Source organism: Schistocerca nitens, chromosome 6 (genome assembly GCF_023898315.1).
Source record: "Schistocerca nitens isolate TAMUIC-IGC-003100 chromosome 6, iqSchNite1.1, whole genome shotgun sequence".
NCBI lineage: Eukaryota > Metazoa > Arthropoda > Insecta > Orthoptera > Acrididae > Schistocerca > Schistocerca nitens.
The window spans coordinates 384,322,434-384,610,791 of record NC_064619.1 but is presented as its reverse complement, the minus strand read 5'-3'; positions in this window follow the sequence as shown (position 1 = coordinate 384,610,791).

Sequence of the window (288,358 nt, the reverse complement as noted above, 5' to 3'; positions counted from 1 at the left end):
CCAACTTAGAAATCATTCACACCACAGCTGCATTTGACAACGGACCTTTACCCGTTCGAATCCCATTCCTATGGCGACAGGATCGTAACGCAGAACTAGCACGTTCCCCATTCTGATAATACGGCTTCACCAAAAGCGCCATTTCAGGTAACGTCAACATGCTGCGACTGCTGGCGCATCTCATTCTCTCTTTCATTACAGGTCCTTTTATACACGATTGTCATTCGCAGTCACTGACGTTCTGCTCTCCAGCGCCATCTGTCGGACATTTTGTGAACTTTGTCTTTTTTGTTCTAATAAAACCCCATGTCATTCCAATCATTTATGCTAATTTTTAGCTCTCTATCTATATTATTCCGTGGTTTATTAAGTTTTCAATTTTATACTGACTTTTTGATCACCCGGTATGTGTTTCCGGACAGACAACGTTCTGTTTTGTTTTCTACGATTAAGTTTTTGGAGGTTAGAGCACCTTCACCTCCTCCAGAGACGAACGTCCAAGTGTACGACTAACGGCTCAGTCAAGGTTTAAGTAGTTCTAAGTTGTAGGGGACTGATGACCACAGATGCTAAGTCCCATAGTGCTCAGAGCCATTTGAACCATTTGAACCAAGTGTGTCACAAATGTTATACGCAAATCTGGGTGGCAAACACCAAGGCAGCGATATCTCTTGACGAATTCGCGGTCACCAGCTTTCTCATCCGAATGTGAAACTAATTTGTTGAAAGCGATCTACATAGCGATAAATAACCACCGTAATCACATAAGAGAAACCAAAGCTCACACAGGAAGATCTGGATGTATGTTTTACCCAAGTGACACAAAATGTAACATCATGTCAGTGTCGTGTATTGAAGATAACTTCATTCAGTTTCTGCAGAAGTTCGTAAACGTGATACTTCTAGAAATATTTCCAACTATCCTCAGTGCAGAGACTTTGAAATGATCAATGTCACTGAATGTCAACCTTCGGCCAAAATGATTTCACGTTTACAGTAATTTCATGTCAGAAACGGTATGCATTGCGTTTTGTTACTTACGGTGAAGTGTCAACTTGTTCTCTCAAAGTCGTGTGCTAATGTTACTGGCTGCCCTATTAGCTACATCAGACCTGGAAAAACGTGGATCGCGAGCCATTCCCCTCCAGCGAGTGCTTTCCCCTCCAACTCGACTCGTACCGTGACGTCACGGCGCCGACACAGCTACATGAAACGACTGTCACTTGTTATGGATCGTAAGCTCTATATTACCAGCTACTTACGTGCGAACTCCAAAAGACGTACACTACTAAAACGTTGATTTTTATTAGTTTTGTGACAAACTCTTATTGTTACAACAATGAAATGCTTAAATATTTAGGTTAGATTTATTTAACTTGGTCTCGTCAAGTTCTGCAGTTCGATTTCCATTTTCGTTGTAGCGAAACGATGTTGATGTTCCGACGATCATTCGACACTCCATTATGTCGAGTAGATTTAACGTAATTCATTGGAGAAAATGTGCTTTAACAAATCTATGTTTTCCTCAAAAATATTATTTTTGGAGTGAAGTCTGTGAGTTATGGATACATATCTTGTGACGTACTTAAAAGTAGGTCCTCTTGTAATGTGCAGTCCGCTTCTCGAGATTTTTCTAACACCTCTAACACTTATTTTTATTTAATCATTAAATAAAATTATAACTGATTCCGTCCGATCAGGCCTCGGAACGCACAACGGTACCAACCGACACTCGTGTCATACTCAGAGTGGCATTAGATGCAGATATTGAGGGGCAAGTGGTCAGCACACCGCTGTGGCAGTTGTTGTCAGTTTTCGTAACCGCATCCGCTATACTTCTCAGTCAATTAGCTCCTCAATTGACCTCACCATTGCTGAGTGCACCCTGCTTGCCAACAACGTGTAGGGAAGCAGCCTACTCACGCTGTAGCAAATTCACATCAGGCTTTCCATTGTGTGCCAGCCAGTCCGCTGTAACTAGCTCTGACGTCATAAAAGTTGTGCAATACTTTAAAAATCAAGCAAATAACCTAAAACGTTTCTAGCATGTCAGGAGTAATACTAAATCAACAGGTGTTGAATATCAGTTCGAAAACTTTAACCATTTTCGAAATTTGGACGTTTTTCTGTAAAAATCATTGGCGCAACAGAAAAGAGCTAGAGACTTCAAATTTTATATTTAGATTCCTTTTCCATAATAATTTAATAGAAACAGTACTTTGGATCTCACAAATTAAGATTTCAGTTGAAATTCATAACTTTCTGGTTTTTGTCTTAAAAATTACGGAAGCAAGATAGATTAAGTAGGCTAATAAATAAGGCTAGGATGTTTATATTTAAGTATAATTGAGATCCACTATAAAGATGTGAGAAGTTTCATTTGAATAACTATAAAACTATAGCGATAGCGTATCTCCAAAGGGCAAGTTCAGAGCTCGTCTACTGCGTGCAGTGTAATTAAATTAATTCTCTCGCCCAAAATATTTTACTTAGCCACGTCAAAATTTTATTATGATTACTTACCTGTGTGTTGAATGCACATTGAAATTGAGAGTTTCATCAGCCATCAGCAAAAGAAGCTATGATTTATTCAGTAACTTAATGTGGTGCTTTACTAGCCCAGCGGCTAGTTGGGAGAGCCGATTTGATCAGGCATTCCCTTAGCCGTCCTCACCTCAGCTTTATATATAAGAATGCTGCGCGAGGAAGAAAGGCCCCAGCTCTCTCCAGACGCTGAATAGCACACCATCTGTGTCGGGAGTCGCGTCGCGTCGGCATCATTGCTATAAACAGCCTCGGATGCCGTATTAAGTTACTCGGGATACACGTAACTATGAAATCATTTTCGAGTGAAGTGTTAATTCTGGGATGACTTTAATTATCGATCATCACTTTGCGTATGTCGTATTTTCACGTGCCATCGCGAGACAAACATTGTACCATTATTTAGCGTGGCGTTTGATGAACCTAATCATCAAATTATGGCGAGCATTCACTTAAACATTTAATTTCCACAGTTATAGTTGCGTCAGCGCATTAGACTCTGAACTGCTCTGTTAGTCAGATTGTGTGGATTCTTTTTTTTTTTTTTGATCTGTGACTTTCAGATCACAGAGAAATTTTAGGAAATCTTTTTTTTTTATTATGAATCCCAGACAATCTCCTAATTTCTCAGAGCTATAAGCTGCAGCTATAAGTGTGTTTCTCAGATGAAGTGGGCACTAGGAATTCTAATTACAGGCTACACGTTTTGCTAATCACATTCTGGTTGCGAATATTGTAGTTAGTGAGCCAGTGTTGAGAACGGCGAAAGACAGCATAAATAATAGGAACACTTATATAACAATTAATTCCACCCGCCGCCCCACATATGGTTAAAACGGCAAGGAATGCATCTTTTCTACAAACAAAACATTTTTATTGAATAACAACAATAATATGCACCAGCCGCCCCACAAACGCTAGGCAGATCGTAACAGTAACTCAAGTTACACACACACACACACACACACAGAAAAAAACATACAAACAAAAGCAGCTCTTAGCCCTGCTGATGACTCACAAACACAACAGACACACACACACACACACACACACACACACAGACACACGCACAAACAAACAACCAAAAGAAGAGAGAACATCTCCTTGGATCAATACTCCTGTCCTGAAGGCAAACTGAGAGTGTTACAGCAATTTACGTTTATTAAAATGTGTCATTAGGCTCCAGTGCACTGATTCTCAAAATCTTGTTAAAATAGCAAATAAACTGGTGATGAATTGTCTGTCTTGCCTTCTTCACTTTTTTTTATCAAGTGATTTCTCTGAGGAGTACTTCAGTCTGTCAGGGAAATAACAACAGTAGAAAGACACATTGCGTATTTATACCGGTGGCTGTGCTGTGTGATTTCCCATTATCGAAAATGTGTTGGCAAACAGTTATCCGAACAAAACAAAATATACTATTATAGTCACATGCGCTGTGAAAACTATTTACATCAGTATTTCGAGTCGTTCACAGAACTTCTCAGACACATTTTTTACTTCCATCGACCCATACGATGTCTGAGATGGTTTTCGTTCCGTCGTTATAACAATAAGAAAAGGCGTGTTTTCTCACCAGAACCATTTCGTCGTACTGAAGTAAAGCATCATCAGTGTTCTGTAATTAAAGATCTGTACAGTTTGATTTATTTCCTACATCTAGAAACAGTTGGCAAACAAATTGTTGGTTTACTTACTGGAATTTTTGCTTGGTTCATCGTCTACTTCAGGCAATGTCGTCTGCTAGCGCGTTTTTGGTTCCTTGCCACGTTAGGCGCTGGCAGCTGTGGTCTACTTTCACGTTGCTTTGCAGAACTGTATTTTTTACGTTTAACACAGCACTATTTCGTATAGTCTCCCGCCACCTACTAACCAAACAAAATATAAACTCCATCGCTATTCCTTCGCTTCTCTTACACAATATTTAGATACACATTAATATAATTAAACACGAAACATATATACAACCAACTACGGAGATAGAGAAAAATGTACCTCAAAGAAAAACTAGTGGCAACGTTGGCAATACCAGAAAACAGGGTAATATGCAGAAATTATAATGTGACAGTCGGCCAAGACCATGGACAAATGAGAACTTTGACTGCCCAAGGGGAGAGGACCGCTGCGAGAAAATAAACCTCGTCTCCTTTCTCGAAGGGCTGCCATCCTATGTCCACGATCTGCGCTTCAAAGAGCCGGCCGGGGTGGCAGAGCGGTACTAGGCGCTACAGTCTGGAACCGCGTTACCGCTACGGTCGCAGGTTCGAATCCTGCCTCGGGAATGGATGTGTGTGATGTCCTTAGGTTAGGTTTAAGTAGTTCTAAGTTCTAGGGGACTTATGACTTTAGAAGTTAAGTCCCACAGTGCTTAGAGCCATTCGAACCATTTCTGTGCTTCAAAGAAAGCAGAAATGACATAACGGTCGTAGGAATCGCTGATTCCTTTCGTTGTGATGAAGTCGCACTCGAATCCCTTTATGAACGAGGATTAGTCGACTCGAATCCCTTTATGCACCAGGATTAGTCTCTTCACTCATTTCAAAATAAGAAAAAGACACACACACAAAAGCAATCCTCGGTTCAATCCCGCGTCCGGTCATCCTGATTTAGGTTTTCCGTGATTTCCCTAAATCACTCCAGGCCAATGCCGGGATGGTTCCTCTGAAAGGGCACGGCCGACTTCCCTAATCCGATGAGACCGATGACCACGCTGTCTGGTCTCCTTCCCCAAACCAACCAACCCAACCAACAAAAGCAATCCACAACACAAAGGAAATTGGAGTCCTCAAAGCATTTGGTACTGGCAATAGTGCAATTGTTTGCTGCGGTTGGCAGTGGTAGTTCAAGCCCGAAGTCGGCCGGTACCTTACGCAACCACAGTTCCAAATACTCGCCACCTAAAACAGCTACGATGGAGTATCGGCGTAATACACAGTTAGAAGCGTACAAATAAAGAGTAAACAGTTATGTGAGAAGTTCTGCAAGTCAGAGTAAAATTAGAACACAATTATCAGTGTCTAACGAAGAAAGGAATCAAAAACGTGCTAGCAGACGGTATTTCACGATGAAGGCGGAAAGCCAAGCAGAGATTATCGTGAGTAAAAACCAACAATTTTTTAACGAACTGTTTTTCGAACGGGAAAATAAATCTAATAATACATATCTTTAATTACAGACCGCCGGCCGCGGTGGCCGAGCGGTTCTAGGCGCTGCAGCCCGGAACCGGGTGACTGCTACGGTCGCAGGTTCGAATCCTGCCTCGGGCATGGATTTGTGTAATGTCCTTAGGGTAGTTAGGTGTAAGTAGTTCTAAGTTCTAGGCGACTAATGACTTCAGACGTTAAGACCCATAGTGCTCAGAGCCATTTGAACCATTCTGAATTACAGACCACTGATGACGCTTTCCTTCAATAAGGAAAAACGCGTCTGGTGAGATAAACATGCATTTTCCTGTAGTTGTAACGGTGGAATAAAAATATCCTGATAAATTGTAGCTCAATTACGTACACTGTGGCTACACAAATGAAGAAACGAAACACACGGTGTCGTTTTCATCATAGCTCGGTGCTCGATATTTATGGAGCAAATTGCCGTCGGTGCCTTAAGAACATTTCGCGACATCGACCTTCGGCACCAGCAGAGCCGAGGGCAGCGGCGGCTCGTGGCGGAGGGTTTATGTTACAGCGCCGCCCTCCCTGCAGCTCACGTCTTACTTCCCCTGCGCCTGTGTGCCGGCTCCGGGACGGCCGAGGCATTTGTGGTGAAGGAGCAGTCAGGTCTGGACTCGGAGCGCTTTCTTTGTGAGCGGACGCCTTTGTGTGTTCGCGGCTGTCCGCCCACGAGCTGCCAACGCGCCGCCTAAGTTGCTTGCTCGCACGTCATGAGCCACGTCGTTCTGGCAACGTGCAGAAGGAGAAAACACCTTGTCTCCCTGAAACGTAGCATAGCGGGCTACATTCCATATTACGAAACAAATGTTTCAACAAGTCCTTGTGGCTTTCGGTAAGTTGCACTTTACGGAAATAACACCGCCTCAAACTGCATTTAGTGTTCCGTCTTTTGTTCTTTGACCTTTACTTACTTGGGAATGGTGTATTAATAAGGGGCTGTGTCCCCATTTGCCCGTAATAGAGCTGCGATTCTTCTTGGAACACTGGCATGTAATGATTGTGTAGTCTCCAGTGCAATGTTATGCCTCTCTTTGATGAGAACCTCTTCTAGCTCCTGTAGTGACGAGAGAGGCAGAAATCTGCTCCAGAGTCTGCGCTCCAATACCGCCCACAAGGGTTTGATGTTCAAGTCCGGGGACTGTGATGGTCAGTTAAGACGCCGCGGTTCAATTGGATGCTTCTCGTACTATGATTGTACTGTCCTGGCTGCGCGATGGGTACGTTATCGTCCTGCAATATGGCATCAGTGTTGGGGAACAGCATTTGAATCGTGGGGTGCACCTGATCACCTAAAATGTTCACATGATTGTTCATTTGGGAGTAATGATGGGACCAACAGAATACCATGATATGGTCGCTCACACTTCCACCTCCATGCTTAAGCAGTAAGGATTTTAGGCTTCTTTTGGCGTTCTCCAGACGTAAACCCGGCCCGATGTTGGAAATAACGAAAACTTTGACACGTCGGACAATATGATACGTTTCCACTGAACAGCCGTTCAGGATTTATGCTCCCGACACTATGTTTTATATTTATTTGCATTGGCTGTCGTCGCTAATGTTTTCGGTATAGCAGCTCCTTCATGAAAATTCGGTTTACGGAGTTCTCGGCGAACAGTGTCGATGAATACGGGATCTCGAAGACGGATATCTGCTGTCGCTTTAGCCATCGCAGTTGTGTTGTTTCGACACAATTAGTGTTAGCGAATGACGATCTCTGTCATTTAGTTCTGATTTGCACCCACTATGACTATTACGTTTGCACGATGATGTATTTCCATGTTTTGTGTAGGCTGTCATGACTGTTGAAACAGTTGGTCTTGAAACATTCAATAAGTTGGCTGTGTTGGTTGCTGATACTCCAGCAAATCGGGCGCAAACAATCTGCTCTCTTTGGAACTCTGTTAGGTCTTCCATTGCACGTCGACCTCGGCCTTTGAATGCAGATACGATGTGTGCACTACTGGTAAACAACCTGCACTGATGCCTAGTCCGTACAGAACATGCTCAGTCGTGTACGACAAGTGCTTTACCTCCAGCAGGATTTTGGAACGTATATTGTGTTCGAACATTACGAATTACCTCGAAGAAAACGGTCTATTGACACACAGTCAACTTGGATTTTGGAAACGTCGTTCTTTTGAAACACAACCAGCTGTTTATTCACATGAAGTGTTGAGTGCTATTGACAAGGGATTTCAGATCGATTCCGTATTTCTGGATTTCCGGAAGGCTTTTGACACTGTACCACACAAATGGCTCGTAGTGAAACTGCGTGTTTATGGAATATCGTCTTAGTTATGTGACTGGATTTGTGATTTCCTGTCAGAGAGGCCACAGTTAGTAGTAACTGACGGAAAGTCGTAGAGTAAAACAGAAGTGATTTCTGGCGTTCCCCAAGGTAGTCTTATATGCCCTTTGCTGCACCTTATCTATATAAACGATTTGTGAGACAATCTGAGCAGCCGTATTCGGTTGTTCCCAGATGACGCTGCGTTTCTCGACTAATAAAGTCATGAGAAGATCAAACCAAACTGCAAAACGATTTAGAAAAAATATCTGAATTGTGCGAAAAGTGGCAGTTCACCCTAAATAACTAAAGTGTGAGGTCATCCACATGACTACTAAAAGAAACTCGTTAAACTTCGGTTACACGATAAATCATTCCAATCTGAAACCCATAAATTCAACTAAATACCTAGGTATTACAATTACGAACTACTTAAATTTGAAGGAACACATATAAAATGTTTTGGGGAAAGCTAACCAAAGACTGCGTTTTATTGGCAGGACACTTCAAAAATGTAACAATCCTACTAAGGAGATTGCCTGCACTACGCTTGTCCGTGCCTTTTTAGAATACTGCTGCGCGGTGTGGGATCCTTACCAGATAGGACTGACGGAGTACATCGAAAAAGTTCAAAGAAAGGCAGCACGATTTGTAATATCACGAAATGTGGGAAAGAGTGTCACAGAAATGATACAGGATTTCGGTTTTATCATTAAAAGAAGACGTTTTTCTCTGCGTCGGAATCTTCTCACCGAATTGCAGTCACCAATTTTCTCCTCCGAATGCGAAAATATTTTGTTGACACCGACCTACATAGGGTTGAAGGATCACCTCGATAAAATAAGGTAAATCAAACCTGTAACGGAAAGATGTAAGTGTTCATTCTTTCCACACGCTATAGGAGATTGGAAAATAGATAATTGTGAAGGTGGTTCGATGAACCCTCTGCCAGGCACTTAAATGTGATTTGCACAGTATCCATGTAGATGTAGATGCATTGTTGACCGTCAAACACAACCATCTCACTACTAGCACTGTGCACATAATTTTGCCTGTTCCCTGTGCATGGAACTGTTCAGAGACACAATCTCGGCAGCGTTGGAGCTAAGCTCATGCAGCACAAGGAAAGCATAATACATACCTTTCAATGGCAACCATCTACATATATTGGGTGTTTCAGAAGGAATAGTAAACAATTTGGAAGGCAGTAATAGAGACTGAGTAAAACGTCTCACACAATATATGCATGTTTTTAAATGATTAGAAAGGTACAACTGTTAGAATGGAACCCAAACAAATACTGACTGAGACTGTTAAGCAAAGGTAAATAATTAACAATAGTAACTGATACTATTCGACCGTTTTATATCCTACACGCTAGTCAACAATTTATCTTGACAGACAATGCTCTCATGGTCAGGTTATCAAACTCGTCTCATGAATTTGAGATACCAGAAGGCAGCAAAGGAAAAGCGCTATGAGTCGGTACGGCTCGCTATTTAATTTTTTTTGCTTTGACATCACCCGCCTACTCAGTACTCGCCGCGATGTCAATATCGAGATCGGCTTGGAGTCTCTGGTCACCGCATATCTTTGACGAGTAGGCCTCCCGCGCGCTGCGAGGCGACAGAATGAGGAAGAAGGGGCTTGGGAGTTAGCTCTGGACTGTGCGTGAGGAGCACGTCGATGTCGCAGGACAAGGCCGCTTGGTCGGTGGGCGCCGCGGTAGCAGTCAGTTGGGGACGGAACGGGGTGGACTCGAAGATTCTAGTGTTAGGACCGGTGTTGTCCCCATGGCGGTCATCGTGTTGTCGTTTCAAGGTTCTGCCCTTGGATTCCGACGAAGAATTACAGCAAGTCTGGTGTATGAGGTGAACATAAGAATTCAAAAAAGGTGCACGTTGGTTGCGCGTTTATTAGACTTGAGTGATGTAAGCCTTGCTTCGGTACAAGAGTCTCCAGTTAGAGCATTGCTTGGGAGGAAAGCGTTGATATTGGCATTGTCATTTATTTATCTGCTTTAAAGTAAATGACTGTTTTGAATCGAAGGTGGATCCAAGTGAGGGACCGAATCATTGCTTGCCCTATTAAGAAACCTAAGTCGGCACTCAGTACGTTAAACTCTGTTATCTACAGTTATAACGAGTTATTTGACTCTCTAGTAGTGTTCACGAGTGAACTTTGGAGGTACTGTTAAGTGTTTGCAATAATGGAAAGATTGACTATGGAGCTTTTCAGTAGGCCGCTTATGAATCTTATTAATTGCAGTTCTCTTCATACGGTACTTTACGGCTCTACGTGTGGTGGTGAAATTGCCGATAGTATTTTCATAATTCAGCTTGGGGCCTAATTCTGTGGTTTGGTGTGGCCCTTCAAGAGTTTAAAGCCCCAGGTATTTTCTTTGTGCCTTTGCTAAGGTTGCCTCACAGCAGTTGTTCCTTTGTCTCTTGTCTACTCCACCGTACTGCTGTTTGTTGCAGTGAGGTGTAGTCGAAGTGTTCAGTAGTACCGCGTCTACTCCCTCGCCCGTTTAAGATTAACGAGTCGCACCAAAAATTTACGTATAATACCAGTATGCAATTCGTGTAAGTTGGTTGCGCCCTGTTAACGTTTTTGACTTGTCGCCAAAGCAGTTGCAATATTTACTACTTTTGATTAAATGTTATATACCTATATTGACGCACAAATACTCCGTAAATGATGACTTGCCATAATGGTGGTAATGCAATTTAAAAGGTAGAAATTTGAATAATAAGTAAATATAAAGGAAGAAAACAGGAAAAACATGAACACTATACCCTGTTCCTTCATGCCCCTCCATTTCTCTGTATATGATTTGTTTTATTTGAGTGAGGTTGCCTATGTTCTCCATATATTCTATTACTACAACTGTTTATTCTTTCTTTTTAACGGTATCTATATGACTTTCCATGTTTAATACCTCGTGAAGTGGTCTTATCATGTTCTAATTTTACTTTATTCGTTTGTTTATTTAATGTAATCTGTTACACAAGAATTGTTTTCGAGTATGCCGCTAACCTTTTTCGTGTTTGCTCCTTCTGCATTTGCCTATTGTGCAAATTTTGACCACTATCACTAAGTTACCACCATACGGCCAAAAATGTCATTTACGATACCTTTGTACCTTGATCTAGATGTGTAACATCTTCTCCAAAACTATTTGCAAATACTGCAACTCCTTTGGTGACAAGTCAGTTACAGTGTGATGACGACTTTCTAAGCTGGAAACCGGTGACGCAATAAATTAATACTGTAAACCATAAGCAATGCAGTGCTTTTCATTTATTATGACGTTATTCTACTATACACTGACGTAAGAATTAGTTTGCACTTAAAAATCTATCAATAAATCTGAAGCAGTCACAAAAAATAAAAGGATATTGCTCTGTAGGTCCCTGTTTACATTGAAATCGTCGACGTGTGTCAATTGTGTTATCTCAGACAGCCCCGCTCACAGACTGCGTCTTTCTGATCAGCTGAAGGCTACAAAGGATGTCAAGTTGACGCTCCGTAAGATGTTCATGAGTTCTTGCGAAGTTATACGTCTGACGTAGTGAACGGGATACGTAAGTTGTGTACCTCCTAAATAATTTTATCTTTTCCTGACTTAATGCTGTTTCATTTAATATCTATATCAGGCTCATATTTTTTTCTGTCAGATACCGATGCTAGGAGGAGGAACTCTGCTTGACATTTGCCTTTATTTTATCTTTCACTTAGTAATTCGGATCAATATATCCATTCTTCATCATGTGAGAAGTCTCTATGTAGCCACGTGAATGAGATGGGAACGTGGTGACGTAACATCAAGTTTAAGGCAGTTGTATTCCTTCTTTGTGTGAAACAAGTGTGCGAGTTTGCTAGCCTTCTTTAAACCTGACTGGCCGATGTGTGTCTCAAATTCAGAAGCGAACTTTCTCGCTTTTCAGAAACGATTACTGTGCAGAACTTTCTAGAACATTCAGGAACGTTTCTCCGTTCAAAAAGAACCAAGGACCACCATCGCTTACGCTTTCCCAGCTCCACTAGTTAATTTAGTGACGGTCGTTTTTGTAAGAGACAGGTTATTACAACAGTGATAATTTACTGCTTTAGCCAACATGCGACTCTTTCGTTTTTTGATAAAGAGACAGCTGCGGTTATAACCAGGTTCCACAATGGGAATAACTGTGTGGTTAGTCGTGTGGAAAACGTGTTACAGAAAGGTCGATTAAGTATAGCGTGGCACCGCTGTCAGAGGTGCAAACTGGCGCATGGCCACCCACAGCGAAAGGCCGAAGTCTGGCCAATGATGCGGCGGGCTACAGATAAAAAAGAACGTAATTGTACTGCAAGTTTTTATCTTCCCTTTGACATCATTGGATGTACGGCGACTGTTCAGCACCTAGCTAGATGTGATATATATTGTCTCCGCATAGCTCAAATCACTGTATAATACTTCAGGAGACTGTTGCTAAACATGTATCGAATGATACATGTTGCATATGATCAGTTACGACATTCCTCCCTCGACCATTCTGATTAGTCATATTGTAGAGAAATAATTCAAGGCTTCTTCGACTGTTAGAATCGGAATGATTATGGAGATTTCAGTTGGAGCTCCTTTCTTGTGTGGTTTCCCCTGTGTCGATAACGGCAACTTGAAGGTCAGACGTCCGCAGCTCTTGGTCGTGCGGTAGCGTTCTCGCTTCCCACGCCCGGGTTCCCGGGTTCGATTCCCGGCGGGGTCAGGTATTTTCTCTGCCTCGTGATGACTTGGTGTTGTGTGCTGTCCTTAGGTTAGCTAGGTTTAAGTAGTTCTAAGTTCTAGGGGACTGATGACCATAGATGTTAAGTCCCATAGTGCTCAGAGCCATTTGAACCATTCTTTTTTGAAGGTCAGACGTTTGACTAAGCACCTGCTTCCTAAGTACATAAGGACCGGAGGATGGGAGAAACGTCGCACCTTTTAGCAAACGCACGATATTGATCACTTTCGATCCTCTGATGAAGAACTGATTCTGGAGACAGCGTCCAGAGGAAGTCAGTGAATTTTCGAGACAGACACTGAGTCCCGAGAGACCGGTGAGTGCACACATTCCGATAGAACTTGGAGTTAAATGAGATTTATAAGTTGGATCATGTTAAAACTGTTGGTATCAGCATCATCAGGAACAGGGAGTGGTTGACTTTATTTACATTAACTTTTGTTTCATAAGTTTCATTATTTCATGTGGGACTTACGGTGACATCTTCAGGTAGTTGTGTGAGTTTTTAGCCTTCCAGGTGGTCGCATTATGGAATCCGTAAGATCATAAGAAGTAGCTCGGTGGGCGAAACATTAACTGAATTTGTTCCGGAAACAGTGTACAGTAAATCTGTGATTTTTCCTAACAGGCTGTCGTACGTCATGTGGCCACAGGCCACTCCAACTTTAACAGCAACCCCTTGAGCTGGAGATAACTCAGGTCTGCTGGTCTACGAGTATCAAGACTTATTGTATTAAATGAATAATTTGTAGTTACTGAGAATTAACCATAGTCTAGAATGATGTGTTTCCTCCTTTCCCTGTGTGTGTGTATGTGTGTGTGTGTGTGTGTGTGTGTGTGTGTGTGTGTGTGTGTTTGAGCGTTTTCTTAAATAATTTTATAATAGATCATTTTACAAAGTTATAAACAGGCTTTTTGACTGTGCATGTTCGTAAATGATAATAGATCATTATCCAAAGTTTGTAAACAGGCTTTGTGTGCAGCATTCCCATGTAAGTTGACGATATCCGCTCCCCCCTTCTATATAGGTAATTTGTCTGATCAATCAGAAAGTGTTGGCTTAAATGTCTGTACATGCAGTGCAGACTTTATCTGCCCACTGGTTGAGCCAGAGCAAGTGAAACGTTTCCATCGATTTTAGCTTAAATAGAATCCATTCCCAACCTACTTTCACGTGGAGATGACTTAAACTGCTTCATGTAATACAGAGGCGTACATAAGTCAAATTATGATACCTCCGCTCCTGCATAGAATATTACTATGTAAGCGCAGCTATTGGTTTAACCTCTTTGCTATTTTATTCGTCACCAAGTCTCCTCATTTCCAAACATCGTGAGCCCCTAGCTATTTCGTCAGAGATATATTACATATTTATAACTGCGCAACTAACTTGAAGTTTTTCCTAAAATCTGTTAAAAATATTGTTCCCTTCGTTCATTTGCACATTAAAAATATTGTGAACTTTCCATTCACGAATGATAGTCTGCAATTCTTCTTGCAAGTCTAGTTTTAGTACTTCGTTTTACAAGTGCAGAATTTCTAAGTCATCTTCCATTCCCTAAAGGTAATGGCCAATTCCGTCGACAAGGTTAGCAACTATTAAATTGTACTTACTTAGTCTGAATGCATGTTTGTGTTCCTCATATCTGATCGGAAATTTTCTTGCTGCCTGTCCAATATACTTTGCACTGTATACACTCCTGGAAATTGAAATAAGAACACCGTGAATTCATTGTCCCAGGAAGGGGAAACTTTATTGACACATTCCTGGTGCCAGATACATCACATAATCACACTGACAGAACCACAGGCACATAGACACAGGCAACAGAGCATGCACAACGTCGGCACTAGTACAGTGTATATCCACCTTTCGCAGCAATGCAGGCTGCTATTCTCCCATGGAGACGATCGTAGAGATGCTGGATGTAGTCCTGTGGAACGGCTTGCCATGCCATTTCCACCTGGCGCCTCAGCTGGACCAGCGTTCGCGCTGGACGTGCAGACCGCGTGAGACGACGCTTCATCCAGTCCCAAACATGCTCAATGGGGGACAGATCCGGAGATCTTGCTGGTCAGGGTAGTTGACTTATACCTTCTAGAGCACGTTGGGTGGCACGGGATACAAGCGGACGTGCATTGTCCTGTTGAAACAGCAAGTTCCCTTGCCGGTCTAGGAATGGTAGAACGATGGGTTCGATGACGGTTTGGATGTACCGTGCACTATTCAGTGTCCCCTCGACGATCACCAGTGGTATACGGCCAGTGTAGGAGATCGCTCCCCACACCATGATGCCGGGTGTTGGCCCTGTGTGCCTCGGTCGTATGCAGTCCTGATTGTGGCGCTCACCTGCACGGCGCCAGACACGCATACGACCATCATTGGCACCAAGGCAGAAGCGACTCTCATCGCTGAAGACGACACGTCTCCATTCGTCCCTCCATTCACGCCTGTCGCGACACCACTGGAGGCGGGCTGCACGATGTTGGGGCGTGAGCGGAAGACGGCCTAACGGTGTGCGGGACCGTAGCCCAGCTTCATGGAGACGGTTGCGAATGGTCCTCACCGATATCCCAGGAGCAACAGTGTCCCTAATTTGCTGGGAAGTGGCGGTGCGGTCCCCTACGGCACTGCGTAGGATCCTACGGTCTTGGCGTGCATCCGTGCGTCGCTGCGGTCCGGTCCCAGGTCGACGGGCACGTGCACCTTCCGCCGACCACTGGCGACAACATCGATGTACTGTGGAGACCTCACGCCCCACGTGTTGAGCAATTCGGCGGTACGTCCACCCGGCCTCCCGCATGCCCACTATACGCCCTCGCTCAAAGTCCGTCAACTGCACATACGGTTCACGTCCACGCTGTCGCGGCATGCTACCAGTGTTAAAGACTGCGATGGAGCTCCGTATGCCACGGCAAACTGGCTGACACTGACGGCGGCGGTGCACAAATGCTGCGCAGCTAGCGCCATTCGACGGCCAACACCGCGGTTCCTGGTGTGTCCGCTGTGCCGTGCGTGTGATCATTGCTTGTACAGCCCTCTCGCAGTGTCCGGAGCAAGTATGGTGGGTCTGACACACCGGTGTCAATGTGTTCTTTTTTCCATTTCCAGGAGTGTATTTTATGAACTCCCGAACTTCCAAATTAGTTTATCTGTTTACGGATATATTGTCTCAAGTTATACCTCTCGAGGTTATTTGTCTAGAACGCTATTTTGATAACACATTGTTTAAAAATTTTCGCGACCTTTTGCGAGACTGTTCTATAGCTCAACACAGTGACTACTTTATCTTTCTTCGTTTATTTTCTTTTTTTCTATTCGTATTAATTATTCGTAGCAATTCATTAATAAAATCTATGAACACCGTAAATGTGGTCATAGACGTTTTAGTGTTTTAACCTCATGATCTGAGTTTGACCACCTGACGAAGAGAGCACTATTTCTCGAAACCTATTGTGTACTCGTATAGGACATAAAAAGGTTGAATGCTACCAATCATTGCTGTTAAAATATAACAACCACACCCTCACATCCTTGAAATTGATAATAACAAATTGGGAAATTATTAGCTTCAAGTCGATTTCTGTAAAGTTCACATCCAGCTTCAACGCATTATAGGATTTTTTTGACAACACAGGTCATACTGCCTTTCTTGCGCAACACTATTCATAATTGGGAAGATCAATTCTTCCCAATTGTAGACATCACGTAACAACCTCTTCAACGGGCAAACATCTAATGAGATAAGTCCGGTGATTTTAGTGGAAAATAAATGTAAAACCTGTGCCGATTCATCTGCCCATGAATATTACCTTTCGATGCTGTGACACCGGACTACTAGAATATTCTGGAAGAACATTCCCACAGTTGCAGCCAAAGGGACCCCATCCGATAATACTGGAAGGTTATGATCATGTCAGTCTTGATAAAGGGATCCTGTAAAATAATACTATAACACAACGGGTCCAATTAACTAATTGTGTATCACTGCACGTATTTGCAGAGTCTACAGAAAGGCATGTGCGGTTTAGGGGGCCACTGGTGATGGTTACGAGAGTAGCTTACCCATCACGAGTAAAAGTGATTTCATCAACAAACAGCATTAATGTAATTACTGGACGATTTACAGTTAGCGAAGTACAAAATTCTAATCTGCAACCTAGATCTTTACATCTCCTATTCCAAGGTGTGGAATCCTATGTCATTGATGAAGACATAGGGCATGCATATGTATTATCCGCTATATTAGTGTACATGGGTCATCGATTCGTGTAGAATTTCTGAGTGTACTTGTTGAATGACTACGCTCTGCCAAGTAAATAATGTTTTCTACCTCAGCCTCTCTCTGTTCACTGACAGGTTCAGGTGAAATATGACTATCACGCACTGTATCAGTGTCATAGAGTTTAATGAAAATACGAGTAACAACTCTTGAATCTGGTACTCTGTGTTTAGGGAATAAATTACCATAACTTCTCAAAGCTGGAGCAGAATTCACATTGCAAGATCCGTTCCTTAATACCTGGCGCAACGATATAACATTTTTGACTAAGAACTCACAATCACAATGACACTTCAGAATATCATTTTGGCAACTTGAATTTCAAAACACAAATTACGCTCCATAAAAAAACCCATAGCAACTGGAGTATCAACAAGCGAAATGACAATTTATCTCCTTAACCAGCTTCACCTATGTAAATAACAGAACTCGGACGTATTTTATACGTAATGTTTTACTCGAATTAATCTGTACTAACACTTCCTAACATATTTACTATGCATCCTGAAACGGAATGTATATCTACATAACATGCTCATCAGGCTACTGTACCATGTATAATGGAGACTACTGAAGCGTAGCGTATTTACATCGTGTTTACAGCAATTAATACGAAGGAGCAGCTTCCTACAGAGATGAGGAATGGCTGTCTCGTAACAGATGCACGAATGGATCGAGTAGCTAGCTGCAAGTAGTTACGGCTGTGGTCGAATGGTGCCAGCGTCCTACTGAATAATGAAATCCAGCAATCTAATCGGTATATGTTGGAAACAATACTTCATCTTTTGTAAATATTGTGTGTTCTGTTAATTATTGATAATTTGATATGGGTCGTTATTAGTGTGAACGAAGGAGGTAATGCGAAGTAATACAGTATTTGATTATTGTTATCTCTATCAACTAAGCATATGTTAGAGCTAGAACTATGGTATGAGAATGAGGCTCTCATAGGAAATTTGTAAAGTGAAACTTGACTGTCTGTGGTTCTGGGAAAACAAGAAACATTTTACAATAATTCTGTCATTTAAAGAGGGAGCTATTCAGAGATTTGTGAGTTTCTAAACTTATTCATTTAACAAGTTGCTCATAATATCTATTATGATGTGACTGGTTCGTAGTAAAAGAAGCAGAATTATCGATTTAATATTAATATGGGATTAGCTATGATGCGCATCAGTCAAACAAAGGACAGTAAGTTCGCGGGTATTTTGTGGACCAAGAGAATCGTTTTTAAAGTCTAAGTAAAGCTTGGAGCATAGCCTTAATCATGTTCGGATTCATGTATTAGGAGCTCCGAACAAACGTAATAGTTTTTCTGAATAATGTGTAAACCTTGATCGCCTATTGCGGCGAAGTGAACGGGTACTTTTGAGAGAGACGAACGGAAGGAATTCCAATTTTTTGTGTAAATTGTGACTGTTGAATCAACTAAAACTCGCTTAGCGTATTGTGCAAGTCAGGACCGATAACTGGACTTTCGAGGTGGTCGCGTTGTGGAGTATTTGAAAGAGCTTTCTGTCAGATATGGGCCGTTTTGTATTCCTTACGGTAATAAAAGATTTGGTTAGATACGATTAGCTGGACTGGGGTATGGAATGGACTGTAAAAGAAGAAATCACCGCAAAGTGAGTGGGACTGCTATCTGAAGGATGAACAATTAACAGCGCCATTACACTACTTTTTACCAGCGAAACTTCCTGCCACTTTAAAACTGTCTGCCCGACGACGACTCGAACGTCGGACCTTTACGTTCTGCAGGCAGTTGCCATACCGACTGAACTGTCTAAACACGACCCTCGCCCACCTCACAACCTTACTTCCAGGACATCTCACCCCAGGAGCTATTCGGATTCAGGAGTGGACACTCCACTACGCAGCAGATACTAAGACCAGTTCTTTTAACAATCGTGAATTCTGCTGAGACGTACTACTCGATCTCCTAAGGCTTTCTACAGGGTGTGGCACATGGGGCTTGTTTGGAAGCTGCACACCCTAGGCTTCCCCAAGGCATACGTAAAACTCGCCACGTCGTATCTGTAGCAACGCACTTTCGCCGTGAAAACTGACAAAGCAACCTCTACCGTGAAATGGATCGAAGCAGGAGTTACTCAGGAGTCCGTCTTAGGACCAATCCTCTACACCATTTACGCATCGGATCTCCTAACGGTACCTAGGGCCGAGCGTGCCATACACCTTGATGACACCATTTTATACCCACGAAATCTATGGAGGGAGGTTCTGATTCCGCGACTCCAGGGTATTTGCAATGCACTCGAAGAATAGGCAGCAAAATGGATAATCAGTTTCAACCTGCGTAAACTCAAACCATCATCTTCACATGGAAACATGCTACGCCTCGACGCAGAAATAAGCTTTATGAGACATAAATCGAGTGGCAACACTCAGTTAGATACCTGGGCGTCCTCATGGACAGAAGAATTACCTGGCTCCTCCGCATAGAAGATGTCCGAAAAAAAAATTAACCAACGGCTGGGAACGTTGTTCCCCATTATTAATGAGGTATCCGACCTGTCAATCGCCAACGGGATTCTCATCTGCAGAAGGTATATAAGACCCTTGTTCGACTACGCATGTGCAGTATGGGGCGGAGCAGCGAGGAGCCTTATCCAACGGCTGTAGTCTCTTTAGAACAACATGTTGCGAAGGGTTTTCCACGCGCACCCACAATTCCCGCATGGATACCTGCACGATGCAGCGCAGGGACTTGAAGTGCTCCATCGGCACCATATTCTACCAGAGGGCAAACCACTCTGCGATCCCCCTCATCAGAAGTTTGGGGCTCCCCCGAGACCCAAATGAACGCCATCGAAGACCTATTCCACTGCTTGCAAGATGAGGCAGTGAAACGAAGAAAGAAGAAGATTTTAATCCCCTAAATAATTAAGTACATTAATCGTTCCTCAAACACGCAAGATGTAACACAACAATAAAGAAGTTACACAAATTCGCCATACTCTGGAGATGAAGGAAATGTTGAAGAGTAAACCCTTCCTAATCCAGCTCCTCGAAAGCCTTAAGAATGCGGACGTAGTCAGTACTTCATCTCTTACATTCCATACTTCACAGAAGTCCTCGTGCATACCCCACTGGACTGGCACTTTCAGAGGACAGGACTCTGCAGGGAAACGGCATAGCCACAGCCTGGGTGACTGTTCCAAGGTGAACTTCCAGTCTGCAGTGGAGTGTAGCTGCTGATTTGAAACTTCCTGACATACCAAAACAGTGTGCCAGACCAGATTCGAGTCCCGGTCCGGGTACAGTTTTCATATGTCAGGAAGTTTGAAATTAGTGCATACTGCATACAGTTTGAAAGTTCTTTCTGGAAACTTTTTACCTTTGTTTGACATACTCTTCCTGTTCCACTCGCAAATGGTGTGTTCAAATTCAAATGGTTCAAATGGCTCTGAGCACTATGGGACTTAACTTCTGAGGTCATCAGTCCCCTTGAAGTTAGAACTAATTAAACCTAACTAAACTAAGGACATCACACACGCCCATGCCCGAGGTAGGATTCGAACCTGCGACCGTAGCGGTCGCGCGGTTATAGACTATAGCGCCTAGAACCGCTCGGCGACCGCGACTGGCAACTGGTTTGTGTGTGTGAAAATGTCCATTACTTCGTCTTAACTGTCCTAACAAGTTGTGAATGAAGGGAACCTCAGAATCAATCCGCAGTCTGGAGGAAATGCTGAAACGTTATAATTTTCAATGGTATAAATATTATATGATTGTCAAAGAGATTACCACCTTTCACAGTGTTATTTCAGATAAATACATCTTATTTGACTCCTGTAATATCGAAGACGGTACATCATATTATCTCAAGTTATATATCAATGTTGTTTTTCAAAGAAGGGACGCAATGTCGTTTTTATACTTTTTTATTGTAATTTTTGACTAGACGAAGTAACATTTGTAAGCCTTTAAGCATTCGCACCTTGAATGTATTTCAAACGATCTCTTTCAAGATGACATAATATTTCTGTCTCTGAAAATTTTAACGTATCAGTTATTAAGTGTCAAGTACGTAGCAAGTATACACTAATGCAGTTGCACTAATGTACAGCACTTTCATATGGATTATGTTCAGACAGACTCTTATGACAGGTGTGCACAGTCTGCATTTGGTTGTGTTGTATATCACGGAAATGTATTTTTGATCCATTGCTGTATACTTTGTGAGTACTTGTACTATGGTTTTGAAAATCTTTTTAATTTTCCCCATTCTCTATACTGCCTGTATATATTCTGTCTTCGTCTCTATTTTGTACCTTACAGATTTCTGCTGTGCACATAGTTGTTATAACTGAAGCTATTCGAGAATGAAGATACAATTGTGCAGTTGATGGACAAAATACGCTTTTTTCTAAGTACTTGACAGCCGTAGATGGTCACCTAAGAAAAATATAAACAATTATTAGCAATGTATGAAATATATTCGCAAATTACGCCATTGATACAGATTATTATCCAAGGAGAGACATAACATAATAACAGAAGTGTGTTCCAGATCATTGCCAGACTTTTCCAATGTATGAAGAATCATAACTGTATTATCTAGGAAGTATTTCTATTGGAAATTCAGCTTAAACACGTCACATGACCTGAAGTAAGCCTGCTTTCGTGTAATTTCTTCGTAATTTTCCTAATAATATGTAGAGATATTAGAGAAAGACCACAAGGTAACCATAAAACTTTTCCCTATATTCTAGTATATTGTGTGTCTATGTAGATGTCCTTGTAACTAAATGGTCGAATGTTAGTCATTTCCTAAATGCTAAAGTCGGCATGGACGGTCTTTTGTTTGTGATCATTTGATGTGATAGGTTGATGGAGTATTGTGTTCTGGCCGGTCTCATGTATTGGGTTAGCGAACGTATTCGCGCTGCCACACTTAACGTACTTTATGCTGATTTTCGATAGTTACGTGCTGTTGTATTGCGACTTCGCCTGGCGTATTTTTCCTGTGAATATAATTGAAAAAAGAACTTAACATTTTTCTGTAATATCTGAAAAATATCGACAGCAGAGCATCGAATGAAAAGGACAAAGACTATACGCACGATTTATTATGTGTTTAGACAATGTTTAAAGAAGACAATAAATGCTGTGTTAATTTTCATATGTCTGATAAGAGAAGACATTGTACTCTCTCGAGTTGTACCTTTCACCTAGCAAGACGCTCTCTTCCTACTTTTCATATTAAGAAGTCTATATTAAGTGTAACTATTGTTAATTTATCTAAATCGTTTTCAGAATACAAATGTTATTTGTTACTATTGAAACAATCTGTTATTCGTGGGAGCATTGTTTCCTTTCCTGCAGCTGTTAAAAGTTTTATTAGTTACCCTATTGTTGTCCGCCATTTCGGTCGGTAGACTATGTTTGGTAATTACGGCCCTTCTAGTTCAGATATTCTTGAGATAATTCCTTTACATTATGCATTTATGAACACAGTAAAGTGTCTTCGTCATTATTATCATTTTATGATGTAAATATTTCCATACTGGCCACAAATATCGAGTACGTTGTTTTTCACGCAGGCGTCATTACAGAAAAATCTATAATAAATATGCTTCATGCAATTAAAATTAACAAACCGGTGTGCTACCAATAAGCATACCTGCATACAAATCCTAAAGTTTCAACCCCTTAGACCAAAAGAGTTCACGTTAATATTTCGTTTTTGTTTGGTGTGGGACCCCGTAACGTGGGACCAGATAATCAAATTATATCTGAATTTTGTATGTATATAGTCGTAAGTTATATCATATTAATGACTATGTATTTTCTTTCCATGTACTTCGACATTTAAATGATTTGAAAGGAAAATGTAAAGGAAACAAAATCAAATAATCTAATAAACTGGAGTTGGTGACTTACACTAAACTATATCACAGTATTATTCAGAGAAACTATCGTAGGTAGGGACATATATGTATACGTTCACGTTCAGGTCGTTTACCAGTAAGCTTACTCTACATGCGCACAGCATAATTTTGAACTGGTAAAAGGTAAACGCAAAGTGAATTACCTTCGAAAAATCAGCTGCGAGACAGTCTTCAGCTCTTTCAGCGACTTTAAGACCACCCGATAAACAATTTGGTGCAAATGTTTGTCTGTTAAGTTATAAGTTCTTTCTTTGTATTTTGCGTGTTTTGGTGTATCGTGTGTGAAGTGTAATAATAGCTTAGCATAATAAACAGGTCAAAGCGAAAGGAAATCTCTGACGCTGAGCAGAATGACTGTGTGCAGGAAACAGATATGACAATGATTCAGACTATACCGACAACTTCAGAAACTCAAACTACAGATAATAGTATTCAGGATTCAGAACAGAACGTAGTACACAACGGAAATATGTTTCCTACGTCCAGCAGTGAAAATGTTGGCGATATTCCCGTGCAGGGGGCAGCGTCAGCCGATCCTTTAACACAAATTATACCATGAACAGATTTAATTACTATCTTATACAGAAACTGGATTGAAGAGGAGAAGGGCGTGAAGAGCGACAGGCTCCTCGGGAAAAACAGCTCCTGATCTAGTTTGAAAAGGAAGGAGATGAGGAACAGGCTTTATTAGAAAAAGGACGTGAAGCCAAACAGGCGTTTTTAGAAAGAGAGCGTGAAACCAAAGAGGCTGCATTAGAAAAAGTGAGCTGCCAAGTAGGAGTTTAATGAGGGAAATGATCAAACAACTAAATAAAGCACTAAATGCTAGAGATAAGGAGTTTGTATCAAGACTACATGTATTCTTAGTTGCTCGCAACAACGCTGTCATTGTGAATATTGAGGAGGATCTAGATAGTATCCGTGAAGACATCACCACTTTGCAGACCAACTACAAAGACTGGCCGGATGAAGTGAAAAAACTGACTGCAAATCTGGAGGGAATGAAAGTATCTCCAGGCAAATTATAAGGTCAAGTGAAAAAAGTCACTTTAACTGTGGACGAAATGACTATACGGATGAGGGAGACTATCCAGAGGGAGGTAAAGACAGAGGTAGAAAATGCCACAATAGAGGTTACTTTAGGCAAAGGTGAAACTTACCAATGCTTAAGTGAGGAACTAACTAACATTAGAGAAATCATACAGTTTTATCTCCCCTATGTGGCAAGCTAACCGACAAACGCAGGTCGGAAAACCTGTCAGACAAATACGTAATGAAAACAACTCAAAGCGAAATGATGTACGCCACATAGGTCTCAGAATGGTAACACACCAATATCATCGCTTATGTATGAATCCGTGACTAGGGATAAAACAGTGCCGTGTAAAACCTCCAGCTATGAGACAAACGGAAATATATCTTACACGGAACCAGGCATACCAACACTGACATACTGAATGCAAGAGGAAAGTTTGATCAAACATCGTCAATCCCAAACTTTCAGTGGTGATAAAGTAATATCCATCCTGAGATATTCATAAGGATTTTCCGACTGCCAAGATCATGGACGGCAAGGTACAAAATTCTGTTTGCCATTTCACATATAAATGGAGATGCATCACTACGGGCAATACAAGTTCCAGAGACACGCAACACATTTCTGGATTTTGAGAAATGCTTTTTAAGGCCGTTGTGATTTACATGTATGCAGGAACGTCTTAGGAAAGTGGCATATAGCCCAGAACTGTAGAATTCCAAAACGGGAAATCCTAGAAAATACTTGGAGAAATATATTAACATCACGAGATTCTGGGATGTACCGACCTCTCCTAGAGTCAGAATATTAAAAGCTCGTCTTCCCATAAATATATGAGAAAAATTATCGAATATTTCTGATACTAACCTGGAGAACTTCGATTCCTTGGACCTCGTAGAGGAAGGACGCCAAGAACTCGATCAATAATGTTTATCGTAATGATGATAACCGCAAAAAGGACTGTTTCAATAAAAATAACTGCGCGAAGAACGGTCAGAAAAATAACTATGGGGAATAATCTAGTGACAGTGGCAATAACTACCAGGCTGCCAATAACAATGATGGAATCTAACAGAACGGTAGCAACGAATGCTATAACAGAAAAAGACGAAATAATAACGGTTTTGATAACAACAACCGCAATCGAAATATGAAGAGTGCTAACGGGTCGTAGCAGACTGCCGGAACCAGTAGTTCGATGCAAAATACAGCGCCGCCACCACAGAAGCAACAAAATGTGCACATTAATTGTAACAACCCACACGCACCTTATCTGGTTTTGGTGTGTGTTCACCCCAGGTAATTGAGTAACAGATCAACAGAGAGTGCAAAACTGCCGCAATATTGGATAACGCAAAGAAAGTAATAAGACCCAGTGACTCCTGATTGAACTGCGGTGGCAGTGTTGACAGTAATTGATTCAGAATTGATCCCTTTTAATTAAAAAGGGGTGCACATTGATATTATATTCAGCTATTGAACACAAGATGAAAATGTTGAACATAAAATTAATTAAGAAAGTGACTTGGGATTTCAACTACTTGATTGAAAACAGATGCAGTCGATTAGCACAGATTTATTTTGACTCACGACCTTCAATCATCACATTACATGACTCTCCTACCAGGCAGTGGTAATAAATTGCGTTTGCATGGAGTAAAGCGTGATAAATCAAAAGTAATTCCTATCGACTAACCCAGGTGTAATGTGAAGTGCGAGAAGAATTCTACAATACAGGGCCCTTGAAACCCTCATTTAAACTTTGCCGACGTGATCCAACAAATTAATCAGTGGCCAGAGCGGGCGCAATATCACCGAATTCAGCGTGGCGGAGCGGCGTCGTTGTGTGGACGTCAGCTGACCTCGTGATGCTGCAAGGCTGCGCTCGATTATTCACTCCTAGCTACCTTGCTCAGTACATAGCTGAACCAAACTTCCTTTCTCCAAGCTTAATCGTTCCCTTTGCTAAGTCCTAAGCTGCAGAGATGCTCACTCTTTCTCAGGCAAGCTGAGTCAAGAACGCCATGTCCGCTCTCTAGGCAAGCTGGGAACGGAAGACCTCTACAGAGACTTCTGCCAGTCCGCTCTTTGCTTCGGTTTCCCCTCCAGCAAAATCCCTTATGACAATTGCAGCGCAAGTCGCGTTTGTTATGCGTCGCTTCCCAGTGCCGACCGATGCCTGCTCTGCTAAGTGAACAAATTCCCACAAAATTTCCCTTCCTCTAACCTTCTTCTATTTAGCTCCCCCCAGACCACTCATGAAGTTTATCGTCTGCCCAAATGCCAAGTTTTCAGGAATTCTGACTCCCAGGAGAGTATTTCAAATTCCTTGGTCCTATGTTCCCATTGGAGCCTGGCGTATTTCATGTTGTCGCTCTTCACCTGATTTACCTCAGGCTCTGCGGACCGTGAATTCAGCGTGAAGTTGCTGTAGTCACGAACACGCATATTTATACATCTGTTGACCGCTCCACCGTAGCTTTATGTGGCTTTGTCGCATGTTTCACAGAAAACGGGACGACGGACATTTATCAACAGGTGTACAAGTTCTCCGTCTGTTTCCCGGTACAACTGCATGGAGTCAGGGTCAACCACCCACTCACTGTCACTCATCTTAAGGCGGCTGGATGCCGCTCCGTGTTATCACTTTCTCAGAGCTTGAGCCGCCCTAAGCTACCTATTAGCGTTTCCCTTCGCCGTTCCCCAGGTGGCCACGGTCAACCCTAAATGTTTCCCTGTGGTAAACTAGCGTCCAGTAAATCGACTCGTTTCCACAAAGTTTTCATGTCGTATGAATTACTTTAAAACCATCACCCAACAATTATTATTCCAATATGTGCATATTGTACCCTCTACAAGATGCATTGTGCCTCGTCAGTCATTATTTGTTCAGCTATACTGTTCGCTCAACGTGAGTTAGGTGATCTTTAATGACTTCATGTAAGGGGCATAGTTCTTGCCTTCTTACATAGCCCCTCTCTTCAAATCAATTTTGTAGTACTGGTGATGACTCCTATGGTGTTACCACCTGTGGTACAAAATTAATATCTCCATAACTGTTATTGTAATCCGTTCGTGTTGTTAGTTATGGGCGATTGATTATCACTGCCTCCTCTCTGATGCAAACTCCCACTCATTCCTAGGGTTTCTGCCTTCAGTGACTGGATTTACTGTTAAAGACATGGTCATTATTTAGTCTAATTTTACACGAATGATTACCACTGCCTCCTCTCTGATGCAAACTTCCACTCATTTCTAGGGTTCCTGCCTTCAGTGAATGGATTTACTGTTAAAGACGTGGTCACTATTTGGTCTAATTTTACTTTAATCTCTGCCGATTCCTGAGACAATTATTGGTACTCAAAAGAAAACTACGATTATATTAAAAGGACACACGTCGCAAAGGGCAAATACACATGTCTAAGTACCCCTGTGCTTGTCATTTGAATGGCAAGACCCGCAATTATAACTTAAGGTTCATTCACTCTCAGTTATCCATCCCTACTCGACTTAAATTACTAAAAACATACATGAACAATGTAAGTGTAAGATTTTGTGAATTTGATAGTAGTTGCTCTCATTAAATTATATGTGAATTCCCCATTTGATATTTCATAAATAAAGGCTTTTTTTTGTCTGTCTCTGGACGTTTATATTGGTGTAAGTGTCATCTGTACACAATTCAACAAGTTCTGGACCAGTCCAGTGTCTGGATTGTGTACACACATGTACTTATATATATATATATATATATATATATATATATATATGCAACCACTGTTGTGCATTTGTAACAAGGTATAAGTATGAAATCTTATTCTAACACAAACAGACGTGGCATGACAAATACATAACGTCTCAACAAATTGCACAATTCTAAAATCATAACCTTCTTATAACATAATTCATAAACAGAACAAATGAGTACGTTCTTTGAAGCGCATGTTATTCATTTGAATCCTCAGTGACACACTCACACACACGGCACAAGTTTCTTGCAGGAACGGAAGTGACAATAGTTCTCACTAGCAAGTTGAGGGATGGATAACAGCTGAGAAGAGAGCAACGTCGATTACGGAGATGGTGGCACAGGCACCCGCATCTTCTTGAGGCAGGATGGCTCTCACCTAAGAGCTCGTTGTTGACATCTGTCCGACAGGCCCGAGATCCCATCGGTGCATCTATGATCGGTGACCTCTCGCTGCTCAGCCACAGGTCATTGCTACTTCTATAGACGCTTTAGGGCAAGGGAGGTACCGTGATCAGACGAGAGCCTAATTTTTGCTCAGGCCCTCAAAATTGGTGTCATTAGGCACAAAAGGTCAGCTGGGCTGTCGCTCCACCTGACGTGGCGAGCAACAAATATAGAAAACTTCTTGTACCTCTTCATTGCTGCCCCCGAGCCGCACTGTGTACAGAGACCAGGACCGACCTCTTTGTCATACACAGAGGTGCTTGATCTCACCTCTTCTTGGCTGCTGAGTTGACCACCGGCCCGTCGATTCAGAGCGTGGTCTGGATGCCATCACCGTCGTCAGCTGTGTGCTCCCCTCATTGCTGTCATCCTCGTTCATTGTCAGCTCGTGGGTGGTGTGCCAGGTGTCGTAGCTTCAACTACCTCTTGCTCATTTATGCCACCTTAACACTCTAAGACAACTAATTTTAGTACATGGAGAGTGCTCTTGTTTAACCATCAGTACTATACTTTTTTTATACATAAACATAAAACATGTACAAGACAACTTGCTTCACTGTCGTTCACACACACACACAATCAAGGGATAGGGAATCAATATTAACTGGACAGGATCTCATCACCATTTCTAGCTACCAATTCCTACGACTAACACGGTGTTTTCCAACCCGACTATATATCTACTATTTACTACTTTTTATCTCTAATCTTGTTTTTCTTCTGAATTCCCTATGTGGCAGACGTCCCTCTTAATTTGCCTGTGAACATGTATAAAACACAACAAACTTAGACATGTGTAGGGTGTTACCAAGATTTTTTGTTGGAAGTTTGGACAGCGTCCTTTATCGTGTTCAATTGCGACACTTCTTCTCTCCTCTATTTTCTTCCCGTTTTCTCCTTTTGTCACGAATGGTTTTATAATGCCTGTGAACATGTTTCGGATTAGCAATGTCATAATGGCACAGCACAAATATAGCTCACTGCTCACTCTCGCAGTTGTTACCCTATCTTGGTATCAACAAGTATTTCTGGAGTATCAATGTTTCTGTTCGCTCTGTAGATGATTACATCCTGTTCATTTTAACATACACTGTGTGCGCTAATTCACGCAACTGCACATAGCTGTCCACCCCTTACGTATTCAGGGGCATACGAGATGCAGGACTGACCACCTTAAATATGTTCTCCAATGACGGAGATACAATTACGGGGAACTTTTCTGTAATTTACAGAGTTCCTAGTCAATCCTTTTCTAGGGGTACGCCCACAAATACTTGTATTCCACTCTTTAATCATGTGTTTTTACTAAATAATCTAGTGCTATATTTTCACAGCATCGAGAGGCGAGATATCATTATTAATAATAAAACAGAACATATAGGCACATATGAACGAGACATTCTACCACTGAGATCAGTATATACACAAACTAACAAGACACTTTAACAAAATCCTTATTCTAAGCGTATATTTACTACGTCCGCGCTCTGGTCTAGTCATTCGTAATCCTGCCCGTTAAGGTGGGATGGACCAGGCTTCGGAGGGCGGACTTTGACCTCTTCCTGGTTGTTATTTTGGTAGCCATTATTCTTGCTCCTTCCCGATTGCTGATTACCGCCCCAAGTCCTTTGTAATTTATTATGTTGCACCGGAGAGAGTCGCTCATCTTCCGTGTACCTTCTTTTCGAGTTGCCATTACTCTTGCTACGGTCGCAGGTTCGAATCCTGCCTCGGGCATGGATGTGTGTGATGTCCTTAGGTTAGTTAGGTTTAAGTAGTTCTAGGGGACTGATGACCACAGATGTTAAGTCCCATAGTGCTCAGAGCCATTACTCTTATTTTGATTGTGGCCGTTGTAGTTCGGCACTGGCTTACTATCCCACTGAGGTCCATTATTGAGACAATTGTTATTTTGTTCACGCTGTCGGCGTTTCTCCCACGCCAGTTCCTCATGAAATGCGAATTCCAATTCGCGCTAAATGCCCTTAAATACCTCAGTATCACTACCACAACGACCGGCAAGTGATTGTTGATACGAGATGGGAAGTTTCATGTAGCATAATCTGATGATTTCCGCCCCGCTACATGGGTTGTCTAGGTACTGGTTCCTTTCTGTCATATTTTCAAAAAAATTGACCGGACTCCGGTACCCTGCCCCTTCCATATCTCTGGACATCATAATTTCTTGTATGATCCTTTCTTGGGTTTCTTTAGAACAATACTTGCCAAAGAACGCATTTTTGAATTCTTCGAACGAGACGCTCGTCTTCGCTACATTTCTCATGTACTCAGCGGTCGCGCCCTCCATACGGGAGCACACAAAATCCATCTGGTACATCAATGGCCAGTGTGGAGGCAAAGATAACTCGAATTGTCCCAAAAAGTTTTTGGATGCAAGCTACTACCTTCGTCCTTGTAGTGATGGAACTTTCGCACTGATACAAAATTTCTCTGCCTCGTGATGACTGGGTGTTGTGGGCTGTCCTTAGGTTAGTTAGGTTTAAGTAGTTCTAAGTTCTATGGGACTGATGACCATAGAAGTTAATTCTCATAGTTCTAATGGCTCTGAGCACTATGGGACTCAACATCTTGGGTCATAAGTCCCCTAGAACTTAGAACTACTTAAACCTAACTAACCTAAGGACATCACACACACCCATGCCCGAGGCAGGATTCGAACCTGCGACCGTAGCAGTCCCGCGGTTCCGGACTGCAGCGCCAGAACCGCTAGACTAATTCTCATAGTGCTCAGAGCCGTTTGAATCATTTTTTATACAAAATGCTTGTAGTCAAACCGGTCATCATTCCAGTTTTCATTTCGACCATTCTTACGATTCGTATGAACTTCGGGACGTGGACTAATTCGTTCCGACACGCTATCGTCATCTCTCCCCCTCTGTATGTTCGACAGTTGTTCGGTACATCTAATCAGCTGGCAGCAATTGTGCTCACTGGACTGCTGCGCGCTGTCCCTGTTTACCTCGGCCGTTGCCTCAGAGCTGTGAATGAAGGCGTGGCTCCCGTGGCTTATAGTGTCAACTTTATCACACCGTGAAGCGGTTATCTGTGTTCCGCCAAGTGACGGTTCAGTCGACGCAGTAATTACACCCTTCTCCTTTCCTGATGTCTCTGTGATGAGACGTTTTACCTCGTCCTCTAAATTTCTTTTTAATATCGCCACCTGCTCTTTCAATATCTCGTTAGGCCCTATGTCCGGTTGCTCTTGTTGCTTTTCTTCAACACGTTTTATCCGGCTTTGTAGCCTTGATAACATGACCTTTCCTACTTTTACCGTGCTTTGCGTGGAGTCCCGAGTTTCTCTCGCTATTTTCCTTGCACCTTTCGCAATTAATTTGGCTTCAATTGCCGTTCGTTTGATGATGGCAATCTCTTTCTCTATTTTGACGCCGAGATTTTTTACCTCCTCTTTTACTTGCTCCTTCAATTCCGAATTAGCCTTCTTAATTTCGGCATTAAGGTTCTCTTTCAGCTCCGAATTCGCCTGTTTAGTTTCGGCATTAAGGTTGGCGCTCTGCTCTAAGTTCACCGTTTGCATCTGTTTCAAAAGGTCCGTAATGTTTTTGAGAGTAGCTGCATTTTGATCCTCGTCCTTTTGTGGTTGAAAATGCGACTCTTCTCCTCTGTTCTGAGGAACCCTTCGGTATCTAGACAAGTACCGTCTCCGCACCCCCGTCGGATCACTTGTGAATGAATCGTACGATAATCGTCGGACACCGTTTGTTCCAACACACTCTGGCTTCTTAGGCTGGATCTTCCATACTTATGGATTAATCCTGTATTCCCTGCATCCCCCGAGCCCTCAGTATCACTGCCTGAATCGACATCCTTGCTATTCAGCGGACTAAACCAGTCGTGAGACGCAGTTTCAGGAAGTTGCAACTCGCGTTCGTCACGCTCATCGGTAGAGGTTTCCCTACAATCACCCATATTCTCCCGAGTAACAGTCTGATTATATTGTGCCGTTGTCTTGGCTTTTCCCCTCGTTATCATTTGCACTTTTATGTTCCACGAAAACTCAAACCCCAGGTACCCCTTACTCTCAATAATTAGATAACGCAAAACATATATCAGGACACAAATTGATATACTGGGTGTGAGCAGTGACCCGACAAATAGTTCATGAAGCATTCCCCAAAAGGACTAGTACCAATGATAGTGTTATATGTGCTCAGCATCGGTTGATTACGGCACTGCACATCATAAGTACTCCAACAAGTCACAAATATAATGCATAGGCTCCTATAAATGTCAATTTGAATGGACAGCACATGAAGAAGATAGTGTAACATATTGTAACTACTGCTACCCATTTTTCAATTCAAAATAGCTAAGCAATAGATCACATGAAAAAATATCCTTTTTCAAGGCTACTTCCTAGCAAATCCCAAAGTACCGTATCCTGGCAGGGTCGCCATATGTAACACACCACCCATCACTTATCTGGTTTTGGTGTGTGTTCACCCCAGGTCATTGACTAAAAGATCAACAATATCGGATAACACAAAGAAAGTAATAAGGCCCTGTGACTCCTGATTGAACTGCGGTGGCAGTGTTGACATTAATTGATTCAGAATTGATCCCTTTTAATTAAAAAGGGGTGCACATTGATGTTACATTCAGCTATTGAACACCAGATGCCAATGTTGAACATAAAATTAATTAAGAGAGTGGCTTGGGATTTCAACCACTTGATTGAAAACCAATGCAGTCGATTAGCACAGATTTATTTTAACTCACGACCTTCAATCATCACATTACATGACTCTCCTAACAGGTAGTGGTAATAAATTGCGTTTGCGTGGAGTAAAGCGTGACAAATCAAAAGTAATTCCTATCGACTGACCCAGGCGTAATGCGAAGTGCGTGAAGAATTCTACAATACACAGCCCATGAAACCTTCATTGAAAATTTGCCGACGTGATCCAACAAATTAATCAGTGGCCAGAGCGGACGCAATACCATCGAATTCAGTGTGGCGGAGCGGCCTCGTTGTGTGGACGTCGGCTGACCTTGTGGTGCTGCAAGGCTGCGCTCGTCTATTCACTCCTAGCTATCTTGCTCAGTACATAGCTGAACCAAAACTTCCTATCTCCAAGCTCAATCGTTCCCTTTACTAAGTCCTAAGCTGCAGAGATGCTCACTCTTTCTCAGGCAAGCTGAGTCGAGAGCGCCATGTCCGCACTCTAGGCAAGCTGGGAATGGAAGACCTCTACGGAGACTTCTGCCAGTCTGCTCTTTGCTTCGGTTTCCCCTCCAGCAAAATCCCTTATGACAATTGCAGCGCAAGCCACGTTAATTATGTGTCGCTTCCCAGCGCCGACCAATGCCTGCTCTGCTAAGTGAACAAATTCCCACAAAAATTTCCCTTCCTCTAAACTTCTTCTATTTAGCTCCCCCAGGCCACCCATCCAGGTTAGCGTCAGCACAAACACAAAGTTTTCCGGAATTCTGACTCCCAGGAGAGTACTTCAAATTCCTTGGTCCTATGTTCCCATTGGAGCCTGGCATATTTCATGTTGTCGCTCTTCACCTGATTTACTTCAGGCTCTGCAGACTATGAATTCAACGTGAAGTTGCTGTAGTCACGAACACGCATATTTTGACCTCTGTTGACCACTCCCCGTAGCTTTGCGTGGCTTTGTCGCATGTTTCACAGAAAACGAGATGACGGACATTTATCAACAGGTGTACAAGTTCTCCGTCTGTTTCCCGGTACACCAGCATGGAGTCGGGGTCAACCACCCACTCACTGTCACTCATCTTAAGGCGGCTGGAGGCTGCGCCACGTTTCCGCTTTCTCAGAGATTGAGCCGCCCTAAGCTGCCTATTGTCGCTTCTCTTCACCATTTCCACAAAGTTTTCATGTCGTGTGAATAACTTTAAAACCATCACCCGACATTAATTATTCCAATATATTCATACTATACCCTCTACAAGATGCATTGTGCCTTGTCAGTCATTTTTTGTTCAGCCCTACTGTTCGCTCAACGTGAGTTAGGTGATCTTTAATGACTTCATGTAAGGGGAATAGTTCTTGTCATCTTACATAATAAAATTTTGGTGATACCATTGCGAGACATTAGTCAAATGTATCGGTATCAAAAAAATTTTTATTAATGTGTACATTTTGTTTCTGAAGTGGTGGCGGCGCTGTATTTTGCATCCAACTACTGGTTCCGACAGTCTGCTACAACCTGTTAGCACTCTTCATATTTTGATTATGGTTGTTGTTATCAAAACCGTTATTATTTCGTCTTTTTCTATTACGGCATCCGTCGCTATCGGTCTGATAGATTCCATCGTTGTTATTGGCAGCCTGGTAGTTATTACCACTGCCACAGTAGTCAACAGTAACACAGGCAGTCGTTGCAAACGTGCGTCACCGAACAAGACTCAATCACACAGTGTAAGCTATGTAGATGTGACAGAAGCTGCCAAATTTCATTTTCGCAGGCGTCAAACTGTGGACGACTCCAGTAGGCCTTCGTCAGTCGGTCGTGGCACAGAATAAAGACACAACACGAGACTTACGCATGTTGCGATAAAATGACGGGTATGACCTGAGGCAGGAATTGTCTTAGTAAACCCGTAGTTGTACGAAAGAGCAAGTGGACGTGGCACAAGCCGCTGTTTACGGTTCCATCAACGGTATTGATGTTCAATTAGTTATAGACACAGGAGCGTCTACTTCAGTTATTGATTACAGCTTCTTCAAACGTATCAGTCAAGTCAAGCTTTACATATATTGCCCGTACAAAATTGAAGGGTTGTGGGGGGCTATTAGTGCTAAAAGCCAAGTGATTAAACATCAGTTCCAAGTAGCAGGTTGACGTCATTGTCGGAAGAGGAGCCATTTGTGGCACTTTCCTATTAGTAAAAAAAATTGTGAATTCCTGTGATCCAGGGATGGGACATTATGAACGAGAGGGATGCACAGATCAACTTCTTACGAGGTCTTATTCATAATAGACCGTGGAGAAAAAATTGTACCGGATCTTGTAAGAAAAACTGACAATCACGGTAAGTACTGCAATGTTGTCAAGGTGAAGTGTGTACAACCGAATGGTTTCCTTTTTTTTTTCTTTTCTTTCCCCACAACAACCGACCAGAGGAAAGTTATCGTGACATAAATGTAGCCCACAGCGTAAAAGCACATAGTGTGGCTAATTTAGCACAGACTAAAGTAGCAGAATCAGATTACTTAAGTACCGAAGAAGAGCGTAAGCTGGTAAGCTTGCTCCACCATTACAAGGAAATATTCTCGGAAAAAAACAGGGGTGATACGAGGGTTCACGTACTACATTCAAGTGTTTGAACATCAGACCTATTGTTGTGCCGCAAATTCTGTGACAGAAAGAGGCAGTGAAGAGATAAGGAGTTACTAAAAATGCTAGGTTGGGGCGTGATCGAGACTTCTCTCTCACCATATAGCAGCCTGCTGTTAGCTGCGACTAAGTATAACGGCAGCATTCGCTTGGAGCTCGATGCACGTGACATCAATATAATCATTCCGCCCGTCAGGACAACAGACATACTGAAGGTAAAAGCACTTTACCCTCATGCTGATATAATGCGACTTGTAGTTTATTAATCAACATGTCACTGTGATCCACGTAAATAGCAGTTCGTAGTTATTCTCTTGCAGCTAGTAAGTTCTATATACACTCCTGGAAATTGAAATAAGAACACCGTGAATTCATTGTCCCAGGAAGGGGAAACTTTATTGACACATTCCTGGGGTCAGATACATCACATGATCACACTGACAGAACCACAGGCACATAGACACAGGCAACAGAGCATGCACAATGTCGGCACTAGTACAGTGTATATCCACCTTTCGCAGCAATGCAGGCTGCTATTCTCCCATGGAGACGATCGTAGAGATGCTGCAATGCCATTTCCACCTGGCGCCTCAGTTGGACCAGCGTTCGTGCTGGACGTGCAGACCGCGTGAGACGACGCTTCATCCAGTCCCAAACATGCTCAATGGGGGACAGATCTGGAGATCTTGCTGGCCAGGGTAGTTGACTTACACCTTCTAGAGCACGTTGGGTGGCACGGGATACATGCGGACGTGCATTGTCCTGTTGGAACAGCAAGTTCCCTTGCCGGTCTAGGAATGGTAGAACGATGGGTTCGATGACGGTTTGGATGTACCGTACACTATTCAGTGTCCCCTCGACGATCACCAGTGGTGTACGGCCAGTGTAGGAGATCGCTCCCCACACCATGATGCCGGGTGTTGGCCCTGTGTGCCTCGGTCGTATGCAGTCCTGATTGTGGCGCTCACCTGCACGGCGCCAAACACGCATACGACCATCATTGGCACCAAGGCAGAAGCGACTCTCAACGCTGAAGACGACACGTCTCCATTCGTCCCTCCATTCACGCCTGTCGCGACACCACTGGAGGCGGGCTGCACGATGTTGGGGCGTGAGCGGAAGACGGCCTACCGGTGTGCGGGACCGTAGCCCAGCTTCATGGAGACGGTTGCGAATGGTCCTCGCCGATGCCCCAGGAGCAACAGTGTCCCTAATTTGCTGGGAAGTGGCGGTGCGGTCCCCTACGGCACTGCGTAGGATCCTACGGTCTTGGCGTGCATCCGTGCGTCGCTGCGGTCCGGTCCCAGGTCGACGGGCACGTGCACCTGCCGCCGACCACTGGCGACAACATCGATGTACTGTGGAGACCTCACGCCCCACGTGTTGAGCAATTCGGCGGTACGTCCACCCGGCCTCCCGCATGCCCACTATACGCCCTCGCTCATGGCTGACACCGACGGCGGCGGTGCACAAATGCTGCGCAGCTAGCGCCATTCGACGGCCAACACCGCGGTTCCTGGTGTGTCCGCTGTGCCGTGCGTGTGATCATTGCTTGTACAGCCCTCTCGCAGTGTCCGGAGCAAGTATGGTGGGTCTGACACACCGGTGTCAATGTGTTCTTTTTTCCATTTCCAGGAGTGTACTTATTACGTACATAGTAGCTGTAAGTTCAGGCACAAATGAACACTGTTAAAGTGTGGAAAAACAGTGTGTACCAGACAGATTCGAGTCTTAACAGACACTTTTAAGCACGTTGATTAAACGAATAGTGATCAGACCTGTCATTCACTTCATCACTTTAATATCCAACACCTTTTTGTATCTAATTATATCATTTTAATTTTTTGTGCCACTATGTGATAATTTCAATGTCTTATGCAAGAAGTCCATCATCTGAACATTTGATGAAAATATTGAAAATATTGAAGTGACACTATGACTATGAATATGTGTACCGTGTAGGCTAGGCGCAAGTGCCGTAGACTTGGCGGGGACCGATCGATGTTAGCCGCTTTCTGGAGACGGAGCTCGGGACGACTTTTGTCCGTTTTTGCACTGAGTCGTGCTTAGAATCGGTTGAGAGCGCGGGCTTTTCACTTTTTGCTCGCGTGTGAGCTTCCTGTTAGGAAAAAAAACATATACATATGGGTGATCTTTTTATTACGTCAAAGGCAGAGGCCGAAGGCGCGAATCTGTAAGGATGAAACAAAATTGTACAACAATGCGACGCATGTAGTTCAGTGCGATCAAATGGTCTTACTTTCTGCAGGAAACATTTTTATTTTTCTTTGGTGCAAGTTCGAATTGCAGTTGACTGTGATGTAGGAATTCAACTGTAAATTTTGACAAGATATATTCCAATCCCAAACTAAATGTGACTAATGAAATTGGACAAAGACTGGATTAAACATTTCGTATAAATGTGATCAGTGATGAAAACGGACGCTCTGTGAGTGGCTTTCAAACTCTTTACGTGAATAGAAAGACATTCATTTATTAAATAACTTTAGAACTAAGTAGAATGAGAACCAAAACTGATGTGGGAATGGAGTTGCGTAGGAAAGCGTGTTGTGTGTCGAACCTTATGGCACGAACTGTATCAGTGCAGCGGCCAACAATCAACGCTTAGAAACAGTTGCGCCATAGCGGCGCGCAGTAAACTTGAACGGAACGTTGACTTAATGAAATGCAGTCACATGCATCACTTGTATACAGGATAAACAGTGAAATACGGTGTAGAGTGCATTATCGATTACAGCCCTTCAGCCAGAATTGAACTTGACTACGTAATGATAACACAGATATACAAACACACATTAAAATACTACGTGCGACCTAAGTGTGAATCGGAAAGAACACTATTTCCCTTCCTTGTAGGCTAGCAAATTATTACCTGTGGAAAATTACTACGCTTGTTTCTTTTCTTCATGCAATTTGAGGGTACAAACTCCAGAGGAAGCTGCAGATGGAATTCATAGCGCGTTGAGAGATGCGCGAGTTCGTTCTCGCAGCCGGACCACCACAGCAACCGCTGGCGACGCGATCAGGATCGCCGTGCGGAGTGACCTCTCAACCATGGACAACGCGTAGTAATGTAAAGCAAGAAGGAAGACTGTAGATTCGACGAAAGACGCACTAACTTGCTATACCAACCAGACATTTATTTCCAATCAAACCTCGACTTTTTACAGAATATTGTAAACCAACTAAATTTTTAACACAAGTACACTATTTTTCAAATGAATGACAACTTGAACACTTCCGGTTCAATCAGCTGCAACCATAACTTTAATAAAATGGCAAAGGTAATGTAAATCAGAACACTGGGAGGAATTTTGGTCTAACTGATTTATTCTTTGTTAACACCACACGACAAATGATGGCTAAAGGTGCGCCACACAAACATTTTATCTGACAACCCCTTTCAATAATAAAAAATAATAGATAAAAAAGTGATCAGCTGGGGATCAACGCACGACACTAGCTAGAACTCATTGCTTTATCTGACTTCATAAATGTGAATCTGTGGTATGGTCCAAACACTACGCTGCCATCAAGGGTGTGTACTATACCATTCCATAAAGAAAAATATGGTTCCAAACAACAGACTGCAGAGAAACATATATTGGAGCCCTACACTATAGCAGCGAATACTTTACTCTTCTGCAGGTGAGGACAGCACAGCATGACGTGCTCGCCGAGTGCAGTCACGAACAGTGGCAATATGTTATTAACGCCGTGCGCCCGGAAATATGCGAGTACACGCTGATCGACTAATATGGAACGCAGAGACTTCCCTATGAGCCTCCGAAACCCTGGTGGATTCCAGTGTGTAGGTGGACCAGTTTCCTGGTCTGGAAAACCAATTTGATTCCGTGACACGACTATGCGTGACGGAATATGTCAAACGTTTAGATGGCCGACTCAAAACAAGTACGTACACCCATGCATAAGTCGTTGTTTGTGTGATGCAAGAAGCAGTACCTCTGACAGTTCAGATGGTGACTGGCACAAGCTCTAAGTGGCAAACTAGCAATTGACACAAGTCTCATCATCTAGGTAAAGACTTGCCATTCATTACTAGCGAAGCACCAGTACAAGAGCGAGTATCTCTTTCTCTACAGCTTTCCTCCGCCACTCGGTAGCATAGCACATTTGCATGGTTAGACTACATCCACTTTAGCACAAGCCAATCGGGAGCTGACGCTCGGGATTCGAAGCCCCCCCCCCCCTCCTGCTCTGCACACACAGATCTGACCAACCAGCGACTTTAAAAAATAATGGGGAGAAAAACAAAAAAGATTCAACTTCGCGCCCCCTTTCCAACGCGTTCATGCCGTGTCTTTGCTAAAAGCGTGACTTCGATGGAACCACAGCAATCCATAAAAAGATTGTTATCTCCTCTGTTGCGTCCTTTTCGAGGTTTCTAATGAACGACCATAAACTCGCTAAAAGCCTTGGGCCTTCTCAAATATGTTTTGTAGCAGATTATGGACGACTGGATGCCACTGCCCTGTCCAACGGAATTCGCAAAAACTCACATCCATCTCAACCACTTTCTACCTAACAAGGTTCCATATTCTGCTTTATTGCTGGCCATCAGATCTTATAATGCGCTGGTCAAACTTGCATTGACTCCTCAGATCGAGTCAGCCTATCCGGACGCAGGCACAGACCGACTGGCGCCACCCAATGAGTCTCCACAATGAGGCCAAGGGACTTGGCTGTCGTCAAACGTTTTCACCCAGGTTCCGCAGAATGAAGCTATCCTCGGCTCCTAGCCGCAATATGATTTTACTGCTGTAAATTAACTCAACACCCTCCTAATTCGAACAAAGGTAAAGCCTACCGCTATGACTTCACCAGAGCACACAAGCCAGAGCGTTAATTACTGCCAAACGCTTCATCATATGAATGAAGTCAGATAGTACGAAACGTAGCAACCAAGTAATAAAGATCACCTTTCCTATGAGAATTAAGCAGCATGACAATGTATCAAAAGTGAGAGTGCCCTGCAATCTCTCACAACCTCCCCATTCCTCTCAAATTTATTCTTGCGGAGTGTCATACTTTAAGATGGTTACTGTGACACAGAACAGAATAAATTGAGACACTTGAGTTGGGTAATTATCGAAGAAATAAACATGAAGCAATCTTCATACACTATAAACCCCAGCACAATTTTATATCCTGTCTTTGCCACATTCAACCAGGGGTCTAACATGCACTCTCTGCAGCACACCTATAAAATTAAAGTGAGGAAAAAAATTTGATGGTCATACCGTCGGGTCATATTCTTGTATACCCATACTTTGATGATAATTATTAAACGGTCGCAGGATGATGTCAACATTTATCTACTCATTCGTCCTGAAATTGGGGCCACAGAAGGTTATTTCCGTAACCAGAATATAAATTTGTTAACTTGAGGATTCTCTGCCCCATAGAAAATTACTACACCTACTCAATTACACACATGGCTGATTTCATTCCTTTACAGAACGTCAATACCAAACGTCCTCACAGTCACCCAATTTAAAAGAGTCATAGTGTTTTTTGGCTTGTGTCATTTGTTCAGCTTATCTCCTTATTATGTCAGTCAGTTCCTATAGTATAAAGATGTAAGTGTCAACATAACAAAACAACATATAAGTGACATAAAACAAGTGAATCTTTACAAAAAACGAAAAATAATACATGAGTTCATAAAGAAAAAATAAAACTTGGCAAGAAAACACAGAAAATACATGTAATCTAGTAAAAATGAAAACAGCAAAGCACATATAAAACAATTTAATGGAAAACATCAAATATTTCCTTTAGCTTACATATAAAAGGTCCTTAAGGAGTCCAAGTTTATAAATTTACAATTGTCAGACGAATAAACACAGCAGTACATATGTCATGTAAAAAGTTGGGTGTGGAGCTAGGTGGGATGAGTTTGCCAAGAAGAGTTACCCCTTCTACTCGGCATGGACAGTACAGACAGCAGCCTCAGTGTGGCAGGACCTCCTCCTTGTATGTGGGCAGCAATCACTGGCCTCTGAATTACTGACCATCTTGGATGACGTGGTAGTCAACCATGCACTGCCGTCATTGAAAACATACATGGGATGAGCCAGGAATCACCACAGGTTTGAGGTGAATCATGACCTGCCGTCGCCGTCTGCATCGTCCCTAGTCCCCAGAGATGTAAGTCCCTCCATTCAGCGCTCTGTAGGTTCGCCCCTTTGCCCGGACACCCCCACTCATTCAGTGGTAGGTCCCACGGGACCTTGGAAGCTGGAAGCGGCGGCGAAATTAATAGCTAAGATGATTGCAGGTATCACTAGATGGGAACAATGGCAGGAGGTTGTCCATAATGAGGAAATCAAATGAAAACTGGGAATGAACTCTATAGATGTAGCCGTCAGAGTGAACAAGCATAGATGGTGGGGTCATGTTACACGCATGAGACTCATGGGTTCAGCAGTAGAGGGTAGGAGGAGTCGGGGGAGACCAAGGAGAAGGTACCTGGATTCGGTTAAGAATGATTTTGAAGTAATAGGCTTTACATCAGAAGAGGCACCAATGTTAACACTGAATAGGGGATCATGGAGGAATTTTATAAGGGGGACTATGCTCCAGACTCAACGCTGAAAGGCATAATCAGTCTTAAATGATGATGGTGATGATTATTTCCACACGATAAATACAAAAAGAATTATTAAGAAATTGTATAGGATTACTCCAAGAAAAAAAATGGTATATAGAACTCTTCTGACAAAAATAAAATCTGATTCCCATTCTACAATTTTCCTTTGATTGTATTACATCAATAATTTTACATGTTTAATTTTCTGTGTCCAAATCTTTATAATCTTAAGTAATGGTGATGTCATGGTGTTGTAATGCATGATAGTGTAGTGTTTATTTCCCACTACCTTTCATGCAACTTAAAGTACTAAGCTGGCTTAGACTACATATTCTCTTTAGTCACTTTCACACTATCTAAGTCTACTACTTAATTATGCAACACAATTACTATAAAAGGAAATACGAACTACTGAAGATACTAGAGATTGCTACCCGATACTTAGCCGTTATGGTGACACTAACACTGGTGTATGGCGAGAATCTTGATGAGGGTCAATGTCACCAGTCTGTTCTCTATGCTATGTAGGCAAGACAATTCTGCTTCGAAATTCTTTTTCCTGAAACTGACACAACAATTTCTCAGATTGGTGAAAAAATTTTCCAGATCGTCGTATGTAATACCATTGATGAGGCTAGGTCTGAGTTTAGTTGCAGATGCGTTTTGTGCCTCTTCCGCCTCTTCAACTAGCCATTGACGTTGCTTGTTATTTCCTCGCGCCACTCGTCTTGGGTTTGGTCCCCGAATCTCAATTTCCTCTGCCTGACCTCCATTTACGTTTCCTCCGTCGTTCATTCGCGCAAATCTGCCATTGTCATTGAAACCGAATCCATGGTTTCGACATCCGTCGTTTTGTGGTCCATAGCCTTCATTCTTCCTTCCATTCCAGACTCTGTTGCGTAGCACATAAACATTGCGGTTCCCATTCCAGTCTCTTTATTTTTCCCGTAAATTACCGACCGTGAGTGGTTTCCTTAAGGCCTTCCATTTCGTACGTTCCCGTTCCTATTATTAAAGGTGTTACGTTGTGGACGCGACATAGAGCCTGCACGTATCTGTCACAGTTTCTTCTGTGTTATCCGATATTCTCTGCTCGGAATGTGTACTCCGATTCGTAAAGAACGTTACTGAAAGTACTGAGCTCGACATTACACCTTCCAGCTAAAAGTTGTTGACATGCTGACGGAAGTTTCGTGTAACAGTGACGTATGATTTCACCAGTAGAGCATGGTATGTCAATCATTGCTTCAAAGAACGTGACTGCGCTTTTGTAGCCTGAACTCTCGACATTTTTGCAAAAAATCATCTCATACTTGATGCGCTCTTGCTTCTCCTTGAACCAGTAGATATTTAGGAATCTGTCCTTGAACCCGTAACTTCTACACGCCGCTGATATTCCGCGCATTTTCTCCGCAACTTACCCGTGCAAGTATCCGCAAATAAAGTCTAATTTGTATTTTAACTTGGAAGTAAAGAGTGGTCAAATTGCGATATCGAAGTGCGTGGGTGAGTAAAATTACCTTCATCTCGGAAAATTTCGAATTTTCGGACTTGTACGAAATGTTGAAAATCTAATGGCGTTTCGTCAACAACTTCCGTCCTACGGAAAATATCAGTCCTTAGGAAGTCCTCATTCGATTTCCCTCATCTGTGCTGCCTCCACGGCTTCGAGCAACTGCAACGTTTATATCAGCATGTGCTCAGCACGCTGCTAACGGTATGCAGTTATCCGTGCCGTCCGAAGTTGCTTCTGGCTCTGTTATGTTCGCGCTTGGCCGTACTTGAAATTGTTTCCTTAGCGCTCCTCCAATTTCTTCTCCATACACGTGTTAATATATTACTCTTGAGATATGAACGAAAGAAGAGTCCGGAACTCTTTAGTTTTTCAGTCTCACTGGAGTTGCATTTGGTCACGTTGGAGCCACTCCCTAATTTGTGTAGCTCAGACTCTAATGTGTCCATGGCCGGTGTCGCATGAAAACCCGTGGCTTCAGGTATTTTCGTGTCGATGTGCTGCTCCACTTCATTTTTCGCTTTTGCACGCTTTCGACCTTCATGTTCAGATTGATCACTACCTCTCGTCCTAGCTCTGCTGTGCGTTTACTCGTTTTTGCTGTTTCTGCTGCTACTCGTCTTGCGAAAGTTGCTACTGTCTTAGCCCTCTCTGCCGTCTTCTTAGGTCAGTTTATTTATCCATGACTTGTGATCGTCTCGCATCTGATTTACCTGAGCAACGATATTTTTTATGTCCATCATCGTCTCATTAATTTTCTCCTCCATTCCCTTTAAAATGCCACCAGATTGAGGTCCTTTTACTTTTCCTCAGTATAGTAATCAACTAAACTCATACTTTATTTCTGCGTTGTTGTTTCCGCATCATTGCGCTCTGGTAGCTCCCTGTTTTCCCTGTCCAGATTTCTAATAATCACATCAGCTTCTAAATGTTGTGGTATGCTCACACCTACTATCATAAGCGATCAGACACTGTCCGTCCCCTCAAGATAAACTATATCGCTTTCATCTCCCTGATTTCCTTGCTGCACGACATCATTGTTGCTAACACCGTTCAACAGCAACGTCTCCCTACGTTCAAACTGTGCCTCCACTATTTCATTGCACTCTTCCTCCATGATGTATGATTTATTTTCTCCCTCCCAGTCTACTTGTCTCTGTGTCCTACTCCTCGCTATCGTTGAATATTATCTATCAACAACAAACTTTAATTGTCCGTGCAACATATGGATAACTGTATTATGTAACTCACAAGATATATGCAGTAAAATAGAATTACGTCAACAAAAAAAAAATTGCAAAGCACTTTGCAGTCAGAGACTACGACCATAGTACACTAGATCCAGAATTAACAAACAACCAAATACAAAAAAATACAATAGTAAACACCACAAAAATAATACGACAGTGCCATTAGCTACAACGGGAGAATGGTCGACAAGTGACACAGAAGTCACTGACACAGATACATTGTACATAAAACAAATAAATACATAAACAACACAATCAGAGAGATAAGTATCTACAACATACAAATGAACCATGTTTTCCTTTTTAACCAAGAGAAAGAGGATCTGTTTGCAAGGACACTAGATGGCAGCATCACAGAAGCGCCAAGGACACATCTCCTGAAAGGGTCACCAATTGCAAGCTTCCAGGCTCTATCAATTGCAACCATGACATTAATAAAATGACAAAGGTAATGTAAATCAGAACACTGGGAGGAGTTGTGGTCTAAATAACAATTGATTTTGATGTGTCGGCAGCTGGGCCAACACCTTGTAGATAGAGGTGGCTTAATGCACGCTAGACTAACGCAGACGGGCGTGAAGTACTGGAACAGGATACGTAATTAATGCTATGAAGAAAAGAACGGAGTTTCTCATATACTTATCTTTAATTTCTTCTTGTACATCTCTATGGTGAACACAAGTGAGACTCTAATTACAATCACTGTAAGGCTAATGGCGCCTTGCTAGTTCGTAGCCATTAACTTAGCTGAAGGCTATTCTGTCTCTCGGCTAATGAGAGAGAAAGGCTTAGCACGTCTAGTCGCTAGCTCTGTCGTCCATACAACTGGGCTGAGTTCGAGTCAGTCTCTCGAGACCTGCCTTGTGGTGGCGCTAGGTTTGCGATCACACAGTGGCGACACGCGGGTCCGACGTGTACTACAGGACCGCGGCCGATTTAAGCTACCACCTAGGACGTGTGGTGTCTGGCTGTGACACCACAGATTTATTCTTTCATAACATCACATGACAAATGATGGCTAATGAAACGCCACACAAACATTTTATCTGAGAACCCCTTCCTATAATAAGCCGTCTATGGCTAACAAAGTGATCAGCTGGTGATCAGCGCACCACAAAAACTAGAGCGAATCGCTTTATCTGACTTCATAGATGTGAATCTGTGGTACGTCACAGAAACTACACTACTATCAAGCGTCTACACACAACTAATCCACAAAGAGGAACATGGTTCCAAAGATTTGGGTGCTGAGCAACATATATTGGAGCCCTACGCTGTAGCAGTGAATACCTTACCCTTCTGCAGGTGAGCGCAACACAGCACGACGAGCTGTCATGGGCAGTGGTAATCTGTTATTAATTGCGCTCACCCGGAAATATGCAAGTATGCGGTCTCGCGATCGGCTGATTCGGAACACAGATACTTCCCTATGGGCCTCGGAAACCTCGGTGGATTCCAGTGTGCAAGTGGACTTGTTTGCTGGCCTGCCAAACCAGTTCGACTCCGTGACACGACTATGGGTGACGGAATATATCAAACGTTTAGATGGCCGACTCAAAACAAATAAGTACCCCCATACATTATTCGTTGTGGTCGTGATTCAAGAAGCAGTACCCCTGACAGGTCAGATGGTGAATGGCAGGGCTCTAAGTGGCACACAAGGGAAGGACGCATCTCATGATCTAGGTAATGACCTGCTGTTATTTACTAGCCAAGTGCCACTACAAGAGTGAGGTTCTTTTTCTCTACTGCTTTCCTCTGCAGCTCTATAGCATAGCACATTTGCATGGTTGACTATACCCACTTTAGTACAAGCCTATCACGAACTGGAGCTCAGCATTCGAAGCTGGGAGACCGCCCCTGTGCTCTGCATACACAGATTTGACCAGGCAGCGACTTAAAAATTAGTATGGAGAAAAGGGAAAATGATTCACCTTTGCTCCCTCTTTCCCAAACGTTTATGCCGTGTCTTGGCTACAAGCATAACTTGGATGGAACCTCAGCCTTCCATAGAAAGATCAGTTACCCCTGTAATATCCAATTAGAACTTTCTAAAGAACGGCCATAAACCTGCTAAAAGCCTCCTGCCTTCACAAATATGTTTTGCAGAGAGTTTAGACGCCTGGACGCCACTGCCCTGTCCCACTAAATTCATAAGAAGTCTCAGCTGTCTCATCCAGTTTCTATCTAACAAGGTCCCATACTCTGCTTTATTGCTCGCCATCAGATGTTACAATGCGCCAGTCCAACCTACAGCGACTCCTCGGTCCTATTCAGCCTATCTGGACGCGGTCGCCGACCGACTGGCGCCACCCAATGTGTCTGCACAATGAGATAGGAGGACTTGGCTGTCGGCAAATGTTTTCACCTAAGTTCCGCTGAAAAAAGCTCCCCTCAGCTCGCAGCCGCCGTACGCTTTTACTGCTGTCAATTAACTCGGTACCGTCTTCCTTTGAACATAGGTAAAGCCTACCGCTATGCCTTTACTAGAGCACATAAGAAAGAGCGTTAACTACTGCCCACCATTTCTTCATATGAATGAAGTCAGATCGTATCAGATGTATCAACTAAGTAATAAAGATCACCTTCCCTATGAACATTAAGCAGCATGAAACCGTATCAAAAGTGAGAGTGCCCTGCAATCTCTCAAACCTTAATGCGAAATATTGAATTGAATGGATGGTCTTGAATGAATTTTGTAAATTTATTTAAAGAAATTGTGTTTTTCAATTAATTAACGTAAATTTTACAAACAGTCCCATACATATGGTCACGGCCTATTGACGTTTGTGAAAACAAATAATACAACATACGAATTTATTTTACTCAGTACACGTCAGGTGACGTGGTCTGGTGGCTCCGGAGTGCTTTTAACCCTGGGTTTTTCACAGTCCCCTAAACCAAATGGGTATAGTCTCAAGAAGATTTCAAAGTGTTTTCCGAACTACATTTACTTGTACGACACATCATAGTACAGTACACCACTAGTACCACTGCAATAATACAAACATTGTCTGTAATGACCAAAAAGCTGTTTTACATCAAATTAAATACAATACTTATGTAACCTTGCAACGCCAAGTGCGGTGAAACTAGTAATTGCACGTCATAGTACTCATATATTAAAATGATGTGACTATTTGTAATATACGAAATGAACTTGTGGCAGCTGGGCGTGTGTGGTCTGTTAAGCCATAACATTTCGTGTAAATGTCTTAAACAGTCCATAGGGCTATGTACTGTCTCCTGGCGTATTTTTCCCTATGATTATACTTGAAAAAAGAACTTAATATTTTTCTGTAATATTTGAAAAACATTGACATATTTCGCGTGAAGAACATCAAATGAGAAGGACAAAGGCAATAAGCACGATTTATTATCTGTGTAGACAATGATTAAATAAGTCAATATATATTCTGTTAATTTTAGTTTGTTGAATAAGAGAAGACATTGCACCTTTTCGAGCCATACTGCTGACCAAGCAAGACGCTCTCTTCCTACGTTCCAAATTAAGAGCGCTGAGTGATAATTGCTAATGCATCTAATCCCTTTTCTGAATACAATGAGATTTGTTACTACTGAAACAATGTATTAGTTATAAGAGAACTGTGTCCTTTCCTACAGCTATTACAAGTTTTATTAGTTTCGATCTTACATTATTGTTGTCCGCCATTACAGTCGTACAAATATTTTTCGTAATTACACCTGAGATATTATTGAGATAGTTAATTTATATTATGAATTTATGAAAATATTAAAGTATCTCCGTCACTATTTTCATTTTCTGATGAAAATGGTGCCTTACTGGGCCACAAATATCGTGTCCGTTATTTTTCACGTAGGTGCCATTAAGAGAAAGTGATAACTAAATATGTTTCATGCAATTAAAATTAACAAACAAGTATGCTACTAATAAGTACACCTACATACGAATCCTAAAGTTTCAACCCCTTAGACCAAAAGAGATGATGTTCATACGTCGTTTTTCTTTGGTGCGCAATAACGTATCTGCACGATAACGTAACTTTCAATAAAAGGAAATAATTACAATCAATCATTTAGCACACCGAAGTGTTGGGTGCAATAGGTCTGTGTTAACAGTTCGCAGTTTAAAATATTGTAAGAAGATTTGTGATAAAAGTAATTAACTATTACCCGTTTAAAAGACAGTTTCATACAACACGTTACAATTAAACTACACACAGATCATTCATTCACCGTTACACACACACACACACACACACACACACACACACACACACACACACCATAAATATATATATATATATATATATATATATATATATATATATATATATAATTACACTGCAGAATGAACTTTATTCACGCATGTTACTGTATCGATATGCTGTGCTGGGGCAGCATGTCTACATTTATGGCTCTTTAGTTCATTATTTTTCACAGATTTATCACTTTTTTCATTCGAAAACGTATGTGATGTCACTATTTGTACATGTGTGAATATTTTTTTTACAAATAATCTTTAGAAATGAATTTTAAGCTACTTAGTTCGGCCTATATTATTATCCTACGGTATTTTTTCCAATCATCCCACGCATTATAGTTAATTATCTTCTTTACAATTCACTTGATTTCGCCTAATTGTTCTGTCTGCAATTTAAAGGTTAAATATTTGGACTCACAAACAACAGTGCACGGTCACCCACCTCTGAGCTATAGTGAGCCATGTTAACATAGTTGCACATTCATGCACACCAGCAGCGGTTAATTTTAAACAGTGTACAGATTCCAGATAATGGATCATGGATCTCGTTCCTGGCACCACAGACTTTTGTGACTGCCTGTCGTAGACTGCCTTGCAGTCGTTTAGTCTAAAAAAATCCACTTCAGCTAATATTATAAGTGCTTTTCATATCATGTCGTTTGGGACCTTGCCCACAGATAATTAATCGAGCTGAATACCATTGAGATCGTATTCGAATGTAAGTTGTATTGCCTCTTACTAACCGCATTATCTCACATTCTTTCCCATAAAGCTAATCGCCATTCACTGCAGCAATTGGATATTCCGCCCAAGTGGATCCATTATCCCATTATAGTCACTCAACAAGTCGTCGCGTTTACTACAACGTTATCAGTAAACATTTGCAGATCGTTGCACTGGATACGTGACAGTAACTCTCCTCATGTTTCCTTTATAGCCTTTGTAACTATCCCACCTGGCACCTTAAGGGATTCAAGGAAACTATGAGGGGGTGAAGGAGAAATGGATGTTGAACCTCCAGAATGGGTTTGCAGTGCCCAAGTTCAGTCTGTTTACACAACAAAAGATGGCGAATCGTACGTAACAGACCGCTCTGTTCAGAAACAAATAACCGACGTATACTTAAACAGAAAGCAGAACGAACGTCATAGGATTAGGTTCTGCAACGGTCCTAGAATTATATGAAAAAACACTACAGAGTTGGTATGAAATTATTTGAGAAACGTAAGCAACATGAAAATTTTCTTAAATATACGCGAAGCGGTATCTGTAGTTTGTAATTTATTTCTTCTATAGCCCGTTTCTCTAGACTGCGACCATTATCTGTAGTTCAAGATTTATTTCTTTACAACCGGTCTCTATTGATAATGACCATTGTTATGTCATGAACTATCGGCGACGTGTACAGAGTAACTGTCTTGCTGTTGGAAAATGACCTCATACGAAACAGGACACGACCCTGTCAGTCTAAACACTCTTCTGCCGTTACTTCGGAACACGAATGTCTTGTTTAGCCTACTCTGTAGATTTTATCAGTCTGTTGGAAAATTACTATGTCTCTGTTAATTATTTTACTCTTTCGTATTTATTTTTGTTGTAATAGATGAAATGCACCAGTTTGCTTTTGTTCTACAGTATTACTTTTATTGTGTTAACCAGTTTTCGGCATACGATGCCATCTTCAGATATTTACTGAGTATTGTCACCAAAGGAGTTACAAATTTTTTATGTGTCAGTGAAAACTGAAGATCTGATGGACAAAATAAGAATTACTACCTATGCTTTATCAACGTAATTGGCTTATAAGTCAATTAGTAAATATACATGAACCTGTGTCTGCGGAGTTGTGTAGAAAATAAGTGGCTCATTATTTCCCGAAAAATCTATAATATGTTCACGAATAGTTCAAATTTGTTTGCACCTAAACGATGACATTACATTAAAAACACTTACGTGAACACCTAAGGATGGTGTTTTCAAGATTTTTACTGTATACTGGTCTGGTTAATATATCGTTGGAGAGTTTCTAGGTAACCAAGTTGTGACGAAGGATCAGAGAGACGGCGATTTGCTTCTCAGGAATTCTGTATCCAAGATTGTCTTCCTTACAGGTTCCGTATACGCTCCAAGGGTGCTGATAACTTTGCACGTAAAGTGTGTAGTTACTCTGTCGGAGTAAGTGCAGGGACGCCTGTCTTGCATTTAACGATCTAATTCGTTAACCAAGTTGTTTGAAACGTTGTCGAATGCGTCCTCGCTGCAAGCTACGTTTAGGACCCACTTAGCTTAAGTAAGTCGATTCCTCATTCGCCCACAAGTACTGTTGTCTAGTCAGAAGAGCAAACTGTTAGTAATTGTTCCTCTAGTAATTTTACGAGTTCTGGAATGAGCTTTAATTCTTACATTAATTTTTCACAATCAAGAGGAACATCCCTATCTCACAACTTCTGTTACGCCAGTCTTCTTTCTTAACGTCTATCTCTCGTCAGTCCGTCGTCGCTGTAAACCGGTTACTGTAATTTTATTACGTCATTACACATTGGTAAGGCATTCTGTTGATGTGAGTGAGTTGTTGTTGTTGTGGTCTTCAGTCCTGAGACTGGTTTGATGCAGCTCTCCATGCTACTCTATCCTGTGCAAGCTTCTTCATCTCCCAGTACCTACTGCAACCTACATCCTTCTGAATCTGCTTAGTGTATTGATCTCTTGGTCTCCCTCTACGACTTTTACCCTCCACGCTGCCCTCCAATGCTAAATTTGTGATCCCTTGATGCCTCAAAACATGTCCTACCAACCGATCCCTTCTTCTAGTCAAGTTGTGCCACAAACTTCTCTTCTCCCCAATCCTATTCAATACTTCCTCATTAGTTACGTGATCTACCCACCCTATCTTCAGCATTCTTCTGTAGCACCACATTTCGAAAGCTTCTATTCTCTTCTTGTCCAAACTAGTTATCGTCCATGTCTCACTTCCATACATGGCTACACTCCATACAAATACTTTCAGAAACGACTTCCTGACACCTAAATCTATACTCGATGTTAACAAATTTCTCTTCTTGAGAAACGCTTTCCTTGCCATTGCCAGTCTACATTTTATGTCCTCTCTACTTCGACCATCATCGGTTATTTTACTCCCTAAATAGCAAAACTCCTTTACTACTTTAAGTGTCTCATTTCCTAATTTAATTCCCTCAGCATCACCCGACTTAATTTGACTACATTCCATTATCCTCGTTTTGCTTTTGTTGATGTTCATCTTATATCCTCCTTTCAAGACACTGTCCATTCCGTTCAACTGCTCTTCCAAGTCCTTTGCTGTCTCTGACAGAATTACAATGTCATCGGCGAACCTCAAAGTTTTTACTTCTTCTCCATGAATTTTAATACCTACTCCGAATTTTTCTTTTGTTTCCTTTACTGCTTGCTCAATATACAGATTGAATAACATCGGGGAGAGGCTACAACCCTGTCTCACTCCTTTCCCAACCACTGCTTCCCTTTCATGCCCCTCGACTCTTATAACTGCCATCTGGTTTCTGTACAAATTGTAAATAGCCTTTCGCTCCCTGTATTTTACCCCTGCCACCTTCAGAATTTGAAAGAGAGTATTCCAGTCAACATTGTCAAAAGCTTTCTCTAAGTCTACAAATGCCAGAAACGTAGGTCTGCCTTTTCTTAATCTTTCTTCCAAGATAAGTCGTAAGGTCAGTATTGTCTCACGTGTTCCAACATTTCTACGGAATCCAAACTGATCTTCCCCGAGGTCGGCTTCTACTAGTTTTTCCATTCGTCTGTAAAGAATTCGCGTTAGTATTTTGCAGCTGTGACTTATTAAACTGATAGTTCGGTAATTTTCACATCTGTCAACACCTGCTTTCTTTGGGATTGGAATTATTATATTCTTCTTGAAGTCTGAGGGTATTTCGCCCGTCTCATACATCGTGCTCACCAGATGGTAGAGTTTTGACATGCCTGGCTCTCCCGAGGCCATCAGTAGTTCTAGTGGAATGTTGTCTACTCCCGGGGCCTTGTTTCGACTCAGGTCTTTCAGTGCTCTGTCAAACTCTTCACGCAGTATCTTATCTCCCATTTCGTCTTCATCTACATCCTCTTCCATTTCCATAATATTGTCCTCAAGTACATCTCCCTTGTATAAACCCTCTATATACTCCTTCCACCTTTCTGCCTTCCCTTCTTTGCTTAGAACTGGGTTTCAATCTGAGCTCTTGATATTCATACATGTGGTTCTCTTCTCTCCAAAGGTCTCTTTAATTTTCCTGTAGGCAGTATCTATCTTACCCCTAGTGAGACAAGCCTCTACATCCTTACATTTGTCCTCTAGCCATCCCTGCTTAGCCATTTTGCACTTCCTGTCGATCTCATTTTTGAGACGTTTGTATTCCTTTTTGCCTGATTCATTTACTGCATTTTTATATTTTCTCCTTTCATCAATTAAATTCAATATTTCTTCTGTTACCCAAGGATTTCTATTAGCCCTCGTCTTTTTACCTACTTGATCCTCTGCTGCCTTCACCGCTTCATCCCTCAGAGCTACCCATTCTTCTTCTACTGTATTTCTTTCCCCCATTCCTGTCAATTGTTCCCTTATGCTCTCCCTGAAACTCTCTACAACCTCTGGTTCTTTCAGTTTATCCAGGTCCCATCTCCTTAAATTCCCACCTTTTTACAATTTCTTCAGTTTCAATCTGCAGTTCATAACCAATAGATTGTGGTCAGAATTCACATCTGCCCCAGGAAATGTCTTACAATTTAAAACCTGGTTCCTAAATCTCTGTCTTACCATTATATAATCTATCTGAAACCTGTCAGTATCTCCAGGCTTCTTCCATGTATACAGCCTCCTTTCATGATTCTTGAACCAAGTGTTAGCTATGGTTAAGTTATGCTCTGTGCAAAATTCTACAAGGCGGCTTCCTCTTTCATTCCTTCCCCCCAATCCATATTCACCTACTATGTTTCCTTCTCTCCCTTTTCCTACTGACGAATTCCAGTCACCCATGACTATTAAATTTTCGTCTCCCTTCACTACCTGAATAATTTCTTTTATCTCGTCATACATTTCATCTATTTCTTCATCATCTGCAGAGCTAGTTGGCATATAAACTTGTACTACTGTAGTAGGCATGGGCTTTGTGTCTATCTTGGCCACAATAATGCGTTCACTATGCTGTTTGTAGTAGCTAACCCGCACTCCTATTTTTTTATTCATTATTAAACCTACTCCTGCATTACCCCTATTTGATTTTGTATTTATAACCCCCCCCCCCCCCCATGAACCATGGACCTTGCCGTTGGTGGGGAGGCTTGCGTGCCTCAGCGATACAGATAGCCGTACCGTAGGTACAACCACAACGGAGGGGTATCTGTTGAGAGGCCAGACAAACGTGTGGTTCCTGAAGAGGGGCAGCAGCCTTTTCAGTAGTTGCAAGGGCAACCGTCTGGATGATTGACTGATCTGGCCTTGTAACAATAACCAAAACGGCCTTGCTGTGCTGGTACTGCGAACGGCTGAAAGCAAGGGGAAACTACGGCCGTAATTTTTCCCGAGGGCATGCAGCTTTACTGTATGATTAAATGATGATGGCGTCCTCTTGGGTAAAATATTCAGGAGGTAAAATAGTCCCCCATTCGGATCTCCGGGCGGGGACTACTCAAGAGGATGTCGTTATCAGGAGAAAGAAAACTGGCGTTCTACGGATCGGAGCGTGGAATGTCAGGTCCCTTAATCGGGCAGGTAGGTTAGAAAATTTGAAAAGGGAAATGGATAGGTTAAAGTTAGATATAGTGGGAATTAGTGAAGTTCGGTGGCAGGAGGAACAAGACTTCTGGTCAGGTGACTACAGGGTTATAAACACAAAGTCAAATAGGGGTAATGCAGGAGTAGGTTTAATAATGAATAGGAAAATAGGAACGCGGGTAAGCTACTACAAACAGCTTAGTGAACGCATTATTGTGGCCAAGATAGATACGAAGCCCACACCTACTACAGTAGTACAAGTTTATATGCCAACTAGCTCTGCAGATGACGAAGAAATTGAAGAAATGTATGATGAAATAAAAGAAATTATTCAGATTGTGAAGGGAGACGAAAATTTAATAGTTATGGGTGACTGGAATTCGAGTGTAGGAAAAGGGAGAGAAGGAAACGTAGTAGGTGAATATGGATTGGGGCTAAGAAATGAAAGAGGAAGCCGCCTGGTAGAATTTTGCACAGAGCACAATTTAATCATAGCTAACACTTGGTTTAAGAATCATGATAGAAGGTTGTATACATGGAAGAACCCTGGAGATACTAAAAGGTATCAGATTGATTATATAATGGTAAGACAGAGATTTAGGAACCAGGTTTTAAATTGTAAGACATTTCCAGGGGCAGATGTGGACTCTGACCACAATCTATTGGTTATGACCTGTAGATTAAAACTGAAGAAACTGCAAAAAGGTGGGAATTTAAGGAGATGGGACCTGGATAAACTGAAAGAACCAGAGGTTGTACAGAGTTTCAGGGAGAGCATAAGGGAACAATTGACAGGAATGGGGGAAAGAAATACAGTAGAAGAAGAATGGGTAGCTTTGAGGGATGAAGTAGTGAAGGCAGCAGAGGATCAAGTAGGTAAAAAGACGAGGGCTACTAGAAATCCTTGGGTAACACAAGAAATATTGAATTTAATTGATGAAAGGAGAAAATATAAAAATGCAGTAAATGAAGCAGGCAAAACGGAATACAAACGTCTCAAAAATGAGATCGACAGGAAGTGCAAAATGGCTAAGCAGGGATGGCTAGAGGACAAATGTAAGGATGTAGAGGCTTATCTTACTAGGGGTAAGATAGATACTGCCTACAGGAAAATTAAAGAGACCTTTGGAGATAAGAGAACGACTTGTATGAACATCAAGAGCTCAGATGGAAACCCAGTTCTAAGCAAAGAAGGGAAAGCAGAAAGGTGGAAGGAGTATATAGAGGGTCTATACAAGGGCGATGTACTTGAGGACAATATTATGGAAATGGAAGAGGATGTGGATGAAGATGAAATGGGAGATACGATACTGCGTGAAGAGTTTGACAGAGCACTGAAAGACCTGAGTCGAAACAAGGCCCCCGGAGTAGACAACATTCCATTGGAACTACTGACGGCCTTGGGAGAGCCAGTCCTGACAAAACTCTACCATCTGGTGAGCAAGATGTATGAAACAGGCGAAATACCCTCAGACTTCAAGAAGAATATAATAATCCCAATCCCAAAGAAAGCAGGTGTTGACAGATGTGAGAATTACCGAACAATCAGTTTAATAAGCCACAGCTGCAAAAAACTAACACGAATTCTTTACAGACGAATGGAAAAACTAGTAGAAGCCGACCTCGGGGAAGATCAGTTTGGATTCCGTAGAAATACTGGGACACGTGAGGCAATACTGACCTTACGACTTATCTTAGAAGAAAGATTAAGGAAAGGCAAACCTACGTTTCTAGCATTTGTAGACTTAGAGAAAGCTTTTGACAATGTTGACTGGAATACTCTCTTTCAAATTCTAAAGGTGGCAGGGGTAAAATACAGGGAGCGAAAGGCTATTTACAATTTGTACAGAAACCAGATGGCAGTTATAAGAGTCGAGGGACATGAAAGGGAAGCAGTGGTTGGGAAGGGAGTAAGACAGGGTTGTAGCCTCTCCCCGATGTTATTCAATCTGTATATTGAGCAAGCAGTAAAGGAAACAAAAGAAAAATTCGGAGTAGGTATTAAAATCCATGGAGAAGAAATAAAAACTTTGAGGTTCGCCGATGACATTGTAATTCTGTCAGAGACAGCAAAGGACTTGGAAGAGCAGTTGAATGGAATGGATGGTGTCTTGAAGGGAGGATATAAGATGAACATCAACAAAAGCAAAACGAGGATAATGGAATGTAGTCGAATTAAGTCGGGTGATGTTGAGGGTATTAGATTAGGAAATGAGACACTTGAAGTAGTAAAGGAGTTTTGCTATTTGGGGAGCAAAATAACTGATGATGGTCGAAGTAGAGAGGATATAAAATGTAGACTGGCAATGGCAAGGAAAGCGTTTCTGAAGAAAAGAAATTTGTTAACATCGAGTATAGATTTAAGTGTCAGGAAGTCTTTTCTGAAAGTATTTGTATGGAGTGTAGCCATGTATGGAAGTGAAACATGGACGATAAATAGTTTGGACAAGAAGAGAATAGAAGCTTTCGAAATGTGGTGCTACAGAAGAATGCTGAAGATTAGATGGGTAGATCACATAACTAATGAGGAGGTACTGAACAGGATTGGGGAGAAGAGGAGTTTGTGGCACAACTTGACCAGAAGAAGGGATCGGTTGGTAGGACATGTTCTGAGGCATCAAGGGATCACAAATTTAGCATTGGAGGGCAGCGTGGAGGGTAAAAATCGTAGGGGGAGACCAAGAGATGCATACACTAAGCAGATTCAGAAGCATGTAGGTTGCAGTAGGTACTGGGAGATGAAGAAGCTTGCACAGGATAGAGTAGCATGGAGAGCTGCATCAAACCAGTCTCAGGACTGAAGACCACAACAACAACAACAACATTTATAACCCTGTAATCACCTGACCAAAAGTCTTGTTCCTCCTGCCACCGAACTTCACTAATTCCCACTATATCTAACTTTAACCTGTCCATTTCCCTTTTCAAATTTTCTAACCTACCTGCCCGATTAAGTGATCTGACATTCCACGCTCCGATCCGTAGAACGCCAGTTTTCTTTCTCCTGATAACGACGTCCTCTTGAGTAGTCCCCGCCCGGAGATCCGAATGGGGGACTATTTTACCTCCGGAATATTTTACCCAAGAGGACGCCATCATCATTTAATCATACAGTAGAGCTGCATGTCCTCGGGAAAAATTACGGCTGTAGTTTCCCCTTGCTTTCAGCCGTTCGCAGTACCAGCACAGCAAGGCCGTTTTGGTTAATGTTACAAGGCCAGATCAGTCAATCATCCAGACTGTTGCCCCTGCAACTGCTGAAAAGGCTGCTGCCCCTCTTCAGGAACCACATGTTTGTCTGGCCTCTCAACAGATACCCCTCCGTTATGGTTTCACCTACGGTACGGCCATCTGTATCGCTGAGGCACGCAAGCCTCCCCACCAACGGCAAGGTCCATGGTTCATGGGGGGGTGAGTGAGTATACAAGCCAATTCTTATGTTTTAGTACATTAGGCCGATTATTTTCACGTTTATAACATGAAAAAAAAGCCACAACAGCAATCTGAGGATAGGTATTTCTTAAGTTCCTTATATTAACGCATTGATGTAGCTCCTAGAGTATTATGAAAATGTGGCACTACCGACCACTTCGACAGAGGTACAGCAATTGAAACTAGCTCTTTAATTACTTTTAAGTAAACAAACCTACAGAATTTTCCTTGGTTATTTACGTAATAAGAGCAAATAGAGGTCTGTTCGCTTTCTATTTTGACTAGCATTCAAGGCATACTGACACAGCAAATGTAAGATTTATGGACACTAGAAATAATACTATAATTTGACTGCACGCCTCGCCCTTCACTGGCCTGTCGAAGGCCCGTCTTATCAAACATCAATACAGCGTAAGAACATCTCTATCACTTCACTCCGTTTTATTTACCAGCATTCACAGTTTTCTAACGGTGTTTATCCTTTGGTATTCTTTCGCATGATCCAATTTGTATCTTCGACCGATTGTAACTCAGTATCCATTATACGTCCCGAATATATCTAGTAAAATTATTACTATTATTTTACTCAAATGGTGTATACTAGATGGAGGCTACTGTTGCGTCTAAAATTCTTCAGATAGTGAAACACAGGTTTGGTAAATGTGTAAATGTACACAAAGAAAGAGTAACGAAGTCCCAAACGTTACATTTTTGTCTAAATGTGATTCATTATTCTGTGTTATGGATTCAACGTCTTGATTTTTTGCTGAAAGTACTGTCTGTGAAGAAAATTGTTGCATAAAAATATGTTCCCATATGATTTAAGGAATTTAAGGATGCAAACCAAACAATTCTAGGTGCATCCCTCTTACTGGATGTGTACCACATTCTAACTGTAAATTTAGCTACATTGAGATATTTTCTCTGCTTATTACAAAAATGAAATTCTATAAAGAGGCAGCTAATTATTAGACTTTATAAGTTAATTATACGAGAAGCACACATACGGTATATCAGTCCACAAAAACACAGCGTAAAACCTGTAATACAAACTTAGTTTGTCTTTGTTCAACTGTAATTCTGATTACCACTTTGGTTCCTAAACATCCTACAACGGAATATCTTACACATTGTAACTAGGATCTTTTACTGTCTGAAGATAGCTGATTATCAGTCGGAGTGGATAATCTGAATTATATTTTGCAATTAATACAAACTAAACTTATACTTTACCTGAAAGTCACGTGATGCAGAAAACGGCAATGTCATGCTACATGAAACAGAATATAAATCCAGTATTAAGATAGAAAAGTGCGATAAATAGCGCATAATCAATTCAACAACTCATGCGTCCAAGATGCTGACAAGAATGATATATAGAAGAATGGAAAAAAAATCGAGGATATGATAGAGAATGATCACTTTCGGTTTTGGAAAGGTAAAGACACCAGACAGCCCTGGCGTTGTGCTTGATAATGGAAGAAAGAAAGAACAAAAATCAAAACACGTTCATATGGTTTGTATACCTGGAAAGAGCGCCAGACAGTGCAAAATTGTGCAAGGTAATCGAAATTCTGAGAAAAATTGCAGTAAACTACAGGGAAAGACAGGTGATTTAAAATATGTACCAGAAACAAGAGGGAACAATATGACTGAAAACAAGAACAAAGTTCTCTAATTAAAACGGGTGGAAGACAGGGATGCAGCCACTCGCCCCTTCTGTTCAAGAAGAAGCCGAAGAAACAGCGACGGAAATAAAAATAATATTCAAGGGAGTGATTAAAATTCAAGGTGGAAGCATATCAATGATAAGATTCGCGCACTACATTGCTATCCTTAGTGAGGATGAAGGAGAATTATAGGATCTGTTGAATGGAGTGAATAGTCTAATGAGCACAAAATGTGCAATGAGAGTAAACCGAAGAAAGAAATTATCAATGAGAAGTAGCAGAAATGATAATAGCACAAAGCTCAGTGCCAAAAATTGTGATACGTAGTAATCGAAGTTAAGGAATTCTGCAACATTGGACGGAAAAAACCCAGGGCGGATGAAGGAAGGTGACATAAAACGCGACTAGAACAAGCAAAGGGGAGGTTCCTGACCAAAATAGGTCTATTAGTATCAAACGTAAGCCTTAATTTGAGGAAGAAGTTTCTGAAAATTTACGTCTGGCGCACGTTATTGTATGATAGTGTGCCATGGACTGACCACATGATACTGGTGCCGCAGTTAGAACACCGACACTAATATTTACCCAGATGAAACGTTAATATATTCAACTGAGGAAAATGTTTTCAGCAACTTTACAAAGCAGAGATTCCTAATCACATGAATGTTCTGAGTAAAAAAATGTATGAAATGAGGCGAAGGCTTTGCATGCGGGTATAGTTCAAGTAACATTAATGACTGTGAACCTTACTCAGAATTTATAAATGCAATGTGATTGTCATACTGAAGTTAGGACGTTTATCGTAAATGTTTATGGAGTTTTTACCCAATTTTTCTAGTTTCTCTTTGGAAAGGCCACAGTGACACTTGTAACTGAATGTTCAGATCGCATTTGGTCTTTACTGAACGTTCCACTTTGCATAATTGAATTGGCTTGATGTTGTGGCACTCAGAAAAATTCAGGGGAATGGAGGTCCGTTTGGATGCACACGGATAAATATAAATGCGTACTTACGAAAACTTACGTCAGTACACAAAATAGAGGTTTGATAACTAGGTGACGCAACCAAGGGTTGTGAAGAAATCGACAAAAGCGCTCTCATCTTAGATTTGTTGTTTCACTCGTTCTTATCTCTGAAACGTGACATATGCGCAGTCTCCCTCGCAAAATAATTACCTTTTTGTAGAATACATGATCTTCATTCGAATCAGCGCAGTGATTACTAAATAAACAGACTCTTTCCCAAAAAGAAATAAAAAATATTAAGAAATCAATAAAAATCCAGTAGTAGAAACACAGCTGCTTAGAACGGACCGAAAACGGTTACCTGGAAATGAGTCTTTGAAAACCAGAAGACGTTTACCGAACCAAATATGCTGAATGTCTGCTAACTCAAAGGAATACAGAAACAAATAAAACCACTGGTCCAAATAGTCTGTGACCATAATGTCATCGAAAGGGTGGATAACAGACAGAGGGTCATATACTAAAAGCTCTACTGAGGAAGATCGTTGTGTTGTTCCTCCTTTAAAATCGTTGCACGAACGTCAAAGTGTCGGATATTGAAATAAGTGACCACGGGATAGGAAAGCTACTGAAATTACTCATCTCTGATGTCAATCTGTTGTAGTATTGTAGAACTTGTTTTATGCCTGCATATTAAGACGTTTCTAGCTAACGAAATTCTCCATTGTAGGAATCGGCATAGATTCCGAAACCAATGCTCGCGTGTAACACAGCTCGCTTTCTTCGTCCACGAGATCCAGAACACGGCAGATGCCGGCGACCAGGTAGATCCTTGACTTCCGTGAGGCTTTCGATACGGTTTGGCACAGCTGACTAACGTGCAAAGTGCGAGCATGCGGAATATTAAAGTTGACGAATAATTTGAATGGAACTTTTCTGGCGAACAGAATACCGCACGCCTGTCTCAGTGTAGAGGAATATTTGGATGTAGGGGTAACTTCAGACGTACCCCTAGAAGGCGTTTTAATACTATTACCCTTGAAAATATATACAAACTGATGAACCAAAACATTATGACCACCTACTTAATAGACTGTTAGTACGTCTTCGGAACGGAATAGACAGGGTTCCAGAAAAGTGTAGACACTCTTTGTTATTTAATATCTTTGGAAGAAAATGACAGATCTTTGCAGTTCTTTGCGGTAGCGTGGTCCATTGTTTTCACAACAGATCTTGACGTGCATTTTCCAGCAGATCATACTACAGCAGTGAATGAAATAAGATTGCCGTTAGAGTAACGCGAGAGCATGTTGATATGATACTGGAAGCGCGAAAACATGGTGGAGGTACTACGGCAGTGGCTTGAAGTGCACTCAGCCACCAAAATGAACAACAGTTTATCGTATTTGGGATAAACCTGAATCCGACTGTTCAGGATGTGCAAAGGGCAAGGCCTGGCCGATCAGCAACATCAAGTCCAGTTTCCTGCGCCACTGTATTGCTACATTTTACTAGATCAACTCAAAAATACACTCCTGGAAATTGAAATAAGAACACCGTGAATTCATTGTCCCAGGAAGGGGAAACTTTATTGACACATTCCTGGGGTCAGATACATCACATGATCACACTGACAGAACCACAGGCACATAGACACAGGCAACAGAGCATGCACAATGTCGGCACTAGTACAGTGTATATCCACCTTTCGCAGCAATACGGGCTGCTATTCTCCCATGGAGACGATCGTAGAGATGCTGGATGTAGTCCTGTGGAACGGCTTGCCATGCCATTTCCACCTGGCGCCTCAGTTGGACCAGCGTTCGTGCTGGACGTGCAGACCGCGTGAGACGACGCTTCATCCAGTCCCAAACATGCTCAATGGGGGACAGATCCGGAGATCTTGCTGGCCAGGGTAGTTGACTTACACCTTCTAGAGCACGTTGGGTGGCACGGGATACATGCGGACGTGCATTGTCCTGTTGGAACAGCAAGTTCCCTTGCCGGTCTAGGAATGGTAGAACGATGGGTTCGATGACGGTTTGGATGTACCGTGCACTATTCAGTGTCCCCTCGACGATCACCAGTTGTGTACGGCCAGTGTAGGAGATCGCTCCCCACACCATGATGCCGGGTGTTGGCCCTGTGTGCCTCGGTCGTATGCAGTCCTGATTGTGGCGCTCACCTGCACGGCGCCAAACACGCATACGACCATCATTGGCACCAAGGCAGAAGCGACTCTCATCGCTGAAGACGACACGTCTCCATTCGTCCCTCCATTCACGCCTGTCGCGACACCACTGGAGGCGGGCTGCACGATGTTGGGGCGTGAGCGGAAGACGGCCTAACGGTGTGCGGGACCGTAGCCCAGCTTCATGGAGACGGTTGCGAATGGTCCTCGCCGATACCCCAGGAGCAACAGTGTCCCTAATTTGCTGGGAAGTGGCGGTGCGGTCCCCTACGGCACTGCGTAGGATCCTACGGTCTTGGCGTGCATCCGTGCGTCGCTGCGGTCCGGTCCCAGGTCGACGGGCACGTGCACCTTCCGCCGACCACTGGCGACAACATCGATGTAGTGTGGAGACCTCACGCCCCACGTGTTGAGCAATTCGGCGGTACGTCCACCCGGCCTCCCGCATGCCCACTATACGCCCTCGCTCAAAGTCCGTCAACTGCACATACGGTTCACGTCCACGCTGTCGCGGCATGCTACCAGTGTTAAAGACTGCGATGGAGCTCCGTATGCCACGGCAAACTGGCTGACACTGACGGCGGCGGTGCACAAATGCTGCGCAGCTAGCGCCATTCGACGGCCAACACCGCGGTTCCTGGTGTGTCCGCTGTGCCGTGCGTGTGATCATTGCTTGTACAGCCCTCTCGCAGTGTCCGGAGCAAGTATGGTGGGTCTGACACACCGGTGTCAATGTGTTCTTTTTTCCATTTCCAGGAGTGTATATGAAGGCAACACTGTGAAGCGGGTTAAGCTGATCAAGCATACGAAGAATTCTGAAGAATGCGAAGTGGATGTCTACATTCCAAGATCACTAAACTCTATGAGCGAGGGCGATCAGGATTGAAGGATGGAGTGCTACGATTGCCTTGAAGACACGCTTTGCGACGATGAACGGTTTGCAAGGATGGTTATCTGAATTGACGAGGCGTAATTTAAACTGAATTCTATTGTAAACCGCAACAACGACGTGTACTGTTCTCCTGAAAATCCTCACGTTCACATGGACAAGCATGTTAATCTACCGGCAGTTAATATGTGTTGCCGTTCGTCGTCGCACGGTTTGATTAGCCAATTCTTCTGTGAAGGTGAGGTGAGGTGTATCGTCATACGCTGAAAACATCGACTTTACCTGCCATCCAAGATGAGTCCGGAAATGAAAGAATTTACGTGGAACAAGATGGAGCTTCGCCTCACTACCACAGTGATGTCAGAGCCTACGTGTATGAAAATCTACCTGGATAATTGGTTGGTGGAGGAGCAGCTATTCAGTACCCACCGCAGTCTCCTGACCTCACACCTCTTGACTTCTACCTATGGGGAACCATTAAAAATGAAGTTTATCGGCAGAAGCCAGCTACACTGAACGAACTACGAGAAATCATCGAGGCGCCCTGTGCGGCTATCACCCGAAAACAGTGACAGCCTAGTTCATCAACAGTTCAGCGGCATCGACGTTGTTTGGCTGCTAGCAGATTTCGCTTTGCATACATAAAGAAAATTTTCCCAGTGTGAGACTTGTAACGGTATGTCATTTTGTTCCGTTAACATTGATTATGAAAGAGTGTCTACGTTTTTCTGGACTCCTCTGTATATCACTGATTCAGCGTATCAGGAATCCGACAGTTTGCTGGCAGGTTTGTGGAGGTATGTGGCATTAGATGCCTGCTCACAGACCATGTAATTCGCGCTGACTTATGTGCGTCGTGATGGCTCCCGCTGGCGCCTCAGATGGACTACGTACTATTTACACCAGGCGTATTGGATCGCTGAGACATCAATATGAGTTCACTATGATACTCCTAAAACACTGTAGCATAGTTATGGCTCCGAGACAAGTACAATTATATTCCAGAAGAATGACATCGTCGTTGGGGAAGACATGAAGGATGAAGGTATGAAGGTATACGTTGCTGTCTGCGTGTCTTCGTTTACTACCATAGGTCCCACGCAAGCGCAGGAAAAATTCTCCCACAGCATAATACTGCTCCCACCAGACTGCGTCCCTGGCATGCTGCACATTTCGAGCGGCCGTTCTCCTTGGCAACGGCTTTTGTGGAGACTACCAGTGTAGCAAACATGTAACTTGTCCGGAGAGCCGACACGTTTCATTGATCGACTGTCGAATCCCGATGGTCCCGTGCCCACTACAATTGCAATTGACTACATCGTTGGGTTAACATGTGTATACGTAGCGATGGTCTGTTGCGGAACTCTATGTTAAACAATGTTCGATGAACGGTGAGCTTCGGAACACTTGTGCGTGAACCAGCATTGTTCTCTTTCGGCAGAGATGCCACAGATCACCAGCTATCCTTCTTTACAGACAGACAACCCTCCGTTAGAGGAGTTGTGGACGTCCAACCATTTGGTGGTAGCTTCACTGTCCTCCTACCTCTTTCCGTAGATTCTCACGACAATAGCACGTGAAGTTTCGACCAGCTTCGCCGTTTTTGAGATACTCGTTCACTCTGCCTAATAATAATCTACCCCTTGTCAAAGTTGCTTGTCTCAATGGATTTTCCAGTTTGCAGCCCATACATTCGCTAGGGTGGTCCCCCGTCCGTGTCCACTCCGCTTACATTCTTTCCTTAGCGCGTCATATCCCCACAACGCCAGTCGTCACGGTGGGCAGCAGTCATAATGTTTTGGGTTATCAGTGTATTTGATCTAGTGGGTGAGAATCGAACATTAGCATTTCCACAGATAACGCTGTTGTACACAGAGATGTCACTACGCACGGAAATTGTTGCGATAAGTAGGAAGACATGCAGAGTTTCGAAGCTTGGCGTAGTAATTGGCAGTATAAACGTAAAATGCGTATCGTATTCTGCATAAATAGCCAGAAACATTCACTATATTCTAATTACAAAATGGAAGAACACTGGAAGCAGCCACATCTGTAAAATGTCTAGGGATAAAACATACACGAATGAATGAGATTTTCACTCTGCAGCGGAGTGTGCGCTGATATGACACGAGCTTGCAAACTGAACGAACTTAAGTGCAAAGGCTCTATAAACTACTCACTGGTTAGCTAGCAGTCAGACTCAGTTTTATTCAAAGAACCCTGAAGAGGTGTGCTTTACCTACAAAGGAGGTGGCTTACAAAATATTTATTCGACCAAGACCTCAATATTGATCGTCAATCTGCCATCTGGACGAAATAGAATTGACAGGGGAAATAGAGAAAATTCAGAAAAGAGCCATGGTTGCTATTCAGTAAGTGCTTAAGTGTCACTTAAATGCTCAGCCAACTCCAGTTGGAGAAGCTGCGAGAGAGGCGTTATGCATCACGATGTGGTTTACTGTTTACATTCAGAGTGCGTACGTTCAGATAACAGCCAATATATTGCTTCCTCATACTCATATTCCGTGATGAGGACATAAACTTAGAAAACTATTCGCAATTTGCCGTTAGACCATGTAAGGCGAAGGGGGAGGGGGAGGGGGGGTTTAGTAACAGTGGTTTCCAAGGTACTCTACCCAACATCACGTTAAGGTGGCTTACGAACCATAGAAGTGGTGGCAGGTGTAAAAAAAAAAGTTACTCATTACTGTTACTGTGTTCAAAGTAATTATTGTAGCTGAGTTCCGATAGCATTAGCATGAAGATTCTCCACTACAGAGCTCATAGTTGTGGCACGGTGGTCCATTAAAGTACCAGGAATTAGTCGGAAGTTTCAGGGTTATAGACTGAAGCGCATAAGAAACTGGTATAGGCATGCGCATTCAAATGGAAACATATATAAATAGAATAGAGCGCTGCGGTCGGCAATGTCTATGTAAGACAACAAGTGTCTGGCGCAGTTGTTAGATCGGTTACTACTGCCATAATGGCAGGTTATCAAGATTTAAGTGAGTTTGAACGTGGTGATATAGTCAGAGCAAGAGCGACATATACAGCATCTTAGACGCAGCGATGAAGTGGGGATTTTCCCGTACGACAATTTCACGAATGTACCCTGAATATCAAGATCCGGTAAAACATCAAATCTCCAACATCGCGGCGGTCGGAAAAAAATACTGTAAGACCGGGACCAACGGGACGGAAGTGCAACCCTTCTGAAAAACGCTGCAGATTTCAGTCCTGGGCCATCAACAAGTGTCAGTGTACGAACCATTCAACGAAACATCATCGAAATGGGTTCTCGAAACCGAAGGCCCACTCGTATACCCTTGATGACTGCATGACAACAAGATATGCGCCTCACCTGGGCCCTTCAACACCGACATTGGACTGTTGATGACGGAAACATGTTGCGTGGTCAGGGGAATCTCGTTTCAAATTGTATTGAGCGGATGGACAAGTACGGGTATGGAGACAACCTCATAAATCAATGGACCCTGCATGTCAGCAGGGGAGTGTTGAAGCTGGTGGAGGCTCTGGTGTGGGGCGTGTGCAGCTGTAGTAATATGGGGACCCCTGAAACGTCGAAATACGACTCTGACAGGTAACACTCACGTAAGCATCCTGTGTGATCCCCTGCATCCATTCATGTCCATTGTGCAGTCCGACAGACTTGGGCAATTCCAGCAGGACATTGCGACACTGGGGCCGGTAGTCAGCTGCAATAGCCCATCGACGCCAAATTTCACCGCAATGCGGTTATTAAACGCAGTGTTGCTCGGCTTTAGCACTGACAACTCCACGCAAACACCGCTGCTCTCGGTCGTTAAGTGAAGGCCGTACGCTGTCAGCGGTGAGGAGTAATGGCTGAAGTTTGGTGTTCTCGGCACACTGTTCACATTGTGGATCTCGGATTATCGAATGCCCTAACAATTTCCGTAAAGTATATTAATTCCCGTCCTACGGGCATAATCACGTCGGAAACTTTTTCACACTGATTACCTGAATACAAATGACAGCTAGGTCACTCCGCTGCCCTTTTATACCTTGTGTACACGATACTACCGCCATATGTGTATGAGCATATAGCTATCCCGTGGCTTCTATCACATCAGTGTAATCTTGCCTGTTGCGGGTGCTGAACCTAGGTTTAATGATATATCAATAAATTTTTCGAAGTTTGGAATAAATTGTGCACAAAATTTAATCTGTGTCGTAATGGAGATAATATTTCTCCTGCAAAGAAACTCATTATGGAAATGAATGAGGCTGCTTGTTGTTCTCAGGTCACTTGAACTATTTCGGGAGTGCAAGAGCGCATTACATCGCTTGGCATGAGTGATGACTATTGTTACTGCTGCTACTGCTGCGTTGGGAACCAGCCTGGTCGTTTGTCCATTTCCGGTCCAATAAGAAAACATTGTATCTGCACTCGATACAGTTGGGTCGCTGGCGTCTGGCGTGTGGCCGCTACGCTCTGGACACGGCTGTCGGGTTTTCCCTATGGCTTGGCCTCGAGGCCTCTCCCTCAGCATCAGATGAAAGGCTCCTCCAGTCCACAACTTATCGCAAAGTGTCCTCAGTCACATTTTCCATGTCCATGAAACAACTTCGTTTATCCTCCCATTCTTCTTTGGTTAGCGTCGTCACTACTGGCTCAGTTCATGATTACTTTCGGGAAACCCCAGCCACTTTACCAAGATCGTCTCTCCGTCACCTTTACACTTCCTTTTATCAATTTTCCTCTTTACAAAATTATGCATAAATTGCAAAGTACCATCGAAGATGCAATATTTTCTTTGTTGATGACTCGTTTCGAGCAGAAAGCTCATTTTAAAATAATCAACTAAGCTATAATTTACCATCCATTACAACAGCCATATGCTTGCATGTGCTTAACTAAAATTAACAAGCATATGGCTGTCGTATTGGGTGATATTCTATAGCTTAGTGGATGATTTGAAAATGAGCTTTGTACTCGAAAGTAATCATCAATAAAGAAAATTAGTACTACATCTTTAACGGTTTTTTAAAATTATTGCATAATTTTGTAAACCATACAGTTGCTGACGTCATGCCCTTCAAAACATTGTAGATTAATAAATTTTCCTCTTAGTTTTTGTCGTTGGCATGCAGAGGGACTATCACACACTTCGTGTACTTCAAAACTAGCGTTCCTTCCCTGAGTCTCCATTAGCTAACGTCTACGCGCCAGTTCGTCGCTCTCTGCTTGTCGCTCAGTACTGTTTACTTGTAACTGCACTCGAGCGCTTTAAAGCATGACTTAGGGGAGCTCACAAAATATATCACACTGTGCATGTGTTTAGTTGGTAATACTGAGTGAGGTGACCTTCCTGGAATCCACTCTCACCAGCGGAGGCCTCCACGGAGGCCCGTTTCTTATCCATACTGAACCGAACCTGTCTTCCTATCTTCTTCTGTCTCTCTTTAACCCACCTGGATCAACTGTCTGGCGGCCGGCCGCGGTGGTCTAGCGGTTCAGGCGCTCAGTCCGGAACCGCGCGACTACTACGGTCGCAGGCTCGAATCCTGCCTCGGGCATGGATGTGTGTGATGTCCTTAGGTTAGTTAGGTTTAAGTAGTTCTAAGTTCTAGGGGACTGATGACCACAGATGTTAAGTCCCATAGTGCTCAGAGCCATTTTTGAACTGTCTGGCGATTTCAGTGCATTGCTCGTGAATCATAAGTCATAACCATTGATCAAAGCACAGTCTATTCAATATTTAAAAATAAGTAATAGGCTTCTGCTTTGCATGGCACCTTAATCACAATGAGACAAACAATTTAGATATGTAGCTACATTTGTTTCTTGAGGGTCGCCTAACAAGAGTCAGTTATAGGAAAATAGTTTGATATTCATATCAATTATGAGTTTTATAAGTAATTTATTTAGGGGTTATCTTATAAAATCGACATATACGACATTAAAATGACAGAGAATAAGTTTACAACAAAATTAACATGAATTCTCATAATGAGATATAACTCCAAAAGAAGAGGGACCATGGCAAAACTCAACAGTCAAACTCTCTAGAAGTTCAATTTAGTCATGAATGTCCCGCTAACACTGTGCGGAGGTACCTCATCTATGTGGAAGACTGCTTAGGAAACTCTACAAAGTTTCCTAATTTATGTTACTTGCAAATGAAAAGCAAACGAGACCCCGCGAATCGGATAACACAAGCTGCATACAAATCCTGCAAATTGCGGGGTCTTCAGGAAGTGAACAACATCAATGCACAATGCGATACATTCTCAAAAATTGGCAAACACGTGCCGCAGTCGGCGTCAGGACCAGACGTGTCTCTCCCCCGTCACATGACCTCAAGTTCCTGCCCTTCCACAACGCCTGACGTTACCCTCGTTTACATGCAGGGAAGGATTCTCAGCCATTGCCACAAAGACCAGCGAGAATTTCGCTTTGATTTATATGAAGACAGGTGAACGCTGCATAAATTTCCTGTTCTTGGGTTACAGGCCGCATATTAATACGCAAAAAGTAGATATCCACTGCTAACAATACTCCGCTCACTGGTCGAGCCCCTCACCACTAATTACGGTGCTGGGCAAGACTCACTTGATTGCACAACAAGAGGTGGAGAGAAACGCAACGAATTTTCACGTAGTGGTCGAGGAGCCCCATGGCCGAGCATTTTTAAATCTGTGTAGAGATAGGAGAATAAGTCATGCAAAGTTATACTCTATGGAGTGGCAGCGGCTTAGTAGCAGCTGTCTCCAAAAGAGAAAACGGCAGTTGCAGTCAAAACATGCAGTAGGAACTTCCGGCAACTGCTGCCGCAACTGCAGTGCCCTGAGCCCGACATGCCTCCTCTAGACTCTCTATGACTGACATCCTAGACCAAGGCAGCGATGAAGACTGCCCGCTCGTTCCTTAACAAGATAATATGAAGCCTTCATTCTGAGTTTCTTGTACGCTCCCTAAAGATGGCCAACAAATGTGCAGAAAATTAATCAAATATGAGCCAGCGATAGGTGACTGTCATGTCGTGATAAAATACCACGATAAATGGGGGTAAGAAATCGAACACATTTCAATTACTGTGCAATTAACCAATGAAGTTTACGAGTTCCTTTTGCCAATACACTCAAAAATATCAACGAACTGCCTCCGAAATTATGTAATTGGACTTCTGGCTCCCTCTGCGCCATACAATAGAGGCGTTCAAGAAGTAACGCAATATTTTTTTCGTCTGCCAGTTTCGGTTTAGAAAACACGGAATTTGTTGCGAGACATCCTGGATACTCCCGCTTCAGCCCATTCGTAAGGGTGATGGTGCTATTCGTGTATATAGTGGAAGTCCTTTTCTAGCAGAGAGCAGTCAATCACTTTTCTTTACACGGAAAACAATAGTATAGCAGTTATTCATAAGTGCTTCCAAAACGTCTACAGAGATCTTGCACTGAACAAAATCCCGGCCGGCCGGAGTGGCCGAGCGGTTAAAGACGCTACAGTCTGGAACCGCACGACCGCTACGGTCGCAGGTTCGAATCCTGCCTCGGGCATGGATGTGTGTGATGTCCTTCGGTTAGTTAGGTTTAAGTAGTTCTAAGTTCTAGGGGACTTATGACCACAGCAGTTGAGTCCCATAGTGCTCAGAGCCATTTGAACCAACCAAAATCCCGGTTTAGTCATTGGGCGAGGCATCTGTCATCAACGCAACAAGGTCGCGCAATCGCCCGCATCTCGTGGTCGTGCGGTAGCGTTCTCGCTTCCCACGCCCGGGTTCCCCGGTTCGATTCCCGGCGGGGTCAGGGATTTTCTCTGCCTCGTGATGGCTGGGTGTTGTGTGATGTCCTTAGGTTAGTTAGGTTTAAGTAGTTCTAAGTTCTAGGGGACTGATGACCATAGATGTTAAGTCCCATAGTGCTCAGAGCCATTTTTCGCGCAATCTTGTCCGATACCCCGCTTGCAGGCCGAACGCATACAGCTGTGATTCCTGCAGTTTTAGACTTGAGCGAGTTTGTCGCCATAAAAATGCAAACTTCTCCTTCTCCATGCCAACGCAAAGCCTCAAACAAGCCTGAGCCCAACCGAGAGATTTCTCTGTAATGTTGTTCCTCACCCACCCTACATCTCGCATCTCGCACCTATTGACTTCCATTCGTTTGGCCCATTGAGGAAGACACTCCAAGGCAAGCAGTACTTCGATGATGGGGAGATTATTGGTGCAGCAAGACATGGGCTCCAATGTTGACAAGTAGAATGCTATAATGCGGGCATACAGGCCGTCCCAGTAAGGTGGCGTAAGGCCATCGCATTGAACGGAGACTCTATTGCAAAATAGGTTTTTGTAGGCAAAAGAGTGGAGAGTAATGTGGTGTGCTGGAATCCTGAATAAAACCAATCGGCTTCAGAAAAAAGAATGTGTTGTTTTACTTATTGGGTGCACTTCGTACAGCCGCATATATTGTACTGCTTTTACCTAGGAGAAAGGAAATTCTTAGTCACACTGTGAAGCCCCATGGACGCTAAAGATGTTTTTACTCTGTAGCAGGGCCAATGTACGGATGAACTTTACTGGCGGTGGCAAAACTGTTTGCCAAACCTGTAGTCGATCCGGTGCCTATTTCGTTTGCAGGCAGCACGCGGTTAGTTTAGCTAGACACGGTTGTAAAGTATGGGATCTGATTGGGGCGGGTAAGTTTGAATTCAGCAGCACCGGCTGGACGTGCCGGCCAGCGTTTTTGCCTCATCGAGTCCGTCCGGGACGGGCACCTCTGTGGCGGTACGTGTCCGGCGCGGTGCCCGCGGGACGGACGCATTCTGGCGCACAGCACAGTATTTGCCGTCCGCCACTGGCTGCCGGCGCCGCCAACGCAAATACCCGAGGCCACATACAGGGCGGCCTCTCCCCGCTGAAATATTCAGCGCGCGGCGGCTCTGGGCGTGGCCGTACGCTCCGCTGCTGATTATTCCGCGCTGCTGATACCGGCGGACTCCGGCCGGCGGCGCCAGCCGAACCTATCGGCTTCCCATATTTAAGCAGCGGCGGCCGCCCAAACTACTGCCGTCCGGCGAGCCATTGGACCTTCCTAATGAGACTGTCGCCGCTCATAACAAGAACTGGTGGTCCGCCAGCAGTGCACGAGCGTCGGACAGTAATGAGCCGCTTGTTCGTCCAGTAGTCACCCTTTGAGGTCGATTGCTGTGTGCTGTGTGTAGACGACGCCGTAACTACAGTGGCTAGACTCGATCCCGTTACCTTACATTGTGTAAATGGGCATTAATCAAGAGGACCCAGTAAGTTCGTGACTGCTGTAAATTCCGGCTTTGTACTGAAATATATATCATCAGCACTTATCCTTCACTCCGTGAAGAGGGTTACAGTGTGATTGAAGTTTCTCATAATGAGAAATGAAAGGAGCGATCTGATTTTACTTAACGAAATTTTTTATCGTGAAGACCGAGTGCATAACTTCGACGAGTTTTTCATAAGTTTAATAAGCAGACCTTAGTCATTAACAATACATTCTCCTTCATTATTTAGGTCTGTTAACACTGGAGTAACTATTCGATTCAGCGTCTGTAGATATCACACGGTTTTGAGGCGAAGAACTTGTCGAGGCATGTTAGGACCGCAGTTTCATCCGGTAAGGAAATTCCTTGAATACAGTTCGACAGAAAGCGGGAAAGGTGAAAATCTGAGGGCACAAAATCAGGTGAATGTGTCTGGTGCGTAATGACTTCCCAACCCAACTACTGGACATAGAGTACGCAAAGGAACTTGCCCCCCTTCTTGCAACGGTGTACCGTAGGTCTCTAGAAGAGCGTAGCGTTCCAAAACATTGGAAAAGGGTACAGGTCATCCCCGTTTTCAAGAAGGAACGTCGAACAGATGTGCAGAACTATAGACCTATATCTCTAACGGTGATAAGTTGTAAAATTTGGGAACACGTATTATGTTCGAGTAAAATGACTTTTCTGGAGACTAGAAATCTGCTCTGTAGGAATCAGCACGGGTTTCTAAAAAGACGATCGTGTGAAACACAGCTTGCGCTATTCGTCCACGAGACTCAGAGGGCCACGGACACGGGTTCCCAGGTAGATGCCGTGTTTCTTGACTTCCGCAAGTCGTTCGATACAGTTCCCCACAGTCGTTTAATGAACAAAGTAACACCATATGGACTATCAGACCAATTGTGTGATTGGATTCAAGATTTCTTAGATACCAGAACACTGCATGTCATTCTAAATGGAGAGAAGTCTTCGGAAGTAAGAGTGATATCAGGTGTGCCACAGGGGAGTGTCGTAGGGCCGTTGCTATTCTCAATATATATATAAATTACCTTGTGGATAACATCGGAAGTTCGCTGAGGCTTTTTGTGGATGATGATGTAGTATATCGAGAGGTTGTAACAATGGAAAATTGTACTGAAATGCAGGAGGATCCGCAACGAATTGACGCATGGTGCAGGGAATGGCAATTGAATCTCAATGTAGACAAATGTAATATGCTGCGAATACATAGAAAGAAATATCCTTTATCATTTAGTTACCATAGAGCAGGTCAGCAACTGGAAGCAGTTAATTCCATAAATTATCTGGGAGTAGGCACTAGGAGTGATCTAAAATGGAATGACCATATAAAATTAATCGTCGGTAAAGCAGATGCCAGACGAGATTCATTGGAAGAATCCTAAGGAAATGCAGAACAAAAGAAAAGGAAGTAGGTTACAGTACACATGTTCGCACACTGCTTGAATACTGCTCACTGGTGTGGAATCCGTACCAGATAGGGTTGATAGAAGAGATAGACAAAATCCAAAAGTGAGCAGCGCGCTTCGCTACAGGATCATTTAGTAGTCGCGAAAGCGTTACGGAGATGATAGATAGACTCCAGTGGAAGATTCTGCAGGAGAGACGCTCAGTAGCTCGGTACGGGCTTTTGTTGAAGTTTCGAGAACATACCTTCACCGAGGAGTCAAACAGTATATTGCTCCTTCCTACGTATGTCTCGCGAAGAGACTTTGAAGATAAAATCAGAGAGATTAGAGTCCACACAGAGGCATACCGACAATCTTTTTTGACACGAACAATACGAGACTGCAATCGAAGGGGGAATCGATAGTGGTACTCAAGGTACCCTACACCACACACCGTCAGGTGGCTTGCGGATTATAGGTGTAGATGTAGATGTATAGTGTATCTGGTCAGTCTGGCAGAATGCCAGCGGGCGTCATCGTGGAGCAATACCACTACACGTAGTCTTCTTGTTCGTTGTTCTTGGACTGCGGCTGCTGTACGTCTCAGTTGCGGCGATTTTGAACCTCCGGCAAGCAGTTCATAGTATACCACACCGTCGTTGTTCCATTTGGGCTCAAGCATACCCTTCTTTTCCCTATGGTTGAATAAAAGACACCATTTCTCATCACAAGTAACGATTCTGGATAGGAATGGTTGGTGTTGTTCACTACCCAACTGATGACGAGCATGCTGAGATGCACTGATGGCCAGCAGCTGATTTTGGCGATTTTGGCGTAGAGCACGCTGTAAACATGGACCCTGTTTTTGAACCCTCCCCTTTGCATGCAACTGTCGGGCGATGGTGGAATGATCATTATTCATCACATTTTCTCGTTTTCGAGTACACTGACGTGGATCATTGTGGAATAATGAGTTTAAATGATCTTCATTAATCCTGAAAGATCTTCCTGAACATTAGGCAGCGCTGATGTCAAAACTATCCTCCATACAACCAGAAGACCCTTATCTCGCCGTTCCCTGTAGAATGCCTTTATCACCATAAGCAGCGCAAATGTTTTCGGCTGCCTCCGCTGCTGCTACAGCACTATCGAACTCAAAAAGAATAATATATCGGAAATGTTCAGATTCCTCGACTTGGCATTCAATTTTCCTGCGCTAACTGCTCAACTCAGAATCTCCAAATAACAAAATGTCAATATGCAAACTGAAATAGCAACAGTGAACTGCAAGTAAAAAATGAGAAACGATAAATAAGCCCATGGCAACCGGATTACCAACGTGCAAAACAAAATGGCTACGAACTTATTCACCAAAGGAAAAGTTTTTATTGACCGCTTTCGCACAAATAAGGCTGTCATCTCCAGATCTTCAAAAACTTGTTTTGTTATACGTCATGTTCCATTGTGCGTTCATTACTTATGGCATTTTTTAAATTTTAGTGGAGAGTAAATGCACCTTTCATACGGGTTCATCAAAAATAAAATTACAATCATGTTTGTCACAGGGAAAAATTTTCCCAGCTGAAAGTTGCCTTGTGGAACTTGGCGTGTCTGTGTATGTAGCACTCTTTTCGTGCTTGTCAGTTGTTAAAATCCACACTATATAGTAAAAGTTCACATTTACGCCAACGTTTACATTTAAATGACCAGTGAAGCATGTCTTGCAACCTTCTCACTCGAAATACATAGTGAAACTGAAGACTGCACTACATTTTCCGAGCAAGGAGGCCCCAAGATGTGCTTCAGTAGTCAAGTAAATGTAAACATTACTATAAATGAGCACTTTTACTATATATTGTGGATTTTAACAGCTGACAAGCACAAAAGGAGTGTTGAATATGTAGACATGCCAAGTTCCACAAGATGCACAATTAACTATGTACATTCTCCATTGTGACAAACGTATCTGTAATTTTGTTTTTGACATACCTGCGTGGAATCTGTATATACCCTCCACTAAAATTTTAACACCGCAGGACTAATGAATGCACATTGGAACATGACGGCTTTGATGATCTCAAGATAAGTCATACCAGTCTAAAGTGGTCAATAAAAATAGTTTTGGACGAGATTTGGCTATAAAAGTTTCTTAAAAGTGTTACTGGTGTGTTCTAGAATATACTGTCAATCCGTATTTCTGCGTTACTGACCGTAGTGATATCTGTGCACCTTTATCTATAGTTTACTCTTTGGATCTCTTTCTCTCAGGTAAACTAACTTCATCGTCTCTTTCGTTTGCGCGAAAAGGTAAATAAATGCTGTCTTGATTGTATGACCTATGTTTAAATAACACAAAACTACGTCCAATGTTTTCAAAGCTAACATGATATGAAAACAAATAGCATCTTCCTTGATACGGCCACTGTGTGCAATGGACTCCAAGCTGTACTCTTAAGGAAAAATAAACGTCGTACCACGAAGAAATTATCCGAATGGGACGGAAATAGGTAGATGTGATGTAGGCTGCAAGTACAGACAAAAATTGATTACAGTTTCTGAAATATTAGATGATTTACTCAAGAGAAATAACTTCAAAACTGAGCAAGTCACTAACGCGTCGGGTCCACTTCTGGCACATATGGAAGCAGTTATTCGGCTTGTCATGGGTTGACAGACTGAAGTATTATTCAGAAGCGATCCTAAAGAAAAGTCATCTTTACCGTTAGCAATATAACAGCATACAGAGATTCGCGACGAAATTAAATCGTGCGAGATTTGTGGTGGCACTTAGCCTTTGTGATAGTGAATAAGCACGAACATTCAAGGACATTGAAAAGAAAGATCGCCGACAGAAAAATAATTATTAGTCTCGAGTGGGTAACATACATACCCCAACACGAAGAACGTACAACTGCGCCGAGTAGTCAGAAGTTGTCGTCAACGACAGGATTACTGATGCAAGTGGTTCTAGGCGCTGCAGTCTGGAACCGCGAGACCGCTTAGGTCGCAGGTTCGAATCCTGCCTCGGGCATGGATATGTGTGATGTCCTTAGGTTAGTTAGGTTTAACTAGTTCTAAGTACTAGGGGACTAATGACCTCAGCAGTTGAGTCCCATAGTGCTCAGAGCCATTTGAACCTTTTGAACTGATGCAAGCGGAAGTGAGCCGTGGCCCTCGTTGCTGGCGCGCCAGTCTCTTGGATGTCCATTATCGATCCTTCGATGTTTCTATTCTCTGCTTTCCTTGTTGTTTTCCGCATTCGCGGGGCGAGTGGCATTTGACGTTTGCTCGGGCTACCTGCTGAGACGCCGTGAGGTACGAGGTGGGAAGCAATCACGTATATGTGGAGTTGGTTGTACGCGGTCTGCCGGTTCAGGATGGAGGATATGTGTTGGCTGCCTGCCTATCTGCTCTCCTGATTTTGCTCGCCGTTTTTGCGACCGCCTAGCTTGGGTTGCTGCCTGGTGTATCCTACACGAGCCATACAGGACGTCCAGCAGAAGTTAAGCTGCCTTGTGTTTCTTTTAAAGAAGAATTTGTAACTAATTTTGGTGGCCTCTTAAGTGTGCCCTTAGCGTTTACACTGCCTTTGGGGAGAGCTAATTCTTTTAAATTTACATAGTGGGAGTTCCCTGTCCTTTATAATCTTTTGGGGGTTTTATTTGAATTTTCTCTTTGAGGTTCCTTCCTTGTGCTTGGTTAAATGTTTGCTTGTATAGCGGGAAGTGACTCCTGGTTAAAACTCGGAGAAGGTGTTTGATGTTACTGCCGCCTCCGGCATTCGTCTTTTCAATTAAGTTTTGTCATCCCTTCGAGTGACCTGGTGTCACTCCTCGTTAATTAATGCTCGTTTATGTGTACTTAATATTGAATTGGCCATTTGAATTAATATTTTGGAGCGCAGTATAGCACTAAGGCAACCTCATTGTGTACTACCTTGTGCCCTGGTCTAGTACCTTAATTTTCAGTGGCACGAGTTAGCTCCACAGCCGGGTTTACTGATGTGCTCCATTCAAAAGCTTGTCTTGTATAAGTTTTTCCTATGTGTGTCTTGGAACACAGAGATGAGCTTTAGTGTGACTTCAGTGCTAGTCAGTTAATGGAATCTTCATTTGCGCTTGGCTTCCACTGAAGAGTTTGAGTGGAGCGTAGAGTGTTTGATTTGTTATTTATTTAATTGCTGTAAGTTTGTTTATTTAATGGGGAGCAAGACATTTAAAGACTGTTGGTATTAACTCCCCTACTTGCTGGGTGTTGCTAATTCGTTCCAAATAGTTTACTTTTCAATGGCAAGGTTGTTGATTAGTTGGTTACTGTGAGTACAAATTCAGGCTATTTATTTGTTGCCGCAATTGTTAAAGTGTCTGTGTCGTGATTCAACCACTAGCTACGTGTTTGAGCTCAATTCATATAAACCTTACATTGGCTCCTTATAATTTGTTGCCAGCAGAAACCCTTAAGAGATTAAGTTTTGTCACTGCTTATGTTAACCTTAACTGGGAGAAAAATTTCATGTAGTTAAATTTTGTCTTAAAACGTGTATTTTTCTGATGTAATAAACGAGTGATAAAAGAAAAAAGCGAAGGTGCCTGGTCCTTCCTATTCTGTCCAGTTTGTAACACGTATCAGGAAGCAATTCCCTGAGTGAGAAATCGGTATGCGTGCTCAGCGTAGGAACAATACAATATGATTCAAACTTTAGTTCTTCGTGTCGCCTACATAATTGAATAGACGTTATGTATATTAACGATTATCGATTTGTGCCAAGATAGCGACGCATTCTGAACATTGCTTAGGTATATGTTATCTCTGGAATTACGTCGTGTAGTTATTGAACACGCGACGTAGCGACGTCCTGACGACGGAATAACGATTTGTCAACTTAACATCGCCGCAATTCCATAATGTGGCCACGACTTGGGTGATGGATTGAAGATTAAACACTTTATATTATTAATATTTAACATCCATTATCTAACCGGGCATAATAAAAAGAACTACAGTCAGCCAGTTCCCTCATTCATGTCTTCCTTAAAAGACTTATTGCTGTCCACAACAGCACCCGAGCCGGCGCAGTCGACAGCATATTTGGTAGCTATGGGACGGCCATCGACCTGCGTCAACAACTTTAATGTAAGACGAGGACCCACAGTCCAATATACTTTTAATTCTTTTTTACTCTATGGACCCACCAACTATTGGTGATGGTATTTTGTCTTTTTAGTACGTTTAATTTCGCGACATAGATTTTACAACCTGATGATGAGAGCATTGTCTCTTGAAACGCGTTGTTAAAATATATATAAAAATCGCGGTTGAATGCTAAATGTGATAACCAGTATAACGACAACTGCTACCTCGACTCCATAATGGATTATATCAAAAAGACTTATTGAAAACCTTTAACAGTAAAACCTAAACTATTATAGGTATGATCAGTATTCAAGTTTTATTGAGATCACCATGAAAATTTAAGAGAGATGGAGGATTAAAATTACTGTGGCTTCATTCCCTGAATTACTTCAGAACTAAATAGCTTTCATAAATTTTTCCCTTTATGGCCGATCTTAAGGTCCGCCATACTTAACACTGCTACGCCTCCCTGGACACAAACAGCTCGTACGGGGTTTCCCTGTGACATAGGCTCTCGTCTGTTTCAGTCGCACATTACAACGCTTAGTCCCGATCAGCCTGGCCTCATTCAGCACAATACACGCCTGTGCATTTCCCCATCTCGTGGCGAATCTCTGCTCTTTGTGGCGCACAGTTCTGGACCACAGGATTTGTTTCACAAGTTCTGGAAGGCTGTCTCTTTCGGCTATATACTCATGTGAAAGCGGAATGCTCCTTAACTCACACTATTCAGCAGATGTTCACATCAGTTAAGTTGGTTCAGCTGGTCAAGGATTTTATCAACCTCCGGTGCATGCAGAAGAAAGAGATGGCCTCCTGCTCAGTGCCTGCCACACAGATACTAAGGGAGTGAGAAAGCTGACGGAGCAACGAAAATGGCCTGCCAGGAAAGTACCACAGATCACCTTAATGTCCCCGTACTGACAGAGTCAGTGTGGGCTGAGTGAGAAATACAATGACTGCAAGTGGCCTGCAACAAGCTGCAGTCGGTAAAATTACTATTCGAATATGGAGCACTTCCTTTAGAACTCTAAGAGGAGACCAATTAGCCTTCACGCGCCTTCGTATCGGACAGTGGCACACGCTTATCTCCAGCCGCATGAAGTTCCGCCGGAACCCAGTGTCTGTGGCGACACACTCACGGAGCCACATGTTTTCGCGTCGTGTGTTTTGTACGCTCATATGAACGAAGCCTTTGGTCTACCGAAGGACTTACTCCAAAATCTAAGCTTTGACAAAATACTAGTATGTAAACTGTTGACAATTTGTCTTGCGTCTGGACCCTAATTGCGTGTTTTCTGGTGACTGACTCATCCTATTATTTCCATAGTCAACCAGCCATATTAATGAAAGCCACCGTATCATTACCACTATTAACGTATGACAACGGTATGTCTGAATATGGTGCAAACTGTACGTGAAACTTTTAATGACTGTGGCTGTAGTGATACAGATTATCCTTCTCGTTCCAACAAGGATAACTACTCATACTCCAGTACCACTAACTTGAGAAAGGATGCTGATGTTTACACGGTTCAGTCTCCGAAAAGTTTAAATCTGTCCATCCATCCATCGTTTTCGTCCAGCGCGGTTGATTTATCATACGTATTTTTGAAAGCTTTATGTTGGTTCCAGTTTCCTGTCAAGAAGAAGACCATCTATGAGCGTTCCACAAGAAGGTGTCTGAGCAAGGGAGAATGTAACTTGGCACCGCACAAACGAGGAAAATGCCACTCGTTTCAACTGTCACAGACAAAGAGTCTTACTACCCTCGCGCGGTTATACTGGATTGAACTACGCGATGCTCGTGCCTGAATAAAATTACATATGGTACCTCACAATGGTATGTTATCACTTATCAGGCTTCCACCGGAAATAATGATTTTTCGCTTTGATAGTATTTCGACGACAGGCTTCTTCGCAATACGAACTACGCGCTCGTATACTACTGTTGAGCTTAGAGGTAGGTGACAAGCAAACTTACGTGGGATGTCAGAGGTCCACAGTGGCTCGAGAACCGTGGTTGAAAGCTGCTGCGAAAGGGAAAACAGTTTCACTGCAAATTTAAATGCAGTCAAAGCCCACAGACCATCAAAAACTGAACTAAATAAAAATTAGCGTAAGGAGTGGTTTACATGTAGCGTTGAAGAATTCTAAAGTTATATCTACCAACTTGACGAACAATTCTAAGAAGTTTTGAGCTGATGTTAGGACAGTAAACGAATCGATGTCATCTGTTCACACAATCTGAGATCATAAAGACATCAAAACACAGCATGACTTTTCCAAAAGTGTTTCAGTGAGAAAGAACAAGCTGTGACAACGTCCTTAAATAGTCACACGACCGTCAAGTGGCAGAAGCTGAAATAAGTGACAGAGGGACTGAAAAGCAAAGAAAATCGCTGAACAAAAAAAATGGCTCTGAGCACTATGGGACTCAACTGCTGTGGTCATCAGTCCCCTAGAACTTAGAACTACTTAAACCTAACTAACCTAAGGACATCACACACATCCATGCCCGAGGCAGGATTCGAACCTGCGACCGTAGCAGTCGCACAGTTCCGGACTGCGCGCCTAGAACCGCGAGACCACCGCGGCCGGCAATCGCTCAACAGATAAAAGGCCACTTGTGCCAGCGTGATTCCAATACGATTCTAATATCGTATGGGAAAAAAATTTCTGGTCTTCTAGCACAAGAATACTGCAGGTCGTAGAAATGGCGGAGCATTCTTAATGACTTTAAGAAACGTTGTCTTTCGCGTTTTACTGGCCGCTGTGGCCGAGCGGTTCTAGGCATTTCATCTGGAACCGCGCTGCTGCTACGATCGCAGGTTCATATCCTGCCTCGGGCATGGATGTGCGTGATGTCCTTAGGTTAGTTAGGTTTAAGTAGTTCTAAGTCTAGGAGACTGATGACCTCAGATGTTAAGTCTCATAGTGCTTGGAGCCATTTTAACCATTATTCCCGTTTTCATGAAGGGTCTTGGAGCAGATGCACACTAAGAAAAGCCTACATCTCTGCTGTCGATCTGTTACAGGATTACGGAACATGTTTTATGACTTTTATGACATTTTTGGACACTGAAAGTCTCCTCAGTAGGAAACACCATGGATCTTGTGATACACAGCTTGGCCCAAGTTGATGCCATGACCTTGGGCTTCCAGAAGGTGCTCGATACAGTGAAGCACTTACGCCTAGTGAATAAAATATGTGCACAAGGAATATCACATCCGCTCTGTGATTGTATTGAAGACCTTCTAACAGACACGACACAGAATGTCACTCTCGAGTGACACAGTAATGCAAGGAAGTGTTAGGGCCATTACGTTTCAGAATATACATCAGTGACTGGTGGATAATGTCGGAAATTTCCTGAGACTTTTTGCAGTTCATTCTGTCGTATACAGAGAAGTATCAGGGCTTCAAATTGTAGTGAAATGCATGAAGATCTGCAGAGGATCGATGTTTCAGGCAGGGACTCGAAGTCGAGCTTCAGCATAACAAATGTAACGTACTACACATAAAGCAGACAGACAGTTACACGCATAAAGAACCTAAGGTATACCTTTGGGGCGATGTGAAGCTGAATGACTTTTAAAATGAGACAGACCATTCAGCTAGGTTCTTTTAATTCTTCGGTTCCTTTTAATTACGTAAATGGAGGGAAGTTTAATTGGCTTAAGGGATACGTATTATCACAGTGATGGCATATGCCAATTCCACTTCCACTTTTTGATTTTTTTGTAATCTAACTAGGTGCTAGGTACTTTCAATTGCTTTCTGGGCTTACATTAAATGAGAGTAGTGCTGGGAACATGAGGCTGGTGTTGCGTGGGGAGACCTGGTGGAACGAGCCACGCGCAGGTCCAGAAGTGTGCCGACCTTTGGAGGAACAACGAAGAAATGACGGATGTGGCACCTGCCTTACGCCCAAGGGATGGAAGTCACTTGGGCGCAGAGAGTGCAGTTGGACAAGCCATTGTCTGTTTGTATGACGGTTGCTGAGTGGCCGCGATAAAAAGGCCTTCTTTCCAAAAGATGGATAACCGACAGATTGTGACGTGACATACTTCGGGAGATAAACACATAAGGGCCCACCTAAAAATCCCAAAAACAGTTCTTATGGAGGGATGTTGGAGGAGTCAGCTACTAGCGTAATAGGAAGTGTATTTAAGTTTTTGTGGGACCTGCTGAAAACCTAAGTGAAGACAGAATCAGTACTGATGGGTTCAAAAATGACTCTGAGCACTATGGGACTTAACTTCTGAGGTCATCAGTCCCCTAGGACTTAGAACTACTTAAACCTAACTAACCTAAGGACATCACACACATCCATGCCCGAGGCAGGATTCGACCCTGCGACCGTAGAGGTCTCGCGGTTCCAGACTGTAGCGCCTAGAACCGCTTGGCCACTCCGGCCGTCGTAGTGATGTGAGTGTTAGTTCTGACGTCTTGTGAATATAACACTTGAGAGAAAGTCTTTTTAGGAAATAGGGGAAAAAATGAGATCCTTTGGCTATTTGCATTATTGAACGCAACATCTCGCCTATGGAACAATTACACTTTTGGGCTTCACTGGCACCCGTTCACAGTTCATATGTAGTGGTGATGTGAAGACAGCATCAAGCTACATTTTTAGAGACTTGTAAAAGGTATTCGCTTGGGAAACGTGGATACGGAAGGAGTTGATCGAGATTTGAATGGGAGAGAATGCTTACGAGACGCAGAGGCTGATACGGCCAAAATCATGGACAGGAAATAGATGGTACGCAGCAAGTGCATTCTGAAGTCATGGAGCTGCTGTGTCTCCATTCAACTCACACCTCGGTGAAGATTATCATAAACAACAATTGCAATTTCGGATATTATGGAAACCGAATGTATGGTAGTTCAACTGCGAGAGCGTTAAAACTGACTTATTTATCAAGGCTTCTTCGGAAGATTAGGATTCTTGAGCGTTAGTTCAAGACAAACTGTTACTTTGATTATCATAGTCAGGTTACTGAGCCTTTTTCACAGAATTAGATCAGAGATTTGATCTAAATGCAACTCTTTCTGTAAGTTTCCCAGCTCAGAGCGAAAGTTAGCAGTTCGTATAGTAGGAAACAACTTTTTAACGTTCTTGTCAGAGAAGATTTTTAAGAATCGCAGAAGAATGTAACAATTTCTGAACAATTCTCTTTCATCACTACTCTTAATACGTTGTAACTGACAACAACGTAAACGCGTTTCGCTAGTAAGTTCAATGGCCCATGGCGTCAGAGTAGATTTTTGAGCTTTCCCACTTTAACAAGTGCTATCTAGCGTAGTGGACTTGACGTCAGATTTCTCGAACTGTTCCTTACATTTCGTTAATCACATTCACTATGCTGTTTATCCTTAAAACGGGTATACACATGTACGTTATCACAAACTCTTGTCTTACTGAAGTGATCTTCGATCGTCGGCAACAGATTCGATGTGTGATTCACTTTTTTTCTTTCGTTTCCTTGAAACAGGAGTTCCCTGACAAGTAATTTACGTGTAGCTTAGAGTTCGTAACGTAAACGTTTTTGCATCACTTCATACTTATCTGTTACAATTATGGGAAATGCCGTTGTTTATGTCCATATTTAATGGAATAAAAATTGATTAGTTTTATCTGAGGTCATATGCCTCCGTGTTTATGTACGTTTTGTAGTCAATATGTACAGGAAAATTGTTTCATGGTTGTACTGCGACGATGTATATTCCTATTCTTCTTTCGCTTGATGACCTAAATATACACACAGACATACTAATAACTAAATCATTTCTTTGAGATGCGTCCCGTTTTTATCATTTGTTACCTATAACACGCGTCGTAAATTTCTAAGTCTGCGCCATGTCGATGCACTGGTCGCTGCAGTATAAAAAACTTAAGTTGTTGTTGTTGTTGTCGTCTTCAGTCCTAAGACTGTTTTGATGTAGCTCTCCATGCTACTCTATCCTGTGCTAGCTTCTTCATCTCCCAGTACTTACTGCAACCTACATCCTTCTGAATCTGTTTAGTGTATTCATCTATTAGTCTCCCTCTACGATTTGTACCCTCCACGCTGTCCTCCAATGCTAAATTGGTGATCCCTTGATGCCTCAGAACATGTCCTACTAACCGATCCTTTCTTCTTGTCAAGTTGTACCACATCCTCCTCTTCTCCCCAATTCAATTCAGTACCTCCTCATTAGTTATGTGAACTACCCACCTAATTTTCAGCATTTTTCTGCAACACTACATTTCGAAAGCTTCTATTCTCTTCTTGTCCGAACTAGTTATCATCCATGTTTCACTTCCATACATGGCTACGCTCCATACAAATACTTTCAGAAACGACTTCCCGACACTTAAATCTATTCTCGATGTTAACAAATTTCTCTTCTTCAGAAACGCTTTCCTTGCCATTGCCAGTCTACATTTGATATCCTCTCTACTTCGACCATCATCAGTTATTTTGCTCCCCAAATAGCAAAACCCCTTTACTACTTTAAGTGTCTCATTTCCTAATCTAACTCCCTCGGCATCACCAGACTTAATTCGACTACATTCCATTATCCTCGTTTTGCTTTTGTTGATGTTCATCTTATATCCTCCTTTCAAGACACTGTCCATTCCGTTCAACTGCTCTTCCAAGTCCTTTGCTGTCTCTGACGGAATTACAATGTCATCGGCGAACCTCAAAGTTTTTACTTCTTCTCCATGAATTTTAATACCTACTCCGAATTTTTCTTTTGTTTCCTTTACTGCTTGCTCAATATACAGATTGAATAACATCGGGGAGAGGCTACAACCCTGTCTCACTCCTTTCCCAACCACTGCTTCCCTTTCATGCCCCTCGACTCTTATAACTGCCATCTGGTTTCTGTACAAATTGTAAATAGCCTTTCGCTCCCTGTATTTTACCCCTGCCACCTTCAGAATTTGAAAGAGTATTCCACTCAACATTGTCAAAAGCTTTCTCTAAGTCTACAAATGCTACAAATGTACTTTGCCTTTCTTTAATCTAGCTTCTAAGATAAGTCGTAGGGTCAGTATTGCCTCATGTGTTCCAATATTTCTACGGAATCTAAACTGATCTTCCCCGAGGTCGGCTTCTACCAGTTTTTCCATTCGTCTGTAATGAATTCGCGTTAGTAATTTGCAGCGGTGACTTATTAAACTGATAGTTTGGTAATTTTCACATCTGTCAACACCTGCTTTCTTTGGGATTGGAATTATTATATTCTTCTTTAAGTCTGAGGGTATTTCGCCTGTGTCATACATCTTGCTCACCAGATGGTATAGTTTTGTCAGTCCTGGCTCTCCCAAGGCCGTCAGTAGTTCTAATGGAATGTTGTCTACTCCGGGGGCCTTGTTTCGACTCAGGTCTTTCACTGCTCTGTCAAACTCTTCACGCAGTATCATATCTCCCATTTCATCTTCATCTACATCCTCTTCCATTTCCATAATAATGTCCTCAAGTACATTGCCCTTGTATAGGCCCTCTATATACTCCTTCTACCTTTCTGCTTCCCCTTCTTTGCTTAGAACTGGGTTCCCATCTGAGCTCTTGATATTCATACAAGTGGTTGTCTTTGCTCCACAGGCTTCTCTAATTTTCCTGTAGGCAGTATCTGTCTTACCCCTAGTGAGATAAGCCTCTACATTCTTACATTTGTCCTCTAGCCAAGCCTGCTTAGCCATTTTGCACTTCCTGGCGATCTCATTTTTGAGGCGTTTGTATGCCTTTTTGCCTGCTTCATATACTGCATTTTTATATTTTCTCCTTTGATCAATTAAATTCAATATATTTTCTGCTAGCCAAGGATTTCTACAAGACCTCGTCTTTATACCTACTTGATCCTCTGCTGCCTTCACTACTTCATCTCTCAAAACTACCTATTCTTCTTGTACTGTATTTCTTTCCCCCATTCCTATCAATTGTTCCCTTATGCTCTCCCTGAAACTCTGTACAAGCTCTGGTTCTTTCAGTTTATCCAGGTCCCATCCCGTCAAATTCCCACCTTTTTGCAGTTTCTTCAGTTTTAATCTACAGTTCATAACCAATGGATTGGGGTCAGAGTCCACATCTGTCCCTGGGACAATTTAAAACCAGTTTCGTAAATCTGTGTCTTACCATTATACAGTATTATGTATCTGAAACCTGTCAGTATCTACAGGCTTCTTCCAAAGAATACTACCTTCTTTTATGATTCTTGAACCAAGTGCTAGCTATTATTAAGTTATGCTCTATGCAAAATTCTACCAGGCGGCTTCCTCTTTCATTTCTTAGCCCCAATCGATATTCACCTACTATTTTTGTTCTCTCCCTTTTCCTAATACTGAATTCCAGTCACCCATGACTATTAAGTTTTCGTCTTCCGTCACTACCTGAATAATTTCTTTTATTTCATCATACATTTCTTCAATTTCTTCGTCATCTGTAGAGCTAGTTGGCATATAAACTTGTACTACTGTAGTAGGCGTGGGCTTCGTGTCTATCTTGGCCACAATAATGCGTTCACTATGCTGTTTGTAGTAGCTTACCCGCACTCCTATTTTTTATTCATTATTAAACCGACTCCTGCATTACCACTATTTGATCTAGTATTTATAACCCTGAATTCGCCTGACCAAAAGTCTTGTTCCTCCTACCACCGAACTTTACTAATTCCTACTATATCTAGCTTTAACTTATCCATTTCCCAATTTAAATTTTCTAATCTACCTGCTCGATTGAGGGATTTGACATTCCACGCTCCTATCCCTAGAACGCCAGGTTTCTTTCTCCTGATAACGACGTCCTCCTGAGTAGTCGCCGCCCGGAGATCGGAATGGGGGACTATTTTAACTCTGGAATATTTTACCCAAGAGGACGCCATCATCATTTAACCATACAGTACGGCTGTAGTTTCCCCTTGCTTTCAGCCGTTCGCAGTACCAGCACAGCAAGGCTGTTTTGGTTAGTGTTACTAGGCCGGATCAGTCAATCATACAGACTGTAGCCCCTGCAACTACTGAAAAGGCAGTTGCCCCTCTTCAGGAACCGAACAGATGCCTCTCCATTGCGGTTGCATCTACGGTACGGCTATCTGTATCGCTGAAGCACGCAAGCCTCGCCACCAACGGCAAGGTCCATGGTTCTTGGGGGAAGGAAAAAAACTTATAACTAACTTAAAAACTAATTGTGTTTTACAGCCCATAAGCTTCTCATATACTCGGTCATCACATTCGCTAGCAGATGTTTTTTCATAATTCACTCTTATTTATTCATATATATATATTCGTCGTAATGATTTCTTTTACTATTACTTATAATATATCATCACGATAAAGGATGACAGCCAAAACAGTTGCAGGATAAAGATTCATTAAAATTCTTGACCAAGGTTTAGGTACATATAAATATACCTTCATCAGAAGTAAAAAATCATATAACTTCGCTGGTTACTTTACATTTGCTTACATGTTGGTTTGCGTTGCGGTTAAGATTTTGTATTACCTTTTTCCACCTGTTGTCTTGCTGTTGTATTATTCCCATTTGTTTACAAAGTTTATTGTAGTCTGATTTTTGTGTACTATTTTGCATCAATAATGCTCGAATTTCTGAATGGTGTTCTGACAGGTCACTGATCTCGTCTAGTAACTGTGGTAATCTGGATAATGCATCTGCAATAACATTCTGATCCCCTTTATGTATATTACTTCAAAACTGAATTCCGGCAGGTAGAAACATGACCTCTCTAGTCTTCGGTGTAACAGTTTACATGTTAAGAGAAAAGATAATGATTGGTGATCACAATAGACTTTAGTGTTTTTACCCCAAAGAAAATAATCAGTTTTCTTAAACGCCCAAATTACTGCTAAACTTTCCAGTTCTGATACGGAATATGACTTTCTGATAAAGTTCTGATAGCAAAGCTGATGCTTTGGTTACGGTTTTTCATTCTTTTTCTTGTATCTGGAGCAAACATGCCCCAGCCCCTGCGTTCGAATCCTGCTTCGGGCATGGATGTGTGTGATGTCCTTACGTTAGTTAGGTTTAAGTAGTTCTAAGTTCTAGGGGATTGATGACTTCAGATGTTAAGTCCCATAGTGCTCAGAGCCATTTGAACCATCTGAACCAGTCCCTGCTACGAGGTGTCCGTGCTTAAACAAAAGTGCTTAGACATGTCAGGATGACTCAAAATGTTTACTGATATTAATGCATTTTTAATTTTGGTAACGTTCTCCTGCCATCTCTCATCCCATAACGAAGGCTTTTCTTTCTCAACAGGTTAAGTAGGGCATCGCTATTCATAAGATGCTGTGGTATAAATTTCCCGAAAAAGAAAGTTAGTCCAGGAAGCGCTTTCAATTATTTTGTGATCCAAGGGAGGATGTACATGAAGGTGAAATGGGAGACACTATACTGCGTGAAGAGTTTGACAAAGCACTGAAAGACCTGAGTCGACACAAGGCCCCCGCAGTATACAACAATCCATTGGAACTACTGACGGCCTTGAGAGAGCCAGGCCTAACAAAACTCTACCATCTGGTGAGCAAGATGTATGAGACAGGTGAAATACCCTCAGACTTAAAGAAGAATATAATAAATCCAATTCCAAAGAGAGCAGGTGTTGACAGATGTGAAAATTACCGAACTATCAGTTTAATAAAGCACTGCTCCAAAATACTAACGCGAATTATTTAGAGACGAATGGAAAACTGGTAGAAGCCGACCCCTGGGAAGATCAGTTTGGATTCTGTAGAAATGTTGGAACACGTGAGGCTATACTGACCCTACGACTTACCTTAGAAAATAGATTAAGGAAACGCAAACCTATGTTTCTAGCATTTGTAGACTTAAAGAAAGCTTTCGACAATGTTGACTGGAATACTCTCTTTCAAATTCTAAAGGTGTCAGGGGTAAAATACAGGGAGCGAAAGGCTATTTACAATTTGTACAGAAACCAGATGGCAGTTATAAGAGTCGAGGGGCATGAAAGGGAAGCAGCGGTTGGGAAGGGAGTGAGACAGGTTTGTAGCCTGTCCCCGATGTTAATCAATCTCTATATTGAGCAAGCAGTAAAGGAAACAAAAGAAAAAGTCGGAGTAGGTATTAAAATGTTGAGGTTCGCCAATGACATTGTAATTCTGTCAGAGACAGCAAAGGACTTGGAACAGCAGTTGAACGGAATGGACAGTGTCTTGAAAGGAGGATACAAGATGAACATCAACAAAAGCAAAACGAGGGTAATGGAATGCTGTCGAATTAATTCGGGTGATGCTGAGGGAATTAGATTAGGTAATGAGACACTTAAAGTAGAAAAGGTGTTTTGCTATTTGGGGAGCAAAATAACTGCTGATGGTCGAAGTAGAGGGGATATAAAATGTAGACTGGCAATGGCAAGGAAAGCGTTTCTGAAGAAGAGATATTTGTTAACTTCGAGTATAGATTTAAGTGTCAGGAATTCGTTTCTGAAAGGATTTGTGTGGAGTGTAGCCACGTACGGACGTGAAACATGGACGATAAATACTGTGGACAAGAAGAGAATAGATGCTTTTGAAATGTGGTACTACAGAAGAATGTTGAAGATTAGATGGGTAGATCACGTAACTAATGAGGAGGTACTGAATAGAATTGGGGAGAAGAGGAGTTTGTGGCACAACTTGACAAGATGAAGAGATCGGTTGGTAGGACATGTTCTCAGGCATCAAGGGACCACAAATTTAGCGTTGGAGGGCAGCGTGGAGGGTAAAAATTGGAGAGGGAGACCAAGTGATGAGTACACTAAGCAGATTCAGTAGGAAGTAGGTTGCAGTAAGTACTGGGAGATGAAGGAGCTTGCACAGTATAGAGTAGCATGGAGAGATGCATCAAACCAGTCTCAGGACTGAAGACAACAACAACAACAACAGTATGTGGGCAATTACGTATGGTACCTTGTTCCTTTGGGTCTGGTACTATATCCTGTTCTGATACGATAAGTCCTAAAAAATTTACTTGTTCTTTGCCAAAGTTAGACTTCTTTAGACTTGCTGTTACTCTGTACTTTGTAAATCTCTGAAATACCTTTTCTATTATACTGAAGTGTTCTGCCCAAGTTAATGCGGCTATTAAAATATCGTCCTTATAAATGGTAAATTTACTGAGTAATTCTGGCTGGCTGGCTCTGAGCACTATGGGACTCAACTGCTGTGGTCATAAGTCCCCTAGAACTTAGAACTACTTAAACCTAACTAACCTAAGGACAACACACAACACCCAGCCATCACGAGGCAGAGAAAATCCCTGACCCCGCCGGGAATCGAACCCGGGAACCCGGGCGTGGGAAGCGAGAACGCTACCGCACGACCACGAGATGCGGGCAGTAATTCTGGTTCTAAGAACTTGTCCAAGGTTGATATAAATACGCCTGCACTAATGTTTAAGCCAAGGGGTAGAACTTGAGCCGGCCGGTCTGGCCGTGCGGCTCTAAGCGCTTCAGTCTGGAACCGCGTGACCGCTACGGTCGCAGGTTCGAATCCTGCCTCGGGCATGGATGTGTGTGATGTCCTTCGGTTAGTTAGGTTTAAGAAGTTCTAAGTTCTAGGCGACTGATGACCACAGATGTTAAGTCCTATAGTGCTCAGAGCCATTTGAACCATTTGGTAGAACTTGAACTTCATAACTCCTGTCATTGCAGACAAATTGTGTGTATTTTCTACTAGCATCATGAACCTTATTTGCCAGTAAGATTTGTTAAGGTCAATGGTGCTGAAATATTTGGTGTTATGAAATTTTAGCAACTGTTCACCTAAATTATCTGGTTTTGTTCTTGCTGGTACTAGAATTTTGTTTATGCCTCTAGTGTCTAAAATTAATCATACTGATCCATCAGGCTTGCTAACTCGTAATACTGGGCTGCAATATGGAGAAAATGATGGCGGTATGATTCCCCATTCGCACATTCTATTGCTTTCCTGGTTACTGCTTCACGCTCTACCCACGGTATAGGATAAGACATAATACAAAATGTTTCATGAGGGTAGAAATTAAGTTTATGTTCGTTATCTTTGATTACTCCTGGATTCTTATTAAAAACAATTGCATATTTAAAAAGTAAGTCAGAAAGCTCTTGTGTAGCATCTAGAATATTTGATTCCTTCAACTTTTGTTCTACTAATTCCTGGTTAACTTCAGTGTCCTTCTCGTGTTCGTTACCACATTTGTTCACAAAATACATGATGGGATATGAATACTGTACAGTGACATGGGGTTCTGGGTTTACTTTGTCATACCTCTCTGGTGTGATATCGAGGCTAATAGATAATCTTTGGTCCTCCACAATGGAATGGCACTCACCATTACCTACGTCTATTTGAGTTTTGAACCATGGACCTTGCCTTTTGTGGGGAGGCTTGCGTGCCTCAACGATACAGATAGCCGTACCGTAGGTGCAACCACAACGGAGGGGTATCTGTTGAGAGGCCAGACAAACGTGTGGTTCCTGAAGAGGGGCTGCAGCCTTTTCAGTAGTTGCAGGGGCAACAATCTGGATGATTGACTGATCTGGCCTTGCAACACTAACCGAAACGGCCTTGCTGTACTGGTACTGCAAACGGCTGAAAGCAAGGGGAAACTACAGCCGTAATTTTTCCCGAGGGCATGCAGCTTTACTGTATGGTTAACTGATGATGGCGTCCTCTTGGGTAAAATATTCCAGAGTTAAAATAGTCCCCCATTCGGATCTCCGGGTGGGGACTACTCAAGAGGACGCCGTTATCAGCAGAAAGAAAATTTGCGTTCTACGGATCGGAGCGTGGAATGTCAGATCCCTTAATCGGGCAGGTAGGTTAGGAAATTTAAGAAGGGAAATGGATAGGTTAAAGTTAGATATAGTGGGAATTAGTGAAGTTCGGTGGTAGGAGGAACAAGACGTCTGGTCAGGTGAATACAGGGTTATAAATACAAAATCAAATAGGGGTAATGCAGGAGTAGGTTTAATAAGGAATAAAAAATAGGAGTGCGGGTAAGCTGCTACAAACAGCATAGTGAACTTATTATAGTGGCCAAGATAGAAACGAAGCCCACGCCTACTACAGTAGTACAAGTTTATATACCAACTAGCTCAGCAGATGACGAAGAAATTGAAGAAATGAAAGAGGAAGCCGTCTGGTAGAATTTTGCATAGAGCATAACTTAATCATAGCTAACACTTGGTTAAAGAATCATAAAAGAAGGTTGTATTCATTGGAAGAAGCCTGTAGATACTGACAGGTTTCAGATACATAATATAATGGTAAGACAGAGATTTAGGAACCTGGTTTTAAATTATAAGACATTTCCAGGGGCAGATTTGGACACTCACCACAATCTGTTGGTTATGAACTGTAGATTAAAACTGAATAAATTGCAAAAAGGTAGGAATTTAACGAGACGGGACCTGAATAACCTGACTAAACCAGAGGTTGTACAGAGTTTCAGGGAGAGCATAAGAGAGAAATTGACAGGAATGGGAGAAACAAATACAGTAGAAGAAGAATGGGTAGTTCTGAGGGATGAAGTAGTGAAGTCAGCAGAGGATCAAGTAGGTAAAAAGACGAGGGCTAGTAGAAATCCCTGGGTAATAGAAGAAATATTAAATTTAATTGATGAAATGAGAAAATATAAAAATGCAGTAAATGAGGCAGGCAAAGAGGAATACAAACGTCTCAAAAATGAGATCGCCAGGAATTGCAAAATGGCTAAGCAAGCATGGCTAGAGGACAAATGTAAGGAAGTAGAGGCTTATCTCACTAGGGGTAAGATAGATACTGCCTACACGAAAATGAAAGAGACCTTTGGAGAAAAGAGAGCCACTTGTATGAATACCAAGAGCTCAGATGGGAACCCAGTTCTAAGCAAAGAAGGGGAAGCAGAAAGGTAGAAGGAGTATATAGAGGGCCTATACAAGGGCAATGTACTTGCGGACATTATTATGGAAATGGAAGAGGATGTAGATGAAGATGAAATGGGAGATATGATACTGCGTGAAGAGTTTGACAGAGCAGTGAAAGACCTGAGTCGAAACAAGGCCCCCGGAGTAGACAACATTCCATTAGAACTACTGACGGCCTTGGGAGAGCCAGGACTGACAAAACTATATCATCTGGTGAGCAAGATGTATGACACAGGCGAAATACCCTCAGACTTAAAGAAGAATATAATAAATCCAATCCCAAAGAAAGCAGGTGTTGACAGATGTGAAAATTACCAAACTATCAGTTTAATAAGTCACCGCTGCAAATTACTAACGCGAATTCTTTACAGACGAATGGAAAAACTGGTAGAAGCCGACCTCGGGGAAGATCAGTTTAGATTCCGTAGAAATATTGGAACACGTGAGGCAATACTGACCCTACGACTTATCTTAGAAGCTAGATTAAAGAAAGGCAAACGTACATTTGTAGCATTTGTAGACTTAGAGAAAGCTTTTGACAATGTTGAGTGGAATACTCTTTCAAATTCTGAAGGTGGCAGGGGTAAAATACAGGGAGCGAAAGGCTATTTACAATTTGTACGGAAACCAGATGGCAGTTATAAGAATCGAGGGGCATGAAAGGAGGCAGTGGTTGGGAATGGAGTGAGACAAGGTTGTAGCCTCTCCCCGGTGTTATTCAATCTGTATAATGAGCAAGCAGTGAAGGAAACAAAAGAAAATTCGGAGTAGGTATTAAATCCCATGGAGGAGAAATAAAAACTTTAAGGATCGCCGATGACATTGTAATTCTGTCAGAGACAGCAAAGGACTTGGAAGAGCAGTTGAACGGAATGGACAGTGTCTTGAAAGGAGGATATAAGATGAACATCAACAAAAGCAAAACGAGGATATTGGAATGTAGTCGAATTAAGTCTGGTGATTCCGAGGGAATTAGATTAGGAAATGACACACTTAAAGTAGAAAAGGTGTATTGCTATTTGGGGAGCAAAATAACTGATAATGATAGAAGTAGAGGGGATATAAAATGTAGACTGGCAATGGCAAGGAAAGAGTTTCTGAAGAAGAGAAATTTGTTAACTTCGAGTATAGATTTAAGTGTCAGGAAGTAGTTTCTGAAAGTATTTGTATGGAGTGTAGTTACGTATGGAAGTGAAACTTATACAATAAATAGTTTAGACAAGAAGAGAATAGAAGCTTTCGAAATGTGGTGCTACAGAAGAATGTTGATGATTAGGTCGGTAGATCACTTAACTTATGAGGAGGTATTGAATAGTAATGGGGAGAAGAGAAGTTTTTGGCACAACTTGACTAGAATAAGGGATTGGTTGGTAGGACATGTCCTGAGGCATCAAGGGATTACAAATTTAGCATTGGAGGGCAGCGTGGAGGGTAAGAATCGTAGAGGGAGACCAAGAGATGAATACACTAAGCAGATTCAGAAGGATGTCGGTTGCCGTAGGTACAGGGAGATGAAGGAGCTTGCACAGGATGGAGTAGCATGGAGAGTTGCATCAAGCCAGTCTCCGCACTGAAGACCACCACAACAACAAGTTCTGTATGTGTCCATATGTATCAAGCAGTTGACTATAAGTTGGTCTACTGCACAGAGAGTTGTTCAATGTTCGCGGTAATAAGAGCTTTGTGTTTTACTAATTTGGTTTTGCCGCCTGTAGCGGTTTGTATTTTGCAGTTCTGCATTGGTAGAACAGGAAATTTATTCCGTTTTTTTTTAATTCAGTGAAAAATGCTTGAGACATTAAATTAATCGTGGACCATGTATCAAGTATTAACTGTGTGTCTATAACAAAAATTTTCACTCTGATTACTGCTTGCACTTATTCTTCCAGTGTATTTTTCGCCGATTTTAGTTCATGTTGGCATAGATCGTCCTTTATGTTTCCTTGTTCATCGAATCCTACGAAACATGTTTGCAAGTCTGGTTTGCCCCCATCGCTTATAAGGTCTATGGTATGGGGCTCAACTACGAACGATTCGGGTTTGCTTCGGTGTAGTCTGGTCTACTTCGGTACACGGGACAACTTCCGTCAGTTGTACTGCGTGTTTGTTTCCCCAGTGTGTATTATTGCCACATCGCAACATGCTCTATCGTGTGTTCATATGGCTGTTCTGAAATGTTGCCGCATTGCAATTTTGCTTCGCAAAGGTAGGCTGCAGTACGGCGTGTTGTGTGTTGTTGCCGCGCGACGGCCACCGATGCGGCTGACACTTTTCATGTACACACGGTGCATAATTTTGAGGGGAGGGATTGAAATTAGCTTGTGGATGCTAATCGTTCCTGTTATACGGAAAGTTTTGTTTAAATCTCTTGTTTCAACCATTTCCATTCCTGTATCCATTACCACGGTCAATGTATCCTTGCGGTTGCGCGTGCCAGATTTGTTGTGCGTTCGTGTCTGGCTTTTTGTATCGACCATTCAAGTTACGTTGTTGTGGTGGAGGAGGAGATTAGTGTTTAACGTTCCATCGACAACGAGGTCTTTAGAGACGGAGCGCAAGCTCGGGTGAGGGAATGATGGGGAAGGAAATCGGCCGTGCCCTTTCAAAGGAACCATCCCGGCATTTGCCTGAAGCGATTTAGGGAAATCACGGAAAACCTAAATCAGGAAGGCCGGAGACGGGATTGAACCGTCGTCCTCCCGAATGCGAGTCCAGTGTGCTAACAACTGCGCCACCTCTCTCGGTCTACGTTGTTGTGGTGTTTGGCTATCTGACGCCCTATTTGTTACTACTTTCTCTTCATATATTAAGGTCGATTGAAACAAAAAATGGATGGAAAATATTCTTTGTCGTGCTCAGGTGTAGTAATTAGTTTTTCACGAATGTGTGATGGCAAACGACTTTTTAAAATTTTTAAAAAATCCACATGAGAAATAGCATTCGTCCAATAACGTGTTTTATTGAGATACTTCTCAAAATACCCTCGCAAGCTACCATATTTGCTATTAAAAGGGGCAGGGTTAAAAATCTCTCGCCTAAGCTACTCTTGTACGGCTTCTGACCAACATTTGTCAAGAAATGCCCGTTCAAATTGTAAATATGTGGTACAACGCTCAGCTACCTCGGTCGCCCACAAAAGTACATCGCCTTGCATGTAGCGAACAACAAACCTGATCTTTAGTGCTACCGTCCAGTTTCTAGGAAACACATGTCGAAACGCACTAATAAACACAACAAGATTCATCTTCTTACCTTCACTCGTAAATGTTGGAAATTGACGGGTCTCAATAGACCTTCCTCAGCAAATATAGTGGACAATCTGTTTTCATTTTGTGCTGTGTTTACATAGCTGTCATAATTCTTTACATTTCTCGTAGGCACTGGTTCTGGTGTCATGCCATGTAAACTTACACTTTGTGGTCTGTCAATACAATTGGCATTGTTTGTAGGGTTTCCAATGATCTGTGTGCATACATTACTTTGGTTTTCTGTGGCTGGCACTTTGTTTATGTGTCCAACTTGTGTCTCTGCTTCGGTTTCACCTAAGTAGTTGCGTATCCTTTTCTCTCTAGCTCGCAAATCGGTGTTCACGATGTCGATAACGTCATTTTCCTTTTGTTGAATAACCCTTTCCACTACATCATGGATTAATTTACATTTCTCCACTACCTTTTCCGCTGCGGAACTGATTTCGTCTAGAGTGCCCGCTTCACCTTGTGAAATTACGTCAGATACATTTTCATTAATTTTGTCTCTTTCCACAGACTGATTCGATTTCAAGTGATGCTACTTTTAAAGTGAGTTCATCTGTTGATGCTGGTACATTTTCTTAATCCTTGTGATATTTTTGTACTACGGTAGATATGTTCTTTACTGTGGAAGTTTATTGTGTTTGTGTAGCTTCCAGGTTCGTGGGTGTGTCTATCATCGTTTTTATTTGCTGCTCTACTGTATCATTCTGCTCGTTAAGAGTGTCTAATATCTGTTTTGTACCCGTAATGTCATTGGTTACTTCGGAAAGTACATCTTGTTTTAGCTGCTTTCCATGTCTTTAAATTTTACATTCATCTCCTCGCGGAAATTCTTTGTCAAATCACTGATATGCTGTGTGACTGAAGTAAAAAGTGACGCCGAAAATCTCTTAACACTTGTTTTTGTTCTTGTTTTATGTGGTTTATGTCTTGTGTGGCTGTCGTAAGGTTTTGCTACAAACTGTCAAATTTTGTATTTATGTCCGCTCGCAAATTCGTGATTGTATTTTATATTTCTGCACGCAAACTGGTGTTTGTATTTAGTCTGTCTACACATAAATTGGTGTAATTGGTGTACATACTATCCAGTTTTTGAAGTATTACGTCAAGTGCATCATTTTCCTTGCTATTTAATGTACTTTGGTTGTTGTCAACTGTACTCTGGAAACCAATACTTGAACTTAGTGTGATGGGTGACGGTAAAGTGTCGTCAAAAATGATGTTATCTGCGCTTTCTATGTTTTCCTGTGCGAACAGAATGTTGCTCGCGAGGATACGTGATGTTGTTACATCTATTGTCATCAACGTATCACCAAAGTTAGAGCTCAGTGTAAGCTCACTAGCATTTCTCATTATGGTCATGTTCTTCTATGAACTGTTTAATACGACTAATTGTGGAAGACATGGTGCTGGTACTTCAGATGTTCTATCCTGTAATTGTACGCCATCTTGGCTCATTGCGCTTTCGCCATTGTCATCAATAACGGAAACTGAGTTTTGTGCCATTTTGTTTAATATTAGAATTAAAGTTTTTGGAAAACATGAAATTGAAATATATTATTTTGTGATTTTAAACATACGATTTACGTGTTGTCAAGCGTTATTTATCACCTTTTGTGACGCACAAAATTTTATGACGCAGAAACTTAAACTTTTCTCTCGCTATACATTACATATAATTTCTGAAAAATTCACTACAGTGTACTTAGCAAAGGAAATTAAGCAAAGATACTTCTAATTATTACGCAGGAGACGCTACCAAGCATTACTAAGCAAGCGATTGCGTAGCGGTCCTACCTTTGCTACGATGAAACAAACAGAGTCTTTCAAAAATCTTCGCTAAATTCCGGCTTCACTTTTGATTCCCTTTTTAGTTGGTTTTATCCACAAGAATTTTTGGTTCGGGTTATTTTTCTCCCTGTCGTGATGTTGCACATGAAAATTTGAAAATAATTAATACATGCAAAAAAATCTCATACAATGTCATAAATAATTTTGGATAATTTACACAACTGGTTTCATGGTTTTCTCAATGTCATGTCACCAGGTCACCAGTTGTGCACCTCATTAATAAAGAATACCGTAACTCGTTTCACATAAGCATGCTACCTGAAGTTGATCAGATAAATTTTCAGTATAAAGACGGAATTTTACTAATACATTTTACTTACGTTTTGCGGTAACGAACGAAGCAATACTCAGCTCTCTCGTTGTCTATCTCCAGTAATTCTTCTCACCAAAATAAACGTAACTCTTGCCCCACAGTAATTCGTGGTAGCACTGAACGTAAAACATTCCTTCATGAGTCATAAGCCACAGTATATTTCATGAGACCAATTCTGTGTCCACATAATTAACTCACCTTGAAGAGGCTAGGAAATAAATCCCGTTTATCATGAAACGAAGACAAACAGCTATGCAAATTTATGTAGACATACATACAAATATTATAGTAATAACGAAAGGTACATAAATAAAGAGGTTATTTTCAATTAATGCCCAAATTTTGGATTATTATAGTTTCTTTCCTTTGAGTCCGTTTTACGTGAACTTACTTCTGATGTCCTTGGTTATATTCATCTTCTTCCGCCACGAATATTTATCTGCTGACCTTGTCTATAACAGTTCTTAATCGGGCCTCTTTTTCCGAATGCAGCCCGCATGTAGACCTGACATTGATAAGAAGCGCGGAAGAAAAGAAAACTTTCGTGGTCTTGCACACATAATAATTATTCATACAATGAAGGCTTTCACGACTGAATGGTACTGTTGTTGATAATTCGTCCGGGTTATATGGCCGTGGTCCATGGAATTCTACTATTCGTAACGTTTCGTCCAATACTACGTTGGATATCTTCAGAGGTATGGCTGGTCCTACAGTACTCAGCAGGTATGGCTGGTCCTGCAGTACTCAGCAGGACCAGCCATACCTCTGAAGATGTCCAACGTAGTATTGGACGGAACGTTAGGAATAGTAGAATTCCATGGACCACGGCCATATAACCCGGAAGAATTATCAACAACAATAATTATTATTATTGAAACAACACAACTGGCTACCTCACACATCTTACGGTAATACGTCTTCTCCACTCGAGAACTAAAGACAGAGTCTCTCTGTTTTTTTTTTTAAAAAAAAAAAAAGAAAGAAAGAAAGAAAGAAAAATTGAACTGAATCTTTTATCATTTGTTATCCACCCCTGGCGTAGCACAATATATCTTTATCGGCGCTTACAGCGGCCGCGCTAATGATTATTGTCATTAATTTTAATTCTTGTCGTAGCTTGTTGGGGCTTTTCCTTATGTACCTAAACATCACAGCTTGCCTTTATCATGAGAAGAAGACTACACCATCCTCAGGCTGGGGAACGATACTGCTGCCACCAGCATAAACTGCACGACGGAATTACATGGTCACTAATTTGCGACTCCAGCGCTCGGCAGCACTTCAGAGAGCCAGCAGTCGATACGTGAAGAAAAGAAAGCCTGAACTCAAAAGTTCGTGTTAGGTGTAAGGTGGGTTAACGATATCACATTGCCACCAAATTTCACCAAAATTCTGCCCAACGGCACCGTTTACGTGCCATACAACGTGCAGGTCGTCACACTCCCTCTTACCCACATTTTACTTCTTCTTTTCACGCCTCTGCGATGGAAGTCAGACCCGTGACGCCCAGCACTGAAATCACACCGCCGCTCAATATCGACATGAGAAGATCTCGGGGGCTGAAATAATGGGAGTCATTGGAACCACTCCATTCTTTGGGGCGCTGACGCCCCACATATTGCGGTCGAAAACGACAGTTCGCAGTTATATAAACAACGGGACTGTGTTGGCAACGTGCCCCACCACTCTACACTGCCCACGGATCACTAAAGTCTTCTTTAAGGACATCGTGGGCCAGCAACTGCATTAAAATTTATCACCCTTTTTTGGAGTGTGGCGCCACCATAACTTTTGTTCTACTGTACAAGGCGGAAGCATTAGAGACCATTCAAAAGTATTCGACATAATGGCAAAGAGTGCCTACGCTTCTTGTGCTCCGTTTCCACACAGTCCCTTGGCGCGTCTGTGGCGTGATCACGAGTTGGGGGAGGGGCGGGGGGGGGGGGGGATGGAAGGTATTGACCTTGACTCATAGATGACTCAAACGGTAACAGAAACTACTCAGTTGAGCAACATCCTCAGTGCCGCCCACTCACTGTTGTTGAGCCCTTTGAAGAGCTTTCTTCCAGGGCAACCTGTGACAGAGTCGTAGGACCTGCACGCAGACTAGCTGCTATTCCATCCAGAATCGGAGGGGTGTCAGGGGTTGGCTGCTTGCAGGTACCTAGGACTCCGTCACGTCTTGTCTTTGTACAGGTACATTTTTAAACTGCCCAGCAATGTTCCGCGGTTGACCCTTTGCCGCTTTCTTCCCTGATATGTCAATGTCGCACCATCCCATGATGACGCCACACGAGGGTGCGAAATAGGAGAGCTGAAAAAGCATAAGCACCCTTTGTTGCTTCGGATCACATTCAGATATCGTCGAGTGGTGTCAAACGATTCCTAGACGTTCCACCCTGTACACAAGAGCAGAAATTGCAGTTGCGCTACAATCCAAAGGGGTTCGATAACGTTCAGTGGGGTTGAAGGCACACGATATCTTTAGAGAAAGGCTGCAGAGTCTGAGTGTGCTAGTAGTGTCAAAATCTGTCAACGACGTCATCATCGAGTGCAAAATGTGTGGGAGTCAACACCCGAAAGAAAGGTACGTTTTCATTGGCACCCGTTATGCCACACCTTGAAGATCTTTCGTGTCTGAGCGGTCGTTGGCCTGAAATGTTTTCTCGGCCAACTATAAGAAAACCGCGAGATATCAACGCTGGGTTTCTTGGTTCTAGCCTCCATCGCAGAGGCGTCGGAATACAGGTTAATTTTCGTTAAGGGAGTGTGTGACCACCTTGCCAGCGTGTGACACGACCACGGTGGCAGTGGACAGAATTATGGTGAAACTTGGTGCCAATGTGACGCCATTAACCCACCTTACACCTCAAATAACGTTCTGAGCTCTGACCTTTTTTCACGAAGTACCAACTTCTTGCAGTTGAAGCGTCGCCGAGCATGAGGGTAATGTCGGGGACGCCTCACTTTTGCGCCATTACAGAGGTGCCTACCTTTGAGCCAAATTTCAAACTTCTACATTGCAATGAGAAACTATTACAAGGCTTCTAAAATGCGATCCTCAAATTACGTAGCACAGTGTACATATCGCGTAGGGATAAGAGAAATGAGTGCTCGTACGAAATCATACACGCAGTCGTTTTTCCCTCTCTCTTTGTGAGTCGAAGAGAACAGGAAATGACTGTTGGTAGTACAAGGTACCCTCCACCATCGACTGTATGTTGTATCGTAGAGTGTGCACGTAGAAGTAGATTATATGGCAGTAGCGAGGATCTGACAAACTAAAGAAAATTTTTAGTTTATTGTATCCTCACAATGAGGATAAAATGCCCCATCAAATACGTTTGCTTCATTCGATTAGCAAAGTAAAATTCGCGGTGAAGTCGTTCGGCAGTTGAAGCGGTTGCTACCTCTGGAATGTGCCTTCAATAGCCCGACGGCAAGAAGTCACAGGGCTATCAAACTGCCGGCAGCAACTGCCCCCACGGGAGACAGAAGCAACACGACCCGCTGTTTCCTCGCAGCCGAAAGAATCATTTGTCGCCAGGCGACGCCCTACCCTCTTCCAACCCCCCTTTCATCCGCTCGCAGCCGCCGTCTGTGTGGTCACGTCGGCTGTCCGTTAATTGCCTCGGCTGCTGTCGCCTCTGGGGCCTCCTCGTCGTCCAAATACTTTCACTGGCGATGTCACCGCGTCCCCCAATGCGGATTTCCGTCTCTGTGTCTAATTTCTCTCAGCACCATCATTCCACTCCATACGCCACCTCCTCGTTTCACACAATTTCCTCGCCTGCAGACGGAATGTATTCCTATAAATCGTATGTTTTTGTTTGTGAAGCAGCTGTGTTGATGTGCGTATGCATTTATGTTTGTGGGTGGACACAGTCGCCTCCCTTCGCGGTGTGTGTTTATCTTGGGAAGCAGCAACTGCAGACTGTCCTCCCCATTTCCTTTCCCAGCCTGTCGTCTACGCGCGCTAAAGGGGAGGTTCGCCAGTCATGATTTACTTTTACGATCCCGGCGGCAATCCCGTTGTGCGGAATAAGACTGACCGTGAAATGGCCGCCGTAAACCAGCTCCGGACCAGAATATTTTTCTTCGTCTTCCTCCCCCCCCCCCCCCCTCCCCAACTTCCCTATCCCTGTGCCATTCCTTGGAAAGACACGTCTCCATTTAAAGGGTAGTATTACAAAACATTTGTCGTTAACCATAGCTGAGGAAGATATTTTCTGAGAGAGAGAGGACGATGATTTTGAGTTTCCGTTGTGTGAGTTGGAATTGGGCTGTGTGGTAATTCGATTACGTCACAGTGATGCTATGGTAATGCAATCACTGAAATAGGACATCAGTAGCATTACATTACGTTTTATACTACATAGGCCGTTTCCGAATAAGAGATGAATCAGCTTTATCAGCCAGAACGATTATATAAGATTTACGTAAGAGGAATCAGCTAGTTACATTCATGGCACTATTGCTTTTTAGTGAACCACCCTTTCAGGACGGAACGTATGAGATGTTATTATGTTCATGACGTACGATAGGTGTAAGTAGGTACTTTTCTCAATCATTTACTTTAGCGGTTCGTCGCTAACTTGGTGGCAACCGTATATTGAAAGTCGAAAACTTGATGAATTTGTTGAACCTTCAATCCTGCTACAGCACTCACTTTGCCTCCTGGATACCACTCTATTGCAGCGGTAACCCTAACCATTAGCATGTGGATTTGCATCCATATTCTTCATTGTAAAATTAGAACACTTCCGAGAATAACCTACGGACCATGAAGAACAACTTGTGCTGCAACATTATTGGTCAACGTCACTGCTATATTATCGATGGCGATATGGGAACATGAGGAAAATATGTCATTGGTCAGCTAATACCTTGGCTTTTCATTCGAACAGATCCCTGAAGTCATACTCACTGCCATATAATGCACTCGATAAGCTTCAATGGTACAAGTTGGCGAAGAAGCCAATGAAATCAGGTAGGCTTGGATGGTTACGAACTTAATGAACGTTGGTTTGTCATGTTGGGAACTCGTGAAAACCACCAGTCCTTTATATCAGCAAGCTCTGTAAATGATTTAGTGGCCAGAGTGAACTTGGCGTAACCACCATAAAGGCGAGGAACATAAAAGCCTATGTAACAAATAATCTCCAACCTCTTTATTACCAACATGTGCCAAAATAGGAGACGGTTAGTGATGAGAAAATGGTCGATGGCGAACATTTTATTGCACTTTGACTCAGGCATAGTGAGTCTACCTCCGACATTCCTCCTGTCCCACGTATCCACGTATTTATCATAGAAAATGTCTTTGGTAATTAAGTTAAGAATTTCAACTCCTAAAAGCTAAAGAGCGCTCGATAAGATAGTCGTAAAGCACATCAGTGTGATTGGTATAAACTGAACACAATGCGATATTTCCAGTTTAGAGTTCTGCCTACTTGTGGACGACCGGATTGAAAATGTTAAAACATGCATACGTCTCTACTATATAGATAGATGAAAGAACAATTAATTTGTTGATTTGTGTATCAGAGTTCTCATTTCAAGTCATTTTTAGGGAGGCCCAGTGGCTTTAGTTCGAGTTGGCATTATTAGAATTTTCCTCTACGTCTGTCTCATCATGGCAATACTCTCACATTACTGACGCTCCAGATGAATGAAATTGGTTCGTCTGAAAGTGATACCGTTATAGCTCTGCCGCAAATAGTACCTCTGACGACGATTATTTGGCAAATGTAATTTCAGCCTGCTGACAAGGTTTCCTTTTACACATCCTCAGCACCTGCATTTCGCGGAACACCAGCGCAGCAAATTACTTGATATATGCCTGTCTTCCATTATGATGGATTACTGCTGTACCTAGCAGGTTTTTTTTTGTTTATTTGGAACATTATGTTCGCAGAGTTATTCATTAATGGAAGCAGCGTTAAAGCACGTTCATATTTTCTGTGTATCACAGAAAAATGTCCGTATCAAACGAAATTCTCAACTTTAATAAAAATGTCAGCTACGCCACATGTCTTGTGCCCTTAGGCTGTTCTTGCGACTTCCCATGTTAGTTGTTGGTATCCGCTAACGAAGTTAGCCCCATTCTAACATTAGGAAAATTTTCTTCCAGTGGGGATATTTTTGTAAGTACTTTTATGTTTGCTATGTAGCGCTAATCGTTTCATTCCTTCATAGCTTTTGGGGTGTTATGTTTATGTAGTTAGTTTCTTTGGTGGATGACCGTGTCCTGTAACCCACATTAATACCACCATCTGCTACCTTTAAGAAAGCTCAATCATTTCATAACAAATGCTCTCTATGCGTATTGCCAAGATCTCTTCTAAATTAATTTTAAAAGATGTTAAAACAGGTTAGTGTGTCAACACGAGAAAGAATTGGTAGCCGGAGAAACAGTAGGGATAACAACAGTGAAGAAATTTCTGCATATAAACTGGTGCCAATTAACTCAAATATCAGCCCGAAATCGGCACAGATTATATACAGCTGAAAAATTTTCCAAAAATTCTGGATAGTAAAATTCTTCCCTCACGTAGAAATACGAGTAAACTGACTCCCAAAATCAATCTTCACCTCCATTTAAGAAATTCCGTATGCCTTTCTATATTTTCGAAGCAGGCAAAAACGCAATAACGCATGCATGAGGCAAGCCATTAAGATATAATATGATAACCAAGATGGGAGTTAAGCATCGCATGATTAAGTGCTAGCGTAATGAATAATCTCGTGGTATCTGGAGTCTCAAGTTGTTGGTTCGCATCCCTTTATATACTTTTTTTCGCGTTAGCGTTGATAACACGTTCCATTACTTTATTATGAATGTAATAAAAATATTTTCTGCCATATTGGATGTTATTTACATTCAATGTAACCCACGAAAGAAGGATAAAATAAATATTTAGCAATTTCCGAGTATGTGGTTAGTCGGGAACCCAAGAGGACAGCTCAAATTCCTGCAACTTAAACGAGCAACCATAAAATTAATTTTCTTCCTTCTCATAAATATTTGGCTCTTTTTTCCGAGTATGTGCCGCATTTCGAGTATGTGGTTAGGAAGGAAACTATGAGGACAGTTTAAATTGCTGCGAGGCAAACACGGAGCATTAACATTCATATTCTTCCGTGACACAAATGTCTCGCTGTTTATGTACAAATGTGTGGCATTTTCCGAGGGTGTGGTTAGGCGGGAACCTAAGAGTACAGCTTTAATTGCTGCCTTTCCCCAAATTTTCGGCTCTTTATTTCAGGATATGTAGCGATTTTCGAGTGTGTGTCTAGACTGAAACCTATTGCGATTTAAGTGACCTGAAATAAGGTTTGTACTTTTTCTTCTTACGAATATATGTGTCTTTATTTCCGAATATATAGTGACTTCCAAGTCTGTGGTTTGGCAGAAACCTAAGAGGACAGCATACATTGCTGCGAGAGAATCGACCGGTCGTGCGGTCGTCGACATTGCGCGTGAGGCCAGAATGACGTCACGTTTGCGGATATTGTTGTGAAAAGAGCATTACCCCGAATCAAACGTTCGAGGACAGTACACGCGTGCTTACCCAAGGAGTGAGAGCCGTCGGCGCATGTAGTGCTGGTGACCAGACACTAGGCACTGCTCTGTCTTCGGAGTTGTCACGAATACTCCCGGCGATCGCCAGTTACATTGAAAACAAACTGAACGAACATTTCTATTGTTGCAAAATAAACATAATAAATGTGCTTTAAACGTGTTGTGCATATGTTTGGTAGACAGCTGCGGGAAAAAAGTGTCACAAATAAGCTTGTAGAAACATGAACTACTACACCCAATTAGCTTTGCAATCTATCTTCTTATTCTAGGCTTTCACTTCCCCTAATGTTATTCCTGTCTCATGATGACGCCAAGTCCAAGTAAATTCGAGGATGTCATAACAGCTATGTCTTCTTCTGACATCATCTCTTTAGTACTTCATCGTTTTGTACTATGCCCATCTGAATTTTAACATGCTTCGATAGAACCTCACTCCTCTTTCTTCTTCTTCAGATATCTGACGGTCCACATTTCACTTCGATACAGTGTTGTTCTCCATACGTACATTTTCAGCAACGCCTTAATCATTTACATTTGAACATCTGACAGAATGAATCTTTCACTCAAGAAAGCAAACTTTGATTATACCTATCGACTTACGTTACCTTCCTTGCTTCAGCTGCTCTGAAATCTTCGATAGGAGAATTTTTTGATACTTTCAGTTATGTGATGTTACCAATTTTAATTTCCTACTTATGACGTTTCATCACCTTCCATTTTGCTCTGTTTAAACATGTCATTTTTCATGTTACACGTGTTTCAATTTTTTCAAAAAGTCATCTGTCTTTCTTACACCTAGCCGGAAGGACTATTTGTGTACCGTCTTTAGCATTGGCACGTGCTTACCTTCCAATCTCATTCCGAAATTTTCTTTCAAGCCCTTCATTGCTTCTTCCACGCGTAAGCTGAACCGTGGTGGTGATAAATACGCCCCTACCTTTCAGCTTTACTTACAAGACGATAGGACACCTGTTAAGACATTAGGGAAAGAACTTCCGTGGTATTAGAGGAAGCTACAGGGGGTAGAAGCTCTAGGGGAAGACAGAGATTGGAATACAAGCAGAAAATAATTTAGGACGTAAGGTGCAAGTGTTACTCTGAGGTGAAAGTGTTAGCGCAGGAAAGGAATGACTAAAAACACAAAAAAAGTGTCCTAATCATACAGTGTTTATGAAAATGTTATTCCATCGAATAGAATTATCACTCCCTGCACTCACTGAAATCCGCTAAAGAATTTAACTGAAGGTATGTGTCAACATTCGATTTGTCTTCCAGTTTTTTTTAATTGTCCTGATCAACAGTTAACAAGCGCTTCCCGAAGGATTCCTCAAAGACGTATAAGCCGCTGCCACTGTTTATCACATACCAAATGGCAGAGAAAGTTTCAAATCCGTGGTGATCCGCAGCATGTATTCGTTAAATATATCTTGCTCATGTTGTACAGCAAGATATCTTTCGACAGTGTGTACAGAGCTTAGAATGATCGTATGGCAACGATGACCGGGAGTCCCCATTTGGAGAAATTCGGCCGCCGAGTTGCACGTCTTTTCACTTGGCGCCTCATTGGACCCCAAGACCTCAGCTAAGAGGGTGGGCTACAGAGTTTTCAATGAGCACTCTCACTGAACGCTCAAAGTATGGAGAAGATTTCGTAACCGATGAGTCACCGTGCACCACTATATACGCCCATATCGGTGGTACGAGTATTTCGTAAAACATAAAAAATGATGCTTCCAGTTTGCTACCGGAACTTCATTCAACCAGTTGGTAAGGTTATTTTAGTAGGAATAAATAAAGCTTCCGATAGATCTGTCATTGGTTCTGGTTGTTGAATAAAAAATTTACTTACTCTCATGTACATCCATTAGCTCGTCTTCATGGTCACTGGTTCCTGTAACTTAAGAAAGACACTAAACCATTTCGCCATAAATTATGCAACAATTTTTCGGAACTGTCCTTGCACGTGACATTACTTGGTTGACGTCACAGTTTGCTTGATATCAACCTCATCCTTTAAAATCAATCCAAAGTAAATAAAAGATGATTAGTGTTTAACGTCGTATCAACAGCGAGATCATTAAAGATGGAGCACAGGCTCAGATTAGTGAAGGATGAAAAGGCAAATCGGTCATATTAGTTCAAAGGACACATCTCGGTTTTTGCTTAAACGACTGGGGAAAATCACAGGAAAGCTCAATTTAGATGGCCCGAAGGGGATTTGAATGGTAGTCCTGCTGAGTGAGAGTACATTCGGTGTGCTAACCACATCGTAACGTCGCACGGTAAGAATAATATACAGCACGATGTAGATCGTTGCGTGGAGTTTACAAATTTTAAAACCGAGTTAAAGGATCAGGTGGTCGACGAAAAGGTACTTCAGATAACCACTGCAGTCATATTGATAAAAGATACTCGACATAGGCACGGAGCGATAAAAGTTATTTGAAACTGTGTAGTGTGAAGGTTTTTTGAAACTCTTACATACAGAATATTAGCCTAGAGTTGTAATTGCTCTGTCTCACAACTTGTGACACTACATTAATAATATTAACAAATTAACTAATAAGTTCAAAAAACAGGTACTTCTCAATTTTCTGTGTATACCCCGACTCGAGAATGATACAGAAATTCGATAACTATGTTCTTCATGTATTGGAGTAATAATAGATCAGGTTAATTTTAAAGCAATTGAAAGGCGATAGGGAGCTGGGGTTTATGGTATGAAACTGTGTCACAATTTTATTAAGAAATTTAGTAAAAAGTAAATCACTTTATTGCCACATCAGAAAGATATAAAAAAATCACAGCAGTTACCACCAGAATGTAATTCACTAGTGGCTATGCCGGCCGGTGTGGCCGTGCGGTTCTAGGCGCTGCAGTCTGGAACCGCGTGACCGCTACGGTCGCAGGTTCGAATCCTGCCTCGGGCATGGATGTGTGTGATGCCCTTAGGTTAGTTAGGTTTAATTAGTTCTAAGTTCTAGGCGACTGATGACCTCAGAAGTTAAGTCGCATAGTGCTCAGAGCCATTTGACCCACTAGTGGCTTTTTCCTTAGAAAAACAATCTTAGGAAAAATTTTATGAAATCTTGAAATTAAACCCAAACCCTAACAATGGATGTTTAATAAGACTAACAATGCCGCATTTAACTAAATTTCCTAATTTTAGGGGAGACGGTGGCAGAAATAATGAAAAATTTACAAATTATTTTTATTTGCTTATTTGATAGTAAATATAATTGAGATTATTATTCCAAATTTTTTTCTTGAAATTCGAACTACAAATGGCATAAAAAATTAAAACCCTAAGCAGTTTAATGAGCCAAGCCCGCTTTTCAGTCTACCAAATGGGGGAAAATTTTATTGCAGAATTGGCCTGTGAACCTAGAACATATAGCTTTAGAAGGATGTGATTTTTTGCATACATAATAGCAGTGTTGTAATGAAGGCTGTGGAGCCATTTTCTGGTTCAGTCAGTGTGGTATAGAAGGCTGTGGAGGGTTGTAAACAAATTTCTTCGAGTGGCGCTTGATTAATTGTGCCATTCTTTGTGCAAGGTTGAATCTGTTGATCCTTTTTTACAATGCCTAGGCCTGGTAAAGTATTTAAAAATATAGTAAGTCCCATATTTCCAATATAAAGCGAAAGACTGACATTGACGTTAGGGTCGGGCCTGCAGATGCAAACATTAGCTTGTCTCCAAGTGTGTCTGAAATAAAACTTGGGACAGGGATTGTGTGAGGAGAAACAAATCATGACAGAAATACAGGTTTCAGAATTGTGGATCTGGAAATGGTGGCAGAAGCACTTACAAAAGCCTGCAAGTGCTCTGTTTGTGGAGGGAATGTGGATTTGCTTGATAATGGAAAGAGAGAAGGTTTGATTTGCACAATGAACATTTTGTGTCAAAACTGTGATCCTGACAGATCATTCAAGACATCAGAGGTCCGTAATAGAATCTATGAAGCCATATGGGATTTGCTTATGGACTAAGATGTATAGGGATTGGAAGAGATGGTGGAAACCTTTTATGTGGTATTATGAACATGCCTGGACCTCCCCTAAAATTTTATGCAATGAATACTGATCTCCAAAATACAATTGCAGAAGTAAGTGAAGAGAGCATGAAAATGGCAGTCCTGGGGGCAATTCAAGAAAATTGTGAAGTAACTAATAGCTACGATATAGCAATTTCCTGTGACAGTTCCTGGATGAAGAGGGGGCATACTTCACTGCATGGAGTTTCAAGAGTCATTAGTGTCGACAATGGAAAAGTATTAGACTTACAGGTGATGTCTAAATATTGTTCTGCATGTTCTTTTTTACATTTCATCCAAACTTTAAAATGATTTTTCTGCAACTTAAGGTTTTCTGCTTTCAGGAACACACATATCAGAAACTATTGGAAGGATTGCTATGAAATTTGGCACACCTATTCTTTTACTTTGAAGCAATATTTAAGCAGAATAAAATTTTAGTCGAGATATTATACATAGTTTTGTGGTTGATAATATATTGAAAAGTTTGCTTGTAAAAATTGTTCGAATCCAAAATATCACAGAAGATAATAGCATTAATTTACCAAAAAGTTACTGCACTTAATTGTACACTTATGAGTGTAGATTATTTTACCATTAAAAAAATTTGCCGAATTTGCCTCGAAAATATGAAAAAGTGTACCTTAAAATAAAAATGCAATAACAAATTCAAAATTATCTCACTGCATTAGATTGTTATTAAAAATTTGGATTTAAAAAAAATCATATTAGATCTCTATACATAAGTGTGCAAAATTTCAATGAGATTGAACAAAAAATGGCAACGATATGGATTTACAAAAATATCAGTGCAAGGCTGCCACTGTCTCCCCTTGAGCTTTAAAAACCTACAGAAATGATTTACAGGCATTTAACATCTGACATCAATTGACAATTACAATAGATCTCATTTAATTATGAAAAAATCCAAGTAAATAGGCTGAAGTCAGATATACATAAAATACAATTAATTGGTCGTGCAGATAAGGTGCCCACTTAGAGCCCAGCGACACTTAGCCCACTTAGCCAGTTAGTTTTAGGCTCTGGCTTTATTATGTCTAACGGAGAGAGTAACCACTTTAGGATTAACCATTTCTTTTACTCTAGACCTTCTTAGCGGAACTCACGGTATAAACCATATGGGTACTCAAGCTCTCCTTAACACATAAATTACTAGTTCTCGAGTTTAGAAAAAAAACTACAAAGTCAAAAAATACTGAAGAAAATTTGTAAAAAGCGAGTCGTGCGCTGAAATCATGTTATGTACTGCTTGATTTACATAAGGCCAATTAGCGCAGCCAAACGTTGGCAGGTACCTTCCAAAACGCCGGTAAAATGAGTTTAATGCGATCATTTCAACAATTCACAAAGACTGCTTTACAGACGATGATGTTAAACACAATGGCAATTGAGAGAATTGCCTTTTCACACACCAATTACAACAGCTGGCATTGTAACTGAATACTCATCATAATTTCCAGGATGTAGGAACATAAATCAAAAACCGTCGAATCAATAGCTAGTTTAGATTGATCGTATGCACCAGCCGCTATCGTGTTCAATCGTCTGGAACTGGGTGACAGGGAATCTGCCCGCCAACACAGTGGACACTGGTTTCCTTGGAATAATGCAATTACGAGTACCAGTAAGTGCCCAATCAACATACAGAAATTACTTCTACATCGGGCAGTCTCCACTGATCCGGTCGACACAGGACTTCATTTAACCAGCTCTGACTGACATTCGAAATGGAGCAGCGAGCCAAGGATGTTATCAGCCACGACGTCATGGCGCTTACTACCCGCCGTTGTCACACAAACCGCTAGACACCGGATCACAAACACAGAGCAATCGTCCCCGTGGTCGCACTTAAATCGACCAAGTGCTCACTACACTTCCCTCTGGCGGAGTAAAATCACTTTAACTCTACCATCCCCAGTGATACTGCCTACCAGAGACATCTATTGGTAGTGCACGGCATCACGATGTACCCATATGGCACAGTTCTCCCTCACTTAAACTTGGACAGACGAGGATGTGGTGAGTGATGTGGTAGACTGCTCCCCGGCATCACATTTCCAATAGCAAACTTAATTTACATGGGCTCTAATACTTTTTTGTGAAGGTGGATCCTGAATCAGGAAACTGACAGGGAAGATGGCTCTAGCGACATTATAAGACCCTAGAAACACCGGAAGCATTCTGAGGTTTTTACTTCGCACTCAGAAATTCCTGAAATGCACCGTGCTACCCACCGGCAACGAGGCTGGGCGCCTCCTATAATTACAACGAATGGCCTGCTTCCTATGTGCCAACTGTATGTTTTTCTTAGCGGGCTCCCAGTTTTACATTATTGCCTCACGTAAGCTGCCATCTGGGAGCAAATCGTCAATTCCTCTTACGTTAGGGAGAAGAGCATTATCTTCTAAGAAAACATCAACCTGGCAGGGATCGTCTTGTATGCCCCTTGAAGAGCAATTTTCGATGCAAAATTTATCCAACTGACTGTTCCCTCTTGATGTGCGACTGCGAGAGAGAGATCATAACAGTCGACTTCAAATTTCGCTTCTCCCGCTCGGCAAAGGATGACTGAGGGTAGAACCGGGTTGTGGGGACGTAAGATGTCTCACAACCAAAACAGATCCCATTAAATCCTTTACAGACAAATGCCGGGCATTATCACTCGCAAACATCGTAGGTGGCACAAACATGGCAAATGTCCTAATCAGCCGTTCAGTCACACTTCCCGAGGTTCTTGACATGCTCATCATTAGTCAGCCATAACTAAAAAACGTTTTCCACTACGGGAAGATACCTATTCGAACACCTGATGCATCGTAGGCGACCTAAACAATTGACAAAAATTTGGTCCATAGGGTTCTCCTTCCGAGCTGAAGTCAGTTCCCGCTTACGCGTTTCCGGATGAGATTTAGTTATACAACATTCTTCATACTGCCCTATTGGCTTCCGAATGTCCTCATTTAGGGAAGATCAGGCTAGATGTTGCTTTGTCTTCAAGACAGTCTGATATGCCCTCAAACGACTTCCACACAAAGACTTATGAAAATATTGGAATACAGCAGGAACCAATTCCCTGAGAAGTCACAACTTGCCTATACCATCATAATGAGTTCAGAAGCAAAGAATATCCTTCATAATAGAGTATCACGGAACCTCTCCATCTTTACGCAATGGTTGCATTATTGGAGCTAGTTGATGATCCTCATCCTGTTGGTCGACCAGGTCTCCAAATAACACCATAATTTCCCCGCACACTGCCGCCATACAAACTCGTCGCTCTATAAAGTCGTTAGATTCCCCATACTTCTTTTCTTCAGTGAACATCTGGCTTACGGAATCGGCCACTTGATTATCCGTCCCCTTAATGTGACGCATCCGGAAACGGAATGCCGAAATTGTTGCCTCCCACCTGATCACCTGGCTACATGCCTTGTCTTGCGCGGTCGGACCAAGACGCCTGACAACGCCTAATTCTTAGACTTCAAACAAACCAGTTTATGCTCAAGATAAAAGTTGAAACACTTTGCTGCGAATAACACCGCCAGATCTTCCAATGCATACACCAAATGCTTCTTTTCTGCAGGGAACTAGACCCTCGAGGCTTAGCCAACTGATAGTCTTTCGCCTCCGTTTTTCTGGTAGAGAATCGAGGCAATTCCAGAACTGGAAATGTTAATTTGGAGAGTGAAGTATTTCTGAGAATCAGGTACTGCCAACACCGGCACATTATTTTTCTTTTTGCCATCGGTCTTCTGACTGGTTTTATGCGGCCCGCCACAAATTCCCATCCTGTGCCGACCGCTTCATTTCAGAGTAACACTTGCAATGTAATCCTCAGTTATATCTCGATTTATTCTAATCTCGGTCTTCCTGTACAATTTTTGCACTCTACAGCTCTCTCTAGTACCGTGAAAGTCATTCGATGAAGTGTTAACAGATTTCCTATCATCCCGCCCCTTCTGCTTGTCAGTGTTTTCCACATATTCCTTTCCTCTCTGATTCTGAGCAGAACCTCCTTATTCCTTACCTTATCAGTTCATCTAATTCTCAACAGACTTCTGTAGCACCATATCTCAGGTGCTTCGATTCTCTTCTGTTCTGGTTTTCCAAAGTACATATTTCGCTATCATACAATGTTGCACTCCAAACGTACATTCTCAGAAATTTCTTCTTCAAATTACGGCCCATATTTGATGTTAGTAGGACTTCTCTTGGCCAGGAACGCCCTTTTTGCCATTTCTAGTCTGCTTTTGATGTCCTCCTTGCTCCGTCCGTCATTGATAATTTTACTGCCTAGGTAGCAGAATTCCTTAACTTCATCTACTTCGTGACCATAAATCCCGATGTTTAGTTTCTCGCTTTTCTCATTTCTACTACTTCTTATTACCTTCGTCTTTCTTCGATTTACTCTCAATCCATACTCTGTACTCATTAGAAAGTTCATTCCGTTCAGCAGATCGCGAAATTCTTCTTCACTTTCATTCAGGATAGCAATGTCATCAGCGTATCGTATCACGGATGTCCTTTCGCCTTGAATTTTAATGCCTACCTGAACCTTTTTTTTATTTCAATCAGTGCTTCCTCGATGTACATATTAAACAGTAGGGGCGAAAAGCTACATCCATGCCTTACACACTTTTTGATACGATCAGCCGCGTGGTTTGAGGTGCCATGTCATGGACTGCTCGTCCCCTCCCGCCGGACGTTCGAGTCCTCCTTCGGGCCAGTAAGAATCGTCTCCAAAAATTCTGTCTAAGAAGCGTCAACTTTATTAAAGTAAGGCCTAAAACGTCGAGTCTCTGTGGTATTTTGTGAGACGAAATAGGCAGTGAAGAGACAAATGGCTTCCGCGTCACTGCGACGTTCTGTGGCTGTCATGGGGTGAAGTATTGTCAAGACGAACGCATAGTCGTTCTTAGGCTGGAGATTGTGAAAGAAAAGTGGCGATTCCCTACTTAGACTAATTGACCGATGAAAACTGCTTCACACTGTAATTGGAGAATGGTTTCTCAAGTGCTTCGATTCTCCTCTGTTCCCTTTACCCATAGTCCATATTTCACTATCATACAATGCTGTGATCCAGACGTAAATAGTCAGAAATTTCTTCCTCAAATTAAGGCCTATGTTTGATACTAGTAGACTTCTCTTGCCCAGGAATACCCTCTTTGCCATTGCTGGTCTGCTTTTGATGTCCTCCTTACTCCATCCGTCATTAGTTATTTTGCTAGCTGGGTAGTATAATTCCTTAAATTCTTCTACTTCGTGTCCATCAATGCTGATGTTAAGTTTCTCTCTATTCTCAGTTCTCCTAATTCCCATTACTTTCGTCTTTTCGGATTTACTCTCCGTCCATATTCTCTACTCATTAGACTGATAATTACATTCAGCAGATCATGTAATTCTACTTCACTTTCACTCGGCATACCAATGTCATCAGTGAATTGCATCATTGATATCCTTTCACCTTGAATTTTAATCCCACTCCTGAAACTTTCTTTTATTTCAATCACCGTTTCTTCGATGTACAGGCTGAACAGTAGGAGGGAAAGATCCCTGTCATACACACTTTTTAATCCAAGCGTTTCGTTCTTGGTCTTTCCCTCTTATTATCCCCTCATGGCTCTTGAACATATTGTACACTACCCGTTTCTCCCTATAGCTTACCCCTGTTTTTCTCAGAATTTCGAATATCTTATAACATTTTACATTGAGAATGCTTTTCCCAGGTCGACAAATCCTATGAACGTGTATTGATTTTCTTAGTTTTGTTTCCATTATCAATCGCAACGTCAGAATCTTCTTTCTGGTGCCTTTACCTTTTCTAAAGTCAAACCGATAGTCATCTAGCACATTCTCAATTTTCTCAACACTAGCTAACACCTACTTGAGATCGTCAAGGATGTTTTCTGAGATTCAGCCCACTCAAACTCCCACTAGAGGCACTGCAGTTGCTGTCATGCTGTTGGCAAATTTACTGGTATTAGTTGTCTGCTGCCATAGCCCACAGCCCATAGCCCATTAACGCCAATTTCCTCTGCACTATCCTAAGTATACATTCGTTGTACGTCCCACATTGACTTCCGCTGTTATTTCTGTTACCACTGATAACTGTACATGAACGCCGCTCATCTTTGAAGTTAAGTGAAGGCCGTCAGCCACTGCGTTGTCCGTGGTGAGACGTAATGTCTGAAATTTGGTATTATCGGCCCACACTTTGCCGCGAAACAAGCGCTGTCTTATTGTAAGAGGTACAGAGTAGAGTGACTTTGCTGGGGCTTACACCAGCACTCTGCTACCACAACCACGTCCTCACAATGCGCCTGTGCTTAACATAAAAAGGACCTCACCATAACCTAATATTGAAATTAAAAATTAAAATAACAGTTCCAAACATGTCAGTGTATGCTTCACTATGTTAATGTTAACACTGTAAGGTATGAGAACGATCAAATTAATGTAGTAGGCGAAATGTCCTATCTTTAGAACAGGATAATGGCGCTGAATAATAAGACCACAAGGCTAAAAATTGTTAAGAATATTCAGATGCATAACACAATTAGAAATGACAAGTTTCAACTTGATCAGAGTAGCATTTTGGTAAAAATCAGTGTTCCTTGGAAGAACTGAAAGGGGTAAATAGTAGACTCAGAAATATGAAAATTCGTATGTAGCTTGTGTTTGATGTAAAAATGCTAAATGAGTGAAACCAATAAGCTACCACTTTTAGTTTCTAAGTCTCTTAAATCCAAGTTTCTAACAATGTCTCATGACAGTTTAAGTATCATTTATATTTTTAATGGAAAGTTCTAATCGAAGCACTCGATTACATTAATGGTTCAAATGGCTCTGAGCACTATGGGACTCAACATCTTAGGTCATAAGTCCCCTAGAACTTAGAACTACGTAAACCTAACTAACCTAAGGACATCACACACACCCATGCCCGAGGCAGGATTCGAACCTGCGACCGTAGCAGTGATTACATTAATGCAATGATATAGCTATACACAGTTTGAAGACTGTTTTGTAAATAACAAGGAATGTTAAAGACGCCGTTCAGAGGTTATGTTCTACTGACGGTTCTGTTCTAAAAATTCTAGCAGAAGAGTTTGAAACGCAGTCGTCCTACAGCTTTTGCAGTGACGAAAGAAAACATATCTCTATTTATATAAAAAAATTAAGAAGATTATAAATTGTTAAACGACACAGATATTAATTAACACGTGTCCGACATAGGGGCTGCTTAGATACCATGCCTAGTGCGGCTGATAACAGATGCACCCATACATAAATATGGCAAGTGAGGCAGTGAGCAGAGGCAGTTCACACTCAGGTACCAATTTGTTCACGTCAGTCGGACGCCTGCATGCGTCGTGGACGCAGATGACATCAGAACTGTGAATTCTTGAAGTCGTTTTCGATAATAGTAGATAGTGAACTCTCGACGACTGTACACCGTCCCGGATCACTGAGATATCACGGAAGTAACCGTTTCTGTGCCGCCCGTAATTTTGACAAAACTGTTTGGCAAGTGAAAATATTATTTTCCACTTTTAAGGCAAGCAATTAACTGTTGATGATTGGAAGTGAGCACGACATACTCTTTTGGTTCAAATGGCTCTGAGCACTATGGGACGTAACATCTGAGGTCATCAGTCCCCTAGAACTTAGAACTACTTAAACCTAACTAACCTAAGGACATCACACACACCCATGCCCGAGGCAGGATTCGAACCTGCGACCGTAGCAGTCGCGCGGCTCCGGACTGAGCGCCTAGAACCGCTAGAACACCGCGGCCGGCATACTGTTTTGCTGGGAGCTTCGCCTAGTGGTCACTCTGAACTATTAATAGTGCTATTCCTGATAGATGTATGACGTAAAATTCTAAGACTTGTGATTTGTGAGTGAGAACGTTAGCAGAATGCATCTATCAGTTAAAACTTAAAACATTTAATTTTTAGTCTTAGTTCATGATTCCACTGAGTAAACAGCAAGTAGGAACATTTTCTTTCAGTGAGCGCAAATAGTAATGTGTACTTGCGGACTGGAGATTCACCAAGAGTAATGTGTACTTCAGACTGGAAATTACGGACTGTGTATTTTCCATCACTCTTTAGCTGACTGCAAAAATAGTTGTCAGGCTCTTGTAAAAGATGAAGGTACAATTTAATAATCTTTAGTTAAGTACATAAGGTGGTAACGACCACATTGTGTATTTAACCACCACCCAACATATGGATTTATTCGGCTGGGAATGTGAACTTCGAAAGTGACTGGTAGAAAATACGGAATTCGGTAGGCACTAACAGGATACCGAAGTAAAATATGCCGAAACCAATACGGAAACATTGTTAGGGTCTTCTCTCTAATGTGGAAACTAAATGGTGAATGGTAGTTACAGTAACCTTGAACGTGACGAAAGAAGATAAGAAGAAGGTGCAACATGGCAGCTACCACCGGCGCTGAGGTTTTAAGAAGACAGCGCATTTCCACGGAGCTGCGTGGATCAGCAAGTTATCTGCAAGCTGTTTCGCGCGCTCACCGGTGGCAAGGATCTTCCTAGAACTGCTGCCACAGACGATACCCGCCGCCGTTCTCACCGCCATAGCTGCTGTTGCTGCTGCCTGCATTATGTCGCAAGCGTCGCGTCACGTTTGCTGGTACACCGTGCCAGCATCACCCATCTACGCCAAGGAATTAACTTAAGTAAATAATATTTAAAGTATTTGTTAATTGCTTCTAATATACTATTAAAACTGGCCTATAATGAGAAAGGTGATGTGAAAGTTGAAATGGAACCAGTCTCCGACGATGAACCCACAGATTTCGAAATTGAAATTAACGAGGACGAATCTGTCAAAGTAATAAATCCAAAATCTGAAGGTCTTTTGTCTAAAATAGAATTGGCAGATGAATTTCAATGTTGCTGCGAAGTTGATGATGAGGTAATTGAAGTTGAAATAAAAAAAGGCCAAGTTGAATTAGAGTTATCAGATACTGTAACAATATTTATGAAATTCAGCAAAGTCAGGAAATGTTAGAAAGGCAAGGTAGAGGTACCCAACGGGATGCAGTAACCGTTTTATAAACTTGAATCGCGTAGTTAAGAACCCAACAATAAGATGGAATCCGACAGTAAACAGTTAAACAATGACATTGTATCTAGCAGTGAAGGACTAACGAATAATAGTAATGAACTAAATGAAGAAATTACCTCAAAACTTAATAGGTTAAATTATAAAACTGCTTCTAACCACCGTGATCTGCTAGTCAGAGTAGCGCAACAACTAATTAAGTTGCACAGTATTTTCAAATCCGAAACTGATTAATTTCCCAAAGATTTCAAAGATACTGTCATTTATGGGAGGTTGTCAGAATGAATAGGCAATGAATCCAAACATTGCTCTAATTGGTTTGAGGAAGTAACATGAAGTACATGATTGTCAGAAGAACATCAAGGTTGTAAAATCTGACAGCGTGAAATTGTTGATAGAAAATTTTCTGACAGTGTGGAGGCAGTAAAGCTACAAGTAGAAGAACTAAATACTGATATTACTAAAATAGAAAACAGAGTATCCTCCGACAATCCTTGTACTACTACTGCACAGTATATTGCTTCAGCTGACTCCCCTTACAAAGGATGTCGTCAATTTTCGCTTTTTGATCCAGACAAACAGATTCACCCGTTAGAGATCTGTAATGATGCTGAGGATATTTCACAAAATGCACCGTCACAAGGCGAGAAAAATCCTTCCATAAGAAGTTCAGGAGATGCTTTGCGATGGTCACCTGATGTAATGATTAGATTCAAAAGTATTTCTGAATTTAGAACTGTATTTCTTAATGAGTACTGGTCAAACAACATACGAAATGATGTTTTGAGAGAATTTTAGAGTGGTAAAATGTTTACTCCAGGTCGTGAATCAGTTAAAGACTTTTCTAGAGTCATCTGGCAGAACAGATGAAAGTGGAAATGTTGATCATGAGACTAGGAGTAATCTGCCTTCGTATTGACAGAAAAGAATCATTTCCGCACTTAGGTATAATGTGGATAGGTTCACTGAGTATTTGGAGCGAGTGGAAAAAGTAACTGCTGATGAGGAACAAGTGCCAATAATAATAGGTCTTCTAACAGTCGTGTAAACAACCGAAATAATGACAGCGAAAGGTAAATGTTAGAAGTGTGGAAGTTCAGAATACATTATCTAATATCGTGGTCAAGGCATTGGTAGAGGAAGAGGAGATAGACAGCACAGCGCTTTCGCAATAATTATTGTGACGGAGACAGAAATACAAATATTGTACCGTTGAGACAAGACAGAGAGCAGAATTCTACCGGATCTGATTCTGAATTGAATGAACACAAGGGACGGCATGTGGGAAATTAAGTACCGCTGATGAGTAAACTTGAGCTCACCAGGTGGAAACAGTGACAAAAACTTAGACAACAGTCAGTCAGCACACGCAAACCGGTAACAGTTGTGATGAAATAGAACCAGACAAAAACTGTAATGTGATAAACAATCCTCATTATCTAACTGACAGTATTTTGGACACACTAGTAGAATGGGACAAAAAGTAGAATGAAAACGCTATAGATAACACGGAAGAACATATTAATTGGCTTAACTCCGATAAGGACGAAGAAGAAGTAAACATTTACATCTTGTGGCAGTCTGAAGGCTAAAGTTGCGTTGGAGAAAATAGAGTGAGTTTTGCAAGGTTTTGAGGAGGAGTAATTATTAGATGAAGGGGTTGCATTGACTTGCCATGAATAGTAAAAGCACATGACAGAGTATAGATAGCAATGTAGCGCTGGGACCCAGCAGCTCATACGAAGAGACTAGCTTACTTGATTTGCAGCAAACGAAAGTAGAGGAAGTCGTCAACTGCTTTATTTAAAACTGGTGGGCCTGTTGGAAAAATCTGCTGCGGATGGGGTAGACGTTGATGACCTTTGACTCTAATCATAAATTTACTTCCAACCGAACGTTAACACTTTAGTAGAAACAGATTGAAGGAAGATCTATTCGAAGACTTTCATGGGGAACCTGTTCAAATTACAATAACTCACCCTATTATAAAAACTAACATCTCCGATGTAACAGTGCATTATCTTTTTTTATAGTGGCAGCGAAGCAATTGCTTTCTCCCATGCATTCTTTGATTCAGTTCCTAATCAAAATGAGTTAACTGTCATGAAAGTGAGTGGTTTAAGAATAAGAGGTCCTACTAGGAAAGTTTCTAGACCAGTACAACACGACGCTTTGATACCAACCGGTGTAAGCAAAATAATAATATATCATTCTTGTTTAACTGTGTTCGATTTAAGCTTCGGGATTTTGATTGATATGGACGTTTTTAAGTAAATATCAAGGAAAAATTGACCGTGATCAGAACCACTTAGTGCAAACTGTACCAGATTTTCGAGTTATTACGTAACTTGTCATTATAAATTCTGTGGGCTGAAGTAATGAAGACTAGGAACTGCCCGTTACGGTAGGAGGGATAAGGGATACTTGTTTGAGGATACTGAATTCAGGAATGATGTGCAAGATGCTAATGTGGAAGAGAAATTTATCCTGGAACAAACAGAGGCTAAGGTACAGACAATAATCAGATTTCTGATAAAAAAAGGGCAGAATTATGGGAAATATTAAGCACCAGTCACACTGTGTTCTCAAATACGTCTGGTGAAGTTAAAGAAAAAACTTAGATCAGCGTAAACAAAGAAGTTTGTGCATATTTATCAGTGACCATTCAGAATAATAGCTAAGCCACATGCAAACGCATGTCGATTGGACTACCCGAAAAGTAAGAGGGAACTAGGTCTTCAAAACACTGTAAATTTGAAACCTATAAAAATGGACAACAATTAAATTCTGTAGGGATTCTTCCACTGTGTGTCTGATACACAATTTGGCGTACTGGGCGGTACAAGGTGAGTGAAACTTTTTCTGTCCATACTAAGTAAAGAATATATGCCTTCGTGTTGTACATGTACTATACATATGACTATACCTGAATTATTACTTATAACAGAAAATGAGGAGTAGCTTGCAATAGTAAACTCTAAAAGTCCAAATAACAATAGGTGACTTATTAGACTTCGGTGATACAAAAATAATCGCTAAAATAAACAAATAATAAATGAAATCCACGAAAATGATTAATAACATCTAATAATGCAAACTTTCCGTCAAGAGAAGTGATTGAAGCTGAAAATTCCTAAAATTTGAAAGAATTTTCATGTTGGCAGTAAGGACGTCTGTGGCTAAGAGACAGCAATAATGTGGTGCTAATAGAGGCAAGACAAAGCATTTTGATAATAATTAAAGGAGGGTTGTGAAAGTGGTGTGAGGATCACGCCAAAATTATGTGTAGATAATAAGATCAGCAGATTGACTAAAAGAAAAGGGAGGAAGAAGCGTCGAAATATATAGAAAAAGTTAAGAGTATGGATGAAGGAAAAGAGGGAGAAGTAGGAGTAATGAAATCAGTAGGCTGACTTATGAGGTTGGGAAATTGCTGTATAAGTCGCTCACGTCTCTTAAAACGCGTTGATAAACGCTTCATGTAGCTTAAGGCTGGTGATCAGTTAACGGATAAATATTGACACATACATACAACAAAACAGATAAATGAATGGGTTAAGAAATGCAGATTGCAGAGTACCGGTATGTTACAGGAAAACCAGCTAATTAATTATGCCTATAACAATGCAAAGTGAGTGCTGTTGAACAAATGACAGGTTTAGCATACTAATCCATATGATAATTGAGCTATATGAAAACAGAGCTCACAGTGGCTCTTTGATTTTCTAAGGAAAGCAACATCTAAGATTATGAAGTAAGTTTCAAACCAACCCACTATGTGACAGTTAAAAGGAATCATATTTTCACTATCACAGAATAATAGATATGGTTTATCAAAAACAGAAAGAAACTGTAAACTTTGTGATCAAGATTAATATTGAAGTATCTAATAAAAGTGAGATAAAGTAACATCAATATTTTATTAAGTGGCATACTGGCAATAATCATTTTGAAACGTTAATAATAGTTTTCCAAATAAGAAATTTTAAAAAAGAAAAATTCTTTCTAGTAACTTCTCAGTCCATTAATTAAATTATAGCAGGAAAAAAGAGTATAGAATGTGTTTTGTCCGTTCTTAGACATAAGTTGAGAACAGAAGCTTAGGCTATGCTATTCGTTTCCCAGAGATACGGAGGCTTCATGAAAGGCAACCGACAAGCATTATCGTGAAAGAAGTGAGGACACCAATCACAGTGTCTCCTCCTCTTCCCCGTTTCGTAGTAGAATCTGGAAGGACACAAAGCGTAGTGAGTTTCCACCCTCCGTCTTAAATGTTTTAGTGAAAGTGTTTCATAAGGACACACACCACAATGTGTATGGTTGTGATTAAACGAGTGAGTACTTAAGAGTGAAATGGTTTTGTGTCTTTCTCTTCCTGTCAATGACTAAAAATCGTAAACCAAAAAATTAATTTCGTAATAACGGAAAATTTTATTTCATGTTTCTACGTTATTTTGTATACTAGAGAGACAGAGAGAGAGAGAGAGAGAGAGAGAGAGAGAGAGAGAGAGAGAGTTAATTTTGTAGGTGTACTATTCAGAAAAATTTTGCTAAAATCAATTTCATTTAAAAGATGTCAGTTATAGTAACATCACTTACTTAAAATTTTTAATTTTCTTCTAGAAGATTTTTTCACAAAAATTAATGTTTGGTGATAAGGTGAAACAAATGTTGTATCATTGTGTGGGGTACAGAGGGCAGCAAGTGTGCTAGGGCTTACTCCAGTTCACTCCTACCGGCACCACATCATCATAAGGCGCCTGTGGTTAACATACAGAGGATTGCACCGTAATGTAATAGCGAAATTAAAAATTAAAATTTTTCCAGTCTTCGTCAGTGTATGATTCAGTATATTACTATTAACATTGCAAGATCTCAGAATGATCAGATTAATATGGTGGCAACATATACGATATTTAAAACAAGTGGCGCTGGATAATAAGATTACAAAGATAAAAATTGTTCAGAATATACAAATGCATGCCACAAGTTTCAAGTTCATCGTAGCAGAATTTTGGTTGAAATGGGTGTTCTTAGGAAAAATTGAAGGTGGCAAATATTAGACGCAGAAAGATGAAAATTCCTACGAAGCCTCAGTCTGATGTAAATACATTAAATAGGTGAGACCAATCAGCCACCTCTACTAGTTCTCAAGCTATATACTAAAGATGAAATTTGGAGCAAACCGAAGCACTCAATTGCATTCACGCAATAATACAGCTGTATCAAGTTTGTAGATTGTATTGTAAATAAATCCGCTTACAAGGAATCTTACAGAGGCAGTTCAGGGCTCATTTTCTACTGTCATTTCCGCTCTAAAAATTCTAGCTGGCGGGGTTGAAATGTAGTCATGCTAAAGCTTTTTCAGTAACTAAGGAAAACATACCTCTAATTATATAAAAATTAAGACGACTATAAATTGCTAAACAACGGACATGTTAAGTAAAACGTGTACGCGATAGGAGCCATTTAGTTGCTGCTAACTGTGCTAGGGCGGTTGATAGCAGATGTTTAGTTTGGTGGTTCCCTGTTCCCATATATAAATACGGCTATGGAGGCAGTGAGGGGAGATACTTCTCACTAGATACCAATCTATTTGCGTCCGTCAAAGCCTGATTGCGCGCTGCCGCAGAAGATGTCAGAGATGGACAGACTTAAAAGTGCTTTCGGTAAAGGAAGATGTGAGCTCGTGACGACTGTACACTGTCCTCGAGGACTGAAATATCACGAAAGTAACCGTTTATGTGCCACCCGTAACTGTGACGAAATTGTGTGGCAAGTGGCAAGATTATTTTCCACTTTTAAAGCAAGCAATTAACTTCTTATGATTAGAAGTCAGGACGATACACTATTTTACTAGGAGCTAATCGTAGAGGTCACTCTGAACTGTTAACAGTGCTATTCCTGATAGGTGTATTACGTAAAATTCTAAGACTTATGTTTTGTACGTATGAACTTTTACAGAATATATCAATTAGTTAAAACTCAAAACATTTTATTTATAGTCATAGTTCATGATACCGCTAAGTAAATAGCAAGTAGGATCATTTTCTGCTGGCCACAGCGGCCAAGCGGTTCTAGGCGCTACAGTGTGGAACCGCGCGACAGCTAGAGTCGCAGGTTCTAATCGTGCCTCGAGCATGGATGTGTGTGATGTCCTTAGGTTAGTTAGGTTTAAGTAGTTGTAAGTTCTAGTGGACTGATGACCTCAGAAGTTAAGTCCCATAGTGCTCAGAGCCATTTAAACCATTTTTGATCATTTTCTTTGAGTGAAGACAAAGGGTAATGTGTACTTGCAGATTGGGAATTATGCTCAGTATGTTCTACCTCGCTATCTGGCTCACTGCAAAAATACGGACTCTCCCAAAAAAATGTATACACACTTTAAGGAACGAAAAGTATTACTTGCGTGTTTATTTTACATTTAATAAGTGATCACACATGTTGCACAACCTTAAATTTAGCAGATGTTTACTTTAAATGTTGAAAACTTTCACTGTTGCTGACTATACACATAACAGAACGACAAGCGGTCGCCGCAACTACGTCAGTCAATATTGCAGTGGAGATCGCTGCACATGTCGCTGTAATCTCCTGGCCAAGTTCCTCCAGCGTGCGTGGCTTACGTTGATAGACGTTATCTATCACAGTTCCCCACAAGTAAAAGTCCATAGATGTTAGATATAGCGACCGTGAAGGGAACTCAATGGGCTCTCTTCGTCCATTCCAATGGCCCGGAAAATTGTCATCCAGGAAAGCTCGTACGACTGGGTGGTAGTGTGGTGGCGCCCCATGCTGTCGGCAGAAGACCCCTTCATTAGCTCCACAAAGCGCACGTATACCTGGCTAAATTGATGTGCGTAACATTTCCAGGTACACTTCTCCAGTGACAGTAGTATCAAAGAAAAAGTGTCCCACTAAGCCCCAAGATGATAGTCCACACCACACATGAACCCCTGTTAGTCTGACCGCTTTATACACATAAACATGCGGGATTTCCGGTGCCCAGTACACACTGTTACACCGATTCACGGTCCCATTGAGTTTAAATTGGACTTCGTCACGCCACACTACGTTCGTCACAAACTGTTCGTCATCACTTACCATTTGCTGATGCCATTCGCAAAATTGCATTCGGCGATCTGGATCTTCATCATTAATCACGTGCAGTAATCGTAGAATCTAAACTCTCCACTCTGCAGCTTTCAGAAATCTTCGTACACTTGTACTGATAACCCCCACTTCACGTGCACATTGCGTAGCAGACTTCTGTGGAGAATTAACAAACGTTTCCCAAACGAGAGGCGACGAAGCAGGATTTGTAGCTGTACGCTGTCTTCCTGATCTTCCATTGTGAATAGCACTTATCTTTCCATGCAGTTAAAACTTGCCAATGATGCGTTTGTTAGGCGTGCTGGTGGTTCTGTTTCACACTCCCGCCTCCACTGATGTTGCACTTCAATGGCATTTGTGGCGCCTGCCCCCGGACTCCAACCGCGCGCTGATGTAGTCGACGCCGTAGAGCTGCTACTGCCACAGCTCTCGCGGCAGAGTAGAGACACGATCCGATATAACGTCAGTCCCCGTAGATTAACGGGAGGAAAAAACCTCAAAAACTTCCGAAAAGGCGTTCCTCGCGTAGTCGTTGTATCTCAATTACAAGTCCGCAGCGTTTCCACTTATGCGAACTCGTATAATTGATGCTTTTTATTATTAATATTGTATTGTTAATTGCCCGGATTTGCAGTAGTTATTAATTATTCTCTCGTTCGAATAGCACACACCACTGATTGCGAGGAAATATTTTAGTTAACAGTTTTTTCTTACGCTGTTGTCTCGTTGCTATGGAATTGTTGTGCTGGTATGCAGCGAGATCCAGAGATACTCTTTGATTCAGTCTTTGTAAGATTGCGTCGTAATAGGAAAATATTTTAAAGTTCACTTCTCAACTAACGACGTGAATATTTGCACTTCAATGAAATAGTCTTTCATGAGTAGTTGTTGATTTAGTCATTTATCAAACTATTTAACGATGTAGTCCACACCGGGTATTTAACAGATAACAAACAGTTAATTGTTATTTTGTCACTAAATACTTATAACTCCCGCACCACACGCACACGGAATAGTTTAGTTAAGTCTGTCCGATTGAGTTATAGTTTCTTGGCAATTACCGCAACTCAACACTTTAGCGTAATTGTTTTATCTTTATGATGTCGTGTACTTGGGTCCTCCTCAAGACTAATTGCGTGTAGTCTTTCACAGAATGTTCACTTCTCCTTAAGGTACAACTAAATTAAAGTCAAGTCCAATGTTCACAAATTCCGTTATTAGATTTCAATTAACCCGTAGTGCACGGTTAAATGAGTCTATCTGTTCCTGTCTCAGTTCATAAAGTCAGTTTCTTAAGCCGTGAATTCCGTCACGCAACAAACACTTCTAAACTCGAAAACAATCTCGTCACGATTCGCAATCTCAATAATTCAGATCAGAACTGCTCTCTTACGTCTGCACTGGATGAGTTCTAGCTAGCGACTTCGTCTGTGGAAGAGCATTGTAGGCGCATTGAATTTCTTCGTTGCGCTTACAACTCTCCTCCACATAAAAATTATCTCTGATGACATTACTTTGGACTTAACTTTTGAGATATTAATTTCACATTTGTCCCATGGATATTTGTCCATTGCTGAAATACGATGTTTCTTCCTTCTCTTTCGCTAACAAATATGCTCAGTGGTGTACAATTTAGTCTTTGACAAAACTCTTTCGTGTTAGCTCATCGGCAAAGATATCGTAACTGCCAAGATAACTTTCTCTACTTCACGATCTTTCTTAATTGACTTTAAGGTGGTCGTTGGGACGTTACACATCACCAAATTTGGAAAACAACTTCACAATACATTATCTTTGCTCGAATTTCAAGCGAGCTCCCGCTGTTTCGTTTTCTCAATACCGAAATGAAAGTACTAACATCTGTTGATCCAAAGACCTTACTACAACACACTCGCAACTCAAGCCGAACGACAACATCGATATCTCCATAGACTCTGCCAAAGAGTGTGTACATCTTGCTTGCGGACTGTGTAGTTTTCAGGCTCTTGTAAACGGGGAAGGTAGGTGTAAAGCACGCACAGACAGTTTAAGAATCTCTTCACTACAACTAATGAGGTAACGACCATCTTGAATACTTACCCGTCATCCCACATTTTGACACCGTGGATCTCAGAACACTGAATTCCCAACGATTTCCAAAACTAAATATCCCATGCGTCTTTCTCCAACTACCATTTCGCGTTAATAGTCTATTAATTCCTGTCGTGCAGACACAACCACGTCGAAAACTATATCACATGAATCATATGAGTAAAAACGTTAGGTCCGCCAATGCATTCCCATTTTGTACCTTGTTACGTCATACTGATGCCATTTGTATAAGTGCATATCGCTATTCTATCACCTCCCTCACATCAGTGTAACTTTTACGTATCCAGTGTGTATTTTGCGTAAAATATGAACCCCAAAACCTCGACAGTGTAACTGTTTTGTAGCAATGCTGTTCTTTGTCTAGAAAAGATGGCTACTTACATACCCTTAAAGGGTGCGGTGTGCTATGCAATATACAACTGTCAAACAAGCTATATGAGATTGATTCCTTTCTTTAATTTTACACTCAACGCGCTATTGGAGAAATACTGGGTAGTGTTTTTAAAATCCTGATAGTTAAACACTGCTACATACTCGTCTGAAGGGACGCAGGAACGTCCTTAAGTGTTTACAGAAACAGACCAAGCAACATTCAACTGTTCAAAACATGTCGAATAAGATATCTTATTTGGCTCTTTTTTAATTTCCTACCGTTGTACACTGCACTGTGTCCTATGAAACTCCTTCGAAACTGCTAACGATAATTCACATATGAAACACGTTGCTGACACTTAGATGTTCAACCTATTTATATATGTTTAGTTGGGATGTTTAGGTGGCAGCCATCTTGGACGACGTACTGGGTAATATGTTACAGTGACAATTGTGAGCCACCAGTTTCCCACGATGCTTCATTATCTTCATGTCTGGGTAGAAGATTACTGTATCAATTTTATTACTGTCCGGATGTAGGGTTTTCGATCTGACAATTGTACTGTAAGAGTACTAAACTGGCCAACAATCTAATACGATAAGGGTCGTTAATAGACACTCTTATCTACCTCCAACCACAAGGATGAGAAACCAACCCTAATTTTTTTATAAACTATAGCCATAAGGATCCTAAACAAAAGCCTTTATCTGATCCTAACTAACAAGTTAACCGACCGCTGTAATTGGGCAGTAAATTATTTGATAATGATCCTAAATAAGCATCCTTATCCGTCAGCCTATCAATAGGATAACAGCTCGCTATTTATACATAACATATTTGGCCCAGATTAATGGTTGTGTATGGAGTGCAGGAAGGGCTGTCATAAATCGTATTGGACTCTCATGACGCGTATGTAAATGCAGTAAAAACTGTACCAAAGACCGGTTAGCGCCCATGCTAAAGTCTTCCGCAGGCAACAAACTACTACAGCTCATGTATTAGATACTGCACATCTGTACAATACTGTGCACTGAACGGCACTGCTACTCTCGTACTTACTTTAAGGTGGGAAACAGTGTTAAAGATTGAAGTGACTGTTTAGGCTCATTTACAGCAAACTTTGTAAGTGGTTGGAAAGTGTAAGAGAATCAACAAGATTCACAGGTATGGATTTATAGTGAAATATCTTACACGGGTATTTAAAGAAGGTTATCGTGAGGCTTGCAAGAATTTTTTTTAGAATGTATAGTAGGCACGGGCTACCTTTGCTGACCTGAACGCCTGATTTACGTTGTCACCTGACGTGACTGCGGGGTTTCTAGTTCTTAGAGTCGAAACCGTAGCGTCCGTAGCGTTAACGTTATTTGATAAATACTTTAACTCGACACTAAAGTACCTGAGAAGCGATCGAAGTAGCTGATACCTCAAAATACGCCTTTTAATGAGAACATGAATAATATCATACACAAAAATGCTCAAAATGGAACACAATACTACGGATCAGCAAAATGTGCGAAACGTACCAGGACCTCGCTCTCTCTCACACAAATTTCTTTCGTGATCCAAATTACAAACAATCGCGGGCCCGATCCAGCCTGTGAGTTTCCAGTTACCCACCATGGTTCATCATCTTAATGTTTGGATAGAAAATCATTGTATCAGTTTTATTACTCCCCAGATGTACAGTTTTCGATCTGACAACTGTTATACTTGTAAAGTTGAAGTGAAATATTGATCGAGCAATACATCTACAGATACAACTACGATATTTACTATTTATAAAATTTTAGAGAATTAACACAGATGCTGAGAACTGCATTTCTCTCTGCTTCAAGGTCCACACAAAGCCGTATTCTCAGGGCGGCGTAACGCCTGGCATATAGGTAATACAGCATACGGCGGTGTATTGCTTGTAGCATAATTGGTGGAGTCAAGCGTGAGTGTACAGCCCGCCCGATGGATCTAGCGTGAGGAGAGCTGTAAAACTACTGTAGGCCCCCGTAAATTATCATAGGTAAGTGTAGATTACGGTAGTGTTCCTAGCAGCTTTCGTCAGTTTAAGTCACACACGTATTACCTGCACATTTGGTTTGCTGCATACCTATCGGTTGTTACCTCACAACGACCACTTTCTTTACGTGTGAGATCAGTGTCTTACTACATTCCCCTAAAATCGGGACGGGTGAACGTCTAAAACTGAATTTGGATCTGTAAAGTGCCGGGTCACGTACGGAAAACTTTGTTCAACATAGTTATTCTCACGTTCGTTACTCAAAAGGAAGCATTATTTTCTTAAAAGGAAACAGTATTTATAGCAAAATCGAACTTTTCAATGTTTAATTCAGGTTTTATTCGAAAACTGTTGATACGTAACACGAAGCAAAGGAATGTTGTAGTAAAAATAAAGAAAACTATGCAGATCCAGCACATAGCGCTGGAAAACGCCATTTCCTCAGGGAAAGGTAAAACTGAAGAGAAAATGGAGGTGAAACATTAAATATCAAGGTCGCTTCAGTACGTCGAACATGTTTTCCTGTTATTCATGAGCAATTACAATGAAATGAATACCCCTAGCTGCATACAAGCGTTGATATAAGACAACGGGGAGTGTGGAAAATGTTTGCCCCGACCGGGACTCGAACCCGGGATATCTTGCTTACATGGCAAACGCACTATCCATCTTTTTTTTTCTTTTCTTTGTCGATATTGTTCGTCGCATTTTTCAGCGCGGATGTCCCATGACACCCGTTCAAGTTCAGTGTTGAGCCGTTGACTCAGTTTTTTTATTACAGAGAGCAGCTAACCCCCTGACCGAACACGCTGAGCTACCGTGCCGGCGTCCATTTGAGCCACCGAGGACACAGAGTATAGAGCGACTGCAGGGACTTATCTCTGGAACGCCTCCCGTGAGACCCACATTCGCAACTTATTGTCCCGATCGATTTATAGTGCCCCTGCCAATTGTACTCATTATTTGCAGCTTTATTGTCGATTCCCGAGGTCGTACACTGTTTGTGCATTCGCACAGAAGAAGATGGTCAAATGGCCGGTGAGCCTTATATATGTTTAATTCAGGTTTTATTCGAAAATGTTGATACGTAACGCGAAACAAAGGAATGTTGTAGTACAAATAAAGAAAACTATACAGATCCAGCACATAGCACACACACACACACACACACACACACACACACATATATATATATATATATATATATATATATATATATATATATACTGGCAATTAAATTTGCTACACCACGAAGATGACGTGCTACAGACACGAAATGTGACCGACAGGAAGATGATGCTGTGATATGCAAATGATTAGCTTTTCAGAGCTGTCACACAAGGTTGGCGCCGGTAGAGACACCTACAACGTGCTGACATGAGGAAAGTTTCCAACCGATTTCTCACACACAAACAGCAGTTGACCGGCGTTGCCTGGTGAATCGTTGTTGTGATGCCTCGTGTAAGTAGGATAAATGTGTACCATCACGTTTCCGACTTTGATAAAGATCGGATTGTAGCCTATCGCGATTATGATTTATCGTATCGCGATATTGCTGCTCGCTTTGATCGTGATCCAATGGCTGTTAGGAGAATATGGAATCGGTGGGTTGAGGAGGGTAATACGGAACGCCGTGCTGGTTCCCAACGGCCTCGTATCACTAGCAGTCGAGATGACAGGCATCTAATACGCATGGCTGTAACGGATCGTGCAGCCACGTCTCGATCCCTGGGTCAACAGATGGGGACGTTTGCAAGACGACAAACATCTGCACGAACAGTTCGACGACGTTTGCAGCAGCATGGACTATCAGCTCGGAGACCATGGCTGCGGTTACCCTTGACGCTGCGTCACAGACTGGAGCACCAGCGATGGAGTACTCAACGACGAACCTGGGTGCACGAATGGCTAAACGTCATTTTTTCGGATCAATCCAGGTTCTGTTTACAGTATCACGATGGTCGCATCCGTGTTTGACGACATCGCGTTGAACGCACCTTGGAAGCGCGTATTCGTCATCGCCATACTGACGTATCACCCGGCGTGATGGTATGGGGTGCCACCGGTTACACGTCTCGGTCACCTCTTGTTCGCATTGACGGCGCTTTGAACAGTGGACGTTACATTTCAGATGTGGTACGACCCGTGGCTCTACCCTTCATTCGATCCGTGTGAAACCCTACATTTCAGCAGGATAATGCACGACCGCATGTTGCAGGTCCTGTACGGGCCTCTCTGGATACAAAAAATGTTCGACTGCTGCCCTGGCCAGCACATTCTCCAGATCTCTCACCAATTGAAAACGTCTGGTCAATGGTGGCCAAGCAATGGCTCGTCACAATATGCCAGTCATTACTCTTGATGAACTGTGGTATCGTGTTGAAGTTGCATGGGGAGCTGTACCTGTACACGCCATCAAAGCTCTGTTTGACTCAATGCCCAGGCGTATCAAGGACGTTATTACTGCCAGAGGTGGTTGTTCTGGGTACTGATTTCTCAGGATCTATGCACCAAAATTGCGTGAAAATGTAATCAGATGTTAGTTCTAGTATAATATATTTGTCCAATGAATAGCTCTTCATCACCTGTATTTCTTCTTGGTGTAGCAATTTTAATAGCCAGTAATATATATATCCGAAACAAGAGCATCATTCGCATTTATCAGTAGTGATAGGAAGCTCTTGATCATGAAGGAGAGCGTTCTACTGACTAGAATATAACGACAATGGTTATAAATATTTTTGTATTTATGGATGTACACTGTACTAGATAAAGAGCAAAAGTTACAAGCTCAACTAAATTTTAATACTCATGAAATGCAATGTATGTTTTGTAAGGATGTAAGATAAACGATGGTCTAAGTCTGGATGATGTTCGATTCTAATCACATGGAAGCAAGCAACTAAAAGCACACACACACACACACACACACACACACACAAACAAACAAAACTAAATATCGTCTTCTCCTAGCTTATCACTCACAAATTTATTTATTTATATTTCTCTTCCTACAAATGATACCAATACTATATGCAATGGTACCGTCTACTACGTCATTTATGTAGTAGACCGAAAGTACAACTATAAGCGTGAGTCACCGGTATTACATGCCAGGCTGAACGTCTTCAAGGAAAGCTCTCGATATTTGAGGTGCTACAGTGCATACTGAAGAGCTCTTCAGGAGAATTCTCGCACTCTGGCAGGTACTCAGGTGCTGCTTGTTTACATTGTTTTTACGGGAGTGCGGACCCGTGGCCCCCGCGGTGTGGAGGGGCGCGGGGTGGAGGGTTGGCGCCGCCCCTGGGGCTGCTGCCTAATTGACGCTTCCTGCTCGTGGCGCGGCGGCCGGCTCGCGCTTTTTAACGACGGCCGCCTGGGCTGCTCATTACGGCGCTGCTGCGCTGAATACTGCATGAATATAAATGAAGCCGTGAATAATGAATGGCCGGCCCGGGCGCCGCCTAGGTGCGCTCACCTTGCCCCGTGTCGTCTTGTCGCAGAAGCGCCAAGGTGCCTCGACACTTCCGCCGCAGCCCCAGCGCTCGCCTTACCTGCTGCGACCTGTGGACCGAGACACTAGCAGACTGCGACAAGGCTGCTGACCGTCGAGACATCAGCTCTGTTCACAGCGGCTCGTGCTAACATAGTCGGCTTTCAACTAGGAAGTGAAAATGGCTGAAGGCGAAAACAATATTCGTCCTTGGAGCTATGAAGATGCACTGCCACTGACACGATTACAAAATTGCATTGCAAGCAAGCGAAGCCGCTGCACCCAGAGTACAGAAACTGTCCGCGATCAAGTTTCTTAATTTGGGTGCTGTGTTTATACGCGTGTATATTATTCACATTTCATCCTACGACTGTTTACTAATTTCGAAGATGTTTTCACGAATACATGGAAGTAAGCTTTTTCCGATACTTCACTACACTTCAGTTTTTGTTTTCGTTCCTAATAGAAAATTAGCAAAACGAACACCCGTGAAATGCCGGTTTTTTCAGTTAGTTAAATAATAAAATATCTGAGAATGGAAGAACAATACAGAATTATCAGCGAGGAGGAAGTGATGGACCACAACAATCTGTTACGTTATGGCGTTGAAGAAGCGAGGAAGAAGATTTGGACCGGGAGAACATAACAGGTATCAATGCAGTTCAAGGAGGACATAATCCCGTAGGATAAAAGAAACAAGAGAACAGAACAACTGAGCAATGACATACTGTGCCCACTCTGTTCCTAATACAGGTTGTGTTGTTGTGGTCTTCATTTCTAGCCGGCCGATGTGGTCGAGCGGTTCTAGGCGCTTCACTCTGGAACCGCGCGACCGCTACGGTCGCAGGTTCGAATCCTGCCTCGGGCATGGGTGTATGTGATGTCCCTAGGTTAGTCAGGTTTAAGTAGTTCTAAGTTCTAGGGGACTGATACCTCAGATGTTAAGTCCCATAGTGCTCAGAGCCATTTGAACCATCTTCATTTCCTAGCCTGATTTGATCAGATCTCCACACTGCTCCACTTTGTGCAAGCTTCTTCATGTTCGAGTAATTAGTGCAGCATAAAATCCAATTTTATCTGCGTACTGTAACATCAATTCGTCTACCTCTAAAACTTGAACCCCCACACTTCCCGTCTTTACCAAACTGATAATTCCTTCATGTCTCAGGGCGCGTCTATCTACCAGTCCACACTTTTCGTCAAGTTGTACCATTAATTTCTTTCTTCCCCAGTTCGCTTCAGTAACTCCTCGCAAGCTACTCGACAAGCCTTCTAATCTTCAACATACCTTAGCAGCACCACAACTTAAAAGCTTCTCTCCTTGTATGAGCAGCTTGCCACCATAGTTTCACTTCCATACAGCATTACAGATCTGACAAATATCATCAGAATGGACTTCACAAAACTTAAATCTTTATTTGTTGATAACAAATTCCTCTTTCTCAGAAATGCTTTATGTACTACAGCCGGCCTGTATTTTATGTCCTCCATACTTCAAATATTTTTAGTTCTTTTGTAGCCCAGAATGTTAAACTAACCTATTACTTTTAGTGTTTCACTTCCTAATGTCATTCCCTCTGCATCTTCAAATGATTTAATTCGGATACATTCCCTTATCGTTGTTTACCTTTTGTTAATGTTTATTTTATAGCCAAATTTCAAGACACTCTCAATCCCATTTAACTGCTTCCAAAGTTCCTTGCTCTCTCTCTGACAAAATTACAGTGCTGTCAACAAACCTCAATGTACTTATTTTTTTCGTGTTGAATCATAACCCTGTTTCCAAATTACAACTCAATTTCCTCTGCTGCTTGATCAGTGTACACCTCGAATAACATTATGTTGTTACGACAGATTATAGCAACATGGATTGTAGAAGGAGTGTGGCTAGGGTTGTGGGGGTTCAAATAGATTTTATACCGGACACAGTTTACTAATAACGTCTCCTACAACCACAGTCACCAAAGATATTAAGAAAATCGATTCCAAAAAGGGATATTAAATGAGCACAGTAGTTACAAATACTTTTACGGGTACCCATTTAATAGCTTCCCAAATCAACAGCGCAAAGATTTCTCTGAATGGAATGCTGATACCGGTATGTGATACGACAGTAAAATTCAATCACTCTTCAACGTAAATATAAAATTTCACAATTTAAAGCTTAGTTCTGGCTCGAAATTCTCGAAACCCTCAATCGGAGAAAAAACAAATATGGGAACACGGAACTCATGACCGAAATACATAACATTACCTTCGCTATTAAAATATAAATTACACTGAATAAATTACGTGCAGGCTGAAACACTATAAGAAAACAAGTATACAAAACTGGCTGGACACAATGATCTTACAAGAAATGAAGATTTCATTCCACACACAGACACATGCACCAACCAATTTAACGAAATAATTTGAATGCAAAGGATAAGAAACTGAAACACCTGAGCAACAAATAAGGTAATTAAGGGCTAACCTTAACTCTAAGAATTTGACAACGCAGTAAACAATGTTTTGGCATTGCCATTATCTGTCTGTTGGAAACTTTTTACAAACACAAGTTGCAGCGACAGTGATCAGTGTAAACAAATTAACTCAGCATTAGCGTTGGTGTGTGTGCTGTAGTCTGCGGGATGACAGCAAGCAGTGTGACATACAGTCACAGGAGCGCAACTTACTCCGGTTTAAACAATATAGCGGCCGCTGATCGACTTCGATGGCCCTCGCTTCAAGTTCCGGTTGTTCCGCTGTTCCCCGCAGAACTCCTCATGGTCTCACGGTTCAGTTATTGGGTGCCACCTGCTGAATGGGGCGGGACTTCAACCGTATCGCGAAATCACAACAAAGGGATAGCCAATAGTCGTATTTTACTAGCTACTGAATTACTGCCACCTCTCGTGCCTTTACTGCAGTCAAGTTTCTGTGCAAGTTGTAAATTCCAGTTCGCTCTCTATATTTTATCGCCCGTATCTTCATAACCTCAAAAAGTGTACACGTCAACATTGTCAAAAGTTTTCTATAAATCTACTGTTGCTTTCTTTAACAGATCTAAGATGAGTCATAGGTTATTTCGAGCGTTTCTACATCTGTCCTGAACACAAATTTATCTCCTCAAACATCAGTTTCTATCTATCTTTACATTCTTTTGTAAATAGTTAGTGTTCCATAACACTGCTTTTGCTTCTCTTAATAGCCCATCTATGTATTCTTTCAACTTTTCATCTTACCTTTCTTTTCTTAGCAATGGCTTTTCATCTGCGCTCTTCATGTTCTCCAAAGGCCTGTTTAACTATTTTATGCTCAGCCTCTATTCTTCTGCTAGTTATTCATGCTTCTGAGCCCTTGCACTTCATGTATAGTTATTTCTGCTTTGCGTTTTGCAATTCCTGTAAATCTCATTTTTTGTAGGTGTTCATTCACCATCGACAGTGTCAGTGTTGAGTCCCATAGTGCTCAGAGCCATTTGAGCCAGTGTCAGTTGCATCATTTTCCTATTTTCTCCTTTTGCAAATTAGAATCAACAGTGTATGCGTTATTCAAGGATTTATGCTGAGAATTCTCTTTTTACGTACTAGACGCTTTGTAGCCTTCACTATTTAATATCTGAAGGCTACTCAATCGTTTTCTATGGAGTCCTTATCCCTGAATCGCTCTGTTTTTCAATAATGCTCGTTTTGAAACTTTCAACATCCTCTGGTTCTTTAATATTATCCAGGCTCTATCTCCTTTATTTCCTACATTTCTTTAATTTCTTCACTTTTAATCTGCAGTTTGTAACCAGTAAATTGTGATCAGTGTCTTCATCTGCTCTCGGATATGGATGGCAGTTTCACATCAGGTTTCGAAATCTCTGCCTTAAATTATGTATTTTATTTAAAAACCTGCCTGTGTCTTCCGGACTCTTCTTCGTATACAACCTTAACTCATGGTTTTTGAACCAAGTATTAGCATTGAATAAATTATGATCTGAGGAAAATTCTACTAGGACGCTTCCCCTTTCATTCCTTTCTTGCAACTCTCGTCCAACTACTTTTCCACTTCATCCTTTTTCTACCATCGAATTCCAGTCCACCATCACAATTAAATATGCATTTCTCCTAAATGAATATTTTATCTCGTCATTCTTTCCGTGTCTTCAAACTTTGCGGAGCTAGTTGAGATGTAAACTATATTGTTGAAGTAGATTTTGTCGTAGATATTGGCTTCTTGTCTATCTTGACAGCATCGAAGTGCTGCGCTTAGAAGTTAATGTGCACTCTTATTCAGTTTTAGACCTACTCTTGCATTACACCAATTTGATTCAGAATTTCTAACCCTGTACTTACCTCGCCAGAAGTTCAGTTTATTCTGTAACCAAGTTTCACCAATTCCCACTGTATCTACGTACGTTGTATAACCTATCCATTTTTCAGCCCGATTAAAGGTCTTAAATTTCTATTCGTCGACCCGTAGAACGCAAACTTTTTTCTGTTGCTCACATGCTCCCCAGTTTCCCAGCCCGAAAATCAGAATGGAAGACTATCTTAATCCTGGAATATTTTCCCCAGAAAGATGGCATCATCACTTAACCATACAACCGAGCTGCATGCTCTCGGGAAAAATAACGGCTGTAGTTTCCCTTCCTTTCAACCGTTGGCAATATCAACGTGATAAGGCCAACCTGGATAATGATGCTAGGCCATATCTCAAAGTCATCCAGACTGTGTGCCTGCAGTTACTAAGAAGGCGGATGCCACTCTTAAGAAACCACAGGTTAGTCTGGTCCCTCCACAGAGACCCCTCCACTGCCGTGGCACCTAAGGAATGGCCATGTGTGTCCTTGAGACGGGAAAGCTACTCCACCACGGTAAAGTACTTGGTTCGTGGAATAAGGAGAAATAAACTTAAAATAATGGTAATTATCGAAGTGCTAAACAGTGAATGGAGAGAAGGGAAAGTCTCTTCATGTCTCGAGAGCAGGACTCCGAATGATGTATACGTAACTAAGTATTTCTTGAAGAAAGCTGCTGTGCAGATAAAAAAATTAATTTAAGAAAGGCTTATGCATTGGTAATGTGCAGTATTTATCAGAAGTGATATTTGCAAAACGAGAACATGGATAAAAGAAATTTCTACTGATAAGATATGGATTATGTAAAAAGTGTTTAGGTGATGTGCTACATGAAAACGTATTAGTTGTACTGCACACTGTAGGCCAATTATAAGTTCCGCAGTCATTCCATACCACAAACTGGGGTTGTTTTACCCGAGAACACTAACAGGTGGAGTGTTATATTGCTACTAAACCATCGTTAAATTTATTACTCCACATGCTTTGAAAGGAAGTCATAATGTATAGATTACGCCTTAGTTAATAACATTATTAGATCTCCAGTGGTATGTAACATTCCAAATGATGTATAAATTGTCGTCTTTTATATCTTTCTGCCATTATAGATTTTACGAATGTTTGGTATCTAGGCTTCATGTGTCTGTGCATCTTGCGTTAGTTAAGTGGGCGCTGAAAGCAACAGTAAATGTCCAAGATTATGGTGGTAATCGAAATTTTGAAACATTATTAGCAATATAGCCCACAGCATGTGCACATACAGGAAAATGTTAATATAAGACTTAGAGGATGGTATCAAAATGACTGTAACCCTGACAGCTATACCTAAATGATGAATTCAGTATTGATAACCTGGATTACACCTCAAAGCCCTGAGAACATTTTACTGGTAATGGCATCACAATTAGAACGTTTAAAATTCCGAACGATAACAGCGCTTTACATTAAGCAAAATTGGTCGTTGGTTAAAAAAAAAATCTAAAAAATATCGCATTTGGACGTTTAAGATTGTAAAGTATTTCCATGAATGACAAAACTGATTAAATAAAGTCTACCAATTTAATACACCGCATCTGTCACTGTCAAGTTATAGTTAAAGTAGGAAAACAGCTAAACGCTCTTGTAAACGATTTCGATTATTCGATCAAAGGACGCTTTGCAAATACAATTTAATAGGAGAAGCAAGAAAAGTCTTGGTGGTTATGACACGGAATTTCTTAGACAAATCTGGATAAAACGTAGGTCCAAGTATCAAAGAACATGGTTCTACAAAATCAGAGTAATATCAACACTGTACATTAATTAGTACTGGATACTCACCACATCGCAGTCTATCCCAGGGGACAGAACATGTTACCGAGGTTTCTTCATCACACGGTTCTACTTCTTCCTGCCTACTGCCAACCGTCCTGTACATCAGCCCATCTCCTTATTTCGGAACTTTGATCGTCGATTTGTGGAGATTTGTGAGATTTGACGGTGGATGTGGTTCTGTTGTTTCCTCGCATCCGAGAAAACCACATACATAAGTTAAAAAATTTCTCATTTCTTGTGGAACAGCGGAGACATTTTCGAAGGTAGACCAACTCTTAAAGAAACGTAGTTAGTACCTAACAGTATTTTCTTCCATCACTGTGCTGCTTACATGTTGACTATATCTTAGAGTATATATTGGTGAGTTAGGCAAGCAATCATTGGAGTTTCTGGTCTCCATATTGGGGCACTATGGCTGGGATCCAATCCTCAAGTGTGCGCTTGTTTCTCTTCTTCTTCACTTTTCTTGTATTTCTTACATTTCTAGTGGAGGACAGTCTGGATCTATAGCACTGTATTAACACTGAGTTTTATTTATCGCAATAAATAAGTTATATTGAATGGCGGCCTTACACAGACTAGTTTTGTATAAAGGGAAACAAATAATATTCGAAATAAGTGACATAAGAGAGCAAGCAGAACACATGCAGACGAGGAATGTAGCCTATGCGTTGTGCAGTGCACCAAATCGTTGATATGAACAAACTCCTCATGTTTAACCCGTTCACGCAAGTCAGTTCTAAATAACTAATTCTTTGAAGCACTGTTTTGTAACTAACGCCTATAAAGGCACATTCAACGGTTTGTGCGCATAATGCAGTATTTCATGCCATTACTCATTTAAACAACATTTTTGGGTTATAGTTGTTATACATTTAACCATTGAGTATAAAATAGTACAAGATTTACTTGTTCATAGGTTCATTGTGAATTTCACTATGCTTGTGTTTTTGTATCGACGTATAGTCGTAAAAAATCTAATGTCTTTGAAAAACAATCTTTGTGCAGCTACAAGCTCTCCCCCATGTCGTGTGGGCTCTGTTTAGTATTACGTTATCTGACATTGGCTTAGGAAGCCGTAAGCAAGTTCATCATGAACAATTAAAAAATATTATTGTGGAACATCAGTATTGCGTATTCAAGATTTTAGGTTAGACAGTAATTTACTTGTAACAAATAATTGGTATGCTTAGCAATATGTTGGTCAGGTGGCAAAGTGGTTAGCACACAGGACTCGCATCTGGGAGTGCGATAGCCCGAATTAATGGTGGACCATACCGAGTTAGGTCTTCCGTGATTTCCCTAAATCATTCCAGACAAATGTCATGAGGGCTCCTTCGAAAGGGCTGAGCCGATTTCCTTCCCCATCGTTGAATCGTTGCAATCTTGTACTCCATCTCTGATAACCCCATTATCGATGGGACAGTAATCTCCTTTTGCTATGTTAAATATGCTCATTTTATGGTTGACCTCAAGACATATCAAATGATGTATCAAACGGATATGTAATTGTCTGTTTTTGTTGTAAACAAATTTATCTGTAAACGTTAATAACTTTGCTAATGTGGGTTGTGTGAACCCTCTGCCAAGCACTTAAATGTGAATTGCAGAGTAGTCATGTAGATGTAGAATATGATGATAATTTTATTGTGAACGTCTCTTCATGACGAATGCAAAGCTGCATTCAGATGTGTTGTAGCTCGTGTGGGAGAAATTTTGTTATTTTTGTGAATATTTGAGACTTTAAATATTGGCGCAGTTCGACATTGGCTGTGTTTGCTCGTCGCTCACAAGCGGGCTGCGGTAACGGCCAGAGGAATTCCAAGAAGTCGGCCCACGACCGGAGGCCCGCTCCCTCAGCATGATTTGCTGCGTCGTTGAAAATCGCAGGCAGCCTGGCACTGAACTCAGCGTCCGTTTCTATCATTAATTTATACATAGCAGACGTACCGCTTGTAACTTCATAACCACATACTTGGCTTCGTAGCGTGAAGCTACGACAGTGAAATCTGTAGCTATGTTTTAATTGAAACCGTAGGCAGTGGTGACGTTGTTCCATCACGGATGCACACTGTGCCTTTACCAGAAAGCCTATGTTCACGCTGTGCAGCAATTATTGGCAACACAAAGACTCAGACGTCACGATAAGAGAACAGGGCTTTTATAGACTCATATAAAATGTGTTCTTCGATTTCCTGACTTTCTGAACATTTTAATGGTGATGCGGATAGTTTTTACATTATTATTCATAACTCTTAATCGATGTTATTATTTTTCATATACTTTCGTATTTAGCAGGGGAGGACATGTGATACTTGCGGTAGGTAGCGCCTCAGACAGAGGTACTATTTACTCGCTTCCACAAATATACACAGAGACAAAGGGCAAATAGCAGCTGACCTGAGACATACGGCTTCCTTCGCCATGTAACGCGACGGAAATAGATCCAGTGATCACCAGAGAGGGGCAAACCTGACCCACAGGGACAACGTGTCAGTGTTGTGTGCTGACTACATGTTTACACCATGGGCGCTTGTTGTTGTCCTGGTGAAAACTTACGCTGCGAGCTTCGAATTTGTATGCTGTTTGACTGTGTCTGGGTTATTCAAAGCAGTGTGAAGGACTTGCGCTTTACTCAAGGACCCTCAGTTTTTCACAGTTTTTATTGCTTGCTTAGCTGCAGTCGGCCGCTAGTAGGTGCTGTGCTCCGAATCCACATCCTGCAACGAACTTCTAACTAGTGTGGTCTGGACAAATACAGTGGACAAAAGAGCCATTCCTATGGTGGCAAAGAGGCTATATTTATCTGCGATGATGTCTGATGGTTCCTTAAGGTCCTGGAAGTCCTCGAATCACAGTACTCTGTCCTTACGTATATACTGCCAGCCAGTAGTCTGTGTTGTTCAACGAATTCTTATTGTGTGTCGAAAGTTTAATTAGCGTTTCTCTGTACAAGTAAGAGGAAGGAAGTCCGTTCCTACAATACTATTATAACATTTGAAGGAGATGTAAACATCTCTGCGGAAATCATCAGAATAGGCTGGATATGAAATGACACTGCTTAGAAAGACAAAACTGCTACTTTTAAATCGTAGGTAAATTGTGAATAAGATATTCCGTATTGCCTTGAGACTTCCTGATAGAGTAATACTGTGTACCGTACTGGACCTCGAGGTCGCGACCTTGAATATCGCGGATAATGTTCTTACAACTGAGCTATCCAGGCATCAATGTCGATCCACCCAGAGACATTCTATTCTGTTAGTACCTCTCTTCCATTTCTCCCAACGGTGGAGAAGACCTTCTGCGCACACTGCTGGACTAGCACTTCCGGATGAAACGTGTCGAGGATTATGACCTAAAGACGCCAAAAGCCATTTTGTCCTGGATGAATTTTGTACTATATAATGGAGTGTGCAATATATATATACGTTTAACTTCTAAGTAAATACTACCTCCGTAACAGTTCTAAATTTAACAACACAGGCAATATATATCAACGTTGCAGAAACAATACATTACAGATACGGAGCTGGCTTCTTTAATATACACTATACTGACCTTCTAAAACCTGAATTCCTCCTTTGTAGAATAAAAGAAATACGAGCTATATTTTTAGCTCTTCGATTTAAGCTTGATAATATAAAAGACGAGAAAGTAGTAATGTGCTCACCAACATAAATATTATGTAGGAAATACGTCTCATCGGAATAAAATTGACCTATTTTGGTCGACGTTGCAAGAAGAGCTAAATTTCTCCATTTAATGGAAAATGAAATGGAATTACATCGACAGTATTTCTTAGGTCGTTTAGGGACATTTTCTGAGTATTCTAGTGTAAAGACCGAGCGAGGTGGCGCAGTGGTTAGCACACTGGACTCGCATTCGGGAGGACGACGGTTCAATCCCGTCTCCAGCCATCCTGATTTAGGTTTTCCGTGATTTCCCTAAATCGTTTCAGGCAAATGCCGGGATGGTTCCTTTGAAAGGGCACGGCCGATTTCCTTCCCCATCCTTCCCTAACCCGAGCTTGCGCTCCGTCTCTAATGACCTCGTTGTCGACGGGACGTTAAACAACACTAACCTAACCTAACCTAACCTCTAGTGTAAAGAACCTGTGATCTTCCATATCTCGTTAGGGACTAACATTGAAGTTACGATTTGCTCATTTTGTTAACTCAGTATGCCTTGTACATGTGAAAATCTCTTGAACACAGTGAGACGACCTAACAAGAAGCACAAGAGAAACGTTACAATACTGAGACAGATGCAAAAGTACTGACATGTGATTGCCACTGCTGCCAGAACTACTAAACATAGCGAAGTAGTACCGCTCTTCCAACGCCTTCTGTGAACCCGTACAACTAGAGGATGTCAGCCAACCTTTCAACTGTAATCCTATCCTTACTGCTCTTTATCACTGTTAATGTACGATAAACACGCTTGGAAAATGATCTCTGGACAGGACCGAGCGCTACTGAATGCAATTATAAGTTTTCGAGTAACGTTGTCAGTACTGTTGTCAGCAACAAGCAGCGTGAGCAAACGGAACAAGCATTTTTCCAAACAAGACACACAGAATATACCGCCAGCATTTGCACTGCTGTGCATATAGTATCAGTCTAACGCAGATACAAATATATGTGGGGTCAGAAAACAGAAAGAAGTACAGTTATTCTGCAGCTTGTCACGGGAGACCTCAAGTCTCTTGTGTCAAAACAATCAGAAAACATCCCTTAACAACATGATAAATTTACCAAGTATAAGTGAAGTTGACACATGTAGTGACGAGTACCTTTCAAAACATTTTTAAAGACATTTGTAGATAACTGCTACGGACTTTCGCATGAAATGAGAAATGAAATGATGTGGTGGCCCTCAACTACGTACCTTCGGACTCAGAGTTGAAATACCAAAAGATTTGGCTGGTTTCGTATACGCTATATTACACAAATTGTTGCTACCTTGTCGTATAAATCGGGGATTTCCAGACTTGCTACAGTCCGCTGTGATCGGACAAAAATTAGCAGACACTGCAATTTCTACACATTTTTCTTCCAGATTAACCCCCGATCCCACTTTACATACTTTCTCACATTCACACTCTCACAGATGTTTTAGATCCACACATTCATCAATAAGTTTTTTTTCGCCTTCATTCGTGACTAGAAACAAGTAAATTCCGTCGTCCGAAGTATCAGTACCAGTAGCTTTTACGTCATTACATAAATTACCATTACTCTGTTCCTTTAAAGAGAAATCATCTGTCTCTGCCAAAATATTTTTGGCTTCAACTGCTGGCGAGACCAATGCTAAACCTCCCTTTGTATCATTGACGCTTTCCGCTGAAACACAATCACCCTCACTTGCAGCTGGCGAGACCAAAGCTATGCCGCCTTCACTAACATAGACACTTTTCGGTGATTCAAAAATACTTGCTACTACGACACCTTCCTTACGGCAATTTCGACTATTTGCTAATACGTCTTCACGACTCTCCACACAATTTCCTCTCTCAAAATTCATCTTCCTTCTAACTTCTTTTTGAACCATTGAATCTTTCCATTTATCACCATTCACACACTCATTCATTACACAGTCATAAATGACATCATTCCCCGCAACTTTATTCCCATTACCTTTACTTAAATCTCTCACAAATCTATGCTTCCACTGTTAGCACCTGCTTTTATTGAAAGAGATGCCTATATAACCTTCCTCATTTACATACTCCATATTATATATCTGTTGCCTTTTTCCAAACTTCTCAACATTTCTACCATTACCATTGTCTCCAGTCCTTTTCATTGCCTGTTTAGATCGCCATCCCCGGACCTGAGATGTGCATAACATCAGTTTCCTGACCGGTTGTTACGCAATTGGAGTTCGCATGAATTTCCCCCATCAAATCTGCATTCCTTACTTGGGTCCCGTTCACGGAAGTTATCACTCCTGTTCATTTTCTGACTATTCTGCTCATTCCAGCTACTATCTCCCTGATAATTCCTTTGATTTCTCTCACGATTATTGTTTTGGTGGTGAATATTTGGATTCCCATTTTGATAACTACCACCCGGGTTTCTCTGAGGTTTGAACTTCAAAGCCCTCTCTAATTTTTCTACAAATTCTAGAAATTCGTTCACGGAATCACATGGACTATGGACAAGATCCCATGCAGATATTCGTGTAATTGCTTTTTTAATGTAGTGATATCTGTTAAAACCCCCAACAGATTTTTCGCACCCATAAGCTTGCCCAGTTCGCACTCGCAAAAATTTTTCATCATTCCATTACCGTACCTGTAACTCGCCCGGTTTAAGAATTTAGTTTGGATCTGCCTCGTTCAAAAAGTTATTCAAAAAACACTTGTACGATTCGCACGAACTACATTTAACATTTGTCCAAGACTGTGGGTCTCGCTGCAAGTGCCGTTTAACATATTTTATTTTCGACGCGTCCGACATGCTATGAACAAAAACGTCCCTACACGCAGCCAAGAAATTTACTGGGTGATATCTTCCATCATCTGTGTAACATTTCACAGATCCGGTATTTCCCCAAGGGATATTTATAACCGAATTGGCCTGTTGGGAGGCTAACGAGTTTAAATAACTTTTTTATATGTTGTATTTGTCTTTTAAATTCATTTTCACTAGTGACATTTGACTCTATTTTATCTTTAATTTTGCCCATTTCTTTCTCTCCCTCACCTACATGATTGGCAATGTCCCTAACTGCTAAATTTATATCGCTTTTATAAGCATCTTGGGCTTTTATACAGTCGCTTACCTTGCCTTTAAGTTCTTCCTGTTTCTTATACTTTTTTCTCCAAGATCTTTTTCCACTGATTCGATTTTAGATTTTACTAATACAACTTCGTAGGTAATTTTCCCCATATCCAATCGGACAAATTTTAATTTATCATCAATTGCTTTTTCTTGGCTACCCATAATTTTTGCAACTTCCTCTTTCACAGCCGAACCTATTTCAGTTAGCATTGCACCCATATCGATTCGAATTGTTCTGAGATTGTTTTCCATTATATTCATGTTATTTACCAATCCCTGGATCATTTGCATTAGTTGATACATCATATCTCCCACGCATTCATTCCCCTTGCCTGAATTCCTACTAGTTACACTTTCATACTCTGATTTCGCACCAACCGGGTCACTTCAATTTTCAGAATCACACATACTAGGTGACTGTTTTATATTTACGAGTTTTATAAGTGGAGCATGAACTTCAGAGTCAAACACTATCTCACTATTTGCGCAGGCACTTACTTGACCTGAGATGATTCCCTCTGCCATGGTGATGTCGGTTGTTGTGGAAGCCGACATTGAAGACTGCCCTGGAATACTCGAAGACACTGCCATCGTATTGGTGTTGATCTGCGTCCACCACTGGAAAATATCGCCTTATGTAAATGTTGCTGCTTCCGCTTACCGCTTATTCCAACTGCCTCCGATACCACTGTCCATTAAACGCGCCATACGCTACTGTTCCCTGCGCTCAATTATTTTGGACTCTCCACACCCACGCAAATTGCTTTAAACAGATAGATTAGGACCTCTATCGATAGCATGTGTTAGTTGTGAAAATTATTGCGTAATTTCAGTATTTCCAGAAACCTACTTGTGGAAAAAAACCGATCTCACAGTGTGTTTCATGACAGGTTCACTCTACATAAATCTCTACTGGTTCTGCAAAGGTTTTTACACTTCGCATAGTACGCTGAATAACAGAGGGCAAAGGAATTACCACTCCGCAGGACGCAAATCCTGTACGGCCCGCCAATTGCGGGATTTTAAAAATATAAATGGGGAATGAAATGATGTGGTGATCCTGAACTACATACCCTCGGACTCACAGTTGAAATACCAAAAGTTTGGGCTGGTTTCGTTGTCTAGGGGCTGGGATACGTAGTTGCCGTATTACAAGCCATATACTGCTGAGTCTACAGTGTACAATATGAATATACACATGAATCGAATGGTCGTAGTTTGTGAATGAAATGCAGTTGTGAATGAAATGTATAAATTTATAAATGAAATATTGCAATTAAGTAAAATCTGCAGGTACTATCTTAACGACTTTAAATGATGAGTACGATAGTAGACGAACTTTTGAGAATGCAGCATATTTCTGCAAAACACTTATTGCTGTCCATGGTCCAGCAATTAAATAAAATATAATTTGAATAATGGGGAAAGAATAGATTTCTACTGCACGTAATTAGCTATGAACAACAACATAGCACGCGAGAAATTCACTTCTATATGCACATTATGTCTTCACTGTAGACACCACGGAAATTTCCCAAGTGCACAAGTTGGCACTCCGAAGTATTTCTATCTGCCGCGAGCATGCGCAAACCGCTCCACACCCTCCAAGACTCTGTCGCGACCGTGCATCCTGGACACTCCATCCTGTGTGACAGTCCCAGACTCTCCGTGTCCTGTCCCGTACTGTTCTCACACTTGCACCCATTCATGAGTGCTGTGATTGGCTAGAGTACTACCGCCCTGTCTTGAAGCCAGTGCACACTCACAATCATAACGAAACACATTCGAAATACTGGATTTACATTTAAATACCTTGAAATTAATTAAATATTCCTATGGCTAGACCATAAACACGTACTATTGAAGTTAACAAGCCAATTTAGGCTTACACTAATAGCTTTCTAAAGACAGCGATCGACGAATTGGGATGAAGCGTTTAGATTTTGGAAATTGGATGCTGAGAGTTACTTGTATAATTTACTGGCAGATACTAAACTGTAAAGAAATAAAGATATTGAAACTCTCATTACACCATCAGAATCATAATGCAAATAATGGTTATGTACATCTTTCTTTTTGAGGTATCATGAATCATCTGTATACTATTAATTTCTACACGAACTGTGAAATGTCTGCAATGATGGTTTCACAAAGTCCAGCATCTGTGGCACTCTCAGCATACAAGTCTCTTTCATCGACACAGCGTCACCGTGGAATTCCCAGCCACGTGGCCGCTGGACCGCGGCTAATGTTCAGCACGACGTGGCCACGGACTGCCGAGACGCCCCAGCGCGGCCACGCTAACTCCGAACTTAGAATATTTCCAGGGCGCCACAACTCGCCTCTTACCTCACAATGATGAGTGGAATACATTTCCGGAAGTGGACAACAAATACTATACGCAGTCATAATGTTTTGATTATCTCTTCAGAAAATAAAATTACGCGATTAATATTTTGTTGATTTGTTTGTGGAAAAGTGGTTCCAGTCATTAAAATAACGATAACACAATAGGCCTGTCATAGCGCCCTTCTTGATGAGTTGAAAGAGAATGGTGCAGCCCTGTTACGAAGGTTGTATCGTGCGTCAGATCGTTATATGTATTTGAAGAGGAACGCTGCAGCAGCATTCCTTTTTGAGTTGGTGGGAGTGTACATAAAAAAATGACCGATCGTATTGCATCCTTAAAGGAAAGTGATACAACTCATAAATGCAATACTTGAGAAAAGTAAAATCCAATATGTTCTGTAGAACAGTAATACGGGAATTTAGTTGTGTTCTCGTCAATTATGAGGTGTTGTGAAGTAATTGTTAATTAGTTGTTTGAGTTGTGTCACTTCCTTGGTTTTCTGAAATCGTTTTTGTTTTTGTGAAGAGCCCTCGTGCAATACTTTTGGCGCTATTTTACCCGAATTAATATATTTTCTTAATTACTGTAATGTAATACGATATTTGAACCCCCATCAGGCAAAGTTAGTACTTAAGTTAGAATAAAAAATTAAAGAAAATTTGAAATTGTCTTATAAAATAATGCATAATGCAAAATTGTACTTTATTTTATTTTTTTATAATTTCTTGTATTTTATTATAGTATTATAATTGATTGATTACATTTAATAATAAGTTTACTATATTTTATTATTATTTGACAAAAAACGTCAGTTAGATACAATTTAAAGAACACAATTTTCGAAATCGTAGACTCATAAGTGGGGTTATATAACGTAAGAACAATTCGCGCAGAGAACAAAGTCGACTGATGACCATAGCTGTTAAGTCCCATAGTGCTCAGAGAGAACAAAGATTCAGTATGAACTTCCTTTGTAGCAGCTATTTGCATTTTTTTATACATTACACTGCAAGGTATTTCGTAATATTTACATTTCCTGTAATCGGCAAAACATGGTCTTTACCTTCAGATACACATGCATGTCTGAAGGACGTTGTAAGGTAAGGTACAGACACCGTATAAACGCAGTCATTGTATTAATCAATCACATTAAAAACAGTCTTCAGTTTACATTGCACACTAAACGTGTCAACTAATAATGTGCCCTTTTTCTTGAACGACCATGCACACCTGCGAGTAGCAACACTAAAGCGATAGTTTTTCTGCCGTGGAGAATCAATGAAGTAGCATCAAACAAAAAACATGCAACTGCCCTGATGTGGGAAAATTTACATATAGAAATGTGATGCTTTCCTAGAATGTTGGGTCACTTCACACGTGTTTATTCAGTAATTTAAATCAAAACTTGCCGATTCTTGATTGGGTCAATTTTCTCATCGGGATGCGATACGACACAGTGGTTACAATCACGTATGGATCGATTTTAAATGTCTTGCACGACATTATGCACAAGACATGTTCATCGCCCGCTGGCTTCTTTGACAACTCACACCTGTTCGACAAGTCCGTCGATCCGATGCAACAGCAGAAATGTTGGAGCTATGTCCATCCAATCTAGATGACTCCTTCGGAGTCCTGATAGCTATTCTCGAGTACTGGGCAAATCACTGAGATCCATGAGAAAGTATCAATATATGGATTCAGCGCCGCCGATAAATGAAAATACCCAGCCATCATCGGCAAGATCATGCTGAGCGTTTTCCAGGCCTGCCACGGTCTGAAGTTAACAGAACGTCACCGTAAAGTGTAAATCGTCTCTGTAGCGTACCATCGAAATCTGGTGAGGATGTTAGACGATGACTCATGATAGCTTCTCTTAATAGTTATTTCTGTTCAAGGACAATGTCCAGACCCTCTTCACGGGACACAGTCACGCACACTGCTTCTTTTCGGCATAGAGATTTATCTCACCACTGTATTCTCGTAACACGTCACCCAGTGATTGCTTCCTCTTTCTGCTTATAAATAAACCACTGATTTCCAGAAGGGCGAAGGGGTGATTTTCGAGGTTTCTTTCGTCGCAACTTGATTTTGCGAAGAGATAATTAATACTTTATTGCTAGCCTTCGTAAGTGTAATCGAAATAACAAGCTTTTTCTAGTTGTAGGTGACATTCGACAAACGCAGCTCTGCTTAACTTAATAACTCACTTCCACGTATGTAGTGCATGGCACTGTCTGAGCAGAAAGCAAAACAAAGTTTCAATTCAGCAACGGAAGATGAGGTACGACGTCGCGACACTGTTTCAGCCGACGTCGTCTGGTCGATGGGACTCATAATTCCGTGACAAGGCCAGAAGCACTAAACATAACTTCAGCTCGCTGCCCCCTTTCGTTCTCGTTAGTTTTGACGGGCATCTTTACGCCTTCCGTAAATGTGAAGTATTCGGGCTGTTCCATCAAGTTTGGTTATGAGGGTCTGCTGTGAAAGCCGCAAACGTGGTCCGTCATCTCACAAAGAGGTCTCGTAAAACGTAAAGTAGACAACCAACATACAACGTGTACTATTGCTTCTCCAGTGAAATAAAAGTTTCTATATAGGTATGAAGAATTTACATCTCTACGAGCGTAATAAAGGTCCCGCAATCTGAAAGAAGAATTTGAAGTAAATGATTTCTGTGTGTAAATAACTTACTGTGATTCTTGATCAACGATAAAATTACTCTTATCGGACATATTTGTATACAATATGTAAGATTTCGGCATGACATTTCATACTTTAAAGCTTTTCTTTACTGTAAACTGTCTCAAAAATTAGACGTCTAATATTATCAATGATGAACGATATAATGTATGCTGAACACATAAGTCTAAAACAGTAAGGTAATCAACTGCGTATAAATATTTAATTATTCCACTATCCAACCAATCTGCGCTTAACGTTTTCAACTACGTACTCATATACCATACGCTGTTGCCGCTCATAATATATTTATTTGGTTTTTCTTACATATATTGCGCTGACACTTCAAAACAGCAACACACTGAATCCGGCCGAGAATGAAACAATATATAATTCAGCCATTTCATCGAGTATGTTCTCATTGAAACAATTTTATGGGAATGTCTCACATCATATAGCGACGTTCGTCGTAAATAGGTTGGTGTGATGTCGTATAACACAATATGTGGACAACATTCGATGAAAATTTGTGCATTTATAAACCGATATATGATTTCTCTGTTTCGCAAGTAGTATTGGAATTAGGTGGCTTCCTATATAACACAAAAATTGTTTGTAATAGAATAGGAAATATTAACTATAACGTGTTTAACGTTGACGAGTGAACTTAAGAATTCATTACTATTTGCGTTTTGACACAAAATATTCAGGTATCCTGCGTCGGCATTTACTGAAGCAACATCAACTGAAGCAGAGATAAAAGCAAGTCTGCAGGTGAGAAACAGATGCTTTTACGTGTTTGACCCAGTTGTAAAATGTGAAAGTATCGCAACAACTAAAACTAAGACTACACAAATCATTAACAATGCCGGAAATACTATACGGCTGTCAAACCTGGAGCCCATGGAAAAAAAAGTTTAACTATCTGCTGACATATGAGAGAAAGGTCTTCAGGAAAGTATAGGGATCAGTCTGGGAAACCCGAAAGAATACAATGGTATAGACATGAGGTTTTTTATTACAATTAAACCACTATTGAAATTCATATATTTATAAAAAGTTATGTTACATATTTTTAGAGAGATGAAATTATTACGTAATAAAATATTTGTTGTAATATAAGTAGATATCTTACATTATTTTTATATGAATAAGACTTAGTAGGAATGATAGACCCAAACTTGCGATGGACTGGGTCCCATTAGCCAGCACATTAATGGGAAGGCCTAGAAAGATATGGATACCGCAACACGACGTCCACTGAGTGACGTCAGGTGGCCTATTCAGATGAATTATCTTTTACTGCCTACTGGACAGATGGCCGTTGACGTGTAGGGTGTGAAACGTACGCCACAACTGAAGTGAGTGTAATCTGCACACTGACGAGAGGACAGAAGAAAATTTATTTTGGGATCTGATTTCCGTTTTGGCTGCGGTGACACTGTTGTGATGAAGCTTTTAAACGGCTCCGCAGTGTTTATACTTATTGCGGAAAATGGCATCGAAGTCGACAATCGTTGACTTGAAAAAAACCTTTGTTATTCTTGGACCATTATTGTCAGTGTATTTGGTAAAACACACATCTATGATTCATTAACCTATCACAGTGTCTTTAACTACAATGTGGTCGCCATCTTACACCGAACTGCCTTAGTAACTAGAAGTAATTTTTATTACCGTTGCTCTATGCGCTTATGGGCAAACTAGTTTCACACCTAAAGAGTGATCCGAGAAGATACGTCATAAACAGAAAACTCAGGAGGACATCGTTATTAGGAGAAAGAAAATTAGTGTTCTACGGATCGGAGCGTGGAATGTAAGATCGCTTAATCGATCAGGTAGGTTAGAAAATTTAAAAATGGGAATGGATGGGTTGAAGCTAGATATAGAAGGCATTAGTGAAGTTCGATGGCAGGAGGAACAAGACTTCTGGTCAGGTGAGTACAGGGCTATAAATACAAAATCAAATAGGGGTAATGAAGAAGTTTTTAATTATGAATAAAAAATTGGAACCCGGGTAACCTACTACGAACGGCATAGGGAACGCGTTTTGTAGAAAAGATAGACACGTAGAGCACGCTTACCACAGTAGTACAAGTTTATGTGCTAACTAGCTCCGCAGATGACGAAGAGATTGAAGAAATGTACAATGAGATAAAGGAAATTATAAAGATAATGTAGGGAAACGAAAACATAATAGTTATGTGGGACTAGAATTCGATAGTCCGAAAAGAAAGAGAAGGAAAAGTAGTAGCTGAATATGGAATGGAGTAAGAAATGAGGGAGGAATCCGCGAGGTAGAATTTTGCATAGAGCATAACTTAATCATAGCTAACACTTGGTTTAAGAATCATGAAAGAAGGTTCTATACGTGGAAGGGCTCTGGAGACACTAGAAGTTTCAAATAGATTATATAGTGGTAAGACAGGGATTTAGGAACGAGGTTTTAAATTGTAAGACATTTTCAGGGGCAGATGTGGACTCTGACCATAATCTATTGGTTATGAACTGTAGATTAAAACTGAAGAAAATGCTGAAAAATGGGAATTTAAGGAGATGGGACCTGGATAAACAGAAAGAATCTGCGGTTATAGAGAGTTTCATAGAGAGCATTAGAGAACGATTGACAAGAACGGGGGAACGAAAGACAGCAGAAGAATAACGGTTAGGTTTGAGACATGAAATAGTGAAGGCAGCAGAGGATCAAGTAGGTAAAAAGACAGGGGCTAGTAGAAATCGTTGCGTAGCAGAAGGGATATTGAATTTAATTGATGAAAGTAGAAAATATAAAAATTCAGCAAATTAAGCAGCCTAAAAAAAAGAATAGGAACGTCTAAAATATGATATCGACAGGAAGTGCTAAATGGCTAAGCAGGGATGGCTACAGGACAAATGTAAGGATGTAAAGGCATATATCACTAGGGGTAAGATAGATTTGCCTACAAGAAAATTGAATATACCTTTGGAGAAAAGAGAACTGAATATCAAGATTTCAGATGGAAGACCAGTTCTAAACAAAGGAGGGAAGGCAGAAAAGTTGAAGAAGTATGTAAAGGAACTATACAAGGGCGATGTATTTGAAGGCAATATTATGGAAATGGAAGAGAACGTAGATGAAGATGAAATGGGAGATATGATACTACGTGAAGACTTTGACAGAGCACTGAAAGACCTAAGCCGAAACAAGGCCCAGGGGGTATACAACATTCCATTAGATCTACTGACAGCCTTGCGAGAGCCAGCCCTGACAAAACTCTACTATCTGGTGGGTAAGATGTATGAGACAGTCGAAATACTCTCACACTTCAAGAAGAATATAATAATTCGAATCCTAAAGAAAGCAAGTGTTGGCAGGTGTGAATATTACCGAACTATAAGTTTAATAAATCACGGCTGCAAGATACTAACATGAATTCCTTAGAGACGAATGGAGAAACTGGTAGAAGCCGACCTAGGGGAACATCAGTTTGGATTCCTCAAAAACGTTAAAACACGTGAGGATAGAGCGTCTGCCATGTAAGCAGGAGGTCCCGGGTTCGAGTCCCGGTCGGGGCACACATTTTCAACTGTCCACATCGAGGTATAACAACGATACTTGTCGGCAGCTGAGGGTTTCAGTTAGTCAACATTTACGTGAAGGAATACTGACCGTACGACTTACCTTAGAAAATAGATTAAGGAAGCAAACCTACGTTTCCAGCATTTGTACTCTTAGAGAAAGCTTTTAAAAATGTTGACTAGTATACTCACTTTCAAATTTTGAAGGTTGCTAGAGTCAAATACAGGGATCGAAAGGCTATTTACAATTTGCAGAGAAACCAGATGACAGTTATAAGAGTCGAGGGGCGCGAAAGGGAAGCAGTGGTTGAGAAGGGACTGAGACTGGGTTGTACCATATCTCAGATGTTATTCAATCTGCATATTGAGCAAGAAGTAAAGGAAACAAAAGAAATATTTGGAGTAGGAATAAAAGTCCGTGCAGAAGTAATAAAAATTTTCAGGTTTGCAGACGACATTGTAATTCTGTCAGAGATACCTAAGGACCTGGAAGAGCAATTGAACGGAATGGACAGTACCATGAAAGGGGCTTATATGACGAACATCTACGAAAACAAAAGTAATATAATAGAATGTAGTCGTATTAAATCAGGTGATGCTGAGGGAATTAGATTAGAAAATGAGACACTTACAGTAGTAGATGAGTTTTGCTATTTGGGGAGAAAATTAACTTGTATTGGTCGATGTAGAGAGGATATAAAATGTAGACTGGCAATGGCAAGGAAAGCATTTCTGAAGAAGAGAAATATGTTAACATCGTGTATATAGATATGTGTCGGGAAGTCTTTTCTGAAAGTGTATGTATGGAGTGTAGCCATGTATGGAAGTGAAACGTGGACGACAATTAGTTTAGACAAAAAGAGAATAGAAGCTTTCGAAATATAGTGTTGCAGAATAATGCTGAAAATTAGATGGGTAGTTCACATAACCAATTAGGAGATAATTAATAGAATTGGGGAGAAGAGGAATTTGTGGCACAACGTGACTAGAAGAATGAATCTATTGATAGGACATGTTCTGAGGCATAAGAACTGAGGTGAAACGCCCAGGGTAAAAATCATAGAGGGGGGCCAAGACATGAATACACTAAACAGATTCAGAAGGATGTAGGTTGCAGTAGTTACTCGGAGATGAAGAAGCTTGCACAGGATGGACTGGCATGGAGAGCTGCATCAAACCAGTCTCTGGGATGAAGACTACAACATAAACCACAAGTAGAAAATTTCAGACATCTTTCGAAATACGTTTTAAGGCAGCGGAAAACCTCTGGCACATGAAGCCCATATTGTATAAGTACTGTTACCTATATCATCAAACAGAAAAGAACTTTCCACACATGTATATAAACTAATGTCACAAACCAAATCAACAGCAATCATAAAAAGAGCACGCTCATCCTGCTGAAAGAGTATTCCACATACAGAATCAGAGAGGGGAACAAATTCTAAATAACCAAAAGGCCAGTTACAGGAGAGTAACGTTACCATTGAGTCACAATTTACGAGTACCACAAAAGAACAAAAGAGAAATCCTTCCGCAAATAGCTGCAGACTTCGGTGCTGGCCCATCAACAAGCGTCAGGGTGCGAACCATTCAACGCAACATCATCGATATGGAATTTCGGAAAAGGAGGCCCACTCGCGTACCCTTGATGACTGTGTGACACAAAGCCCGCCTCGCCTGGACCCTTCAACGGTGACACTGGTCTGTTGATGACTGAAAACATGTCGCCTTGTCGGACGAGTCTCGTTTCAAATTGAGTCGAGCGGATGGACGTGTATGGGTATGGAGACAACCGCATGAATCGATGGACCCTGTAAGTCAGGAGGAGACTATAATTGTGTGGGGCGTGTGCAGTTGGACTGATATGGGATCCCTCATACGTCTAGATACGATTATGACAGATGACGCGTACGCAAGCATCCTGTCTATTCACCTGCATCCATTCATGCATTGTGCATTCCAATGAATTTGGAAAATTCCAGTAGGACAATGCGACACCTCACACGTCCATAATCATTACAGAGTAACTCCAGGAGCAGTTTTCTGATATTAAACACTCCGCCACGCATGAACAATATTGAGCTTATCTGGGATGCCTTACAATGTGTTGTTCAGAAGAGATCTCCAGCTCTCCTACTCTTACGGATTTATGGACAGCCCTGCAAAATGCATGGTGTTAGTTACCTCCAGCACTACTTCAGACATCTGTCGAGTCCATGCCACGTCGTGTTGCGGCACTTCTGTGTGCTCGCGGGGGCCCTACACGATATTAGACAGGTGTAGCAGTTTCCTCGACTCTTCAGTGTACGTATATGCGTAAGAAATAACTCAGACAACTGAAAGCACTAATTCGATGAGTTTGTCTTTACATGGAGTACCCTCAGCATGAAAAATAATGCCTGATCGCACAGGAACGCTGTGACATCAGGAACAATACGACGCTTTGTTTCAGTGTCATCGATCAACCCATTCAGTTCCGATAAACGCTTACCCTATTTTCATCTGTTTCTAAAATTTAAAGGACACTTATGAGGGCTTCACCTCCACGTGATAAAGCGGTGCAAACAGAGGTAGTGAGGTCAACAAAGTCAACAATGACAAACATTCCACAGTGGCGATCTCAGCACACTGGTGTAGTACGGAGAACGTGTTCATCTCTAGGATGACTTTGTTGAGAAATAAATGTTGTAAGTTCCCCGCTATGTGTTTTTGTAAGAAATTAGGCCCAAACTTACCGTCCATTCTACAAAAGTCTACATATTCCTGAAACTAGTACCCACTAACTGTTATCCAACTTAAAATCGTATGCTAATCTTTGACTAAACAGAACCTAGTTTGAATCGAGCTATCTTTATATTAAATGCGCAACTGAAGTAAAGCAATTATTTGGCCCTAATCAAATTTCCACTTACTTCACGTCTTGATAACAGTGTTGCAGATTTCTTGAAAGCATGGTAGCAAACTGCAGCAGTTATCGGCTAATCTGAGTTTTAATTCTTTAAATATAATTTCCACCAATATTCAAACTGTTGTATATCACGTGGTACAATTGGTAAAATGTAATGATAAACATTCTTGAATCAGTGGGACGGAGAGAGTAACTATTCCTATGAAATAATATGACTGAAGTACTTATTCGAAAAGACACAGTAAAACTTCGCGTGATGTTCACACATAACATAGTTTTAAACAATACTATGCTTAACAAAGTGAAGAACTTTTTTAAAAGGGTACTATATTAGAAGAGAATTTCTATAAAAGACAAACAGTTTTATCAATTGATATGCTAATGCATGCCTCTGGGAAGTGGGATGGTCTTTCTCTCAGCTTTGGGAAAGTAAACGAAGTTACCTAGCTAACAATAATCATCGAGACAAACTACGAGTAGCTGCGTAGTGCTGCAGTCTTACCTCAATCTTTTATTGTTTTCGCGATTCAATATATACATCATATTCATCCTTGCTATCCTTTACAGTAAATCATTCTTCATCTAGTAACACAACTGAATACGTCCACCACCTATCACACTTCAACTAAGAATGAATGGAACTGCGCAGAGCCAAAGATTCTGGCACAACAAGACCGAAGGTTATTTGACGCTAACCCGCTCTCTCTCTGACATGCACGTCCATAACTTACAAAAATCAAAATGACATGCCCACATTACGATATGCAGACAGAATAATAAGGACATAGAACGCTAATACAATTTTCTGAAGCTTTTAACAGTTTTCACACAAAAAGTTTTTTGGCATTACTTTTCAGCACAACTTTGTATGTAGTAACATATGAAGGGCTTACTCCAATAAACACACACACACACACTCACACAGACAAACAAACCACACCTCACCACCTAACCGTTATCCCCCTGATAACAACCCATTTCGCTGCTACCTTCTACTCTGAGTTTACCTAACAGCAAGGCCAAGTGCGACAAGGTTCAACCGCGTACTTCAGTGAACGCATGTCAAAAAAGATTGAAGCTCAGAAGTATTTAAGCGACAGACGATTGACCTACGGAAAACACGGGATACATAAATCTAAGTGTTCAATCAGTATCTTGTAAATATTACATTTATCTACAAATGCTGCTGTGAGAAACTAAGTACATCAAAAGACGATTTGTTTGTTTGTAAGACACAGTAGATAATTTGGTTGGAAAGAAAAACGAACATGCTGTAGCAAATCAGTGTAATAAATATTCTTCAACACAAGGTAAAACAATTTGTCCATATCATGTATGCGTACTTAGTTCACATGTGTACAAGGTTCTTTTAAGATGTTAGTGACATTCTTATATTTTCGATTATTTTACTACACTTCCTACATAATTAGCTGTGTAAATCTAACTTCCTGCACCATTTCCTAGAACATTAATTATTATTGTAGTGAAAACTAAAGAGTGCATTAAAATTACATGGCATATTTCAGTAATGATAGTTAAACCCGCCGAATAAAATTCTGGATATGCTATCGTCAATATTCATTTCTCTAAGTTTAAAGAATAAATTCCTCATAGCAGTATGTATTTGAGAATTCTGTTTCACACAGTCCAATTACAGTACTGAGCCAATGCTGCCAAAATGCGTGATCATTCTTGTAAGTACAGAACAAACAAAAATAACGGTAGATTCTGGGAAACGTAGCCTGGAGCACGTAAGAAAATATTCAACTACTTTACTGTTTTCTAAACTGTATTTGAAAAATCTGATTGTTTGGGGACCAGATATAGGTGAAAGTCTGTCTTAAAATTAATAGTTAAAGAGAAAATTAAGAATATTTTTATTTTGTATGGCAGGCGAAAGAGAGTCAAACTTTCAGATATAAAAAGAAATTAAGGTTTGTAGAATAAATCGGACTGTGACATAATTTACGAGGGGACAATGCTCTATTGGGAAGTGGTTCAGAGTTATTTCTTGCCGTGAAAATATGCCTTAATTAGATAATGGGCTGCATCGATAGTCCCTATTGTCTCTCACGGCGACCAACGCTCCCTCCCATATTTTCATGACCCTCTGACTCACCCGTGTAATGACAGCCTTCAGAGGAATGGCACATTGTGGCATGTACTGTGCTTACAGATCTGTTTATCTGCTTGGGCTGTTTGCTCGTTTCTCTAGATAATCATGTTCCCTTGTAACTAGCAGAAAGGTAACTGCTCTCTCAGTTGTTGAAGAGGTAGTAGTTTTAATTGCCTTAAAAGCTTAAATTTCTCTGATGATGAGAAACTTTTTTCTCCTGTGGACGCGTCAATTTCTCCGGTGCATTCGCGTTCACATGGATCTATGCGATAAATAAGTATTATTCGTCTGAAAAGTGGAAGAAAGCCACAGTCGGGGGAACACGACAGAAACACCATGTTATTTCCATTACTTTGAGCCATATTTGTATCTTACTCTACGACAGTTGTGGCTATCTCATGTGTAAAATAGAGATTTGAAGGTAAAAGCTGGAGTGCTATCTTCCTTAATATTTGCACTACTAAAAAAATTGCAGGCCTCTTTAGAAGCCAACGTTGAGATCTCCTAAAACATTGTTGTGGAACTTTAAAGTCATCTACATCAATCTCCAACAGACTGCCCTTCGCGCTAATACCATAGGACGTCACATCTAGTAGCTCGCTGTCGCCTATTAAAGTATTTTCATCTGGTGGTGTGCGTTACAATGATATGCATTGCCCATGGCGTCGATATTGCCTTATGGCCTGTGGCGCCTTAAATAGTCGTTGTCTGATGTTAAACGGCGGTTCAGCAACATCAGTAGAGAGACCTGACGTGAGGCCGATTGCGAAGGCACTAGTGACCGGCTTCATTCCTCCATGAAGCACCTCGACCAACACTTAAAATAAGATCGTCTTAAAGACCCACACATTTAACAATTGTGTTCACGTCCAGATATTGGAAGAGGCAGTTTCGATCGGCGCCCCATAACCAATGGCCAATACATTTTAAAATGATTAGAGCTTTGTGGGATCGTCATTTTAGGTCTCGAAGACGTGGTATACAAAGTTAAACAAACTGTAATGTTGTAAATCCTTACTGCTTTCTTAACTGAACCAGTCACCCTCATACCGCACGCAGGGAAGTTAAAATAGAATGTTAGCGGTAAAATTATGGACACACATATACTTTCCACTTGAGAAATTAAAAGCTCTTTCCTCTAATCACTATTTCAGTGTATTAATTTTCGGCTGGCTGTCAGAAAAGTTGAGGAAGGAATAAAAGACGCGTCCACAATTAAAGAACACTGGAAAGCACATCTTAATGTCATCGCCATACTAACGGTAGGTGTGGCATAGACTGTCATACTTGCAACACTACCTTGAGGACCATCGTTCGTTCTTCAAAGTGGTCATAGAGGGCGTCGTCAATACGATATACTAAATAAATGTGGAGACATAAAAGACAGTACTAATATGGGAAGACGTCGTCGAAAGTGCCGTTCATGGAGCTGACTGAGGATGTTGTGCCTCAAAGTAGTATAGTAGTACATCTCTCAAAAAATACCTCTGTTTACTTATACCTGTACAAGGAACCGTTTTGTATTGCCACTTTCAGAAGGGGCATCTTATTAAAGTTGGAATCCTGAGCCTAAACTGAACGTGACTGAGGAGCTGCTTAGATTCTCTTAGCTGAGACAAGGCGGCGGCTGACCATGTGCTCCAAACACTGCGATAACTAGTCAGGCGTATACGCACTTGTAGTACATGTTTAAGAAAATTCATTGGAATCGCTTCTGTCTTGGAATAGGGGTAGAGTCCTAACACTTACATTCTCTGAAAGGTATTTCGAGCAATTAGTTCATGAGCCGAATAGTGAACGGATGTGAAACAGACTCGGCCTCGGTAATAAAGAGCATCGAAACGGATACAGGGATTGGTGAACCCGGGTTGTCGTAGTGCGACTGAATACCGTAACTCCCAGATCCACTAAGTTAAAAGAAAAAAATATATTTAAAAAGCAGATTAAAATTCGCTGATGCATTCCTGAGAAACAATCTCCACTCCTTCGAAACTAACAGTGCAGGTGTAGACAACATATGGCTTGAACTTCAAGAAATATTATGGACAGAAATTGAGAAATTTGTACCAATTAAATTAACAAACGACGGATCCAATCCCCCTTGGCACACAAAACAGGGCAGAACACTGTTGCAACAACCGCGAAAAAATCAGGCCAAATTTAAACGAATGAGAAATCCCCATGATTGGCAATCTTTAACAGAAGCTCGAAATTCAGCGTGGACTTCAATGCCAAACGCTTCTAATAGAATGCACAACGAAACGACGTCACCTGGCAGAATGTACAAAGAGAATACCAGGAATTACAATTACGAACAACTTAAACTGGGAAAAACACATAGAAAATGTTGTGGGGAATGCAAAAAAAAGACTGCGTTTTATTGGCAGACACTTAAAAGATGCAACAGACCTAATTAAGAGATTTCCTGTACTACGCTTGTGGAGTACTGCTGCGCAGTGTGGGATTATTACCAGACAGGATTAACGGAACATATCGCAAAAGTTCGAAGGTGGATATCGCGTTGTTTACTATCGAGAAGTAGGAGAGAGCGTGTGACGAGCATAATGATAGCGGCAGGACACAATCAATGCCTTCTATTCACGATAGCAATGGAAATATTATCGATGGCACTGCCGCTGAAACAGACTTATTAAACGCAGCGTTCAGAAATTCTTTCATCGAAGGACACGAAGTAAATATTCCATAATGCGAGTCAAGAACGCCTGCCAACATTAGTAACTTAGAAGTAAATATACTCGAAGTAGTGTAGCAACTTAAATCTCTTAGTAAAAGAAAGTCTTCCGATCCGTATTGTATCTCAGCTAGGTTCCTTTCACAGTATGATGATGCAATAGCTCCATAATTAACAACCACATGCAATCTCTCGCTCGACGGAAGGTCCGTACCGAAAGAATGTGGAGTTGCACAGGTGACACAGAAGTCCAGGAGAGGCAACAGGCCTCCACTAAATTACAAGAACATATCAAAACCCATCGATATGCAGCAGGATTTTAGAATATATATTGTGTTCGAACATTATGAATTAACTCGAAGAGAAAGATTAATTGACACACAGTCAACAAGGATTTAGAAAACGTCTGTCTTGTTAAACACACGAATTGTTGAGTGCTATCGACAAGGGATTTCAAATTAATTCCATATATCTAGAGTGTCGGAAGGCTAATGACAGTGTACCTCACAAGCGGCTTGTAATAAAATTTCTAACTATACAAACGCTATGGAGACAATCTTAGCAGCCGTCTTACGTTGTTTACTGATGATGCTGCAGTTTTTCGTATATTAAAGTTGCCAGAAAATCAAAACCAATAGCAAAACGATTTAGATGAGATTTCTGCGTTGTTCAAAAATTACCAATTGACGGCAAATAATGAAAAGTGTGAGGGGACCCACATGAATGCTAAAAATACGCCGTTAAACTTCGGTTGCACGATAAATAGGTGTGGGATTATTACCAAACAGGATTAACGGAACACATCACAAAAGTTGGAAGAAGGAAATCGCGTTTTTTACTATCGAGAAATAGGAGAGAGAGTGTGACGGGCATCATACAGGATTTGAGGTGGAAATCGATAAAAGAAAAGCACATTTCGTTGCTGCGGGATATTCTCACGGAATTTCAATCACCAACTTTCTCCTCCGAATGCGAAAATATTTTGTTGATTTCGACCCACATAGAGAGGAGTACGATCGTCTTAATAAAATAAGGGGAATCAGAGCTCGCATCGGTGGATATAATTGTTCCTTTTTCCCCCACGCTGACCGAGAATGGAATAATACAGAATTAGTATGAAGGTGGTTCGATGAACTCTCTGCAGCTACTTAAGTGTCATTCGCAGAGCAGCCATGTAGGTATTGAAAAGGACTAGAAGGGAATCTTTGTTCAATCCTGTGAGATCCAATAACATGCCGTATTGGAAGTATTGTGATGAGTTGATGCATCACGAGCTCCGTATAATACAGATCCAGATCCCATATGGAAGAAGGAGAAGTAGTATTTTTCAACAGTGGGAGAAGGAAGGCCCATCTGACTCTCTCAGCGTCCATTCTGTGGAGTCGGGAAGCTAGATCCAGACAAGCAGTGCCTCAGTGCCTGTAACTCTTCCGAAATACTCCTCCATTGTCAGGGTAATGGCTCGGATTGTCTGGGAACTTCCGTTGGCTATTACAGCAGACACTGGCCATCTCCTACCTATCAGTCTTGACTGCCTCCTAACCAGTTGTACGTATGGTGGAACGGTTTACAGTCTTCAGTAACTGTTGCCACGCTCTCTTTTTGCTCTTGCGTTCAGTTGTCAGTACCTGAAAGGTTGCGAGGTGTTCCGCAGGTGATGCTAGAACGTAATCCAGCCTTGTCCTGACTGTGAAGTAGGTTGCTGCGCTCTACCAAGGGATAGGTTATTCTTTCAAATGGCCTGAGGACGGTTGAATGCAAGCTTTAGTGGCGTGGTGGATTACTGTGATGATATGATTAACTCATTCCTAGACACCGTTGATACATAGCAAGCTGGATGCTCGGCAGCCTGGTAGATCTAAATCGGGGAAAGGCACCTGATGTACATGTCATCGAACACTTCACGTTCAGCATTGTCTACAGAAGCTTGAGAGGCTAATGAGAGATCCATATCGTGAACGACCTTTTTGCGGTGCGTGGTCTGCCTCCTTTTCATTAGATATGTGTCTGACGACATTACGAAACTCTCAATGGCTCTACATCTTGGGATGGCGGCTGGGTATCCATAAAGCACTTCGCGTGCATAGATGTCTCATCATTTATGTAAGGATTAGAGAAGCGGCGTAGTGAGTTCAGTGAGAGCCCTTTGCCAAGATCTTCATGTGAGGGCAGACAGAAGTAAAATGTTGTGAACCTACGACTCACTAATGGTGCCTTTTCCTGACTGGTGGTGAAGCGGATAGGCGAGGAGTGGTTTCCTTGTTGACCAATTTCCCAATACCTCTTCGACTCTCACACCATTAATGTCACATTTCTGTAGAGAATGTAGCCTCGTAGGTCAGAAGAGACAGATGGTTTAAAACACACAGTAGAGACATATAAACTTTTGTCTTCCTGAGGTAAAGGTCTTTCTCCCTCTACATGTGTCCTGAACTCACTGACGTTCCGGTATAGTACTGGAGTAATCTTGTGGCAAAGTTTCTCCCCGTATTTCCTCCTGTCGTTTCTCCGTCGTACTGCGGAGCGAGGGCTACTGTAGAGACTGGCGTATTTCCTCAATCACTACTGTAATCATCGCTGCTTCACCAGCAACGACAAAGATCATCTGGTACAATGTTTTCAGGTCTGATTTTGGACTTTCTTGTTGGTTTTAGGCAACTGTGGTTCGTACTGTTTAAAAGAAAACTTTTCCTGTTCCTTTTTTTGTGTGTTCCATGACAGTGTATTAATCGCCCTGACAGTGCATTCTGCTGCCCTTATTGTTTCGATTGTAGGTAAATTCGTTTGGGCGACCAGTGGTGCACGTTAGCATGTACGTTTACCGCTACACATTTGTATACTCTGTTCAGCTCTCAGTGTCTGGTTGCGAAAACTAGTCTTTGGTACAAGTTACTTCAATGCAGAGGTGGATGACCCCACGAATATAGGAGTATGTTGCTATGTGTACTCAAATGCGTTCTTCGTCTCAGAGCATGTGGTTCTTCATGTAACCTTTATGTCTTTGATTTTCTTCTCTTCTTGGAATAATGATATTACTTTCGTCCAAAACTGGATTGCTTTGGGAGCAATTTACCTACACGGACGGTGCAACGTATTGAGTGCAGGCAGCTAGGGTCCGCCAAGGAGTGATTACAGGGAAACTGACCCGTATGTTTTTCATGCATCCTGACTGCTGCAAACCACAGTGGTGTGATAGATGTGTCAATACTTAAAGCAGGACGTAAGATTTTGGGCTAACCTATAAGGTGGATAAAGAATGCTGCAATGTACTCTGTCAACGTCGGGAAGTCGGAACGAAAGATAGCATCTTCTCAAGTAAATTATTTTAGTCTTTTCATGAGATTCTTTCTCTCGATGACAGCACGCCTTTTCAATGTTTTACCAGTTCTGTGGCATCGGCATCCATGATATCAGTACAGGCCAAAATTCCACTGATGCATTTTACCACAGTGTGTAGCTTACTGTTTGTGGGATACTCTCCAATAGATATAGAATACTATACCTCGTATAGTTAAAACTTTCATGTCTCTACAGTGTGTAATTTTAGACAGCCTGTTCGTAGATTTAAGTTACACTAAACATCAGTGTAGTGGTTTATTAACGTAGAAATGTGGAACTTCTTCAAATTAGTCTACCACAAGTATCTGTTTAGTCACCAGCAAATTTTTTTTGTATTTACACAGTGATCTCCAGCAATATAAACATGAACATGAATGTATATACGCCTGAGGATGGCCGCCAGCCCGAAACTGGGGTCGTGTGACAAGTAAATAACCTTTTACCTGTATTGTGACTGGTAGTGACTGACAGCGGAAATTTTTGTACATCCTGTAAAGGAACAGTCATGGAGTTCAACAGCATCCACTGTGGATTAAATTCATTTTATCGGAAAGGTGTTCAGCCGTGGACCCATCTCGACTTTTGCCTGAAGCGATTAGAAAAACCACGGAAATTGTAAATAGCGATAGCCACAGGTTACTAATTCCATTTTCAAGGTCAGACGCTTAATAACTGCACTGTCTCAATCCACTGTTATCTGTTGTACATTGTTCTTTGATTTACAAACCATTCACAGCAGATAACTTACAAACATAGTTTTGCTCATGGGGTCTGCACAGATCAAGGACATCTGATGGTGACTCCTAAACCATGAACATGCTACTATGATCCATGCGCTAACTCCAGTCTAATTTGAAACTTTATTCTAAGCCCATAAACTACAACTATGCCCCTTTTCTGCCTTCATGTCCTCCCCTAAATCCACGTGGGAAACTCAGTCAGCATCTCATATGATGAGTGAGATGTTGGCCTTAGGAGAATGAAAAGATTTTGGTACTTGATTATCGTGTAAAAACACTGCAATATGACAAGGTGTTGCATTTCTCCCATGTCATTGTTTATCACTACTCTGAGCCCACTAAGTAATCTCTGCTTGTGTAGTACACAGGGTGTGCCACGTAACATTCCAACCTCATACATTTCCGAAATGATATAAAGTGTGAAAAATGCAGTTAGCCATTGATCCACACATGTTACGGTCTCACACACCTTTCAATAGAATGTAAGTTTTTTTACTGCTTTTTTTAATGACATGCGTTTACTTTTTTATGTCGAAATAAGAACAAGAGGTACCAACAATGATGACAGATTTGGTTTCACTGCAATAAACCTTACGATTTCCGGAATATTTAACCTTTAAAGAATGGATTCGGTGCCACAGGTTCTGCCGTAACGCCGGTTGCCTGCAATGTCTGAAGGCGGCTATGGGAAGTGTTTATTTGCACATTATGGCAGAAATTGTGACGCAGCTGCCATTCTTCAAAGTCTACTTATTTCAGAATGTATGAAGTTCAGGAAAACATGTAAGGTCCTTGGTTCAAGTCTTCCCTCGAGTGAAAAGTTTACTTTCCTTATTTTCGGAAAGTTATGATCTGTCCGTCCGTTCATTGACGTCTCTGTTCACTGTAATAAGTTTACTGTCTGTGTTTTGTGACCGCACCGCAAAACCGAGCGATTATTTGTTACTTCACTCCATAATTTATATTTGCGTCTTTTAATTGGTTTGGACAGTAACTTGTATTGGAGCATTTCCTTCATGTATCCCAAAGAAATACCATCAGATTAAAGTCGCAGTACTTCCTCTTCGTGTTCTTCGTACGGATCGTCAACAATCTCATCATCTGGTACATACTGCCCCGCAGCAGTCAGCAAGGTATCGTCATCACCACACGTACTGTTTATCAACAAAAGTAAGAAATAATCATACAAATGTTCGACAATCGTTCGGTCTCTTAAGGAAATTTCCGATTCCTTGCAGTTCGGAAAATATTCATTGACCTTGATATTGAAGTCGCGAACTATATTTTCTGGACTCATATTGCCCACGGAATACATGTCACCTTTTTAATGCACTCTCGTCCAAAGTAGCGAACAGTCAACTGACAGCCAGGGAGCCTCATTAGCAGGAATACTCTCTCTTCCGTGCGCTGTAGTTGACTGACGTCGTGTGTTTCGATGTTTGTTTAGGTGTAGCGTCCCCATACTACGGCGCAGTTACCTCGCATCGGACGGACGGACGGACATATAATAATTGTCTGAAAATAAAAAATTAAGCTTTGTACTTACTATGTGCAATATGGGTAACTAGGTTTCTAAACAGTTCTTTGCAATAGTCCTACTACTAACTACTATCATACTGACGACCGTTTTCGCAGTTTAAAAATGTAAATTTTTTTGTGCCTTCGATAGAATAGCAAAATAATTTATGGTGTGGTCATGGGTACGTTCATACACTATTCTTCCTTTCTCTCATTCTATCACGTCCCCACGTCCATATATCTTATAGCGTTGATGTTATACAATCCTCAGCCTCGTGCACACCACTTCACTGCAATGAGTTGCGCCAACAATGGAGGGGCACGTGGAAAACTGGTGCCGGTTCTAGGTCTACAGAGCTCCAAAGCAACCAATGAGCTTATTGACTGTGCGACCAGTATTTCGTCCGGTGACGCCCCAGTCTTCATTAGAATTAACGCTTCAGTAGAAACACAGCCCTTAGCAGAGTGCCAAGGCAATGTGCTGTCAGTTCTCTGCAGAAGGCGCTGATGTAAACATTTGACAGGGGAGACGCGCTAGTCCCATGTGGCGAGTACTGCATTTCTTCCTGCCATTAGCGTAATAGAATACCACTGCCTGTGAAGCTGATGCAGTGGCACTCAGCCGTGTTTGGCAGGGCAGAGGGCCGTGTCCTCAGTGTGCACAGGAAATAGCGTGGTGCCCCTACGTCAGTCCTGTTAGGCAGCCCGGTAAACAGCGTGCGGCGCAGCGGCCGCGGACCGCGCCGGCTTCCGGCAGCGCCGGATGCCAGCGGGCGTCGTGCAAGCGCCGGATGCGTATTTTGTGCGGCCATATTGCAGCCTGCAGTCTGCTGCGCCCGGCGAATCGTGCCGCCGCAGCGACACATGGCCATCCGATATTACTGAACCGTACATAAACACAGTCTATGTCCGGAGAATTACTTTCGTCCAGTATTGTCCGTAATTCGTAACAAACTACTTCCTGAATACTTCATCTCACTGTTCAGTATTGTGGATTAGGTAAATGATAAATGATGTTTTCTCTTGTGTTCTTCAGTCCAGACCGCCATGTTATTCTATCCTTTGCCAGTCTGTTCATTTCTGCATCACTACAGCAATCTCCACGCTCTTGAATCTCCTTAGTGTAGTTATATCTTGGTCTGCATCCATCCTTTTAAACTACCACACTCCCTGTGCCTACTAATACTTCGATATTTCATGATGTATTCTACAATGTGCTCCATAAATATCCTTTCTATCATGCGGTAGCTCCTTATTACACTACTGGCCATTAAAATTGCTACATCACGAAGATGAAGTGATACAGACGCGAAATTTAACCGACAGGAGAAAATGCTGTGATATGCAAACGAATAGCTTTTCAGAGCATTCACACAAGGCTGGCGCCGGTGACGACACCTACAACGTGCTGATATCAGGAAAGTTTCCAACCGATTTCTCATACACAAACAGCAGTTGACCGGCGCTGCCTGGTGAAAAGTTGTTGTGATGCCTCGTGTAAGGAGGAGAAATGCTTACCATCACGTTTCCGACTTTGATACAGATCGGATTGTAGCCTATCGCGATTGCGGTTTATCGTATCATGACATTGCTGCTCGCCTTGATCGAGATCCAATGACTGTTACCAGAATATGGAATCGGAGGGTTCAGGAGGGTAATACAGAACGCTGTGCTGGATTCCAACGGCCTCGTATCACTAGCAGTCAAGATGACAGGTATCATATCCCAATGCCTGTAACGGATCGTGCAGCCACGTCTCTATCCGTGAGTCAACAGATGGGGACGTTTACAAGACAAAAACCATCAGCACGAACAGTTCGACGACGTTTGCAACAGCATGGACTATCAGCTCGGAGACCATGGCTGCGGTTAGCCTTGACGCTGCATCACAGACAGGAGCGCCTGCGATGGTGTACTCAACGACGAACCTGGGTGCACGAATGGCAAAACATCATTTTTTCGGATGAAGCGTCATGATGGTCGCATCCGTCTTTGGCGACATCGCAGTGAAGGCACATTGGAAGCGTGTATTCGTCATCGCCATACTGGCGTATCACCCGGCGTGACGGTATGGGGTGCCATTGGTTACACGTCTCGGTCACCTCTTGTTCGCATTGATGGCACTTTCCACAGTGGACATTACTTTTCAGATATGTTACGGCCGGTGGCTCTACCCTTCATTCGATCCCTGTGAAACCCTACATTTCAGCAGGATAATGGACGACCGCATGTTGCAGGTCTTGCAACGGGCCTTTCTGGATACAGAACATGTTCGACTGCTGTCCTGGCCAGCACATTCTCCAGATCACTCACCAATTGGAAACGTCTGGGCAATGGTGGATCGTCACAATACGCCAGTCACTACTCTTGACGAACTATGGTATCGTGTTGAAGCTGCATGGGCAGCTCTACCTGTACACGCCATCCAAGCTCTGTTTGACTCGTTGCCCCGACGGATCAAGGCCGTTATTACGGACAGAGGTGGTTGTTCTGGGTACTGATTTCTCAGTATCTATGCACCCAAATAGCGTGAAATTGTAATCACATGTCAGATCTAGTATAATATATTTTTCCAATGAATACCCGTTTATCATCTGCGTTTCTTATTGGTGTAGCAATTTTCATGGACAGTAGTGTAGTGTAGATTTACCATTCTAATATGCGTCATTCTACTGCAGTGGCAGTTTTGAAACTGTACTGTTGTATTGTGGGACCAACTTTCTGTCAACCACTTTTCACTCCACACTATACTCTACGAAAATTCCTTCCAACAAGACTTCTTCACAGTTTTATGTTCCATGGGAGGGGGTTGTGTGTAGTGGACAAATACACATCGGAGGAGCCCGCTCCGCTGGTCTAACCGTACACGTGTCGTCCATCACGCATGTACAAACAAAACCTTCTCTCATGATTGAAGACAATTACTTATACTGCTACCCAAGTATCGAGCTTGTCTAGTGCTTTTAGCGTCTCATTTCCTAATCTACTTTCCTTGCCATCGCCATACATGTCATTACATTCTGTTGCAATTATTTTAGTTTCACTGATATACATCTCATAGCATCTTTTCATGACTATAGCCTTTCCGTTCACATTTATCTGCCAGAGCCTATGCTGTCTCTGACATAATCACAATATCATCAGCAATACCCAATTTTTTTTTTACCTGGATCGTTAATCCCATTTCATATTTATCCTCGGCTTCGCTACATCTTACTCAAATCGCAGACTTAATAATACAGTGAATAGGCTACAACCACCTTTATCAAAATATCGATTGTGTAGTATTTTAAAAAAGGGCCTTTCTCTTAAATGTTTCATTCAAAATTAGTGAGAACTGGGGAAACTGTAATAGAACTTCTTTCTTTCAGTACAGTCATACGAGGCAGAGAATATTTGCGACTTCTAAATTCTGTGTTAAGCCAGTGAAATCTGCTGTAAAATGTAAACCCGTAAAATAGAATTCTTTTCAATTGGTGGGAAACTTCGTCTACTGTTCCAGACATAAAGAAAAATTTTTGTGTTTGTGTGTGTGTGTGTGTGTGTGTGTGTGTGTGTGTGTGTTTTTGTCTTTATGAGAGTATTCTATGTTTTGTTAGTTCGTTAATCTGTTAGCAGATACTCTTTTATCAGGTAAAGGGAGAACTACGAGCAGAATGTAGTACAGTATTGTGGATCACCGCAAATGCTAACAAGAAGTTAAGATTCCCTTATACGGTCAATATTTATTGCGTAGTTCTCAGTATTGCACAGTAATATTGACCGTCTGAGAGCAGCATTGTTGAATTGTACAGTATATTGAACGAGGCTGCAGAGCTTTAAAAATATTAACACTTTAAAAGTATTAAGACCCACTCATTTATCGTACAATAGGTATATTGTACTATGTAAGAGTAGTATTACGCAATGAATATCATGTCGTGCCGAGACCGAGACAAACTCAATTCACTCTGAACAAATTTTAGCAAATAGCTATAAAAATTAAACCTTAAAGTGACCACGGAGTGTACTGGAGCATGAGTATTAAAGCACCATGCGGTACTTTGAGAAAATAAACTCCTGATTCTGTAGGACACGCCAGATACCTCCTTGTCCGTAATAGCAGAGTAAGCTGGAGATCATGGTGTCAACAGTAGGCAGACATGTTTATTTTACTTGTAGCTGTTTTCAGAATTGACAAATAAGATCAGGTCAGCTGACCAGTGACCACACATGCCTGTTTACTAGCCAGTTGTCACAGTATACCAAGTACATAAGGTCACGTAAAGATTCAAGCCGTAATCAGTAAACAATTGCCTTCTTTCGTTTGCTGCAGTTCTAACAATAGAGAAATAAATAGATAACAGTACGCATATAGCATAAATTGCAGAGTTCACTTCTTTAATTGGTAGTAAGTTGTCGTTTTCGTTTACGAATGAGTCCCTGGTCCGTTGAAATGTTTTCTGAAAGCTTTTCAGACTTATTTCGTCCGCTCTGAACGTCAAGCAGACGAACATGATGAGTGCTGCATTCTCAGATTTTTACCTGGATCAGCACGGGTAGTGGTATGTTTGAAACATTGGAGGGCAAACTTAATGCAATAGTGCGTCCTCCTTCAGCGTCCCAGAGCATGAGGTACTGCCGTCAGGTTGGTGAAGTTCTCTGCCGCACTGTGTGACATTAACTGCCTTCTTGTCGTCATCGCTGCGATGACTGAAACCTGACAACATGTTTAAAGGTAGCAACGCCTCTCGGACGGTTTATACGATTAGGGCTAAAAACAATCAAAGTGAGAGATCTCCGCAAGACATATAAAAGTCGTAAGATCCAGTGGGTAGCGTTGACAAATTTTTAGGGTTACGGCTAATAACGATTTAGTATACATTGCGTTGTATTCATGTCTTACGGAAAAAGAAAAGGAAAGCGTATAGTGGTAATGAGTCTTTCGGAAACATCCAGGTGAAATACACTTGGAGACCATTTATTTTTACTGTGTGATTTAATGACTTTAAACTCCGCTCTGCCATGTTGTCCTTCCGGATCAGAGCTAGGAAGGTAACGTTATATTTTTTTATTTATGACATTACAAACTTAGTGAAATAACTAAACGGTAACTGATCCTCATGAAACAAAATAATGTAAACTTTTTCCCTTAAATCAGTTACTTATTGAACAAAATACGTACTCATATTTAAATTTAGTTTCGGTGTTCTTAGATAAAAAATAGTACTTATGTTATGGACGGTCTTTGGAAGACAGGATTTGCTTACCTACAGACACTAAGTACTTTTTACGGAATTTATTATCTCGTATCTTACCAGTGAAGCCCAGAAAAAATATTTTCACTGAGTACGTTCCTGGAGGAATGCATTTGGAGTTCGGCACTCCACGGAAGTGAAACGTAGTTTACTGCATATCCCAGACGAAGAAACTGGAAGAACTTTAAATGCGTGGCTATAGCAGAAAGTTAAAACTTTTGCTGAGAGATAACGCAGGAGATAAAGATGCTCTAGGCAGAATAGGCCAGAAAAGAAATCCACCGTAAGAAAGGAGCGATTACTTCGACATCGGTTAAAGTTTCCACGAAAGTATAAATGGTTCAAATGGCTCTGAGCACTATGGGACTTAACATCTGTGGTCATCAGTCCCCTAGAACTTAGAACTACTTAAACCTAACTAACCTAAGGACATCACACACATCCTTGCCCGAGGCAGGATTCGAACCTGCGACCGTAGCAGTCCCGCGGTTCCGGACTGCGCGCCTAGAACCACTAGACCACCGCGGCCGGCACGAAAGTATAATTTCGCATAGTAGCTGTAGTGGACTGTTAAGGCAGCCAGTCCACAGTGAAGTAGCCGAAAGGGCACGCGTCAACTCACGCCGTCTGCCGTTAAGTCTGAAACAGGATTCGTAATGAATGTGATAAAGAAAAGAACGTAGCTACTAGAACACTTAACTTTTATATTGTCCTTTGGTATACAGCATTCTGGATGATACAAGTGAGACTATCTTGAGGTACATGAAGTAACTAATGGCGCCTTGCTAGGTCGTAGCCATGGACTTAGCTGAAGGCTATTCTAACTGTCTCTCGGCAAATGAGAGAAAGGCTTCGTCAGTGCAGTCGCTAGCAACGTCGTCGTACAACTGGGGCGAGTGCTAGTACGTCTCTCGAGACCTGCCGTGTGGTGGCGCTCGGTCTGCGATCCTGACAGTGGCGACACGCGGGTCCGACTTGTACTAATGGACCGCGGCCGATTTAAGCTACCACCTAGCAAGTGTGGTGTCTGGCGGTGACACCACAGTAGCAATAGGTATGAAACATTTAGGGACAGATAGTAATTACAAAACTTGAAATCTATTATCGGTGATGCACCTGTACTTGACTTGTTGCCAGGATAAAATTAGCTAAATGTAGAAAGACGTTTAATTATAATGCGCTTATGTGACCCCTGCATTACATATTTAGTTTAGAGATCGGTAGTTAACGTTTGCAAATACTGTCAAACAACATTTCTCAGTATTTGTGTTTACAGTTTAGTACACACAAAAAAACTTAGTTTTACGTATTTTTATAGATGTGAGCTGTATAATCCACAATTCATATAAAGTTATCCGTTCCACTCGTACCATTCTAGCTCTTAAACAGTTACGTGACCATTTAAAGAAACTTAAATAAAAAGGAAATAATTAACAGAATGGGATGCTTACATTTGCTATCATAGTGAAGCTGTTACAGAAACGACGACTTTCAGTTGTCGGTCGCCTGATATCTGGCTAACTGAGAGTAGTAAAGATGTTTGAAGTAGCTCTTTCGCTAAAATCATTATGCAATTTACTTTTTAAATTTTTCATGTTTTGTTTTGCTGTGAGCTTTGCTTTCAAGGTATTTTCATCTCATTATGAATGCCCTAGAGACTGGTTAGTGCACTGCGGTAGTGATGAAGTTAACATCTCCTTTAGCAATATCAATAGTTCTGTTGCCCTCATAACGTTTCCAAAGATTAATTCTGTGACTTACACAACAAACTGTTGTCATATTACTGCCAACGTTCTTTCTTTTTGCATTACAGATATTTTCTGGCCAATATCGGTAATCGTGCTTGGAACTATCCTTACTGGAAAGGACTTTGCAACCAATGGGTATATTTCAACGAACGGCTGGAAACGTGTATTGCTCGTACCGCGTATATTTCTGTTGCCTGCGACGACAAGTTGCTTGTTATTAGAATATCAGGTGCTTTTGGCTTATGAGATTATGCTGTGCAGATTCCTAATTTCATTACGAGTCAAATACCAATGGTGGACTTGATCCAGCTTGGAGCTATCGTGCAGCAATTATTCTGTACCTGATGATACCTACCGACTAGACACAGAACGTTTTTACGTATTCTTTGTTTGAAATTTCTAGACAATTCAGTTCAGAACACCACGTCTCTGGGTGTTCATATATGCTTATAGTACTTGCAGATTATAAATGTGAAGTTTAGGGACAGGAAAATACCCATCCATTGCCATTTCTAGCTTCTATTCTTGGTTCGTCTGTTAGATCTCAATACAAGCTGCCCACTTGTTTTCCAAGTATTGTGCAGAACACCACTGCCCATTTTCTCTTGTTACAAACGAGCAATAATAATTTACATGATACTGCAATGATGTGGTTGGCGCATGTAAGGGAACGTCAAAAATATTATACTGTACTTCGCAAATGTTCCAGTGTTCGTAAAGTCAGTAAAATTGCTCACGTATTGCCTATTGACTTTCGTCTCAAGATCTTCGACCAAAGATTGTTCAATAATTTTTCTGCAATTTTACCAGCTTCAGTGGCTGTCCTTGTCATTGACTCACCCTTCATTTTTAGTAGTCGACTGTAATCGAGCCATGACCAGGGATTGTATGTAACTGCTGTGCCAACATTTGTCGGTTTTTCCCTGGTCATTACCGCTACATCCTCTCCTTGTTACGTACAACGTTTGTTTGTTACGTCACCGGAATCCAGGATCCCTTAACCCTGAGAATTTATTCTTTATTCTTTCTTGTTGAAACTATGCCGGCCGGATCGGCCGTGCGGTTCTGGGTGCTACAGTCTGGAACCGTGCGACCGCTACGGTCGCAGGTTCGAATCCTGCCTCGGGCATGGATATGTGTGATGTCCTTAGGTTAGTTAGGTTTAATTATTTCAAAGTTCTAGGTGACTGATGACCTCAGACGTTAAGTCGCATAGTGCTCAGAGCCATTTTAACCATTTTGTTGAAACTATTGCTGCACAGCAATGCATTGGGCACTACGAAGTAAAACGACAGACAGTTTCCCTGCCAATACAAGAAGAAGAGGAAAGCGGATGGAGCCATAACAGCCGAGTATAGTTCCAGCATCGGGAAACAGCTGATGTCGTAGATACAGCGGCAACACCTAGCTAGTTGTCACACAACTTATGAGCTGGGCAGTCCGAAATGACAATGCAGCGAAATAACGTCATAGGGAGTCATGTTCAGTCATTACGATGACCACACGCGATTAAATATAAAATCCAGTCAGATACTAGAGTCACTTTTCAGTACGCTGACGATGCAAAATAGAACTGGGAGGGCACCAGAAAAGTAAAGCTGAGACCTGACGGGCGTTCAGGATAGCTGACTGGACGGGAAAAGCATGACAAGTGAGGTCACTGCTGACTCACATCAAAAAAAGTTTTGCATCACCCCCGTTCCCAGAACTCCAGAAGATAGACTTTGACTGTGGTTATTGTATCACAGACACAGTCCCTTTGACTGTTCAGAGATGTCACTAAAGCTGCCCAAAGATGTAAATAACCATGAATGAGCAGCGCCTTTTAGACCGAGGGGTCCGACAGCCGACCAGTTCCAGTCATTCCACCAGGAAGGAGGTAAACGGCTCTTGTTGTCTGTAGTTCAACTAAGCCAAACGGTCAATACCGCGGTTCGATCTCGTCCACATTGTTACTTTGTGACAGGAAAGGCTCTCATCAAGGGAAGTATTCTGGTGTCTCGGAGTGAGCGAAAGCGATGTTGTTCGGACATGGAGGAGATACAGAGATACAGGAACTGTTGATGACATGCCACGCTAAGGCAGCCCAAGGGCTACTACTGCAGTGGATGACAGCTACCTACGGATCATGGTTCGGAGGAAACCTGACAGCAATGCCACCATGTTTAATAATGCCTTTCGTACAGCCACAGGACGTCGTGTTACGACTCAAACCGTCCGCAACAGGCTGCATTCTGCGTAACATCGCTCCCGATGTCCATGGCGAGGTCCCTCTTTGCAATCACGACACCATGCAGAGCGGAACAGATGGGCCCCACAACATGCCGAATGGGCCGCTCAGGATTGGCATTATGTTCTCTTCACCGGTGGGTGTCGCATTTGCCTTCAACCAGACAATCGGCGGAGACGTGTTCGAAGGCAACCCGGTGAGGCTGAACGCCTTAGACACACTGTCCAGCGAGTGCAGTAAGGTGGAGGTTCCCTGCTGTTTTGGGATGGCACTGTGTGGGGCCGACGTAAGCCACTGGTGGTCATGGAAGGCGCGTAACGGCTGTACGATACGTGAATGCCACCCTCCGACCGATAGTGCAACGTAGGATACTGGCGAGGCATTCGTCTTCATGGATAATTCTCGCCCCCATCGTGCACATCTTGTGAATGACTTTCTTCAAGGTAACGACATCGCTCGACTAGAGTGGCCAGCATGTTCTCCACACGTGAATCCTATCGAACATTCCTGGGATAGATTGAAAATAAGGGCTGCTTACGGACGACGTGACCCAGCAACCACTCTGAGGGATCTACGCCTGATCGCCGTTGAGGAGTGGGACAATCTGCACCAACAGTGCCTTGATGAACTTTTGGATAGTATGCCACGACGAATACAGGCATGCATCAATGCAACAGGACGTGCTACTGGGCATTAGAGGTACTGGTGTGTACAGCAATCTGGACCACCACGTCTGAAGGTCTCTCTGTATTGTGCTACAACATGCAATGTGTGGTTTTCATGAGGAGAATAAAGGGTTGATCTCTATTACAATTTTCTGTACAGTTTCCGGAACTCTCGGAACCGAAGTTATGCAATTTTTTTTAAATTTGTGCATAATGTATACGGCGCCGGCTTGTAAAAATATTGGTCATTTTCAGTGGAAGCATTCTAGTCCACAGCCGACCAGTCTAGAGGTCTAACATCTCCTCATGTACCCGTCTAGTAGCTTCTATGATACAGCAAATCCTATCCTCTGTACTTCGATGCTTTCTGTCACAGTGCTGTCATCGACGCTGTATCCGATGAGAAGGGCTTAGGCGCCTTCATCCGTGGGCCTCTTGAGGGCCCTACTGACACTGCAGCGCTTTACACCCTGAAGTCTCTCGTCCCTGTGAGAAAGTGTAGCCGCTCTTCCATCTTCATTATGGAGTACGGTCTCAGCTTCCTGCTTTCTATTCCTGAAGGCAAGCTCTGGTGCTAGTGACAGAAACTCAGTGTGCAGCCTAAAGCATGATCACGCGCTCCCTGCTCACCCAGCTCGGGAAGTTATAGCCGTATTGAGCAGTGCGGACGATACCATATGCTGATCCGATGACCTCATGGTGACATTGAACCTGATACCGCCGCCTTTGGTTCTGCGCCAGGAGTTGATCAGCACGTACTGTAGTGGATGCCTACTGCGGATTCCGCCACCGCAAACTGCATGCAACGTCACTACATTATAGGTCCATTACTGAACAATAAATGTTTGGTTTATTAATGATGTGTTAATATCGTCCGACGTATTTCTTACATACACCGACTCACGAAGCTGCTTTTTACCTATGTCCTGGGGAGTTGCTTCACTTCATCCTCAACTGCTACTCATTGCAGCGTCTGACTAACACTATCATTACACTGTTGTCATGTTTGACGATTTGAATGGCTTCCCTGAACAATTGGCTAACTAGGTGGGCCTAGGTATCGGCGATCTTTATTGCGTAGTTGGCCTCACTCAGTGGGTACTCAATCGTGGCCGATTTTTACACCCACCCCAACTTACAGTACCATTTACGTTCGATGATCATAGTTTTGGTAGATCGTCCAGTCATTCAACATAGATTGTTTCACATATAGATAGTATTTGGTATAATCTCGACATCGCGAATTTGCCCTTACGTCCTTTGCCGACATGAGGCATTCTCTGATCTTAGTCGATTTGTAAATAATCTTCAAGCTGTGTTCGCTCATTATACAGCCGATTCTCTCGATCAACTTGGCAGGCTCCTGTGGTGAAACAACCTCAGAATTATTATTAAGGAAACTTCGGCCGAAGACACAGAGACGAAAGTCACCAGATAATACGTCAACAAATAGCCACGAGAAACAGATGAATAACTTTTTACATATTTTCGGAAACCTCGAATTACAAGGCTTTGCACTTTAACACCAAGAGTGGTAGGTCCCTGCTATCCTTTTAGCACAAAAATGATTTTTCCCATAATGACGTGAGAATCATGTACAGGTGTCTCTATAGCAGTGTTCTCAAACTTTTCGTCAGGTGGAACGCTTTGAGAATCCTGGTACTTTGATGGAACACCTTTTTTATTCTGAAAATTAATAAAATTCTTAAAAATTGATGAAATCATGTTTTATTCCGTGATAAGTTAAAATCTGAATTAACAAAATAGAAATTATAATAGTACTTTAAAATAATTAGTGTTGTCAAAATGTCTAAAAAAGCCTGGTTATTAATATATTTTTGCGAAGCACTTTCTCACTTCCCGCAGAAGACCACTGCCCCGCAAAACACAGTTTGGGAACCTCTGCTGTATACGTATTATAACCTGATACATCTTACAGGCTTTGTAGTCAACCATGTATCTGTACTTTATACATCAGCGTTTTACAATATGGTACAAAGTGAGAACAATGTCGAGGTAGCGTCTCAGTACACTCTTCCATGTTCTCCAAATATTACACATCTTTTCACACGCTCTGACGTTCTTTATGAGGGAAGCTCAATTTGGTAGTAAATTAAAAATATCCATTGGTATTTAGCTCATAATTTTAGTGGTACATCATGGCTAAATACCTCTACGTTCTTCAGAGCAAATCGTGTAGTTTGCCTCTCCTTCCTCGCCCCCCACCCACTATATTTATTATTACTTCAGCCGAAAACGAATGTTTCACCTAATGCCTTCTTACAACCCCGGCAGCTTCCATCCTGTTTTTAATGGTGATTCTTGCCAATGAAATAAATTTAATGATGTGTTCCTATGACTCTGCAATGGAGAGACTTTTGTGTTGTACTGAGGCGATTTCTTTGGATCCATTGACTGTTTACTGTCAATATCACTTCTTCTTGAATGAGGTTTGCCGGTTTTGAAACTCACGACTCTGTAAGTGGCAAGATAAGATTCGTAGGTGGTAAGAACTATCGAGAAACTAAACTAGTTAAACAGCTTCTGCTGAGAGCCTCTGGAGTCTTTGAATCACGTTAATAGTAATGTATCAATGGTTTTGATGTCATATTACAGTTTACGATAGCTAGCTCGTATAAATGCTATAGAATAATGTCCTCGCCATCACAAAGTAGATTTTTCAGTGATTGGAGATTAGACAAAGTATGATAATTTTCTTGGAAGTGCAATGAAAAGTTATAAAAAAAATAATAACTGAACGGTGTTGCCAAAATAAAGTGAAAAACGAGGGATACGTTGTTAAGTAAATCCCCAGTTGTTCTAAGTACCAGTCAACATCATCATGAAACTGCAGGAGGAGAAAATATAAAATACAACAGACCTACGTAAAATGAAATATTGAACATAAATTCACAAGATGGAATGAATAAAACAAAGTAAATTGCACTACAGTTATAAAATTCTGCTTTATTTCGAACTAAAATAAAATTATTTTAGAGACATACATTACATTTCAAGAGGGTACATTATCGAAAATATAAACACGATTTAATTTCTGTACAAGTAACATGAAGTCTGCTAATGTAATTTCTTCCCCGCCGTTGTTTTCATACCTAGAACGGAGAGCGGTACCTGTTATCTGATAGTACTGTAGAATACCATTCCACAGAGAGCCAAAAATGAGACACGGAAAACATAACGTGCGAAAACGCTAAATTTTTGTGATAACGTATTATGACAGTGGGGAGGCTTGCGTGCCTCAGCGATACAGATGGCCGTACCGTAGGTGCAACCACAACGGAGGGGTATCTGTTGAGAGGCCAGACAAACTTGTGGTTCCTGAAGAGGGGCAGCAGCCTTTTCAGTAGTTGCAGGGGCAACAGTCTGGATGATTGACTGATCTGGCCTTGTAACATTAACCAAAACGGCCTTGCTGTGCTGGTACTGCGAACGGCTGAAAGCAAGGGGAAACTACAGCCGTAATTTTTCCCGAGGACATGCAGCTCTACTGTATGATTAAATGATGATGGCGTCCTCTTGGGTAAAATATTCCGGAGGTAAAATAGTCCCCCATTCGGATCTCCGGGCGGGGACTACTCAGGAGGGCGTCGTTATCAGGAGAAAGAAAACTGGCGTTCTACGGATCGGAGCGTGGAATGTCAGATCACTTAATCGGGCAGGTAGGTTAGAAAATTTAAAAAGGGAAATGGATAGGTTAAAGTTAGATATAGTGGGAATTAGTGAAGTTCGGTGGCAGGAGGAACAAGACTTTTGGTCAGGTGATTACAGGGTTATAAATACAAAATCAAATAGGGGTAATGCAGGAGTGGGTTTAATAATGAATAAAAAAATAGGAGTGCGGGTTAGCTACTACAAACAGCATAGTGAACGCATTATTGTGGCCAAGATAGACACAAAGCCCATGCCTACTACAGTAGTACAAGTTTATATGCCAACTAGCTCTGCAGATGATGAAGAAATAGATGAAATGTATGACAAGATAAAAGAAATTATTCAGGTAGTGAAGGGAGACGAAAATTTAATAGTCATGGGTGACTGGAATTCGTCAGTAGGAAAAGGGAGAGAAGGAAACATAGTAGGTGAATATGGATTGGGGGGAAGGAATGAAAGAGGAAGCCGCCTTGTAGAATTTTGCACAGAGCATAACTTAATCATAGCTAACACTTGGTTCAAGAATCATGAAAGGAGGCTGTATACATGGAAGAAGCCAGGAGATACTGACAGGTTTCAGATAGATTATATAATGGTAAGACAGAGATTTAGGAACCAGGTTTTAAACTGTAAGACATTTCCTGGGGCAGATGTGGATTCTGACCACAATCTATTGGTTATGAACTGCAGATTGAAACTGAAGAAACTGCAAAAAGGTGGGAATTTAAGGAGATGGGACCTGGATAAACTGAAAGAACCAGAGGTTGTAGAGAGTTTCAGGGAGAGCATAAGGGAACAATTGACAGGAATGGGGGAAAGAAATACAGTAGAAGAAGAATGGATAGCTCTGAGGGATGAAGTGGTGAAGGCAGCAGACGATCAAGTAGGTAAAAAGACGAGGGCTAATAGAAATCCTTGGGTAACAGAAGAAATATTGAATTTAATTGATGAAAGGAGAAAATATAAAAATGCAGTAAATGAAGCAGGCAAAAAGGAATACAAACGTCTCAAAAATGAGATCGACAGGAAGTGCAAAATGGCTAAGCAGGGATGGCTAGAGGACAAATGGAAGGATGTAGAGGCTTGTCTCACTAGGGGTAAGATAGATACTGCCTACAGGAAAATTAAAGAGACCTTTGGAGAGAAGAGAACCGCTTGTATGAATATCAAGAGCTCAGATGGAAACCCAGTTCTAAGCAAAGAAGGGAAGGTAGAAAGGTGGAAGGAGTATATAGAGGGTTTATACAAGGGAGATGTACTTGAGGACAATATTATGGAAATGGAAGAGGATGTAGATGAAGACGAAATGGGAGATAAGATACTGCGTGAAGAGTTTGACAGAGCACTGAAAGACCTGAGTCGAAACAAGGCCCCGGGAGTAGACAACATTCCACTAGAACTACTGATGGCCTCGGGAGAGCCAGTCATGACAAAACTCTACCATCTGGTGAGCAAGATGTATGAGACAGGCGAAATACCCTCAGACTTCAAGAAGAATATAATAATTCCAATCCCAAAGAAAGCAGGTGTTGACAAATGTGAAAATTACCGAACTATCAGTTTAATAAGTCACAGCTGCAAAATACTAACGCGAATTCTTTACAGACGAATGGAAAAACTGGTAGAAGCTGACCTCGGGGAAGATCAGTTTGGATTCCGTAGGAATGTTGGAACACGTGAGGCAATACTGACCCTACGACTTATCTTGGAAGAAAGATTAAGAAAAGGCAAACCTACGTTTCTAGCATTTGTAGACTTAGAGAAAGCTTTTGACAATGTTCACTGGAATACTCTCTTTCAAATTCTGAAGGTGGCAGGGGTAAAATACAGGGAGCGAAAGGCTATTTACAATTTGTACAGAAACCAGATGGCAGTTATAAGTGTCGAGGGGCATGAAAGGGAAGCAGTGGTTGGGAAAGGAGTGAGACAGGGTTGTAGCCTCTCCCCGATGTTATTCAATCTGTATATTGAGCAAGCAGTAAAGGCAACAAAAGAAAAATTCGGAGTAGGTATTAAAATTCATGGAGAAGAAGTAAAAACTTTGAGGTTCGCCGATGACATTGTAATTCTGTCAGAGACAGCAAAGGACTTGGAAGAGCAGTTGAACGGAATGGACAGTGTCTTGAAAGGAGGATATAAGATGAACATCAACAAAAGCAAAACGAGGATAATGGAATGTAGTCAAATTAAGTCGGGTGATGCTGAGGGAATTAGATTAGGAAATGAGACACTTAAAGTAGTAAAGGAGTTTTGCTATTTAGGGAGTAAAATAACCGATGTTGGTCGAAGTAGAGAGGATATAAAATGTAGACTGGCAATGGCAAGGAAAGCGTTTCTCAAGAAGAGAAATTTGTTAACATCGAGTATAGATTTAGGTGTCAGGAAGTCGTTTCTGAAAGTATTTGTATGGAGTGTAGCCATGTATGGAAGTGAGACATGGACGATAACTAGTTTGGACAAGAAGAGAATAGAAGCTTTCGAAATGTGGTGCTACAGAAGAATGCTGAAGATAAGGTGGGTAGATCACGTAACTAATGAGGAGGTATTGAATAGGATTGGAGAGAAGAGAAGTTTGTGGCACAACTTGACTAGAAGAAGGGATCGGTTGGTAGGACATGTTTTGAGGCATCAAGGGATCACAAATTTAGCATTGGAGGGCAGCGTGGAGGGTAAAAATCGTAGAGGGAGACCAAGAGATCAATACACTAAGCAGATTCAGAAGGATGTAGGTTGCAGTAGGTACTGGGAGATGAAGAAGCTTGCACAGGATAGAGTAGCATGGAGAGCTGCATCAAACCAGTTTCAGGACTGAAGACCACAACAACAACAACATTATGACAGTAACACGATAACACTGTTTAATGCATAATATGCGCAGAGCAAAACATGGAGCCATAAAAATTTAAATTCTAATGCTTTTATCATGTGTTTTAGGATAACTGAACTATTTCACGGAAACTCCGTCGTAGGTAACATCAACCCTTCTCAGACGGCGCTTAACGAAGTGTCGTGAATGTTACATGCCGACTAACTTATTGAGACTATAAACATAAATGTTGTCTTCAACAAATGAACTTGAATATCATTGCTCTGAAACCAGATAAACTACATAAATTTTAGAATGGTTAATCGCCTACTAACTCCTTGTGAATATCGTTTGAAATCTGAGCGGTACTGGTAAGTTACCATAAGGTCATCAGCTGGAAACACAGCTTGACAAATATTTCCACGGTAGGCCACACACTGACAGTCTCTTCATATCGGCATCTATTCTGTACCCTATTTATACCTGAATATGTCAACAAATCTGTTCTTTCAGTCAAGTTGTATTATAAGTGTCTGTTCTGAGCAAATTGATTCGGTATTTCATTATTGCTTATCCACTCCATCCATATATTTTGCAGCATCGCTCTGAAGCACTAAATTCTAAAAACTTCTATGTTCTGCTCGTCTAAATTGTTTATCGTCCACGGTTTACTTCCATGCTATGCTACGCTCAGACAAATAACACTTAAATTTCTCTTTCTGAGAAAGCCATATCTTCTTATTCACTATCTCCGTTTTATATCCTCTTTACTTCGGCAACCACCAGCTCTTTTCCTACCGTAATAGCAAAAACCTTCATCCAGTTTTACTCAGTTCCTTATTTAATACCCTCAGTATATATCCTGGTTAAGTTCTACTACACCTCGTTACGTTTACTTTACTTTTGTTGCTCTTCACCTAATAAATTGGTTTTCAAGAGACTATCCGCTCTGTTCATCTACTTCCAAATTCTTGGGCCTCTCTGACAGAGTTAAAACATCATCTGCCAACCTTAAGAATTTTGTCTTTTCTCCTTAACATAAAACCCCTTCCTTTAAAATGTGTCATTGGTTCTTGAACTGCTTGATCGATTCAGAGGTTGATTAACACAAGGGATGAACCATGATACTATCCTACTCCATTCTCAACTGCTGTACTTCTTTCACGTACATCAACACTTAGAACTAAAGGCTACTTCCTTACGAGGTGTAGATAACATTTTGCTTGCCTTGTAACTTCAAAATTTAAAAGAGTGTATTTAAGTCACTATTTTCCGAAGTATTACGGTCTCGTAGAACTATAGATATTTTCTCCAATAATTTTAAGCTGTGAAACTGAAGATAGGCAAATTTTCCAAATCGTGTACGGATTCGCTTCTTTTAACTGCACATATCCCTAACATCGAAGGTTGATTATACATACAGTTTTTCTCGAAACTGCCAGTTGATAGCAATATCTACATCTATTGTTTCCAGAGGTATTTATTCAGTGCCCGAAACAGGGCCTACACATTGCCGTAAATTTATATTAGTAAACATATGATGTTGCAACACAATATACATACCAATACAGTGAAATCAAAGAAATTATTGTGAATGATTAGTGAGACAACTACAGCTCTCACTAGCTAACTCCTTTCTGATACTGATAGTTAAATGAGAAACTACAGCAGTAGACTGGTACAGGCTTCTTGACATATTAACAATGACACACTTCACTACAGAACAGGCACTGCTTGCTGTGACACACCGTCAAAGTGCTTGTCAAAACAGTGATTACAACAATATTTCAGGTCATTTATCCACAAACTGTAACTCAGGACAGCGTATTGCGTAATCCTCGTCAATCTGTGATTTCCCTCTTGCCCGATGTGGAACGGTATGTTCCTTATAGCTCGTCATCTTAATCATCATTTAGTGTTTTTCGATATTACTTCATTTACCTACCTGCCTTACAAGGGAAGAGTCGTAATGGCCGTTGCAGAAACACATCTCAGGTAATACGTAGGAAGGTGCATAATTTTTACTGGTATCACCATGAAATTCGCATTGAAATGTGAAGCATAGATTAACGAAAAATCCACGGCCTCATGGATTGTGCGACTCGTGATTATGAACACAGTTCATGTATTTCAAAACTTACTCATTGCTGTGCTCAATCGCTTTCTATAGCCTCATAAATAAGCCTAAAATAATTTTATGGACGAGTGGGGAAGAGCAACAGTCATTTTTGTACAATCTCTAACAGTCTCAGTTTTCAATATTTTATTAAAAAAACGATCTCCTCGTCTGTGCCTTAAAGGCCCAATGAATGTCGGCCGACTGCCGTGTCATCCTCTGTGTAGCGTCATGTGGATGCTTTATGGAGGGGAATGTAGTCTGCAGACCACACGAGCTGGCTATTTTGCCCAAATTCCAGATTTTGGAGCCACTACCTCTCAGTCAAGTAGCCTTCAGTTGCCATCACGAGGCTGAGTGCACCACGTATCAGTTCTACAACCGAGGAAATATCCCTGGTAGGAGCGAGCGGGCATCGAATTCACGTCCTCCACATGCCAGCCACTACGCTGACCACTCAGCTACAGGAGCGGATCCTATTTCCTTGAGGAAGACGGTAATCGTGGTCGACTTTTTCTTCCTTTCTGCATTGATAACGACACTTCAGTTTAAATGTCATTCAACATATACCTGCAGAAAAACAGTTCGAGGTTCTCTACAAACTCGAGGCCTGGAAATGAATAATGGAAGCTGTATTTTTCTCACATTTCTGCTTTCCTCTTTTTAAACGACAGCAGTTAACTTCTTTGTGACATACGAAAATCGGTTTAACCTGAGTGAATGATAGGTATGGGTACTGAAAGAAGGTGTTGAACTGATTTCAATTGTTTTCGTTGTTTCCGTTGCTAATCCTAAGGGTCCTCATTCCATTCGCTTGACAGCTGTCATCTCCATTTCGACATAAGTGTTACATTCTGCATCACCAAGGATCAGCCGGGTCTTCCTATATTCAGCTATTCTTTTCCGACAGTATCCTTTAAATTACGCTTTTCAGCAACGTCTCGTATTTTAAAATGTGCTCTTTCATTCTACCTGTTCCATTCAGTATGTCCTTCAGTAGACGGTTTCCTTGTTGACTCACTGCAAGCCCCCATACCTTAGTAGATCAGTTCATAAGATCTACAACAATGTCCTGTAACAGCACATTAGAAAAGCTTCTATTTGTTCCATTTCTGATGTGTGTATTATGTGCCTTTGCGTCCATAACGGATTACGCTCAAAAGAGTACTTTTCAAGAAATATTTAGTAGTCTCTTGGTTTGTATTTTGTAACGTTAGCAGGCTTTTTTTATCTTGTAGATCCCTTCCTTACTATTCTATTCTATATCTGAGATATATAATCTCCACATTTACAGCGTGTAGCACACAGATACTAGCGGTAGTTCTAGGGATCTATCAAAAGAATGATGTACATACTGCTTATTCCTGTCGTACGTTTATCTCTGTGTCGTACAATATTTAAATTACTCTACTGTTACTCACGATTCTCATATGGAGGCAAATAGATTTAGCTTGTGCTTATTAGGTGCACATTCAGTTAATGAACTCATATATATCTGTCGACTATTCCAGATGCACCATTACAAGGGAAAAGTCCAAAAGGAAAGGCATTTTTTAAGACAAACGTTGATAGCAACATTGGTAGTAACGTAATTTCTGTATGTAACCTCTCTCAACCTGTGTGCACTTGGTTCGTCTCATGACAGACTTCCCAGTTCCGTGTTTTGTGACTTCGTATGCATAGCGTCACCTCAACAACCTCATCTTTCGACAAAACTTGGAACCTGCAATTGGTCTTTCAGCAAATAAAAATTGCGGATAAAAATAGTTTGAAGCTGTTACAGGACAGAGCGGTGGGTGATCCAGCAGCCAAAAATTATAATTGCAGTATTCCCAGTTGTATGAGGGCACGCATTATCCACGAAGCTAATTACACTCTCTGAAAGTTTCCTTCTGTTCTTCATTTTAGTTTTGGGTTTCAGGTTTCGCAGTAGCTCACATTAACTATCGACATTAATTTTTATCCCTTTACGAGAGTAACGAGTGACGGTTACATTACCCAATACACTACCATAATCATTTTGCTGTAGACCTTTGGCTTTTGAACTTTTCCCTGAAAGCGATGAAGGATGTTTCCGCAGCCTCTACTGTGGTTTGTATAAGTGGGTTCATACCTGACCCACTTTTTCTATACGACTGAGAAAGTCTTCTGTTTTTTCCCTGAAAGCGCTTAATATGTTATTTCGATGTTTCCAAATAATCTCTTTTGTGTCTGTCTGTCGACTGACGTCATACCTATCGAGAACAAACTTTTCCATATTATTAGGGAATCGTGCGCTTTTACAAACGCTGAACTGTGGTTAATGATCTGTTCCTGTGCAATACCGTCAATTCTCGCATGACGACCATCACAGATCATTGGCTCACCTCTTTCCATGTTCCTGACCATAGTGGATAGCCAGCCTGACCGCTCTTCGTTAGTGGCGCAGTGGTTAGCACACTGGACTCGCATTCCGGAGGACAACGGTTCAATCCCGTCTCCGGCCATCCTGATTTAGGTTTTCCGTGATTTCCCTACATCGCTTCAGGCAAATGCCGGGATGGTTCCCTTGAAAGGGCACGGCTGATTTCCTTCCCCATCCTTCCCTCACCCGAGCTTGCGCTCCGTCTCTAATGACCTCGTTGTCGACGGGACGTTAAACACTAATCTCCTCCTCCTCCTCTTCGTTGTCGACTGGCGGACGTCCACTCTGGAAGCGATTTATCAAGTAGTGAATTTTTCGTTGACTGAGACAGCTATCATCATACTGCAGCTTCAGTTGCGGATAATATCAGCAGTTTCACTACCTCTGGGGGTACAGAATACGTATCACTCCATTCCTTTCTTCCTTGGTTCATAAATAAAGAAAGGCAATCAGAAGAAAATCTCTAGGATATTCAGCAATAGAGCAGTTCATTAAACAGACTCATGTAACAATAATTGTATTGAGGTACGTCGTTATCAAGTCAGATCTGTAATCTTACGGAGTAGATAAAAATTGCCTCTATTTACTGACCTGACACATAAATTAAGGATGGGGCAAATAAAAGTGGCCCTGGGAACAGAGTTCCAGGGTATAAAGTAACACAGCAGAGAAAAGGAAATACAATACTAATCTGACTATAAGAGATGGTGAAAGTGACCACCATCATCTTTTGGCACTTGTGGGCCCTGGTCACCAAGCTGCTGAAGGCGGATTGAAGGTGGAAGCGCTGCAGTCTCATCCGAAATCCTATGCTGCAGTTCTTGAACGCTATGGGGATGTTACGACACACTTTAAACTTGATGGCTCCCCACGAAAAAGTAATAGCACACTGAAGATTCAGGTGAGCTGGATAACCAGTTAGGTCCGCGACCAGACTGACCTCTGTAAACAAATGTGTCATGCGTGAGGAGTGTGTAAATGTGCTCCAAATTTCGACCGGCTCTAGGGGCGGTTGCTCCATCCTGTTGGACGTAACTGTAGTTCTTTTCCTCCTCCGTTAATGCTGCCACAAATTGTTTCGAAATGTGTCCATTCGTGTGGGCAGTTTTTATTTGCCCCACCCTATACTTCTGACAAAAAGTGAAACCTACGGAAGGTAACTGCGTACCTGCACACACCGTTGGCGGGTATGTAAATGATCAGAATTGAAGTTACTTTTAACACAGCAGACACCAGCGCATTATTGTTATTCGTGTTTAGTGTCGTTACCAGGCCTTCTAGCGTATATAAGGGATGCGAACAGTGACAGGTGATAAGTGGTCAGTGTTAAAGACACGAGATGTACCCGTGAGGTCTTCCGATGACTGGCGTAGTATTGCGTTCAGCAATGAGTGACAGTTATGCACAACCCCGAATGACCATCATAAGGGAGTATGGTGGTAACTTGGGAAGAGGTCCCACTTTCCAATGTTTTGGTGAGACACAACGCTGTTACTCCTGTTATCATTGTGTGGGAAGCCACCGGCTAAGACAGAGGTCACGAGTGACTGAGGGAAATCTAACGGTGCAACGGTAAGTAACGGGCATGCTGTGTGTTCGTGGTTACATCTCATGCGCCAGAATCGTTGTCCTTTTTCAACAGGACAATGCTTATCCACACATGGCACGTGTCTCTACGAACTGTCATCTTAATGTTCAAGTACTCCCAAAGATCCGTGGCCGATAGAACATGCATGGGATCAGCTCGGTTGTAAACTCTGCTTCATTGCCTGTATCAAAGATATCAGGGACCATTTACGATTATTGTAGGTCAACCTGACTTAATAGAGAATCCAACAGCTTTATGAATCCCTTGCCAAGCGAATGCATGCATCCAGATCGGAGGAGATGCATCGTCATACTGATAAGTGGGCTCAAACTGCCAAGTTATTAATAAATTTTACGCAGTTCTATGACCATTGAAATAACGACACATGCCCTTTCAGCCCGTCAAGATACCATTTAGTTCGGTCGTCTCCTTCTCAGTGGTTCACATTTCATCTGGTAGTTTCTTTACTGTGCCGTCACTGATCATTTATACTCGTTGTAGGTTATTACAGCCTTTTCTTTCTGCATGTGTCTTCTCACTATGGACGAACGCAGATGTCTCTACATATGTGCGTGTGCCTTTATGTGTGTGTGTGTGTGGGTGGGTGGGTGTACGTGCAGACGTATTGCTGAGCGAGCGTGTGTGATTGTCTGTGATTGTGTGCGTGCAGATGTGAGTGTTCGCTAGAACACGCCTGCTCTTTTAAATGGGGTTGGACTAGTGTACGGCATGTCAGAGCGTGAGTACTTGCAAATGTGAATTGCTGCCGGAGAGAGTAGGAGCCAGCGAGCGAAGCTGCCACCCCCGCCTGGGACACTTGTCGCGGGCAATTGCCGACACGCTCGCTGCGCCGGCCAATTATCCGGCAGCACGTCGTGCAGCAACTGGGGTGCCAACTGTCATGTCGCTGTCGGAGAAGCAGCTGAAGCCGCCGTCCCTCACGGTATCGACAGCTGACTGTTTGCGTTTACAGAAGTGAGTTTCATTTTCCTAACTAGTACTAGTTGCCCTGGAGAAAAACATGGAGATACTGTACCTTCAACGACAGTATTGCAAAACTATTTTGGAAGTTTTAAAGAAACACAGCTGTCATAAAAAAAGAAGAAAATAGACAGCTGGAACATGCTATCTGTGACGTATACAGTAATGCTGTCTCTTATGACAGTGAGTGCTTGATGTTTGAGAAACATACTGAAATTTTTACATTTAATCGAAGCTCATTGGGTGAAGAGTTCATGAGCGTTACAATAAGAAAAATAAATGATGAAATTAGCAAGCGGCTTTTGGTACTACAATGTACATAATGCAGTTCAGAGATATGTCCTCTTCAAAATGGTTCAAATGGCTCGGAGCACTATGCGACTTAACTTTCGAGGTCATCAGTCGCCTAGAACTTAGAACTAATTAAATCTAACTAACCTAAGGACATCATACACATCCATGCCCGATGCAGGATTCGACCGTGCCAACGTAGTGGTCGCTAGGCTCCAAACTGTAGCGCCTAGAACCGCGCGGCTACTAGGGCCGGCAGATATGTCCTCTCTGGCAGTACCAAGGGGTCTAGCCGTTCTGGGCATCGAGTCAAACCGAGTTTCGATGGACATGCCCGCTAGTTTAACTGTATGCCGGAGTTCGTCGGGTAGCTAGAAAGTGGTGATGTGTCAGTTTCTCTGTGTATATGACCAGATGTTTTCAATGGATGAGAGATCAGTGGAATAGGCTGGCCAGGCCATCATCCGGGATAGGTGAGGGCAGCCGAGGTACCATGCAGCCTTCCCTTGTTGATGGATAGTGGCACAGAGACCTCCAGCCAACAGCCGTAATATATCAGAAATGTAAAGGCTGATGGTAAAACTAGTCGTTATTCGAACCACATGTGAACGATTTTGGACTCAACGGCACCTTACATCGTCATACCCGATGCTTGGCCTCTATTGCGATGGCAAAAGCAAATTGGCACATTCTTTCACCTCGAAGCCTCCACATACGGGTTTGCCTCTTGCCATGTTGTTTGAAGAAGAGAGTCGTTCGGAAAGACGACGTGGTGCTGCTTTCACATCAAATCAGTACGCGCACCTCGTTCGGCTGCTACGTCATTGGAAGCTGCATATATGATTGCCGTGCGGACAATCCATGGTGCACCTGACGTCGTCGCACCGTCATTGTGCATATTTGTATTGCTTCACGAAAATCATTTTGTGACTCAATATACTTGATGTGGTTGTACGATTCTGGACAACCGAATGAACAATATCTCTTTCCTCCTGACGGCTAGTACCGCCTGGACACTGAAATCCTGCATGGTACTTATGTTCTCGCTCGACGCCTATAGCTTAATGAAGTTTTGATAGATTTAATGTTATATTTAGCTTTCATAACGACGCCTGTAACAAAGGAGCGTACGAAGCAGAGAGCTAAGTTTCCTTTGTCGGGAAAGCAGAACATGGTAGATACTCCCAGGCACTTGCAAAATGTCTACAGAGAACTAGCAGTGAATAAAATCACGCTGAGTCGTTCGGCAAGACGTCTGTCATTATCGCAACAAGATAACGGAAACATGTATGACCTCCTGCATGCCAGCCGGCTGTACACACCCTCAGGAAATGAAAGAAACAACTTCAGCGTGATCGGCGCCACAAAAATGCAAACGAACCTCACCTTCTCCATGACAACACAGGGCTTCAAACAAGTCTGCGCACTCGATAGGAGTCAAAAGTCTTCGTTGTACAGTTCTCCCCCATTAGCTCCATTCTCCGGATCTCGCACCTTGCGACGTCCATGTGTTTGCCGCAATGAAGGATGCATCTCGAGGGGAGCAGTATCTGGATGAGTTCGAGATTATTGATGCACCAAGACGTTGCCTCCGACGTCGACCATTAGAGTAGTACCATGCGGGCGTACATGTCCTAATAGTAAGGTAGCGCATGTCTATCGCATTGAACGGTGATTTGATTATAAAATAGGGCTGTGTACCCAAAATACTGGAAAATAATATGGTGTACTGGAATCCCGCTTTCACAAAAAATTGTGTTGCGCTTATTGTTGAGCGCCCCTCGTATAAACCATACTTTCCTTCTGTTGTGTGTATTCTTTGTCACTATTAATATTAAATTATGACTTTTGTAATGAATACTAAAAATATCTGAACACGTAATGTAATCTGAGAATATACTGTGTGATTTTCGCCGCCGTTGTCACTGAAGGCAAAATCCTTCAGGGTGTGAGGCTATGTCAAGTTCCACTCAAATTTCTTCTAACGAACGACCTGTCGACCCCCCTGTTGGAATCTTCTTCAGGATATTCTGATGTGAACTCGCCATTTGTCTTTGACAGCGTTCAGCTAAGCGTGAACATTAGAAGATGCTGGAGAATTTACCTGCAGGGCGCTCGAAACGTGTAGAAGAAACTGAAGAGGAACATGAAGCTGCCTAGGAACCTTGAAGATTTCGCGTTCGTTTTATGATTAACCGGTTCATATATGGGATGTACGGAATTCTAACAGAGGATAGAAAACGCTGGATGGGAGTCCCTCTTTGATAAAGAGGCGAAAGTGTGCGAATGGAAATGCTGAAGGGAACGAGAAGGCCGCACCAACAGATAAATAAAGAAGAAAAGAAAAGGTTAAGAAAGTTATCAGCAATCAGCCATCGCAGTCAGCACAACCCAACTTGGTTGCAAGGAAAAGAACGTTAGTGTTACAATGGATTATTGCCTCAGATGGTTAATAGCACCGCTTGTGAACATGTGGAGGGGTTAAACAGTGCCCTCTGCTGTTTTTAGTTAGAAGTAGAGCCATGTGTGAACTTTTTAAACGGTCAAGCTAAAACCATGTAATTTTCCATGACGTTGTCAAAGTGCTCCGCATCGTAGCCTCCAAGCAATTCGCTGTTCCTTACGTACTGTTAACCAATGGGGTCACAATTTATTTTGTGTTATGTTAGCAATATAGTTCAATTTACGAGTACACACATATTGTTGGTGGCACAAGGTGCGGTACCTGTGAGAGGTTTGTGGCGTGAATCCTAAAATTATCTCAGTTCATAATTATAATAAAAAGGGTGCCATATTTTCTTAACAAAGTTGTCGCAGATTTGTGTTTTCTTCAGAAAAAATTAAACGATGGTGTTTAGTCAGCTGACACAGATGGCTGAAAACTGTTTAAATTACATTTTCTGTTATACGAGTATGTCTAATTATTAGTACTTTACGTGAAATCATTAGCCTTTACACTGTATGCAGAAACAATACTTGGGTAAATAACGTGGGAATAACCAACGGAAAGACACTAAAATGCCACTGAATTTCGTTAAAACTACCACTTGGTGTATCTGTCATTGTTGAGATTGAGTAAAGCGATTGGAATACGATGTACTGTTAGTAAGTGTCTTCATAGCACCGCTCAATGCTGCTATCTTACACTAAGGAGCAAAAGTAAGGGTATAGCTATACGCACGTATTCAGATAGCAGTACTATCGCGTATACAAGGTGTAAAATGCCAGTGCAGTGGTGGAGCTCTCTTTTGTACTCGGGAGATTCATGTGAAAAGGTTTCCGACATGATAAACTCCAACCACGGACAATGCAGCAGCCGACAGTTTTCTGTTAACGACCGAGTGCAATGGCGTTTCAGTAAATTCGTCAGTACTAAGAAAATGTGATACTGCGTGAAATAACCTCAGAAATCGATGTGGGGCGTGAGAAGAACGTACCCGTCAGGACAGTGCAGCGACATCTGGCGTTAATGGCTTATGGCAGCAGACGACCACCACGAGTGCCTTTGCTTACAGCACGATATCGGCTGCAGCAACACTGCTTTGCTCGCCGCCATATCGATTGGATCGTAGACGACTGGAAAACGTGGCCCGGTCAGATGAGTTTCCAGATTCAGTTGATAAGAGCTGACGGTAGGGTTCGAGTATGGTGCAGACCCCCGCAATGCCATGGACCCAAGTTGTCAAGAACTTCTTGCAAATGGTTTGAAAACCATTAGAGTGAATGATTTGGCCAACCAGATCGCCCAACATGAATACCATCGAACATTTATCGCATATAATGAAGAGGTCTTTTCGTACAAAAAATCCTGCACCGACAACACTTTCGCAATTATGAGCGGCTGTACAAGCAGCATGCTCACTATTTCTGCTTGGGACTTACAATGACTTATTAAGCCCACGTCGCGTTGAGTTGCTGCACTACGCCGGGCAAGATGAAGTCCGACGCGATTTTAGGAGGTATCCCAAGACGTTTATCACTTTAGTGTGCACTCAGTTCTCTCCGATGTATGCTAGAATGATTTCTGGCTCTTAACGTCAGAAACTATATTTCAAAATACCACATCTTTTCTTGTTACAGTTTCACCAAAGTACGAGGGCTGTATGAAAAACAATGCCTCCACCTTCGTTGATTGGGTTTGGATGGGAATATTTTAATGTACCAAACGCAGAAATAATCCTTAGAATGTAATTTTTAATTATCAAAATTCTGTTTTCTACATGAAATGAAATGTGTAATGTCATGTGGCTAGGGCCTCTCATCGGGTAAACCGTTCAAATGGTGCAAGTCTTTCGAGTTGATGCCACTTCGGCGACTTGCGTCTCGACGAGGATGAGATGATGATGATTAGGACAAAACAACACCCAGTCGCTGAGCGGAGAAAATCTCAGACCCAGCCGTTAATCGAACCCGGGTCCTTTGGCATGCCATTTCGTCGTGCTGACCATTTTTTTTAATCTCATTTGGTTCATTATTGTTCGTTGCATTTGCTCGGGGCAGACGTCCTATGATTTCTGTTCAAGTTAATCGTTGAGCCGTTTCTCAGTTGTTGTTTTTTTTTTTTTTACAGAGGACAACTAAACCTCTAACCGAACACGCTGAGCTATCGTTCCGGTACCACTCAGCTATCGGGGCGGACACTTTTCTCCATAATCACCAGCTAATTGGATACGTTTCTGACAACGAAGAACAAGTTTTCTGATGCCTTCACGGAAAAAGTCAACATTCTAGAATGAGATTTTCACTCTGCAGCAGAGTGTGCGCTGATATGAAACTTCCTGGCAGATTAAAACTGTGTGCCGACCGAGACTCGAACTCGGGAACTTTGCCTTTCGCGGGCAAGTGCTCTACCAACTGAGCTACCGAAGCATGACTCACGCCCGCTACTCACAGCTTTACTTCTGCCAGTACCTCGTCTCCTACCTTCCAAACTTTACAGGTTCGCAGGAGAGGTTTGGAAGGTAGGAGACGAGGTACTGGCAGATGTAAAGCTGTGAGTACCGGGCGTGAGTCGTGCTTCGGTAGCTCAGTTGGTAGAGTACTTCCCCGCGAAAGGCAAAGGTCCCGAGTTCGAGTCTCGGTCGGGCACACAGTTTTAATCTGCCAGGAAGTTTCAAGTCAACATTCTGTTTCGGCAACCATAGTCTCACAGTTACCTAAACGTCTTCATCAGAAGCATAATGATGTCCCCACAGATCGTCTTTCATTGTCGGGAATAGATGGAAGTCACACGGTTCTAAATCTGTACCGTATGGAGGATGCCTCACGGTGGTGAGATTCAGTCTCTGAAGTTCTGCTGTGGTGGCACATGAAGTGTGCGGTTTGGCATTCTGCAATAATGTGATCCAAACGTTCTTGAAATACCGATTGTGATTGCAGTTTCTCTCTGAGTGATATGACGATCGTCCTGAATCGATCTATCAACATTTTGCTTCTGAAACTCGGTGGTTGCTGTCACAGGACGACGAACTCTTTGTTCGTCACACAGGTCCGATATTCCCGCCTCAACATCTTTAAATTTACTCTCCCAACGACGCACAGTACTCACATGAACACAACCACCATAAACCGCTTTCGTTCTCTAAGGAATCTCCTTTGGGGGTGACACCTTCTGCTGTCAAGAATTCAGTGACTGCACGTTGCCTTAATCGTATTGACCGACCGTCTGCGCAGGGTTCCATACTTTACACTGCAACCACACAACCGTTCAATGTTAATTCTTCCCGCCAACTGGAGCTGTAGAGAAGCGGCTACGGAACAAGCCAGTGCCTGCCACATACCAATGCTGCTAACCGTTGAAGAGTTACGAAGGTGGAGGTATTAATTTTCAGTCAACCATCGTAGCTCATTGCTGGACTGATGCTTTAATGAAAGTTATACGACACTATCTTCACTCCTGCTTTTGTCTATGACTGTCGACGTTAGACACACATATGCACTCATTCACATTTACATGAGAAGAGATACAAATATGGAATTACAATGACGTACATGATGCGCAGATAAACTGTTTCTCTAGGTTCTACTGAATAGTTGTATAGAAGTATAGTTATCTTACTTTTTAGTGTGTGGAAATAGGAGTTTACCAATCAAAGTGATTTAGAAACATTTTTTGAACTATTTGTACTCTGTATGCCAGTTTAAATGAAGTCTGCAAGAGGGACTTCCTACCAACACGTTGGTACTATGCACATCGTCGCGTATGTATACGTGAAGCTCCGTTTTTGCTAAACATATGTCTGAACCTGAACTATTGCACAAAGATGTACTTACAAACTATTCTAAGAACATACCATATCATCCATCACAGAAGAAGATAAATTAATTGTTCACTGTGAAACGTCCCCTTAGAAAAATTATACATGACTGTGCTTAAACTGACACACAATATTTTTAGCGCAACGCAATGTGACTTTCAAAAATCCCTACAAAAGAATGGTCCTGACTAACATTAACCTATACCTTTCACATATCACTTACCTCACCAAAAATCTTCGGTACTCGAACTACTGCAATACAGCGAGCGCAACTACTGCCAGCTAAATAAAAGATTCAAACTACTGAAGGCACTAACTACTGATAGGCATAGTTAGCAAATGAAAGATTTTGATAGAGAAGAAACAATGTATTTACCTTAATAGTGTTCAAAAGTCATAATATATATAGCAGTCCATGACATCCAGTCTTACAAATTTCAAAACTCCGCCATTTCTCTCCCCACACCCACCACTGCTGGCGGCTCACCTCCAACTGCGCCACGCTACGCGCTGTTAGCAGGCAACTGCCCAACACTACAATAGCCAACAACAATGCAAACCAGCCACAGACTGCACACAACACAGCCAGTGATTTTCATACAGAGCGCTACGTGGCGTTACCAATAAAAAAACCTAAACAGCCCACTTACAGCTGGAGTACTTCATAGTCAAGAATTATGCTTTCACATTCATCACTACAAAGACATCTAACTGAGAGAAGATGTGATTCCGTATCGAAAACAAGTAAATTAAGTATAACTTTTATTCTTTTGCATGACATGGCTTAATTTTCAGAGTCGTTCACATTCGTCAGTTAATGTTCGCACAAAGATTCTGCTATTAGATAAATGTTCACTGCATTATAAAAACAATGTTCGGTAACAGGGATGAGTAACTGCAGTGCTTCATTGGCTCATCTGCGATACAACTGCTGTAACTGACAACTGGTTAACTACGATAAAAGGGAAAGATGCTGAGGGCTGTCTTTCAATAAAAAAATTAATTTTAAAAAGTACCAAAACGATTCCTACTATCACTTCGATGATCTGTCACATGGTAGAATTCTCACTATAGGACTTGTGACAACCTTACAGATGGTAACACTATATTTTATGCACATAACAATGGATGCCCACGTAACAGTATATCTGAATTCGGTAGTATCACATTATTAATGATTCGCTTTTGAGTTAACACAGGCCTTGATTATGACACGCAATGCATCGAAAATATGTAATAAGTTCACAGTTCCGATAGTTTACATAAGAATGATCACTAAACAATCACACCAATGTCTGTATTAATAATGTAGTTCACAGTCCTTCCTCAAACTAAATATACCCGATAGCTGTGTAATACAATGTCACATCGATTCTACCATTCTCTCACCATCTTTTATGAAGATGACTGGCTTTTTCTCGTACTTTGCTGTCTTGATCCTTTTGTTCTCCTGCACAGATCTCTTTTTGAGTTGGAGTTCTTGGAAATTTCGGTTCTTGTTTTCTTAGAGTTTGATATTTCACCGAAGAAAAGTCACAAGAGGGACAGGATATCTCACTTGTAGCTCCTCCTCTTCGTTGAAATATCAGTATCATATTTATTCTCAAAATTTAATGTCTTACAGCAAAAACGCAGCTGCAACAATTCCTACGGCGCTTCTGCATCCTGCCCGCCTCTGCATGCTGCAGTTGCGTCCTCAGTCTCAGTGCAGCATTTCTCTTCTCCTCTTAAAACCTTCTGGCTTCCACCACAACGAAATTCCTTCCTTTTCCTCTTTTGACTACTTAAATGACATTTCCTATCCGGCTGTCATTACACTACCGACTCCCACAATGCACTAACTCCCTTCACTTGTCGGCTCTTCATTAACAAATACACAGCACAGAATAATACCTTACCAGACCAAAGCCTTTCTACGTATAAATTTCTAAGCTCAAAGTACATACAAAATAGCAATATGTTAACAGAATAAAATATGCTGCGTTTATATTTCAATACCAAAAAACGTAAAGAATTAATGGTGCACAAAATTCATAAAACCATCCTTACATGTTTGTCGAAACATTCAATTGTACTACGTTGTCTGTGTCGAAGAAAATGTGTGCTCACTGTTAGTTGCACAATGTTGTAATAGATTTTGAATTTCATGAAAACATAAAAATTAATCCTTAAGTATTTTAATTATGTTAGTAACATTCAACAAGCATTCACAAAACATGATTAGATGTGTTTAACTTTCGGTTGTTTTTAATGTTTGGGCAGTTTATGTTTATTTTCACGTGTTTGTCATTATGGGATATCTATTTTTGAAAGTTCACCACATATTACCTTATGCTACGTGACATGTTACTTTGCGTAATACCTTCTACTATATTTTTGTAATCAACAATGTGGGACATTGGCTTTCTGGTTAACTAGTGTCTCACAGTGAAGTACATAATAAATTTTTCTGTTAAATACAGAGTCAATAACCTTTTAATGAGATAATTAATGAAGCGGTTTAAATATTATTTAAAATTTAAGTTCCATTTTCACAATTTCTTTACTGATAAAAAGTATATTCAAACTGATGACTCTAATTGTACCTTGCTACGACTCGTAATTTTTGTGTGAACTAACAGGAACTATTTACGGTCCACATTGTTTTATGTACTGATCATGTTGCCTAAACTAATCACTGGTAAACCAATAAACATCGCAATTTTATTAAATAGTGGTTTGGACAACATTTACACATTTTTCGACATAACTAGGATGAACTACTCAACGATGTTTTGTGAATCATGATAAAATATCTCTGCGCTCCTAAAACGTTGTACTTGTAAGAAGCATGCTTTATTTGACTGACACCGCACATTCACACTAAACGCCTAATATGTTCACGGTGTGCAGCAAGCAGAGCTATTATATTTATATCTGTTGGTAACTGTTGTGTGGTCGAGAATGGTAATTTTGTGAAAGTATTCTGTCATTGCGCCTGTAAATTAAAAAACATATTTTTGCATAAAAATTAGTTGTGGAATACCTACCCTTTTCATTAAGAAGCGTTAACTATATACTCAGCATGCAATTATCATACTCAGAATTAACTGCAGTTTGGTTTTCTTTCGAGCAAATGGTTGATTCTCATTTCTTGTTTGCTGAGTTTGCAACTTCTGCCTGCGATGTTCACTCTTACTATGGAATTCATCTGTTGTCATTTCTGCTGTATTATGTGTATTCTGTGCACTGCTCCCCCATTTAAGTAGCTTTACATTTTTGATGTTCATGTCTTAATGGTTTTACAGTCGAATATATAGTAATTTGGATTTTCATCATGCTGACATACGCCTCAAACTTTCACATTACGTTAACCACCGTAAGACATAACTAAAAGTTATATGTCACACTAATCCTGGTTAATGATTCTTTATAAAAGAGACTATGGTTAGCAAATAAATTATATCGAACTTGAAAACGATCGCTCCTGTGACTTTTCAACTCAAAGTAATCGAAGCTCATGTATCGGTCGGTACACTTTCGTCAGAAACTTGATTAGTATTTATAAACGGAAAATAGTGATGAGGAGACTACAGTACACTGTACAGCATTGTTAGCCGCTCTAGTGTTAAACCACCAAAGAATTTGTAACAAAGTGTCAGCATTTGAAGCCCTGCGAAAAACGAGTGAAGCTGAAATAATACTCGATACAGGAAATTGGTTAACGCAGGAAAATGACTACAGTGTGATGTTGTGGGGAAATTTAAATGTATATAGACTGATGGTAGAATAATGATAAATAGACGCGAAGTTTTTGATGCAGAAAATAAGAGAGTCAAACCCAATGAGACACTGAATGGACCACCAGCTTCACCTCCAGATGTAACTGAAAACGTTACGGAAAACCTAAGCTCGCTGGTACACAGGTTCCGCGGGTATATGGTCATAACTGTAGGACACTGCAATCATTGAACGACAAATCGGAAAAATTACAGTTTTATAGGTGGACGGCTAAGAAATGTGTTCAAAATCGCTAAGCAGGAATGGCTAGAGGGAAAATGTAAGGATGAAGCAGCATATATCACTAGGGGTAAGATGGATACTGCCTACAGGAAAATTAAAGAGGCATTTGGAGGAAAGAGAACCACCGGTATGAATATCAAGAGCTCAAATGGAAAACCAATCCTAACCAAAGAAGGGAAAGCAGAACGGTGGAAGGAGTATACAGAGGCTCTATATAGGGGAGATGTACTTTTGGTATATATTATGGAAAGGGATGAAGACGTAGAAGATGAGGAGGGAGACATGATACTGCGTGAAGAATTTGACAAAGCACTGAAAGAATTAACTCGAAACAAGGCTCGGGAGTAGATAACATTCCGTTAGAGCTACTTATAGCCTTGGGAGACCCAGCCATGACAAAAATTTTCCATCTGGTGAGCAAGATTTATGAGACAGGCAAAATAACCTCATACTTTAAAAAGAATATAATAATCCCATTTATAAAGAAAGCAGGTTCTGACAGGTCTGAAAATTACCGAACTACTAGTTTAATAAGTCACGGCTGCAAAATCTAACACGAATCTTTTACAGAAGAATGGAAAACTGGTAGAAGCCGACTTCGGGGAACATCAGTTTGGGTTCAGGTGAAATGTAGGAACGCACGAGGCAATACTGACCTTACGACTTTTCATAGAAGATAGGTTGCGGAAAGGTAAACCTACGTTTCTAGTGTTAGAATAAGCTTTTGACAATGTTGACTGGAATACTCTCTTTCAAATTTTAAAAGTGCCAGGAATAAAATATAGCAAGCGAATGGCTACTTACAATTTGTACAGAAACCAGATGACTTTTACAAGTGTCGAGAGGCGCGAAGGGTAAGCAGTGTTTTAGATGGGAGTAAGACACGACTGCAGCCTATCCCCGATGTTATTCAATCTGTGTATTGAGCAAAAAGTAAAGGAAAGAATAGAAAAATTAGAGCAGGGAAATAAAATAAAATTTTGAGGTTTGCCGATGACATTGTAATTCTGTCAGAAACAGTAAAGGACTTGGGAAAAGCTGTTCAGTGGAATGGACAGTAGTTTTGAAGGAAATATAAAATGAACATCAACGAAAGCAAAACGTGGGTAATAGAGTGTAGTTGAATTAAACATGTGATGCTGAAGGAACTAGATTCGGAAACGAAACACTTAATGTAGTAAATGAGTTTCGCTATTTGGGAAGCAATATAACTGACGAGGGTCGAAGTACGGACGATATAAAATGTACACTGGCCGTGGCAAGAAAAGTGTTTACGAAGAATAGAAATTGGTAACATCGAGAATAGATTTAAGCGTGAGGAAGTCATTCCGGAAAGTATTTGCCGGAAGTCCTTTCGAAAATTATTTGTCTGGAATGTACTCATATATGAAAGTGAAACCTTTGTGATTAACAATTTAGAGAAGAAGAGAACAGAAGCTTTTGAAATGTGGTGCTACAGAAGAATGCTGAAAATTTGATGGGCAGATCACGTAACCAATGAGGAGTTACTGAATAGAGTTGGGGAGAAGAGAAATTTATGGTACAACCTAACTACAAGAAGGGATCGGTTGGTAGGACACATTCTGATGCATCAATGTATCATCAACCTAGTGCTGGGGGGAGTCCAAGAGGTGAAAACAGTAAGCAGATTCGGAGGGGTGTACGTTGCAGTAGTTACTCAGAGATGAAGAGGCTTGCACAGGATACGGTAGTGTGGAGAGTTGTATCAAACCGTTCTTTGGACTGAAGACCACAACAGCTACCGGTGGTGGGCATGACCAGACTTCCAGCGAATCATTACTAAGTGCCTTCTCTGAGAGTTACCTAGAACAGATTTTTCGGAAGCCTACACATGATAATGAAAATATATTGGTCTAATAGCAGCAAAGAGAGATCACCACATTCAGGAAATACACCACATTCAGGAAATACACGTGGAAGCAGAAATCAGTAACCATGAGGAATCTGTTGCTACAATGATAACCATGTGCAATGGACAACTATAAAAAGAAAATGTCTTGTATGCTGGGGGGAGTCCAAGAGGTGAATACAGTAAGCAGATTCGGAGGGGTGTACGTTGCAGTAGTTACTCAGAGATGAAGAGGCTTGCACAGGATACGGTAGTGTGGAGAGTTGCATCAAACCGTTCTTTGGACTGAAGACCACAACAGCTACCGGTGGTGGGCATGACCAGACTTCCAGCGAATCATTACTAAGTGCCTTCTCTGAGAGTTACCTAGAACAGATTTTTCGGAAGCCTACACATGATAATGAAAATATATTGGTCTAATAGCAGCAAAGAGAGATCACCACATTCAGGAAATACACCACATTCAGGAAATACACGTGGAAGCAGAAATCAGTAACCATGAGGAATCTGTTGCTACAATGATAACCATGTGCAATGGACAACTATAAAAAGAAAATGTCTTGTATGCTGGGGGGAGTCCAAGAGGTGAATACAGTAAGCAGATTCGGAGGGGTGTACGTTGCAGTAGTTACTCAGAGATGAAGAGGCTTGCACAGGATACGGTAGTGTGGAGAGTTGTATCAAACCGTTCTTTGGACTGAAGACCACAACAGCTACCGGTGGTGGGCATGACCAGACTTCCAGCGAATCATTACTAAGTGCCTTCTCTGAGAGTTACCTAGAACAGATTTTTCGGAAGTCTACACATGATAATGAAAATATATTGGTCTAATAGCAGCAAAGAGAGATCACCACATTCAGGAAATACACCACATTCAGGAAATACACGTGGAAGCAGAAATCAGTAACCATGAGGAATCTGTTGCTACAATGATAACCATGTGCAATGGACAACTATAAAAAGAAAATGTCTTGTATGCTGGGGGGAGTCCAAGAGGTGAATACAGTAAGCAGATTCGGAGGGGTGTACGTTGCAGTAGTTACTCAGAGATGAAGAGGCTTGCACAGGATACGGTAGTGTGGAGAGTTGCATCAAACCGTTCTTTGGACTGAAGACCACAACAGCTACCGGTGGTGGGCATGACCAGACTTCCAGCGAATCATTACTAAGTGCCTTCTCTGAGAGTTACCTAGAACAGATTTTTCGGAAGTCTACACATGATAATGAAAATATATTGGTCTAATAGCAGCAAAGAGAGATCACCACATTCAGGAAATACACCACATTCAGGAAATACACGTGGAAGCAGAAATCAGTAACCATGAGGAATCTGTTGCTACAATGATAACCATGTGCAATGGACAACTATAAAAAGAAAATGTCTTGTATGCTGGGGGGAGTCCAAGAGGTGAATACAGTAAGCAGATTCGGAGGGGTGTACGTTGCAGTAGTTACTCAGAGATGAAGAGGCTTGCACAGGATACGGTAGTGTGGAGAGTTGCATCAAACCGTTCTTTGGACTGAAGACCACAACAGCTACCGGTGGTGGGCATGACCAGACTTCCAGCGAATCATTACTAAGTGCCTTCTCTGAGAGTTACCTAGAACAGATTTTTCGGAAGTCTACACATGATAATGAAAATATATTGGTCTAATAGCAGCAAAGAGAGATCACCACATTCAGGAAATACACCACATTCAGGAAATACACGTGGAAGCAGAAATCAGTAACCATGAGGAATCTGTTGCTACAATGATAACCATGTGCAATGGACAACTATAAAAAGAAAATGTCTTGTATGCTGGGGGGAGTCCAAGAGGTGAATACAGTAAGCAGATTCGGAGGGGTGTACGTTGCAGTAGTTACTCAGAGATGAAGAGGCTTGCACAGGATACGGTAGTGTGGAGAGTTGCATCAAACCGTTCTTTGGACTGAAGACCACAACAGCTACCGGTGGTGGGCATGACCAGACTTCCAGCGAATCATTACTAAGTGCCTTCTCTGAGAGTTACCTAGAACAGATTTTTCGGAAGTCTACACATGATAATGAAAATATATTGGTCTAATAGCAGCAAAGAGAGATCACCACATTCAGGAAATACACCACATTCAGGAAATACACGTGGAAGCAGAAATCAGTAACCATGAGGAATCTGTTGCTACAATGATAACCATGTGCAATGGACAACTATAAAAAGAAAATGTCTTGTATGTTCAAAAAAATAAATAGTGACGCAATACTGTCGTATCTCAATAGGTAACACGAGACATTCAGTTGTGTGAGGGGCATGTACAAGAACTGTCACTAACGGCTGGAAGAAAGTTGATCGTGCGCTTAACTGAGTGACAGTTCCTCTATATCTTGCTCCCAGAATTGAATGTCTCGTGTTTGTCCTGAAAGTGGTGATCTCTCTTTGTTGCTATTACACTTCCAGAGGAAAACAGACTATCCCATAAGAGATGAAAAACAACGTAGAGGGCTCTAAAGAAGATGGTGTCGAGTGAAACACGTTTCGGTTGCAAGAGGCCAATGCGTGAAGTGTCCTATGACTACTGTGGCAGAATATTATCGAACGTTCTCTCAGGAAAATCAAACATATTCTACTCATGTGCAAAGGCAGTTAGTGGTACAAAAGTTAGTGTCCAGACATAAGTGTATGAGATGTAAAGCCCTCTGCAGGGAGCATAAATAGGATTTGCAGAATATCAGTGTAGACGTAGGCAGGAACTCAGGAACTGACACTGAGGGTAGCAAAGCAAATGCAGATAGGCCAAATTTCATTTCCAAATGTTTCTTTAAGAATGTAAATCCACGGATATTGTCCCAATGTAATCCTCAAGCCACTGTAAAGATGAGTGGTGTCGAGATCAGTATCACTAAATGTGAAATTAAACAAAGCTCAAGGTCCAATAGAATCCCGTTTCTTTTTTTTTTTTTTTTGTTATGAGTCATCAGTCTTGCGACTTATTTCATGCGAACCAGCAGGAATTCATCTTCTGCGCCAACCTGTTTATCTCAGAATAGCACTAGTACCCTGAGTCTTCAGTTATTTGCAGGATACATTCCATTCTGTGTCTTCTTCTACAGTTTTTACGCTCTAAAAATATCTCTAGGAACATGGTCGTGAACCCCTGAAGCCTATCATACTGATCCTTTTTCTTGTCAGCGTTATCCATATATTCCTTTCTTCGCCGATTTCGCAGAGAACCTCCTCATTACTCATCGTATCAGTACACAAAGCTGTCAATAACCTTTTGTAGCGCCATATCACAAACGCCTCGAATCTCTTCTGTTCCAGTTTTTACTTGGACCATAATTTACAACCCTACAGTGTTGTACTCCAAAAGTACATTCCCAGAAATCTATTCCTCAAATTAAACAATATGTTCCACACCGGTTGGCTTCTCTTTGCCAGGAATGGCCTCTTTGCCTGTTGCAGTCTCCTTCGAATCGCCCCCTTCTCCGACCATCATGGGTTACATTGCTTCAAAAATGGCTCTCAGCACTATGGTACTTAACAGCTGTGGTCATCATTCCCCTAGAACTTAGAACTACTTAAACCTAACTAACCTAAGGACATCACACACATCCAAGCCCGAGGCAGGATTCGAACCTGCGAACGTAGCGGTCGCGCGGTTCCAGATTGAAGCGTCTAGAACCGTTCGGCCACACCGGCAGGCTACATCTCTTCCTAGGCGGCAGAATTGCTTAACTTCATCTACTACGAGACCATTAATATTTAGCTTCTTCCGGTCACTTTTGTTCTTTTCGTTTACACTCAGTCCATATTCTATATTCATTAGACCATTCCACTGAACAGATCCTGTAATTATTCTTCCATTTCGCTGAGGATAGCAATGTCAGCAGCTAATTTAATCATTTAAATCCTTTCACCCTGGATTTTATACCCACTCCCGAAGTTCTATTTTCGTCATTTCTTCTTTGATGTATAGATTGAGCAATAGGGGCGAAACACTTTGTTCCAGTCTTACACCATTTTTAACTAGAGCATTTTGTCCTTAGTCTTCCAGTCATAGTGTTCGCTCTGGTCTCTAGTACATATTGCATACTGCACGTCTTTTGCTACAGCTTACATCTGTTTTACTCAGAAATTCAAACATCTTGCACCATTCCACATCGTCAAAATCTTTTTCTAAATGGACAAACCTTTTAAGCGTATCTTAAATCGTGCTTACACTATCAAGCGCGAAGTCAGAACTGCCTCTCTAACGCTTTTACCTTTCTAAAGCCAAACTGGTCGTCATCTAACAGATCCTCAGTTTTCTTTTCCATTCGTCTGTATATTATTCTGGTTATGCTTGGATGCATGAGATATTAACAAATCGTTCAAATGGTTCTAAGCACTATGGGACATAACATGTGAGGTCATCAGTCCCCTAGACTTAGAACTACTTAAGCCTAACTAACCTAAGGACATCACACACATCCATGCCCGAGGCAGGATTCGAATCCGCGACTGTAGCAGCAGCGAGATATTAACCAAATTGGCGCTAGTTTTAGGACCATCTGCCTTTCCTATCTTCGCAGTTGTGTGGGTGATATTTTTCCGAAAGTCTGACGCTATATCGCCAGTCTTATACACTTTACTCACCATCTGGATTAGCCTTTGGTTATCGTCTTCACAAATGGATTTAGAAATTCAGATGGAAAGTTATCTATATCTTCTGCTTAATTTGATCTCATGTCTTGCAAAGCTCTTTTAAATTCTGGCTCTAATACAGAATCCCCTACATCTTCCTTATCGACTCCAGACTGTCTGGTTTTCAGGTCATCAGAGCCCTTCAGTGTATTATTTTCACCTACCCGCTCTTCCCCTAACAGCAGAATTCCCATTGACTCTTGATGTTACCTCGCTGGCTTGCAATTCCTTCGGTAGCTGTTTTGACCTTTTTTTATGCTGTGTTAGTTCTTCCGACAGTCATTTGTTTTTCGACATCTTCAAATTCTTCATGCAGTCCTTTCACGTCGGCAGCGCTGCACTTGCTAGTAATTCCATTCCTATGTGATATATATAGCTGTATTCTTCAGTTTCACTGAACATTTTTGTGCTTACTTCTTTCGTCGATCAATTGAAGTATTTCCTCTGTTACCTAATATTTCCTCGTTATTACGTGCCTTCTATCTATCTGACAGTCCAACATCTGTAATTTCCCTTTTCTTCCCTCTGCATACTGTGATGTCCCCTACCGCAGTATCCGCGATGCATGCCGAGTAAACGCGATATGTATGGAATAAAATACTGGTTTTGGGAAATGTTGGCAAGCGCTACATTCTGAATGGATTCCCTTTCCGTGGCAAACATGAATCTCGTTATCCAACCAAGGATCTTGGCCACCATGTCGTTTTGAAGCTGGCACAGCCATTCCTCAAATGTAGTCGTAACATCGTGACTGACAGATTCTTCAGTTCTGTGAACCTGGCGGATGAGCTGAAACAAAGAGGAACAAGTATAGTTGGCACTCTTCTGAGATCATTCAAAGAGGTCCCTAGTGCGGCGGAAGACTACGCATTATATGCAACACAGTTGTATAAGTCAGACAACAATTTTCTCAAAGTTTACCAAAGGAAAAAAAAGTCCTTATTCTGAGTAACATGTGTGCTGCATGTCAGGTGAATGAAAATACTGAGAAGAAACTTCCAGTAACTATGAACTTTTATAATGAAATTGAGCTTGGATTCGATATAGTGGACCGAATGGAAGACACCAGCGGCCGAGCTGGCACCCACAGATGGTCTGTGAATGTCTTTTATAGTATTCTTGACCTTGTCTTGATCAATGCTCACACACTTTTCAAGTTACTTCCCTGTAATAAGATTGCACACCGAGACTTTCTCCTCAGACTAGCAGATGAGCTTGCTACACCAACAAACTGCAGAAAGGAAACAATCTCTCAGTGCAGGCACTCGATACCGGCATTGACCAATATGGTAATAGGACTCGTTGTCAGATTCATGTTTCCTGCAAACAACAAATGGGAATAAAACAATGAACGTGTGCTTCAAGTGCAGCTACTATGTGTGTAAAAGCTGCCAAGAAAAAACTCTTTCGAATGTCTGAACTGTCAGCACAGCCCAGGTAAGACAATTTTGTGACCTCTTTGTTCCTATATATTTACTAATATTTATAATTATTGACTGTTTATTCTTATGTTTTAGTTCCTTGATTGCAATAATTAAGAAAACATATAGAGGATCTTAGTCACCATCTGCATTTTAGAATCTTTCAAATGTGTTCGATACTTACCTTATTTTTCTGTAAAAGTAAAAATACTATTAGTGTTCACTTAAACAGTATGTTTCGACTCTGTTTCAATATTTTTATAAACTAAAATATTGCAACATTGTTTCACTTATGTGCTTTAACGATGACTCGTGAAAGACTGGAATGTCTTCTTTTAAAATAAAAACCATTTATTTCTGAAAATTTATGTTGGACAGTGTTCTATTGGCTTTAGAGACCAAATTGTGCTTTGTCTGCACTTTAGAGTCTTCCTGAACTTAATGTCAGCATGGCGACACTCAAAACACCACCAAAATATGAATAAAACGGTGATTTCCTGCTGTGTAACAGGAATGACCCACATGGTACTACTACAGGCACGATGAAGTCCGGTATTTCTAGTGTTAAGGCATCTGTAAATAACTTCAGTACTGCAGCGAACGACCGTCGCAGGTAGCAAGAGGAGAACCGCACCGGAAATGACCGCGGAGAAGCCCTCGGACGTTGGCGCGCCAGGTACATATAGTCTGCGGCCGCGAGCTCGCCTCCAGTTCACCACCGGCAATGGAGGGTGAAGCTTTGACAATGCCAGCCACTCGTGCTGGCGAAACGTCAGAAAAATCATTAGATGAACGTCGGCCGAAGAACCCGAGACAGAAGCCAATAGGCAGTTTGCCAACAAGTGGCCACGAAAGCCTTAACAATTTTGTACAAAAGATAATCTTAGCTCGATGTCTTCAGGAGAGCAACTTTTGCACCATTCTTATATTACGTTTAATGGTAGCGGGGCTTACCAGGCCACAATAATAAAGTATGATAAATTTATGAATAAATTACTGAACATTTCATAATGAAATACAGTCGTCAGTTGGAAATATATTTTTATTTCACTTTGATAGTATCGACAAATTAATTTCTCATCTTCGAAAGTCTAGTATTCGGGTAGCAGATATCAGTATCTTCTTCAAAGAAGAATAACGCCAAGATACGTCGATAAATGTTCAAATTTGTCTGATTCTGGTACACTCAAATTAACAGACTGATTTCTTGCACTGCCATCATTTACGAAGAATCAACTCGGCTCTCCGTTATATCATGGATTAGAGATTTACCAGCACTTAAGGAAAGGTCTAGCGAGTTTTTGGAGATTCTTGATTTACAATAATTCATGTTTTGACTTGAATGTGGTATATGAGGTTCTAAATTGAAGTACAGTAATTGCAGGTCGCTCTGAAGTAAAGCTGATACGGTTGCTGATGTACGTTAAACTTGGTTTAAACATAGAATTTTACTACAATAATGTTTCTGAAGCTATGTCACACACCCACAACTTGCATTTTCTGGATGCAGCATTTTAGATGATTTTTTAAAGTTGGCGCAGCTGTTTCTTAACTCGGCCGAAAAGGTAACAGATTATAGGAGATATTTGACTGAGACGCTCACAAATTTTCAAGCTCTGATGTTGCCTCGGCTTTTCTCGCTGTACTGTGGGCACTTGAGAAAACCGTACCAACCTCACCCTCCTGCCAAATCAATTTCGCGGCTATAAATTTTGCCCGCCAACAACCCGCATCACACTGGGGAACACTTAAGTTGATTCACTCACAGGCTTCAGAATGTCATGCTAATAATTTTCTAAACTGTTTGGTACAAAACTAAATTTAAAGCCAGAACTAAATACATTACTTTTTGTGTTTGTGTATTTATGTACGTTATTCCCATCTGCAAGAGTCGATCGGTTACAGAATTTGAGCATTTCAGACATTGAAGTCAGCAGTTAATTGTACTTCAATCGCCATTTACGTATTGCAGAGGAATGGAGGACCACTGTCTTTATGAATGAGTTATGATTTTACCGGAACTGACAGCAGACAGTGTTTACTTAACGCCATGAAGGAGTCCACTGCGGTCCATCAAAAATATTTCCGACATGAGTGTCTGCGTCCGTGAGTGTCAGTACTTATATGAACGGACAGATGTTCATATGTCTCCAAGCTGAAAGAAGGGAGAAATGGAGATTATCTTTTAGCATTCCATCGACAATATCTTCAGAGACGGAGCATAAAGACGGTCGGAGTTGGATTTGAACTGGAGTCATTCCGAAGACAAAACCATTGTCTCAATAGATTATCCACGTCGGGTGACTCAGCGTGTCGGCAGTCATGCCATAATTCGTATTAATGTGTATTACGTCTTTCAAGTAACCGGCCGCCCCGAGACATCAAATGTCCAATTGTGCTTCAATATAGGACGCACGATCAGTTTAGGAGTTGGTGTAGACAGACACGTTTCCTATCATTGAGGCCACAGTGTACACTTTGAGTGCCATCGGGACTGGTGTCACAGCTGTATATTTCGCCTCTCCAAATGCTATCTGAGTTCAGAAGACTGAGGAAACTCACTTTTTATGGAGATTATAAACGCAGTCGTTAAACGAATTTCGTTGTTGCATGTGTGACGTAACCTCTAAATATAATCGCTATACCGAGCGAATAATTTAGACATTTTCATAATTTTTTTAACCTATAGCATACATTTATCTGTTCTTTCATGCAGATTCAAAACTTTTTCTTCCAACTCTTTAATGAGCTACGCGGTTCACTGTTTGTAGTCTTTCTTTACATCCCGTTAATCTTGTATCTGAACACTTTGAATGTCTTACTTCTTTCCATTTCACACTTCTTCAGAGCACAGTGTTTTAGCTAGATAGTGACTGGTAACCATCGGATAATGTAATAAAATTTCGCATATGATCTCACTGGAATTGACTTTTATGTGTAATAGATCTCTGCGAACTCGGTTTGCTTAGCATTGCAACCTCCCATACAGACATTTTATTAGAGGTGTAACAAGTTATTTGTCCAAAGTAAATGAGTGCAGAACATTAATTGCTGTTTTCTTATAGTAGCTATATTGCTTGATTTTTTACTGTACAATCCCTAGAGGAATCTCAATCTCTACCTAAATCATCAGTTTAAGATACGTATAATTTCTATGCGATGTATCAGTAGGTCGGTTACTTTTTGCTGCTTCGCTATTTCGTTATTCTAAATGAGTACATTACTTCATGTTGAGTAATACATTCCATAAAACCCATGTATGTGCTATATACAAATACCATAACATAATTTCTTATCCGATCTTAGGAATTCTGTCATTATCATGATTTCTCACACTCCATCACACACTTTATTCCGCTCTCACTATGGTATTCAGCCCGAAGATGAGACTTATGTGGATTTCCAAGCTAATCTATTCTGTAATGATGTCTTAATCTCTCTGAACTACGACAACCCTGCATGCACTTGAAACCCCTTACAAGAAAAGTGCCTCAGTGTGTGACCTATCAATCTGTCCTCACGTCCAATTAGATTCTGCCGTATATCTCTATTCTCCTGATTTCACTGATCTGATGTACCTATCCATAAAATGTTCGAAGTATTCCTGTAACCTTCAGCATTGTTCTCTACAGTCTCTTATAATGGTTTCTATATATTTCTTGTCTGAAAGGTTTTGTAATTCAGGTTTGATTTCTATATAAGACAAACACTTTCAAGTAAAACTTTTGACGCTTATATATATCTTCGATTTTAACCAATCCCCTTTCCCACAAAAGTATTTCTTGCTGTTGCTACTTTCCTCTTTCGAGACATTTTTGTGCTAAGATAATGTTCGACGAGGAAATTTTTTTATTCAGTTGTTCCTGTCCAGAAATTGTACGAATGTGTACACTCGAAATCAGACTCCATAAGTCGATAAAAAGAATGCATTAACGCGACCCAACGTTACCAGATATAGCAATAGAAAATCGATGTCATTGTGTTAGTTTCTCCACCTCCCTCTGTGATAAGAATGAAGTGTCCTACGAAACTTTTAAAATGATGGACTCGCCGAAATATTCTGCTCTTCATTGAAATTCAAAAGGTCAACACTTGCGCAGTAGTTGCTATGGTTCCCAGATCTAACGAATATGAATAAATTTAAAATGCAATACCAACAACGCTCGTTGATCTAATGAAACATCTGGTCACATGCAAAACGTCTGTCGCAATCAGCAATACGATTTCAGTAAATAAAATATCGAACATTGGTATTTTAATTACTTTTGTAGGATGAAAACTTATTGAAATTCTTTCCATGGCTCAGTTAAAGCTGTTGCATTCGCTGCAGTGAGAGGAACTGAAACGGTGTTGTAGCTAAAACACTGAAATGTCTCTGTTGACCTGACTTCAGTCTTGCGATAATTCTTAGCACCTTTAATTGTCGGTGCATCTGTCCTTTGAAATGGGGAGAAAGGCAGCAGAATGTTTCATTCGGCAGCCAAAGCATCTTTTCAATGTTCAGGCCTTATTTTTTTTTGGTTCATTTTTTATGCTTCACACCACTATGTGTCTGTCAAGCATTTATGTACTTCAATAACCGGCTGTATTATATATCCATGCCTATTTTTGCATTAATTTTCCTATTTCCTCTCTCGTCTGCTAGAAAGAATGTGTGTGTGAACGTAAGTGTTCGTGTGCGTGAATTCAAAATGCTTTGGTTCACGGGTATTATGGGTGGTAAGGCAGTTTAGTCAGGTGTTGTGTAGAATTTAAGTAGAGTTAGGCTGGCTGCGAGTGGACATTGATTTAAGGCAGTGAAGGAAGTTGAAAATCTGAGCCACACTGGGATTCGAACCAGGTGCGCTAACCATTGTGCCATCCAATCACAGTGTGCATCGCAAGTGCACAGTCTCCCCTAGCATGCCTCTCGTTTGGCCCAAATACGCAACTTATCCACACATTACTAATTTAGTGACCTATTATTGACATTGCTCGTGACATTTCACCGATTCCCGTAATAGTTCGAGCCTGATGTGCATCCGTACTAAAGAGATCACTGCCACTCTGCGCCTTAACTAAATCCAAAATAACAAACACCATTTTGATCCAGCAGACACTGTTAATTAAGAAGAAAAGGAATGAAAGACATTGGCTGCGAGCGGGCATTGATTTAAATCAGTGAGGTAAGTTTAAAACTTGGGCCACACCAGGTTCAAAATGGTTCAAATGGCTCTGAGCACTATGGGACTCAACTGCTGTGGTCATTAGTCCCCTAGAACTTAGAACTACTTAAACCTAACTAACCTAAGGACATCACACACATCCATGCCCGAGGCAGGATTCGAACCGGCCACACCAGGATTAGAACCTGAGTCTACTCGGCAGCTGCGCTGACCCATGTGCCATCCCAACACAGTGGACATCGCACCTGAATGAACTACTGTGATGCTCCTCCCGTCATATCCAAATGCTCAACTTATCAACACATTACTAATTTCTGTACCTTGCTCATTACCGCGTGGGGTAGCGGAGAGGTCTATGGCATTTTGTCACGGATCGCGCGGGTCCCCCAATCGGTGTTTTGAGTCCTCCCTCCGGCATGGGTGTGTGTGTCGTCCTTAGCGTAAGTAAGTTTTGGGTAGGTTAAGTGTAAATTAGTTTAAGTTAGAATCGAAGCATCTGAGATGTTTTGCTACAGACGAACGTTGCAAATTAGGTGGACTGATAAGGTAAGGAATGAGAAGGTTCTGCGCAGAATCGGAAAGGAAAGGATTATGTGGAAAATATTGATAAGGAGAAGGGGCAGGATGATAGGACATCTGCTAAGACAAGAGGGAATGACCTCCGTGGTACGGCAGGGGGCTGTAGAGGGCAAAAACTGTAGTGGAAGACAGAGATTGGAATACATCTAGCAAATAATTGAGGACGTAAGTTGCAATCCTATTCTGAGATGAGGAGGTTGGCACAGGAGAGGAATTCTTGGCGGGCCGCATCAAACCAGTCAGAAGACTGATTAAAAAAGAAAAAACAAGTGTGTAAGCTTAGAGACCGATGACCTCAGCAGTTTGGTCCCATAGGACCTTACAACAAAATTAAAAAAAAAAAAATCCTTGCTCACTATTCTCATTACCCGCGGCATTTAGCCGATTCCTGTAATAGTTCGAGTGTGATGTGCATCCCCACTGAAGTTCATTAGCCATCCTCGCCTTAATTATATATCTGTAATGTCCGTTCTTTCGGACATGTCTGAAAGAACAGACATCGCATATACATAAAATCCCGCATGATTGGGTGTTACAGCAGGTTTATGCAGTCATTTCTTGAATGCAAGATGTTTATCATGTCTTAAAATTCGTCGTACATGTCTGGCAGTTACTGGAGCTGTAAATCAAAAGTAAACTGAGAATAATAACGGTGTGTGGTCTTTGATTTCCGCAAAAGTAACCGTTTCGATAATTTTCTGCTTTGCCTACATTCTCCATTCTGTTCGTATCATGCGCGCAATATAACGAAAATATCAGTAACTGCACTGAATTTCAGTGTTCATCTTCTTGGCGGTTTAACAATTAGAGAGTGGCATTTCTTTGTAAGCGCCAATTTTCGTACATAAATGCATTGTCACAATCGCGGTATGTGTACACAGCATGCTTTGTCACTAATGATGGTCGTTCCCTGTCTGGAGTAAAGGCACATAGCACAAACTAACATTGCACAGAGCGGACTGCATTTATACCGACTTCCACCATCTACCACCCAAATCGTTGATGGCTTGTTGTATACCGTACTAATAACATCAAATGCGATTCCATTTGACTGAATTTTTTGCTACACTGGATCTCATACTACTGCATATAGACTACCCACAACTATTACAACCGACAATGTTAATTTTGCTACAAATATCGATGTCTTTATAATGATTTCCACTACTGTAGGACCACACAATCCACAACGGGCAATGGCGCATCACTCAGCGCGTTCCTGCGACGCGCATGCAGCTAGGCTGTTACCAGGCTGCGCCGAGGAGGAGATTTAATCACTGTAAAACTCAGCAACAAACTGATGTTAATTTAATGCCATCTCATTCACGCCTTAGAGGTAACACAGGTCCTCACCACCGACTCTCCACTTGATCTTCCTGCACCTTCGTAGAGCGTCACATCCAGTGCAGGCCTACAGTACATTAAATAATGAATACGAACAATCATGTAAGTTTGTCTCATACCAGTCGGCACACCAACATAAATATTTTGATCGTAAATCAGCATTCAACCAGACGATTATTCAATTTAGTACAGAGCCTAAATGAAGAAAGAAGAGACAAGTTTCTTTCTGTCCTTGTATCAAATATGGAGTGCAAAATAAATGTTTACAGTGCAGTTTGAAACCAAATACAGAACATCATTAGCTAAAATAGCGATTTAAATGCACCAAAAGTATCCATGTGGTATTGTTCATGTTTGTCGTCCTTTAAATTTCTTTCCTTCTTCTGATTTTGCCCTTTTCCATAACGTGATGACTGCTGTTTAGTACGTCCGTTTTTCCTCAGTGTCAACTGCTTATAGTATTTTGTCTTACTAAATGTGAGTTAAACGATATAACATAACAACTTGGTAACTAGGTGTAATAGGATTGAATTTTGCTAAAAATTTTGTGCGTGTAGGAATATGCATCTACATCATACTCCGCAAGCTACTTAATGGTGTGTGGCCGAAGGTACTTTCGGCACCACTATCTGATCCCTCCAACCCTGTTCCACTCGCTAATAGTGCATGGGAAGAATAATTGTCGGTAAGCCTCTGTTTTGGCTCTAATTTCTCGAATTTTCTCCAGCTCTTTGCCATTAATAGTGTAGCTGTACAGTAGTGGATTTCTTTTCCTACGTATGCGCAATGTGTTACATTTATTTACGTTCAGGATCAACAGCCAGAACGTGCACCGTTCATCAATACACGAGATGTATGTGGGGGGAAGTGATTTGTTGTCTGACTCCTCCTGAAAAGTGCTGTCCCGAAATTTCAATAGTGACGCGCAACGCCTCTCTTGTAACGTCTTCCAGTGGAATTTGTTTAGCATCTCCGTAACGCTCTCGCGCCAGCTAAACGATCCCGTGAAGAAATGCTCTTCTCTCCGTTTGATTTTCTCTATCTCAACTATCAGTCGTACCTGGTAGGGTTCCCAGATAAATGAACAATACTCAACAATCGGGCGAACAAGCGCCTTATAAGCCACTTCTTTCGTAGATGAGTTATATTTCCTTAAGATTCTTCCAATGAATCTGGGTCTGGTGTCAGCTTTTCCCACTATCTCTTTTATATGGTCATTCCGCCAAGGTCGCTCTGGATAGTTACGCATGGATATTTTATGGCAGATGCCGTCTCCAACTGTCTGTCATCAATATGTAGTTGCACAGTAGTGCAATTCTTTTCCTATGTATGCGCAATATGTTACATTTATTTACGTTCAGGATCAACAGCAAGAGCCTGCACCATTCATCAATTCTCTGCAAGTCGTTCCGCAAACTCTTACTATCCTCTGGTGTTGCTACTTTGGTATAGATAACTGCATAATCTGCGAAAAGCCTTAACGAGCATACGACAGTTTCTACTAGATCAGGGCCTCCCAACCTTTTCAGCTGGTGGATCCCTTCTTCAGTCTAAAATCCATGACAGACCCCTAGTCAGTCAAGAGCACAGTAACTTTAAATCACAGAGCGAAACCCATGTTCCCAATAACCTATACCCCCCCCCCCCCCGAAGTTTCAATAGTCTTTGGTTTAGAGATGAATGAAAACAACTTGAAGGTCAAAAATCGACTTATGAAATAGGTAGTGCACTGACAAAGCACGTTTAACATTCAATGATGCCTGGGACCGCATACGTGCCAGTGAGCACTGTGATTGGTTGACAAAGCTAGCTCCGCGCATGCGTCAAGGGTTTCAGCGCATCTACCGACGTGAGCCGGCGCACAAACGACCCCCGTATTGTTGCGAAACAGTCGATCACAGAAGCCTTATTCTCCGGCACTAAACTGTTATGCGTTCTCACTTAGGAACCGCAAAGGCTGCTTGGGAATAGCCCTGAATAACGAAACAAAAAATAGTGATGAATTTGATTTTCACATTTTTATTCAATAACTTTACTCATTATTTTAACGATTTGGTGAAGGGCAACCGCGGACCCCCTAGAAAGAGCCGGCGGACCCCTAAGGAGTCCACGGACCACACATTGGGAAGCCCTGTACTAGATCATTTATATATATTGTAAACAGAAACGGTCCTGGATATTACCTTTACATCTGTCGATTTAGTTCCGTTAGGAGTGACGTGTTGAGATTTATTTGAAAGAAAGCATTGAATCCAATCGCAGGTCTGCTCCGATGCTCCGTCAGCTCGTATTTTTTTTCGTTAAACGGCAATGCGGTACTATTTCAAATGCCTCACTGAAATCAAGGAACACGGCATTAGCCTAAGCGCCGTTGTCCACCGCGCTGTGGATTTCCTGAGGAACACAGCGAGCTGAGTTTTGCAAAGTCTCTGTTTGCGGTATCCGTGTTCATTTTAATAGAGGAGATGTTCATTTTCCAAAAACGGCGTAATTCTTGAGCATAAAACGTGTTCCATGATTCTACAACAGATTGAAGTCAACGATATAGATCTATAATTGTGAAGATCTGTCTGACGGCCTTCCCTAAAAACGGGAATGACCTGCGGTCTTTTCCAGTCGTTAATGTGCCTTTCGTTGCTCAAGCGATCTACGATAAATTACTGCTAGAAAGGGAGCAAGTTCTTTTGCATAGTATTTATAGAGTCCTGCAGGTATCTCATCTGGTCCTGACACCTTCACACAACTAAGCGATTGTAGCTGCCTCTCACTTCCGCGATCGGTTATCTCACGGTCTGCCATTTCGACGTTCGTACGACGATTGAAAGGAGGGACAGTGTTTCGATCTTCGGCGGAGAAACACCTTCGAAAGACCGAATTCAGTATTTCGGCCTTCTCTCTGTTATCCTCCGTTATCTATGAAACTGTAACGTACCAGTTCATTGAACAGGTGTATTCTTATATGAACTATGTTGGTTTCCACAGTGAAGTTTCTCCCACTTGTAAAAGAGGCTTCAAATGTCATGTCATATACAAAAGAAGAAACTAACCATATTCGCTGACATTCATTTCTGGAGTGTTAACATAGCAGTGAATATCCTTACATGAGAACTGACTCCGTTATAACGAAGCCGTGACGTCGAAATAAGCGTTGACCTAGTTCAGTCGGTACACAGGGACTATTATTTATTCTGCTATTTACAAAATAAGTTACAAAAGGTATTAAGGAAACCCCAGAAACAAGAAAGTTATCCTACTGTCCACCTACGTAGTGTACATAAACCTTTAGCACCCTCTACAAACAAATAACGACGATAAAATTGTAAAAATTAATCCGATGGGCATTTCGCGATTACTGTAGTGTCCTACTCCACTTATAGTGACGCAAAAATGATGGCCTATACAAGTTCAAGCAGAACAGTAGGGACACTACGTAGTCACTGGTTTTACTTCTGTAGATGGTGGTCGTGCGAGCTGTGGGTATCTCAGTAATTTATTTCTTAATGACGCAGTTTGAGTATTGTGAATTTATTGTCGTACCTGAAAAGAGTGTGGAAGCTAGCTGCGAGCCAACTGAAGATCTACTGAATAACTGTTCATATAACATAGTGTATGAAAGGAGTATACTGGGGCACACTTGTATGTGGCACCAGAATATGATAAGAATATTAATAAATTAAAATGGGACGAGAATACTGTAAACGATGAATGTCTCTGATAGTTTCGATAATGCGGATCGCTGACTGTGCGCGATCGGTGAGCCAAACATACTGCACTGCTCTGTTTTTGGGATAAGAGAGCGCTGAGCCCACAGACGTAGGTAGCTGTCTGTTAGGGAGAGACGATGGAGTAGGCAGTCTTTAGGGTGTGCTGTGTGAAGCCACCAAGAGTTAGATAATTATTTGGTATGTCAATACTGTTGAACATGGAAGCAGAAGTCCTCGTGCAAGTGAGCTAAAGATGTTCAATCATTTTGATATCTGTTTCTGCCAACGCGTTAGTATAGATGTGTTGACTGATAATTTATAATTGTTGAGTAAGCCCAGAATGTGCGTAAACGGTTTTAATAAAAAGGTTAGTTAGATATTTCATTTTTGTAATGCTTTTACGATCTGTTAACAGAGCTATGTGTAATCTTATGATTTGCGTTTATGTTGGATTAATGAAGTTAGACAATACTTGTTGTTTAAGTCTCGTTGTTTTTTAATCAATTGTGAGTTATGTTTTTGAGAAGACAAACTTAACTTGCAATATACACTCCTGGAAATTGAAATAAGAACACAGTGAATTCATTGTCCCAGGAAGGGGAAACTTTATTGACACATTCCTGGGGTCAGATACATCACATGATCACACTGACAGAACCACAGGCACATAGACACAGGCAACAGAGCATGCACAATGTCGGCACTAGTACAGTGTATATCCACCGTTCGCAGCAATGCAGGCTGCTATTCTCCCATGGAGACGATCGTAGAGATGCTGGATGTAGTCCTGTGGAACGGCTTGCCATGCCATTTCCACCTGGCGCCTCAGTTGGACCAGCGTTCGTGCTGGACGTGCAGACCGCGTGAGACGACGCTTCATCCAGTCCCAAACATGCTCAATGGGGGACAGATCCGGAGATCTTGCTGGCCAGGGTAGTTGACTTACACCTTCTAGAGCACGTTGGGTGGCGCGGGATACATGCGGACGTGCATTGTACTGTTGGAACAGCAAGTTCCCTTGCCGGTCTAGGAATGGTAGAACGATGGGTTCGATGACGGGTTGGATGTACCGTGCACTATTCAGTGTCCCCTCGACGATCACCAGTGGTGTACGGCCAGTGTAGGAGATCGCTCCCCACACCATGATGCCGGGTGTTGGCCCTGTGTGCCTCGGTCGTATGCAGTCCTGATTGTGGCGCTCACCTGCACGGCGCCAAACACGCATACGACCATCATTGGCACCAAGGCAGAAGCGACTCTCATCGCTGAAGACGACACGTCTCCATTCGTCCCTCCATTCACGCCTGTCGCGACACCACTGGAGGCGGGCTGTACGATGTTGGGGCGTGAGCGGAAGACGGCCTAACGGTGTGCGGGACCGTAGCCCAGCTTCATGGAGACGGTTGCGAATGGTCCTCGCCGATACCCCAGGAGCAACAGTGTCCCTAATTTGCTGGGAAGTGGCGGTGCGGTCCCCTACGGCACTGCGTAGGATCCTACGGTCTTGGCGTGCATCCGTGCGTCGCTGCGGTCCGGTCCCAGGTCGACGGGCACGTGCACCTTCCGCCGACCACTGGCGACAACATCGATGTACTGTGGAGACCTCACGCCCCACGTGTTGAGCAATTCGGTGGTACGTCCACCCGGCCTCCCGCATGCCCACTATACGCCCTCGCTCAAAGTCCGTCAACTGCACATACGGTTCACGTCCACGCTGTCGCGGCATGCTACCAGTGTTAAAGACTGCGATGGAGCTCCGTATGCCACGGCAAACTGGCTGACACTGACGGCGGCGGTGCACAAATGCTGCGCAGCTAGCGCCATTCGACGGCCAACACCGCGGTTCCTGGTGTGTCCGCTGTGCCGTGCGTGTGATCATTGCTTGTACAGCCCTCTCGCAGTGTCCGGAGCAAGTATGGTGGGTCTGACACACCGGTGTCAATGTGTTCTTTTTTCCATTTCCAGGAGTGTAATTTTGCCAAAAAAAAAAACCGAGTGTTAGTAATTCACCATAATTAGTACCGCATCCCAGCCCAGGTCATATACGAGGGTTGGAACTTTAATAGTGGCAACTATTTATTTACAGCTGGTACAAAATAGATATGTGTTTCCAAGTTTTGCTGACCTTCAGAGTAGTCACCAGAATTGTGTATAACCCGTTGCCAGCGATGTGGAAGTCGTAGGATAATCTTAGCAGTGCCAGTTGTGTTGACAGTTCGAGCATTTTCAAGTATTGTGGCCAGCATTGCATACTGTCGATCCCTTAGCTAGCATTCATAATTTTTGTGAGAGGCCAGAATATATCTCGTTCCTCTGTTGCTTTTTGTTATATGCACAGGCACCAAAGTTATTAGTTTTGAACAGGGCCAGATAATTCTGAGCCTAAGAGGGTAAATGTATTTTGCAGTGACTGTATCTCTTTATTGGTATTGGGAGTTGCATAGCTCAATCGATTCGTGTAAAGTTCCTCTAATAATAACACAGTTTAAGCACACTACTTGCAGTTACAACACGCAACACGACAATTCGAGTTCTGTATCTGTTCCACAGATCACACTTCATTCAACGTAATCGTAAAGTATCATTAATATTAAAGTTAATTGCACAGCTTCTTATTCCACACTTTTATTAAAGAACGTTACACTTGGCGAGAGCTCTGCAGTCGTTAGTTATGTGAAATGTTTGATATTAAAATAGTGAGATATATATTTCGTTCTCTCAACCACTCTGCAGCGATAATACTAGTTAGATAGTTAGATTTTTTGGCGCAACGCAGTTTACTAACTTTTACATCATTTTTCCACAGTTGATCAACATTCTTCAGCTCTGCCTTGTTTTCTTTTTCACTGAGTTGAGTATTGAAATTTGGTCTTTGGATTTGCAATCTGTATGTGATTTACGATGCCGCGCAAAACTGTTAAGGTTCCGGCGCGTAATATTACAATTGAAGATACCCAAATGGACGAATGTCCGATTATTGACAACAATGTTGAGAATGATAGTGACCAATCTGCGGTGCAACAGTTGCAAAGCTCCACGGAAAACGTGAGTTGCGTTTCCAAAAATAATGAATCACTTCGTAACACTATAATTTCACCTAGTAATTTGACAAGTAATTAGAGAGTAGATTTCGGTATTGCGGACGCCGCTAATCTGCACATGGCTGACGTGCACAATTCAAAACTTGATTGTCTAACGAATGAGGTCTGTTATTTACCTACTTTACACACAATTAATGAGATTGCCAATAGTATGTCAGAGGAAAGAATAGTGCAAGGTGCTTAGTCTGATCTTGCAAATCTGTCGGATTTTATTAGCGGTAATTATGCAGGTAAAGCAATAAACGAGATGTCCATGGTTGTAGAATACGATGTCTCCACATCAAAAAAACAACACAGGTGGTATCCGACGCCTCGGCTGTAAACAATACGGAACCGATGCATCAGATTCTGATGCAAATGATGGTTAAACAGAATAATAAAAACGATGAACAATTTCCCATCATACGAGAAGAACGATTTTCCGTAATATAAGAAATACGAGAAATACAGGTTGACAACACTAATCAGTTACGAGAAATACGAGAAAAACAAGTTGACACCACCACTCAGTCCAATGAACAATTTTCCACCTTACGTGACGAGCTTAAATAGTACAGACACGACTGATAACCATTTCAAACAGGTACATACAATTATTAATGCAAGTGAAAAACGTCTTTGCGATGAGATTGCAGCGATAGCCAGGCAATGCGCAGACAGTACCAAATCCTTGAGAGATGCCATTAATGCTTAAAATATCAATGAAGTGAAACCTATAAAAACGTACAGATGAAATCCAATCAGTTGATGAAAGACTAGATCAACAAGATACTCGATTAGATGCAAGTATTAAAGTTCACACTGAGATCTCAGAAAAGCAATACAAGGACTTTATGAGTAAACACACAGAGAAAAACAATAAGTTGTTACAGTGATTAGCAGTACAAAGGCAGAAAGTAGTGTAACAGTACAAAGGCAGGAAATAGAACAGTAGTTGCTCACTAGTCTTACAACCCATGTTGATGCTAGTATAAATTCCTTTACAGACGACGTTAATAGAGTAAAACAATAACAGAACCAAATAAAGAGAGGTAACTGATTTCAAAACCACTGTTGACACACGAATCCAAAAAGTTGAAGAAAAGAGTACGGATGATATTGAGTCGTTAAGCTTCCGTCTTGAACAAATAGAGCTGGTGCAGGACCCTGGCACAATTAAAGCAGATTTAAAAATGTTGAATAAAACTAAACGGCAATTACAGAAGAAAGACGACTCTTTAGATTCAAACAATTCCACACACATTCTTGCGCTCACGGAAAGATGTAATGAGCTATCGGCAAGATTAGAAACATTTGAAAATCAAACCGAAAATAAATCAGACGACACAGATCCCATTCCGTTCACTGAATCTCAAGAATATCAGTACATGCAGCAAACTTTAAACCAGCTCGCTGCACATAACAGTTCGTTGCATAGGAAATTTAACTGTTTACATCAGGAAGTAGACAATATCGGAAAATTGTCTCCACGGAATCAGTTTCAAACTAACGTGCAACAGCAACAGTCACCCACTTTTCAGCCTCACAATAGTATGAGCAGACTACAAAGAGTTCGTGACATTGATACAAGCCAATTATCCCACAGTCAGTTCTTTTACGCCACCGGACCCTGTGAAAATCTACAGTACGAAGGATTCGACTATAAACATTTCCTATCTGTAAAAAAATTCAAGGTATTTAGAAATAACCTCACAGACCTGAATCCCCTTGATTGGGTGCAGCAATTTTCATTTTCACGGCCACCAAACTGGCCAGTGACACACAAGCTCGAATTTATCAGTAGCTTGTCTGAGGGAGAACCTTCGATTCGTATGAGACCCATAGCAAGGCTATGTCACTCCGTCGAAGCGGTTCAGAATGCTTTTCTATCCGCGTACTGGCCGGAAACGACTCAGCGAGGCATTAACGACCAACTAATTACTTTACCCAGTTTTGAATAGTCCAGTTTTCCAACTATCACAGAGTTTTTTGAATATATGGTTCAACAAAAACAGTAGCTGACCGAACAGTATAGCCAATCTGCGCTCATACAGTTATGCATCTCAAAACTTCCGCCCTCATTACGTATGCCCCTTCCCACCGGACAGTAAAAGGAAAGCATTCGAGCTTTCATGGACTTCTTACAATTATTAGAAATTCGGCAATCTTTTGTCAATAAGAGCCGATGTGAAACTGCACACTCACGTAGCTTTCATACTTGCTGATCACATTTCATGCTGATTTCTAGATCGTTTCTCTCTTAACAACCGACGTCATCCTTGGTATGGATTCCCTTATCGAGCATGATGCTGTTTATACTGAAATCTGATACACAACAACTATCTGTCACTTTTCAGAATTCTTTGTGAGCTAAGGAGCAAGACGTTAACGGAGTAGAGGTCACTTCAGCCTCTTAGAATACAAATTGGTATACAACATTCTTTACCGACACGTATTTCCGTAGTAACAATATCCATAAGAAAGTACATTATGACATTTTGCAGACGATCAACAGTAAGGTAAATGAATGTAAAGCTTCGACCAACGAAGAGCGCCAACAGTTGCCGGATATTCTTTTACAGCACTCTTGAAGTATTTAACAATGTACCAGGAACCATGTCCAATTTCGTTTACGGATTTCTGCTAGAACTGCATGATACTTTCAAGGCAAAACATTATTCCATTCCGTTCATCTACAGAGATGAAGTCATGCAAGAGCTTCAAGCTATGTTAGATCAAGATATCATTGAACCAGGTGTTAGTCAATATATTAAACCTTTTCACTTTGTTAACAAGAATGATGGCTCTCTTCATCTTGTGCTGGACTCACGTCAGATCAACGAATATATCATTACTGAAACCGATCGTCCGGTAACGCTGGAAGAGCTCTTACAAAAATTTCACGGAATGTCAATCTATTTTACTCTTGACCTAAAATATGGATTCTGGCCAAATCCACTACATTCTAATTGAAGGAAGTAATTGCTTCTCTTTGTTTAGGTAACTGCAATCAGGTTTGTAAGTTGCCGTTTGGTTTAACAATTAGCTCCGCTGCTGTCATCCATGCGATGAATACTATTCTTCCAAATGAAATAAAAGACAGAATCACCACTTACACAGAAGACATTCTATTTGCAGAACCTTCTTGGTCGGAACATAATTCTTTTCTTCGAATGCTATTGCAAATTTTCCTGACACAAGGTGTTACCGCGTACCTCAGTAAATCTAGTTTTTGCAAGACTTGCATTAAATTTCTAGGTTACGTAATTTCGGCTGACGGCACTACGCCCGATCCCGACAAACTACAAGCCATCCGTGACATTACAATTCCGTCTACCAAAACGCAACTTCTCAGCTTCCTCGGTTTGATCAATTTTTTTTGCTGTTTTGTACACCACTCGGTACTAGATTCCCCTAGATTGTGTCATCTTACTGGTTAAAATATTATCTGGTTGTGGGATAACCAAGCACACTCTGAGTTTCTCAATTTAAAAAATGCTTTACTTACCGCTCCCCTTCTATCACTTCCTGACCCGACAGACAGCTCCAAGACTGTTCTTGGTGTCCATGTATTTCAGGAAATAGAGGAAAATGGTATCACTGATAAGAAGAACATCGCGTTTGCTAGTCGCATCCTCACACTGGCTGAAACAAAGTATTCTATCACCGAACTCGAAACATGTGGTTTGGGCTTTCACTAAATTTCGTCACTTTGTATGTGGTAGACAATCAACATTATACACGCATCACACAGCTATTCAGTTTCTTTTATCAGCTAAATTCACACATGACAGACTCAATCGTTGGGAACTTTATTAACAGGAATTTGATTTTACAATTGTTCACATCGCAGGAACCCAGAATACTGTACGAGATGCACTTCCTCGCTCACTGGGCAGTAACCAGCTAGAAATCGCCGCTAAATTTTGTCAAACTGATTTCAGCCTTCTCTGTATTAAAGAAGTAGCTCTCGCAAATTCTATTTCAGCATATTTAAAAGACATCGCCAGAGAGCAGAGTAAAGACGACGTCAGGAAAGATACCAAACTTCTGTGGCGTGACATGAGCCAGACAACAATCAGAAATTACTACACCGTGAACAATAATATTCTCTTTCTCCGCGCTCGCCTTGACAGCGATAATTCGACTCTCTCCATACCCGAAGAACTTGTCAATAAGTTAATCTGGTATACGTACTTGCGTTACGTGCATTTCAGTACTCGCAAAAGCTGTTGATACTACGACAGAACTGTTATTTCGCAAACATGGTAAAACGTATTCGACGAGTCTAGGCGACTTGTATAATTTTGTTACAAGGCTAAATCTTCTACAATATCCTACATTGCCCCTCTGTACCCCATTGTACCCATAAAAATAAGACAAATGACAGCTGTTGGCCCATTTTGACCCATTCCAAGAACTACTAGAGGTTTCTGTTACATTTTCGTTGCTGTAGAACTAACTTAGAAATTTGTATCTTTCACTCCGTTACGAAAAGCCACTGCTACAATTGTTTCTGACGCTTTTACTAAACATTTTTTGCCTCATTTTGGACATGTTCAGAAGGTAATCTCCGACAATGGACAGCAATTTCTATCAGTAATACGGAAACGGTCATTTGTTTCACTGATGGGGCTGCTAAGTGCTACACCACCTACTGCACTCCCCTGACTTAAGTCATCGAAAGTTTATATCCATTACTAAACTGAAGGAAACACTTCACGGCATTCGCTTCAGAACTGCTACAAATCCGTCGGGCAACCGCTTGAACTGTCAACACAACTGGCACTGCTAAGAGTATCCTACGACTTCCAAATCGCTGGCAACGGTTTATACACGATACTTGTAACTAATTTGAAGATCAGTCAAAGTTTGAAACTCGTATCTATTTCGTATGAGCTGTAAATGAATAGTTTCCACTATTAAAGTTTCTACCCTCCGATTAACTACGTTAAATTTCCTACAAAAAGGTCGTGTTAATTTTTCTGTGGGAGTGACAGTTTGCGCGTGGTGAGCGAGGGCAAGTGAAAATCTTGCGAGTGGGTTTTGAAGGCCAGATATAACATGGCTCATTGCATAAACAACATCGGTAGGGGCAGCTGAATGGCCCTATGTTTACATGAGTAATTTGCTGGGAGTTTTAGGAAAAAGTTTGAACAAATGAGGAGTATTATGCAGTATTTTCATTGCAAATTGATCGTGGGGCTTTGGTTACACTGGTGGAAGCTATCCTTCTAGTTGGGGTACCGTATAGATTCAGTAACAAAGTGCTGTGCGTGTTTATAATTAGGTGAGGGCAGTTGCATTAGGATGAAAATATATTCATTGCCTCTGTTAGCTCGTTATTCGTATACGTGACGACCGTCAGAACCAGCCAGAGGTGGCGTTATTCGACAGAGAAGGGCAGATGCCAGTGTCAGTGCGAGGCCAGGACTGAACGGAATCCCAGTAGGGAGCGGTGTGTGTGCTGCGCTGCGTGGCCTACACCCAGGGGACCGGCGTCCCGCGAGTCGCCTCCAACAAGCCTATGAATATTTTATCATACGGTAAGGAGATGCGGGCCGCGTCTCAGCACGAACACTGGCTTACTTATTCAGCCCGTCAGAGGTACAAAAACACGCCGTGTTGGGGATAATGGACCCGGGCGCGGGAACCAACTTCCGGAAACTAAGACAGACTTGAGTTCTCAAATCTCTTCTCCTTCACAGCAGGTACAGTAATGAGGCACAAGTATAATACATATCATCAGATCCGATCAGTAACATCTTGGGGACACAACACTTTCCAATTATTGAAATGCCCACGAATAAAAGGAAGATTTTTTTTTTCCGTAGACTCGGTATCATTTCATGTCACAACCGGAAGTCGAACAGTGACTTTCCCGTTCTACAACTGGATATAACAGATGTACTTGAGGGAAGTCATTTTCCAACAGAGACCTGCCATGACGCCCGTAATAAGAGTTTCGCAGAACGGTAGGAGGTACAGGGACAACCTGATATCCAGCACTGTTTAATATATTTCTCAATAAATATGTAAAATTTAAATTTCGTAGAGTCGCCTTCCTAAATGATTATGGAGACACAATTGTTTGCTCAAATCATGTTTCGTGGAAATTACGTGTCAAGTAAAGTTGTGAGCGAAATTCATAAATAACAGAGTGGAAACAGTGTGCTCAATAGCAGTAAGAAGAGATATTCACAAGAGATACGCAACAGAACGGAAAATATGACGTACTGAGAAAAACGACACAAAAGGGACTCCAAAACCCATCTATAATAACGCAGTGTCTCTAGCAATGTAATTTAATGAAATAAAATCTGACCCACAGAAGATGACACGTAGGTGGCGAAAGATGGCTGGGTGAATAAAAAGAAATATTGTTTGCATATGGCGGATTAAAAGAAAAAGAAATCATAAATTTCATGTTATGTTACGGTCGAATGTCGAAATAATTAGCCATCTCCTATAAAATAAAAAATAAATAAAGTCGCTAACCTTCAGTGGGTTTCATCAGTGTCCCTGCATATGACATATTAACCTATACTAATGTAGCTGTTTGAGTGTAAGTACGCATGTCGTGGTCAGCGTCTTAAAATCAGGTGTGATGCTTATCAACGAAAGTAACAGAACAGCTAAATCGCCAAAGATAAAAGTATCATATACGAAAGAACAAAAATTCGAATTTCGTGAGATACATTACTACATAAATTTACTTAATTTGATGGTTTTACCGAAAGTCTTGTGAGCAAAACATGATTATAACGAAGCTTTAACACTGTGGCACAACTGACAGTTGACAATTTCTTTATTATGCGGATGAAGACCAATTAGCCACCTGCATTACAATGAAGACTACCATACATTAAGTTACTGGAGTATGGCGATCACATAGCTGTTATAATACTTGTACGGAACGAACTTCTGTTTCGTTAAAGTCTTGCCTACAGTCGATTTGACAATAAAATGCGTGTAATATTCCTACAGCCAGTACATCACTTCATGTCGACGCAATGCTGTTTTTTACTACATAAGATATCTTAAAACTGTACTGTATCTCATAAGCTGAATACTGAAGCTAAATTCAAGTACTAAATAGTGCAATGAAAGATGTTCTCCTTAAATAAAAAAAAGATAGTTAAAACGCTTTATGGGAGGAAGATCTACTCCAAACACAAGAGAACAAACTAAAGTAAACTAACAATTATTTCAATTTTTATAAAAGTTGCCTATAAACCGCTTATTCGCCATCTCTGTTAGTTTCAAATCTTTTCCTTCTTATAGATGCCAATACGTATCATTTTCCCCATATGGATGTGAGAAATTGATTGTACTTTATAGATCACAAATTTACTGTCATGTAAGTGGCTGTGGTGTGTAAGATATACAGACAGCCTCACAAAAAAGTGGGGCATCAAAATGACAAGAGGAACCGAAATGTAACTCCATGTGTTGAGAGGGTACGTTATGTGACTTCAGTGATTAAGAATCGAGTCAGATCTTCAGAGAACTTAGCAATATGATCATCACGACTTGTCAGTGTGACGTTGCAACCCCTCTCGCGTGCATACAGGCAGCGATTTGGTTGGAAAGGCTGTCATACAGCCATCGTTTACTCTTCTGAGGCCAACTGCCCCACAGTTGCTGTAACTGGTCCTTGACATTTTGGATACTAGCAAGGGAACCGAGTTGTAGTTCTAGTTGGTATCACAAATGTTAGTTTCTCAGTACATTCCTCCGTAAGCCAGATTCTTGATAATTCTTATAATGTGGAACGTATCAACAAAACAAATATTGAACACTTACATACAACTTTAAAAAACATAAAACATATTATTTAGATGCTGGCTATTCATGGTTTTTCTTTAATGACTAATTATATCTTGTCAACAGTTTCTGTATGCTGTAGAAGTAGTTATTAAGGAAATTATTTTACACTTTTGCAATCTCTCAGACTTTTACTTTTCCTTGGCTCGATAGTCAAAAACTTCTATAGCTGGATATTTCGCTCCTTCCTGTGCCAAAGTTAGATAGAGTAAAAAGTAATGCACATCGTTTTTGCTACTAGTGTTGTACTTCCGAATTTCACTGTTACTCTCAAACTTAAATAGACTGTTGATAACAAATCTCGAAAGTGAATATGTATTGTGAGACTTAGGTTAATATTCGCTCGTGCAATTACTTTCTAATGCGCAATGAATACTTTTTGCCTAAAAAAAGAGTTCCACGAGTGTACTGTATAATCCTACAAACATTACTGAATGAATGTATGCAAAATATGTTAGCTTACTGGACAAAGCTTGTATAGTCTTACGGCCGAAATAGCGAAAACCTAAACGTTTTAGCAGGTCGTCTATGTGGATTCTCCATTTGAGGAATTCATCAACATGCACACCTAAGAACTTACACTTTTATATCCTATTTATTACTTACTGTCCGTGTGCTAGGTTAACACGATGTGGGCTATTCCAGACAGTGCAAAACTTAATGAACTAGGCTTTTTTTTTAAATTTAAAGGTAGCATATTTCTGCAAATGCATTCAATACATTTAACAAAAATGTCTCTTATTATTTTCTCTGTCGACCCTTTCTTGTTTGGCTTTACAACAATGCTTACAATATGGTAGCAGGATTAAATCTGTCTCCTTGTTAAAATAAAATGGTAGATCATTAACATTCCTACCCACACGAATGACGTGGCGACCATGTTATTATTACTATAACAGCTTAGGGTAACTTTCCCTTTCAGTTCCTTAAAGAAGAACTAATCCGGGCATCTGCTGAACAACGTACTCCGCAAAAGCATAAATTCTTGAACAAGTATTATCAAATACCTTCGATAAGTAGCAGAACATAGTAATTAATGATATTTTGTCACTTAAAAATTATATGATGTGCTCAATAAATGTGTAAATAGATGAATAAGTAGAATGGCTCTTTTTAAATCCAAACTGTGATTGGCTAAGTATCCCATTACTACACAGGTGAGGGACACAGTTGAGTATATTATCTTATTAAAACTGGTTAAGGAGTGCCACTGGGCTATAGTTATTGAATCTGTGGAGTCATCTTTCTTTTCAGTTGACAATGGCACATTTCAGTCTTTCTTGTAAAACACACTGAGTCAATGATGCATTATGTAAACACCAAGGACATCTCATATTATAGGGCCAGAAATTTTTAATAAACTTATACTTTTTGGAGTCATGATCTTCCTTATTTCAGATAGTGGTGTGAGATTAATTTTTATTTCACTGAATGTCTTCTCTATTGCTTCTTCAGTGTACTGTTTTGTTTTATCTTCTCAGCTATTTGCACTAATTTTATCATATATTCTTAAAAGTAGCTATTGAAATATGTGCTAAACATGAATTGTCTTTTACAATACTCTCATTAAGTTTAAGAGAAATAATATACTTCCTACGGCTTCATTTCCTGTCTCTCGTCTAACAACATTCTACATTGATTTTGTTTTGTAGTCTAATCTGTCAATATCAGATAAGATGAGCTTACTCAAAAATTGTTTTACAGATTTTCTTAATATTTTACAATGCTGTTTATTGTAAGAAAACATTTGCGCATCTTACTTCCTCTTAATACTTTGTACAAGTCTTTTACTCGTTGTGAAGAGACTGAGATACCTGCAGTGATCCAAGGTTTCTTTAATGACCTACTGTTAATAGATTTAATTACCTTTCTATAAAAACTACAAACTAATTAAGAAATATGTCGAATTTCGTGTTAGTTTTAGCCTCACTGTAAATATCACCCCAGTCAAATTTTTTTAAGCTTCCTTTAAAACTTTCAGTAGTTTGGTCAGTAATGAGCCTCACTGTTTTCTTAGAGACTCCCTGAATTGACATAGAGCTAAATTATGTAGTGTGACTACTGAGTATTGCGATCAAGCAATCCATTTACTAGCAGATAAGTCTCTTTAACGTCAGCTTGTTCAATCAATACTTTATCTATAAGGATTGTAGAACCATTAACAACTCAGATAGGCAGATTTATGACATACCCTTTATATGTGGCTGTAAGCAGTTCTACCTCAGTTTTCATGTCACATTCTTTAAGGGAATTTACGTTAAAATCACAACTAAGTAAATATCTCTTCCTTCTATCTGACAGAGAGCACAATTATTCTCCAAAATTTTTCGTGAAAATTTCCTAATTAGTCCGTGGAGAGTTGTACGTGTAACGGCAAGAAATATTACATTCACAAACATATCCTTCTTTATTTTCATCAATACAGAATTTACTATTTCTACATTTTTGTATTTATATCCGTCTGTTATAAATGCGACAATTCACCCGCCAGAACAGACAACAGACATAATAATATATGCGTCTTGATGCTAACAATAACTTAAGTGCGCGTGCATACTATGTGCGAACTCTTGCAGGAGTCAGGTAAATATGCTATCGACAAAGGTAATGGAGGATGGCCGCTACATTATAGTAAACGGCAGCTTGAAAATTTATTCTATCCCGACAGCCCAAGCAGTCACTACACGCTTAAAGCGGGAAAACCACGTTCGGTCCCAACCAAGCAGAACTCTTCACTTTTGGCCATTTAATTTAATGCAATGTTCAATTGGCGTCTGAGCTATGTATTTCTCTTAAGCAATTTCTTAACACTGTTCCACTAAACCTTACATTCCTCTACAACTGTATAGGCTCTTCGAACTCTAAAATTTGGAAGCAAGCGTAATTATGGCGTTACTGAATTTCGAATTTTCTAACCAAATTTCTCTCTGATCACCCATCTCTCGCCTTGTAGTCCCTGAAGCCCTTCCTTTAAGTGTCATGATTCAAATTCCACATTTTCTAGCTCTCCCAGAAGGGTACAAATCTTCCTCTCTTGTTCCTAGATTCTCTGGTCTTTTTGGTATAGCCTGTTAGTCCATGGGAGAGCCCCAGTGAGAACCCGTCTCTCTCCCCACTGCAATCGCTTCACTGAATCGTCGACATACAGTTTTTGCAAGGACACTTTCTGTTTTACTGATCGGCGGCAACCTCAGTACTGATCACACATGATGACGGATTTTAACGCTAGATACAATAAAAAATGAAAAATAAATTTATGTTATCCTGTTCTTACGATTCTCGCGTGTAAAATTAGGCCTAGATTTAGGAGTCCAAGCACAATGAGAGGAATACACATTTTACTGTGTGTTTACCTTAGCTCACTCGACACTAACATTTACTCTAGCGTAATTACACAAGTAATGTATTTATAACAACAGGAAGGTTTAATACTAGCTTCTAATCTCTTATTTATGAAACTGTTTACGACAGCAAAATTCACAACAAATACATGGGTTCCATTGTTCTATAGGTGACGGAGATAGTATCTTTCTGGCCTCATTTGTACTTCACCATCACACATACAATTCATATGGACACGCATCATGTGTGGATGAGCATTGACCATAATGTCACATGAGACATTACGTGTCAGGACACAGGGTTTCCACGACATAACATTGTGCTATCAAACATTCCCTCAGCCACTACCAGTTGTCAGCTGAAGGAATACCCAATGGCTCCCCATATCGTAATACGAGGAGTAACACAACTGTGCCACTCCAAAATATTGGAAGAATTTAACTTCTTCCCAGGTCGCCACCATATTCGACATCGATGGTCATCTCGGGTAGATCAGAACCATGATTCATTGCTGAAACAATGTGATGCTACCAACCAGCACCATAAGATAAACATGATGTAAAAAGCGTATTTTTCTCATCGTGCTTCGACTCGTAAATCTAGGCCTAATTATACACTACACAATCGTGCGAACAGGACTACTCCAAACGTTGTACTTTTTGTCGTGGTGTTAATAGAAGCCTACACATGGGACAGTAATTCCTTGTCCGGATGTCACTACTCCGCAACCAATGGTGAGGGAAGATACAGAATGTTACAGGGAGTCATTAGATGTTCTCCAATGGCAGGGGCACATGTCTATCGCTTAGGATATGCTTGGTTCAGAATCCTCCCTTGTGGGCAGACATAGTTGACTGACGAGTATCGCATACAGTTCAATATCGGGTCACTGTCATATCCGAATGCCCTACATACCGGAATATTGCACGGTTGATCTAGCCCACAAAATGGAGACCCACAAAGAGGGCCCATTCAAACTCTGTCAGATGCTGATAGCACTGTCTCTCATGATTACACAGCATATCAGTTTCGTTCACAGTGATCACTCTCAATCTGACGGTATTCATGGTTTTGATACATCCTACAGGTTTGGTAACAACTTTAAATACGATCTGCGCAATTGAATCTACTTCATAGACCGAACTGCAATTCTGATTATTTAATTCCCACCGTCAGTGTGCACGTGTACGAAATTGCATGGATTTCCTCACTCTTTTGTCGGGATGTAAATATATCTTCTCGTTTCTTCTTGATGCTGTTTTTGGTACTATTTTTTCCATTAGATAGCTTGAAATGCGCAAGGGGGTAATGATGGCTAATTTACAAATTTTGTGTTACAAAACAAAGCAGAAGGCTGTACAAATAAATGTCTTCCTTAAAGAAATTAACAGTGGCTGTCAGCTCGTAGATGTAAAGGAATAGTAAGGATTTAAATCGTTTTTTTAAAATATTTCATGCTGTAAGTTGGCATCGAAACTTGTATTTGACTGAAGTAATTTGGAGCAACGTTGCTTATCAAACTTTTATGTGAGCAGTCATACAAACAGTGGCGTGTGTAGAAGGCAACACAGTTTCCTTTGTAGACATAGATAATACCATCACTTATCTTTAGAAGTAGTTTAACAACTGAAAATGCTAGATTCTCTTTTATTTGAGGTACTGGATGGGTTATATAAGAGGTTTTGAACGCTAGGCATATTTTTTGGTTTAACCAAGGTGATTTATTGTTTCGATCACAAAATGTTGCTCCAGATGTTGGACTGTTAGGGAATTTGAGGAGTACCTCACATTTGGTTCACCTCTTACTTTAGCAACAGACAGCAAAATGTCATTATTGACAGTGTTGAGAATGGTTGGTGTGGGGTCTGAGTGGGGTATGTTGGGGTCACTTCTGTTCCTTATTTATATAAATGATATGCCCAGTAGTATTATGGGTAGCTCTCAAATATTTCTGTTTCCTGATGACACTAACTTGGTAGTAAAGGATGTTGTGTGCAACATTGGCCCGGTTTCAAATAGTGCAGTGCATGACCTAAGTTCATGGCTTGTAGAAAATAAAATAACGCTAAATCACAGTAAGAGAAAGATTTTACGGGTTCTAACACAATTCAACAAAACCTGACATTTTAATTTCACAGAATGGGCATATGATTAGTGAAACTGAACAGATCAAATTTCAAGGTGTTCATATAGATAATAAAATGTCGTGGAAAGATCACATTCAGGATCTCATTCAAAGACTTAGAGCTGCCATTTGTACTATTCGAACGGCATCAGAAGTGAGTGGTCGATCGACACGAAAATTAGTCTAGTTTGATTATTTTCATTCGCGTATGTCATACAGTATTACATTTTGGGGTAACTCTTGCCATTCTAAAAAGGATATTTTTGGCTCAGGAATGGGCAGTTCAGGCAATAAGTGATGTAAGTAAACGAACCTCTTGTCGACCTCTGTTCACAAGTCTGGGTATTTTGACACTGGCCTCTCAATAAATATATTCCTTACTATCATATCTTGTTATCAGTATTAGCTTATTCCCAAGAATAATCAGCTTTCACTCAGTTAATGGTCGGCAGAAATCTAATCTGCATTTGGATCGAACTTCCTTAACTCTTCTGCAGAAAGGTGTGCAGTATACTGATGCATCCGTTTTCAGTAAGCTACCACTTGAATTCAGAAATCTTAGCAGTAACCCACACGCTTTCAAGTCAAAACTGAAGAATTTCCAGCCGGCCGAAGTGGCCGTGCGGTTAAAGGCGCTGCAGTCTGGAACCGCAAGACCACTACGGTCGCAGGTTCGAATCCTGCCTCGGGCATGGATGTTTGTGATGTCCTTAGGTTAGTTAGGTTTAACTAGTTCTAAGTTCTAGGGGACTAATGACCTCAGCAGTTGAGTCCCATAGTGCTCAGAGCCATTTTTTTGAAGAATTTCCTCGTGGGTCACTCCTCCTATTCTGTCGAGGAGTTCCTCGAAAAATTGAGCTAGTTCTTGTTGTATTGTTCATCGGGTTTACTTAAATTAATGAATTGACTTCTTGGGTTCATACACGTTTCATTTTTATGTGTTATGACTTTCGTGTGGTAATTTCATATACTGACACGTTCCATGATCTTGGGGATTTGCTGCTCAATTTGGTCCCACGAAACTTGACGTGTAAACAAGTAAAAAACCCACTTGTTATTCCATTTATCACAGAGATTAGTCAACACACCATTATGCATCATATAATGATTATTTATCGCTTCCATCAGATTTATGAATAACTAATTTCGCCATCTGTGATGATTAGCTTGTAGATGATCCATGTTTTTAGACAAATCGAGATAATATTGTAGGACATACCATTCTCCATGAATAAATCTCAGACAATCCCTCTAGAGGATGTGATAGCGCATTAGCTACTATATTATTTTCACATTTTACATAGATCATGTTCTATCCACATTCCTTGATAGCCAGTGACCATCGCATGAAACTCACAAGCAATAATTTGTAATCCAGCAGAAAACTTAGAGCTGTAAATTCACAGTTAATCTTTGCATGGCTACCAGCTAAATAATAATGTAACTTATCAAGTAACCAAACGTTAGTATGCGCCTCTAAATCTGTTGTGGTGTAAGCTCGTTCGCAGTCGGTCAATATATGGTAGGCGAAGGCATTAGTACAGACATATGCTATCCATCACTGTTTCTAATGTGGAAACCAGGAGCCAGCCAAGCAATAGTCAGACGACGTGTTAGGTTGGTACAAAATCTGTTAAATGACTGAAGTGTCCTTGTTTCCTTCGAACGCCTACTGGCTATCAGCAGAGAAAGTCCATGGTACTTGTTTCCTCAGCAATGTCATCAGTGCTTATGAATTTAAGATCTGATCTGTCACGAAACAATGTGCTTAAAATGTGGAAAAGTCTAGGAACATTTTCAATTGTTTTTCGTTCACATTACAGGGAGGCTCTTTCTCGCTTTTGTTTTGCATTCGTCAGGTAAGATTCCGTCGGTTGTAACTGTGTGTCTCAAGAATTAAATTCTATCTCTTCCAAACTCCTGCAAATGAATTGTCTCACTACACTGTCTGACAATTGTCTTACTATTTCAAGATGCTCCTTACAAGTTCGTGTGGCAGTTAATAAGTCATCCACATATGTTGTTGTTGTTGTGGTCTTCAGTCAAATAACTGTTTTGATGTAGCTCTTCCTGGTACTCTATTCTGTGCAAGCTTCTTCGTCTCCCAGTACTTACTGAAACCTACATTCTTCTGAATCTGCTTAGTGTATTCATCTCTTGGTCTACCTCTAAGATTTTTACCCTCCACACTGCCCTCCAATACTAAATTAGTGATACCTTGTGCCTCAGAACATGTCATACCAACCGATCCCTTCTTCTAGTCGGGTTTTGCCACAAATTTCTCTTCTCCTCAGTTCTCTTCAATATCTCCCCATTAGTTACGTGATCTACCCATCTAATCTTCAGCTTTCTTCTGTAGCAACACATTTCCAAAACTTCAATTCTCTTCTAGTCCAAACTATTTACCGTCCATGTTTCACTTACATACATGGCTATACTCCATACAAATATTTTCATAAACGACTTCCTGACACTTAAGTCTATACCCGATGTTAACAAATATCTATTCTTCAGAAACGCTTGCCTTTCCATTGTCATTCTACATTTTATATCCTCTCTACTTCGACCATCATCAGTTATTTTGCTCCCCTAATAGCAAAACTCATTTACTACCTTAAGTGTCTCATTACCTAAACTAGTTCCCTCAGCATCACCCGACGTAATTCGACTACATTCCATTATCTTCGTTTTGCATTCGTTGATGTTCATCTTATATCCTCCTTTCAAGACACTGTCCATTCCGTTTAACTGCTCTTCCATGTCCCTTGCTGTCTCTGACAGAATTACAATGTCATCGGTAAACCTCAAAGTTATAATTTCCTCTCCATGGATTTTAATTCCTACTAAACATTTTTCTTTTCTTTCCTTAACTGCTTGCTCGATGTATAGATTGAATGACATTTGGGATAGGCTACAAACCTGTCTCACTCCCTTCCCAACCACTGCTTCCCTTTCATGCCCCTCGCCTCTTATAACTGCCATCTGGTTTCTGTACAATCGGTAAATAATCTTTCGCTCCCCGTATTTTATCCCTGCCACCTTCAGAATTTGAAAGAGATTATTCCAGTCAACATTGTCAAAAGCCTTCTCTATGTCTACAAATGCTAGTAACGTAGGCTTGCCTTCCTTAATCTATGTTCTAAGATAAGTCGTAGGGTCAGAACTGCCTCACGTCTTCCAGTATTTCTACGGAATCCAAACTAATCTTCCCCGAGGTCGGCTTCAACCAATGCTTTTCATTCGTCTGTAAAGAATTCGTATTAGTATTTTGTAGCCATGACTTGGTAAACTGGTAGTTCTGTAATTTTCACATCTGTCAACACCTGCTTTCTTTGGGATTAGAATTATTGTTTTCTTCTTTAAGTCTGAGGGTATTTCGCATGTCTCATACATCTTGCTCATCAGACTGTAGAGTTTTGTCAGGGCTGGCTCTCCCAAGGCTGTCAGTAGTTCTAAAGGAATGTTGTCTACTATTGGGGCCTTGTTTCGACTTAGAACTTTCAGTGTTCTATCAAACTCTTCACGCAATATCATATCTCCCAGTAAAATAAAATCTGCATGTTTTCTTGAACATTCATATGACCGAACCTGCCAATATGATATCAGAGATCTGTCGATGTTGAATACTTAATTCTGTGTAATTGCTAATCCAGGATTTAGGACGAGTTCTCATTGCAATGATAATCTTATTTATTGCTCTATCTTCCACCACCAACCGAATATTTCCCCAGCTTTTATTACAGCGAATGATAGGTAGCAATATGGGTTCTATAACTTGCCAGTCTAATATCTTCTTAATTTCTTTCAAAACTGCAGCACGCTTTGATCATGAAATAGGGTATGTGAAAAAGAAGAAAAAAATGGTTCATGGTGTATGACATTTACATGAAAAGAATATCGTTTGATCAGTCCCAGTTTTGCTTCAAAAACTTTTGTATATTAGAGGTAAACATTAATTAATTAGATCTGTTTTTTTGGAAAGGTATTGTGACACAGATATTTTAATCTTAATCTGTTGCTAGGAGCTGAACGTGTTATTGATTCCAGAATGCTGTGGGTAGAAGTGTCCTCTCTCAATCCCTATGAATCTAATTTTGAATTACTGAGAATATTTGTCAAGGTCTAAATCTGCCGTAAAATGTCAACTGCCCGATTTTGCCTGACAATCAAAACTATAGACTTCCTCATCGCAAATTTATTGTAGCACTGTTCTCACAGAGAAAATAAATTCCACTTAGGCGGACCACAATTAGCATTTTTTTAACCAGGGGTGTGCTCATTATTGGTACATTTCCTATCTCTGATGCTCCTACAATCCTGTAATTAATGAGCAACACAGTAGGCACTTCCTTTATGAGAAACAATCTTCCGCTCAATCCATATGAGATAACACTAGTTGCGAGACCTATGTCGTTTATATTCCTATTACAGTGCATATAGCTGATGAGGCAACACACCTAGTCAGTTGTCGTAACTGATTAGACTGATTTTGTTTTGAATACCCCTCTCCCATTCTCTGACAAACAGTTCAAGGCCAGGTGTGGTTAAAGTCAGTCTTCCAATCGATTAACCGGCAGTGAATTGTTCCCCGCTGCATCAACTGCGATATGTAACTATGATCGTTTAGCCAAAGTGTACGTGTCTAGTAACTACAGGACTACTTCTCCCATGACCGATGGTTATTCCTATTGGCTTAGCCAACGTCATATTGGTAGTTCTGCCGCCTTAGTTAAGCCTATGAAAGTAATTACAACCCTTGTTACAATCGTTATTATTACTATTATTATTTTCGATATTATGCTCTCTTTTACCATTACCTTGATTGCAATTATTATTCTCACGATTTTGTGCCCCTCATTAGGATTAGAATATGTAAACATTTTTATAATTTTTGTAATGTGCCTTGACATCATCGATCATGTTAATTGAATCTAATACTGACATGAATTCGTCAGTAGTCAGTTCTTAAATGTTAATTAATTTTTCTCGAGTAGGTATTGACAGTTTAGCTGTCAGTATTAGAACAATATCTCGCTGTTAAATTTGATTGTCCCAGTATTTTGTTTTTCAGGCACTGTTCGAAATATTTACGATTTCGCCGTTTGGCTTGAAAAGGTTATGGATTAGAACCTCCTGCCACTACATCGCTTTAAAAGCATCTGACCACTGCACATTCAGAATCGTCATAACTATTACAATACTCAGCAACACCCGTCATGATCCTTCTCTCGTCATGTAGCAAGTCACAAAAGCAACCTTCTGTACGTCAGTCCCTGAATTAGGGCTCTAAAAGCTTTAATGAATGCAGTGTAGTGCACGGATTTCTTCTCAGGTGCAGAAGCTTGATAGCGGCCGTGTCTACTTAGGTTTATTCCATCATTGTATTTGCAAAATATCATGTGATACTTGCCTTGTCTGATCGATCTGCATTCTTAGACTCAGACTCAGAACTCACTTCCGAACCTGCCTCCGAGACTTTTTCTTTCACTACATTCATAACTTCGTTTGAATCTCTGTTTTATTCGCCTAAGCATTTGAAACTACTTCCTGCAAAAGCTAAAGATCTTGGCTTAGTTTGTCATTTAATCTATGAGCTACGTAATCTGCTGGAGCATCCAGTCTGGGTTTTAGTTCAACAACCTCTGCGGATATCTGTCCTACGCGTTCTTGAACTTTGGTGTCAGCTATTCCCGCCATTTGCGCTCCATTGGCCACGGGCAAGTATTCAATAATACTAAGTGTATTCGCAATACCGAATTTGGACAACGATGAGCTGCAGAATGGAATGACGACCATGATCGTTTATGTCAGACTGGGACTCGAATCCGGATTTCCAGCTTATCGCGAGTGGCTGCGTTACCATTTGGCTACCCGAGCACGATTCACGGTTGCACCCAAACTTTCACACGTCGTCAACCGTGTGTCTACAACTTGCACTAGTACATCCTTTATGTGTATTGGCCTACAGTGTACACTTGTTACATGATACTCGCTTGCCCAGTGTAGGCTGATAAATACCGTTCCAAATAAATCATTTTGATCTTTTCTAAGACTAGTAACGTCTAACGAAAGTTTCTGCACTTATTCTCTCCTGCCCCCCCCCCCCCCCGCAGAAAGATTCTATCCTCCCCCCCCCCCCCCTCCCCGCAGAAAGCTGAGATATTCCGGGTGTGATACCCGGTTGCTGTATCTTTAGTCAAATGAAATGCTGTAGAATCTTGCTTTCGAGATAACTCGGAAGAAATTGCTAATCATCCTTTGTACTAAATCCAAAAAAGCTCCGTCTTGTGCTTTAACTAAATCAGAAGCAATAGCCTGTCATCTTTTAACTAACTCAGAGGCACTAACATCTTGTTTTTCAAGTAACTCATCTTGTTTTTTAAACATCACATTATTCTTTTTCTCTATTAATTCTAACTTTTGCAATAAGAGAGTAAACGAATCTAGCGTCAGAGTAGACGGCGCTACATTAATTTTCATTTCAGCAGTTACTTCCTTTGGTTGCTCCGAACTGCAGTGCAGCGCCAAAGAAACTCGTATAGGCATGCGTATTGAAATACAGATATACGTAAACTGGCAGAATACGGTGACGCGGTCGGCAACGCTATATGAGACAAAAAGCGTCTGGTGAAGTTGTAAGATTGGCTACAGCTGCTACAATGGCAGGTTATCAGGATTTAAGTTTGTTTGAACGTGGTGTTGTAGTCGGCGCACGAGCGCTGGAACACAACATCTCCGAGGTAGCGATGGGGATTTTCCCATACTACCATTTCACGAATGCACTGTGAATATCAGGAATCCGACAAAACCTAAAATCTGCGACAGCGCTGCGGCCGGGAAAAGATCCTGCAATAAGGGACCAATAACGACAGAAGAAAATGGTTCAGTGTGACGGAAGTGCAACCCTTCCGCAAATTGATGCAGATTTCAGTGCTAGGCCATCGACAAGTCTCAGCGTGCGAACCATGCAACGAAACATCCTCGATATAGGCTTTCGGAGCCGAAGGCCCACTCGTGTACCCTTGATGACTGCACCAAACAAAGTTTCATGCCTCGCCTGGGCTCGTCAGCTCCCACATTGGACTGTTGATGACTGGAAACAAGTTGCCTGGTCGGACGATTCTCGTTTCAAATTGAATCGAGCGGTTGGACATGTGTAGGTATGGAAACAGCCTCATGAAACCATAGACCCTGCACGTCAGCGGGGGACTTTTGAAGCTAGTGGAGGCTCTGCAATGGCATGGGGCGTGTGCAGTTGGAGTGATACGGGACCCATGATACGTCTAGATACGACTGTGACATGTGACAAGTACCTAAGCATCCTGTCTGATTACCTGCATCCAATCACGTTCATTGTGCATTCCAACGGACACGGGCAATTTTAGCGGGACATTGCGGCACCCCACACGTCCATAATTGCTACAGAATCGCTCCGGGAACAGTGTTCTGAGTTTAAACACATCCTGTGGCCACCACGATCCCCAGACAAGAACATTATTTAGCATATCTGGGATGCCCTGCAACGTGCTGTTCAGAAGAGATCCCCACCCTCCAGTACTATTACGGATTTATGGAAAGCCCTGCAGGATTCATGGTGTCAGTTCCTCGAGCATTACTTCAGACATTAGTCGAATCCACGCCACGTCGTGTTGTGGCACTTCTGCGTGCTCGCGGCGGCTCTATACGACGCAGGTGTATCAGTTTCTTTGGCTCTTCAGTGTATTTTCGCCATTTGTGAGTAGATCTTCATCATCACCGAAAATCCTCACAAAACCGACAAAGCAGACTTCCTCTACTAACGATCTGAATTACACTGCTTAGTATTAACGTTCGTATCAAGCAGTAATATTGCTGGTAGCACAATAGAGATGTGTTTGTAAAAAACAATCGCGTAGCACTTCTGTAATCCTAATGCTATGGCATGATAAACATAAAATACGGATTAAAACCTACAGCACCTGTAAAAACTGAATCATACTGCAACTGAGAGATATCCTGTTGCTTGATACATGTATTCGCTTGGAGAACATGTAAATATACTTGCGTGAAATGGCTGCTCCATAGATGCCGACCTCCTTGGTTCACTAAGGATTTCCTTTTATTATGGATATTTCCTCCAATACAGATTTTAGTGCGTTCACCGACATGAAACAAAAAGTGAATTTCTGGTAAAGTACAAGAATAAGAGACAGGTTTTGAACGTCTTTGACCAGGTGCCAAATAAAAGTAGCCCACTACTGACTTTGCGAACGGAACGTGAAAGTTCTGTATTCCGCCCATTCCATCTCGTGCCGACAGTTATATACTATGAATCTCTATGTACAACAATCCAATGAGCGGGGCTGCCAAAATTTGTACATATCGAAGTGCGGGTTCTAATTATGTCGCTAATTAATGCAGACCTAATTCATTACTGAAAGCTTACACCAGAAAGGGGAATATGTAATCAGTAACTACTTTAATAATTATCTAGCATATTGAAATACTTAGTTAAGTATTTCACTGATTCCAAACTGAGTAGTACTGTGTTCCATCATTAATTAAGTAATTAATTACGATCCAATGAACTTTTTATGGTCAACATGAATGTAATCAAGAAACGCATAGTATGATATTTAGCACAGGATAAGGATGTATCACATCTTTCCTGATGAACATAAGAACAAGTGTAAGTCTTTTTCAAAAACACTGTGATAATGTATCTCTGAAGACTGGATATATAACAAAGAGTTGACATAAAACCATAGCTATACATTATTCAATCTATGTGATAGAGATTGTAATTGTAGTACATAGGACCACGAGAGGAGGCGCAGTGGTTAGCACACTGGACTCACATTCGGGAGGACGATGGTTCTAACCCATTTCCGGCAATCCAGATTTTGATTTTCTGTGATTTCCCTAAGTCCCTCCGGTGAAACGCCAGGTTGGTTACACTGATAGTGCACGGCCGATTTCCTTTCCCATCCTTGACACATGACGAGCTTCAGTTCCGTCTCTAATGACGTCGATGTCTACGAGACTTGATCCTAGTCTTCCTTCCTTCGTTTACAGGGCATAGCGCGTCAAGGTAGTAAAACTTAAGTAATGTCTACCTAACATTACAACAGATATTACAACATCCGGGGTAGGCCGCTGTGGACGAGCGGTTCTAGGCCCTTCAGTCCGGAGCCGCGCTGCTGCTCCGGTAGCAGGTTCGAATCCTGCTCGGGCATGGGTGTGTGCGATGTCCTTAGGTTAGTTAGGTTTAAGTAGTTCTAAGTCTAGGGGAGTGATGACTTTAGATGTTCAGTCCCGTAGTGCTAAGAGCCATTTGATTTGAACCAAACTTCCATTACAGAGTACCACTTGCAGCCTACGTTGGATGTATTCCAGTCTCTTTCTTCCTCTACAGTGTTTACCCTCTATGGCTTCTGCCAGTACCATGGAAGTAATACTACGTGATGTCTGTCATTCTTTCCTTTCTTCTGTCAATGTTTTCCATATATTACTGTCCTCACCGGTTATGTAACTACCTCCTCATTACTTATCCTATCAGTCCACCTAATTTTCAACATTCGTCTGTAGCACAACGTCTCAAATGCTTAGATTGTCTTCTGTTTCCGTATGCACATACAGTGCTGTGCTCCAAACTTACATTGACTGAAATTTCTTATTAAAATTAAGACCTATGATAGTAACTCGGCCATTAATGCCCATTTTAGTAGAGCTGGTCTGCTTTTTTTATGTCCTCCATGCCCCGTCCGTCATGTGTTATTTTGCTCCGTGGGTAGCAAAACTCCTTAACGTGATCTACTTTGTGATAACTAGTTATGAAGTTAACTTTGCCCTGTTCTCGTTTCTGCTAGTTCTCATTTTTTTCGTCTTTCTTCGATTTACGGTGTACTCACAGTCGGTATTCTACACTCGTTTGACTGCTCATTCCATTCAAAAGATCCTTCCCTTTTACCTCACCTTCACTGAGGACACCAATGTTATCAGCGAATCTTAAGACTGAGATCCCTTCAGCCTGAATTTTAATCCCATTCTTGAACCCTTCCTTTACTTCCGTCATTACTTCTTTGATATATGCATCGAACAGTAGAGGCAAAAGACTACATTCCTATCTTAAGCGATATTCAATGCATCCACCTCGTTCTTGGTCTTCCACTATTATTGTTCCCTCTTGGTTCTCGTACGTACTGTATATTACCCATCTTTTCCTACAGCTTACCCCTATCTATCTGAGAATTTCCAACATTGGCAGCATTTTACATTGTATAACATTTTACTCAGATCGACAAACACTATGAACGTGTATTGGCGTTTCTTCAGTCTTGCTTCCATCATCAACGGCACCATCTGCCTGCCTACTGCCTTACCTTACCTACAGACAAATTGATCGTCATCCAACATATCATCAATTTTGTTTTCCATTCTTCTGTATATTATTCTTATCAGCAACTTGGATGCATGAGCTGTTGAGCTCATTGTGAGATAACTCTTGTCCTTGACGTCTCTCGCAATCTTCGGAATTGTGTGGGTGATGTTTTTTCCGAAAATGTTAACACATCACCAGATACGTCCTCCCCCTCAAAGAGGCCTTCAGTTTCTCTTTCCATCTATCCACTCGCTCCTCTGCATTTATCAGTGAATCCCCACTGCGCTTTTAATGTTTCAGCCCTTACCTTTTATTTCACTGACGGTTGTTCTGACTTTTCAATGTGCTGTATCAGTCTTCTCGACAACCATTTATTTTTCGATATCTTCACACGTTTCATGAAGCTTTTTGTCCTGACCTTCCCTGTAATCTCTCTTTTTCTTTCATTCCTAAGTGACTTGCATTTCAGTGCACTTGAATTCCTTGTACCTAAGTTTCACTCTCCAAGTTCTGTGATTGTTGTTTTTACAGATGTCCATTCCTATTCAATTAAACTGCCTACTGAGCTATTCATTGTCGCAATATCAATAGCGTCAGGGATCTTCTAGCGTATCTCTTCATTCTTTATTGCTTCCATATCCGCCATCTTTACACACTGATTCTTTATGAATACTCTTTTAGACTTCTGCCTACTTTTCATTATTACCAAATTGTGATCTGAGTCTTTATCTGCCTCGGGGTACAATTACAATCTAATATGTCATTTCAGAATCTCTGCCTGACAACGATGTAATATAATTAAAATCTCCCAGGCTTTTCCCGGTATACCTCCTCCTCCTGTGGTTCTTTAATTATTGAACAGGGAATTCGCTATTACCATTTGACTTGTATTAAATGACTCAATTAGTCTCTATCTCCTTTATCATTCGTACCACCCAGCCCCCTAACTTTTTGTTCTAATCTCTGTCCTACAGCCGCATTCCAATCCCCATGACAACTATTACTTCCTCTTCCTCTTAAAATTAATTACTCGTTCAATACACTAATAAATTGCTCTCTCTGTTCTCCTTCTGCTTGTGACTTCAACATGTATACTCGAACTACTCTTGCCGGCATAGATTCGCTGTCGAATGTTATGAGAATAGCCGTATCACTGAACTGTCCTATCTTCCTATTCATAACGAATCCTACTCCCATTATTCCGTTTTCTCCAATTGTTAATACTACCCCATTCTCGCCTAACCATAAATCCACGTCTTCTCTCCATTTCACTTCACTGTCACCCACTGTATGTAGATTGCGTCTCTGCATTTTCGTTTCCAGATTTTCTAGCCTCCCTACCACCTTCACACTGCTGACATCCCACGCATGACTCGTAGAAATTTATCCTTTCGTTGGTTATTAAATTTTTTCCGATGGTAACTTCCACCTAGGCAGTCCTGACACACAGATCCGAATGTGTGACTTTTGCAGAATCTTTCGCCAATGGAGACTTCATTGTCACACTTTTCCAATAACAAAACACATGTCCTGTGTGTACATATTATGTGTCTTCAGTGTAGTGATTTCCATTTCCTTCTGCATCCTCAGGCCGTTGATCAATGCTGATTCTTCCGCATTTTAGCGGAAATATCCCACACAAAGGGCAAGAGAGTGTCCTGAACGTCTGTCTACAGCTCCGCCCTCTTTAACGAGGCTTTTGGCTGAATGAGGGTGACTTCTTAAGTCGGAAGTCGTCGGCCGCCATTGCTGATGATTTTTGTTCAGAATTTAACCAGTGCTATAACTGTTTCAATTAAAATGGAACTATTAATAACGGCACTTACGAGAATGGGATTCACTTGCAGGTACTTGTATGAGCTTACGTATTTATTGTTTTCTTTGTAATATATCAAAAAAGTACCGAAAGATGAAAACGACTTCCATTCCACGAACCTCCCCCCAGTTTCGCACCGAACATTATTATTTGCATTCGCGCAAGGTGAAGTTATATTTAATTAATTTAGCATAATCAGTAATAGCTCCTTAACATCAAACTCATTGTTGTGCCCTTCTGTTATGGTGAAATGTAAGGAAACCTACTAAATAATAACATGTTCTTTCTCAAATACTGGATTTTATTAATTGAAACACCCTTTTGTAAACCAACATTTACAAACACTCAACAGAAATCAAATACTGTGTGCCATTACGCCTATATTCTGCCACTAATCTCCGGCCTCGCTACCAAGCAACCGTCTCTAGCCTTTTGCACACCAAACTTCCACTCATGGCCTCTATGTTTAGGCATACATAGCCTCCAGTGATCAGAATTCAAGCTGCTTCGCTGGTAAAGGATGCCATCTTGTTTTAAATAATATTGACATATCTTGTCACTACCCTCGGCATTCGGATCATCATATTTGTCTTTAATCATCCTCAATATTTCGTCTGCGACGTGTTGCTATTTGATGATGTTCTGCAGAATCTTCGGTATACGACGCTCGCCTTCGACACCTTGCGTAAAATGTATCCTTATATCTTTCTGGCGTGCATGCGCATCATTAACTAAATCATGTGCTTCTGATAGTCTTGACGGTGCATCAGGCACAACGTTCTGCTTTCCTGGTACATATTGAATCTCAGAACTGTATTGCTGAAGCAATAACGACCACTGGGTTAGCCTGTCGTGCATCAATTTGCAATTCATTAGGGATGACAACGCTTTTTGACCTGTCACTACGGTCGTATGTCTTTCAAATAAATAAAAACGAAACTTTTCGAAACTCCGAACGATGGCAAGTACTCCTCTTTCCGTGACAGTATATTTTCGCTCCAAGCTCGTAAATACGCGACTCGCAAATCAACTATATGATATTCAATAACTCCATTAACTTCAATTAATTGATATAATTCTGCGCCAAGAGCATAATTACTTCAGTCGGTGCCAAGATAAAACTTTTTACTTAAATCAGGGTGGTGAAAGACAGGTGCTTCACACATTTGGTTTTTTGTTAAGTGAAACGCTTCTTGAAGTTCATGAGTCCATTTCCATACAGCATCTTTTTTCAGCAATTCTGTTACGACGTCAGAAGATAAGCAATATCCAGGAAGAAAAATACAATAAAAATTACAGAAGCCAAAAGACGACTTAAGTTGCTTACGGCACTTACGTGGCGGAAAATTTCTTACTGTAATCATTTTTGTTGGATCGGTTCAATCCCTCGTCAAAAAATAATACGTCCAAGAATTTAAGTTGCAACTTAGCGAATTCCGATTTTTCCAGTTTAACAGTCACTGCAGCTCCCCTAAATGCCCCAATAATTTCCAAATGTTCTTCCCATGAAGCTGTGCTAAACAAAATATCGTCCACATAAAGTGTTGCGTATTTCAACAAACATTCGCCTAAAACTTTACCCAGTGCTCTCATAAAAGCCGCTGAAGTAATCGACACGCCAAAAGGCATTCTCTGAAATTGGTAACTTCTCCCATTACAAAGAAATGCTGTGTACTTTCTACTATTCTCTTGTAGCAGAAATTGCCAGTAGCTACTAGCCAAATCAAGACTTCTTAGATATTTAACTCCTTTGAATCTATGTAACAAAAAGCCCAGATTTTCTGGCGGATGACACTGTGGTAAAACTATGCGATTTATTGCACCGTCAAAAACAATGCGAACTGTCCCATTCTTCTTTGCTACAGCATGTATTGGGTTTGAATATTCGCTATCTGAGCGCTCATTTAGTTTATAATTCAACATCCTCTGTTTTTCCTTGTTAACCGTTTCCCTTTCTGCCTATGGTATCGCGTATGACTTACCACGGAATGGTTCATGATCCTTTACTTTTAATTAATCCCAGTATCTTTGAAAATAGGCCTCGCGGGGCAGCTGCGCGGTCTTTGGAGTCTTGTCACCGTCCGTCCGGTTCCCTCCATCGGAGGTTCGAGTCCTCCCTCGGGTATGAGTGTGTGTGTTGTCCTTGGTTTAAGAAGATTAAGTAGTGTGTAAGCTTAGGGACCAATGACCTTAGCAGTTTGGTCCAATAAGATCTTACAACAAAAAATTTAAAAAAAAAATATATGAAAATATGTCGACGTAGCTCTCAGTAGTTCCCTCAGTTCCTTTCGTTCTGCTTCAGGCAAGTCCACTAACGCTCGAATCTTGGTTTGAATATAATTTAGAGTACCCTACTCGTGCCTCTCGCAGCTTAGCGTAGTTTTCTGGATTGTTTAAAGTTACAGTTTCACCTTCTCCTCTATAGCTCATCATCCTTATCTTTACGCCCGCAGCGTCTTTATCATCAACCCCAATAAAATCCCTTGAAGGCAATTCTTCTTTCTTTATTATCTTACCCTCGTCCGCAAACAAATATCTTCAAAAATAATATTGCATCTCATCTCTGACAACCAATCAACTTCGAAAACTGGTCCAACATGGAGAGAACGATTAACACACTCTGCTCATATTCGTTCCCTTGAATACGAAATCTTAGTGGCTGGCTCTGAGCACTATGGGACTCAACATCTGTGGTCATAAGTCCCCTAGAACTTAGAAAAACTTAAACCTAACTAACGTAAGGACATCACACACATCCATGCCCGAGGCAGGATTCGAACCTGCGACCGTAGCAGTCGCGCGGTTCCTGACCGAGCGCCTAGAACAGCTAGACCACCGCGGCCATTACGAAATCTTAGTAATGCTTGTCCTTTAATTGGTTTGCCTCGGTTTCCAACTGCGCTGACAATACGTACGCCGTTAACAGGAAATGTGGGAATGGCTGCAAGATTGTTTAATTGCGCAAATACATTTTCAGAAATAGCACTTGCCCCGCTAGGTGAATCAATTAATGCATCTATAACAATACTTCATACTTCTACTTCTACAAATGGCATCAGAATCTCTTTATTAGTTTCTTCATCTTCAAGGCACAGATCTTCTTTGACGTCAATTACATGTTCACACTTTATGGCATTTATCATAATATCCGACCCTTGTTCCTCTGACAGAGTTTCGGAGCGGATTGTCTCCGAAACTTTGCTTAGTTTAACAGTTTAAGAATCTCGCTGATTACGATCACGTCTTGTTGAACGTTCTGGCGATCGATACTGTCCTCTGTCTCTGTTATTGTGTGGCCGGTTCGGATGATGAGACCTTAATCCGTCTTGTACATTGTATCCGTTCCTTTTGAGTCTATCATCGTCTCGGCGATCAAATACTTTCGGTAGTCCGTAACCTGGAATTTCTCCCCGCGATGGGCCGTTATGAGGTTTCGGGTAGCTATTAATGTTTCGCTCATGTTGTTCCCGTCGACATTGAGCCCTTCCATTCGGTCCATTAGCAAACACACTTGCTCCATTACTATCTGCGGTGTGAGTGCTAAATTCTCACTCACCAAAAATGGTAATTTCTGGGGTAATAAAAGCATCATGTCTTTTCTCTAACGGTATCGTCCAAGTAAACATTGTCGTTCCAGTACCTTTGCATAAATTCACACATTGTACCGTGATGTCTTGCATAATTCATCGGTGTGAGAATTTTTGATTTTACATCCAATTGCTTTTCTTTCGACCAAAATTTGTTCAGTAATGTTGTTTCAAAATTCTTCATACTTTGTGTAATTGTCGCATACACTGATACCCCAAATTTGTGCCTCCCCTTCATGTGGCTGACACAAGTATCTATTTTAGCACGCTCCGCATAATGCCTCGGAAACAAATGTTTGAATTGTCTAATAAACCTAACAGCGAGGATGCCTTGTTTCGGTTCATAGTCATGAAATTTTCGACCGCTCAGCCCATTCTCAACAGTTACTTGCTTCAAACCAACAACATTGCTATGTGGTTCACGTAATACTATATTAATTTCATCACTCAAAATTTCTTTATTAATTTCTTTTGACAGTGTGTCATTGCTTGTTACCTTTGTCGTATCTCATCTACCTCATCACTTAGATCATCACATCGAGTTTGTACGCCATAACAGTCGTAATTATCGACTCTTTGTAGGCTTTACAAGAACTTTTAATTTTGACGATTTTGTCATTTTGAGCGTTAAATTTCTCATTAACTTTGTTAACTAAATCTTCCGTTTGCCAACACCGTCCATTAACTTATATTTTAAGATCTGCAATTTCGCTGCTAATGGCCTCATGTTTGTCTTGACATTCTTTTCGGAGTTCATCACGCTGTTATTCAAATGAGCTGGCGAGTTTCTTTCACAAATTACTAATCGCATTAGTTGGTGTATGATACTCATTATTGATTTCCCGATGGAACTTTTTTGTTTCCTCAAAAAATTTCGTTGTTTCCTCACTCGCCTTTTTATTTTCCTCGTGAGTATTTTTCATTGCCTGTAACAATTGAGACATACAGTCCATACTGACAATAGCTCCTTCTGTTTGCTGGACAACCACTGATGATGAACTTGTTTTGATAAAAACTAACCATACCACTGTCCTCTGTCGAATTAACTGTAGTATTTTCCATCACATTAATTTGTTCTCCGTCAACCACGGTATTAAAGTGTCCTCCCTCGTCTTTAGTAACATTACAGTTTTGTTCTGAAGTAGCCATATTAACAATGTTCACAACAGTAACTGTTCGTTACAACAAATGCCTCCTCTTCATTGAAAGGCTAACCCACAACTTAAAAGTCAGTAACCCTGTTGATTATTCTTGTTCATTCCTACACAACGTTGAATTCAATTAATTTCGAACCGCTGCTGTGCTGAAATGCTGCGGACACACAGTTTGTTGTGTTGTCTTCTCTATCGTCTCCGAAGACTTCTGTGGAGTCGAATTTCAGCGCAACCGTCGCCGTTCGTAGCCTCGCCCCAGTTTCATCCAGAATTCTGTTATTCACATACGCTGAAGATGAAGTAATATTTAATTAATTTAGCATACTCAGCAACAGCTTCTTTATATCAAACTCAATGTCGTGCACTTCTGTTAATGTGAAATCTAAGGAAAACTACTAAATGATAACATGTCCTTTCTCAAATACTTAATTTTATTAATTGAAACACCCGTTTGTAAACCAACACTTATAAACACCCAACAGAAGTCAAATACTGTGTGCCGTTTCTCCTATATTCTGCCACTAATCTCCAGCCTCGCTACCGAGAAACCGTCTCTAGCCTCCCGCACACCCGACCGCCACACACGGCCTCTAACACTCGATTCTCACTCACCCACTAGCACATTGTTGACTGCATTGCAGTCTTTGCTTTAATTTATGATCGATGCATAGATTGTGTGATCGATTCTATGGAAAGGTACAGCTATGTAAGGGTACTGTACCTTCCAAGGTTTAATTGTAACAGTGAAACGCTGCAATCTGTCGCCCTGGTTAAGACACTGCTGTCTTGTTCTGAAGGACCGCAGATTAATTGTCCCACAGCCAGTACTGATTTGCGTTCCTGGTAATTAGTCTAACAAGACCGCGTTTGATTCCATTCGTCGAACTCATCAGTCAGAGCTAATCATTTGTGTCTACTGATGTCTACATCGACAAGGCAATGAAATCTTACCTCCTTGCAACGTAAATTGCCAATTGGAAATGAATTGAAGGTGATACTAATGATAATATTTTCGACTTTATTGATGAAAAAATACACTCTACAAAATTTGGAAACGAGGGTAGAACAGAGCTCGAGCATAGAAAGTCAATACCTTATGCATCTCTGACTTTCGGTTAGGTGTGAGACTGCAGCAGACATATACGTGAACGTAGATTTGCAGATAATCGTGGCAATTAATAAGCAGCGTACGCAATATCTAGTACGCTTATAAGCATTCGTGGTATCTTCTAAACTTCGCTCTTGGGAAATACTGATACTTTTTCCGTTTGATTACTAACTGCTGATTATGATTTAGCGGAATATCGGTAGCTGTCAAATTGCTGTTCTTAAAATCTTAGGGAATATAGGTGAGATGTCGACGTAATTATATTTGAAGCATGTAAAGGAAAGTTATTTGAATTCATATACGTAATTTATAAATATTATTGCAGGTGTTTATTTTCTTTGTTTTACGTCGAGATCAATGGCAATGGAATACACCGGCGGTAGAGTCTTCCCAAGTGCGGCCAGAAATTCTGTACTGTCCACTTCCACAACTGAAGCGACTGCAAGCAATAATAAGAAATTTATTACTTTTGAATACATTATGGGAGTGACAGTGATCAATGTGTTACAAATATTTACTATCAAAAACAGTCTTGATTACAATTTATTTATTACTGTGACAGGTTTCGATCACTACTGTGGACATCTTCAGACCAATGAGTAAGAAGCTCCTTCTGCTGAAGAATCACTACTTAACAGTTTCCACTGACTCATTTACAGAATCACGTTGCAGACACACGAAGCAGCAGCGCTCAGCGTACAGAATTAATTTGAGTTCTGTACGTATACATTTGTACATTGCCCACAATTCTTTGTACGAATATTTCCTATTTTCAAAAGGGTTTTCACGGATACATGGAAACGAATCACTTTCGATACTACACTACAAACAAAACTTATGTTTTAATGCGTTTTGTACTAGAAAATTGGCAACATGCATTTACGGCCATTGATGGGTTAGTCAGCTAGTACTTTCATAAATAACTGACTACGTGTCACTTTGAATTTCTGCTTCGTTACCCTATTACATGACGAAGGACGCAGCTACTGAAATCGACTTGCTCACACAAGGTAACGCGTATTGTGCAAGGTTTGGAGACAGCAAGATGAGGCAGACCATGGTTATCGACAGCTGATCTGGTGCACCGGCCAGTCTTGGTAGGGGCTTTATGCCGTTCTCACTGTTCACTGTAGCATTTTCTACGCTATTCTACGCTCTCGCCTCAGAACATATTGTACACATACACTTAAGGTACTTTCACAATAGGGAAAAGTTTCTGTGATTTGCACTCACGTGCCACAGACGACATACCTCGCTTAGGTTGAGCGACCATTTGGCAACAGGAAGGGCATTAGAACACGAAGTTAAATCAAATATATTTTTGTCAAATTGTAAAATAAGCTGACCACATACGAAGGAAACGCATCTCGGAAAGAGAAAAGTGGACTGCAGAGTCCTCATAATATTTTTTATAGCCGACAACATCCAGTGGGTTGAGCTGGCTGGGTCCCTTGCCCGAGGAAATGAAAAACACTTGAGGCGGCATTTTTAATTTCCTTTGTTCTTCTCCGAAAGCGTTCACTTCTGTTGTTCTTTTACGGCCAGTCCTCATAGGTTGAAGTACAAGGAAGCTATTAAGAGCGGCGGAAAGAATATCATCTGGAACGTGCGCTCAGATACAAATGGACCAGGAAACAAAGGAGCCGCCCTTGTTAAAATCTGAACGGTGGCGTCGAAGAGAGGATGGAAGGCTGCAGGAGGCAGACCACACACAGTGGGAGCTCAAAGGACCGGTCACATTAACAAGATGCATTTGATGTGCCCTGAGCGACGGGTCACCTGCGAGTGCTTGGTTATCGACCGACTGTCACTTGGTACCATAGAATACATAAACTGATGAGAAAAAAGTCGTGCGATACCACCTACTATAGTGTTGAACATTATTTTGCGAGGCGTAGTGCAGTAACTCGACGTGGCATGGACTCGACGAGCCGTTGAAAGTTCCCTCCAGAAATACTGAGCCCTGGTGCCTCTATAGCCGTCCACGTATGCGAAATTGTTGCCGATGTAGGATTTTGTGCACCATCTGACCTCTGGATTATGTTCCATACATTTTCGATGGGATACACGTCGGGTGATCTGAATAGGTAAATAAGTCGCTCGAAATTCCCAGAACATTCATCAATCCAATCATGAACAATCGTGGCTCGGTGACATGGAGTATTGTCAGCCATAAAAATTACATCGTGGTTTTATTACAAATGGTCTCTGAGTAGCCGAACTTAACCATCTTCAGTCAATGTTCGATTCAGTTGGACCAGAGACTACAGTGCTTTCTATTTAAACACATCTCATACCATTATGGACGCACCACCAATATCTTGCTGACAACTTGGGCCTATGGCTTCGTGGGGTCTGTGTCACACTGGGACCGTATCATCATGTCTTACGAACTGAGATCTCGATTCATAGAACCACACCACGGTATTCTAGTCGCCTAGGGTCCAACCGAAATGGTCATGAGGCAAGGAGAGGCTCTGCAGGTGATGTCGTGCTGCTAGGAGAGGCATTCGCGTCTGTCGTCTGCTGCCTTAGCCCTTTAACGACAAATTTCGGCTGGCTGTCCTAAGGGATACATTCGCCGTACGTCTCACGTTCGTTTCTCTGGTTATTTCACGCAGTGTTCCTTGTCTATGAGCACTGACAGCTCTACGTAAACGACGTTGCTCTCGGTCGTTAAGTGAGGGCCGTTGACCACTGCGTTGTCCGTAGTGAGGCTTAATGCCTGAAATTAGGTAATCTCGGCACACTCTTAACACTTTGGAACTCGGAATATTGAATTCCTAGACGATTTCCGAAATGTCAAGACACACGCATCTAGCTGCCACTGGCATTCCGCTTTCAAAGTTGTTTATTTCCCGTCGTGCGGTCATAATCACGTCGTAAATTTTTCACATGAATGACCTGAATACAAATGACAGTTCCGGCAGTGCACTGCTCTTCTATACCTCGTGTAAGGGACACCACCACCATCTGTATAAGTGCATATTGCTCTCCCATGACTTTTGGTTCGACAGGGTAATCCGTAAAGAGGATGTCACAGTGAACTGATGTAGATGAGTGAAAAGAGAATTTCAATTAGACATGCAGTAAGTGGTGCTGCAGTTAAGGAAGAAACGCAGCCGCAGATCTAGGGGGAAGCCGGCTCCACTTCATTACAAATATTTCGCAACAAACAACATCGAATCCCCGCACTGCATTCACCACTTGTGCAACACTTATCTGTAAATCTCTGTTCACTGTCGTAGTGCTAAGTGAGACTGACAATTTTAAGTGCTCCACATAGATTTTGTATCATGTAAACTGTTATTCTGTGAAAATTGTGAGGGTTTATTACTACCACAATTCTTGAACCAATAGCATCCACATCTCAAATTTTATGGTGAATCTTGTTCAAAAATCACGGATTTATCTGTATTTTAGTTTACTACAAGGAATGTTAAGGCGATTAGTTAAGCCCTGATATAGTGAAACTGTTCTTATTGTATTAAAATAAGATCTAGGTATGTTTGATACGTCATAGTTTGGCAACGACGAGTTACGTCTCGGGGAAGGCGCTTGAACTCTGAACTCGCCGCAGAATAAACGGTACGACACTTTGAAGGAATCCCCGTTAAGTGTAAGTATTATTTCAGCGATATCAAACGGTCCTGTACATACACATATAGACGATCAAACCATGGCTCTACATGGACGCAGGAACCATATTCTCTGTAGAAACCCTACCGCCAGACCGACTATGACGCAGGAAGCAGATGTCGATCATATGGTATTATTTACAAAGATTTTTCCCCCGCATTACACTTTGATGAATAATTAGTATTTTTCCTTTTATCTATGACCACCTTATCTCACCTACCACTGGCAACACTCTGCTCAAGAAATTACTTGGTAAACCTACAATAATATAAAAGTGGGCTGAATTATTTGTGTTATAATTACATACACTTTCACATAAAAATCAGGTGATTGTGTAATTTTAGAAGATCTTAACAAAGCATTCTCACTCACCACGGTTAGAAATTCAATGTTTCAAGTTCAGTGGAATATAAAAGGTGGGTGGCAGTTTTGTCTGAAATTTCATGTGCCACGTATCTTGCCATTCTGAGTGCTTGCAGTCGTTATCAAATATCGTTGAAAGATTCATATATTTCTGCATCCGAAGTAGTTGCTTCAAACAGTTCATACACAACAGTAACGAGCAACGAAAAATGGTGGAAATGACTCTGTGCACTATGGGACTTAACTTCTCAGGTTATCAGTCCCCTAGAACTTAGAACTACTTAAACCTAACTAACCTAAGGACATCACATACATCCATGCCCGAGGCAGGATTCAAACCTGCGACCGTAGCGGTCGCGCGGTTCCAGACTGTAGCGCATAGAACCGCTTGGCCACCACGGCCGGCTGCATCGACAAGTTCGATGTTAAGCAGACGCGATCGGAGATACTTTTATGTAAAATAAACACTTGGTCGTAAGGCCGGTACCACGATGAAGCAAAATATAAGAACAAAAATTGCCGATTTTAAAGAAAAAACGTGGACTTCATGTCCGAACTTTTTTCATTTTACTTTAAAAGCGTGTGATCGAAGGACTAAACGTAGACCGCTGGTTGATTCAGGTGACAAAAGTAATGGGATACCTTCTGATCTCGTGTCCACCCTCTGTTTGCCCGGCGTTAGTGCTGCAGGTCGATGTAGCATGGATTCAACAAGTCGTTGGAAGCCACCTGCAGAAATATTCAGCCATGTTGCCTCCAAGCGTCCCATAATTGTGAAGGTGTAGCCGGTTCACAATTTTGTTCACGTATTGACCTCTCGATTATGTCCCATTTAAGTTCAGTTAGATTAGTGTCGGGTGATCATTGTTGCTAAATCGCTCGAAACGTGCACAATGTTCATCAAACCAAACGCGAATAATTGTGGCCCCGTGACATGAAGTACTGTCATCCATAAAAATTCCATCGTGGTTTGGCTGCAAATGGTCTGCCAGTACCCGAACATAACAATTTCCAGTCATCGATCGGTTCAGATCGACCAGATGACCCAGTGCTTTACATGTAAACACAGGCCACACTGTTATGAGCCATTACTAGTGCCTGTTGATAATTCGGATCCATGGCTTCGTGAGGTTTGCGCCACACTCGAACCGTATCATCAGCACTTACTAACTGAAATCTAAAGTCATAGAGGTAGGTCACGGTCTTTCAGTCGCCTAGGATACAATCGAAATGGTCATGAGGCAAGAAGAGGCTCTGCAAGTGATGTCGTGCTATTGCAAAGGTACTTGGGTCGGTCGTCTGCTACCATAGTCCATTAACGACAAAATTTGCCTAACCGTCTTAACGGATACGTTCGCAGTACGTCCCAAAAAGATTTCTGCGTTCATTTCACGCTGTGTTGCCTGTCTGTTAGCATTGACAACTCTATGCGTTAACGATGAAGAGATGTAATGCATGAAAGTAGGTTTTCTCGGCATGCTCTAGGTATACTGAATTCCCCAAAGATTTCCGAAATGGAATGTCTCATGCGTCTAGCTCCAACTATTATCCGCGTTCAACGTGTGTTAATTCTCGTCGTGCTGCCATAATCACGAAGGAAACACGCATCACCAGGGTGCAAACGACAGCTCTACCAACGCACTGCCTTTTATACCTCGTGAGCGTGATATGCAAGCACACTGCAAATTAAGAAAGTTGAATGTAGTGTGAGTATGTAACATTTCGTGGTCTTCAAAGAATTTTCTCACCCACCACGGTTCCAAATTGGGTGGCTCAATTTTTTTTCTTTTTGAGTCGTTAGTTTACTGACTGGTTTTATGTATCAGGACACGAATTCATTCCAGAGTAGCACTTGCAACCTGCGTCCTCAACTATTTGCTGGACGTATGCCAATCTGTCTTCCCCCACAGTTTCTGCTCGCTGCGGGTCCCTCTGGTACCTTGGAAGTCATTGCCTGATGTCCTAACAGATGTCCTATCATCCTGTCCCTTCTGCTTGTCAGTGTTTGCCACATATTCCTTTCCTCTCGATTCTGCGCAGAACCTCCTCATTCCTCGCCTTATCAGTCCTCCTAATTTTCTACAGCACGACATCTCAAATTCTTCGACACTCTTCTGTTCCGGTTTTCCCACAGTCCATGTTTCACTACCATACAATGCTCTGCTCGAAACGTCCATTCCCAAAAACTTCTTCCCCAAATTATAGCCAGTGTTTGATACGAGTGGACTTCTCTTGGCCAGGATTGCAATTTTGGCCATTTCTACTCTGCTTTTGATGTCTTCGTTCCTCCGTCCGTAATTGGTAATTTCGCTGTGTAGGTAGTACAATTCCTTAACTTTAGCTTCTTCGTGACCATGAATTCTAATATTAAGTTTCTCGCTGTTCTCATTTCTGCTACTTCTCATTACTTTCGTCTGTCTTCGATTTACTTTCAAACCATATCCTGACCTCATTAGACTGTTCATTCCATTCAACAGATCATGTAAATCTCTTCCATTTTCACTCGGGACGTGAATGTCGTCAGTGATTCCTATCACTGATTTCCTCTCACCTTGAATTTTAATTCCACTACTGAACCTTTCTTTTATTTCCGTCATTGCTTCTTCGATGTACAGATTGAACAGTAGGCGTGACAGCTTACATCCCTGTCTTATACCGTTGTTAATCTGAGCACTTCGTTCTTGGTCGTCAACATCTATTATATCCTCTTGGCTCTTGTACATTTTGTATATTCCCCGTCTGTCTCCATAGTTTACCCCTACTTTTCTCATGATTTAGAACATCTTGCACCATTTTACATTGTCGAACGCTTTTTCCAGGTCGACAAATCCTCTGAACTTGTCTTGATTTTTCTTAAGTCTGGCTTCCATTATAAACCGCAACGCCAGAATAGCCTGCCTTATGCCTTTAGCTTTCGTAAAGCTAAAAAGATAATCATCTAACACATTCTCAGTTTGTAAATAATATATTTCAGGTATCAGTCATCCTTTTTAAATTTTAATGGCAGATCTATATTTCAGCTAGAATCTAGCCAATATTAATGCACTATCATTTTTTATCAATGCATGTAATGCCCTTTGGTCGGGCTTCATCCACAGTTCATTGAATGCTTATTATTACTTATTACTTATTATTGAATACTTCTGAATAGAAGATAACCTGAAATCCTCTATTTTTTTCCATTCTTATCTATATTATTCTTGTAAGCAACATGGTTACATGAGATGTTAAGCTCATATTGGGGTTTCTCGCACTTGTCGGCACTTGCAGTCTCCGGAAACGTGTGGATGATATTTTTCCGAAAGTCAGACTATCGCCAGCCTCATACATTCTACACACCAACTTGAATAGTCGTTTTGTTGCCACTTCCCCCAATGATTTTCGATATTCTCATGGAATGTTAGCTATTCCTTCTGCCTTATTTGATTTTAGATCCTCCAAAGCTCTCTTGAATCCTGATTCTAATGTTGGACCCTTTACCTCTTCGCAGTCGTTACTTTTTTCTGCCAGCAACAAAGAGAAGCCTCGCTGTTTCGCACTACCTTTCTTGTTCCAACTACCATCGTGCAAATAAATTAGAATCTTATTAACTATGAATGTACTGAACTTTTTTAACATTTATCTGGTCTATTTATTTCAAAGCCAAGTCATATATTTGTATGCTAATGCTATGTAATCACCAACTTCTCATTTACAGCTATTTCGTGAAAGGAGAAATAATTACAAGTTACATTCTTTACTTCCCTTATCTTCCTTTCGTTTTCACAGGTAGCGGTCAGCTCACAGCACCTACTATCTCCAGATGAGTCATCGAAAGCTGACAAATTTCGCAATTTATAGGCGCACTCTGTGTATTTGGCGCACGTGCCTGGTTGTAGTAGTGGTGACAGACTAACCATACAGGAAATCAATGGATACAAATCAGTGGGGTCTGTCAATAGCCGACTATCTTTTATGCCTCTTGGGAAGAACAGGTCAGACACTGAGATTTGTATGAGCCATAGACACGCTTTGTGCCCTGAATGCCTCTCCTTCCTGCACTTGGGTGGGAGTCTTGAGGACGGCAGGTGGCAGCCCGGCAAACGTGGTGCGGCTTCACAGAAGCCGGCAGCCAGGTTGTAGGCAGCAGGCGGGTCCGCCCCCGCGTATCTTTATCCCGGCGGCTGCCTGCACCGGCCACAGGAAGCAATTAACCAGCTGCCACGTTTCAATCAGGGCCGTACGCTAGCCAGGCCGGCGGCGGTGGCGGCGGCGGCGGTGGCGGTCGATGGTCGTGCTGCGGCAGCCCGCGCACCGCGCGCCGCTCACCGACCCACGACCACGCGCCGTTTACACGGCTTCGCCGCCTCCTGCGATCAGCACCTGTCACAGCACAGAAGTTTCTCACCAAAACAGCCATGTGTTTATTCTGTTGTCGTGATTGCTGTTATTTGCCTGGTAGCGGCAGTGCAATATATAATGCAAATACACATCGATAAAAGGGAACGAGGCAACATTGCCACTAAATATAGCCGGAAACCCTCTGGAAAGTTGTTGCATGGAGGATTGTACTGGTCCAGAAATCTATTTATAAAAGAAAATTCCGTGACCTGATATTACTCGAAACTAACATTCTAAAGGCTAAGGACGTCATCTTCATGGTCACCAAGGCTATACCAAGAAATGGCAGTCGGAAAACGGTAAAAACACAGCATATTTGAATAGTAATCGGAACCTCCTGGGTTCGATCCAAGTTGCTTGTTAAATTTCGAATACGAATAATCAGCAATGGCGGTAGTATAGTTACGACATAAGGAGTCGTCCTCGTCTCGCCGACGGCATTCTCAAAGAAGACTGAGGAACAGACAGAGGTTCTTGGGTTGGGAAACATTGTTAAAAGGCGGAAGAATCAGCAACGGTCAACGTCATGAGGACACATGAATGCCATGTGGCATGTAATTGAAAACTGTTATGATGATATCTCGATTAGCAACAGATTTCCGATTATTTCCGTATTCAGATCTCCGGGACGGAACTGACAAGATGGAGGTCACTATGAGATAAATTCTGAATAGCCAACGAAAGTAATATTTTACGAGCCGAGCATGGAATGGTAGAAGTTTGTTTGCGATAAGGAAGACTAAAAATGTTAAGATCATTCTGCAAAGGTCGACTCTAGCTTTAATTGGCAGCGCTAAAGTGAAATGGAAAGACTATAATGATTTCTGTACAGTAGAACACAGGGTAACACTCAGAGCAGTAGAAGCTGATATATGAGAAGTAGGATCCGTTACGAATAGAAAGGTACGGCAGAGAATGCGCTTCTCTGAACCATAACAAGAAAACATTAGTTTCATTACAATCGACAGGAAACTATGACTGCACGAATTCATATAGGTACAGTCATGCTCAAAAGTATCCGAACGACATGAATTGCATTTCGCCTGATTCGCATTCAACCCACATAAACCAGCTGTCTAGCAGGTCCTCTAATCGCTCCTTGGTACAGTCGTTTGACTATTGAAAATGGTTTCAACAAGTCACCACTAGAAAACATTACTCTGTATCGCAATAACTTAAGATGTAAAGTAATACTACGATATTACAAATATCAGGGATCACCTTATCACAGGTAAGACTGCCCTTAAGGCTTTTAAACTCACATTTATTACAATAAATGACATACCTGAAATGTTACCACTCTCATTATTACGTCAGATGGGTAATGCACGTAGTAAGTTCGTCGTATTCGTGATTTCCTCTTTAAGGTAACATACCGTACTTATTATTTAATACAAAATGACATGACATTAAAAATTTAAGTTATTCACGAGCAGCTAGTTGAGAATATGTATGAACTACAAATGACACGACGAATCGTCTCGTTCTGCATATGGATGCAAACCCAGGCCATGCAGACTAAGCAAAGATTTCGTGATTGACGGAAACTAACAGTCATTCCTGATTAGGTATACAGAGAGTGCTATACCTCGATTTTAGACATTATCAATTAGCAAATACCAACTTTAAATTACATAACGCAAACAAGTTTAACGGACGCGAATACCTATCCACCACCTACTGTCCCTGTTAACGAACTACGAGAGATATTAAATATTGCTTCTTAACAAGTAAATTACTTGAAATGCCGTGAGGTAAACCTTTGTGTTGGACAGGGATTCGAAGCCCAGAACCTAGTAAGATAGATATCGAAGCACAATCAACTGTGTCATATCACATTTTCTCAGCAGTAGCTAGATGTTTTAACGGAAATGACGAGACGAAACATAAATTTTTTCCTTCCCAGGACTCCAACCCGGCACCTATCGCTGTTATATTCTAGAGAAAACGAACGTGAAATATGGGTTTGTTGCACCAGCAGCGACATGTGAGCATGTTTAAACTAGAAATAATATGACGAAGAGTTCAGTGCTGACTGGGAATAGAGCCCTACACATATCGTTGTTGACTACACACAAAGAGACGTCAGCTACAGAATTTTTCTCAACCAGCAGCTCGGAATAACATCTTGAAAAAAAATGGATCAAATGGCTCTGAGCACTATGGGACTCAACTGCTGTGGTCATAAGTCCCCTAGAACTTAGAACTACTTAAACCTAACTAACCTAAGGACATCACACACATCCATGCCCGAGGCAGGATTCGAACCTGCGACCGTAGCTATCGTGCGGTTCCAGACTGTAACGCCTTTAACCGCTCGGCCACTCCGGCCGGCTAACATCTTGAACTTACAGTGATCTCGCAAATAGTTCTGTGTCTCATTGGGAGTCCAGAACGATCAATATCGTTAGTGTTGACAACGAATGAAAATACATTAAATATGGAAATTATTATCCACCAGCAGATAGGTTTCTCATTGTAAAGCTTGATAATACATAATGAAATCTTTAGTGCCGGGCCAGGATTCGAACCCATTTACGCGCAATATGTGGAGATGTTGAGGAATCTCCAGTTTTGAGCAAACAACAAATTGTAGCCGAGCTGTATTGTCACGAAGAGAACAAATTCCGCGTTAAGGGCGATCTGAGTTGTATTCCCAGTTCAGAACCAATTTTATCGACATACAGAAGCTCAGATAAAGGGTGGAATAAGTGTGCTGTGAGCCTACATAGCGTTTGTTTCGTCACTAGAAATAAATAACTAGTATAAGAAAGGTTACTGGTGATAGAGTTTCTACATGCCGCCACTCCAGACTTTATTGTGGATTAACCTAACGTCTACTTGGTAGAGAAGGAATATCATTTTTAAAGTGAATTTAAGACCACAATGCCATTATATCTTCTTCACCTGATGTAGCCAGAAGAGAATGGAATCTATCTCTCCCTATCTAAAATCACTGACCGAAGTTGGAACCGAACCCACACCACAGATATATGAACCTATCATCAGCCCAACAGACCACCAAATCCTCTACTCACTGGCTCATTTTTCTATCATAACGCCGTTGTGCCACACTGGCTGAGAATTCTGACACACAGGCTCCCTGTATCAATTTGCAGCATGTTCAGTAAATTCATTTACTTGGTAGACCGAATCACCATGAGCTAGATGCCTCGGGTACGCAGTGCATACATTCAACCTTACTTTGTAATCACCGAAATAAAATCACGTAACTGCCACCTACACAGAACTGCCAACAGTGTAGGATGCAGTAATTTAAATAGGAAGTGTTCCTTTCCACTTCAGCCACTCTATTGCGCTATCTGTTTGTTGAAAACGTTGTGCAGTGCAAAAGAAAAGGTATAAGTGTTTGTCTATCATAAGTATTGACCTGGCCATATGCATTATCCCACAGCGCTGTGGAATGAAGAAGTTCTGGAGGAATTGTTGTTAACTTCTGGAGCTGTTATAGCTTCGTGTCAGCTAGTAGCGTAATGCTAAGTATCGCACGCGGTAGATAAGATGTCTCGAGTACATTCACTGCTATATTCTTTAAAACGCAATTCTGCTGTCTGCAAAAATTGTCAATCTAATGGAACTTGCAACATAATTCTCTTCACTTCTCAACCCAAAATAGTCGCATGTGGAAAAAGTGCTAACTTCTGCGACAATTTAACCTTTCAGGGTCATTAGACAACCAGGCAGCAGATGCATCTAGAAACTTTTGTATTATGTATGGGCAGAGCGCATCGTGCGAAAATACGCCGGAGACGTATTTTATACATTAGCTGTCGTCTGGTAGTGGCATTTTATTCTTCTTCAAACCTTGTTCGACAGCTTTAACTCAGAACACGTTTTCTACATGCATGTAATCAATAAACTGCATGTGCATTTTCAGACTGTTATAGATAACCTCAGAGAATTCGCATGTATCGTTGATGACTAATTTCTCTCTCATGTTTACTATTGTTTTAACTACATTAAAGGAAACCTTACGAAAATTGTGAGCTGTATTATAAGAAATGTAATAAAAACACCCACGATAACCGTACGACGAAAGTCTGTTTTAATAAAACTGACTATCTGTACATGAGCGTGCCTCTATCGACACGAATTGGTAAAATACTACTCACTTAGATTTTGATTGGGTCTGTGTTTAATTGGTATGCTGTTTCACACTCAAGAGGTATGCAAATGTGGCATTTCATAAATAAAGTAATGTATTCCTAGAAACCCAAAATCTGCTTGTCAGCAGCGGAAAGAGGCGTTAGCTGTTGTGCAGCATTGTAAGTTTTTCGCTATTGCTCTATGAGCCGAAAGTATTTTCTTGCGATTTCCTTATCGATGTTTGATCTGACTGCTTGTAGCTCTTTCACATAAGGGATAAAAACGCTACACTCAGTGGGACTGGAACTGCGAACCATAACAGAGGCTTTTTCATAGATCAGCACGTTACCACAGAGCTGGTTGACAAGTATGTGTCTTAGCTTCCTCTTACGAAACCAATAGTGGCTAGCACTCGTAAACCGCTATTTGACGGACGAGATTAGTTGCGATTTCCACGTGCAACGACTTTCCTGGGCTGAAAACCGTAAATTTACAATCTTTTGTTACACCTCAAGCGATAATATCTCACATTATTTGTGGTGTCACCGCTAGACACCACACTTGCTAGGTGGTAGCTTAAATCGGCCGCGGTCCATTAGTACATGTCGGACCCGCGTGTCGCCACTGTCAGGATCGCAGACCGAGCGCCACCACTAGGCAGGTCTCGAGAGACTGACTAGCACTCGCCCCAGTTGTACGACGACGTTGCTAGCGACTACACTGACGAAGCCTTTCTCTCATTTGCCGAGAGACAGTTAGAATAGCCTTCAGCTAAGTTAATGGCTACGACCTAGCAAGGCGCCATTTGTACCATTGCATGTATTTCAAGATAGTCTCACTTGTCTCATCAAGATTGCTGTATACCAAAGGACGATATAAAAGTTAAGTGTTCTAGTAGCTACGTTCTTTTCTTTATCAGATTCATCACGTATCCTGTTCCAGACTTCGCGCCAGTCGGCGTGAGTTGACGCGTGCCCTTTCGGCTACGTCACTGTGGACTGGCTGCCTTAACAGTCCACTACATTATTCAATGGAAATGACAGGCAAAATCATGTGAACTTTGAGGCTTAATTCCATGCACACCAGGAAGTAACTCGTCGATCAGACAGTTGCCAAACATACATTGCCTTGTTGCCAAATCTCAGTTACAATACCAGCAGGAAGATGATGAACCGATGTGATCTGTCAGCGGGCTGGGAAGTGAACAAAGCTGGTGTCTCCAAGTCGCGGCTACTACGGCCTGGAATATGTAATGCGTCTGATTCGCATTTCTGTAACTAGGTTTAGGGACTGGAGCGTAGTTACTAATTATACTCAGAACGGACTGCAAATTAAGCATCATAAATCAGTAACTCTCATAGTTGTTTTTATATTTCTTTCGTGAGTGTACTCAAAACTAAGAAACTCTTTCACAGACGGTTTCGTGCCTCGCCGATAGTCGAGCACAACAAACAAATAAAAATAAAAAAAGTGTGTGTGTGTGTGTGTGTGTGTGTGTGTGTGTGTGTGTGTGACAGAGAGAGAGAGAGAGAGAGAGAGAGAGAGAGAGAGAGAGAGATAAAAATCAAAAAGAATGAAAGGGAGAGAGAGAGTATAAACTTGCAAAGAAATTTAAATCTTTCATTAAAATGACACGTTCCACATCATTACGAAATATCGTATTCATGATCTACGAAACAAGAATTAATCTAATGTAATCTAATCTAATCATATTGATGACTAGCCATGAACAGTCATGAATTACCGAAGTTTTTGCCAATACTAGTAACCAAATCTAAACTGGAAAATAAAAGTCGACAATTTTTGTAATAAACCTGGACTTCTGTCAGGACCCCTTCGTCCCTGTTAACTAACCACGAAAGATGTCTAATACACCTCTATTCTGAAGTAACAAAGTTTGCATTGATTTAAAGATGAATCGCATGATGTGAAGTTCTGTGACAGAGATACGAACCCAACATGGTTCTTTCACTGTCTACGGAATCCTTTTCATGTTAATATAAAACACCAGCAATTACTCGTAGATTACAATAAAACTAAAGTAATTGATGAAGACGTTACTTGATAGCAAAAACGCGCTGCCTTTCTTCATTTACTTGCGCCTAGAAATGGCTATCGAATACCGCCAAACCAAAAGGCAACAGATCTTACTGGCTTCCGGTATACGTCGCTGTCAGTTCTTCCATATGATTTGGTCGACATGACCTGTTTCAAGTTGTTTATCACATACAATGTTTTAGAAAATCAACTGTTTTCCTTTGCAATAAACAGAAAGATTTTCATTCTAAGCTATCCAAGTACAAAATTTTCGCAATGTTATATCACATTTAATATTCGCTTCTATAATGTAGGAAAGTATTTCACAGTTGCAAAACTCGTATCCGACTCATTCACGTTACACTTAGTCGCTGACCATAAATTCTAGCTCAGAGTGACACCAGAGTTTGCCAGTGCTCTTTCTCACCGGAAAATACGCAATTCACTCATTGGGCTCCATAAGTACACTGTAACAGTAATTTCTGTGTGTATGCAATGCATACGGATTAGAATTTAGTGGTGCTCCTTCTTCCACTTCTGTATACAATATGCCTGACCTAAACAGGTCCTTTATCACTACAGGTCCTGGCCAGTGCAACATCATACTGACAACTGTAATGTGCTTATACTGACAACCCGACTTTTCGTTTTACCTGATTTTGTAATCATTTAAATAAAACAACGTGACCGTCCAGTGGGAGTCATTTCGTCCCCATTTTTCTTCTGTGAAATTTGTCAGTAAGCTTTTTGCCTTCCAGCCAGCGAAATGTGGCAGAGTGCGGACGGTAAACGATTCACGAACCACGATTTAGTGCCATTAAGACGATTTCTTTAAACATTGTTGTAGCTGACGGAATTTAGTTTTGTCTTAAATCGTCTCAAGCAGCAATGTTCACAGACATCTCAAATAGGAAAAAGCTCATTATCGATGTACGAAGGTTGTAAAACAAACTTCCCACAGTTAGTGTCAGGTTGATCTTTTCGTGTGATAGCACTGCGTAAGTATTTTGTCTATGAGGTATCACAAGTAGTGTTCCTGTAGCTGTGGGAATCATTGGTTGAAAACGAGTTTAACATTAATGGGTACAGTACTGCTAAATATTAAAAATGATTGTCAACCTAAGTCTGAGTTCATCCGCAAACTGAGGCGAATTTATAATACTGAAGCTAGACTGTGTATCCTTGTCTTCCTTGAGTGGTCATTGGAAGGCGTTTACGCACACGTATACAATACTATGAAGACTTCGAACGCTGTAGTTAACTTTGCTCTCATAGACTACTTTTGTTTTTTAGTTCTTCTGGGTCTTCGGCGTGCAATATGTGTTGTAGATACAGTCTTAGAGCAAAAAATTGACCGCCGAGTCGTTCACGTAATGTGGGCAATACAGTCGTGCTCCTCTCAGAATCCTATGTCCGGCAATATGCTCGATCTGGCAACATTGTAGACTGCGGCACTTCCTAGAGGAAGTCTTGACTTCAGTCTTAGTAATTTATTCTTGACTACGACTGTAGTCTTGAGGTAAAACGCGAGACTAGCTAATACGACGTCTGGTAACTAAAAGCACACGTCGACAAAGTTTTTATCGCCTCTTTCCTCTCGGTGCTGAAGCTATGAGTGTAATTCAAGCTAATCTACAATAGATTTCGCTTTCTGGCACACTGGTAATAACAGTTTGGTCCAACAATGTTTTAGCGAAAGATTTCTTTGCCGAACATCTGCCTCTGAACATCGCATGCGTCTGAGTTCTCTGGGACCCGTTTACTACCTACCGGCGGTGGCTGAGGCACAGCATTGTCTCGCCTTCTGTCGACTACGTCTGCTCTACTCCTCACTCTCGATGGTGTAACATGTTTTATTGTTGTTGAGTCGTGACTCATAAAATCTGTCTACGATTTGTGTTTCACACTCGATAGCAATGGAGGGAAAAAACCGTTTTTATTTCATGAGTATTTTATTACACTAGTATGCAATACATCAATGTGACACAGAATTAATTTCATTGTTCCTGATCCAGTGTACTACAGTTAAAGCGTCAAGTTCGGTTCTTTTTCCTTTCACGGGAGGTTCCTCAAATAACTTATTATTGTCATGGATTCATATGTGTTAGTCAAGGCACAGAGAGTAAATGCAATGTAATGTGTTTGATTTATTTCTTTGATTCTCTATGGTAAATGGATGCAAAAGATTGTGTCAATACCTATCAGAACCTGCTCTATAGCTACTCAGGCAAAGTGCTTGTTTTGAGGTCTAGACCATAATTAATGGAGAAGTGAACGCTGTTCACAAGTGATATTTAAAATATTCAATTGGATTTAAGGCGACAAAATTGCCCATATTTGAAGCTACCCAGAGAAAAAGTAAGTTGCTAGAGCTGCTGTTAGCAAATGTCTGCAGGGAGTTCCTAATTGCTACTGTGGAAATTTAGCATAGAGGCCCTATAGTAATCAAGAGGTTCATTTCCTTCATACTTATCGCCCTGGCATGTGAGTCTTAAGTGAAGAACAATATTGAAATTCATATCGCTGATGGTCGATTCGAATTTCTTCAGAGACGTTGGTACTGCGAAGCAACTTGGCAGTCAGAAAGCCAAGATCTATGAACATTAACACAACTTACTGAGTCGAGCTACCAAGAGGATTTGATGTGTAAAGGTTTTCTTCCGATACAGAATTTTTTTTTTTTTTGGAAATTCGCAGCTCCATAAAATATATCAGACAAAAAAGCTCGTATACGCTGGCCCCTACCACAGTTAGAACTGACAACTGATCGAGCCGTTCTGACCCTAGACACGGGCGCTACCACCGTGCTACGGACACACTCGTGCCTGTGCGCCACTTACATGGTATTTCTCGCTCAGCCTCATAACGCATCGTGAAAGATAATAAAAGTTGTCACTTCTGTGAATAATAGCATTTCTTTAGGCAAAAAATTGAATTTTCTGTCTCAGTGTCTTAGTTTACATGAGGATTATATAGCACGAGTCATTCAAATGTAAAGGGAATATCAAGTGAATTTAGCGATTCAGTTCAGTGCCATACGCGGAAGTGATTGCACTGTCACAGTGTTGACTAATGTTTGTGACGACGTTGCCAATTCTCAGCTGTGCTAGGAACAGCTCTATAGCGGTATGGCCGGCTGCGGTGGCCGTGCGGTTCTAGGCGCTGCAGTCCGGAACCGCGGGACTGTAACGGTCGCAGGTTCGAATCCTGCCTCGGGCATGGACTTGTGTGATGTCCTTAGGTTAGTTAGGTTTGAGCAGTTCCAAGTTCTATGGGACTGATGACCTAAGACGTTAAGTCCCATAGGGCTCTGAGCCATTTGAACCATTTTTTTGTAGCAGTATGCGAGGAAAATCCCGTGCTCGTGTCATAGGAGGATATGGAGGGGAGGCGCGGGGTTTCGTTAATATGGAGCGTTTTCTCCTAACAGTTGTGTCAAACATTCAGTTGTATAATCGTCCATCACGATTCCAGTTTCCTACAAAATATATACGAATAAAACACTTACCTTGTTACTTTCTGACAAAAGATTATTTCAGTACAATAAAAAGTCTTTTGAAATCACTTATGCTCACCTGTCACAAATGTAAGATAACAAACACTTTGCACCTCGAAATCAATTGCACCTATGTGCAGTCTTGTGACGTTTAAATAAATGGTCTTAACGGCACTAAATCGTGGTTTGTGAATCATTTACCGGCCGTACTCTGCCGCATTTCACTGGTTGGAATGCAAGAAGCTTACTGACAAATTTCACAGAAGGAAAATTGGGACAAAATGTCTCCCACTGGATGGACATGTTTTATTTAAATGATTACAAAATCAGGTAAAACGGACAGTCAGGTTGTCAGTATAAGCACATTTCTGTTGTCAGTATGATGTTGCACTGCCCAGGGCCTGTAATGATAAAGGGCCCGTTTAGGTCAGCCATATTGTATACAGAAGTAGAAGAGAGAGCACCACTAAATTCTAATCCGTATGCGTTGCATACACACAGAAATTACTGTTACAGTGTACTTATGGAGCCCAATGAGTGAATTGCGTATTTTCCGGTGAGAAAGAGCACTGGCAAACTCCGGTGTCACTCTGAACTAGAATTTATGGTCAGCGACTAAGTGTAAGGTGAATGAGTCGGATGCGAGTTATGCAACTGTGAAATACTTTCCTATATTATAGAAGCGAATATTAAATTTGAACTAATATTGCGAAAATTTTGTACTTGGATAGCTTAGAATGAAAATCTTTCTGTTTATTGCAAAGGAAAACAATTGATTTTCTAAAACATTGTCTGTCATACACAACTTGAAACAGGTCATGTCGACCAAATCTTATGGAAGAACTGACAGCGACGTATATCGGAAGGCAGGAAGATATGTTGCCTTTTGATTTGGCAGTACTCGATAGCCATTTATAGGCGCAATTAAATGAAGAAAGGCAGCGCGATTTTGTTATCAAGTAACGTCTTCATCAATTACTTTAGTTTTAATGTAATCTACGAGTAATTACTGATGTTTGATATTAACATTAAAAGCATTCTGTAGGCAGGGAAAGAACCTGTTCTTGGGAAACTACTTCCATAGTGACCAAAAGGCATCAAATGATCTTCAAGTACAGTGTTCCAGCAGCGGTATGAAGAAAATGATAGTAATAAAGACGGTAATAATCGAATTATCCGGTAACTTCACACTTCTCAGTGGATTTTCTCGGACTAAGAAATTTGCTGAATTTGTGAAAATTTCAAAATGGCTTCACATCGAGTCTATGATGCCTAGAAGATTCTTTACATCCTGCTTACATGAGAATAGCATAATCTCCGCTTCAGAAGTTCGATTCTTCTACTTAACCATGGAATAGAGTCGCGTTTTTTCCACCGTGACTAATTTTGTAAGCTAAGCACATCATCTGTTACAGCACACTCCTGGGGCTGGTAAATGTGGCCACAATGGTCTGGCGTGCAATGCGATGACTTTTAAGAAGCACAAACAGATTTACTTTACCCCTGGTAACATCAAGAGAAAGACGTTATAATCCAGAATCCGCATTTAACATCACGTTTCTTCATTACCAACTGGGCAGAGCCAGTTTACGTTGGGAAAAGACATAGCGGAAGTCATGGTAAACAGAAATACAGTCGCCAGTAAACTTACTTACATTAGAAAATTTTATTTTATTTCTGAAGCGATAGCCATTTAAAGGAACAGGGCTTTTGCTTTACTTGTACTTGATTGAACTAGAGACGATGAAAAATTAGGTGCTGGACTGTGATTCGAATTCGTATCTCCTCTTTCGACTTAGAACTACTTAAACCTAACTAACCTAAGGACATCACACACATCCCTGCCGGAGGCAGGATTCGAACCTGCGACCGTAGCGGTCACGCGGTTCCAGACTGTAGCGCCTAGAACCGCTCGGCCACTCCGTCCGGCCTCCTCTTTCGAGAATCTGAATCTCTCGGAACAGTATGTTCAATCATTTCGTTCCTTTTCTCAAAACTACAATCTTCTCTAGGTCTCCTCCAAAGATAAGTATGTGGGACCGAATCCTGATCCAGTACAAAAATATTCATAATTTCATTTCGAGCCCTATCACGTGCACACCGGCCTTTTAGTGAAAATTAACGTACATTTTTAATGTCTGTTTATGTGTTGCCAACAATCGCAATAGGTGTCGTTATTTCTGGTCAAACATGCACACATCTTACTATTGGTGAATAAGCAACAGATACGTAAGCTATATTCGTGGTCACACGGTAGGTGTGCAGTTCGATGGTCGCTCAGGCACAAAAGGTTGTATCCTTATTTTAGATTCAAACACCTAGCAGCTGGTAAGAAAATCCTATACCAAACGTTTGATTTTATATAGTTAACAACCCGATTACGTGTTGGGTTCGTATCTCCGTCACAGAACTTCACATCATGCGCTTCATCTTTAAATGCATGCACACTTGTTTACTTCAGAATAGAGGTATATCAGACATCTTTCGTGGTTAGTTAACAGGGACGAAAGGGTCTTGACAGATGTCCAGGTTTATTACAAAAATTGTCGTCTTTTTTTTCCAGTTTAGATTTGGTTACTGGTATTAATAAAAATTTCGGTAATTCATGACTCTTCATGGCTAGTCATCAATATGATAAGATTAGATTACATTAGATTAATTCTTGTTTCATAGATCATGAATACGATATTTCGTAATGATGTGGAACGTGTCATTTTAATGAAAGATTTAAATTTCTTTACAATTTTTTACTCTCCCTCTCCCATTCTTTTTTATTTTTATCTCTCTCTCTCTCTCTCTATGTCACACACACGCACACACACACACACACACACATACATTCTTTTTTTTATTTGTTTGTTGTGCTCGACTATCGGCGAGGCACGAAAACGTCTGTGAAAGAGTTTTGAGTACACTTACGAAAGAAATATAAAAACAACTATGAGAGTTACTCATTTATGATGCTTAGTTTGCAGTCCGTTCTGAGTTTTATTAGTAACTACGCTCCAGTCCCTAATCCTAGTTACAGAAATGCGAATCAGACGCATTACATATTCCAGGCCGTAGTAGCCGCGACTTGGAGACACCAGCTTTGTTCACTTCCCAGCCCGCTGACAGATCACATCGGTTCGTCATCTTTGTGCTGGATTTGTAACTGAGATTTGGCAACAAGGCAATGTATGTTTGTCAACTGTCTGATCGACGAGTTACTTCCTGGTGTGCATGGAATGAAGCCTCAAAGTTCACTTGATTTTGCCTGTCATTTCCATTGAATGATCTGAGATATTATCGCTTGAGGTGTAACAAAAGATTGTAAATTTAAGCTTTTAAGCCCAGGAAAGTCGTTGCACGTGGAAATCAAAACTAATCTCGTCCTTCAAATAGCGGTTTACGAGTTCTAGCCACTATTGGTCTTGTAAGAGGAAGCACATATTTATCCGCCAGCACTGTGGTAACGTGCTGACCTGTGAAAAAGCCTCTGTTATGGTTCGCAGTTCCAGTCCCACTGAGTGTAGCGTTTTTATCCCTTCTGTGAAAGAGCTACAAATCGATAGGGAAATCGCAAGAAAATACTTTCGGCCCATACTGCAATGGTGAAAAACTTAAAATGCTGCACAACAGGTAACGCCTCTTCCCGTTACCGACAAGCAAATTTTGAATTTCTGGGAATACGTAACGGCATTTATGAAATTCTACATTTGCATACCTCTTGAGTATGACAGAGCATACCAATTAAACACAGACTCAATCGAAATCTAAGTGAGTAGTATTTTACTAATTCGGTGCGATAGAAGCACGCTTGTGTACAGATACCCTGCTTTATTAAAACAGACTTTCGTCGTAAGGTTGTCGTGGGTAGTTTTATTTCATTTCTTTTAATACAGGACAGAATTTTCGTAGGTTTTCTTTTAGTGTTGTTTAAACAATAGTAAACATGAGAGAGAAGTTAATCATCAACGATGTATGCGAATTGTCTGATGTTATCTATAACAGTCTGACAATGCACATGCTGTTTATTGATTACATGCATGTATAAAACTTATTCTGAGTTAAAGCTGTCAGACAGGGGTTGAAGAAGAATAAAATGAGAATACCACCCGACAACTAATATAGAAAATACTTTTCTGACGTATTTCGAAACGATGCACTCTCCCCATACATAATACAAAATTTCGAGATGCATCTGCTGCCCGGCCGTCTATTAAACCTGGAAAGAACAAAATTTCACAGAAGTTTGCACATTTTCTACATGCGACTATTTTGGTTGAGAAGTGAAGGGAATTATGTTCAGAGTTCCATTAGATTGATAACTTAAGCAGACAGCAGAATTGCGTTTTGAAAAATGTAACAGTGAATATATTTGAACTCGCTACGTTTTGTCTACGGTGCATGACATTTACCGTTACTCTACCTGCTGAAACGTAGCTACGTCACCTGCAGAAGTCAAAAACAATTCTTCCAGAATTTCCGCATTCCACAGTGATGTGAGATAATACATATGGCCGGATGCAGTCTTCCGAGAGGCAGGCAGTTACAGCTTTCCTTTTGCACTGCACGACGTTTTCAACAAATAGATAGCGCAATAGAGTAGCTCAAGTGGAAAGGAACAATTCCTATTTAAATTTCTGCATTCTAAAATGTTGGAAGTTCTGTGTAGGCGGCAGTTACGCGATTTTATTTCGGTGATTACAAAATAGAGTCGAATGTATTCACTGGGTAGCCGAGGCAGCTAGTTCATGGCGATTCTGTCAAGCAAGCAAATGAATCTACAGAACATGCTGCAAACCACTTCAGGGAGCCTGTGTGTCAGAATTAACATCCATTGTGCCACAACGGCGTTACAGTAGAAAAATGAGCCACAGAGAAGACAAGTTGGTGGTCTGCTGGATTGCTTCCAGATTCATATACTCATGGTCTCGGTTTGATTCCAACTTCTGCCGATGAGTTTTGATTGGGAGAGACAGATTCTATTCTCTTCTGGCTACGCCAAGTGAAGAAGGTATAATGGCACTGTGGTCTGAAATTCCGATTAAACATGATACCAGTAACCATTATTATACTAGTTATTTATATCTAGTGACGAAACAAACGCTATGTACGGTCACTGGACACTTACTCCTTCTTTTGTTTGAGCTTCTGTATGTCGATAAAATTGGTTCTGAGCTGGAAATGCAACGCAGACCGCCTTAACGCGAAATTTGATCCCTTCGTGACAATACAGCTTGACTACAATTTGTTGTTTTTTCAGAACTGCAGGTTCCTTAACATCTCCACTATATTGCACGTGAATGGGTTCTAATCCTGTCCCAGCACTAAAGTTTTCATTATGTATTATCAGGCTCTAGCATGAGAACACCTGTCTGTTGGTGGATAACAATTTTGATTTTTAATGTATTTTCATTCGTTGTCAACACTAACGATATTTATCGTTTTTGACTCTCAGTGAGACACAGAACTATTTGCGAGATCAAGGATGTTATTCCGAGCTGCTGGTGGAGAAAAATTCTGTAGGTGACGTGTCTTTGTGTGTAGTCAACAACGATATGTGTGGGGTTCGATTACCAGTCAACACTGAACTCTTCGTCATATGATTTTAAGTTCCAACATGCTCACATGTCGCTGCTGGTATAAGAAACCCATATTTTACGTTAGTTTTCTCTAGAATATAACAGCGATAGGTACCGTGTAGCAGTCCTGGAAAGGAAAAAAACTAATGTTTCGTCTCGTCATTTCAGTTAAAACGTCTTGCTACTGCCGAGAAAATCCGATATGTCGCAGTTGATTGTGTTTCGATAACAATCCGATTAGGTTTTGGGTTCGAATCCCTGTCCAACACAGAGTTTTACCTCCTGGCATTTCAAGTAAGTTACTTGTGAAGAAGCAATATTTAACATCTCTCGTAGTTCGTTAACATGCTGGGTAGGAATTCGCGTCCGTTAAAAATGTTTACGTTACGTAATTTAAAGTTGATACTTCCCAACTTATACTGTCTAAAATCGAGGTATATCACTCTCTGTAGGCCTAGGCAGGAATGACTGTTAGTTTACGTCAGTCACGAAATCTTTGCTTAGTCTGCATGACCTGGGTTTGAATACATATGTAGAACGGGACGGTCCGTTGTGTCATTTGAAGTTCATACATATTCTCAACTAGTAGCTCATGAAAAACTTAAATTTTTAATGTCATTTTGTGTTAGCTAATAAGCACGGTATGTTACTTTGAAGAGGAAATCATGAATAAGACGAACTTAACTACGTGCATTACCTATCTGACGTAATAATGAGAGTGGTAACATTTCAGGTATGTCATTTATTGTAATGAATGTGAGCTTACAAACCTTAAGAACAGTCTTGTCTGTGATAAGGTGTTCCCTGATATTTGTAGTATCGTGGTATTACTTTACATCTTGAGCTATTGCGATAGAGAGCAGTGTTTTCTAGTGGTGACTTGTTGGAACCATTGTCAATAGTCAAACGACTGTACTGAGGAGCGATTAGAGGACCGGCTAGACAGCTGCGTTATGAGGGTTGTATGCGAATCAGGCGAATTGCAATTCAGTTCGTTCGGATACTTTTGAGCACGATTGTACATCAACGTTGCAATTAGAAGATGAAGAGCTAGAAATATTAAATGTGGGAGTTGAATAGTTAACCTGAGGTATAAAAGGAGATGAAAATCCTACAATCATACTTGTTTTGTAAATAAAACTGCCTTCCCCTGCAGCTAGTTACTTTATTTAAAAATGGCTCTGAGCACTATGGGACTCAACTGCTTATGTCATTAGTCCCCTAGAACTTAGAACTAGTTAAACCTAACTAACCTAAGGACATCACACACATCCATGCCCGAGGCAGGATTCGAACCTGCGACCTTAGCGGTCTCGCGGTTCCGGACTGCAGCGCCCAGAACCGCACGGCCATTTCGGCCGGCTACTTTATTTATCCCATACACGTTTCGCCATCTCCTGTTCTAAGGCATCATCAGTGGATTCTATAAGAATACAGCTTTGTTAGACCACATGTGAGGAAACTCAGATCAACCAATCGTAAGTAATTACTTTTTTTACAAAAAAAATCCCGAAGTGAACTGTTTAATAATCTAATACTAACAAAACTGTATCGTTATAGATCCCACTGTGATGCCTTAGAACAGGAGAAGGCGATACGCGAATGGGATAAATGAAGTAACTAGCAGCAGAAAAACACAGTTTTAATTAGAAAACAAGTATTTATACGCTTGCTTTGGAGGATGGCCACAGAAACAAACTTGTTTTACCATCATGATTGTTTTTTTTTTTTTTATAAAATAAAATCAGTCGCAAACTGCACTTTTCAAGTCTGTTATTGCACTTAATCATTTTCGACAGATTAATCTGTCATCCTCGGAAGTCTGTAAAATTGAGGAGGATATAAAATCATAAGACCATGGTCATAAATGCACTTGGAGTTGAAGAAGTGCTACACAAAACTTCATATTGGCTTGTAGAAAGGATAAGTAGATGACAAATTACAAATTACAGTACGATAGACATTAACTGGGAAAACATTAAAATGTTTGCTTAAATTCTCTGATGTGCAATATTTAAGACTAGAAGAAATATATAAATGTAATATACTATAGTAACATACTTAATAGCAAAATTTTCACAATTAATGCGTTGACTGCAACCACAACTTAGAGTGAGATGTGTACCGAGGGCATATAAAGTGAATGTTATATATTACATATAAGGATTCAACCGCTGATCACATATCAGGGTAAAAGCTGGCCGACATAATGGTGATATTGAGTTTTGTTCGTTAAAAGTTGATGGCAGTGTCAAGGGGCCGATAGTGTAGCGGCAAACCATTGTACTTTGCAGTTATCTGGAGACGGGAGTGGCAGCCGGAAATGAGTTTGCAGAAACACCCGCTAAGTCGGTTGCACGTAGGCTTCGCCGAGCAAAAGCGTGCCAGGGGCGACAACGAGTGTTAATCAGTAGTCTTCACATGCCGAACGCGTGCCTGAGGTTCATATAAAGGTTAATTCATACCTAACTTAGAGATACTCATAAGTTGAGGAAGCGTTATAACATTCCCCTAATTTTAGCTTTTTTTAAAAATATTATCTTTGTAGAAAGCCCTGGTATGAGAAGTAAATCACTAAAATAATGTATGTCGAGAGTTTGCAATAAAATACATTAATACAATGAATTCCACCAGCGCACATTGAACTGAAGCAGTCAAAATATAATCGGATGGAACCATGCATAAATGTGGAAAAAAATGAATTTCTATGTATTATGGAAAGTCTGACACATAGTTTCTTACTGTCTATTGTAATGTAGTTGTACATAAAATTTTATAAGTGATCTATATAATGAAATATTGCAAATTTGTTAATGCATTCTGATCGTTCTGAATTTACGTTTGAATATTTATATATTTGTACCTCTTCTAAGAGGATCATTTTGTAGCTGTTGTCAACTATATGCAAAATGGCTATATTTTGAAATTTAATATGAAGGGTGTGTCTTTGGAGGCTCAGATGTTGGACAAAAGTTGGTTTATAAGAATCTGTACTGTTGTAGCCGTCACTGCCAAATTTAGATTTTGGCGTGAGGTGGAAGAATGTTGGACGTGGATGGAAACTGTCAGAATGTGCCATATTAAAACTCAGCTGTGATCTTCAAGTGTTTTATTATTCCCAGCTACAGTGCCGCATTTCTCTCTGTCTGCGTCACAGGGTCTCGTGATGCCGAGGACGCCACTCCGCTTTCTGCAAAACAGCTTGGCCTGGTAGGACTACCTCAGCGACCCATGCAATGTACTGCCAAGGTATTAAGACAAGGTCAGGATGCGCTGGCAGCCGACTCAGAGGCCTTCGTCCCCATTGCCTCAGTGGCACGTCGCGCCATTGCTCCACTACTACCTGTCACATAACAGCATAACTTGCAGGATGCGCTGGCAGCCAACTCAGTGGCCTTAAACCCCGTTGCCTCAGCGCCACTCACTGGGAGCTGTAGGGTGGCCCACTGTGTGTTTCTTTGCCATTGTGATTAAGATTGGGGCAACAATAAGCGCCTGCAATCCGACAGCCAAATCTGCGGTCTTGGGATGCCACTAGCGTGCATTGGGAGCCAACAAGACTGCCTGCGGTAGCGAGCCATCGAGTCGAGTTGGCCTCAGCGAACCAGTGACCCGCTGTGGACTGGAATGCTGACACCGCGTCTGCTGCTGTGTGTAGCCAGTGGTGTGACGTGCCCCACTGTCTAGAAAAGGTGCCACACTTGTCACACACTGTTGCTCTACTCCCACCATGACCAGATAACATGTGATCATGCGCATCTTTCAGAACCTCATCTCTCTTCACTGGCACTACTACCCTTGGCTCTAACTTCGTTTCCCTGCACAAAGACCGTCGTATATATGAAATTGTGGTTATGTCAGATACAATTTACAATCGTTCGCAGCATCCTGTAACTCTTGCCATACTGCTAGGTCATAACCCATGACTTCCACTTTTGCCACCTTTCTGCTCAGTGCATCCGCATTACCATGCTTCTTCCCAGGCTTGTGCACCACCTCTTAGTCGAATTCACTAAGCCTCACAGCCCACCTAGCTAGTCTAGTGGCGGATACTTCAACCCCAAAAACCACTTCACATCGTGATCTGTCAATACCCGAAATCTTCTCTCAATGTAAATAACATTTAAAATATGTGTTTCCATAGATTATGTTAAGCATCTCCCTCTCTGTTGTTGGGTAGTTCCTCTGCTGCATTCAAGTGCCTAGACGCATAGGCTACAGGATGTTCTTTCCCATTAATTTCCTGATTAAGAACACATTCTAATGCTTGATTCAATGCTAGAATAAATTCCTTTTGGAAATCTGGAAACACAAGAATCGGACTTGATGTTAACACTTCTTTTAGTTTGTCGAACGAATTCTGACATTCTTCTGTCCACTCAAATTTCACACCCTTCCGTAACAATTTATTCAATAGCTGTGTTAAATCTGCAAAACCCCTTACGAACTTTCGATAGAAATTGTAAATTACGAAGAATAACTGCTCTTCGTTAACTGTTTTCAGCTCCCAAAAGTCCCTCACATCCTGTACCAACCTCAGATCTATTCGCACTCCATCCTTACTGATGATTTGACTTAAATATTTCACTTCTTCCAATGCACACTGACACTTTTCCAGGCTCTACGTCAAAAGAGCTGCTTTTAACCACATAAAGACTTCCCTTAAGCGCAGTCTATGCTGCTCCATACTATTTGAAAACACAATAATATCATCCAAATAGACAAGACACTGCTGTGGATTCTAACACCTCAACACACAATCTAGCAACCTCTGAAATGTTGCCGAAGCGTTTTTCAAACCGAATGGCATTCTGATGTACTGGTAATGGCCTTCAGGCGTACAGAAAGCAGTAGTTCGACGATCCTCTGGAGCCACCTCTAACTGATGATAACCACTTGTCAAATCCCTCATAGAAAAGTACTGGCACTGTCCTAACCGATCCAAAGTCTCCGATATGTTTGGAATGTGGTATGCGTCCGTCACTGTCTTATTATTGAGGTGTGGCAGTCACAACCGAACCTGTATGTCTTAGTTCCATCTATACGTTTTTTGGGCACAACGACGATGCCCGCTTCCCAGAAATTTTTACTATGCTCTATAATACCGTCCGCAAGCTGCTGATCAATGAAATCCTCCCCAATCGGCTGCAAATACCTTGGTATTCTCTATGGTCTATGGTAAACAGGTGCTTCGTTCCCTGTCGGTATCCTACGTTGAACTAACGAAGTAGCTGGTAACGGCCCTCACAGAAAAATAAAACAAATCCTTAAATTCCCACAATATTTCTTCCATATGCTCTTTTTCCCTCCTTTCAAATGTTTAACTTTGTTATGCAATGCAGTTCTATCGGCAGTTAGTGGTTGATTGCTACACCTACCTCTTCAACACCAGTCTTCATCAACTGGTACATCCAAATTCACTACTATAAATCCTTTTCCCAAATTCGCGTCTACAGCGCTAAAATTATCCAGGTTCACGGGGACTCTTCTCCCGTCCTTTCCCTCTTGTTCGCATACAATTTCATTATCCTGCAATGGTTCAATAACACGTACCATACCCACAGGTAGATTTGATTCTACACTTACCCAAAGTGAATTCCCGGTGCCACTAGACACACACTAATGCGAATTAAGCCTTCATTCTAATGTACACGGCTCAATTGGTTTGTTCATTATGATTAACGCCCTTCGCGACAGCTCTGCATTGACAACAGTTTCCCCTAGTTGAAATAACATTCCACCAACTTCGACAGTTCGTTGTCCAAGGTTAATTTTGGCATGATGTTGATACAAGAAATCTCCTCCTAGGATCATGTCGTAGCCCTCTTTTACCCATCGTACTACCTCCATGCATGCACCAAATCGGACTTTTCCTATGGGAAGGTCAAGCGGCACTGATCCCAAAGGTGTGATCTCCTTATCCCCTCCCTGCACGGAACCTATAACGTGGTGGGTCTAACTTCTTTCGTCCCAATAAACTCTTAGTAGCCACTGACACTTGCGCCACTGTGTCCAACAAAATCTTGAACTGTTTAGTTCCTATGGATCCTATGACTGAACATTCCACCTCTGCATACAGATTTGTACCATTGAAATTAAACGGGAGCTTCCTTAGGTGGGTCCTGGGCCCCCTGTGCCGTTTAACGATTGTCCACCTCTAATAACTGCACTTCTCCATCCTCCATATTGCGGATTTCCACCCCTTCCTCTATTCCTCACTTAAATGGGTACACTGCCTCTGCAGATGTCCCGTATCACCACACTCATAACATTTTATCCCGCTGTAAACATTGTCTGTCTATCACGTACTCCGGTTGCCACGTCTATTTCCTCACATTTGATTGCCAGCTGAATGACCGAATACAAATCTTTCGGAGTTCCTTCACGCACTTTCCGCGCCATAAGCGCCGGTAACTCCCTCAAAAATACATGAAGTGCCCTTTGCTCGGCCCCCTGCAACAGAACACCATTCGCTTCATCGCTCTGACCCAACTTCTAAGTATACTACTTAATTTCTCTTATTCTGTCTGCAAATTCCTCTACCATCTCCTCCTGTCTCTGCATCATTGTATTCAACTTCTCCCTAAAGTACTGAGCGCTATTCCGTTTCTTGTACCTCTGTAAAAGCCCCTGTTTCAACTGCTTAAACTGTCTTGCCTTCCTTAAGGCCTGAGAACACATTACATATGTCTTTGCTTTACGTGTTAATGTAATCTTGGGTACAGGTGACAACTGTTCATCC